At 39.1% G+C, this 288,358-nt stretch overlaps 3 protein-coding genes and 3 long non-coding RNA genes across 10 annotated transcripts; 4 read left to right on the top strand and 2 right to left on the bottom strand.

Moving 5' to 3' along the window:
- The first annotated feature begins 16,831 nt into the window (after window positions 1-16,831).
- Window positions 16,832-91,308, top strand: LOC116485360. Its single transcript, XR_004252867.1, has 5 exons — window positions 16,832-17,095; window positions 86,485-86,603; window positions 88,233-88,378; window positions 88,482-88,604; window positions 89,626-91,308. It is a non-coding gene; the product is annotated as an uncharacterized LOC116485360 (long non-coding RNA).
- A 2,905-nt stretch (window positions 91,309-94,213) lies between these two features.
- On the bottom strand, window positions 94,214-103,538 carry LOC116489791. The gene is made up of 3 exons (XR_004253315.1): window positions 102,755-103,538; window positions 100,659-101,434; window positions 94,214-95,293 (listed from the first exon to the last, which is right to left on the bottom strand). It is a non-coding gene; the product is annotated as an uncharacterized LOC116489791 (long non-coding RNA).
- Window positions 103,539-104,605: 1,067 nt separating this feature from the next.
- ATP2B1 (ATPase plasma membrane Ca2+ transporting 1) lies at window positions 104,606-167,920 on the top strand. Of its 4 annotated transcripts, none has more exons than XM_032188424.1 (22): window positions 104,606-104,694; window positions 131,132-131,542; window positions 136,352-136,549; window positions 137,416-137,670; window positions 137,752-137,877; window positions 138,236-138,379; window positions 141,275-141,313; window positions 141,688-141,849; window positions 144,138-144,352; window positions 145,526-145,768; window positions 147,714-147,955; window positions 150,730-150,967; window positions 151,869-152,048; window positions 152,129-152,216; window positions 152,463-152,569; window positions 155,400-155,591; window positions 155,789-156,002; window positions 156,151-156,362; window positions 158,024-158,131; window positions 160,218-160,400; window positions 160,728-160,881; window positions 164,998-165,089. In XM_032188424.1, exons 2-22 carry the CDS (start codon window positions 131,338-131,340, stop codon window positions 165,021-165,023), a joined length of 3,531 nt encoding a protein of 1,176 aa, XP_032044315.1. In that variant the 5' UTR covers window positions 104,606-104,694; window positions 131,132-131,337; the 3' UTR covers window positions 165,024-165,089. The 4 variants fall into 4 exon arrangements, with proteins under 4 accessions (XP_032044315.1, XP_032044322.1, XP_032044298.1 ...); XM_032188431.1 differs by having other exon boundaries at window positions 104,608-104,694; window positions 160,728-160,841; window positions 164,998-167,920; XM_032188407.1 differs by lacking the exon at window positions 160,728-160,881 and having other exon boundaries at window positions 104,610-104,694; window positions 164,998-167,920.
- Window positions 167,921-189,777: 21,857 nt separating this feature from the next.
- On the top strand, window positions 189,778-239,234 carry POC1B (POC1 centriolar protein B). The gene is made up of 12 exons (XM_032195676.1): window positions 189,778-189,816; window positions 189,912-189,996; window positions 198,114-198,285; window positions 199,043-199,222; window positions 200,520-200,627; window positions 201,409-201,524; window positions 201,885-202,018; window positions 202,772-202,840; window positions 204,460-204,612; window positions 212,687-212,773; window positions 236,756-236,938; window positions 238,223-239,234. The coding sequence occupies exons 1-12, from the start codon at window positions 189,802-189,804 to the stop codon at window positions 238,325-238,327; spliced, it is 1,407 nt and encodes a 468-aa protein (XP_032051567.1). The 5' UTR covers window positions 189,778-189,801; the 3' UTR covers window positions 238,328-239,234.
- A 12,595-nt stretch (window positions 239,235-251,829) lies between these two features.
- On the bottom strand, window positions 251,830-260,330 carry LOC116497602. Its single transcript, XR_004254122.1, has 4 exons — window positions 260,284-260,330; window positions 256,281-256,463; window positions 255,556-255,733; window positions 251,830-253,528 (listed from the first exon to the last, which is right to left on the bottom strand). It is a non-coding gene; the product is annotated as an uncharacterized LOC116497602 (long non-coding RNA).
- Window positions 260,331-275,195: 14,865 nt separating this feature from the next.
- Window positions 275,196-278,877, top strand: DUSP6 (dual specificity phosphatase 6). 2 transcript variants are annotated; one of them, XM_032208189.1, is made up of 3 exons: window positions 275,196-275,707; window positions 276,227-276,664; window positions 278,086-278,877. In XM_032208189.1, exons 1-3 carry the CDS (start codon window positions 275,305-275,307, stop codon window positions 278,391-278,393), a joined length of 1,149 nt encoding a protein of 382 aa, XP_032064080.1. In that variant the 5' UTR covers window positions 275,196-275,304; the 3' UTR covers window positions 278,394-278,877. The 2 variants fall into 2 exon arrangements, with proteins under 2 accessions (XP_032064080.1, XP_032064081.1); XM_032208190.1 differs by lacking the exon at window positions 276,227-276,664.
- The last annotated feature ends 9,481 nt before the right edge of the window (window positions 278,878-288,358 follow it).

Genomic DNA, 288,358 nt, shown 5'->3' on the forward strand with positions numbered 1-288,358 from the left:
TGTGCAAACACAGAGCCCTTTATCAGCCCAAACTCCATCTCACAGTGAGACAGAGAGCAGAGTGGCACCTTCTCCGCATTTCTCAGCACTTTTGGTTCTAAGAAAGTGAACAAAATAGTTCTCATACTATGAGACCGTCTATGAGGCTGTTTCTCTCCTTTTATACATTTGAGTGGTCATCCTGAGCTGAAAGTTGACTGCCTTTCCCACTTTCTGTTGGTGCAAAACAATAAACCAGTATAGCTATACTTTCTGTATTTTGACATCATCAAAGTTCAGTTAATGAAACCACGATGACCACCACAATGGCAAGAAGCTGAGCACGATACAGAGAAGAAGGAACATGTGAGAAGAGAGGAGATAAAACAAGGTGAGGCTTTGTTAAAGGAATCTGATGCCACCTAAAAAGAAATGGGCAGGGGAATTAAGAAGAGAGGATTTAAAAGGTCAGGGATAATGCATAATATTTCTTTCAAATAAACTCTCTAATGCTGGTATCCTTAAAAGAAAGAAGTAAAGGTAATGTTTGAAGCCTTTTCATCACACTTCTAAGAGTGGGTAGACAGGGATGTGGGTTGGCTTTCCTTGGGATCAACAGCGCTGCCTTTTGCTGAGCTTTATCATCATGTCAAGCAAAATAGAGCATGCTACTGCAGAGAAGGCAAAATAGCTTCAGGTTATGCAGGGCTGTGCCAGAAGTAGCTCTCAGTACCATTATTGTGACTTTCGTCCTGATTAAATTTTGAGTGTAGATGACAGGGTTTGTTCCACGGAAAATAATGGCTAGACTGCAGAGGTGGACAAGGGAATTGGTGATCTCACCAGGGCCACACAATGAAGCTAATTCTGTAACATACACTGCAGCTTCTTTGTTCTTGATCTTCACTAGGTGAGGCCTGGCTTAGAGGCAGCCTTTACATTTTAAAACTGTTTAAACAATTAAAACATTAATCAAAGCAGCAACTGTGTTAAACAAAATAGAAAGCAATGAAGTTGTTCCTCAAAAGAAGTTGAAAGGATTACATTTACTCTCAGAGATCATGTTTGAACAGGAAACATAGGGCTATAGTTCTTGGACTACTCATGTAAATGACTCATCTGCAGTGGAAAAAAAAATAAATGTCAGATCACTGGGTGATGATTTTTGCCAGCTTCCATAAGGTAAACTAGTCTTTCCAAAATTTCTCTATGGATCTCCACACCCAAATCCCTTTCTATTCCACTAGGTATGAGGGTTTAACTCTTTTAAACTAATTTAAAATTTGAGTCACATTTGTGATTTAAAATGCTCTTCTAGATACTATGTGGATGGAATTTATGTTTAGATTGAATTCACCTCACCTAACTTCAGCCCTGTAAAAATTAAACTTTTAGCCTGAGGTTTTCATCTAGGTAACTTGAACAGACAGTGCAGAGAAAGTCGTCCCTCTAGAGGGTTCATCCCATTTATTCTACACACTTAATTTTTAATGATATGAATCATCCTTTGGAAATGCCTGTACCTCTCAACTGACTACAGAGGGAACATACAGGGCCCTTTGAGAATAAACACTTGTCTCTTAGACGAATGATGTCCCACCTCCTGTGGACACTATTAAATCAATATGCCCAGATCATAGTTGCCTGCATTTTGGATACAAGAAGAGTGGGGAAAAGAAAGCTGCATGCCCAGCGTCACCTATGCCTGAACTGATGAGGAGGAATGAGAAGGGAGGTGACACTTGCAAGCTGCCTGTAGGAGTCAGAGGTCAGCAACATATGATCTTCTGTACTTGTACCTTATCTTACCTCCTGGAGGTTGGGAAGAAGGAGGGAACAAGCTAGAAATTTCTGAACAAAGCATCAATCTTGTTTTCATTTTGTAGTTGAATTAGTCTTGGTTATAGATAGCTCATCACTGTGAAAAACATTCTTCAATGTTAAGGGAAGAGTACAGTTGGAGAGTGTGTCACAAAATCCATTATCACCCAGTAAGAGCCCATGTGATTAAAAACTGGGCGTTGCCTTTCCACTTGCCAGTATAAACCTTGTGCAGGATTTAGTAAGACACTTCAAGAAGTCAAAGTCAGTTAAGTGGCAATCAGTCAAGTTAATGTAGGCACAGTGAAGCATCTCTTCTCACTAAGCTAGTTGTCTCTAATTCTGGAAGTGGTGGAGTTTTTGTTTGTTTGCATGGTTTGGTTTAGTTTGGTTTTGTGTTTGCTTGTTGTTCTTTTTTTTCAAGGCGAATGTCAGATGTTGTTTTAAGAATTATGTCTTCATCTTCCTTTTCCTATCAGGAGTTCTCTGCAGAAAAGGGAACCTTTCTTGTGTAACTATCTAGTCCCCCAGGATAGGATCACTAGTCTAGCCAGAAATCTACATTACATGTTTTTCCCCATGTTTAATGGGTCAACAGAAGATGTCTTCCACTGGAATAGTGAAGTAACATTATACAGGTGGTGTCTCAGACTCCCAGGAAATTCTTCATACATACTCCACTTTTTTTTTATATCCTCTTCCACCCAACCTTTAATAGCAATGAGGTAGGAAAACACTTTATTTTAATATTGTTTCTAGTCTTTGTTTGCAGCAACATCACTTAGAATGGGGTTAGAAGTTTGTAGGATTTTAGATTGTCTTCACCTTGTAGAAGAAAGCTGAGTAAGAGACCTGCAGTCTGCATTTGACTTTGAGCTGTTAAGTGCCTGACAGGGAGTCTTTCTCATCAAGAACACAGTTTTGGTTTCCTGGTGTGTTACAGCAAAGCCTGCTTCCACTTCAAAATGAAGTATGTTTTCTCCCTTACTCTAGCAAATGGAGATAAGTTTTTAACTGAGAATAGCACAGTTTCTGAGTAACACATAAATATTTTAAATGGCCCAGAGATCTCCATACAATTGTAGTCCTCAGCAGGCAGCCAAAGCATCTGTCACTCTTCTGTTACTGCCAGTTTAGTCTAGAATCACCAATGCACTGCAGGATTTGGCATAAGTAATACCCAAATACATTAGCGACCACCCAATTGAGAAGGCATTTGTAAAAACTATTGATTTTGTTAGTATTTTGCAGAAGATAGCTGGGTGGTTTGTTTATTTGTTTATAATGTAGGTATTTTAGACTCCTAGATTGACCTGTTTTGAAATTTTGTACCACCCTCTGGTCAGAGGTATCATGTCTGTCTCCCTTTCCCCATGCCTGGGTTTCAGGGAAGTGAGTCAGTTGTAGTCTCAAACATGGAGTTTAGTTTCTTAACATATTCTTCAGAGTGAAGGTATGGCTCACTCTTTCCTATTCAACAAAACATCAGAGTTTTCCCAAATCTTTGGCCTCTTTAGCCCCTGCTCCTCACATACCTGCTGTCATCTGACTTCACATGGAGTCAGATATAAGGCTTCACATATAAGGCTTGATTTTAAACTAATTACATTTTTTTGTATTTGCTGTGATTATGCCACAAAGTTGGTTTTGCCTACCAAAATTAGCAGTGGGTGGAGAACTGCTATTGGCAGACTGCTCTTACAGAAACTGTAAATCATTCTTGTTCTATCATGACAAAGATTTATGATTAAGGAAAGGAATACCCCAAATCAATTTAATTTCATGAAGCAAGTTTAATCATTCACTGTGCTGTCCAGTGCTGAAGAAAAAAAAAAAGAAAAAAAAAAAAAAAAACACTCTGTATCTCTCTCTTCTCTGAATCAAATCGATTTTTTTAAAAAATTTTTGTTTGTTTGTTTTAATTTTAACAGACAATATTATTATTATTATTATTATTATTATTATTATTATTATCTTTAACCCCATAACAAAACAAAACAAAACAAAACTTTCCAAGGTCTACCTGATCTGTAGCTCATACATGAAGGAGATTTCTTTCTTCTCATTTAATCTTCATCAATACTCCACAGCATCCTCTACCACAGAAATTTATACCGTTGTTTGTTTCATATTATGTCTCAGAATGCCTTTAGAGTGCTAGAAATGTACTGGCAATTTTTCTAACTCTGCAGATCTTCTTGGAGTGCTTTTAGAAAAAAATGCTAGAGCTCAGGGAATGATTCACAGATTTCTGATATTTTCCTTAATACACAGCCACATGCCTGTGCAAGGCTGAACACTGCCCAGGCTTCCTCCAATCTCAACAGCCACAGGCACCACAGAGCAACACATTAATATCCTGCCTCTCTATAAACAGTACTCTCCACCTTCCTATAGGACACTATGAAATAAAGAAAGGAGAAGAGAAAAAGTTCTTACATTTTGTGCTAACAAGAGGTACAAACATGTAGAGATTGACTTATATACTGGTCTTAACATCTTGCACAACAGTTATAATTAGATCTTCCCAGCAGACTTGATTTTAACACCCTGGGTGATTATTTTTTTTCCAGGTTCCCTGCATAACATTAAGCAGATCTGTAATAAAGTTGAAGTGCTTCAAAAAGTGGCTACACTGCCTCTGTGTACTGTGGTTGCCAGACATCACCTAAATGTGAGTCTTTTGTGTCATTTGTAGCTCACACATTTGGAAGAAACACTGAGTTCAACTTTAAACTGACATTATTGAGACTGACAGGTCTCATTTTTACCATCCGTCCATTGAGGATGCAATTTTTTACACTGCCCTATAAAACCAAGATGCCGCCTCTCCTTCTTCTCCCCCACCCCCCATTGACAATGCTCAGTACTGCTAAAATTCAGCTTTCCACCTGGTAATGTGGCTTAAACCCAGAGGAGCTCAAAACTTCTGTGTAGATATAGATATATGCAGGTCACACCACTCTGGCACCCCACTTCTCTCCTCTGCTCCTGTGTACAGGCAAGGCTGCAAGCACCTCCCTCCCTGGCGCCCTCGGGGCACAACTCCCATAGCCTGTACCTCAGTGTCTGCCTGCCTAGGAGAACTGAGCGGGCAGCCAGAGTGGAGGGGCAGCATGATGAAGACATACACATTCACAAACAAAAGCCACAACTGGTGGGTCTTATCTTAGGCTTGCCAGCAATTTCTCTTTATGATAAGATGAACAAAAAGATATTCAGTTCAGCCATAACAGGAATATTAACTGTACCAGGGACACAAGGTTTTTTAATAGGCATGGCTCAGGAATAGGGTAAAGAAATTGCTATTTAAAGCCTGAACTAATGAACCACATAAAAGAAACTGTGAGACTTACTAAGTATCTAACCCAGATCATAGGCACAGTCATCCTGACCCTCCTACAGCTTATATTCATATTAACAACTGTTGTCCTCAGCAGAAACATTTAAAATCTGGTGAATAAAAAAAAAAAAAAAAAAAAAATACTGTGGAGAATAAGCTTTAATCAACAGAAGTCATAACATCTGAGACTACAGATCTGCACATGAGCTGAGGAAAATGGGCATTTACATCCTTGCCTGTCAAGAGAGAGCCAAAGGCAAATTCATTCATCAAGCCTATTCCAGATATCTGCTCTGGGAAGAGATGAAATGAAGTCTAAAACAGCCTGTGTGTCTCCATTGGCCATAAAGGCAATGTAGTTACCATCTGACATGCAGCCTCCAGCTCTTGGTAAACAGGGAAATTCCATCCTCAGCATCAAGGGGCAGGTATTCAAAATGTAATGAATTTTGTCACAAGGTATATTGGTCGTCAGAGTAAACTACTACACAGTTAGATAATGAAGGGCAGCAGAAAAGTTAAAAATTAAAATAAAATAAAATAAAATAAAATAAAATAAAATAAAATAAAATAAAATAAAATAAAATAAAATAAAATAAAATAATAAAAATTTATGTATACAAGAAGACTGAACAGAAATAAGAATATGAATGAAAATAAACAGCAACATGATTATAATCATGGAAAACCTCTTATCCCACACCACAGCATAATTCTTATTAATTGTGGGCACATAGTATTAGAATGGCATAAAGGGTGCTTGTGAGCTTGTCCTGAAGTCCTTACCAGGTTTTTCTCCTATGAAAGGGGAAAGAAATTGAGGCGTCTACACTCTACATGAATCTAAAATCTAACTGGAAACAGAAATGGGTATCCCATTGATTTTCAATAATATTTAGACAAGTAAGTGGTTGACTACATGTCTACATCATCAGGGGAACTCATTTGTGACCCCTGGAGTAACTTCCATACAGATTACTACATCTTCACAGAACAGCACACAGCTAGTTAGCTACATGAGTACACTGGCTTAGGTCCCGGATCCCAGACCTGGTGCGTCTCTGTGCAAGATGCCACGGCATGGAATAAGCATACTCCAGCGCCCTTTAAAAATAGGTTCGATCATTCCCAAGTATCTGAGGCAAACTTAAAACTGATACCTCTTCTCTTTACACAGCAAATCACTTGAAAACAGAAATGAAATTTTACTCCTTGTTATGGATATCTAAATGGCTTTAAGTTTTTTATTGTTATTATTTTATTTTTAAATATACTATGGGAGTCATATTGAATGAAATAATAAAAGTTCTCCCAACATATATGGTCTCTTGTTGCTGTCCAAGTGGAAACAGACTCACTCATTTCCTGATACTAACAGTGACAAAACAAACTAAGTGGTTAATTGCTGCTGTAGACAGATCTAATTACCAGGAGAGAAGCAAGAGTAAACTGCATATAGTTGTCACCATTTAAACAGTTCACATTTTGTCAGCAGTACAGAAGTATTTGAGACCCTGCCAACAGCCTATTTTTTTGTTTAGGAAAGATAGTGTTACTTTGGATGCTACAGTTGACATGTCTTATTTTTAAAATACTAAATTGTACATATAATACAGATGTAATAATTCTGCAACTTTACAAGCAGAGAGCTTTAACTGGAAAAGTTGGCTTTTTCTGAGAATTTGCCTTAATCCATGTTGCTGAACAATACAAAATATGTGATGTTACAGAAATACAACCTCCAGTCTCTGGAGATCTGGTTGAAATTTTATATGCAGTTTCAATCACATTAATAACAAGAGACAAGCCAGGACAATATTCACTCAGTGCAGACAAAAAAAAAAAAATGTGGAAGAGAAATTCTGCAAAATATAAGACAGGAGAGGTGGTAGCAACATTATCACTTAACCTTCACCCAAAAACTCTATCGCCATAACATAGAAGCAGCTGTGTCACAGTCATTGCTGTGGTACACTAGATCTGCTGCTTTTGTCTTCAACTGTATTCATGATTGCACAACATTGGTTTGTAGCAACATGAGTTTGCTCAGGTGCCTATGCGGTGTCCTGCTAGCTCTGTAACTACACTATATGACAATACGCAGGAAAAAAAAAAAAAAAAAAGAAAATATAAAAAAAAAATGTAAAACATTCATGAGTTTTTATTTATTTATTTATTTATTTTACATCCAACTTGTTGCCTAATCTTACAAATGTGTAAGCTGTTTACAAGCTTTGAATAAGACTTGTCACAAAAGAAAGATGTCATAGATTTGGTCCTGGAGCTGAAAAGCTTTTCTCAATATTTTCTTATTAACATTTCAGTGGTTCATAGTTGTTAACATTTGACTGAACTTCCAATAGCAAAAAAAAAAAAAAAAAAAAAAAGCTGATTAAAGAAATGCCAAAGTCTAAAATACTACACCTCCTCTTTATTTATTTATTGACAGGTTATTAAAGTGATAAACACTGGTGGATATATCATGTGTCTGAAAAAAAAGGAAAACTCCTGTCCAGCTAAAAACTTAGTGTTTGCAGAAAATTTCACCATTCTGTTTAGTCTTAGAAGCCAAAGGAGGAAAATCAGATCCAATGGGAGTGACTGTAATTGTTGTATGTATTTAGTCCCATGGGCAATGCCATGGTGACTGACACTCTTAAAGCACAGCTTTTGAACAGCATTCCATGTTTCCCACAGATTCCATCATTTCCTCCTGTCCTTTCAGGCACTCAGTGATTTTCAGAATCAGATCCTTACCGACTTTCACACTCTGTGTTACAATAAATTCTCTGTTACAATGTTTTGTTAACTCCCAGGTAAATAAATTGAAGTTTGCTCGCTCTCCTTCCTCTGTGAAGTACTTGATGCATTCAATGTGCTGTGTTCATATGAACGTATCCCTCCATGTTTATACAGGTGGATGAATTCATGGACCACAATGCTTACACAAAAGTCATTTGAAGTCTGCTTGTAGACCTCAGTGATCCCTGGAGTCAGTGATCCTTGTGGGTCCCTTCCAACTTGGGATATTCTACTCTATAGCCTGCAGAAAATGGCAAGATTCACAACTATAGACAGAATCTTAAACAGGGACTAGGAAAGACCCAAGGGAGGTTTTGTTAAGTTTTGTGAACTCAGGGATGCATTTTTCATATACTTGGCCCTAGCCATGATATGACATCCTAGTGGCACTACCTTTAACCATTTCCTGTCCTAGGACTGTACACTTCTTGCCTCCTGTCTCAATTAATTTCCTGTTAACCTTAAAAAATACTGTTAAAATAAAATAATAATTCTTTCCAATTGCTCACTTCGAGTTGCCAGTAACCTTTCATGACTAATGTCTTTGCACTAACTTACAAATCTATTAGACCTGGCCCAGTGAAACACAGATGCAATATTAGAAATTATATTGGGGTTGCTCTAAGTGTATAAGATAGGGATCACATTTATTAGGACTGATCTCACCTGTTAAAGAGCAGCAGGTCTTATTTTTTCTTATCTTTTTTTTTTTTTTCTTCTACATTCAGTAAAGAGAGGCACTTCCAGAGCAGTATTCTACCACAATAATGAAGACACATACAAAGACAAATGGCAAACCAGACTTGCTGCCTCCCTTCTTTTGAGAGGGAGCCCACCTGCCCACTTTGTGGTAGTACACTGAACTTTATATAGGGTGAAATTAGTTAAGATCACTCATCTTTGGTGAGAAAATGCCTGAGTACAACAAATTCAAGAGATGCACAGGTCTATCCCAGAAGGCTGGTAAAAAGTATGTATCTATATATTTCACAAGGGTAGGTTTGTTTTCTTGGGGGCACAGGAGGGTGCTGGGGAGCAGTTCACTAGAGCTTCCCTAGGCTCTTCAAAGATCAAAGGTCTTAAACATATTTTTAACTTGTCCCTTCCATTCTAAAAACATAGATGGTTTGACATTCTCAAATACTGTAATATTCTGTTTGGCCGCAGGGATGATCTTGCATAACACATTGTAGCAGACATTCAATGCTTTGTACAAACATGTAACTGGAAGACACACAGTGCATGTCAATTTTCTGACATAAAGGTAAGTTTTCTGACTGCCACGCTTTTGATAGCTCAATTTATCTGTCTTTTGGGAAAACTCTGGGACAGGATTTGAAAACTCTCTGATCTTAGTGGATGTCTGTGCTATATTCTGCAGCACAAAGAGCAGGAGGTTTTATGGAAGATCAAAACTGCATTGCACAACAAAGATTTGGTGATCATTTCTGTGGTAGCAGAAATATGCCACATAAACCCCTAAATATGCTGTCTGTGGAGTTACAATCTATGCAGAAAGAAATAAAGAGAAGAGAGGTCAAGAAGGGTATATTTTAAAATTGTGCACATCAGCATATAATTTCCTATTCACCAATATGGAAACGACTGGGCTAGAGTCTAAAGATGTTTTGGCAGCTCAGGAGAGTTTTCTCTGTGAAGTCTCAGCCAGCTGTAGCTGTTTTAGGAGCATGCTGGCAAGCACGAGGGGGTGACTGAGGCCTCATGAGGGAATGGCAGCAGTGCCCTCCTGGGAGCCCATCTGGACTGGGCAGGTCTTCAGGCTTTGAAATCCAGTTCACCAGGGCCCACAGTGTGACCTTCCCTGGCCTGAAATATTGATGAAGCAAGCCAACAGGAGGAAAAGACCCTCTCTTCTTTCTCTGTGCTTCTTCCCTGCTGAATTTGCAGGTAGGGAAGATGGCTGTAACAAAAGTGACAGACTCTGCTCTGTAGTTCATGTGTCACCAGTGCCAAGTTTAATTCCAGTGCAAAGAAACAAAAATAAAGACACTTGTGCTATTCACGCCACTAGGAAACATATCTCCAATAACCTGCTATTACTACTTGTGTAAGAATGATAACTTGTCTGTAAAAAGAAGCAAAGGAAATAGAAATCTCTGTACCAAAGACAGTGTTCTGATATCACCAATTTGGTAATCAGGAAATAACAGGTCAGCAGAAACTTTGTGGTCAAAATCTTTGCTTCTGAAGGTATGAGCTCAAAACAATGAGCTTTATTTCTAGGAACCAGACAAGGTTTATGTCACTGGAGAGAAAGATTCCTGGATTTTTGCACATTTTGGAATTTACAGGCCATTGGGCAGCAGGAGTTCTGAGACTTTATTGAATGAAATATAGAACAAGCACATGAACTTGAATTTTAAGTGATTTCTGAATAGTTGTGCATTCTTACTGTTCTTGGGCTTATGCAGATATATTTCATTTTTCCTCCTGTTGCCTTTTGTTTTATTCTCTCCAAATACTCCATACCTGATTCTCCATACTTATTTCCAAGACAGAGCAGTCTCTTCTAAACTCCCCTCAGACCTTTCTTTTTTTTTTTTTCTCTGACGCAATTTCCTTAATTTAGACCTAAGGTTTAGACCTAAGGACAAGAACGCCCCACATCTCTGGAAAGGTGATAAAGCTGGCCAGCTCATCACTACAAACCTATGTCATTGTTTCCTATTAGACAATAATCGTCTATGTGGGGAAAAGTGAGAGTCGGTAAAGGGAGTCTGGAATTTATCACTACTGCACAAAGAAGAGTTTCCCTTCCTAATGAGATCAATGAGCAAAGCAGCTGCCGGAATTGTATTGCACACATCAGGTTTGAACTATGGAGGGAACCCCAGAACTCGTGGAATGCAATCCACTGAGCAACCTTTCAAATCCCTGACCAGAGTCAGCTTCTTGAGCTAAACCCTTGAGGGTATGTGCCACGAGGTCATAAGCATCCAACCTACGTCAGCAGAAGTCTATAAATTTTTAAATCTATAAACTCATCTGCCACATCCTTACTGTATAAGTCAATTAGTTCTGCAGGTTTCTAAATAGCTTTCAACTTGCTTGCCCTCACATTAAATGCAAGATAATGTATCTGACTGCTTAAAGGTGTTCTTGTCAAGACATAAAACTTTTTTTCCAAATTATTATCTTTTATTTTCTAAGTAGTAAAGTGTTCAAATAAGCAAATCTGATTTGATTTTACCTTATTCTATTGCTCCATGACTAATTTACTTTTATTGCTTTGTAAATGAACTTCGTGGACATTTTACTCTCGCTTCCGAGTGCATTTTTTATGAAATAGCCTATAAAGTTTTGTTTGTGGAGTGATAATATTGAACATATTGGCATAAACTACAAAGTCCTATATGGTCTTTATCTTGTAAGCCATTGAGTTCACCTGGAGCGTTTCTGTTGTCAGTTCCAGTTTCAGTAATGGACAAAAAAATATTTGCTGTGAAGAACTCTCAGCTCTAGAACTTGTTTCCCAGACATACTGCTAGTTCTTCTAGCCTTTAGGGTACAATGCAATGCTTATCTGCTTACCTGTGCTTCTTCCTAATAAAATCCATGGGGATTGTTATCTTAGCAGATGTAAAAGGGAAATTGGTTAGACCTGAAGTTACTAGAGGGCTTTTGTGCTCACAGATACTAATTAGCTTGGAGATCCTATTTTCTCTAACAGTTGTTTGTAATACACTGTGAATAATTTATTAGGCTTTTTGTGAGTGTGAATCCACCCACTGATTGGGCAGTGGGCACATGTTTTATAGATATGAATGTCAATCAATAAATAAATAGATGTGAGTGCTTCTCTGTAGAGGAGAATCAATAAATGATCAGAAGAACAGCATGAAAAACCAGAAGTATCCTGACACCGAGAGACATTTTTGGATAGTGTCATATCATTTTTTTCCTCAATATCTATTGACTTTCTGTTGTGGTATTTCCTAAAAAGTTATGCCAGTGCTGTAAGGGGTAGGTACCCCAGTGCCACTTGCAGAAGAGCTTCATATGAATTACATTTTGCAAAGTGATATAGACATGCTGGTTACAAGGACACATGCAATAAGTCATCTCTGTTCAAAATGTTTTACCTTCAAATTCAAGGCACAAGGCCTCGAGCTTTATAAATAATATTTTATACTACAGATATAGATTTCTTTTCTCTCTGCAAATGATCCAAGAGCAGACATGGGTAGTTTTAGCGATCATTTACAGCTGTCCAACAAATATTCCCTGTGAAATGTACTTCAGACTACAGGTGGCTTATGAACTATTCAACTATTTCTGACTATAGGCTTCTCTCATGACTCTGACTCACATTCGCTAAGCAAACAGCTGTGGTGTCTAAGACCTTGCTGCTTCTTCTCCCCCCATCCCAGCTGTTTGTTACTGACCCTTTGCCAGAAATTCTTGCTCCTGTTCCAGATACAGCAAAACCTGCTGCACCTCAGCTGCTCCACTTCATAATCTGGCATCTTACTGTGAAACAACTTCTATTGCTAAGTTAAGCTCATGTCCAGGACTGTAAAATGGAACAGCTGAGGTGCAGTAAAAACGCTCTGTTCTGCCAGGTCTGCAACAGGGGCCATACCTTGTTGAAAGAAGTGCTGACTTAACTACTTCAGCAAGACCTACCAGAGCTTCTGTCAGTGTTCCCTGATCACATATTGGCAAACACATTACTTATAGGTGTTTCAAAATGTTATAAACAAGGCTGAGAACTTTTCATGCATGTAGTAGTACCAGCTACAGTAACATCACTATGAAATTGGAATAACTTTTGTCACCTATAAATTGTTATGTATATATTTGCTTTTAAAGCAAGAATTCTCTGTTCTTCAGAGAAACAAACACCTAAAATTTATTGAGAAGCAAAGATGTATGAACTTATGATTGTTCATAAGAAACAGAAAAAAATGAATCAGAACATGCAAAACTTCTCATGTAGTTACAAACCTCTACCTCAGGATTAGCTGAAATATACACCATTTAAAGCAGGCTGGGGGAAAAGCAGGAAATTAAAAGAATACTGTGGAAATAGAAAGGGAAGTAAACCTAGCTATACAGTAATAGTAAAGCCAAACTGCATCTCTTTTTTGATATTGATAAAATAATAAAATAATAAAGTGAACAGAGGGGAAAAAAAAAAAAAAAAAAAAAAAAAAAAAAAAGAGAGAGAGAGAGAATAAAAAAAGAAGAAAGGAAGAAAGAGAAAGGAGGAAGGGAGGAAGGAAGCAACTACTTTTGGGAGACGTTGTTTATACTTTCAGTGTAGATTAAAAATATAAAGGATGCTTGTGCAAAAGTAGCTACTCTGACTTAGGTGACTACTAGGTACATGTATTTCCTGGGAAATTCCCTTTGGGTTTGCCCCGTAACTATGGGTGCACAAGGGAAGGTAATTTGTAACACATATGATGCTGTTCCCTTAAGTGAATGTACAAGGAACACAACAGGAAAGCATTTAGTTGGATATGTATGTTTATTTGAGAAGAAAATATCTTTTAATCCAACTGAAGTCAACCTCTTATTATACTTCAAAATTAGACAATATCCACAGAAATCTCAGAATAAGAATCAGTTGTTATTTATAAAAGAAAGGACATCAAAATGAAGCACTACATTGAATTAAAACTCAGCGGATAAAAAGGATGACCAGTGAAACACAACCCAACTTGCATTGTTTTGCAAACATAACATGCTATGAAGTAGACTAAAGCAGCTGTTGCTTAGAATCAAACTGATGAGAAATTCAAGTGATTTATACTGTTAGACCTTTCTTCATTACAGCTGCTTCAGACCTTTTACCCTTAGGGGAAATACAGATGAATTTTGCAGTACAAAAAGTGCAATATACTGGACTTCATTTATTGGAAATAACAAAGTTTTTAACAGGGAAACATTAATACAGATGATGCAGCTTAATAAGATATTCTTGAAAACATATTACTTTTTCTAACATGCTCATAGCTTGGGATATAGGCATGTTGAATATCTAATTACTCTAATTACAGGGAAAATTGAAGGAATTTGACTATAATTGCCTATTATCTAGTTGTTCTGAACATGACAGTCACCATAACTACTTTTGCAACAGTGGATTTCCAAGGGGCAATACAATACTGGTGACTGTCCATTTCTGTGTATGTTTATTAATTATGCTTACAAATTACAAGAAATAACACTTCCTAGGTGTAGACCTATTCTCCAGCACTCACTTCTTCTTATGTTGTGTCTTTTAGTTTTTACCTTCAACAATTTTGCTATTTACTATTTAAAAAAAAAAAAAAATGCTTTTAGTTGTTCCTGGAGAAAGCACAGAATTTGGGGAAATGGTTTGCTTTATCTTTTGTTAAATTTTTCTTTGAACCCTGAAGATACAGAATTGCTGAATCACAGAACAGCTGAGATCGACAGGGACTGCTGGAGATCATCCAATGCCACTTCTCAGGCAGGTTCATCTACATCAGATTGCTTGGGACTGTGACCAGTCAAGTTCTGAATATCTCCAAGAATGGAGACCCCACAGCTTCTCTGGACAACCTCTTCCAGTTCAACCACCTTCACAGTAAAAAATTTTTTCTCATGCATACCCAGAATAAATACAGATTCATGAAAACATGCACTAATGTTTAATGTAGTACTCTTTCTACTGATCTTTATTTTTGTTTCTACATCACTTATGGACTCAACCATTAGTCTTCTGTTGTTAGTCTCATTTATACCACTCAGTGGAGTAAGTTAAATTGACAGTCTTGTTTTCTATTCAATGGGAGTGAAATTTTGTACCAGGGAAGTAAGTTCCAAAGGAAATATTCTACTTTTACACTATGTACAAATAGAATTTGGCCTCTGCTATCTAATGTAAACCATGCCTCATTACTATCAGATTCTTAATGCCAAAATATGATGTGATTCATAGAAAAAATATGCAACAAATACCAAATGTATCTGGCTAGAGTAAGTTACGGGTCCTTCTGAGATCAGTTTTAAAGCATATATATATTTAATGAATTACTGTAAGGAACCATCTGATTCCCTGGTAAAATTTTCAAGTCATTGGAACAATCTCTTAAGGAAATTCTGTCCAATGCAATCACTTTGTGTATGATGTAGCCTTTGTTAACATCAGGCATTGCATACAGGAAAACAAAATCGGTCAGTAAAAATGCCAAAAATTCCACCTCAGACTTCGCCTTGAATAAGAGAACTTGGACTCTAAAACTCATTTTCCACCATGAAGCATATACATTTCAAAACAGCAGGAGGATCACAGGTGAACTGGCCTGTTAATTCCTTATAGGAGCTCAGAAAATGTGCTATCACGTTTGTTGTTTCTTAGAAGGAGGGGCTGGAGGTATGAATACACTTGTACCTTCTTAGAGTCAATACACACCATTGCCACTTCCACGTTGTCCAGAAAGGATCCAACATTTTTCATGAAAAACCTGGATCACACTGATTGGATCAACTGACTTTTATTTATTTATTAAACATCTGGAATGAGATTCAGCTCCTTCCAAAGCTCTGCAGGCTATCTCTATGGACTTTTATGGGAGAAGTACAAGATCTTTAGTGGAGGACTTATTAGTGTTAGGTCAGAGGTTGGACTTGATGATCTTGAGGTCTCTTCCAACCTAGATAATTCTGTGATTCTGTGATTTCAAATATATATATGTTGATGTTGTGGACAACATTCCTTTGATAGATAAATTGATAAATATTTGTTGAAAAGAGAGAGAGGGAAAAAAAAAGGGGGGGGAATACCCATACTTCTTATTAGATAGCTACAACTTGTAATACAGTGGCATGGTTCTATGATGGGGCTGTTATCATACAGTGGCATGGGTTTGTATTCATCTGTATTACAACTGGTGTTGGCTATGTGTAGAGTCAGCACACTGGGGGAATACAAAGGGCAGAAAAGGGCAGAGGACAAAGTGGCACGCTGTGTGCTAGGTTGCAGTCAGTCAGAGACCCAAGAACTTATATTCTCTGAAAGAAAGGCAACCATATTAAGAGTGTACACATTTATACAGTACATGTAGCTCAGAAAGCCAGCTGGCAGCTCTCTTCATGTCTGCTCTCTGGGTGAGCATAACCAGCAAGGCAGCTGCAAGAGCAGGAGTCTATACCACTCCCCCCAACCCCCCACCCCACCCCCAATCTACACTATTTGCACAGGAAAGGAGAGGAAAAGAAGGAAAACTGGATGAAAACCTCTCCATACTCTCCACAGAGCTTTTCCCTGAGCAAAGAGGGGGCACTTCTCTTCCCTTTCCCAACCTACTTCTTCTTCCTTGAGCATATTTCTGGGACCAGCAATAGGCTATGCCATCTGTGCTGGCTGGGACAAACAAGAAAAAAATCCCAGGGGAGCAGATGTAAGTCCTATAGGAGGCAAAACTGATATGTACAGGCAAAAGTGCTTAGCGTGAGCTCCGTTTTGAGTGATGAGCAGAGGGACAAGGGAGGCCACCACAGGATTAAGGTGGATACACTCCCAGAGAGAAATAGCCAAAATGCCCTTGTTGGTGTCGCTTCACATTAACACAGCTGGCCAGGATCCCCAGGCCCCCTTTACAGACAAGGCCTACTTTACTCTTTACAAAGCCTGTAAAGTGCCTCTTCTGAGCATTTCCCTCCTAGTACTCTGAAAGCATTCCAGGCACTGCTCTCAAATGCTCTGCCTTTTTACATTTACTCTCTTCCTTTCACTTTCCACCTCCCCAACCAATCTTAGACCTGAAGAGGTATACTACAGATATTTGTTTAGTGGCTTGGTTTAGGTGTTCTAAACAGACAAGATGGTATACCCGAGCTTTTAGCAGATTGATTTACTTGAAAGCTGCCCAGCACAATAGCTGAAGCCAAGATGCATTGTGCATGAACAGTAGGAGAGATGGTTCATATACATTGTCTTGTAGGAGGGTGGTAAGGGAGCAGGAAACTACAGCTTGCACATAGAGGCTGAAACCTTTTGCTGGAATTTCTATACTCCCGAAGACATGAATGACCGAGGATTTATAGCAGTCCTCGGTAGAAAAGAGGGCTTGAAAGTATGCAGATATAAGGGAAAATTCTCTTGAACTCGTGGTGGATTGAAGAGCAGAAATTAGCTGTATAAAGTAAAGCCAGGTATTGTGACTCTTTCACATAGGTAAATATTTCTTAATTTTTTTTTTTTTTTTATTTCTTTTTCTGAGTGTTATATTTTGGTATATCCAGCTGTGCCCTGTAGCAGAAAGGAATATCTCATAATGAGCTCTGTTATAAATGGCTCTGAAACACAGAGTGTTGGAATGCCACTAAAAATATTTTGTCTGTGGCTTTTGCTAAGGCTCAGCTCCTCAGGAAATACTTTCATTGTTTAATGCTGTCATTTTGTACATATCCAATATTTTCTTAATCTGTCACTGGGAATAGTTTATTTATAACAACCTTATTTTCCAATTTCATGCTGTAAATATGTCTTAACAGTCCTGCCAAAAATACTAACTATTCACTACAACTACTCAGTTATAGAGATTTAACCAGTTTATTAGCTTTTAAAAATACCAGAAGTGTGTGTCAAATCCTCCCTCGCCCCCCTCTTTTTCCACTAAAGTAGTGGACATACATGTTTGGGTCAGGAGTCACTCTGTTGATTAAACAAAGTTATAAAAATGAAGGATGGATTGCATCTCTAGATTTAGCCCTGAGTGTGTAATTTACATCTCTCCATAAGTAATTTCAAGGGGCAGTGGGACTTCAAGACACCTACTCCTTGTTTCTTCCTTGCTCCTCAAAAATTTGCTACTGGCCTGGATTATAATAAAGACAACTTATGGCAACTGTAATACAAGAAGCTCAAATGCTCTTGCTGAGGAATTTTTGGGGAGACTCCAGTGCTGTCACTAGGGCATCTCTTGTTCTCCCCTGGACGATGTGTAAGAAGAGAAAGAGGTCTCTGTTTCTTATTTCTTACAGTTATTGCACAGATTGCCTGCTGAATTTTATAGCTGGCAACCAGGAAAGGCTTATAAAATGTGTTTCATATGCAGCACATCCCATAGCATTTGTTCTGTAATGGGATCCTGTTTGTTTGGGGGAGCTAACTGATCAAAATTAGCTCTCCTAAGAGTCTTGTACTCTTTAAACAGTTAAGTCTATATATGTGTGTGTGCATGTGTGTATGAACAAGTGTCTATGTAGAGAATAAAAATGAAGCTATGTGGAGTATAGAGAACTTGTTGAAACATTCATACATCTGCCAGCAAGCTTGTTGACAGTTTGGGGTTTTTTAATATATTTACACAGCTGTAATATATATACTTTTATAGGGAACATTTTCCATCATTAGCTTTCCAACAGGTTAAGAGGGTTATTCATAGATAAATCTACACACAATGAACCAAATTCTGGTCTCAGCTGTAATAGTGTAAATCCAGAATCACTCCATTAAAACCAATTGCTTTTTTTTTTTTTTTTTTTTTTATACCCACGGGGGGGTGTGGGGAGGGAGGGTTGTACCTTGTAACAGAAAGGAATTTGTCCTCCACATATTCCGAGATCGCAGCACAACTGCTGACCTTCTGTACCCGAGCAGATAATCTGCTGTTCATTTCTGTGCCACAGCAGTGGAAATGGCCTGCCTGCTCCCAGCACACTCCCTGAGCACACACCTCGGTTGATAAGATGACAGGAATCAATCTTCCTGAAAGCAATGTCCAATGGACTGTCTCTGGGACTGTTTTCAATTCACAAGTGCTGACTTTATCTCACCAGTGTCTAAAAAAAAAAGTTTCAAATGTCCCCAAATATTTATTCTTCCTGACTACTACCCATATAAATCCTTGAGCTATACCTGGGGGAAGATGTCATTTAAATATGTTTTGTCATATAGGCCCCAAACTGATCTTAACTCTGCAAGTGGAAATCTTTTGTAACTGTGCTGCAGCCAATAGAAAGTAATGCCTGATTTCTGCTGCCTTCACAGAGACTGGAATTTGTTCTTTGTTGAGTAGTTCCTTTTGACTAATATGGTTAGACAAGTTTTTAGAGCAAATGTTCTGTTTCAGCAGTGTCAGGAGATTTTTAAAAGCTACCTTGTCACTTGTCTTAATATAGCAGCATTATGGCTATGGGAATGCTCTTTCAGCAGCTCCTGCACTGCCATTTCTCTCCTCTGCAAGAAGGCTGAGGGATAAAAAGGAGCTGGGAAGAACTAAGTCATGTTGGAGACACAGGGTTTTCCAGGGAGAGTTAGCTGCACTGATTTTTAGGTTCACATTAAATTAATTATGAAAGAAGGAAAAAGCAAAGTCATCTAAATAACCTGGGACACACTCCTGCAGCATAAGAGCAAATAAGACTGAGGCCTGGTTAAAACTTGGGTGCTGCCTAAACTGAATGACATCCGCATCAAAGCAATATATTTTTTTTGCAAATGTTAGTTACAAAGCAGTAAGTCTCCACATCACGAAACATTGCCTCTTATTGCAGGACAAGCTGCAAGATAAACACTGAAATCGCTGAAGTGCATTAGACTGGAAATTACCTTTTACATGGGCCAAATCTCACATATTTCTGCTCTACCAGACTGAGCTATGCCCTGACACACACTCTGAGCCTCTCACATGGCTGGAGTAAGCCCTCAATAAGTTGCCAGCTAGGTCTGAGTGGCCTCACTGACCCCATGGGTCTGTGTGCTGGGATGCTGCCTACAGCTGGGGCTACCTCAAATCCCATCTGCTTTTGAGGTCTACTGTATCTTGGCTGAGTGCAAAACCATGTGCAAAGATGTCCCCATGGCCTGGTTACACATTCATTTCTGCTGCATACAAAGGAAAGGGAGGGATTTCTCAAGGCAAGGTTATTAAAGTTCCTCATAAGGTGCTAAGAAACCCAAATATAAACTCCCTCAAAGATAACAGTAACTGTCTGAGAAATTCTTCATTTCAAGTGTTTGTATAGCGTAGCCTTATATAACGTTACAGACTGTAGTCCTGTCATAATCTTAATCATACACCAGCTAGTGTTTTCAAATATAATGCTTTTTGATGTCCTGTTTGCTTTGGACTCACTACTGTAGGTCTCTGCAGGATGTTCTGTTTACAGAAGAGATTACCAAAAATAAAAATTACAAAACAAAGTGCTGTAAGTTACAGAAATGAAAATAGGAATACCTCACTATGGAAGTTTTTGCCACAAGTCCAGATATAAACAAAGCTAAAGGGACTCGGTATAAATCAACCAATTTTTCTATTACGTAAGGCAGGGGCTCAACAGCTATCCTGGCCTTGTTTTATAAGCCATAACCTGGAACTATTTTAAATCTACTTTCATACAGTTTGTAGTTCATGAAGCAGCTGCATTGAGATGGATTTTTTTTGAGTTCTTTACCTTCTAGATGTCAAACAAAAGTCTTATAAAAAGTAGTTCTCACTTATGAAACTTTTGTCTCTGCTTTTTTTCCAAATCTAACAATAAAAGGCAGTTTTTGAAAATTTAGCCCCTTTCCATACCTTCAAAGATGCACTGAGCTCTGAATTTTGCACTGACTTACAATTACATATATATTACAAGTGGGGAAAATATTGAGTTTTTCTCCATCTTTCCTGTCCACTTTCTCTCACTTTTTTTCCCCCTCTCTCTCTTCCCTCTCCCCCAGTTTCCAATTTATTATACTACAGGTTTACAGTTATATATGTGCTGCACTTGCTTTAACTTTTTCTTTAATATCTGTTAATTTACTCCCTCATACTCATACACTATTGGGCCATGAAGGATTCATATTTGGCACCAAGGGTACTGCTGAACACTTACTGCTGTTCACCTTATCCCTGTCATAAATAATTTGGACACCACATGATAATTTCTCTAGTTTATATCGTAGTAGTGTATAGAAGTCCCAATCAACATCAACATCCCTGTAGTCCAAATGTTGTTCAACTAAACAGGCTGTAGCAATGTGGTACAACACAACACAAAGAACCTGGAGACAACCTAGCTTTCTCAATATGCTATTTCCTTAATTAGCCTTGACAACAGTTTTCATGGGCAAACTCTGTGTTGATATGACTATCCTGATTCTGGCTCAGGACATGTATGAGCTGGTGATGACCTAGTGCAACATGTCAGGTGGCATATTGCTGGAAATGGACTCTTCCCCAAAATTGCTTAAAGTCTGAATAGGCAAGACAGACAAATGGTATGTGGAGAAGAAAGACACAAAAAGGAGAACATCTATGGCCACAGCTACCAGCCTGTTCCTGTGACCAAGCCATTGTGTTCAGCTTGACTACACACCGGTGGCAAGTGACAGGGCAAACAGTCTTGAGTACACATCTGAGTTGTGAAACACAACTCAGTCAAGCATGCTCACACCCTTCCTAATTACTTTGTGTTGGTGTGTTATTCACATCAGCACTTGAAGGAAACAAATATAAGCCCTTCTTGTTTCAACAGCTCCTGGCTATAAGTCTAATATGAGATAGTTGTGTGCAATAACAGATCTAGGTTATCTATGTTGTCTCCTGCATTGCCACATTACCTGACTGTGGGAAAGAAATCTGCCAAACCAAAGATATACCCCTGCAGGCAGCTGATACAGTAGGGTTTATAGGTATAAATTCCTACAGACAGGTGAATTATATTGTACATCAGCAGGAATACATGTTGACAATGTGACCTAGCTGGGGTCTACTTCGCTCCTTCCTGATGGTTATAAGGCAGCACGTGGGTCATTCTGGGACCCAAAGAAGTGGGTCCTGTGTTGGCTGAAAATATAGTAGCGGCAGATGAGTACTGTGATAATCACAAACTACTGGATAATCACTACTTTTTTGTGTTGCATTACTGTCCAGGAATTACCTCTCCTCTTCAGAATAAGGAGAAAATTTTACTGACTATAATTCATTTTGTAAAAATTAGTCATCAATTGTAGATACTTAGTTCAGCTTCAAGAAATATGAACCACTGATCAACAGAACCATTATGGTTCTCATTTACTACCCTATAACTATCAGTATTAGCTAACACGAGCAATCACATCTCTGGGAGCTTTCTATCTGACTGGAGAGAAAAAAAGGAAAAAAAAAAAAAAAAAAAAAAAAAGCCTAATCAACAGTTATCCACAAAAATGTATATATTAATTTAAAAAGAAAGAGAACGAGAAATTGAGAAAGTAAAATACTTTTTTCTTTCTTTTTCTGTGAGTAAAAAGTGCTTAGTTCAGAATATATGCAGTAGAAGAAGAGCTATTTACAGCAGCACCCAAGTCACAAAAGCCACTAGTACTCAGCTGAGCATGTGACTTGTGTGTTTGGAGGCATGACCCACTGGGTGCAGTTAAACTGCTAAGGAAAGTATGAAAAATAGCTCAATCCTCTGTGAGTAAGTAGTTTCTCTGAAGATCGAATATGGCACATATTGCAGAGCTCAACAGAAGCAAAAATCAATTCTCAGATAATTCTTCTTTCTAACTTCAGATGAACTTTAAAGGAAAGCTGAAAAAAGCATGTACATACAGGTCCACAACTTTTCCTGGACCCTTTGCATTTCCAGGAACAGGCAAAAAGAACCAACACAGGAAAATATACTGGCAAACAGAGCCAGTGTCACCTCCATTTTCTTATTCCTCTCTCCTACCTCAAGGGATTGACCCCTGGGAGATGTTACTGCTTCATAAAGCTACAGCCTGAGTAATTGTCCCCTGGGGTGTACTAACTAGAGATTCCAACGAGAACAGAGACAACATTGCTCAGCCTCCTCTGCCAGCAGCTCCAGGCCCAGAGAAGCATAGAAATATTTGTTATTCCTCCCCTCTTCAACTCTCCTCCAGTCAAGACACCTTCCCTCTGCAGCTGACATGTGGGAGTTTGCAAAAGCAAAACCACTTAATTGCTCACATGGAGAAACCCCTATTAGAGTATGGCAACTTGTTTACTTCTTAAGTAAAACCCTGGGCTGATATATCAAAGCATTAAAGCACATGGCCAGTTTTGCAGCTGGAGCCTCAGGATTTGCTGACACCCCAAGGAGCATGTTGCTGCATAAAGAGCACCACCAGCAATTGCACAGCATCACCTACCTTTGGCCATATAACACTTAGGATAGGCTCCCCTTCCTGTCCATCCTATGGACCATATCCAGGAATCACACTTACTCTTCAGACCCAAGTCCTTATAGAAAATGTTCACTTGCCTGAAGACTTTGGGTGACCGTGGAGCAGTAGTTTTGAATATGAAATGTTATGCTTTGTGGTAAAAAGAGTTTCAGGGAAAGTTTATTCACCACTATTCATGTTTAACTGAAAAAGAAATGCATAGTGTTGTGTTTTGGTTACCTAAGTGCTGCAGCTGCATTAGGAGAAGAGATTTGCCCACCAACAGGAGGTTTCACAGGCTCTTCCCACCACTCTGAGTAACATCCAAACTGAGTTCAACACTTGTGATCTCCTCTTAGTGTTGTTATGAGGTAATGGTTCTCTTAATCTAAGTCTTATCTTTCCAGCTGCAGTTTTCATATTTTCCTCTGACTATGGTAGTCACATAAGAACGAAGGAAATGAGAATTTAGTAAATCTTTCAGAGTTTAAGATTACAAAGGGTGGAATTTGTTTAACCAATTGACTTAAGTTATAAATGTTCGGTAGTCTGAATTGAAGTGAGCAGCACTCTAACAACAGAAATAAAATGTGCTGTGAGAAATTCTTGGTTTATGAACATCTTTTAGTTTTCACTTGTAAGAGTTGGGGTGGATAAACTGTACAACAAATAATGAAGTAAATGAAAGTCTGCCTGTTTATTTCTCTCCTTCTCTATCTTTGCTCTAATTAGATATATTTAGATATTCATTGTGATAAAATTTTGCTTATGATCTTTATTCAAGCTGCAGAGTTTTTGTCTGTATAAATAAAATGTAATTGATTTATACAGCTCTACCACTTCTGAGGTGGCATTAGCTGTGGAGTTTATTAGTTCTAAGCATGATGTCCATCTCTGCAGCAGAGGGAACAGTGACGCCTTGATTGTGTCTGACGCTTCTTTGTGTATGTGAGTGAATACGTGTATGGATGTTTATGGACATGTTCCTATGTAAAACACATCTTGCCAGAAACTTTTCTAAGGATTAGGCAGCTGTCCAATATCTGCAAACCTGCTATCATTTATCCAACCTCTCTCACTGTTGTCCAAAGGGAAATTTTCTTCCCAGGAAATAGAGCACTAATTGATTACCCAGAAAAGAAATTAATGACTTAACAATTGTGACCATCAGGTGCTAGTTTGGAGACAGCCAATCCTGAGAAATGTCATTGTCAGGCTATAATTTCCATTCTGTGCTTGAGGGGGGTTTTAAGCTTTGAAGGCTTTTTGTTTTTTTGTTTGTTTGTATTTGGTGGAAACATACAAAATGTCATGTGACTGAGAAGCTATATCACAGGGTAGCTCTCTACTCTCCATGGTGGTTTGGATATACTGGTAGTGCTCATGGTGGGAGCGAGGTACATGCCCAGAGGCACCTCTCATAACTGTAGTCCCAGCCCTGCCTCTGCCCCTTATCAAATTCATGTCAACTCTAATTAGAAGTCAGAGCACAATTTTTGCCCCATGGTGTGTCAAAACACTACTTTGCAAAATGTCCCTGCCAAACACAGTTGAGATGCTTTGATAATACATTATTATGCATGGTTTCAAAGCAACATCAAATAAGGAGGCACAATCAGTTTTGCTGTGAGTACAGGATGAGAAGGTATAAAGGAGAAGGGTTTAATTTCTGACAACTCCTCTGAAATTAGAGAAAGCTACAACGGTAGTTGCTCTCCATCCATGAGAGATGAGTCATTAAACATGAAGGTACACTTATTTCACAGTTTTTGTGTTATATTCAACCAAATGAAACAGTCCATTGTTAAGGGCTCAAATACAATCATGAGTCACAATATCCTTCTTCCAATTCTCATAAAAGTGGGGTAAACTCTCCTGTGACAAAATCATTCTGTACAGGCAATTATCTATCAAAGATATTTTGATATTTGATCAGTTCAGATCACATTCTAGTTACTGTGTCAAATGAACCTGCAGTCTGGAGTTGCAATAGAGACAAATGTGTTACCTTTTGCATGACCCTTTCAGTCAAGAGCAGCTCACTCATACATCTCTGTTTTCTGAGATCACTAACTGCCTAGAGCTGAAGGGAGGCAAAGCATAATTTTCTGAAACTATGCAGTCTAGAAGGATGACAACGTAAAATACTGGATGATGGATCACATTAAATCTCTCTGAAGATAAAAGAAGTTGCAAGAGCTGCACTTCCTTCAGGGTAGTGATAAGTAGGTTATAAACAACTTTTTGTATTTTTCAGTGAAGCCAGAGCACTGTCCACACCAAAGGCTTATATGATGATATCCCATGTGTGCATGGCAGAATTTCTCTGATTCTGATGACATATTATAGAAGAATCAGCAAACTAACGCAGTAGAGAGACAAAGAAAGAAGAGTGAAAGGAAGAATCAGAAACAAAGCCAAAACAAGTTCGGGGAGCTATTCTTCAGAAAGGCCTCAAAAGACCTTTGTGGGATGAGTATTCCCACAGAATAGCTTGGAAATGTCACCAGTGAAGACGTTTCTAACAAATTTCTAGTGTGTAAGGGGGAAGAGGACTTTGCATACTCCCTTTAAATAAATAGGATAGCCACAAAGATACTCTGTTCCACAGTGACTTAAAATTTATTTTCCTGTTGGATCCTATCCGAAAACTATTTTATGCCAGGAAAGATTACCAATGATTCCCATTCCAGTGGATGTTGTCCTTAGGTCCCAGCCAGGGGTTCTGCATTGGAACTTTCTTAATGGAACACTTGCAGAGGAAGATACAGGTTTGACTCTCACTTAACAGCAGCAGTCCCCAGAGATATATCAAGGAAACAATGACATTTCCTAACCAATTTTTACCCATAGAGAGGAATCTAGTTCAAGAATTATTTTCCATACAAACTGTAAAGTATTCTATGAGAGAGATTTTGAAATCAACACATCGTTCTCTTTCTGTAGCTATAATTTCGTATTTACAGCTCTATCCAGGGTATCAGAAAGTGAAGTACTTACATACATGTATATCTTTAAGCAGAATAGTAATTCCATTAAATTAAGCACATATATAAGTGCTTTGCTTGCTGGTTCCAAAAGGTAGAATATTTAAAGAAATAATATATCTAATATTTGTCTATACTTCTAATAATATACCTAATACATAAAGAAATCTAATATAAACAACTAATGACAATACTCCAAATATTTAGTCTCCAGCTCAGAACTAAGCAAACTTGGAAATCTATGAGTAAGTAATTCCTGGGCTTGACTCACCTTTCCACTGTGGATTAAAGTTTTAGTAACACAGAGAGTAATGTAGAACAAGCAATTTGGTGTCTAATTTAGGAAAAGATGCCAGATGTCAGAAAAACATTTAAAGGGAATGGTGTTCAATAAACAAGGGTAATATGACAGATGATTTTGAGTCTTTACACTTTTTTTTTTTTTATACCTTATGAAACTAAATCAAATTCATAGCAATGATCTCTGTTAGCTCTCTGCCCAACAATAGAATAATCACTTGCAGGGACTCAGCAGCACAGATTGAGCTCTGCATACATCATGAGAGGAGACCCAGCAGCAGACACGTTAGCAGGAGAAAGGCCCTTGCAGCTCCAAAGGAGCAGTTACATACTTCATGCCTGGGAGCTAAGTTGGATTTACATAGTGGGACCTCATAGCTCTGAAGGATACCACGTGTAAAGACAGATCGTTTCAACTCTACACACTATATGTTTGCCAAAGAGGCTATACGTTATTAAAAGGAAAGAACTGGGAAGTACTTATTGTTTTGGAGGAGAGAGGGTTGTTTCCCAAGCAGCTTTTTTTTCAAAATATGAAGGCAGACATGAAAACCTTAAGTATTGCACTAGTCAAAAACAGCTAGGAAATTCAAAGTCAAGGCTGCCACTGTGTCCTTTCTTTGATGTCCTGGGATTGAAAAAGTTTCATCTCAACATGCGCCCTTGGGTATCATATATATCACAGGACTTACTAAGATGGTGCAAATTCTGCCCGCAACTCTACTGCTTCAGCAGATCTGTATCCAACATGAATTTGGTCCAAGGCACAAGTTAATGCCAGAATCCTGGCCTTTGTATTACCGGTTTGCTCTGTCACTAACCCTTATCATATCAGTAATGCTCAGCCTGAACTGATTCAAATCTTTGTTTATTGTGTGACAAGAGATGCAGAAATGATCTGAGAAACCATAAAGCAAGTGCTTACTACGATGCCTGCTGCATCTGACCTACATTCCACCCATCTGTTACAAACCTGATTTATGGAAAAACTGATATTTAAACACTTCCTGGAAAACTAAGCATTCTTAATTTGGCCATATATTGTCTAGTCACATGGGTTATTTGATACCTATCTGTCTTCTTACTAACCCAAGATACTCTAAGATACTTCCATGGAAGACCTAGAATGAAAATATTCCTAAACTACAACTGATTATCTTCTCTGATGTCCAACACGAGAGACATGTAGCAGCTTAGAATTCAGGGAATGGTGAAGCACAAAGTGAAAGAAATCACAGGCTTTGCTGTGTTGTTGCCAACTAGGAGCCTTAACAGGTCAGTAGTCTGAGTTATTATTTATTCAGACCAGATCTGTGAGGAACTACACATCTTCCTGCTAATTTCAGCGTCAGAGCCATATGATGTCCTGTCACATTAAGGAAAAGGAGGAAAGTAGCAAAAGTACAGAAAAGCGCCTGGGAAATGCATCTCTAATAAATTCTGCTGCAATATGTCATCTGTTCCAATGGGAAATCTATGCTGTCATAAATCTCAGTGTTGTGGCTAGAGAGACTGAGGGTATGCAACCCAAATTTTTAGATACTGTGTTGTGAAAACTACATAATAGAGCTGAGACATTGATTTGATGAAGTCAGATATTTATTTATTTATTTATTGGTTTAGAATACTTATTGAGAATGTTATTCTCTCCCTTAATTAGTTCATACATAAGCTCTGTAGGTGATGATGTTTGTTACAACCAGCTACCACAAATATTGACAAAGAAAAATTTGACCTACATTCACTCATGGTGCCTAGTTACTGGGTATAGTAATGTGTTTTTTACTTCTTCTGGTGGGCAAAACTTTTATAATGGGAGGAGACTAAAGAAAATACCAGACTTCGGACCCTCTCTTGGAGAAAAGCTAAGATGCTTTCTTGTACCTTTCAAGTCCTTCCTGACTGAACAAGATTTAACAACAAGATGCAAAATAATTATTTACTTTTTATTAATAAACTTCCTGTCGACCACAAATCACAATCATGAACAAGAACTCCTTAAAGGTAGCAAAATAGACCAAAAAATGAGTCTTTGTTCCATGGAATGTCTAATGTTATCTCTTTATTTCTATTTTCTACTATTCTCATGTGCACAAAGTACCTGCTAAATGTTATGTAGAATGGGAATAATCACATCACAGGCAAGCAAATTTGAAAGTGGTTTCTGTCTTTTTTTTGTGTCTAGCAATGCCTTGTCCAATGTAACACAGACCAGTTTTAACACAAATACCAATGGTCTGTCAGCTTAACATTTGTTTTTTGTCAGAAACATTGATGTATACTTCAGACACAGAAATGCTGTGGAAAATCTTGATATTCCTGCAGAATTTCAGGGAGAAAAAAAAAAAAAAAAAAGTAAGCTAGTTTTACAGAACACTATTCAGAAAACATTGTAGCCCACCTAGAACTGGAACAGGAACTAAAGACTATAGAGCATGCAGCTACTTTTGGCAGTTCAAATGTGCAAGTTTTCCCAAGTTCTCTTTAAAAAAGGCCTTCCTTTTCACATGGTATCAGTTTTCAGAATTTATAGGCCCAGAGTTTGAAAAATCCCTTATTCAGCCATGAAGAATCTTTTATTATATTTTTTTTATTATTATTATTTTGTGTATATACTCACCTATATTTGTTGGGACAAGAAATATAATAAATAACCCTATAACCCCATTAAAAATAAATGGGGTCCAAGCTAGACTTGAATATATAGACAAGAAGTATGCTCAGAACTTGTGCATACCTAGTGAAATAAAGTAATAATGTATTATGTGCATCTTTTAAAAGTCAGATAACTGTGTGCAAATGTTTGAGCATAAAGATCCACTAGTTCTTTCATGTAGGACAATTTTAAAATAAGGAATGTTGAATGGGCTGGAGATATAAGTCATGTTCTTCAAATACTGATGTTACCAAACTTTTTTCAAACACTACATTGCTTGTAAAGAATATCCTTTCTAGACTATCCTTATGGAATAAGCAAAACAGCAAAGTGTGAGTGTGTGAGTGTTACTGATCAGAAGTGGGTGATTCTCACATACAGTGGTTCTTTTGGATCAAATTTATATATATATATATATATCCAGATATATAATAGGAATATATATATATATTCCTATTCAGTAGCTGCCACTTTTGCATTTATTTAACTCAGGAACTCAGTATCATTAGGTTTTACTTACAATAATGCTCCAGAGACAAAGATGTCCTCTTCCATACATGGGTCGAGAGACAGGTCACTTACAGAAATATGGAGGAGTTTTTCTAGTTGTGCTGAGACTGATATGGACTACTGACCTGTGATCTGCCTGTGTATCTGAAGATCAATGTTGACATCTGTGAGTAGATAAACAATACATTGTTGAAACCAGACATGGGATAAACTTTCTCTGTTTACCTTTCCTACATCTTTGGCCATCAGGTAGAAGAATGGAGAGGACACTGTGAGAGGTAATGGAAGAACAGGAGGCTCCAGCAGTGTTCAGAGGAATGCAGGTTATAGCATCAGGGAAACACTGTGTAAAACATTTGGGGATGTTCTGCTACAGTGATCATACAAATTTACCATCTCCTCTGAAATGTATTTGCAAACTGCACAACCTGCAGTAGCTCCATGGAGTAGTTAAGAAACAAGTTGAAAGTAATCACTGATTATCTGATAGTATCATACTGAGATGGTCTCACACTGGCAGAAGGCTTTGGCAAGCATACAGTGAGTTATGACAGAGGTGTTGCAAACTTTTCCCTCATCCTGTAGAACCCATGACCTCAAAGAAAAGGCATGCCTTCCTGTAGCAAAGGGAAGGGACTTGTACACATATCCATGTTCCCAATATACATAGGTCAGTGTAAAAAATCACAGTAGAGCCACAATAATATAAAATACCTGATAATATTCATCCAGATATTTCACCTAAAGAGATGAAGAAATGTTAAGAGATGCATGCATAGAAGTGTCTTCCAGAAAATTTACAATAAGACTTACAGTTAAAAAATGAACCTTCTCTAAGAGTTAAATAACCACACAGTCGTATGTCCTTCAAAATCTAAAGCTGGAGGGTATGCTATCCACTGGGCACTCACTGAATGAATGGAGGCTTTTATCTGCCACCCTGACTCAGGCATCAAAGGTCCAAAGTGCACTCTGGCAACTAAATGGCACCTAAATCTGTGTGCTTGAAGATATGAATATAAATGAATACTTGAATGTGAATGAATATGAAGGTAATTTGGTTTCCCTTGTCTAGCAAGTCACTACATAGGAAGCCTAACTGCTACCACACTCAAAGCTGTGCGCTGTGTGCACCTCAGCATTGCTTTACAGGACATGGAAGTCTTTTGCTGAATTTAAATGTCCTGAGCCCTAAACTAATACTTTAAAACCTATTTATCATAATGAAACCACAAAAAAAAAAAAAAAGAAAAAAAAAAAGTTTTTTTTTGTAGGTTTAAGTTCATTTTTGGAAGTCATTATCTGGCACTGAACATGGGTACTGTTTGTCAGAAAATTATTTCATTCCACTAGATCATATGATTTGATGAAGTGATGGGACAGTGACTGTTCATGATCTAAGAAATCATTTTAGTCTTTAAGAGAAGAACTCTGAGGACACAAATGATGGCCAAGTTATTTCCACTTTGTGAGAAATGCAGTATTGACTGGAAACACTCTGCTTACTGTCTTATTGCTGTTATACAAAAGAAATTGGGCGGGGGGGGGGGGAGGGAAGAGGGGGAATATCAAGCTTGTTGAGAGTCAACATGACAGGCTGACATCAGAAATGTCATCCACCAACTCTCTCTGTAGTTTATATAGAGTTTCTCAAAGATATGGTACTTCAAAGAGCTAATCTCTGGCTAAGTAATGAGTTAGTAGATGTTGTACTATGTTCCTAAGAGTCTTTATTCCCAAAGAGCTCAAGAAAGGATCTCACTGCTGTGGGTTTTCATGTTCCTATGCTGATGCTGGACTGTTTTTCTCTTACTCCTACTGGATCCATAGTTAAAGTTGAAAGCCTGTGCATTCCCTCTTAATATCTTGTGCCAAATTTAGTCTACAACACCTACAGAGAAGGTCAAAGGGAGATTGTTACATCTGACTCAGGAAGGAAAGACTGAATCAGCAATGCAAACAAAAAAAAAAAAAAAAAATCTGTATTGGGAGTAAAGAGATTGACCTTTAGACATAGCAACTGTAACAGAATGGAATAGTCATAAAGCTGTTCACCAAATGATTTGCTCTGACTCAAAATGAAAGAAACTCAAATCAAAATGAAAGATTTTTTTTCTTTCATTTCTTAAATTCATTGTTACTGAAACAAAATTAGCTTACTTAGACAAGGCTTTGTTAGGGAGCTACACAAAATGAAAAATACTGTATTTGTCACATAATAAATACAGACCTGTTTGGGGGTTGGTCTTCTCCTAAACTTCATTTTTCATATACAAATTTTGACAGTAAATCCTAGAATAAAAGTTTTATATTGTTCTTCATTGTGGTAAATGATCACAGGTTTGAAAATGTGAACTTTAAGCTAAAATGAAAAGTTCTCTATACACATCAACAAAAAATGTCCCAGCAGTTGCAAAGCTCGATCTTAAAAATCGAATTCACAAGTTTCTAGATTTTTTAGTGTCAACAGTATTTGGAGTGGAGTGCCCTTTCCAGGTAGACATACCCAATTTTGTTCCATGGCACTAAAACATTATACAGAGTCTGACTTTAACCTATTCCATATAAGTCTCTTATGATCTGAAAACGGGACCATATGATCTTGAAGGTCTCTTCCAACCTTAATGATTCTATGAATCTACAAAAATTAACATGGAAAGTGAATAATGAAATGAACATGAACAAGAAAAAGGGCTGAAAATTTTCAGCATTGCACACACTCTTATTAGGCAACATCTGCTGAAAGTAGTCCACAATGCAAATAAACAAGATAGGGAATGACAGAAAGAGATATAGCATTGAGGAAGTGATTTGTCTAGAAAAGCAGGAGCTGACTGCAGTATAGCACTTGTCTCCCCTCACTTCACAAGTTCACAAGTTCAAAAGTCAAGTGTTTTGCCCATTTTAAAGACACATTTTTTGTCCAAATACAATTCTGATACTAACTTTAAAAACAATACCAAAAAATGATGGTGTTTACTTTTCAGTGAGTTCAAAACACCTCTAAATTTTTTACATCTCAAATCTTTTCACCTGCCCAGTGAGCAAGCTGTTTACAGATGCTCATGCTCCACCACTGGACCACCGGAGTGTCCTGAGTGTCTCTACTTCCAAGTGGCTGAATTATGTATGTAAAGAGGTATATATCCTGTCACCTGGGAAAGCTGTGTTCTTAAAAGACACATGCCATCCATTCATTTGGATGCTTTTTTATTTGCCAGAATACCAGGGGCCATTCAAACACTGGAACTTCCTAATATAAAAAGTGTGCAGGTAGCACAATGGGCTAAGACAGCTTGTATTCTCTTTCTACCAAGGTACAGTGCAGAATGCTTTCAGGAAAGGTGCCAACCTTCTCATAATAGATAATTATTTTAGACTGTTCTGTTGCCTTCCAGTCCTGAATCTCATCTTAATGGCAGCTTGCAAGATCTGTGGTCTGCTACATAATAAGGCATTATCTGAGATGTTCATTCCTCTTTTTGTACTCTCAGTAGGCTTTGGGGAATAACAGATGAAGTCAACTGACAGGCAAAATTTTTACGTCCTTTCCCCTCCCTTTCCTCCCACAAGAACTGCTGGGAAGATATCCATTATCTCAGTCAGCAAACACACAAGCTCTTCTGTAACCACAGCAGGAATGGCAAGATGGCCATCTGAGCAAGACAGAGAAGAAATGCAAGAGCAGCCCAGGAGTCTGAAATATAAACTGACCTTTTTATGGCTGGCTACTTGGCAGAGATGAGAAGCTGCCTATAAGGGACATTGGTGATATCTCAGCACCGTGATCTTTCTGATCATTGTCACCTCTCTAATGAATTGTGTGTTGGAATGCTGCTGTCAATGATTGAACTAATAGGTCCAGTACAATGGGGCTATTTCTGAATTACTGTCTCAAATCCAGGAGATAAACATTTTGTCCTGAACTTCTCTCTCCTTCTTAGTCTCTTACCTCTGTTCTGCCTTTGATTTTCAAACTCCTTCTGGCAAAGGATATTTCCCACCAAAAAAGTTTGTACAATGCCCAAGACAGATAGGTCTTATTCCTGGTTAAGGTCTCAAGTCTCTAACTTAATAGAATATCCAGCACTGAAAGTACTATCCTAATTTAAAGGGAAGCAATAAATGCTGGTTTGTTTTATTTTTGAGCATTTTACAATCCTTAAGGAAAGACATCAGTAAATATTATTGTTATATGATCATTTTTTCTAATACTCTAAGCTTCCAGGACAGTTAAAGGTGCTAGAGATCACTGTGGGCATGTCTCAAGCAATGCCAGCAGCACCACAGAAAGAAGCACGTGGTGCAAATCAGTAGAGGCTATTAACCAAGCCTCAAGGGCTCTTAACTGTGAGGAATAAAAGGCTGGAGGCATGATGGTGGAGGTGAGAAGGCTACTATTGAAGGCATCCTTGGGGATGATCTTTTGTATTCTCTGAGGAAATGAAAGACTTCCAGTGAGAGGAAACAAAAGACCTGAACAGCAGGAATATTTTGGGATTGGAGCCAAGGAAAAGAGTCAGTAACAAAGACTGGTAATTTTGCGTGAATTGCTGTTTTGTGTTGTTGAGCACCAGGACACAGCTGGTGTACTGGCGAACCTGAGGATTTGTATTAACTATATTGAAATGATAATGAAGTTTTTATTTTATGATTGCAGATGTTGGTGGATTATTGTTATTAAGCCTATTAGTGTAATAGTACAGATATGAGTTTCTCTTTGCTTACAGTCTTATTTGTTGTAGCTTTGTGAAATTAAATTTAGATGGTTTTTAAATAATGTAAAAGAGCATCAAAGGGCAATTGAGGAGGTAGAAGCACAGAGCTGAAGGTAAAGTAGTTCAAATGATTCAAATTCTTGACAACTTGAAAGAAACTCACTGCTTTCCACAGTTACACTCAGGACATATGTTTAGCCATTCAGCGATCCTAAGCACAACAGAAGCGAGAGGGAGATCTGGGGATCCCGGGTTATTTTATGAATCTTTGAAAGTAAAAACAATGTTTTGCTTTGAAAAGCAGGTTGTCACTTTGCCTCCTCTTAAAAAATAAATTAAAAAAATAAATGATAACTTGAGCCATCTAGATTTCTGCTTCTGAACATGGAGCATCTCAAAGCTGTCTAGCTTTCAGAAAAAAGTCTTGAAAGGTTCATGCTTTCAGAGAACTAGACTTTGTCTGACTATCTCAGCTGAACACCCAACATAGTAACGGCATTTGAAAGTATTATCTTACCATACGAGACATTTTTCAGTCTATTCTGTATAGCGACCAAGTTTTGTTGGTTTGTTTGTTTTTGATATAAAACACATGAAATGAATGTACAATGACACTTGATTTGTTATTACAGTTTAAGTGTATATCAAACACATTAAGACAATTCACTGCACTTATGAACTTACAGTCTCTATGACTATTAGACAAAGGACAAGGAAAAGTGATTGCCTTTCTTGCCAAGGTTCAAGAAAGTACAATTTTTACTTTAGTCTTAAAACCTCACCCTGCTGACCAGCATATATTGCTCTCACAGACACTGAACAGGACGAATGGAAGGCTAAAATATGCACATCTGAAAACATGATTATACTGTGATCAGACACTTACCACTGATTTTATTAATTGTTTAATCTCTTTGTTGCTCAACCTCCACTTGCACGGGGCTTGTCCTTATCCCGGTGGTAAGCAAGACAAAAATTACTCGAAGCTGTCCAAACAACTCTGCTGCCTTGGCTGACCTGAGGGCACAGCAGCAAGTGTAGGTCAGAGAAGCATGGAGCCTGATGTACAGTAACTCATGCTGAAGAAACCTAAGAGAGTCCTTTCCCGGTGCTGCTGAAGAAAACTAAGAGTATTGTTTCCTGTGCTACTAAAGGCCACAGATTTTGGGCTTCTGCTGATGGAAAAGGGATCCTGAAGGAGGAGGGAACAGTTGGGGACTTTCCCATCACAGTCCAGTTGTTGTCTCTCCCTAAGCAGTGGAATTTTTTGAGACAACTCTTACTGCCAAGTCATACTTATGACTTTGAAGCCCTAGTTTTTGAGCATACCTCTCTAGGCTTTGGTTAGCAGCCCTTGGCAGACACCCAGCCAGTGACAGGTGGTGGGGTGCCAGAAGGCAGTCGTGCTGCCAGCAGGGTGAGGGCTGCTCTCTCACATGGAAACCTAACACAGGAGTCCTCAAATGCAGCAAGAGTGGAGAAAATCAATCACAAGGGGATAATTCTGACGCCCTGGGTTGGTTGAAGGATCTTGGATATATACCATAGCTGGGCCAGTATCTGCTGAAAGCCCTGAAGCACTGGCTAAGATACAACTTTCAGACATGCGTTGTGATGAGCCCCTGCTTTTGCTCATGTGCAGAACAGTTGGCTCAGCCATCAAATCAAGATAAATGATTTCTCCTTGGGGGTTACGAATATTAACACTCTTTATCTCAGCTGTGAGTTAAGCCTCTGCCTGAAAAGGAGGAATACACTGGATTTGAAGACCTTGGGAAAGGACTTTAAACTCCCATATATCTATGTGCATACTTTGAGATACATAAACAAAACAGACATTGAAAACTCAGTCCTTGTTAACCAGAAAATCAATATTTTCCAATTTCTTTTAAGCATAGTAATTGCAAGATTCTTCAGATGTTCTTCACAAAAAACTCTATCATGCAGAAACTTCATAATGACAAAAAATCTAGAATAACATCTGCTCTGACACAAGGTTTTTATTCGTTACTTTTTATTTATTCTTTCTTATTTTTCTTAATTCTTAATTTTATTTCAGTGAAGAAGTTAATTGAAGTATGATAGCAGTAAGTTGCAGAGAAAGGCCAATGAAATTGTTTGTTTGCTTGTTTGTTTTATATATGAATCTCAGTAGTAAGATGGGATTGAAGTGAGTCATTTACATGTAGCCTTATATGTGTGTTGTGCATATTTATATGTATATGCATACTATATATATTTGTGCATTTATACAGAGAAGCACACACAGACTTGTAGCCATTCTTCAAGAGGCTGTAGCATAGTTTCCTACTTAAATGTAGTCAGAATAAAATAACCATTAATCTCCCAGTACAGCCTAGGCAGTGACAGGGTAAGCTCCCATATTATGCTGCCAACAAGCTTCCTGGGCTGAGAAGTCCGTTCCTTTCTTGTCATCTTGGCTGAGCCTACCTACAGACATGCCAACAAGCAGTAAGTTATAGTGTTTTCTGTTATGACACCTGACTCATCAAGGTACTAAACCACCTGCTTGATTTCAAGCATGGGAAATATTTCGTTATTCAGACGCATTCTCAACTGCCATAGCTGAACAGGCATTGGATTAGTCAGAAAATGTAACTGGCAGCAGTCACTCTCTCATTTCACACAGACTACCAAATTGTGACAGCAAATAATCTCTGCTTTCCTGGCCTCTATCAGAGCCATCAGGCAAAGAAACATTTTCTATAAGTCCTGTGTTTTCAGACTTTTTACACATTATTTTTAAGTCAGGGGAAATTTCTGCTTCCCATATGTACAGGCAAATCCAGTTGCTTTATAAAATATAATATTTGGAAATACGGAAAAGCACTATTTGGTCACTGGTAATTTCCCTGTTTTCAGCATCAGTGATATTGAAGCAATGTTGTTAGGGTTTCTTAAGATGCGACAATATCCATTTTATTTCCCTGAAATAGTACTAAAGCTTCTTGCCATTTATCACAGTTCTAGATCAAAGCCTAGCAGTGAAATATTGCAATGCTAGTGAGAAAGTCATTTTAAAATGCAAGTGAAAATGGGAATGACCCTTTCCTTCAAAATAAAGAAAGCTAAATTCTCTGACCTCTCAAAAAATGTGAACAACCTGCACCTTCTCCTGAAGTATATGTCTGTCAAGAGACAGGTCTGAAAAAGATTGCATCAATTTGTTTCTTTTGCATGACTCAGCACTAAACAGCAGTGAAATGCTTAAAATGGTATCACAATCAACAGAACAGCTTATACTCTCCAGACACTGAAGAAGGCAAAGGTCAAAAAATTTGCAAAATAAACTGTAAGTAAAAAATTAAGTGCTTCTGTTCAGTATTTAAGGTTATCCTGTATTTGTATCAACAGAGTACTGTTGATTTAGTATGATTGTGCTTATGCATAATTTAGTTGATGGTAGCTTGGAGCCAAAAGTACCTCGTGATGTCAGCACATATCAGGGATGTTGAAGTAAGGCCAACAGAAGATTCAGATACTAAGCAGTTCTGAAAGATCAAATTATATTTGTTCATTTTGGATGCCCCAATAGACGTTCAGTGAAAGTTTGATGACTACTTTCAGAAGTTGTCCTTACATGAGTAGAAACTCTATGTCAACTTTAATATCAAGCCCATGTGTAGGTTCACTGGCATAATTTAAAATTATACTGAGAAGTGTAAAAATTGAAATCCTACAAAAAAAGTTAAAATAAGCTATTATTTTAGTTATTGTTCTGTTCGTCTGTTTTGGTTAAAGGTGTTAGAACAACAGCATGAATCTCAGTAGATTGTATGTGTAATTATTCTTATGAAAATACCATATTTGCAGACATAGTTCTACAAGATCAACTTGCCTAGATACAATCTTGTCTTGGGCACATGCCCAGTAGTAACTGAACAAGAAAAGGATCTGTACAAGAAAATAACTGTCATGAAACTACCTCTGAAAGCAGAATTTCCACAACTTTACACTGTGCCACAGAAATCCATAGACCGCCCCTTTGTTACACCTATATAGTTCTGCTCTACCCTCTTTGTTAGCAATTACTTTCATTCTGCAAAGGGCTTTTGTTAGGTTTTTCTGAGTGGTTGCTTCTGACAGAGTTCACTGCATAATTAGCAATACTATCTTCCGTAACGGGAATGGTGTATACCAGAGTATGCATTATTAACTACTCATTGCCCTTATAAGACCTGCTTGAACTTTTCAGATTGATGTTACAGCATTGTCTGATTACTAATAATTACCATGGAATGATTTTCTTTACTAACACTGCAAGAAGTAATTCAGTAAATTATAGCAAATTGTATTTTCTGAAAAAAGTACTTTAGGGGTCATTAGGCATTAACACATTTTTTTTTTTTTAATATGTACTTAAAACAAGTTAAGGCTTTAATCTTAGATAAAAGTCAAGATTAACCTTACTTTTGAAAGAAAAAAAATAATATACTGCACATTCAAACACATGCAAAAGGGTGTTCTGTTTCACATATTACTAACAAATGTACCAAGGCAATACATGTTAATTACTTGTTGAAGTTGCTTGAATCATAATCTTAAGAAATACTTACTGAACATCCACATAAACAACCTATCAAGGGTTGGGGAAAAAAAAAAAAAAAAATGTTTTCTCCAAAGTTTACAAGAAAGATATAAAGTAAAAACTGGTTCTGAAAAATGTGCTGATAAATCTGGGTTAGAAACTGGCTGGATAGCCGGGCCCAAAGAGTCGTGGTGAATGGAGCCAAGTCCAGTTGGAGGCCAATCACTAGTGGCGTCCCCCAGGGCTCGGTGCTGGGGCCGGTCCTCTTTAATATCTTCATTGATGATCTGGACGAGGGCATTGAGTGCACCCTCAGTAAGTTTGCAGATGACACCAAGTTAGGTGCGTGTGTCAATCTGCTTGAGGGTAGGAAAGCTCTGCAGGAGGATCTGGATAGGCTGCACCGATGGGCTGAGGTCAACTGCATGAAGTTCAACAAGGCCAAGTGCTGGGTCCTGCACCTGGGGCGCAATAACCCCAAGCAGAGCTACAGGCTGGGAGAGGAATGGTTGGAAAGCTGCCAGGCAGAGAAGGACCTGGGATTGATGGTGGATAGTCTGCTGAATATGAGCCAACAGTGTGCTCAGGTGGCCAAGAAGGCCAACGGCATCCTGGCTTGTATCAGGAACAGTGTGACCAGCAGGGCTAGGGAGGTGATCGTCCCCCTCTACTCAGCTCTGATGAGGCCGCACCTCGAGTACTGTGTTCAGTTTTGGGCCCCTCGCTACAAGAAGGACATCGAGGTGCTTGAACGAGTCCAGAGAAGGGCGACGGAGCTGGTGAGGGGTCTGGAGAACAAGTCCTACGAGGAGCAGCTGAGGGAGCTGGGCTTGTTCAGCCTGGAGAAGAGGAGGCTCAGGGGCGACCTTATCGCTCTCTATAGGTACCTCAAGGGAGGCTGTAGCGAGGTGGGGGTTGGTCTGTTCTCCCACGTGCCTGGTGACAGGACGAGGGGGAATGGGCTTAAGTTGAGCCAGGGGAGTTTTAGGTTAGATGTTACGAAGAACTTCTTTACTGAAAGGGTTGTGATGCATTGGAACAGGCTGTCCAGGGAAGTGGTGGAGTCACCATCCCTGGAAGTCTTCAAAAGACGTTTAGATGTAGAGCTTAGGGATATGGTTTAGTGGGGACTGCTACCGTTAGGTCAGAGGTTGGACTCGATGATCTTGAGGTCTCTTCGAACCTAGAAATTCTGTGATTCTGTGATTCCGTGAAATCTACATTGTACTGTGTTTTTTCAAGACACAGGGTTTCTCAGAACAGTAGCCAGGCAAACAAGGTGCTATAGTACTCAGTGATCCCAATAAGGTCTATATTGACTCTGTGACTCTGTCTTTTTTTTCTGAATAGAAATTTCACATACTGCATATGAGTTGTGCATTTAACAAACCTCTTTTTCTTAAATGAAATTCATTTTATGGTTTGTTTGTGTTTTTTAATATATTTATAAATTAGTATTTTCCAGCATAAAAGCTTTCCACTCATTTCACAGCAGTTCTTACCAACTATACCACAACAGTGGCACAAAAACAGCCAAACAGATGGCCACTACATCTACGTGGCATCAGATAGATGCTCCTCAGACCAAGCTTCAAACAACAGCTGAGGTGAACTCTCTGTGGCTTTTAATCTTTATTCTGAAAAACTATCTTTAGTTGGGAAAAAAAAATAAGATAATGTTCTATCAATTAATTATCGATTAAATTAACTCATTAATTTGACAATGACATTGCTCCTCAATTTTTAATTCTGAAGCTTTTTTGTATAAATGTCTTATCACCATTGCTTTAGAATATCTAATTTATTTCCAGGTATCCTAAACATTTTTTCATATTATTTTCCTTTCTTCCAGAGACCACATTTACATAGAAAACAGGATATGGGTGAATTTGTCCTGTTTTCTTTCAGCAGTTTCTGAAGGTTGAGTTTATTCAGTTGACTCAGAATGTTCAAATGTTCCTGTCCTACATTAGTAGAGGTACTATGTTGTGCAGCTTTGTAGTATTAAGTCTAAATACATTTGTGTGAAGGATAGATAGAAGACAAAATACAATTTCATTCTTTTAATTCGGTGGAGAAAAATTGTTACTGACATGGAGAAAAACATGAATTCATGGGAAGCCATTTTTACTTAAGCACCATGTGGGCAATTCTTCTTTCACTACTTCAGAGCCCTGTGAGGAAGTCAACATGCACCAACATTTAATATACAATTTGTGAACTATTAACGTTTAATTTAATATTATTCAGTATAAATTCATTTCATATCAACAGTAATGAGTGTTTTTTTTTCAGATTCTGGCAGTATTTGTTCTTCACTGTACACTCACTGTAGACTGATTGACAGTTTCAAACTAAATACCAGTAGCCCAAAATAATGTACTCCTACTCTCAGCTTGTGCTTGAATATTCAAATCTGCAGATGTAGGAGTGAAACAGAAGACATAGAAGTGGGGAAAAAAAAAAAGAATATGCACTGAGATTCCAGATGTTGAATGTTTGACATTGGCTCACTTCAAGGAATATTTGTTTCTTCAAAAATTGGACCCTGTTACCTTCCCACAGAAAAGTTTCAGATCTTGCAAAAACTTGTTTAATAATAATTCCTATAGAGTGAAGCAATGAACTACTGAGGTAAGAAGCTTTTCTTACCCATTTCAGCATTGCTGTATTAAATCCTGTATATGCGTTTTGAAAATATTTATATAAAAAAAATAAATTTTGATTCTTAAAATCAGAAAGCTCTGTGAGGCTGGTGTCTTCAATGTGAGCTTTTAGACCAGAACTAAATCAGCAAGATTCTTTGTGCATATACCTCCATATGTCCAAATAGTTGCAACCACAGAGTTTAGCTTATATTAGTATGTTAATACTAGGCATTGTGTATATGTGCAGAATGAGTTTAAGGGCCTATTATCTCACTTGCATAAGCAAACAATTTGCTTGTGAAACAATTTAGCATCCGGCTTTACAGCCAGAACTGTTTATTCATTTTCATTAAGGCATTACTGCTGTGGAAGCAAAAAGGAAAATCTGCTTCAAAATGAAGACAATTCATAGTTACATCTTAACAGCCTTACACTGTTTTCTTAACACAGAAGAATCTATGATACTTAACACTTCTGTACTGTAGAATGGAGTGTAATCAGAATGAGAAATGTTCCCCCACCTTCTATATGCAGTCAAGGCTGATACCTGAAGAAATGCCTTAACAGGCTTAAATTCAGTCATTCATGCATGTGGGGCATTAGTGTCCCCACTGAAAATTAATTAATAGATATTTTTCACATATTCATGATGTTAGGCTTCACAGAAAAGTGCAAGAAAAGTATCAGATGACTTTAAAGATTCTGCGTACTCTATGGTCATGCAACAAATACGGAAAATTTGGGTCATTACAGTCCTTAGTTAATCTTCTTCCCAGGTGATAAATGCCACTCTGTAAAGACAGGATAAGATTCAGAAAGTATAGTGAGGTTGTTATGGTTTGCTTCTCTGAATTGTTTTAATCATGTTATGGAGAAAAAGGAAAAAAGAAAATATCAGTATATTTTTTTGGTTCCACAAAGTATTGCACATTTATCATTAATCCCTTCACCAGGAAAAAAAAAGATGAAAATGCTGACCTGAAATATACACTTGAGATTTACTGGCTTCTTTGATATGTCAGTATGTGAGTAGAATAAGAACAGTTTTACAGAGAAAAAAAAATATATATTATTTCCTTCCCACTTTCATCCTTCATGTAGGAAAATTGAATATTCCATAGAGAACAAATTGATTACAGGTCAGATTATCAGTATGTGTAGGCTGGCATAGTTTAGCAAAATCAAGGGAGTTACTCCAGTTTACACTAACTAAAAATCTGTCTCACAAGTAGGACTATGCAAATAATCGATATCTCTGGGTCAGTGGTAGAGAAGAAAACAAGTAACACATGTCAAAAGGACTAAGGGTTTTTCTCTGACTTGAGAAGAAACACGTAAAAATGTAATGAATTGAAAAGAAAGCTATTTCAGTATAGGGATTTTTTTAGTTATATTTCAAGACATCTTTCATGTAGAACTAAATGAAATTTGGAAACCAGTCTAGAATTATAAGGGAATGAAACAGAAACTCAGAAGAATAGGGAGGGGGCAAAGCTATTGATGTGATAACCCATCCTCTGCAGCCATGATGAGACTCTAAAAAACAAACAAGCAAGAAGCAGAAGTGGCCTAAATAGCAGAATGCCAAGATTTCTGAGTCACCTCATATAAACAAAGGGACTCTTCTTTTTGTAATAAACAAAACTATAGTTTCCATGCCTCACAGGTATGCCCTGATTTGGATGATAGAAAAATGAGTAGCCTGGGTAGAAAAACTGGAGAACATCCAGGTTGATTTTTCTCCGGAAAAAGCTATGGGAAACAAGGAGATCTAATAAAAATGTAATGGTGTTGCCATAGAAAAATGCCAAGCTGACAGAAAGTTAACCATGAGTCACAACACAGCACAGAGTGTTTTATGTTTATAAAGGGATGTGTTCCAACCCTTGCAGACACACCTAGCATAATTTTAAACTTTATTTCATGTCCTAATCTCAATGGTAGAAGAGACCACCAAAAGCTTAAATGAGGCTGTAAAATCTGCCCAAGAAACAAATAAACTTGAAGGCAACTAGCTTGAACTCCCATGACTATGATGCTAGCAGGTCCCAAATTAGCCATCTTATAGTAAGATCTGTTGCTTGACCACAATGTAAATATATGTATAGTATCTTATAATATCTGTGCAGCTGTGACTCAATAGCAATCAGACCAAAAACCCCTCTGATATAATATACTTGTAAAATTTACTTGGCTGTAGGCTCTTCATAATGAAAGGTAGAAGGAAGCTTCCAAAAGGACAAAAAAGATCAACTAGGAAACTAACCAGTTAGCAAGGATTACAGACTTGATACTACAAATTCTTCTCTATGCACACAAGGGAAAGTTCAAGACATTCACATCATTGGATTTCTAGATTTCTATGAGCACTTACTAAGCAGAAGAGTTAGCATATATCTTCACCTCATGCAGTCATCTGTATGGGTGTCCCCAGGATAAATGGTAGAACCATGGCAAAGCAAATGATCTACAAGTAGTCCATGGTTTGTATCAGCATGAGAATCCAATGAAGGATTTAATTGCAAAATCCTGGAACTTGTGTGTAGTCCAAGTCCCACACGAGGTGTGAGCCATTATGAATTGCAAGGAAAATCAGATGGAGAATGTGTGCTTTCTTAATCTGTGAAGATTATTCTGAAATCTCTTCAACCCTCCTCCACCCCCTTTTTTTCCCAAGATGAATGTATTACACAGAATCACAGAATTGTCTAGGTTGATAGAGACCTCAAGATCACTGAGTCCAACCTCTGACCTAACAATAACAAGTCCTCTACTAAACCATATCACTAAGTTCAACATCTAAATGTCTTTTAAAGACCTCCAGGGATGGTGACTCCACCACTTCCCTGGGCAGCCCATTCCAATGTCTCACAACCCTCGCAGTAAAGAAGTTCTTTCTAATATCCAACCTAAAACACCCCTGGTGCAACTTTAGCCCATTCCCCCTCATCCTGTCACCAGGCACATGGGCGAATAGACCAACCCCCACCTCGCTACAGCCTCCTTTAATGTACTTATAAAGAGCGATAAGGTCACCCCTTAACCTCCTTTTCTCCAGGCTGAACAAATCCAGCTCCTTCAGCCGCTCCTTACAGGACTTGTTCTCCAGACCCTTCACCAGCTTTGTCGCAAGTATCCAAAGTGATGATCTGTAGGAAGATGAGCATGCATGTCTCAGGAAGGATAGTTCCCAAACAAGAAGAATGAAGATCCATGGAGGCCTGCATATATAACTTTAACAAAGAGATGAGTATTCAATCCTTAAAGTCTAGATTTTTCAGTGTACTTTAATTCTTTGGTAGGAGCTTGCATCAACAATTTTAGAATACATGACATGACAATGGGTTTGAAAATTAACACTAAAATGTTATTTTTTTCTCTTCTTAAAAAATAAAAATTTAAAACTAAAAAAAAAAAAAAAAAAATCTGTCATAGTTCTCTAGGAAATGTGACCAGATGTCTTGAAATAAACATAATTCATCCTTATTACACTGATAGGTTGACTTTCTTAATGAGATTGTTAACTCATTTCCATGAGTCTGATGTTCTAAGAGATATCACATCTTTTCTTTATTTCATAGAACAGGGGTCATCATCCAATCACTGATACGTCCCACACATGGTTAAATTAGACTATCACAGATCTTTCTTCTATAATTATAATGCAAGGTAACTATGGTAACGATAGTTGGCAAATCTTGTCTTTTAAATGGCTTCTGTTGCACAGGTTTTTTTATCTTCTTCCCCCTCCCCCTTCCCACACACATTTTCTTCTTATTATAACAGGAAGATGTGGGTAACTATTACAATATGTATGGATTCCTGTCCTCAGCACTACCGAAGATCATCCTTTCATCAAGAATGGCAATTACTTTTACCCAATATCAACTTAAAATTACTTCATTTTTAAGTTCTCAAGACACATACAACCAGGGAGTTATGCTTCCTCATAACTTTTCAACATAAATTCAGATTTCACTTTTTCAACAAATTCTAGCACTTTCTAGAAAAATTAGTGAGCTGAATCAGCTTCAACCAAGGTTAATATCATGAAGCTTAATGCATATTTGACACCTCCACATTAGAATTAAAGCACATAGATATTCTTCTCTAAACTGTGTATATTTATTTTTACTCATAGTCTATATGAACTAGTAAATAGGAAGGCTACTCAGTTGCTGTAAAAAAAAAAAAATATATATATATATATATTGTTGTTTACTATTATTTTGAGCTAAAAGGAAAAACATGGTAGAAAACTGCTTGACTCAGAGGTTTGTGTTGTCTGAAAGCTGACTGTCTGTGTCTCTCCTCTTAATGTCTTTTTTTTCCATTGACTCACCTTTGATTTTTGGCAGATTCTGAACAACTTGTTCATTATAACATTGGCAATGTGATCATGCTATCTCTGGCACTACTTGCTTTATAGAACAAAACAGTGCTTTGTTCCTTTGACTAGTTTAAGATGCATTGTGTTTCTTCCATCTTTCAAATAACTTTATTTTAATTAAGAACAAGATGGCAAGGTATGTTTAAAAACTTGGGCTGCACGTTATTTGCAGACAAAAGTACAAAAATTCAAGGGCAGAGTTAAAGGGTTTTCTGTAAGAAAAGAAATATTGGTCTTCTAATTACAATATGCAATGTTATCTTATCAGTTATCAGTAAAATGTTATCAGTTCCTTAACTATTGGAAAAATAAGGTTATAAAATAGATAAAAAAAATAGAGCTAGAGTTGCAGTATGTGGAGATATGGCAAAAAATAGGAACACAACTTCATCTGTTATCTTTATATGTTGTTTTTTAAAATGGCTTTAATCACAGTAATAAAGTTCCAGCAGGTTAGAAAACTAAAATCTACGGTCTAAATACAGCTCTGATATAAATCTAGAGCAATTCAACTGTGAGCAGTGGTGCTGTTCCAGATTTACACCAGTGTAATTGAGACCAGGATCAGCATCATTTATTAAACTGTAGAGGCTGTGTTCGTCTCTCAGTATGTTTATTTAAGTCTCATTAGCTACTGAGAAGGAACCGTATACCTAATGGACTGCTATGGGTAACAGGATTAAGAGTAAGGAAAGCAAAGGGATTTTTAGACCTCAGGAAATGCAGATTGTTGCCCAGGAGAGAGACTATTCAATTATCTTATATACAGATCCAAAGAAAATAGCAATGGACACATATAGGGAGATTATGAAGTCGCTATGATTACACTGATATATCCAGCTCATGCATTGCATTAAAGTGTAGCTAAAAGTTCTAGCTTGCTTTGAAAGGACGCAATCAGAGACTGGTGCAGCCTGGACTAACTCCATCTCAGCCAGTACAAACCCAGTACAATCTGAAATTCCATGTATCACAAAAGAAAAATAGCAAGTTTATTCTTGATTTGTTTATCAACATAATAGATGTGACATGGGAACACATTTTTCCTTCCTAGGCTTAGATTACTTTCTCTCAGTATTGGTCACTCAAGCTAAGAATCATGGTCTATTTTATTCTAAGTAACAACCTGCATGACCACAATGAGGATATAAGTGTATATTCATTGTGCATGAAAATTATATGTAGTCACATAAGCCAAAATGAAGTTTTACAGTTGCAAATTCTTTAAGAAAGTTTTTTATATTTCAAGTTCTATACAAGCACCACCACACTCCCCCAAAAATAAATAAATAAATAAAAATAATAATAAAAAAATCTGCTTTTTTAAATCACTCATATTGGTAAAATAAATAAATAGATAGATAGATAGATAAATAATAGCAAGGAAATCTGCAATTACATAAAAGTACATAAAAATACATACGTCTCTTCCCTCCCACACCCATTATAAATGACGTTCCTGAGCAGTCAAAGTCTCTTCACAAGAAGTGGTAGAAAAGCTACACTTTCAGTAGTCTACTAGCAAGCTCCAGTGAACAGAGAATTCCTGAAAAGACCATCTTAATTGGTCAGTTCTAAGTCCTGAGTTAGTTGGAAAAAAAATGTATAACTTTTTTCCTCCTATTTCAAATTTTGCAACAAGTACAATTCAGCTAATATGAGAGCCTGTCCAAACAAGAAAAGTAAAGGCAAATGTATTTTTAAATACAATTCTTTTTGACAAACAGAGTTTGTCAGAGAAAATATCTTTTTTGTACAAGACTTTCTTTAATTCAAAATCAGCATCATGCTTAATGCAAGCTTCTTTTTAGACTTTAAAAGCTGAAATGATATATAATAATGAGAAAGACTACGGATCTCTGTGCGACATATAAAAATGTCAAAGCTGATATTTTGGTTTTGAAATAGCAGCATGGTATCTTAGCATAAAGTTGGTGAGTCATCCACATGCTAAACATTTGGAAAGTCCAGATGCTCTTAGGATATTTGTTTTTAATAACAAGAAAGATTTGTTATTCTTTATTTTTTTTAGAAGAGAAGATGAGAGTTATTCCTGCAGGTTCTGAACCTTGTTCACTGAGTTGTTAAGTATTTTTGAAGATATCCTAGGCACCTTTCATCATGACTTAAGCATGAGCTGAAGTCATGCTGAAGTCTGCATCCCAAGTGGATTTTTTTTCACATTTGTTTTGACAGGAATGACATCAGCAGCCAGGTTGAAATAAAACAACATAATTATTTTGCTGTCCTTCCAATAGTATTGCTGCTTAATAACAGGGAGTTGTAACAATACCATTGCCCCTGGGGAGTGAATCTTCTGGTGTTACCTGCTACACTCTCACTTCAGTAGTCTGATTGATGATTTACTGCACACCTTTCACATTGGCAAAAGTATAATTGGAATACTGCAGGACACATAGGTGTTAAGTTATACTTATTCCATTCTTGTTTTCACAGTTTAGTCAATTAATATCAGAGATGCACAGATAATGAATGGTAAGGAATGAGATAAACTTGTTAACCTTGGTACCCACACTGTACTTCTGTTACATTCATCATTAATTATTTCAGCCTTCATTAATTAGTTACTTGAAGCAGAAACATAACGTACAGTATTTCGTGTGCGCAGACTCAATACAAGTAAGTAGGCACAGCCTCATAGGACTGCACTCAAGGCATTACACAACCATTGCGTGGCCTCCTCCAGCAACTCCAGGTCTACAGCTAAGAATGTTATTATATTATGTTACATGGCTGGTATGTGACTAGCAATGCCAGGAAGATAAATAAATTTGTAACTGAAAGGAATTTTTTTTTTTTTTTGGTATTGTATTTACCATGGAAACTGTATTGTCTGTATAGTAAATCATTTCTTAGATTACAAGAAAGTAGAAAATAATCCAAGAGGAGGCATATTTTTGGTCATATGGAAGCAGGACACAAGCTATCTAGCTTAATTATTCAGATGCATTTTTCTCTCACTCATAGCTAAGCCTTGATTAACATTAGCTTTTAAAATGGATGAAGGATGCTTTGTAATCACAGCCTGGAGAAACACTTCAAATTGTATTTCAGGATTTACAGGTATTTTATACTATTTGGAGGACAAACTTACAACACATTATGAGCTTGTTCAAATCCATTTCAAAAAATATAATGTACAAGTCTTTCAAACAACCTTCAGACTTTCTCATATTACAAACAACTATTTTGGTTAACTCTCCAGGAGTTAATTCAGTCACCTATTTATTAGGAAGCCAAGCCAATGTTTTTTAAACTTACAGCAGATAAATTAACCATTTTTAGAAGCTTATCACCACTCACCTTTTGCATTACCAAATTAGTATTTTGGAAATCAATGCAGAAGAGATCACCACTTTTATATAGTATCATTAGACTCAACTCTTTGAATACCAAAGATGAAATTGAAACCTTATTTGCCAGAATACAGTGTAAGTGATATCAGTATATCCTCAGTACCCTTAGGATACAGTTAGAGGAAATTGTTTTCTCTGTTAAGTATGAAACACAGTAAAGGTTAAATTGGTTAGTGACTTGAGGTGACACATTTTTCAGACGTTCTGGATGAGATCGCCCCTGAAATTCTATTCTAGAGGTCAAAGTCCTTCTTTTTTTTTCTGCTATGGTAAATAGGCAGTAACTAACTGAAGCGCAAGGAGAACATACAGGTTTATTAGGTGTTTCACAACTATTTGGAAAATGTTAACAGTTCTACTTTAAGTGAGTTTGACTGTGGCTGAAGCCCGTGAACAAACAGAGCCTCTAGTAATGCAGAGTGTGCTGTGAATGAATGTACTGAGGGGAGAACAGCGCTGGCTAAAACATAAGTGAATGTTTGTGATTCCAGCAGAGGAACTGCAGTCATCGTTTAGTCAATGATGTTTATTATTAACTGTGAAGAATAAGCTTCAGGCAGCAGAGTGGGAAATCACTGTGGGTGCAGCAGAAGTAAATGAAGATTTTTCTCCTCTCAAGAGAGGTTCTTATCCATTCAAAATAGATATTGATTTTTATCCTGAGTAGAATAAATTATATTAAATTCACTTTGGCTTCCTACAAACAACATAGCTGCTGTGTAGTTCTATTCCTTTTCCCTATCAGATTTTTATTACTCACAAACTGATATGAAAAATATCACTGATATAGGAAGTATATCAATTATGAAAAAAGAAAAAAAGTCCTGTTACTGCTAACAAAAGAAGATAAAAAATTCCCTGTCTTATGATGACACTGTCAAGAATTAACCACAATAGAAAGAAGTTGTGGGATGGTATCTTTTAGGGGTTTTTTGCATCTTTCCTATGCCATCTTCAATTTATGTCCAGTCCACTCCACTAAGTCTTGGAGGGCTCCCCAAGCAGTTCTGTGGAGTAAAAGCAAACCTACAACAGCAAAGGTTCACACTTTCCTCTAGTCTCTGTCCTTAGGAAGCATGAAAGTCAACTTGTGCCTGTACCTTATTCAGAATCATTTTTCTTTTATGCTCCATTTTACTCCGAACAATTTCGGTTATAATATGATACATTTGCTCAAAGTCAAGGTGACATAAAACAGTAAGCTTGTTTCATAACAGATAAATCCTGGCCACTGTAATGTCATATTAAAATTTTGGTCATCTACCTGAAGTTCAGGGACCTATTTAAAATGAAATGAACCACCTAATGAGACATTAATCTGTGGAGAATATCTATCAGGATCAAATATCATTTGAATGTTTTTTGTTGTTGTTGTTGTTATAACAGCATTGTTATTATAATGATTTTACTACAATGTGATAGCATTATAGTTCAGATTCACATTGACTAAGAGAGCAGATATCAAAAAGTTGCACAAAAAAAAAAAAAAAAAAAAAAAAAAAGCAGAAATGGTAAAGGTCGGTCTTAATTATCCTAAATATCTCAATTATGCATCAGAAATTTATTTAAATTGACCCAATGCTGTAGGTTTATGTAAACGAATGTTTCACTGACAGAAGCCACAGAGTTTGCCACAAAGTGCATTAAGTGTGTCTTAAAGCAGATGGCTTTTCTAACTTGCACCCAGAATCATATGAGTCCTCACGCTGGCATGTGGTTGTCTCACAAAAGAATAAAGCTGGATATTTATACAAAAGTTGGGAATTTCTTGCAGCCTACAGTTTCAGAACTCATAAGCTTTAGCAAGTCTTAATCTTTATAACAAACACATGATGACAATAAAAATATATCAGATGTTTCTTAAGCACGTGTTTGACAGGCACCATATGGGAAGTGGGCTCACCCATGTTCTCATTAACTTCAATGGGCGTTTTGGCCCTTGATTTCAATTGCAGTAGGACAGCCTGCCCTAACAAACGTGAGGAGCACAGACACAACACGTCCTTGGGACTTTGCTTGTTGGCACAGACTGGTGCTAGGAAACTGTGACCTGCAAGTGATGTCAAAAGCAGAAACAGGAGGTTTCTCAGTCACTGCAGCTGCTAATGAAGAACCATTGAGCAGACACCAAGGGTATGCAGTGTTAACCTTCTGTAGACCCATCACACATCACACAACGTGCCAGACTGGCAGCCAACTCCTGCCTGGTGATGAAATCTTCTGTGTCCCAGTTATGCAGCACAAAGCCAAGGTCTCCATTCCACTCCAACACACTGTGCCACTGCTGATCATCATGGTCTGTGGCTTGCTGAGCAGCTGCTGGTTTCACAGAGCAGAAGTATAAGATATATTAACCAGAAATGTGCTCATGCGCAAGGAATAGTCCTTGGAGTCACATGCAATGGCACATAGACCAAAAAGACTATGTGTACTGCAAATCACACAAGCCACTCCTATGTTATCTTCCTCAGATGACAATTCAAATTCAAACAGTCCTTTTCTCTCCCAAAACAGAAGTACAAAAGCTTGAGAAATTAGTATGCATAAAAAAGCATATCCCAGTTGTCTTTTGCCTAAAGGACATGTGGACAAGGATTTCAGTAAGAGAAAGGACAGAGGGTCAGGGGAGCCCTTTTAACTCTGGGAAACCAAGACAGTCAAAACCTAAAGACACTAGAGATGTGTCCAAAAGTCTTCTGAGAGGTATCCCTTCACCCTTAGAATAACAGATTTGCTTCTCAGGCATAGAAAGGTGTCCTGCAATTAAAAGAGGACACCCTACCCCATCTAGTACACACCTGGACACTTGGACAGAGTTCCTGGCAGGCAGGTGGCTGTGTGGATGCCACCTCATCTGGAGCCACCCATTAAATACAATGAGGTTTTCATGCTATTGAAGCGGAACTTTTTTTCTGTTTTCCTTTTTTTTTTTTTTTCAGGATGCACCAGAGTGCCAAGAACTCTGGATGCAAACATTCAAAATGTGCCTTGAAATGCCAGCTTTCATTCCATCCATCAAAACATTGCGTATAAACAACTTCATGTTTTTTCAAGATGTATAGCTGCAGTAAGCAGAACTTACACACTATGCCAGAAACAGCTCAAAGCAATGAGAACAAAAGTGACAAAATATGTTCGGCATGAAAAACAAAGTCAAAGACTAGAGACCCTAACAGACCTACTCCTCTTACTAAGTGATTGTAGAACATAATTGCCTTATTTTATAAATTCTTCCAGGTATCAAAAACATTCTTCCTTTCCAGGAATGGTGCTGTTGAGCATATAGCTGCTAAGCATGTCTTTGCCTTTAGCTTAGGTTCTGAGAATTATTGCTCTAAATGTTGGCTAAACTAAAAAGACTGTCATTTGTATAGGTACCTAGTGTTTCCTTACAGCTGCTAAAGAACAGTTGATTGAAAATATATTGGGATTCATTTTATCTTGAATTTCATGTGCTTAACCCTTGTGTTTAAACATTGTGTGCATATGATTGTATGGGAAGCTTAGCTTTTACTGAGGTCTGGAACTGGCCATGAAACAGTCATGTTTTGTTGTTGTTTTTTTAAAGAAAAAAAAAATATTTTTTCCACTGCTGCTTATGTATTCCTGGGATTATACAAAACAGACCGAGTCAACTGTATGGTCTCTAGCCAGTTCTGTGCAGGAAATAAATTGGTGCAACAGAGGCAGAAGGGTTAGTAAAAAAGGAACAGAATCTATAGCATTTTGAGAGAACTGAGACAGCCACATTTACTTTCTGATACCTTCACTGGCTAATTTCCAGCTTCACCAGCTCAGGTTCTTAAAAGTCCTGCTTCTGCAACTAACTTCCTGGCCTGTCCTTCTACTGTCCCCTGTTCTCAGTCCCATATGAGAGTGTTATGTGGCAGGGGGGTGGGGGTGGGGTGGGGAGTTCTGGTCCACAGGCCATTTAAGTCCTGCTGTATTGAACTAGGGTGATCCAAGTCACATGGGCCAGACTGGAACCATACTACATTCTAGCCAGTTCTGCATTTTGAATAGTCATGGAGTAGCACACTGAGGACAAGACACAGCAAACACAGCTTTTGCACATGTATGGTTGTCTGTGTCACATGGCTTCAAGTCTGCTGCAGCAGAAAAGAAGAAAATCTTCAGCCGGATGGCAAACTTTGTGGGTAGCAGACAGGCAGTTACAGTGCAAAGGAGGTTTCTGGAAGGCTGCCAGCAAAATAACTCTGAGGCTTCTTCCTGTGCATGTGCTCCGATTTGCTTCCCACAAGGCAGTACAAGCAGGGCTGGATTAAGAATGAGCAACAGTGAGTCACTAATCATTGCCAATTCACTGATAATCATCAGAGCACCACTCCATGAGGACAACCTGGCACTGCCATTGATGCTTTTCTGTTGATGAGGGGATTCTTCAAAGGATTGCAGGCAGCTTCACTGCAAAAATCAGGTAGCTTTCTTTCGATGATGAAAGAGAGAAAGAAATAGAAAGAGCAAAAGAAAGAGCAAGAGTGAAAGAGGGAGAGAGAAAGAAAAAACAAATTAAGAGAGAAAGAGAGAAAGAAAAAGAAGGACTGGAGCTTTTTCTAGCCAAATACAATCCAATTATAATGAGTTCACTTTGTGTACCATCGATAAGGGAAGGAACAGTCTGTAATGCAACACATGCTGTATCTACTACTTAACAGCTCAAGATTTCTGGTTAGAGAGTCTTCTGATTTTGGGGGGGAAGAGGGTTGCTTTTCTTTTACCATAAGTACATGATGAAAATACCTCAATTAAATAGTTTTTAACAGCCCCACAAAGAATTAACCACTCTTTTGAAACTGGTTTCCTAGGATCCTAGCCTTTATCCATGTTGAATTTAACATAAACTCTAGTCTCTCTGATGTCATCTACTAAACAGTGTCAGGCTGGGTCAATGCTTTAGTGAGAAACTTCCAAGAAAAATCTAAGAGCTGCAGTGACTCATTCTCTTCCCTCTGACTCAGTACTAAATTGCTCTCCCAGGATGCTCCTGGATGTGTTGTCTTTCAGATGAGATATGAAACTCAGGTCCTGACCACATACAGAAAGAGGAGGAGATGTATGCATCTTTTTTGCTACATACCCCATAAGTTTTGAAAGAGGCTGGAGCAGATAAGACATTATCACTTCTACCTCAGCTGTTTGTTCCCACCTCTGCTGGAGGGTTTGCAGACAGAGGGATAGTGCACATGGTCCTTAATCTACTTCAGTCAGAGTGAGTTTAAAAAAAAAAAAAAAAAAAAAAACAGGAGTAGATGGATCTTAGCTATCCCAGCTGACTTTGGCTGAGTCAGATAGGGAGAGCACTAGCAGTTCCTACCACCAAAGGAGCTGAGGGCAGGATGACCGCCAATGCTCCTGGGCTTTGATAACAGTGCAGAGCAGTGAAAGATGCTGAGAGGCATGTGTCTCTGGAGTCTCCTGACTGCATCCCAGGAGAAAGATTCTATCATTTGTATTTATTTCAAATCTGCATCATGTCATTTGTGTCATTCCTTTGTGTGACCAATCAGTGAACAAGGAGTAGCCTGATCAACTAAATCAGTCTGTAACTAAGTAGATCTCATTTTTGACTTGTCAGCCCACATGCCTTTCTACCTTACCATTTCTAATTTTTTAACCTTTTTGTCTCTTGAGCCCTCATAACAAGTTTTGCTACAAACCTGACTTCCAGCTCAGACCTAGTGAGCAGGATCACAGAACAACATGGAGCTGGAGTCTAGTGAAGCTTCCATTTCACGTTTCCATATATTTTCTTTAGAAATAAATAAATAAATAAATAAAAGAGTTATGCTTTTTCTCCAACGATCCCAGAGAAACTCAATAAACCTTTGGCCCTCAGAATTATGGAAAACAAAACAAAACAAAACAAAAAAACTCACAGTCATTTTAGAAGTTAACTGATATCTTTAATTGTTGCTAATTGGCTGAAAAACAAATGCATTATGTATTACCCAAGCCATGACAATAAGACAGTGGTGATAACGATGACTTTTCAACCATTGTTAACTAATCATATATTGCTGCATATGGGAAGAAGGAAAAAAAATCTAGTACATTCCAGATTTTTTTTCTGCTTGGACAAGAGTTATAATTCTTTCTGCCTCCTTAAAGTTTTACCAGGAACAGCAGTGCAAGGGGAACACCTTGGTTCCTAGAGGCTGCAGTGCTTTCCAGAGAAAAATGGATGAGATGAAAAGACACTTTTCTCAAAAGTACCTCTGAGAGTACTCTCTGTACTCTCTGCCCCATGAAGAAGCCAGAGTATCTATATACCCTGCCTTGTGTGACTCCTCAAGTAGGAAGAAAATAGACAGCAAGCAAATTTTTGGCAGGGTAACAATGTCTTTTGCACCTCTCCCAGCTCAAGCTTGGTACCTTTGGATGCTGCATTACTTCAGTGAGTAATGAAGACTGTGTACTGCAAATGATGATTCATTTCTTAAAGTCTGCCTGGAGCCTTGAAATCTTTCATTAACTATGCGATATGCATTCAACAGATTAGCTAAATGATCTAAATATTATGTAATTAATCAGCAGAGTGCAGGATACCCCATTTGATGTTTCATTGGAAGCATTTAGTTGCTTGTACTTCATGATCTGTTACAGGCAACCCGAAACAAATATTCACAAAGTGAATAAAATATCTTGCTTAATTAAAGCAGCTCTGATAAAACTCCTCATGTATCACATTGATTTGATGTCAAACAAAAGGCTGACGTGATATAATGGTATGCCACAGAAAACCATAGGTGCAAAATAATTGATTGTATCCAATGTAGAGTGATAGGAATATGTTTAGTTAAATACAGCTATACTACATGGGTAGGTAGAGCCTTACTTCAGCTCAGTATTAAAGTAAGCTAATAGTGTCTTCACTGGTCTCCAAGGAGCTCAGGAAAAAAAGAGTTTCATCTGTCTCTACTTTTTCTAAGTACAATTTTATGAATAATAGCCATTTAGGTTTGTTGAAAAATACTAGTTCAGAAACCAAACTTTTTTTTTTTTTCATTTTATGTTTTGTGAATCTTAAAAAAAATAAACATACACACACACAAAACCTTCAAATTAAAAAATAGATATCTTTACATATTGAAACAAATATCTGGACCCTTTTCATCTAATTTTTGGCTGAGATGAGTCAGTGAATTTGACCAATTTTACCCTCGCAGAAATTACCATAGAGAAATTACACACACACACAGAATAGTAGTACTTCCTCTCCTGCATTGTCTTTGAGTGGTCTACTGCTACTGAAAAAAAAAAAAAAAAAAAGAAAAAAAAAAAAAAAAGGATAAAATACCAAATGTTCATCATTATATTAGATTCAGACACTTTTTTTTTTTAATAAAAAGAAGAAAAAAAAAAAAAAAAACATGAAAGATTTACTTTTCTCAAGGAGCAAGTGGTAGCCAGAATTAGCTGTTCCTATAACCCCCTGAGCCATGACCCACCTCTCTGATATTAGTTATTTAAATGGCAGGAAGACTAGTAAATAGATTTTAGTTTCCAAAGGGAAGCAAATTCCTTCACTGTATTTTGTCCCCTTCATTACTGAAAGAGGCAGACACTTTCCTGCACTATCTTGTACAGGTGAGTACTTAAGACAGCTTTTCAAATAATTGGCAACTAAAATTTGTAGGTGGACTGATGACCAAGGAAAGAGGACTTATCTCTGAGGACACCTGGTTTTGAAGTCTTTGAGCCAAAGACAGCTCACATAAGAGTCATCAGAAGAAGTGATCAGCAATGGAAACAGAAAGGCCACAGGCTCCATGCGTCACTTTGCTGTGCCAGAGTCCTGGAAGTCATACTGCCTGTGGCAGCCAAAGGATGTGTCAGAGCCTGCGGTGTGGCAAGGATAGCCAAGAGGAGTGAGGTGGCAAAAGCACTAAGCCCATTTCTATAGATTTTCCATCCTTGCTTTGCTCCTTCCTCTGCTGAACACCCCAGCCTGAGTATCCTTCTTATTCACAGGAGTTTTCAAATTTGCTTCAAACCCAGAAACCATGACCAGGTTGCGCAGTAGGAGCCATGGATGGGCATGCGTTCAATGAAGCCTTTCTGAAGGTGCATTTTTTTAACACATTTACAGACCTAACTCCAAGAAAAGGACTCAGTTGCTGAAATGTAGATATCTATACAGTAAATATCCTAAACTGAGCTTTCAGTCTAGATAATCTTTAGAATCAGGAGGGAAAAACAGGCACTTGCAGAGTGCAATTTATCTCATCTGAGAGGAAATAAGTAAAATAGGACACTTCCTTCCCTTGACTATAAAATGAGTAACATGATTTGTTCAGAGTTGTCTACAACGTGGTTGTTTACAGTTAGGTGAGATGTCTCATATCTCCAGTTAAGAAAGGAAGATAGCAGAGTCACATTGATTTCGGTTGTTGCATGTTGTAAAAATCATTGATGTTCATATTCTCTTTCCATATAAATGACTACAATAGCATTTCTAAACGTTTTCATGATCCTGTCCAGTCCAAAACTTTCCACAGACAATTCACAATGAAGAGAACAAGACTGCAACTGCTAACATAGACAGGAAACTTGGCCATCAAGCAATCAAAATATTCTCTGACATTCCTCCATCCATTTAAAGAAAAGTTACTTTCTAAATTTTCAGAATTATGTTCTGTTTTAAGTCTCTTAATGTCATATGTCATTTTAAACTTTAACCTGATTATTCAGTATCAGTTTATTACTTGGACCATCAGTCCATTAAGGTCATAACTTGCTGCACTGGAATAATTCTTTTCACTCAATTTCATTATAGAATTTAGGCTTTTGTTAAACAAGTACACTGTATAAGGAAGAGAAGTCGTTGGCAGCTTGCAGGAGGCAATGAAATAGCAGGATTTTGCTGAAGTATTATTTATAGTAAGTATTCTGGTGTTCCTTTGCTTTGTTCTTATCAGTAGGAACTAGCAAAGACTATCTCTCATTAAGAACAGGCACATCTTTATGATAGTGCACTAAATTTAAATGTTTTTCTTATTATGATAATGCCAGAGGACAAAATAAGATTGGGTCCCCATTATTTGTATGGTGTCTAGCTAAATGGAGTGCTCAGAGTTACAGTCCAAGCAGAAAATACAAAAGAGAGGAAAAGTGTATATTATGCAAGCGGAGCCAGCAGCAATAGCAAACATCATGTTTTTCTTTCCTGCCTTCCTTCCTGCCTGTCTTCCTTCCTTCCTTGCTTCCTTCCATCTGTAGTAATAATAAAAGAAAATAAATGGGATAAATAAATGCTGAAGGAAATAAACCAAGGGGATATATAGCATGTCAAGAAGGTAAAAGTGAGATAAGGACTGGGAAGACAATAGAGGGCAAGTATGGATCATGTCACCATTCAGTAGGATGAGGTCTCAGCAAGCATTTGATTTCCTTCTTCAGCTGCTCCTAGCGCATGTTGTCGTATCCATGGTCCCCTGCTTTCATATTTCCACCAGAGGCTTTAGTGGGAGGGGAGGTTGTGAAGGCCCCCCCCAGAACCCCAGTGCCTCAGGTTCTGAAGGGAGTGCAAGTGGGTAACACTGCTCCTTTCCCACCTAATGGAACAGTTGCTGATTTAATTGCTTCTGAGCAATTTCAGCAGGTTAAACGTAGGTATTTAACCAGGTGCCTGTTGGCAGGTTTGAGTACTTCAGCAAGCATAAATTAGCATATCCTTTCTGACATTACTACTGACATTAACAAGATGGGACTGATTTACACTCACTAAGCAGCTGAAGCTTTGTTTCCAAGTAGCCAGTAACACTCCCCAACCTTTCTGTAGAACAAAGAAGCTTCTCTGCAGGAACTCATTCCAACAGCATTTGACAGGAAAGAATTGCTTTGGATGTTAACAGTTCTGGTTTGCATTGAGAGCTGCAGGAAAGCATGATTAAGCAAAGAAATATATAGGATTTTTTTCTATCCTTGATATTTTATTGATTCTGTGTGAAAGATGTAGGTGATGGGGTTACAATGTCCTCATTGTCATGCTAGTTCAAATTAATGAGATTTCAACTTTTTTCAGAACATATGTCTCTCTTTTTCTTTTTTATTTTTCTTTTTTTTTTCCCACATGTTATAGAAACAATAGCAATTCTCTTCTTCCACTTGCCTCTCACCCTTCTTTTAGCACAGAAAAGAGTTGCAGCATCTCCCCACCTGCACACTTATTCCAAAAGGTGAGGTGTAATAACTGGCAGATTTCACAGCAAAAATTGTCATTGTCAGAACAAATGAAATATTTTCAGAAACATTAGATGGTGAACCCCCAAAAGCAGCAAGCCACTTTTAGGCACTCACAGTATGAGTGCAGCTTTTACAAGCATCTCCATGCTAATCTTCAGAGGTTGCTCTACACGAACCATGCAGCAATGCCTGCATGAGGCGAACACTGTTAAGCAAAGATTCTGTTCTTTTTTTTTTTTTGTGCAGGTATAAGGGTGCCTTATGTCTACATTACTGTAAAAACAAGGAAGAATAAAGTTGTCCAGGTGTGGAGATAAGACTTTTAATATATGTATTACACTAACAGTAGCCCAACATGTTCCAGCAAATAATGATCTTTAGTCTTCCACAGTAGGAAAAAAAAAAATGCAGAGTGGTCTCATACAGTTATTATATTGCATAGACAAACACAGTAACTTATTAAAAAAGGCTCCTTGCCCATTAGTGTTGGTACTACACACACAAAAGCAACATGTAGAGACATTAAAGTTTAAAAACTCAAACACTCAAGGAGTCAGAGGGCAAAATAGTGATCCCTGAGAGCCCCATCCCTGGAGGTGTTCAAGACCAGGTTAGATGAGTCCCTGAGCAACCTGATCTAGTTCATAGTGTCCTTGCCTATGGCAGGGGGGTGGGGTTAGATGGTCTTTAAAGTCCCTTTCAACGTGAGGCATTCTATGATTCTATGACAGGGGAGCACACAGCACCTCTTCTTCACACCTTGGAAGTATATATGCCACTCAGTACTTTTTGCAAGTCCCAGAGATAAGCTCAGGCCTGGCAGCATTAAAATCTGCGTCACTGTGTTTATTAAGCCACAATAGTTTCCTCTCTCTCTGTATATTAACAGTTAGCATTTGGAAAACTCTTGACCACTGAGACTGTGTGTATGTGAATCTGAAGAGAAATAAACTGAGGACTGTCACTGATAGCTTCTAATTCCTCTTTATTCATGACAATTATTGAGTTGTCATGCTTACAGAGAAGGGAGGTCTAACTATGAGTAAGTCAGAACCCACCTTACACCTTTATGCTGTAAATTATCAGTCTAGTCCTTGTCAAATGATTATTTGACACTTTTATCACAGCAGACATGAGTTCCTCTCACTTTGGAGTCCATTCGAGTTATCCAAGGGGGCTCAGTGCTACGGATGCACATGTGCTTCTCAGTCTCACATTGCTCCAGCTTTATCTTTGGTACTTGCATACACATTCCATATGTGTGCACAAAGCAGGTCAGAGCAGACCTGTAAATGAAAACATTCAGTGTTTCACACATACCTCAAGCAGATCACTGCTTAGAGGTCTTGGCAGCCAGCCTGCTCCTTCCATGTCAGTCACACATCACACAGCTGCCTACACTGCTGACACCTGCCACTCAGAAGTTGTCTTATCTCACTTCTGTGAGCTTGGCCCGTCACTGCAGAACCTTAGCCAAGAGTGCTGCTTGAGCGAAGGCATTTGTGTTAATAGAAAATTCATGTATGGAGAAGTATTGTTCCCATATCAAGCTTTCATCATTAAATAGACAACATGACATTTCACAGCCTGTAACAAAATAGGTGTGTAAGCAACTTGTTTTGTGGTCATTTCCTACAGCAATGTTGGAAAGCTCTATCAGTTCATTCAATGGCTTTGCAAAATATTCCTCTATTGATTTAATCAAAAAAAGGAAAGAGTTTTCTTTGAACACAAGTACCATTATCATTGCCACTGTTTCAGCTATGATGAACATTTGCTATTTGTATATATGTGTGTGCATGTTTATATATATATATATATATATATATATATATATATATATATATATATAAATTTGCTCCCTACATTTAGAATAAATCAGTCATGTAAGCTTGCATTCCTAAAGGGCATTTTTGCATATTTTAGGACACCTCTGCAATTAAAACTCCTGAATCATATAGAAATTACTGCTGGGATGCTGCAATTCATCAGTCAGTACTCACTCCACTGCATCTAGCATGCAGTGTTTGTGTCTTCTTGCTTAAATCATTGCATCGTTTGGAATTTTTACAGCCCACATTAATCAAATCAAACTGTGCACCCACAGAATTTGAAGCTGCACAGGACACTTCTATTAAGGACTGCCATTACTTTTATCTAACTGGGGGGAAAAAAATGGAAACTTTTTATCACTATATATCAACGTTCTCAAAGTACAATAAATGGATAGCATTTTACAGCCACACCAAATTAGCAAGTACCAGCAGAGAATGAGACTGATGGTTTATAACAGACCACAACATTTTGCTTCATTAGAGGATCCTTGACTACCCAGTCCCGAGTGACAGATGTTGAAGAATTAGTTTGTCCATCTGCACACCATTATTTTTTTAAGTGTTCATTAAGGGGAAAATAGCTTTCAGTGACCTGAAACATTATAAGCAGAGTTCTCAACTACCACTTTGCTAAGAGAAAAGGGAAAATACTTATCTTCCAGGCTATCAAGGTGTGGTGTGGTTACAGTTCAGACAATTCCATGACATCAACAATGATGTCTCCTAATCTAGTAGTCTTAAGTCTCTCCCATGTACCTTATCTACCCCAGTGAAAAGTCAATCTGTGATATTCCCTACCAACCACTTCCGTATAGCCTGACAGAGTGGAAGGGTTCTCTCTACTCAGGATAAACAAGCTGGGAAGTAGCTTCCCATTGGAATGAGACATGGAGGAGTCAGTTCGTAGACCTTCATGGGCAGTCTTTGGAACTTCCTTCATGAAAGCTTACCAACTTTATCTTCAAATATTATAAAAAAAATTCTCCCAAACACTAAGTGCAGGTGAAATCCTTTAAAATCCTTTCCATCCATTACTGGATGTGGTAGGGAACATGACTATTGAGGATAAGGCTCAGATTCTCAATGTGTTTTTTATATTTGTTTTTAATAGTCACACCAGTTATCCTCAGGGCACCTGACCTATCAGCCTGACCTTGGTGCCAGGGAAGTTTATGAAAAAGATCATCTTGAGTGCAACCACACAGCATGTGCAAGACAACAAGGCCCAGCCAGTATGGGTTCAGGAAAGGCAAGTCCTGCCTGACCAACTTCATCTCCTTCTATGACCAGGTGATCCCTGACTGGTGGATGAGGAAAAGGCTGTTGATGTGGTCTACCTAGACTTCAGCAAAATCTTTGACAAAGTTTCCCATAATATTCTCCTGGAGAAACTGGCAGCCCATGGTTTGGACAGGCACACCATTTGCTGGGTTAAAATCTGGATGGACGGCCAGGCCCAGAGAATGATAGAGAATTGAGTGAAATCCATCCAGCTGGTTACTGGTCACCAGTGGTCTCCAGGGGTCAGTGTTGGGGCCCATCCTCTTTAATATCTTTATTGATGATTTGGATGAGGGAATGGAGTGTACCCTCAGTAAGTTTGCAGACAACATCAAGTTGGGGGGAAGTGTCGATCTGCCAGAAGGTAGGAAGGCCTTGCAGAATGACCTGGACAGTTTGGATCCATGGGCAGAGGCCAATGGGATGAGGCTCAACATGGCTAAGTGCCAGGTCCTGCACTTTGACCACAACAACCCCATGCAGTGCTACAGGCTTGAGGCAGAGTGGCTTGAAAGCTGTGCAGAGGAAAATGATTTGGGGGTGCTGATTGATGGCACACAACAGTGTGACCAGCAGGACCAGGGAGGTGATCATTCCCCTGTTCTCTGCTCTGGTGAGGCTGCACCTCAAGTACTGTGTTCAGCTTTGGGCCCCTCACTACAAGAAGGAGACCAAGGCCCTGGAGTGTGTCCAGAGAAGGGCTACGAAACTGGTGAAGGGCCTGGAATACAACTCCTTTGAGGAGCGGCTGAGGGAGCTGGGGTTGTTTAGACTGTAGAAAAGGAGGCTCAGGGGAGACATAATTGCTCTCTACAACTACTTGAAAGGAAGGTGTGGGGAGCTGACAGTCAGCCTCTTCTCACAGATAACTAGTGATAGGACAATGGCCTCAAGTTGCACTGGGGGAGGTTCAGGTTGGAAATTGGGAGAAATTTCTTCACAGAATGAGTGGTTAGGCATTGGAATGGGTTGCCCAGGTGGAGTCACCATCCCTGGGGATGTTAATGAAAGGTTAGAAGTGGTACTCAGAGATGTGGTTTAGTGGGTAATATAGGTGGTAGGGGTATGGTTGGACCAAATGGAGGTCTTTTCCAACCTTAATCATTCTATGACAAATGACTCCTGTTTTTTAGATCTATTTTAGATTCACTTACAGGACAAGACCTAAAGCTAATGAATATCAGTCTGCTCTAGATCAGTACAGATGTTGAAATCCTGGGATGTCATCCTACCTTCCACTAGATCAGGTTGCCCAAAGCCTCATCCAGCCTTCCAGGGATAGGGCATCCGCAGCTTCTCTGGGCAACCTGCTCCAGGGCTTCACCACCCTCTTAGTAAAGACTTTCTTCTTACTTTCTAATCTAAATCAACCTTCTTCTAGTTTCAAATCATTCATGCTTGTCCTATCACTACACTCCCTGACAAAGACTCCCTCCCCAGTTTTTCCATAGGCCCGCTTTAGGTACTGGAACACTGCTGTAAGGTCTCCCCTAGGCCTTCTCTTCACCAGGCTGGACAACACCAGCTCCCTTAATTTCTCTTTACAGGAGATCCCTGATCATGTCCCTGATCATCTTTGTGGCCCTCCTCTGGACTCGTTCTAACAAGTCCATGTACTTCTCGGGATTGGAGCCCCAGAGTTGAACATAATACTCATGAGAGCAGAGTAGATGGGGAGAATCACCTCCCTCAACCTGTTGAACATGTTTCTTTTGATGCAGCCCAGGACACAGTTGTCTTTCTGGTCTGCAAGTGTACATTGCTGGCTCATATTGAGCTTCTTGTCAACCAGCACTCCCAGGTCCTTCTCCTCAGGGCTGCTCTCAATCTATTCTCCACCTAACCCATATTTGTGCTTGGGATTGTGCCAGCCCAGATGCAGGACTTTGCATTTGGCCTTGTTGAACCTCATGACGCCCACCTCTCAAGCCTGTCTAGGGCCCCCTGGATGGCATCTCTTCCCTACAGTATGTCGACCACACCACACCACACAGCTTGGTGTCATCTGCAAACTTGCTGAGGCTGCACTCAATCTCACTGTCCACATAACCAACACAGATGTTAAACAGCACTGATCCCTGAGGACAACCACATGCTATTGATCTCCACCTGGACATTGAGCCATTGACTTCAACACTTTGAGTGTGATCATCAAGCCAATTCCTTACCCACTTGAGCAGTCCATCCATCAAATCCATGCCTCTCCAATTTAGAGACAAGGGTATCATGTGGGACAGCATCATATGCTTTGAGGATAGCTTTATGTAAGTACCAGGTATTATGCTTTTAGTTACTAGACAACTTGTATAATAGGTAACTTTGTTAAGCAAAAGAAACAAAATAAATTATTCTTTTTATTAAGCCACCTTACTGAAAAACTTGACAAACCACATTTTATTAATATGACTATAAGAAATCTAAAATTCAACTGCAAAAATAATTGCTTTAGTGATATCAGCCATCTCAAAAACACAGGGCTGTTTAACTCATCTAATCATCTTGTCATACTTTTCAAACTGGAGCATTAGTAGCTTGATCAAGAGTTTGAATGCAGCTGAGACCTTCAGCCCTGATTTAATCTGACTCCCTGATGACATTGAATGGAAACACATAAATCTTATTAGGCTTACAGTGATTTCCTTCAATCATGAATTTAATAAAGCTGGTTGGTTTCTTTCAGCGTGCCAAAACCTGTAAAGTTCTAAAAGCTAAATAGCTTTCTATTAAGTAAACAGAAAGTCAGTATGAAGGAGTATTAAAGTACATTAAACAACACCAAGACTGGAACTTGAGAGATCATTTGCAAAACCCTGAACCCATTATGAAGTTCACTTTTTTGAAGGGAAATACTTATGTGTTGGCAATAATGTCCTGTTATCATAACTGAAAAGATATTTTTTATTAACTGTGCAAAGTTTGTTTAAGATTAGACTGTAGACCAACCAACACAATTGTGCACACCATTAGGAGGATAGACACACATATTATATAGCCTTCTGTGTTGCAGAAAATAGAAGAAGTAGTGCATTCAGTGATCCTGTTTCATTCCAGTATAATGTGGGATGAGTTTTCCTCAGCTCCAGGTCCCTAGTGTCCATGTCTGCATAAATTGGAAGGCTTTGTAGAGATGCAAGATGTTAGCTCCAGCTGAGCTGAAATTTCATCATCTAACGAAAACCATAGCCACTCTTTATGCAAGCATAGCAGTTAAGAGACAGAGAAGTTACATTTAATATTATTTTCCCCTTAATCTCAGCAGAGAGTTGCTATGCATGTATCTGTGACCACTATATCAAGTAACAAAAGAAACTGATGCCTTTCTACTGCTTTATCTGCTACTGTCAAGGTTTCTGCTCTGGGACTTTCAACTGCAATTTAGGATTACTGTTGAGGTTATTTTCTGGAAAAAAAAAAAAAAAGAAAAGAAAAAAAAAGTTCTGAAACAAACAAACAAACAAACAAAACAAAACAAAACAGCAGCACAGGTTAAAGTTAATCTAAAATTCCTCACAAGAAATTATTGAAGGACTCATTTAATCCTCAGGTACATCTTTGGAAGCTCCACTGAAATCAGTCTAAGTAGTATGTTTGTCCTAGAGTAGAGCTGTATTCTTAGCTAAATACTGATTTTACTTTCCAGAAGGAAAGATTTGTTTAGAGAAAGAGATTTATTTGTTTTATTTACTGTTCTATAACATAAATGGGAAATGAGTAGCTCAGAAACTTCTTCAGACTCTTATCCTTTTTTAAAAAATATATATGTATTAGTTTTCATGATGTGTTAAGCCCACTACAATCATACAGAACTAGTTGAATGCTATTCCAAGATGCTCACAATATAACAGCCAAGAAGATGAGAATGAAAGGGAGGTGGAAAGAAGTGTGGCTTTAAAGGGAAATTTAGTGATCATATAAAAATGAAAATATTTTTGTTACAGTGATATCGCATAGCCTGTTTCACCATGTATATACATGTAGGTGTCTCAACATCTAGAATCAGTAAACAAGCATCACTGACACAGACATCAAAGAACGCAAGATGATATATAGGCAAATGTGTCTTCAAGTTAGTACAAAGAAAATAAGAAAAATCTCATTTACTTATCTACTGTGAGGATTATATGAGTTGTGCTGTTATATTAGAGAGACTATATAGCCAGACTCAGGCCCACAGCTTCTCTGACACAGGTACAGTTTGAAATACTGAGAAAAAAAAAAAATAATAATAATAGCCAGCAACTTAAATGGGAGATGCAATATGGAACATGAATAGATACAGTGTCTCAGTGATTAACAGTTTACACCATATGCACATTACACACACACACACACACCATGTAAGCCTAAGGCCAGATCCTACTGCAGCAGCCGTGTGCATACCATCAATCACCACACCATTTTATTCCCAAGGCATTTCACAAACTGTGCCCATCAGATCTGTGTGGGTAGTCCATGTGGAGGAGGTTCTTTTTCTTCCTAGTTATTGGTATGGCAACAGTTAGTTATATCTTAGTTGCATTCAGAAAAAAAAATGATAGAAATTCTTTGGCTGCATCACAAACAGGCAAAAAATGTAACAAATGTTAAAAAATGTTTTTATCAGACCATTTTTAATTGGATAATAGCCTACTGCATTATGGCAGAGAACTATGTTTTTTCTTCTCAAATGGGTTTAACTACTTGTTAACTATTGTCATCCGTGCGACAGCAAAATAAATGTCAGCTTTGTACTACTGGCTTTAGAGCTCCTGTGATAAGATTTACTTCATGTGGATTGTTTCTTTAAGATTTAAAGAAAAAGAAAATTAGAAAACTTCTTCCCCTTGAACTTTGACTCTTCTTGGAAACCGTGGAAGAGAGCATCCAAGTCAAGTAAAAGCCAAATTTCTGTTTCCTTCCCTCTTCAAACACTGGTGATGGTGTATTAGGGCACATCGAAGAATTCCAATGGTATAAAAGGCAGAACACTTTTTGTTGGCCAGCAATATCATAAAAATCTTCACAGTCATAGCAGATATATGGTTCATTAGTAAGGTCTCAGAAGGAAGCGTGTTGTGTGTCTCATTTCCTGTGCAGAAGTTCAGAGACTCTCAAGCAGTCTTCTGACTGTCCCAGTCTGAGACAACAAATTTAAACACAAGACCACTATTAATTGTGATGGGACTGAAACAAACATCCACAAACTCAGTAGAGCATTATACCTCTGTGGAGGTACAAATGCTATTATTGAGAGACAGCGATACTAATTTTTTTCCAGTTATGCACTGATATCCACATGTTTCGTTTCCTTTTGTCGCCCAACTGGGTTTATCTACTTCCATCGAATAACACTTAGGAAAAACGGACTGTTTTCTTTGATTACATCCTGAGTCTTGAGATATATCTAAGAAGCATAAGCATGTATGTGTGTGTAAGACATTTAATTTAAGTCCCACAATCTGTTCTCAAAGTCCTTCCTTAAGAGCATTTCTATCTGCAAGTAACTGCCTTTCTCTCTGATTCATTCTGTTAAACACATGTTGGCTAATCAAACTGTTGACTTTTATGATATGATTAAGGAAGCAGTTCTTTGTTATTTATGCCTAATAGCAATCTTTTTAGATGATACTGTAAAGTCTCCCCTCAGAATGAATCAGGATAGAGTGAGAAAAACACATATCTTCTGCAATGAAAATTCTTGTTCTGGAACAAGTTGTTTATAGTGCTATACTTCTTTTTAACTGTATAGCCTCCAGAAACAAAGGCAAATTTATTGTCTTCTTCAGTAACATCCAATACTCCACATCACTGTGTATATTCCAGGCTAACTGATACAGTTCCTTGCATGACTTCTGTGTTGGAAAAGATATTTGATAGATGTTATTTCCTTGAAACGGTGCCAATCTGTTGCAGTCAAAATCATAATCAATAATATAACTAGTGTAATTCCCATTTTTTTCTAGCTAATCTTTCCAACCTGTATGAGAAAAATAATAATTTTAGAGATATGTTCTTCAGCAGATCTGGAGTCTCAGAACATCATTGACTCAAGTAAAGAATCAAGCATCAACATCAAGCTCAAGTAAAGAATAATCTCATATTTCTGTAAGGTGGGTATTGAAGCCTAGGAGTAAACAAACTAAATAAAGCTATGTTCAGAGAACATTTTATTTCTTACAGAACTCTTGATAATCTGCAGTTATAATAATAATTCCACTGATCATCTGTAATGTTCTTCAAGCATGGTTTATAGCGTATTTGTTGAATATATCATTGTTAATAGAAGACAGCAAAGAGAGTGGTTGGGTAGTGAACCAAAGAAGGCACTTACTCAGCTGAGTGGAAATCAAAAAGGAGATGACATTTCAGGTACGATTTTTCAGATTGTTAGATCTATACATACATAGTAACATGCATATATTTTCATGGAATAAGAAAAAGCAATTGGGCCAAAAAGCATTGGTCATACAGGATGATGTCCTTTGGGAAAAGTAAAGTGTTGGTAAGGTCTTTACATCCTTTTCACTTGGGAAAAAAATGTCCCCAGTTTACATGAACTTCAGTGACAAAACCTTAGGAAGGTTTTTAAAGTGATTCAGAAAAGATTGTTGCTGAAATTCTTGTTTATGCAACCCAAAGGAAAATCTAAAACACATTCACGTCTTATATTGTTTATAAAGGTGCTCTGAGGAGCTCTACATCTGATAATGGTATCATTTTCCTAAGAGCTGTTTGAAAACAGTTTGAGATATTAGACATGTATCTGTTTTAGATATACATAGATTTATAAAATATTACTCCCTTATTCCTATTGAAACTATTCACTGATTGGTTTCTTGTAGATCTAGTTGGGAAGCAAAATTTTGTTCCACGCAAAATTAATTTCTACTTCAAAGCAGGATGAAAAATAGGAGTATCCAAAAAAAAAAACAAAAAACAAACAAAAAAAAAAGCAGGACAAAAAACTATAAGTGTCAAAATAAAATTGTCACAGTGAAAAATTACCACACCTGTGATTGGAACAAGAGTTCCTGGGTAATTTGAGTTCTTTCTTGCTTGCCTTTTTTTTTTTTTTCCCTTGCTTGCTTTCTTTTTTAATTCAAATAATTATTTGGAACAGAAAAGTATCTTTATTTCAAACTGTCACCTTGAAATGAAGGGGGCTTTGTTTTGATTACCCCAACTGAAAAGTAAAAAGTACACATTAAAATTGACATTTTCCCACAGACGGTTCTTATTTCAGCAAAACCACATTTTCCAAGAGGAAAATTGTTCGTGTAAAAATATTTCAACCTGCTTTACTTACTTGCCAGGAAATATGAAGCTGTCTATAACTAGCATCTTACTAGATTTTTTCCAACATTAAAGTTATTACAGTTTTTCAGTCAAAGCTTTTAAATATTCTGTTGACAATGATACCACAGGCCACAGAGCAGAGCAGTGCTTATTATAAAACCAATGCACAGAAGTCAGTTAGCACACTCCATGACTATCACATGTTCAATTACAGTGGCAAGTTCTAAGCATGGGTCAAACACAAATAAAGCCAAGAGTTTAAATTTCTGTTTCTTTAAACATTCCAGATGTAAAAGCGTAATTTTCCATTTACTTCACCTCAGTCAACTGAGTTGAATGTGGTGGGATAATTAATCCACTCAAGGGTTTTACAAATATTTCAGTTGAGATATGGCTTTACTTCTTTGTGAATGTTGACTTACTTTCTAACAAAGATACAAGAAAAAACAATTATAATCCAGTTGGCAGATGAGAATTAATATTTTTTAACATAAATAAATAAATAAACTAAAAATCAGAATGTAAATAACATACTTTACAAATATTTAGTGTTACTGTAACAAGCAATGATACATGAACAACATGAACAAGATTGTTACATGGTCTTATTTGCAATACTTTTCTGGACACTTATTCTAATTGAGCAGAAATTAGATGCTTTGGAATAGCTTGATATCAACACTGAGAAATTTTAAAGATGTTAGTTTTCCATAAAGTGAAGTGAAGAAGATCTTCTCTCTCTCCTTCTCTCTGTCCCTCCTTCCTTCCCTCCCTCCCTTTCTCTCTCAAAACTCACCAATCTTTTCTAACCTGTACAGGATAGAAATACACATTTCAAAACCAAACTCTGCCATACAAATTCAAGCGTATTCTAGATTAAAAAGCTGCCTTTATGCCGTTTTTATATTTAAATACAACATTAAACAAGGGCATTTCTCATAGTCCTTTTACATGTTTCATGCAGTCCATGTAATTATACAGGGGAGTCAATCATTTATTCCTAGGAACAATATGTGTGATGAAGTGAGGTCCTGCCTCAGGAAACATCTTAAAACATGTATTTTAAGCAGAATAGGATATGAGGAAATGTTTTTCTCTCCAGATAAAGTCACTCTGAACCAATGCTTCCCACACAGCTACCTAAATTCTCTCTCTGCTATGAAGTCATTAGTCTAACCTTTACAATGTGAATAGAGGAAGAGGTGATCTTTGTTGGACACCAATAAAAAGCACAGACCTTTAATTTAAATTAGGCAGAGACAGGCATAGAAATGGAGGCGTGAAGCAACATTACAGGGTTAAGGTCAGTTAGTATCAACAGCATTCGATTTCTGCTTTCATAAAATTATGAACTTCACCAGTAAAAGGCTGCAAAAGCAATAACAAGAAGTAAAGCATACTGAGGGGGGATGTTGGCTGTTTTATAATTGGCCTAGAAATGCTTAGAATACCCCAGTCTGGATCTTCAATGGCACAACAACCAATGTAAATTTTAGATACAGGTAAAAGAATAAGTTGTCCATTATAATAGAGTCAGACACAGTAAAATTGTTATTTAATTTGTAAAAAGTCAGGTCTGTAGCTGTTGCTAACAAGGAAGAATCAGAGCATGATCATCAACTGTGGCTTCAAACATGAAAGAGTAGGAGAACCAGCAATAAGAAGTTGAAGTATTAATGGCATCTTTTTCAGGGAAAGCCAGACACCAGCAGAACAGACACTTTTTAACACTCATTGTGTTATAAAAAGGCACACTGACTTCTCCAAAGCTCTCCCCTGGCACCTTGCCTTCACTGAGAAGAAATGTCAATGTTTTGACATTACCAAGGGCCACAACTCAGATTTTTGACTTACACAGGAATGGCTTCTAAATATCCTTTTTGGTCTCCCCCAGTCTCAGACCATTTGGGGATTAAGATCTCTGAAATAAGTGTTTGCCCAAGGCTCCATAAGGTCTCAGAGGCAACAGATCCAGAAAGACACCTCTGCCTGTCTAGAATCAAAAGAATCCATAAGGCTGTGGCTCAGGTTTCCTCATAACCCAACTCCCCAGTTGAAAGAGTTTCGTTAGGCAGAATCATGGGAACAAGTGCTGTAGAAGCTGTCTATTCCTAATTTAATATTTATTGGCTGTAAGGGAAATGGATTGTAAATCTCTAATAACAGAGATTTGACTGTACTAAGAGCACATTCCTAGTTGCCTTGCACTGCTTGCGGAGTTTGGTGTGATTGGACATGAGGCCAGGGACTTGACCTTGGAGAAAACTGGAATATCATATAATCAGCACTCTGTGTAGGTCCACGGCTTCTCTTCTCCCAGCTGTTTCACAAGCTTGGCTGACTAAGGAGGTACTTTGTGATTTAATATATTTTAAGGATTTAATAGGTACTCTGTCTTTCAAAGAATTTCATTGAATCACTTAGACTAACTCCTATTTATATTACATATTTACAGGTCCCAGGCTATCATCTATCTGACAACCAGTCTTCTTTTTAGAGATCATGCATTTCCTGTTGGAGTATAAACAGGTTTGCAGTTAATAAATAATGATTATTTTATAATAGATTTATTTACATAAATAGTTGTGCAAAATACGTATTTTAATTACTCATAGCTTTGAGCAACTAACTGAATATACCAAAGTAGAGCTTATCCACAACAAAAAGACAATCCTGGGGGAAAAAAAAATAATAATAAAAAAAAAAAATAATTAAAAAAAATAAATAAAATAAAAAAAAAAAAAAAAAAAAACAGAAAAAACAGAAATTAATAGAAAAATAGAATCAAATTTAAATTGCATTCCTTCCTACAATAAATATTTTTAACTTCAAATTTAAATTTTAATATTCAAAAGTAATAAAGAAAAAGAAAAAATAATAATAATATCAACCAAGATTATTATTAAGAATCATGCAGCATGAAAATTCAGTGTACTGCCACCTCAGTGGGTTATGATAAGGAATGTTTTCTCTATCAGCAATAGCAAAGAAACAAAGTACTTGTAGTTTGGATCTCATCATTAATTTCTCTTGATTGATAATTAAGTGTGCATATTCCACTCATCTGAGGAGATGAAAGGAGTTTATTGTTATAAAAAAATATATGTATAGAAAAGCCCATTTTCCTAACAACTGCTTTGTTGCAAAATTACTAAATATTGTTATGAAGCACTTGCTTTAATTTATAAGGCTAATTTGGAGTACAAGAAGCAAAGAAACAATGAACAATTGTGGACCTAGTCAAACTTAATGAAAGTTTTGCATGTCCTAGTTAAAATCATCAGTATTAAGAAGGACAGGATGTAATGGAAGAAAATAAGAAGTGCATGAACTGAAGGAATCTGATTCTTCTATTAGCATTCATCATTTTCCTCCTGCTATTATCAGCTACTTGTAGCCTTTAAATGATTTATTATTATTATTGGCAATTTAATGTTCTTCCCCAGGTACTAAAAAGAAATCAGAAATCTTAAGTGATTTCAGGACTAAACACTATGTGTTGAGCCACAGAGATGTCCTCCTCATGTGATCTGAGCTGTGTCACCTCTGTTGTTTTCCATATTCTCCAAAAGTGAAGCATAGAGAGTAATGCCTGGAGTACCTGTGTCAGTGTATTACTTCAGGATGTTGTTGACAGCTTCACATATGACATTTATGAATCAGTTCTCTCTCCAAAAATCATCCTGTATTATTTTTAATTATATATTTGCATTCTTCTTTCCCTTTCTTTCTGAGTCTTCAGGGTGAAACCATGGCTTGTTTTCAAATTTATTTTTTGAAAGAATGCTAGGAAGATTTGTTGTTCTTGTTGTTCTAAGAAAAACCAAATATCCCAGTCATTTTCAAGAATGACACTTCTAAGAAAACACATCCAATGTCACTCAGACCCATGATGAAATATTTACAATTGCCTTTGCTTTTATAGTAACACTAATTAGCTTCTGATGTCTCTTCTCACTTAGTCTTCCATTTCATTACCCCTGTGAGCTGAGATAGAGCTAAGAATAGGATTAAAATCCCTCTCTGTCCCCACATATCTCCTTTGTATAATTAGAAGGTATGCAGAGTAGAAATGACACATCAGTCAACTAACTTTAATGACTGATATCTCTGATCTCCAGTAGGCTACTGGACTTTCCCCAAATGATTCTTACTTGCATTACAGCATGCAGTTTCAAAAATAAAAAATATTTTTAAAATCTATAGAATATTTAAACATTTCTGATGAAGAATCCACCTTGAGAAATGATTCTGATATTTAATTACCTTTACTGAAAAATAAAATAAAATAAAAATATAAAATAAAATAAAATAAAATAAAATAATTCAAGATTGAATTTGTTCTACTTTAAATGTAGACAATGCATCTGCTAGACTGAAGACTGTTTTATTATCATATTTCTCTTTCTTCTAATCCTTTCACCCATTCTCAGTTTTCAATACTCTTATTGAACTCTTGAAACATGAAATAGACACACTGTTCCAGTAGAGGTTGCATTCACAAACACAGAGATGATAGAGCCTTCATACTCATAAGCTTTGTTTCTACAGTTAAGACCTGTATCAGTGCCTTTATCTACTCTGTCACATTGGGAGTTCATCTTCAATGTATAGTTTTCCACTCAAGCAAAGGCTCCCCAAGGAGATCAGTCATCTCCAGTCATTCTAATCATTTCTGCTACTTTCAGTGCTCTTAAACACAATATGTTTCTACTAGAAATTATCTTTACTTTGAACAAAAGCATCAAAAGCAACAAAATCAAAACAACAAAAGGTTTCCGGTTGTGGAAAAAGTGCATGTACATAAAAAAAAAGCTTCTAAATTGTAAGTGTTATTTTGTCCAAACACTCATTTGCATGAGTGGTTAATCTAATCAATCAGTTTGTACATGCAATTGTAACCATGAACTTAGGTAACAAATGCAATTGTGTTACATTTCTCTTTGGTTTGGGTAGCAGCCATTCTTCAAACTGGGAAAGAAAAAATCACATTTGGTGTTTTGAATATTGAATGACATGACATATATTAGAAGAGAAACTCTACTGCACTGTAAAAACATATTAAGTAAACATTTACCTACTACCTTGCTTAGATGCCAGTAGTCACATCAGTAGAGTAAGTAGCACAAAGCTCAATATGTGACTCTTGATAGATAATTAGATTATTCTGAGCTGTGCTTTAATGATCGGTTTTAAAAGAATAGGAGCAAATACTTCCTGAGGCAAATAGAAGAAAACCTATTCCATGACAATGTGGCAATTCACAAGACAACAAAATAGAAGGTGTTATAGATCAGCTGTAATGAGAAGTAGAAACTCAACTGCAAACTAGGGTTTACTTAATCTCAACAGGACAGCCCTTTGGGAGGAAGAGGACTTCAGTATTAAAGGTGGAAAAGAAATGGTCAGTATGCATACTATCTTCTGTTTCCTTGATGAAAGTACAATGGACAGGAATGCAGAAAAGTTGTCAGGTTATCAACCCCTAACACATGGACAGCTGAAAGAGGAATTAAACAACTCCATGCTGCAATGGGTAAATTCTTTTAGATATAGCTTTAAGAGGGTGGGAGGTGAAAAGGTTTTTTTCAATGAGTTTTGAAACCAGAAGGTAGCATGTATGAACCCAAAGTCCTCTAATGGATTAAAACCCCTAAATTCTACTCTAGTTATCATGTGTGTCTATAAGTAGACATCTAGTTAATCACGAAAACTCTTTATAGGCAAAACCATCATTTCTATGTGTTTCTTTCTACACAGAATGAGGCACCATTTCTCCTTCAAGTGCACATAATATTGTAATACTAAGCACACATAGATATGATTCTCATCCAGAACTAGAGTAATTTAAAAGCAATGTTTTGATGATAGAGCTACAGCAAATGAAATCTATGAATGATTAGCACAAGTTCTAAAAATGAATATGGTTTGATCAGCAAGGAAATTTCTATTGCAGGTTTAATCTATGTATTTTGATTTTATAAAATAATGGAATTGAAGCCTTTTCTATTAAAACAACAGATTTAGTTAAAGAATTTATTTATTTATTTATTCATTTATTTTCTGCAGGCTGTTGTGTACACCAGTGTTTATATTATAGAAACAGGGAATTCACAGCCTCTGAGTCCAGAGTCTTCACAGCTAAACTGAAAACAGACTGGGGGCCAAGAGGTCTGAACTATCTCACTCTGCCACAAGTTCATTGTGCAACCTTGAGCACTTAACGTTACTCTTACTTTTCTCAACTACCACATAAATACAGATGTTTGATCATAGAGAAATTTCCTCCAAGAAAAATAAAATAAAATAAAAAGGTACCAATGGATAAAGTTAATTTTTGATTTGGTTTTTTCTTTTTTTTCCTACGAAAATGAGGGCATTCCACATGCTTATATACCTTACATTTCTCAGTTGCCAGAGAAGTCTGTGATTGAAGTGGTAACACAAGTAAATCAGAAGGGCTCCAAGATAGTTTTGGAGTCTGGGAGCCATGAAGAAGGTCATGAGCAAATGAAATTTGAGCAAAGTTGAATATCACTCTTCAAGATATTTTATTCCAAAATTACATGTCCAGATTGGTATAATTCTTCTGCTATGAACAGGAAATTCCAGACCAACTCCAGTGAAATATAAATAAATCAACAAAGAAATAAACAAATAAAAAGTTTGTGTTTGGTAAAGAGTACAATAACTTTGCTGTTTTCCCTCTGTTAAGTCATTCTTATTTGTATTATGATATTCATTATTGACACAGTTCTATTTTAAAATATAAGAAACATGAGTTGCTTATGAAATAATAAAGATACAAATCTTGAACATCATTTTGCATGGAGTGGGGCAAAACACAGCATGTGACCATATTTTCATTCCTCAAGGAGAAAAATAGACAAGGCAAAGCTGACCTACACATTACCAGTTGTACTGGGTCTGGCTGGAATGGAGTTAACTTTCCTTGCTGCAACCCATATAGTGCTGTGCTCTGCACTTGTAGCTAGAACAGCACTAGTATCACACCAGTGTTGTGTCTACTGCTGAGCAATACTGGCACAGCATCAGGACTGCCTTCAATTCCCCCAAGAGCCAGCAGGCTGAGGGGTTAGGGAACTTCACCAGGGCAGCTGACCGAAACCAAACAAAGGGATATCCCATACCATGTGATGTCACATTCTGCAATAAAAGGTGGAAAAAGGGAAGGAGAGGGAGGGGTAGGCTCTCATTATGAAAATATCTATCTTCCCAAACAATGGTTACGCATATCGAGGCCCTGCTTCAATGACATGGTCAAGCATCGCTTGCTGGTGGAAAGCAGAGAGTAATTTCTTTCCTTTCTCTCTGTGCTTCCACATGGCCTTTGCTTGGTCCCCCACCCCACCCCCTTTTCTTTGCACTTTAGTTAAATAATTTAATTTTCCCTTAATAATAATTTTCCCTTAATAATTATTTATCCTTTAATTAAATTATCCTTATCTCAACCCATGAATTTTTTTTCCTTTCTTCCACTCCTCTTCTGAGGATGGGGACTGAGACAGTGGATGTGGTGGAGTTCAGCTGTCTAGCCAAGTAAAACCACCACAACAGTCTTTGTCTCTCTAATTTTACATGGTTCCCAACTACTAGTAAATATCGGGAAATTTAACACATCACATATAATATTCATGAAATTTCTCTGTGCATACTTATGCAATTAGTCTGTTCTGATATAAAGTCTGTTCTGATATAAAGTCTGTGCATACATTGCAATTAGTCTGTTCTGATATTAGTCTGTTCTGATATATGTTTATGCACATGCAGTAAATGTGCATCTGCTCCATATCACATCTGCTGAACTCTCAAGAAATTCTTAAGAAAATGGGATCTGGTTTGTAAGGATGAGATATTCCAAAATTAACTTTAATTGAAATGCACTTTTTTTTAGCTTCATAATCACAGCTATAGCACAAATAATAGCAGAAGAGTCTCCCATTTTTCTTTAGCTTAAATAGGGCTGAATTTAAAGCTCAAGACAGTAAGTGTGTTCATCCTCAGAGAGTCAAAGAATCACAAAATTACAGAACAATTCAAGTTGGAAAGGACCTCAGGAAGTCTTTAGTCCAATTTCTCTCTTAAACCAGAGACAGCTTTTAGATTAGACCAGGTTACTCAGAGCCTTATTCCCCTGGATCTTGGAAACCTCTAAGCATGGAGACTACAACTTCTCTGGCCAGCCAGCCACTGCTTGTCTGTCCTTATGATGAGAAAGTATTTATCAGGTAGGAGCCCCTCTTGTTTCAGTTTATCCCCACGGTTTCTTGTCTACTCTTCTTCATACCTTATAGGCACTGGGCAGCATGAGGGTGGAGGGCAGCTATTAAGTCCCCCTGAAACCTTCTTTTCTCCAGGTTGAACCAGACTCAGTCTCTCAATCTCCTCTCACAAGACAAGTGTTCCAGCCCCAAATAACTTGGCAGTGCTCTGCTGTTCTTGATTAATTCACTGATTAATTGTACTGGGAGGCCCCAAACTGGATGCAATATCTAGATGTGGTCTCATGAGTCTCAAGTGAAGGGGGATAATGAGTCCATTGATCTACTGCCCATGCTCCTGTTAGCACAACCCAGGATGTTGCTGGTCTTCCTTGCAGCCAGGGCACACTGTTAGCTCATGTTCAGCCCTCAACGGATTGAAGTTGCTGCATACATCTTAATCTGTCAGCCTGATATTTCTTCTTATATATGCCAAAATATATACGTAACTATGAAAACAAGTCTAAAGCACAGTTTTCCACCTTTCTGGTACTTGCAATATTCCTACTCTTCCCAGCACGAGTGGAGACAGTTCTGGTTCATGTAAAGCTAGGGACACACATGTAATAGGAAGTAGTTTCTGGTTGCATATCTTAACTAGCTGATATGAAACAGGATGGAGTTAGTAAATATAATCAACTGTTCTTAGGCATGGGTAAGGAAGAAGGTAATTTCATCGGTAATAGAATTTTATTATTCCATTGGCTAGCAACAGATATCATCAACCAAGCTAGAAGCGATGAAAGCAAACATGGTTTGGTGAAACCAGTGTCCATCTACCCCTGTAGTTACAGTGTCAATCAGAGAATGGTTTTGTTGACATTTCCTGTTGACCACTTAACATCCAATCACTCACTGTTAACCCAGCCCAGTGATAACCTATCATAACATTTCTTTGTTCCTCTGGACTTGTACTTTAGGCAGGAGTGGTCAGATTCCCTTTTGGCACAGTTCCAATGAAATCAGCTATTAAGTGGGCTAAGGAATTTTTGTTTGCATGTTTAAGAGTAGTTGACACTTAATAGCTCAAAATGCAGACCACTGGAAAAAGACAGAAGAAAATCAGTAATGGGAATTATAGCTTTATATGAAACTCTAGTGCTCACACCTGTCTAGCATCGACAACATTAATGATGCTAACAGAAAAAAATAAACAAGGAAATCAGCATGAGAATTAGAGAAGAGAGTGCTGGGTAAGAACAAGACAAGTATTGAACTACTGTTTATACATAGGCCATATGGTGTGGACATAAACAGTGCAAGCTTACTTTACTAGCTTTATGCAGTCTGCAACCCCTCTTTCAGATAACTCCTGTCTGCCAAATGTGTTTCTTGTCTTTAATACTGTACATTCTATAAACATGAAGCCTGCATGCTTATATATACCAGAGATTCAGTAGACAGACTTTTCCTAACCATGCCCATTTTATGTGAGGAGTATCAGGAATATCTGGCTCGTCTTAAAACAAAAACCTCTTGCCACTTTTTTTTTTTTTAATAAAAAATATACTTTTACTGAACTGTAATGTGTATTAAAGGTGTAGATTTTATTCAGGAAAAAAAAAAAAAAAAAAAAAAAGAGAGAGAGGAAAAAAAAAAAAAAAAAAACTGCAATTACAATGTAATCATTGCCAGACTTGATGCTTGCCATGGAATACAACTACAGGGACACATTAAGATTTTTATCTGGTATTACTATACCTATGGATTTGAAAGTCTATGCCCAGCTATTTGGCAGCCTATCTTTGATCTCTAGACTTTTGTTGCTAATTGGTTTTAATGGCTTCAGAAGACTCAAGGACTGCAGAATACTTTCAGGAGCAAATTACATGCCATCTCAGTCAAAATGTTGATAAATGTATAGATGATGATGAAATATCAATTGTTCTTAATGTAGCAAGCACCTGGCTTTAATTCTGCTATCTAATATTTATTTATTTATTTATTTATTTATTGCCATTAGCCCATCCTTTACAGCTCATTTTAGCAGCATATTGATACTTTGTAAAATTAACATAATTTAAAGATGTTATTTTTTTTCATTGGGCTGCTTGTACTTTTTTCCAAGAACCCTAGAAGCAGTGCAGATTTCTGCAAAAAGACTTTCATTTTCAAATGACAACTCCTCTATAAATCAACCAATTTCTATTTCAGTCAATGAGTGTTATGCAAAGTTGCACGGTTAAGGCCCTGCCGCAAAACTGCTTTTTAGGCTGTCAGAGAGAGGTCCTATGCTCTATTTACTGTGCTGGTCCCCAGTAAGAATGACAGGATAGTTCTAGCAGAGTGCCATATCATTAGTCTCCCCACAGACAGGTTGACAATGCCTTCATCCCAGTTCTGGTAGCTGTACAGTTGAAGATGTCATGACAATCAGGCTTTCTCTGCTAGCAAGCAAATATTGAGGATCTAGTGAGGCTTTGTCCAGGCCAAACCCCCATAAATCAAAGCTAGTGTAGAAATACAGTTCTGTACAGAGCTCAGTACATACACACCCAAACCACTTCTATTCAGCTTTCTGGGAACAACCAACAAAGTTGTTAGTGACTTCAATGAGCATAAGAACAATCTGTGAATACTATTAGGATTTCCACAACGGCCTGTGACATTTTGTCCTGTTGCCTCATTTCCATTCCAGCTTCTGCCCCATTTGTTTCTAAATCACCAGCACATTGTTTGAAGAATTGTTATATCATCTGTTTCCAGGAAATTTTCTGAATTTTACATTACTTTTTAGTCCTGTAATACACCATGGAGGGAGCTGAAATTCCTCCTTACAAGATACAGCCTTAACCACTAAACAGATGGTGAGGCACTTTTGCCAGAAAACTTAGGTTCCTCATAGTTTGAGGACCTCATCCATGTTATCCAGGTATACTCTTATAACACTTATTTTATTTCATTCTGCTTTAAAGAGTGCATGCCTTATTATAAAGCTCTAAGACTACACTACATTTTAAGAGAGAAATTTCAAAATAAATTTCTATTTCTTATATTGCTCTTTGTCCCCATTATTGTAAAGGTTCTGTCTTTATTTTCAGATAGTGAAATGCTTGTAAGCAGCTGTATTATACTTACTGCCTAAAAGTTCAAGTATGCTCTAAAGTTGTAGTGACTCTTCCTGGTAAATAAGCTCCAAGATACTAACAGTATTCAGGGACTATTCTACACAGTTTACATTTTGTGATTACAATTGTAAAGTATCTGTAGTCCCCCTCTCTGCTTAAAAATTCAGGGCCAAATCCCATTAATTCTCCAATAAAAGTACAGTAAGATGCAAAAGTTTTTTCTCATTTTCAGCATATAGAACTCTACTTGTTATTATTCCAGTAGTTTTAATGTCCTTTTTGACCAAAATCAGTAGTTATTCATTAAAACGTTGGTTGTTTATGTCTCTGTTGATCTATACAACAGTTTCTGGTGCTGTACATAGAAAAAAACTCACAAAATTTTGAGTTGATAATAACGTAAATCCATATGCCCTAACAGATATTATGTACTTGCAGCCTGTAACCAACGCAACAAAATAAGTTCAGTCAGTTTCTAACCACAAGTCTTCATTTATATTTTTAGCTTTTTTTAGAAGACAGGAAAGGTGTGGCCAAAACTGATCAAACAGCAGTTTATAGAAAAGAGTTCACACATCTGCAAAATTAATTCTCCATCAGTGTGTGTTTTCTCTGTTTTCTCCAGCACCAGAGCTGAAGAGTAAAGAAGCTATTAAAACTCCTACGTTCTTTGTATCTCTCTCTCTCTTTTATTATTATTATTATTATTATTATTATTATTATTATTATTATTATTATTATTATTACTATTACTATTATTACTATTATTACTATTATTACTATTATTACTATTATTATTATTATTATCAGCATGCAGTGCAGCCGTGTTTTCATGGTGTTCCTCCCACATAGAAACTTGGTTTCCTCTCCCCTCCTCCATTCTGCCCTGGTGAAGGCCATAACTCGTGAAATTTATGGCTGATGTTAGACATCACAGATCTCATTAAAATCAAGAAACTGTCCTAGGTTAAATATGACTTATTGTATACTTTTGTAGACAAAGGCATATTCAACTTTAAGAGGCCACTCAAACTCACTAATCTATATTAGATCAAGTCTCATTTGTTTCTTCATAGCTTCTACTATGACAAGTAAATCATGCCAGAGAAGAGAGTAATGCTCCCCCTAGTACAGATCAATTAGAAAGAGTTTATGCCAGTGAAATGTAACTGCTATAAATATAGTTTTCACATTCTTTTGACTCCAGCACTTCTTTCCGACCACTCTTTCCTCTGAAGTCTAAACAAAATGGTATGATCTCCTCAGAAATGCACACAGTAATCAGAATTCCCCTTGCCATCACAATACATGGCTTATGATGTAATTCTGAGAGCAGAGAAATAAACAAGCAATTAATAAGATATTAGATCCCCAGGACTAACATGGAAGAATACGTGCTGAATATGTACAACATTTGAAAGATTCTCTGATTTATTTGTTTTTACTAAACCTATCATTATTTAATTTGGCAATATGAGACAGTGTAAATCCAGTTTTATCAGCAAGTTTTCTATTGTTGAAAAGCAGTAGTCAGGTTGTTACATTAATTTCCACACCTTACTGCAGCCAGGGTGGTACAATTCACCTGCACACACAGAAAAATGTTTTAATTCACTATTAATACTTACTGGGGGGGGGGGGGGGCGGGAGAGGAGGAGGAGTCTCTTTTTTTTTTTTTTTTTTTTCCAGTCAGCTGAAGAGAAACTAGAGCTTCTTCAATACTCAAACACTGTTTTCAGGAGTATTCTTACCCTGTCATTGCAGAGGTATGAGTGCTGCTGTCAGACATTTCAGGAAAGCATGAGAGGAAGAAACGCTGAGCTGCTGAGTCTGCATGTTACAGGCAGTCAGAGGGTTAGCTCACCACGAAACTGCTCATTTTAAGAAACAGGCACAAGATATCTCCCAGAAGTGTTAAACAAATAAACAGAAAGACATAATTAATGAACCAAGTGCTGAAAGACTAACAAACAAGCAAAGTAGGCACAAAAGGATGTTGGACAAAATAGATAGCTGGCTCAGTATATGATACCTCAGGTCTCATCCTGCCTTTCCATTTCCCCCCTCAAACACACACACTGAGTGGAAATAATGGCAGTGCTCTGCAGGGCATTAACTGCATCAGTTATTTAGTCCAGTGGAAAGACTGACCCAACAATCAATTCCCTCTTTGTCTGGATGCCCGGTTTTCTGTGTCTCTTGTGAAGGTTAATTCATTTATTGCCCATTTTTCCTGGCACAGAAAACCAAGGCTTCACTCAGCCTGACCTCTCCCTTTCCCTTCATTTTCTCAGGTCTGTTTACTGACACTATCGGCATTCAAACACCGGGCTTCTCCTAGCACTGATTAACTGACTGGGGCCCTGGCGATGAATCCCAAAGCACGGGCTTTTATTCAGAGGCTGGAGGAACCCACTGGCAGCTCGGCGTCGCCACATGCCTCCAGGAGTGAGGGCAGTGCAGGAGAGGCTCAGCCTCATGCAGTGGGAGGCTCACCCATCCACCCTGTAGCTGAACCTGTAGCCTTGAGCCACTGCAGTCTGTTTTACAGCTCCTCGTTACACCCTTGATTTTTATGTATGGGCATAAAAGGCACAATGGAAAAACTCGCTCATGGAAAATTATGAAATAATTGCCTCACTCTATAGCCAGTCATTACCATGATAAACAAAATGAGCTGGAGATAGTAACTCACCTTTACTCTTTGTCTGAGATACTAATATTCCATATGCCTTCTTTTCTTTGGAAACAGTATTTATGATTTGCTTCTGATTCACTGCTAACCAATGCCAACTTACATCAGAATAGCTCCACTGACTTCAGGGCTGTTTTTCCAGTTTGCATCTGTACTTAGGTTTATTTTCTTTAAATTATTCTGATGTCTATCTATTATTTGCAGATAGTTATAAGAAGATTATTGCATGGATTCTGCCTGCAAAACAAATATATTTCCAGTGATAATCTAGGCCATTGTTTTTAATCCAGCTAGTTTCTGCATGAAGCCTATAACTTCTAGCTGAACTTTAGTATCTCTATGAAAGAGAAAATCAATCTCCTTTGGTAAAATATTCTAATAGTTCATCAGGTTTGCTTAATGCCTATTTCTAGCTCAGATCTCTCTATCCTGGACACACTTATGTTTCTAACTCCCTTTTCTTAGTTTATTTTACATCTGTTTTGAGGGTCACCAATAACAGCACAAGGGTGCTGCTGCAAATCCAGCCCAGAAGCATGCAGATGCCAGAACAGCGCCTCAGCAATCTGAGTGCCATCCGAAAAGGAGGATGGCAGAGAGGCTATGGTTATATAATTCTCAGTAATGTGAGACTGAATCAGATTCAAACAGCTGCCTTTTAGCAAGTAGATGATATCTACCAGGACTATTCATAGATAAGAGGTGGTTATATGCGATATGGCCATAATGTAGAATAGGTGTCTCTCTCCAGTGCTACAGGTGGTGCTTGGTGAGCCAAAATCACCCTACGCAAAGAGTGGAAGCAAGAAGAGCTCTGAGCAGGTGGCTACTGGAAGGTGCAAGGCAGAGACACCCTATGGTGTCTATCATACTTTTTTGGTATCGTCTGGCATTGCCTTCATAGTAGATGTGTCCAGTGCCACCCCACACTCTCACTCCTCTGCATGGCAGCTGGGACCACTTCAACCTTGGCTGATGAGCAAAGTGTAGGCTTTATGTCTGTGCTGCCTCCACCGCCCGCTGAATTGCTGACTTGGCTGGTATCATGAAGTTTCCATTCCCATGAACTCGCTGGGTAGCGATATCACTGAGAAGTGAAAAACTGCTGATTTAATTCTGTCTCTTGTGATTTCATTAGAAGAGAGATGGGGAAGTAAGAGGGAGGCAGCCCCTCCCCTTTCCGCTGTCCCCTAGCAAGACCTGCTTGCCAGCATGCTCCAAGCCACCCGACCAACCGGCAGTTGTGCTGTTGTGCAAGCCCTGAGCTTCCACCGAAATGGCAGCAACAGCCAGCAGCAGCCTTGTGTCGCTCATTCTGTTGTAATGACCACAAGGAAGGATCTGGCCCTGATTTGGGAACATGAATGTGCAAGCAGGTCTTGCTCGTGCTCACTATATTTCAAAATTTCAGCTCTAGGCAGCTTTAAGTTGTTCCTTCTCAGCATTCCTTCTACCTCTCCCTAAACCCTGAGACAAATTAAAAGGTACTGATTTACTGAAAACAGGAAAATCAACCTAGGGAACTACATGTACAAGCATTTTTCTCATTTAAATCACCAGAGTATGTTTCACCAGAGAATAAGTTCAGTGCAAACAATCAGAATGAGACGGCAGATTAAATCAGCTTCAAATGTTGATATCCTTAATGTTTACTATTAGCACCTTAGTCCATTGACCAGACCTAACATGATACTTGCACAGATTATTTATCCGACTATAACTGATTTAATTGAAAGCATTCACTGAGATCACTGGAGTCAGAAATCTGATATCACAAAACCCACAGCTTTTAAGCATCATTCACAATATCTGAATATATGCGTATTGTTCACATACACGCAGATATACTCATATCACACATCAATAAGTATTAAAGCTGTTATGAACTCCTGACTTCAACACTATTTGCAAAAAACCCACCTAGTTTAAAACGTAGAGGAAGCAGTATGCAGTGTAAACAAAGATGATGTTTAAGTATCAATATTTAATGAAAATGTAAAACCCACCAAGCCAAGTCTCAGATCAATGTATTTTTTCCAGCTAAAAGGGAGTTGTTATTCAGGTGCTTCGTAGCAAGTCTCAGATCTCAATCATGTTCATTTTGGCTTCATGAACACATGGAAAAAAAGTGTTTTTAAGTTCTCTTCCACTATCATAATAGGGGAAAAAATAAAAAAATAAATAAAATTGGCAGTGACTAGTGAATTTAAACACATATATGAAAAAAAAAAAAAAACGTTTACTACATAGTTTCAAAAGAGAAAAGAAATCCTCTACTAAGTTAGATAACTGAAGAGATGGAGACAGAAAAAAAAAGGTCAAATAGAACTAGAAAACTTGAAGTGACCATTTGTGTCTCTACACAGATTTTTCTTTTCTTTCTTTCTTTCTCTCTCTCTCTCTCTTTCTGCCTCTTTCTGCCTCTTTCAACTTTTACATTCTTTAATGTCTTTTCCTATGTTTTGAGTCTTCCCACTCATTGTCAGCCAAGCATCTTTCTTTGTTTTCAAGCTCTTATTTAAAACCCACTACCTCACTGCACCTTTACTAAGCTACTCATTTTTTGTTCATGCTTTCCTTTTCATCAATTCTTTTCATGTTTTACATTGTCCATAGATGAACAAGGTTTCATTTTATGTATCTATTTATTTATTTTACAAAGTGCAGAAGAACAAACAAGTTATTCTAGCTTCAGCCGTCTGTGGTGCTTTGAGGGTTTCTTGTGGAAGAAGTCTGCACTCCTCACAGTAACTTCCTGTGTTACACCATCATGGCAATAAGGTAAGAAGGGAAGTGAACGCATGCAAATTTTGACAGGTGCACCATTCATTCATCCAGACCTACTAGCAACCTTTTTTTTCCCCACTTCTTTTCCATTGTTTTCCAACAAGTATGTTCCAAGATGGGCAAACTGACAGCTACCCTGTGGTCTTACCAAAGCCTTCACACAAGCTGTAAAAGGGATGGTTTTTGTTCTCTCCACACCCTTGTCTGTCTTCTACAACCATGTAAGGGAGAACAAGATTTGTTTCTTTCTCTTCTTCCTTCCTCCTATCCATATTAAGTATTTTTACAACACAGCTGAGAAAATACCTACAATGTGTTGCCAGAAATTAAATACTACTTTAGGACCCCACAAAGCATGCTTAGAACTTTTCTGTTTTCAATCACTCCACTAAATCTAGTCAGAAGACAAAAATACATAGAATAAGTGAAACAATGACACCATATATGGTGGTGGGGACTTAGCAACAAATAAAACTTGAAGAAAATTATTATAAAAAAAAAAAGGAAGAAAAAATACAAGTCTACAGTACTTTGAACTTGGCAGAGTAGCAATAGAAAAGGTCAGTGACAAATAATTTCTCTGTAGACTAAACCTCCATTTTTAGGAATGTTATACTAAAACTTGAAGAAAAATGCCAGCTGAAATGAACTGAGAGTTTCCCCAAGAATATTACTCAACAAACAATAGCGAAGTCTAGTCATGTCTACACTCTGATAGTTCTATAGCAAAATATAGTTAGAAATGCACAGAAATAATTTACAGGAAACAAAAACTTAAAATGACATCAACAGATACATAAGTATTAAAAAATATGAAATATTCAGTAAAGGCAAGACAAAAACAAAGCAAACAGCAAAATAGACAGTCAATGTGTCACCAAAATAACGAGAGGCCTTCATCAAGCTTTCTGTCCTTATCATTCTATGTTCAAATACATTTTTATGTCATATAAGGTACAATAAAAAACACTGTGAAGTTTTTTTGTTTTGTTTTGTTTTTGTTTGTTTGTTTGTTTGTTTCCTCTGGTCTAGGAGAAGCAGAGTGGACACACTCCACTCTGGCAGCGATCTTGAATATACATATGGCTGTATACCACTGGCAATACCTAAAATCTTGACTGACACATCTCCCCTACTATCAGTAAAGTTGGGAGCCATAGCATAAACAGAGCACAGAAGGCCTCTAATGTTTTAAGCAGCATTGATTAGGTCTGCATAGACAAAAATGTTTAAGATGCTGCTTGCTTTGTTTACCTCAAGATTCTAAATGATGTCAGCACCTGACCAACAAAACAACTGTTAGCAGCAGCGGGACAGGTTTGCAGCATTATCCTGTGCAGATGAGACTTAGATCTCTAGAAATGTTTGACCAGTCTCACCCAAGAAACATCTGCTACCAAACTGGAGAAGAGTCAACAGATCTTTCCTTTATATCAGAGTGCATCTTCTCTCAGTTTCATTTTGCTTTTGAATTAATCAACTGACAACCTATTTGTATAAACAGCACTGAAACAACCAACCCATCCCAAACAATAGTTATATAGTAGAATACTTTAAAATAAATAAATAATAATAATGAAAAAAAAAAAAAAAAAAAAGTAAAAGATCCTCTCCTCTTTACAGGAACAGAAGAAAGCCAGTTCTGCTTCTGGGAAATAAGGAACAAATGAAATCTCGTGTTCTTTGTGAGAAGAACTGATGAGTTAAAGAATTGACATAGACCAAGAAGAAGATGACCTCCTGAGAGAAGAGTCATAATGAATGTTCAGGTATTCACTGAAGCTGATGTGATCTTGGATGTTGTCTCACCTATGTGAACACTATGATTCCACAAAATGATCTTTTTTTCTTTTCTTTTCTTTTTTTCTTCAGAAGAGACTGCAAAAGTTCATTCAACCCTGAATATCCTATTGATTATCCTCAGACTTTCACCAGAAAGTTGCAGGTTGAAAACCCTTACGGAAGGAAAACAGATTCATGTGTTCCATCTACCAGGTGAGAGATTTCACCATCAGGGTGATAGTTAAAGAGGGTTATTCCAGCAACATAGAGTTTGGGGTGGGTTTTCTCCAGCTGGCCACAGCTGGAGAAAGCAAAATATCACAAAACTCTTAAGCAAAAAAAAATAAAAAAAAAAATAAAGAGTGATGCAGACACATAATCAAGACATGGATGCCTAATTAGAACATGTTCATACAACAAGACCTGAATATTAAGACTAGTTTTAAGTCCAATATGCTCTGCAAGAACAGGCCTGTAACAGAGGCGTTTTCCACAGTTGAGGTAGATGGGTCCTGGCCCCATATATTTTGTCAGCCACCAAACCCTGTGAAGAACAGCAAACAAAGCTTCACGCTGTCCTTACCTAACCTAGAAAATCCATTTAAGTCAAGTTTCATTTTCTTTGCACTTCTATACTTGTCCTATTCAGTGATCTCAGCTATTGTGTTCATTCTGCCTCAAAGTTGTAAATAAGGAGTATGTCCTCCCCCTCCAATATGTTCAATCAGGCAAACCTTCATTTGGGAGTTCTTCCTCAACTTTCTTCTTCTGGACGCAGGCTTTAGACTTTTTCTTTCCCACCATTAAATACATACGTTACAGATATTTTACTTGAACTGGCATTGATCTGAAAGTAAGTTGTATTACATAGATGGATATAACATAACATTGAAGATGCATACAGTTATCATTAGATTTTTTTTTCTTTTTTTTTCTTTTTACAATGCGACAAAACTGTTGTTATTTTTTATTGTATGCATCATTTTACTTATCAATTGATTTTTTTACTGAATTTCATGTTCAAAGTATCATTAGATTTGCTTTACCCTCCTGTGACTGGAGGAGGCTATGCAGTATCGGTGTGTGGTCCCAAACCTCTATGGGTATTTTTCATGTTTAAATGTTTGCATGTTTGAATTCTGATAATTTTCTTTGTAAGACATTGTTTTGTAAGACATTTCTTAAGGCACTTAACGTGCTGATATATTTCTTCTTGGGAATGATTCACAAGCAGACTTACAGGAAGAGATCCTTGCCAGAGAAGACAGACCAAGAACATAACCAGCATTGTTCACCATCATAACGTCTAACAAAGCACCCAGCCCTGCACACTGTCAAGTAACTATGAGGAGATGCCACTGCTGACTTCCACATTGAGACCTCCACCTATGGACAGAACCCAAGTGCTACTTTTCAGTTCGAGTGTTACTCCAATTACTGGTAGAATATAGACCAACTATCTAACATTTCTCCTAAGAGTCAAACCTACAGTCCAGCTGTGTGTATGTAGGAACCAGTTCCATCCGCCACCGTAATTTAGACATACCCGTTCTCAGAAAGAAATACACAATAAGTATGAGCAACTGCACTTCTGCATGACCTTTTCAAGCATACAGTTTCATTTACTCATAGGAGGAAACAGAGATAGCTAGAGGTTGCTTTACAAGCAGCAGATCTAAATACAGGACTCCTAAGCCTATTCATCTTGAAAGCCCCGAGGGTCTAGCAGTCAGCAAGAAGACAGGAATATTTCCTCTTCCTTCAAGCAGCTCATGTAGACAATTTCCCCTTAACTAAGCTGTCAAAAATGAAAAATTGTACATATTTTCTTTAGCTCCTTCTGTTCCAAACCTTTCAGTCTGTCTGTCAGACAATCTCCATCAGATGACCACAAAACCCTGCTGGACAAATCTGTTGACCAAGTAATCTGTACAGTTCTACCTCATTTCATATCAGCTAACTCCTACTTCTATGACTATGATATTGCAGTCAGCTAAACAAACAAACCTATCCAGATAATTCCACTGAAATTTTAGTTCACAAAAAGAGTGAAACACCATGGGAAAAAGATTTATGACTACACAACCATTACAGACAAAAATGGAGTTGTAGTCTGCAGCTGACTTATATTTATTATATACTGTATATATATATACAGCTATTATATATTATATAGCAGCCACAATATCAATCAACTACATATACCTAAATAGCAAAATCATCACAAATATGAGCTCATATATTTGCACTTGAAAAACAAGGCAGAGGGAAAAAAATGCACACAGATATGCACACAAAAACAAGCAAACAAAAACCCAAGGACATATATGACTATTGGAGACACTAACATAAAATGGGGATCCCAAAGGGAATTTCATAAGCCTGCAGATAGAGGAAGCAGCAGTGACAGTTCTCACAAAGGAGCACTGCTTATCCAATTTAGCAGTTCTATTGTATCTTGTAGGAAAACTGACAATCAACCTTTCTTGCAAAATTGTAGGAAAGGTAAAAGAATAATTCTTAATTCTTATTTTCATGCAAAAGCAACAAATGTGCACATCCAGAGCTGTTTGCTCTTTTCCCAGAGAATTGATCCTAGTATGGCTGTGACATAGCAACAACGTAGACATACTTGGGAACTGGCTAAAAACCAAGCACACAAGGTATCTTACTTTGCTTTGTAATCCCTGTATCTGTATCAATAAGAATATATAATTTCAGAATAGGTTTTAAAAAGCATGTTTACAAATACAGAGGTATCCTATTCAAGAATTAGGGATGCAAAACTCAGAATGAACCATATAATCCTCCAGATGAAAAATACAATGGTTTTGCCTCCCATGCTATCAATAAAAAAAAATGTTCAATTTTGTAAAATTATGTGTGAAGATATTTTTAGCACATTGTGGTGAGAAATATTTTTCATTGTCACTGAACTATTGTTTCCATGGAAATTTTCTCACTAAACTCCTGTTTTATTTGCCCTTACACTGAAGGACATCTCTTATAATGTCTAGTTATGTAGTTACAATGAATTTGGGAATCTCACTGAGTTCCCCAGTGGTTCCATGGACATAGAAGGACAGAAGAAGCAAAAGAAAGGAGGAAGTGTAGGAGGATGGGCAGAAGTGAGAAAAGCAGGTAGAGAAGGAGAAGAAAGGGAGGGAAAAAGGCCTTCTACTTCTGTACACACCTGATTAAGCTCCAACTTTTCTCCTCAAGAAAGAAAAAAAAAAAAAAAAGTTAGCAGAGCACATGGGCAGTGGCTGAAAGAAAGCTCTGAACAAAGTAAGCAATGAGATCCTGAGACTCAATAAAATGCAGAAATTAAAAGTGAAGCCTAATGGGCACAGAGAGATAGGCTATATCAAGCGGTCTTTTACACTTCACCCTTTCCTCCTTTATCCGTTTTTGTTTACTAAGCTAGTAAAATCACACCACTGGTTAACAACATCCTAAGTCTATGGGTTTTGAGTACCTGCTATGCCTTGAAGTGCTGTAGAGCAGAGAATGGCACTAGCGTGATTCAACAGCCTCAGTACAGACTCAGAGCATACAGAAGTTAAGGATTCTTTTGTCATACTCCTTCCAAAAGTCAGGAGAAAATAATAATAATAATAATAATAATAATAATAATAATAATAATAATAATAATAATAATAATAATAATAATAATAATAATAATAATAATAATAATCCTTATCACAGCCTGAACTGTGTGGTAAGCATCCAAAAAACTGGCATGGACCAGGCTAAAAGAGGGGACTGCTGCAGGGGATTGTAGTTCTTGGACATCTAGGTCTGTCATCAGCCTGCACCTTCTGCAATTGAGATGCTGGGGCAAGGACTGAAGCTGGTGGCTGGGAACATTTATAATGCCTTAAAGCACTGGAATGTTAAACAGAAAACAACTGTATCAGGCCAGAGATACATCAGCTACAAAGGATATATTTCCACATTTCTCTGTCTGCAAGGTGTTATTTTTTCAAGTGTTAAAAGCACCTCAATCATTTCAACAGTGGTTTTCTTTTTTTTTTTCTTCCTTTTTTTTTTTTTTTCAACCTGGTACCACTCATCAGACAAGACATTTAACTTAAGAAAAGTAATCTAAAAGGGTTCCCAATAAGACATACAGGAACACAGGCAGGTCAGAAAAATGACTGAGAAGGTATGGTTTGTTTGTGTGTTTATTTGTTTGTTTGTTTTTAATTAGCAAGGAAATGAAATTAATCCAAGACAGTGTATCATAAAACAAATAACTTGAGAAGGGCTATTTAAACTGCTAGTATTTCACCAGTAAATACTGTGAAAGTAAAATGCCCTAAACTGCATTCAATATAAATTCAACATAAAAGTGCCCTAAACTTCATTCAATATAAATATTGAAGTAGTCTCTTGAACAAGACTTTTTTTTTTTCTTTTCTTTTCTCTATTTTAAGTATATGATGAAAAGCAACAAGGACATTATTTGTGTGGAAATTATAATGTGTGCTGATTAGTTAAGCATGTAATAATGAGGCTATGAATTCCCAATATGCTGACAGAAATTTAGGTGTATGAAAAAATATTGAAAAGATGCGGTTATGAGCTTTTCCTTCAGCTTCTTCTTTAATTTATTTTTTCCTATGATAACTGAACATATGGAGATTAATTTAAGTGTGGGAGTGACAGTGTGGTTGTCTAATTAATTGCCCTAGAAAATAAAAAATGTTTCTGCCTTACTCATAGGGGCCATTTGGCTGAGGTACTGCCTTGCATTACCAAAATCTGGATGTAATATGCAGTATTTGATGTAAAAAAAAAAAAAAAAAAAATGAACAAAAGGCAGAAAAACTTAGTTTAGAACCTGGCTTAGTCATTAGCCAGGATTCCAAATTGGAGCAGGTAAGCTGTGCTGTCACATGTGTTGGTTACTGCTTGTCAGCTGCTAAAAACAATGAATGTGAACAGGGACAAGTGAAAGAATGACAAATTTATAAAAAAGCCAGTTGGTATGATGAAATAGACATACAGGCAGCTTTCCTTCTGACCTTCAGCAGAGGAAGTTTTCAGTGTAGATAAGGCTGTGGTTTGTTCCTCTTACATGCCTCAAATAGATACTGGATTCACATTTCAAAGATTTCGGGCTTTATGCTTTCTTAATTCTTATTTTTCCCTACCACCAATTTACTAATAACACAAATAATCTGGCAGATCTCTTTTATAGTTATCCTGCAGAGGCATAATTCTCATAGGTTTCTAATGGCTATGAAAAACAATTTCCCATTCAAGTCTTCAGAGGCAACACCATTTTTTCTTCTGTGTTCACCTTTTCCAACAGAATCACCCAAGAAATCAAATGTTTTGAAAGCTACAAGCCTGACATTAAACATCCAGAGTTCAAGAGAACACATATATGTGCATTGAATAAGAGGACAAAAGATTGTGATGAAAAAGCAAATAGTTTCACCTAAGAACTGGCAGCAATTCAGTGGACAAAAATAAGAGGATATAATATATCACAGAAACATTTTGTATGGGTAAAACATATTGTTTAATTGCAAGGTATTGCTATCATTAAATAGGAAGTAGCAATTATATTAAACTATATTCATAAAATATATATCCCTATTATTATCTTGTAAAATAAGATTTAATGAATGAACAATGTATGAAACTTGGAGTGTACTAAAGTATAATAAATATTTCTTTGTAGACTAGATTTATCTTCAAAAACAATGATTGTAAACTTTATTAAGGAAATTGGAATTTTAAATTTTAGACAACGAATTGATCTTATACATTGTTGATATACGTTTTCTTTCACTATATCATCTATTTCTCAAAGCAATATTAAACACATTGTTGGGATAAATATTAACTATGAAGGAAAGCAAATATCAGATAAGACAATAATAAAATGTGGTTACATTTACCTCAGCTGTTTTCTTTAGATTGTTAGAAGCTCCACTCTTCATCTTTATTCTGGATGAATAGTGCTTTATTATACACCTACTAAGCCAGTACTACCCAGCACTTAGCGAATTACATTTTCTAAAAGTTGTTGCATTGATAGCCCATTAGAAGACCATCCCCCCTTTAGCCACAATAAAAAGTTAACATATTGTCTTATCAATGCCCATGAATGCTATTTTAACTCATATGTATTCTCATGAACCTTCAATATGTCTTTCACAGTTACACAAATACCAACTTTAACTCCTTGCACTTAATTTTAAAAACATGAAATTTAATCAGGCAAACCTGATTATATTCCAAACTTATTTTGTCTTTTCAATCAGATAAATAACAATGTATGCATTGCATGTATCATACCATAGGAGAAGAATACATGTATAATGGAAACACCAACTGCTATAAATTACTTATTCTGTATTAAAACTAACTAACTAAATAATAATAGTATATAGGAAAATATCTTAACTGTTCTAAAATGGCTGTATTAATTAAACAGATCCTGCAGCCATGAGCTGCAGGATTATGAACATTCGTTCATAATCTAGAAATAACAATGGAAAAGCAATCCAAAAATAGAGAACAAATAGACATTATCAGGAAGGAAGAAGTATTGTATAAGAAACAGAGAGAAACCTCCTGAGTCATGCTTCAGACAAAACAAAACAAAAAATAACTCCTTGACTAAAGCCAAGCAGAAACAGATCATGTCACTGATGTTTATAGATTATGGTATAAAAATGCAAAATCTGTCCTAAACACTTCAAAAATAATAAAAAATAAAATAACACCATAATTTAGATAAAATTAGGTTTGTTACATCTCTTATTTCATTGATGGTTCAAAACAGTGGGAATACAGGTGAGAGCATCTTATATGGTTAATTATTTGTGGTTTTGTGCTCAAATAGTTCTTGATTCCTGTAGACCAGTACAGTAATGACATCCCTGAAAAACAGGAGAAGGATAATAAGCCCATGAAAGAATACCTACAGAGGCTCATATCTGAGATCCATTTCTTCTCTGATTTCTCCTTACTCTGAGCAATTAATAAATGTCTACTACAATAAGCCAACATATATTCTGTGGGAGGGATGTGGGGAACCAGGACCTTTTTGACTTTTTTTTTTTTCTTTCTTTCTTCCTCCCTCCTACCACCTCTTGAAAGAGGTAAACAACAAGCACAGTACTTTGTCCTTTCCTCATGGTTACCACAGGTAAAATCTGGGAAGGCTGAACAACAAAATAATTTGGACCTGCCCAGTGATTTCTATTGTAAAAATACTTGCTGATTCTTGTAACCCTGCTGAAAACGACACACATTATGGAGCTTCAGATCAGACATTTCTTTGATGTATTTCAGGAGTGCAATAAAGTTGAAATATATTAAGGAAAAAAAAAAAAAAAAAAAACATTCTTTAGTCTTGTAACAATGGAAAATAAGTGCACATGTTTAAATTTTCAAGGGAACAGGCTGGAGTTCTGGCAAATGTTTTTTAATATTGCAAATGGAAAACAATGACTATACTGAGATACAGAAACTCCCTCATACAATGTAAGCACTATATTTCCTTTTCATGAGTTCCTTTAGGCAATTTGTGTCCTAAACCTGCAAAGGCATGCACAAGTTTAACGTAATCTACATACACGTTTCTATTTGGAACTTGCAAAATAAATTAGAAATCCTCATCTATCATAGGTAGGATATTTATATTATATTCACTGTTCCCTCTCACATTATTTTACTTACTTTTGTATAGTCTCAACCATAAAAACAAATATAAGAATTGGTGGAACACACTGAAGGAGGAAATAGGACTGCTGTAGCACGCTATTAAAAACACCTACCCCTCAACCACAAAGCAAAAAAATTTTGAGAAAAAGCTAAAAATGATTTGTTTTCTTTCCTATCTCAGTATTACGTCAACAAAGAAAACCCCCACACACCAAAAGTGCTGCAGTATGGGGTAAGAGTAATGTTGTAGCTCGCTTTCTGAATTTTCTGGCATTATGGGTTTAAGAGAGGTACTTTATCTTAGCTTTACTTGTCTGCCAACTTAATGTTTCGTGTAGCTCTTTTATCTAATTTAGAGAAGAGAAAAAGACCGGGGTCAAAAAATAAAACAAAACACCTTCTCTGTATAACAATACCTGTTTTTAGTTGTTGTTGTTGTTTGTTTGTTTGTTTGTTTTCTTTTTAGAGGCCTTAATTAACTCTTTATGTTTTTATTTCTCATGTTTTTATGTTTTATGTCCATTATTTTCCACTTGAGTTCTGTTTTTTTTTTTTTTTTTGTTTGTTTTGTTTTGTTTTAAAAAACAAAGTTTTACATGGTTCTCATTTAATGTCATCATATAGACCCCTGCTAAATTTTTTCTAAAATGCATTTTTACTTGTCTTCTTAGCAATAATTAAATTGGGTGGTGACATGTATGAGGCCAGGAGAATTAATGAGGAAAGTAACATGTAAGTGTTAGGTAAAAAGATGGAATTTCTAATGCCAACAAAACTTACAGACACTTCACTGTTGGTTTATCACTTTTAAAGTTTTATTATTTTTCTAAATGTAATACTGGTTTGGAGCATTAGCTGGATATATTTTTAGATCATAATTTCCTTTTAAAGCAAGTTATCTTTATGTGTTTATTTTTGCATTTATTTATTAAAAAAAAAAAAAATCTATTTTTGAAGGGGATTCTTGACACTTTTCTGACTGATAATATTTCACTGCACTTTGGCAGAGCACCAAAGACTTCAATAAAACCACATAGAGTTTGGAGGCAGACAAACATACAGTGATTAGAAGGATCAGAGATGATGTCTCACTGTCACTGAAGTCCCAGAGCCATTTTCAAAACAGACTGTGGTTGTGCTGGCATTACCACATCACATCACAAATCTTATCCTTAACAAACTCTGTACGCTATGTCCATTATGGGACCCACATTCATTTTCTTCCCATGTCTGGCTGGTCCAAATACAAAGTACCCAATCTCATGGGAGCTCATTCTAAACCGAGTCAGAACCACCACCTCCCAGCTCTGGAGGAACTGAAGCTGGCAGCTGTGTCCTGCAAGCCTTCCACATGTGAACATCCTTTTCCTCACAGATAGCTCCACAAGAATCAGACATACTTCTTTCATGTCAAGACATACTTCATTCTTGTCATTACTCAATATCATATAATTTACCTCATAAGGACTCAATTCAAGCTTCAGTGCTTTCCTAGAAGTTGCTAGCAAGTTGCATTAATTAAAAATTACTGCCAATCAATTATTTTATAAAGATGGCCCTAATGGTGTTTTTTGTTTGTTTGTTTGTTTTTCTTTTGTCTTCTCTGCATATGTTGTCCAGTTTATTGACCACTTGAAAGTAATGGCTAGTAGATTAGGAGGATCCATAAAACCATGCAGACTGAAAAAGAGGTTCAGCTCACTTAACCATTGTTAACCTTCTGTGAGTTGGATACTAAAATTTCAACTTTTCACTTTTGCTTTAATTAAATATAAATAAATAAAGTAATTAAAATAAATTAAAAGTAAATTAAAAGAATTAAAAGAAAAATAAACATTAAACTTAGACTGGCACACAGTGCTTTCTGGAGGTTGCAGCTTCTCACTGTTGACTATAAAGGAACCAGAAGTTACTAGTACAAATCTAGATGTATCCCTTTTAGATGTCTCTGTGAAGACGTGATTCCCACCCAACTGACAAGGGAAGAAATACCACATAACATTGGCCTAAATGTCGCAAATTAATCATCTGATGCGTAAGGTCTATGTGATGTTTTTGGGTTTTGTTCTGTTTTGTTTTGGCTTGTTTTTTTTTTTGGTTTTGCTTTGTTTGGCCAGAATTGTGAGAGAGGTGTAACTTTGAAAAAAAAAATACTTTAAGCTGAAAAAAATTGAAGGATGGAGTACATGACAGGAAAAGAGGTAAAGGAAGAGGAAGAGGAAAAAAAAAAAAAGAAGAGGAAGTTATGTAAGGGATCAAAGGGGATGGAAGAGTGTGATTCATGGAACAGGGCCTAGGAATGTCCTACAAAAAAGATCTCTAGAAAATCCCAAATTACTACCTCATCTGTTTCTGAAACTGCCCTATGTGATTGAGCCCTTGATTGGTTCACCTTTGCATTTTGCCCCACATTCAGCAGACAAGTATAAACACATAGATCACCTCCATTATAAAATAAAAGTTTCCCCTCTACTACTCTGTGTCCAGAGCAGATGATGGAGAGAGGTGACTCTAGTTGAGCTTGATTTAAATCTCCCATGCCCCAGTTCCATTATAAGTGTTTCTGCAGCTACCTGTAGAGCACGCATTCCTGCAGAGGCTGATTCATAAGAGTAAGTAAATAACACCAGATTCAATGTATAGAGCCAAAACATGCACAAATGCGCTACAACAGGAAAGACCATTAGATATGCTGTCAAGGACATGTCATACATTTACTACTAAATGTAGTCCCACAGATCAGCCACGGGTACCCCAGTGAAATGCTCTCAGTTGGCTTGCAATTCAAAAGCCCTTGCAAGGATTTGAGGCTTTGAATGTGAAAAGCACTGAGCTGACCACATAGTGAAAGGGACTTGGTTGTGTTTAACATCAAGCTGAAATAAACACAAAAGATAAATAAGACTTTTATGGGATTAATTTTTAAATCCCTTTCAGTCCAAGGTATTTTTAGTAACCTAGGTGCGTCAGTTTTAGCAATTAGTAAGCATGTGCAACTTTTACTGAATCCAGTCAGAAATGAAGATAATAAATCTGTCAGTGTTTGGACTGCTACCATGTACAAAACGTTTTTATATCTTTTAATCCATTTCTGTCCTAAATCAAGCTGCCTTTTCTGCTGCATAACATGTCACAGCCTGAAAATAACCTACAGCGGTCCTCTTACTATATGTGTCCGTAACATGATGTATTTAAACTCTGGTGGTTCAATACAAGGCTTCCATGTTATCTAATTGACAAAAGGGAAGTTAGAGGAAAATGCTATTGATTTTTGTTCTACTAATAGATAACAGAAATATAGCTGATGTCACATTAACTCATTCAATTTTCCTCTGTTTCATGAACTAATAAGGAACACTAAATTATTTGCAAACTTTGTTCCTTCTCACCTTTGCCTTCATAGCTGTAGTACTACCTGATAACAGAGATAATACCCCAGTCAAGACTTTCCTTTTGTTATTAACCATCATCTAATTCACTAAGCGTACTGGTTTTATGCACTAATATAAGCATCTTATGTAATGATTTTACTGTAATTTGCACTACTATGTAGCACGATTAATATTAAGGGTTTAATACTATATATCTCATCCACACTTTTGCACAGATATCTAAATTTAGATCTTGACACAGATAATCTTTAGATCTGCAATTCATAGTCTAGAAACAATTATTTCTGAATAAGGCTCATAAGGCTTGTGTCCAAAGTTTTAAACTATGTATGTAAGATAGGTCATTATTATTATTATTATTTTTAATGCAATTTTAAGCAAGTCGTACATTTTTGTTAGCATCTTAAAAACATCCAAGATGATTTAGAGCTGTATTTGGTCAACAAAGAAAACAAATAATTTATTCAAACATGTTCAGGTCACTGTTTCTCACTTGAATGATTAATTCTTGATTAAGGTAGTGGGAATAAGGTGGTGCATTTTTTTCTGATACAATCCTTGAAGGAAATTCAGAATGGGAGCTATTAGCTCTAATGACTCTTAAATGTTTCAAAACCATCTTGAACAATCGCCAAGGGGCAGAAATGCTAATGTTTGCTGAAGGAACCCAAGGCTTAACTGAATTATCTATTTTCTTATCCAAAGGACTTTGAAGAGGCATTACTAAGAGACAATTTTTTGTTCTACTCAAGACAATTACCCAGCACTGATGAGAGAGAGGAGGGGCTATATTTACTCTTTCTAAAACTAATTTCTGTGAGTCAGGAGTGTGAGTCAGACTGGTCAGTGATGTTGATGTTAGCCTCAGAGAGACAGAGCTTGGTTACCCCTGTTGCTTCTTATCTTTGGGGGGAGGGGGAAGGGAAAAATAAACAAAATAGTTATCATTTGATCACAGAGCAGCATATCACAACATTGCAATTTATCAAACAGATACTCAGTCAGCGTGAATTGGAACAGGCCCACAACATCAGTGAACTCAATGGAGCCTCACAAACTAACATCAGCTGACCATATGCTCTTAAAGATAAGACCCTGACTTATAAAGCAACACATCTTAAAGCATCCACAATAGGAAAAATCAAAGGAACTAACACTTTTTGTTTCAGTGTGGCATTGTACATACCATGAACGCCCCAAAAGCACTTTTGCACCTTGTTAATAGCAACGGATATTCCCACATTTTGCATCATGGGATGATAGGATTGCTGCCTGACAAATCTGTATCCATATCAAGGACAGGCGTGGAGGTAGGTGATGGCTAATAGCTCCAGGGAAATGGGTTACAGCAGTGTGATTTTTAACCAATCTTCCTAGTCAATTGGACCAAAATGCTTCCAGGATATACCTTACTCAGGACTTTTGCCATTCTTTAGGAATTCAAGCACGAAGTGAGAAGTGTTTTGCCACTGGGGAGAAAGTAAGGAGGAACACTCCAAATTGGGAAAGCGCCATATAGGAAATGTCCTGGGGGGTAGAGGTGGCTGGGTGGTCACTGTATGTATTTTTGCGCTCTGCTAGCAGATAATTTGCAGAACACATTCACTCACCAGATATTTATCACTTTCTAAGAGGCATCCATGGTCACACTGTCTCATCATATCCATGCTTTTTTTTTTTTTTTTTTTTTTTTTTTTTTTTTTTTTTTTTATGTTTTATCATGAAAAGCGTCCCAAACTTGTTCTTTTCTGCTCTTTATAGCAGTGTTAAGCATGGTTACCCTGCTCTCCTCTCTTTTTTCTTCTCTCTAATGCTTGGTCCAAGTCCTTTAATGGGCCAGATTGCAGGATTTTATACTTTGTTATTTTGATTCTTTGCATGTAGATGTTGTGCCTTTGTTCTCAAGATGTCTTTCTGCACTCTCTGGTCTGTGGCCATAATGCTGCTGTGTTGTGGCAGCACCTGGAAAGAACATGTAAAGAAGAAACAGTTAATGTATAAAGTTCAGTTTATACTTTCTGATATATTTCAGATATCAGATACACGAAGAAGGGATTTGCGCAATAGCTCTTCCTTCTCACATTCCTTTGTTTACTTGCTTTATCTTTCACCCTCCTGATCACGCACCTAAAACTAAAAGAAAAATATCTGAAGTGTTGTGAGGGAAATGGAATAGAGCACAAAGCTTCAACTATTTTGAGTTATATGTTTTTGCAGCAGGAAACCCATGATGCACAGTTCCTGAATAGTCAAGAGAAAGAACTGGGAACTGATAAGCACACAAATGTCAGCAGATAGGCCTCTTTCCTAAGTGAGAAGCAATGGTGATATCAGGATGAATTGAGTGCTTTGCTTTTGTTTTGCAAGGTCATTGCTAGACTGTAAGGGCTGATGGTAGAGCAATTTGGCAATGGTGACACCAAAAAGCTTAAAGAAAGAGCAATTGTTTGCTAGCATGATCGTTGCCTCATCTTTCCTGCAAGAGGTTGCTGGGGCTGCTCTGAGGCAGGATGCTGAGAGGATGCAGCGCAGCCTCAGGGGTGGTCTGCAAGGAGCGGTGAGGCAAGACAGAGCTCAGACAGACAGACAGACGTGTGCCAGCCACCAGCTGGCACAGAGAGCAGCCAGACCCAAGTGAATAACTTCCACTCATTTCTGCATTGACGCAGCTTGAACATGATCAGCTTTAGCAAGGTGGTCAGGAAAGCAGTTTCAAAACCAATTTGAGTTTAGATCCGTGCACAAAGTCCGTGTGTTCTCTACCTTCTTGTTCTGGGTCAAGCCCCTTATGCAATTTTGCCCAAAGGCTCCTAGTTCATAAACAAACAAACAAACAAACAAACAGCAAGATGGTCACTCAAACCTTGGCTGCCATACTCATATTTGACCAAGTATTGCAACGATCCAAATACACCAATTCATGTTGTGTTAAAACTCTAATAATAAGTAGATCAGATTCAGGCAACCCACTTAAATTCTCCATGACACATTTTCTGCCTCTGTAAAAATGTATGATATCGTTGGAGGGTTGGTCACAGAATGAGTTGAGCTATTGTCATTGATTTGTCAAGTCTGGCCTTTCCAAATTCCCTGCAAACCACGCTGAATTTTCCTGAAATGGTAATGTTTCCTCAAAAGATAAATGAAATATTTCCATAAATATTCCTTTGTGCATCTTGGTTTTGCTTGCTTGATATGACTGGTGACTTAAATTACACGGAATGTTTTCTGTTTCTCAATTACATGCCTTAACCTTTAGAAATAAGACGAGTGCCTACTTACAAAAATCATGAAGAATATTGTAGCTTGAGGATTAAGTTGAAAAACATTTTGAAATTCCAAGGGAGAAGATTCTGTAGAGCCAGAAGAAATTTCTTCTTACTTTCAAGCAATGTGTTTATGTTTTTATACTGTCCTCGTACAAAAGATCAAGAGGAACATTAAATAATTATTTTGTGCCATGAAAAATATGTCCACTTGGAGCATTCTACTATAACAGCGTTGCAAAAAATGAATGTTGATGTATGTCCCTCTGACCATGGCTTCCTTCCTTCAAAGACAACCAAGGGGAGTTATTCCCATCTGGTAGGTGAAGAACTGAAGCACTGGCTACTTAGCTTCCCTGGAGAGAAGAGGAAGCAGGTACAGGCGTACCCAAACTGCAATGCGTTAAGCACATCATCTCCTTCTTAGCTGCACCAAAGCTAATTTTGTCTGCCCGAGAGCTGGCAGATATGACAGATCTGTGCACAACAACACCTCTTGTCAAGCTGTATGGAGAATTGCAGCTCCAAGCAGCCAGGGAAGCCTCGCCGAGCGCCAGCGATCCGTGCCGAGGAGGGTGCTGAACTGCGGGCAGAATGCACGAGAACCTGGCTCGCGTGTGCTCGCGCAGCCCCGTAGTCTCCTCCTGGGGAGAGGCGCAAGAACGAGTCTCAGCAGAGCAGCCTGCGGCGCTGCTCACCTCGGTATTTTGATTTTTTCAGTCGACCTCTAGATATGTGGAGGTAAGGCGGTATTTTTAGCACCATCCCAAACGGGCAGGAGCCAATTACTGCTCACGGTGTCTCTGACTGCCTCGCTTGAACGAGGAGGGAGATGGGGCAGGGACTCAGGTAGGGGAGGGGGGAGAAGGAGGCACGGCAGCCACGCCGCTAGGGCGACCGCTTTATCTGCCGGTGCTGCGGGCTGCTCAGCGCTGCCTTCGCCCTGCCGCCCGAACTCCCCCGGCTCTGCGGCACCCGGGGGGGCTGCAGCGGCAGCGCTGGGCGAGGCGGGCGTGTGGGGAGCAGCACGACGTGTGGGGAGCCGGGGGTGCTCACGGCCCGGCGAGGCGCCCAGCGGCGGTGCTGTGTCAGAGGGGACGGCACTACAGCTGCCTGACGCGTGGCGGTGGCCGTGCGGTGCGGGTGCCGCGCTGAAGCAGCCAGGCTGTGGTTTCATTCCCCGTTTCCCCCCGTCCTGCCCCGGCCCCCCCGGCTGCGGGCCGTTAGGGCGCCTCACGCGGTCACCCCCCCCCCCCACCTCCGCTCCACAACGGCTCTCGCAGGCCGGGGCCGCCCCCGGGCCCGCCACGCGCGGCCGGCAGGCGAGGCGCGCACACGCGGCCGGGCGCGCACACGCAGAGGCGCGCGGCCGCCCGGCCCCGCCGCGCCGCGCCCCGCCCCTCGGGAGCCGCCGGTGGCAAAGTCACCGTCCCGCCGAGCCCGCCGGCCTCCATCAAACGCCGCGGCCCCGCCCCGCGACGTCATGGAAACAAGCGCGTCACCCCACCGCCAGCCAGTAGCGGCGCCGCGGGGGCGTGGCCTCCGCGCCTCGTCCCGCCCCCTCTCCTCCCCCCCCCCCCGTTGAGGGGCCGCCGCGCCGCGGAGCCCCCCCCTCCCCTCCCCGTGCGTCACGTGACCGGCGGCGGGCACCGGCGGGCGCGGGGCGGGGCGGGGGCGGTGGCAGCGGCGGGTGAGCGCGGGAGGTGGGGGGGGAGGGAGGGAGGGGGGAGGGAGGCGGCCGGGGGGCGGTCGCACCGCGCCGCACCGCATCGCCCCGCCCCTCCCCGCCCCGCCCCGCCCCGCCCCGACCGGCGGCGCCCGGCTCCCGTAACGGTCGCCGCGCGGGGCTGGGGCTCTCCGCGGCGCTGCCCGGGGCGTGCGGCAGGAGGCGGGCGGCCGGGGACAGAGAGAGCGAGGAGAGAGAGGAGAGCGGGAGGCGACCCGCGGCTCCTGCCGGTGAGCAGGCGACGGGGGCGGGGCGGGCGGTGCGCGCCCCCCCCCTCCCCTTCCTTCCCCTTCCCCTTCCTCCGCCCCCGCCTCCCCCGGCGCCCCCTCCCCGCCGCGGCTCGGTTCCCCGCTCCGCGCTCCCCCCGCCCCCTTCCCCTCCCCCCGCGGCCGCAGGGCGGGGGCGGCCGCGGGCAGGGCGGGGAGCGCGGGGACCTTGTGCGCTCGGCGGGCGGCGGCGGCGGCACCGGCAGCAGCGGCGGCGGCGGCACCACCACCGCCGGCAGCAGCAGCAGCAGCAGCAGCAGCAGCAGCAGGTTCACGGGCGCCTCGCCTCGTCCCGGCCGGCGGGGGCGGCCCCGCGGCGCCGAGGTAAGCGCGGTGGCGGCGGGGGGCGCCGCGCCTCCGCCCCGCTCCTTCCCTCCCGCCCCGCTCCGCTCCGCTCCGCACAGGCGCGGCGGCGGCGGCGGCGGCGGCGTTGGCGGCAGGTGCAGGCGCTCGGCGGGGCCGCTCCGCCGCGGGGGGCTGCGGGCCGCCTCCGAGCCTCCTTCCCCGCGAGCCTCCCGCCGCAGCCGGTAACCGGAGCGCGCACCTCCAGCCGGGGCGCGCCGTGACCTTGAGGGCAGCGGATGCGGGGCTGCGGCGCGGCGGCAGCGCTGCCCCCCGGGGCCGCCCCCCGGTCGCCGTGTGCTGCGCGGCCCCGATGCAGCCGCACCGGCATCACCCTCCCCCCTTCACCCCCACCCCCCCCACCCACCGCCGGGCACCGCGGGCCCGGCATCCGCCGCCCGGGGCCGGGATGCGGCTGGCGGAGCCGCCGGGGCGCTGTGGATCTGGAGTCTGAACGCGCGTCTGAACGCGCCGGCTCCGCTTCGCTTCCTGAAATGTGCCGCAGGGGCGTAGATGCACAGCGCCGAGGGCATTTCGGTGTCGTTTCGGCTCCCCCGGCACGGGGACCCCACCGGTGATGGTCTGTGCGTGCCGGCCGCCAGCTCCGCTCCTCGGGGTGCAGCCGGCGGCGACCCCCCCGCGCCGCGGCCGTGGGGACGCGTTGGCAGCGGCAGCGCCCGGTCGGGGGCGAGGGGCCGGGTGGGCATCCAGGGCACGGCCCCCAGCCCGTCCCCGCTCCGGGTCCCGAGCCGGGAGACGTGCCGGGCATCGCCAGCAATCTGCGGTCCGCACTTACCTGCTGCGGGAGCAGTGCGGCGCAGCGCGCCCAAAAGCTGCTGCATCCCCTAAATGCTCCTGGATCCCAATGGGCTGGCGTCGGAATGGGATTTTTAGGTGGTTAAAAAGGGCTCGCCTAGGTAACTCGCCAACCTCTGGTTCGTCATATAATGTATGAGAAGGTGGTAGCGCTGGCCATAGCTGATGGGTTTTTATTTTTCCCTGTTTGTTTGAGCTTTCTGAGGATTTGTTCCAAACACCACAAATAGTGAATTCCAGCAGAAGTAAACTTGTGTATCTTTAAACTATTGACTTTGTTGGCAGGAATGGCTTCCAACGTACTAGAGCTTTAATACTTATGGCATAATGAATGGAAACTCTCTTCGTGTCAGTGGAAAAAGTGGTCACTGAATTCAGTCAGGGGAAAAAAAAAAAAAAAGCTTGTACACTTAAATGTAAAATTTCTGGTCTGGAAGAGCATTGTTAGGTTGTTTGGTGTATTGCAGTTCTCTCTGTTCATCATGGTAACCCACCCAGGTTGGGTTATTTGGAGAAAACAAGGGTCCTGTGTTACACACAGGTGTTTGTAGGTTTTTTTGGTCAGTATTGCTATCTTGGTGCTGAATTGCAACGTTACTTGTTCAGGTCGTTCAGAAGAGAATGCTGCTTGTGATAGTGGAAATTAAAATGATACAAGGCAAAAGTAATTTTTCTGTCAGCGTGGCCATGCTCCGCATACACGCAGTGACTCAGTATTGCATATTAAGCAGGCGTTGTGTTTGGGAATTTCAGGCGTAGACCAGATGAGTGTCACTTCAGCATGGGTTCAACTACAGGTCTTGGTTCCTTACAGACTCGAGTTGCATACAGATAATGGCATAAGCAAAGGATCCCCACTTGCACTGTATGAACTCAAACTAATAATCTAGGACTGATTCTACCAATTAAAATGCTCTGCTGCCTAATGCTGGAATCTCATTTAGAAAGTGACTCTTTCATGGACCGCAATACAGAACCTGTGTCAGCTGTTGGACTTGTGACCCTTTAAATCGTGTTGTGGAAGCTTAACAGGAAGCACAGACAGGCTTGTAAATATCTTGCAGCTCGTAGTCATAAAGGTCTAGTAATTAGTTTTTTCTTTTTTTTAACTGCTTGAGATTGTTCAGAGAAGAATATGATAAAATGGAAACAGTCATAAAATGAAGATAGTAAGGAGGAAAAGAAATGTATCCACTGAAGCAATATCAAAAAAATGATGCTTTGGAAGACTTGACTTTGCCACCATTTAAGATTTTAGAGCTGGGAACTCAATATTAACTGATGAGTTCAAAATGGACTTGGCAGAGCAATCAATAACATGCTGTAGCAAGCAAGTCTCCCTTGACATAAGGGTGGACAAGATAACCTAAAGTATCTTCTAACTCAAATTTCTTCCGTTAAGGTAGACTAAATATTAATGGCACTGAGCATTCTTTACCACTGAAATGTGACCTCAGTGATGTCTTTCAGTGTTTGAACTGTTTATTTTAATATACATTCTCTTCTGTTTTTAAAGGGAAAATAATGCCAGTGCAGCAAGTATGCGTATTTTGCTCAAAGTCAGCTCTCAGTTAGCAAAATTTTATCTAATGCAGATTAATGAGCAGCCGTGATTAGCCCAGGGCATGCCAATGTAAATTTTATTTTTGAGAAATAAGGAAAACTACTTCAATCTATAGCAGATTATTTTGGTACAGAAACACATGCTTACTTTCCTCCAAAAGGATCAATAAAATTGTAGTCATGTTCTTAAATTTATGCTCTTAAGTATTCCTAATTTTTTCTAAAATGAATAATAAGGAAGAAACCCAAGCTTGTTAAAAGCTTCTGTTCAAGAGATAGTGATTTTTTTTTTTTTTTTTTTTTCGAGTATTTTAATTAAAAATTAGATAAAATCTAGGTATTGTAGTATTGTCTAAAAAGCTAAGATAAGCTCTTCTTCCTAGCTTGCTGTAGTCCAGGCAACAGTATCAAGTAGGTTTATTTTTTGTATTCATCCTGTTGATGTTTTTCTTGAAGGTACCATTTTTGTTTCTCATTAAGAAGTTAACAGATTGTCTGCTGTACTCCTTGTTCTTCAAAAGTAATACTGTCGCCTGTTTAAAAAAAAAAAAGTGAACCCATGATGATTTATGTAGAGGAAGAGTATTTCTCACGTGTGCTAATGATTAGTTGCTAATCTAACTGAAAATGGCTGGTCTTCAGGTTTGGATTTCTGTACGATTAAATAACTAATTTTGTTACTAATGTTGCTTTTTCCCTAACTTTGGGTTCAAGTAGTGGATAAGATCATGTTCACTGATCGCATGGCAGAGAAATAAAAAGTAAGAATCTGAGTTGATGAAACCCCCACCAAACATTCATATCCACCTGTAAAGAGCAGGAATGTGCCCGGCATATCTGAAAGGGGGCACGCGCATCCAGAAGATGGAAGCAATAGCGATAATTAGAGTAGAAGGATACTAGATAAGAGGAATTTCTGGGAGTTACCATGTACAATGAAATCAACCGGCAGAAAATTAGACGGACCCACTGTTGCACCTTTCCAGACTGAACACAAATACATGGAATTGTCCAGTTCCTATTTTACTTCTAAACTATCAAGCTTTCAAATGCAGTTTATAAAAATGAGTTTCTAGTTTTCATGACAGGTTTCGTTTCATGTGAACAGTAAATTTGAGGGATCTGCCTGTTCAAGCTATTCATATTCCAGTAAACATTATGAAAGTGATTTCTGCTGCCACTTATAAATCTTATTCTAAATGACAGATGACAGCGGGAGGTGTTATTAGTTTAATTTTGGTGAATTGCAAAGTAGGCATGAGGCTTTCTCAGTTGGTATTTCGAAGGTCTGGTGGGAGAAGAAATGTAAAGAAAATGTAGGAGGTGTTTTTAGGAAAAAAAAAAAAAAAGCCAGAAATGGCTCTAAAAATAAATCCAAATTCTTTTTCTCCAATAATAGATAAGATGTAAGCACATGTTACAAGACAAATAACATCTGCCCTGTCTTGGGGATGCATGGGGGAGAATGGATTGAGGGAAGAAGATACATCCTTCTGTTAGAGCTGTTGCCAACTGCAGTGTGCAGTTAAGGAGCGTGTAGATAAATTTTGAGGATGACAGGGTTGATGAGTTTTGCTGCTGGTCACAAAGTCTGGGTCGTTTTGTCATTAAAAGAATGATTGGTGTCTTCTCAGCACAAGGGGGTAATGTTGGTTTATTGATGGCTTTTTCTTTTTTTCTTTTTTGGTTCTGCTGTGGAAAAGAAACCCAAGTAAGTTCTTGCATGACCTTTCACTTACTGTTAACTTCAGTGGTCTACGTGTCTCAGTCTTTCAATATTGCTTACAAGCTGGATGCTGCCTTCATTCCCAGTAAGCACAGGAAACATCATGTTCTCAAAACGCACTTCTGCGGAGCCTATCGCTTGTAATCTGCTACCCTTACTTGTGCCCTTATATTCACAGAAAGATAAGGTGGCAGTAGGGAATACAACACTATTAGGTTCTGACCACTTGGTGTACAGTGTCTGGACTGTGAAGAAGAGGCCTGAGATGCACCATGTTCTGAATTAGTTGGTAGTGTCAACCCCCTTCTCAAGGCAGACAGGGTGATTCAACCACTCTTATTGGTTGTAACAGAGGTACTAACGTGCCAACTCCTGTTCTTAGCCCTGCCATCACAGTGTTTATCAATATGGTGATAGGCACTGTACATAAAAATAAATACACGCACGCTACAGTTAATTTAAGTAGCCATGCAACTTCCTGGGATTTAACCTAGGATTCATAGTTGCGTGTTCTCTTTCTGACTCTTGTGTCTTTATTTAAACTGAAATTTTGGTATTTATTTTAAGGTTCTGAGTCTGAGGTGATCTTGATCATCTTTAAAGTACATGTACCAGTGAAAAAAGATTGAATGCCCTTTACCCTGGAGTAAAAGATGTGCCTTATAAAAAGGTCACACAGCCTTTTTGACATATTATTTGACAACTGACTATCTTGTCTGCATGGCTTTTTCAAGATTGCTGCTGTGTGTGTGCAAACATGAGAATGTGTTGCTTGTGGTTTCTACTATGGCTTCCTGAGCAACTGCATTTTTAATGAAGTCAAGACTTCTTGCGTATTGCACGATAAGATTTCTCAAGTAATAATAGCAATAATAATAAAAACAACACATGAAACCAAAAAACACCCACAAAAATACCCACAACCAAAACTCACCACCAACAAAACGAAAAGCAACAGTACATGATAAAATAAGTTTCATCTGCAAAGCCAATCACAATATGTATCTGGCTTTGAAACAAATTAAAAATAACTGATACCTCCTTCTGGAGAAAGGTGGAAGAACAGAGACATCAGCTGTGCACGATGGAATTTTTCTACCATCAAAAGGAATAGCCAGAGTGTTCTGCTCTTAATTGGTGTAAGGAGCTTAGCAACTAGCAGTTAAGAAGTTTTGTGGCTACTGCTAACTTTTTTTTAGGAAACCCTGTAGAATATAATAAAACATTAGGAGGATGGCCACTGTGACTCTTCAGAAGTTTAGAGAACACTTACATGGTAAGTGTTCTGAGAAATGTCTGTCAAGTTCTAAACAAAATACTTGCTAATCATTTCCATTAAGATGATTGATTACTTATATTTTTTGTTATTATTCTGGAGCTACAGCATCCTTGTATCATGGCCTTCTCCAGCTGCTGTGTTGATCATCATAATCAGAGACTGTGAGGACAGTGAGACAACCATTTCTGTTCTCTCCTCTTTAGCCTGTCACCACGAGTAGAAAGTTTGGTGGGGTGGCAGAGGTGATCAGGTGGCTGCATTGGTTTCTACAGCATTCTGAGTTGCTCTATACTTTTCTTCTCGTTTGTGCTACGCTGACCCTTTGGCTCACTGCACCAGTACTTGTGCTGGACAATCCTAGTGCACAAAATAGGCTTCCCATGGCATGAGGTGAGAGGCACAGCTCACAGGATGGAAGCAGTGTTAGTATCTGAATAGCTGCTGTGTGAATGTTCTTACTTGTGTAGCTCTCAGGTGAAACTGCTTGCTAGAAAGTAGTAACCTTTTCACATAAAAGAGCTTGAAGTTACTGTTCTGATAGCAGATTGGAAAGTAGTTGGAGTGCCGGCCATGAACTAATGGCTTTCCAGAAAAGATTCTTTGGATCTATCCATAAAGATCGTTGCCCTAGGTAAAATATTAAAGAATATTGCAACCATTTGCTGTATGCCTCAGTGGTTTCTTATGCTGTAGAGGAGGAAATGAGGAACTGTTTGTCATACTGTGCACCTGGGCTTGCTTTCTGAGGCTTTGCTTGGATAAGATGGAGGGGATAGAAGCAAGAAATGAGTAGAAACCATGACAGGTATGGTTAGCCCTTTATGTTATCTGAGAAAGGGTGGTATTTTCGAATCTCTCCTGGCTGTTCAGATGCAGTAGAGACTAAAGCAGAAGCTTAATATGCACCGTTGAGCAGGATTTTTTTCACTTCCCTATATGTGCTACTGCTATTGCTGTTGAGTCACTTTGTGCTTAAATTGTTTCACACTGGTTGGGTCTGCCAGTTTTGTCCTTCGCATGGGAACAAAGCTGGTACACAACTTTGAAACCTATGGATAATAATGCAAATCAATACTTAAATCAGTGCAGTATCTAGCAACCACACCCTGGTGAGTTTGTGTGAAACATAAAATAATTTAATCTGACTAGCAGTGTCTGTGCCAAACAGCTTTAAAATATATACATATATATGTATTTGGGAAGCTGGAGACTGACAGCTGGAGAGGGTAGGGAAGGCATTCCACCACTGGTAACGCACTGATTCCAGCTGTCTTTCTTCTGCTTTATTAACAGCTCAGATCACTTCAGCTTGTGTTCACCTACTTCAGCTCTGAAATCCATGTAGTTGTGACAGCTTCTTCACATCCCGCAATGAGCTTGCTTTGCAGAGTGAAATGCCTCAACGTCTTCATGAAGTCCTGTTTCAGCAGTGTATTTTGATAGCAGGTGCATCTGGCTGTGGTGACTGCAGATGTAGGGGCTCATTTCTGAACTGAATCTATACATCTAAAGTGAAGTTCTCAATTATCTCAGTAAAGCACTCAGTTATCTAAAATTTGAGAGAAGCATGGTCTATTGTTTTTTTTTTGTTGTTTTGTTTTGTTTTTTTTTCTTTATATTTGGTTTCTGTTAGTGGAAGCATTTGTAATGGATCTACCCATAAAATGGAGATGGCTTCTCAAAGCACACACTGTTGTACAGGAGCCTTTTGAAATAGTGCATAGCCATTGAATAGTGCATAAAGCTGTCTGAGTATGAAATAGTGTATAAAGCGGTGGCATGGATGTCATCTACTTATGAGTGAGCAGTTTGTGTGGATTTCTTTCCGCTGTCCAATAATGGCATTTCTGACTTTGGACAGCAGCTTTGAGAACCACCTTCCAACAATTCCTCAGAAAAGGTTGTCTGCATTGTCCTGACTATGTGAAGTTTGACATCCTAAAGCTACAGTGTGAATTCTGGCTGCTTCAAAGCTTAGAAAATAAGTTCACCAGATAGAAAAATACAATAGGTGGAGGATATTAATTTTTGTTTTCTGTTGAGGTAGTGCAGTAGCATTTTAATTGGTGGACTCATCAATCCAAAAACTGAATTGCTGTATTTGTATGGACCTGAAGTTTTATATTCTCATTCCATTGCTGAATGTAAGGCTAAACAAATGAATATGGGGAATAAAGCTATATTATTAATCTTAGTCAAAATGGTTTGAACTGCCCAAAGTAAATACAGTGTAATTTGGTCATAAAATAGGCCTGTTGTGAGCTTCTGATAGGTGTTGCCAAAGGTGCCTCCTGAACACGATTGAGCTGACAAAATAATAACACTACTGAAAGACCTTCTTCCCTGCAGTGGTTCAGAATAGCTGGAAATGGTGACATGTGTCCAGTACTGGGCTGAACTAGCAGGGCTCCTAGGCAATCCAGATCCCTCTGGGTGAAGGCAGACAAAGTTGGGGCTGTCCTGGGCGTTGCCCATGTCAAGTGGCTGCCTTGCTGCAGTGGAACAATGCAGATCCAAAGGAGTAGACTGTGTCCTGGTGGTATAAAACGTCTCTGCCTTGAGAAGCTCAGCTAAGATGCACATGATGCCCTGCACCTTGAGTGCAGCTGCTCTGTGTGGCAGTTCAGGTCAAGGGCTGTTTGGTTAGGGAGGAGGTCTGTGGGAAAGGTCTCGGGCATCTTGGGCATGGTCCTATCTTGTACCTAAAGGAGACCTACAGGAAGTCTGGGGAGGGACTGTTTACAGTGAGCATTGTGATAGGACAAGGGTAATGGTTTTAAACTATAAGAGGGTAGATTGAGATTAGATATAAGGAGGAAATTCTTCACTCAGAGGGTAGTGAGGCCCTGGCACAGGTTGCCCAGAGAAGCTGTGGATGCCCTGTCCCTGGAGGTGTTCAAGGCCAGGCTGGATGGGGCCTTGGGCAACCTGGTCTGGTGGGAGGTGTCCCTGCCCATGGCATGGAGTTGGGATTAGATGGCCCTTCCAGTCATTCTTTGATCTTTCCAGACAAGTGGGTTTGGAGTTGGCAGAGCGCTTGTGTGCTGGTGAGGACTAACCTGTTGAGGTTTGTGCTGCACTGGGAGGGGACAGCCTCCACCAGCATGTTGACCTTCAGAAGGAGCCACATGCATTGCTTCTGTCTTCTTGTCACTAATTCTCATCTAGGTCTGTTCCCTGACCTTGTGGTCAGGTGAGCATTAGAGCCAGCACACGCCAGGGCACAGGGCTATACCTTCTGGCAGCAGCCTGCGTTCAGATATTCCTAAACTAACTGTGAAACCACATCCTTACTCTCACATGTGCCTGCTTTTACATGGTAATGTATCTGCTCAATATGCTAATTCAGCGAGCTGGCTGCCGTTAACATTGGTAGCGCAATCCTTGCCCCTTACATAACCACCTCAACAACTGAAACCAGTCACTCCAGGCCTCTTTTGCTGCTGAGCAGACATAAGTACTTCCAAGATGAGATTCATGTGACTATTTTAGATTGTGTCCTAGATAGCTTCTGCTGAAAGATTAAATTCAGCTCTAATTTATCCATTTCCTATTTAAAAGGAGAAAAAAAAAAGCAGCCTGGGGTTCATACTTCAGATAGAATTGTTACCGTTTGTTCAGGTGGATCTCACACATGGTGGTAAGAAAGAACAAACTTTTAGCAAGTGTAATTCAAATAACAGACTTCAATGCATCTGTCCCCTTGGTGAAAGGAAAGTGGGATGGCGAAGGGCAAAACTTAGGAGTTGTTTTCTAAAAACTAAAATTTTCATCTGCTACATGCTGTCTTTTACTAATTAAGTACTAAATTTAAGAGAGTGATTAATACTGGAATCAGTAAGTGTTCAGCAGAATACTAAATATAAGGTGTTAAGCATTTCAAGTTAAAAACAGGTAACTAAACTTCTGCAGATACTTAAATATAGCTACTGTGATTTTAAAATGTACATTTTGGAGTTTGCTGTAGATACTTATCCAAGAAGAAAAGTACTACATACATACAAGTGTTTTATTATTTCAGAGCTTTTTTTGCACCCCATCTATTTCACCAATGGATAACATTGTATGTTACTGATTAGAATGCCAGTCTGAGTCGTGCAAAAGGGTATTATAAACACAAAGATGTGCTACTACTAGGATTTTAGGAGTAATACAGAAGCTTAGGTGAAGTACATTCAGCTGTCAGTGAGACAGTCTTTAGTCCCTTCAAGTCTTCCTTTTTCTTATTTGTGTCTCTTTTTTAAGATACTAAATATTACTAAAGATATTATTACTTTGGAGCTTAATGAGACGCCAGTTGCAAGTTGAAATACAGTTGTGGTATTATGTTAAACAATTAAATTGCTCTGTGAATTTGTGGCATTAACCTTGCTTATACCAGCTGTCTGACTTCATAGACATATAAATTCAGTAATGTCTTTTTTAAAACAGCTTTTCTGAGAGTATAGTTTCACATTTGCTTGACTTAAACAGGTTCTGCATAGCTCTGTCTCCTGTTTTGAACTGGCACTCATACGAGCTTATCAGTGTAGTGAGCCTGGTTATAGATCCAGTCTGCCCGAAACCTACATTTTTCCTGTATTGATCAGCTTCCTAATCAAACTTGTTCTGCATCTGCCAAAACTCTCCACTTTCATGAGACAAGAGTAATTTCGGGAATGAAAGGATAATCAGGGTGGTTGGGACACATCTTGATCCTTGGACATCACCTTTCTTGTGACAGAAGAGGCAGCAATTTTTGTGCTGCTACAGTGTGCTGTGCATCCTGACCACAATCCTAGGAATAGGATAGTGAGAGCAAAAAGGAAGTGGTGCTTGAGCCCTGAATTTTGAAAGCAAAACTATGGCATGGTCCTCAGCCATACAGGAGAGGAACTGCAGTCAGCTGTACGATATTTAACCTTAAGCTTGTTCTGTAAGAGAGGAACCCATTTGGCCCACAATGACTTACTCATTTAACAAATCTGTAAAGGAAAAATGAAGCTGAGAAGTGGATGCTTCTTTTCTGTAGGACGTGGGCAACAGAAGCAGCCATCTAATTTACTAAAGGATGGTTTTTCTATTTTTAAAACCTGAAACAAGTGAACGGTAAATTCCATTGCTCTAGGGGCATTCTTCTTCTTGGGCAAGGTAGTGATTAAAGTCTAATGATTGAAGCTGTCAAAGCTTCTTAAGCTTGATGCGAAGTTTAAAAAGACTGAAATTTACTTTCTTCGGGGGTGGAGAGTGTTTTGCTGCTTTTTGTGTTTTTTGTTTGCTTGTTTATTTGTTTTTAAATAAACTTTTGAGATTAAACAATTTATCACATTCATGTGAGCTCTTCATATACTAACTTTTAAATAGTGAAGGTTAGAAATAACCACCCAATGAAATGTGATAAATGCTTAAGATTGGCCTAGAGCTCCTGAGATGGCAAAAAGCTATCAATCTGTCTTCTTAAAGCCTGTTCCTCTTTCAAGCCATTTCCACAGCAGCTGCTGTGTCAACACCATTCAGTCATAATTGCCAACTCCACAGCAGGCTGATCAATGGAAATGCTAAATAGAGCAGCAGAGCTCTTGCTTCAGAGGATGTGGAAAACCAGATTTGCAGCTAGGTGCATGCCTTTGGGAGCTCCAGCAGGAAGGCTGAGCCTCTTGTTGCATTCCAGCCCTAGTGATGCCCTGCCTTTCTGGCTGCTCTGCCAGTGAGTCTGAGTTTTTCTGCTCTCTGAGATCCATGTGTGCTGCTCTTTAAGATTTGAAACTAGCAGGGTTTAGCCCTTCAATAAATAAGAAATGGCAGAATCTATACTGTTGACCAGCTGAAACTGTAGGTACATATTTTTGACATGTTAAGGTATCAGACTTAAGGTGCTGGTCATTATTGTTAGAATTGCTCCTGACACTGTCAGATGCAAGTCCTTGAGACATCAGTGTTAGTTGCAGATTGAAAACAAAACACTAACTCTGCTGGCCATTGACATATGGGTTGTGAAAGCCAGAGGAAGTTCTTGTCTTGCTTTAAACTAACTGCATTATGTTGTATGCAGTTCTTTTAGTGCTTTCTCACAAGGTATCTCTTCTACAGCTGATTAGTAAAATGATGTCTGTACTCCCTCTGCTGGCTCTGCAAAAATAACTTAACTCAGACCAAATAGCTGAGTAGTACCTCTCAAATAACCGTATGCAAAATGCTGACTTATGAACAGCTTAATGAATGGAAGAGGGGTTTTCCTGAAAAATGGGTCAACAAATAGTTACTGAAAGCTAATCAGGTGTCTCAGATGCTATCTCCTGCTATAATGGTAAACACTGGTGTTGTATATACCTTTGTAATTGTAGCATGGTCTGTTTTTGTGTGTCATTGATTGGATGGGGCTATCCAAGCCAAGATACTAAATATTTCTATGCCTAGACATATATTTGATCCCTATTTTTATAGTTATTTTTTCACAATTGTTGTACACTATGTGTACATAAATAATATCTGGAAGCCTCACATGGGGGAGCAACTTATATCCTTCCATGAAGTACAGCGGTCTGTATGTTTGTTTGTTTATCCTCAGACTATTTATTTGTTCCCATGAAATACCAGATACTCAGCCAGGGTGAAAGAAGGGAGTTCAAGGAGTTCAAGACCTTGAACAAGGTCTTAGCGTATATATCATGAACACAGTGAAAGCAGTTGCTCTTGAAAGTCATGGACATCTTCACATGCCAGTCCAATCTATTCTGCTTTCTTGTTTTTCTGATGTTATGACTATCACATGACCTTTCTGGTTGTCTTTACTTTCTGGAATTTGGGGCTGGTGTGACAGTTCTGGAGGACTGAGAGAATAAGCTTCCCTACTATACTAGTCACTAAAAGCTCTGAAGCTGGACAAATGGCATAAGAAGCAAGATTGCCTTTTAGCATTTATTAGTTCAGGATATCTCTGAACAAGAACCCCTTAGCCTTATAATGTGGAGAGTCTGGCTTCTTGTTGCTGAGTCTGAGGATATAATCTGGCTTTTCATGCCTGCAAGGTACATTTCCTGGAAAGTACAGAGTCTTTTGTCCAGGCGTTTGGTAGTGTAATTCATGACTGTCAAATGCTTCAGAGCTGTGAGACTACTGTGCAAACCTGATTTAAGAATTCATTGCAGTCAAACGTTCTAGCTCTTCCAGTTAGACATCTCTTTTGGTATACCTGGGGCTGTCTGCAGGTACCTTTAGGCACTGTTATACTTGAAAGGTACTGCTTGGCTCTGTGACAGCAGGCGATTTCTTCGGCTTTCACACAGTTAGAGCAAATCTTCTAGTAGTGACTGTTCACCCTACCATATAATATCCTGCTCTTCCAGTTTTTCCCTTTGGGCATGCAGTTGTGGGCATAGGTCCTGGAATTTAGCCCTATGACTTGGATATCCTCCACTTATGATCAGAATTTAGTTTCATGCTCATGCTGAGTCACCGTTGGTTTATTATACAAAGATGTGTTTTAATAATGTTCATGTTAACAAGTAAACCACAACTTGCTGACCTGCATAATACAGGCCATAAAGTTTAACTGAATGCTTTGCCTTGAACCCAAGTCTTGTCAAGCAAGAGCAGCTGAGAAGTCTAAGTGCACAAGGAAATGCTTTGTTTTTCTACGAAAGCCTAGCATGGTTTTGACTCCTTAACTTGGATGAATCTGAGACTTCTCAAAATGACTTAAAATAATAAATTATCTTAAAATAGCTTGGTTTAGGATTTTTTTCAGCAATTTTACTGTGAGGAAATGAAATAATTGAAAATAGTTGCTCTGTGGAAAATGTGTTTTTTTTTTGTTGTTGTTGTTGTTGACAGCTAATGTCTTATTTTAATTATAGTTGCTCAACAAAATGGTAATGTTTTAGTAAGCACCTGCTTTATTGAGTTCTAAGGAAGAAAGCTGTCTCAAAAGCTAGGCTGTGTTAATCGCATGCATGAGGCACCATGCATCAAACTAGGTTCTGGTCTTGACAGACAGCTGTGTATCTGTCTAAAATTGTTCCTTTGCATTTAGTTTGAGTCTGTTCTCTAGCTGTATAGTGTTTGAGAACATTGCACAGTTCCTTTACTTGGATAACTGCTCCGAACTGTGTACAAATAGCGGTAAAATAAGATATTTTTCCACCCTTGCTCCCCCCACTCTCCAAAAAAAAACAAAACAAAAACAAAATCAAAACCAACAACGACAACAACAACAAAACACCATCAAAAGCCCCAAACCACCAAATAATTTCATGCTGCTTTGCTGAGAGGGAAGGATTCCAGTAGGAATGGATACACATGCAAAACTGCCTCCTGTAGCAGGAATAGCTCTGTAGCACACTGAGAATGGCTTGCTATTGAATAGGCTAGAGAAAGACCTGCATGTTTGCTGTTGGCATGAGTCTACTGGTGCAATGTACAGAAGTGCACTTAAGCGTTCAGTGTAAACAGGCTTGTTCTGAAGGTGAGCTGGAAGAATTTTTTATAGGTTGTGCTGCTATAGCTGTGAATGCTAAACATGAAGGATATTCATGATCTTGTTGGTATAAACAGAGGCCTGTTTTAAAGTACCCCTTTGCTTCAGAAAAGGAGGAAACAGCAGTATTTTAAAATATTGGAAGTAGACTGAAGCTAGGAATTAAACTAAACATAGATGCCAGTGTAGAAACTAGGTTTCAAACCTGCTTGATACAATGTACAGACCTGAATGTGCATGTAATTTAAGTGAGCTACGTCATAGCATAACTTCAAAATGAGGAAACACTTCTAGAATGATTCTTAATTAGATTTCAGACATGGCCGCTTCTTGTGCTTTCATTAACTCTATTTCCAAAAAAAAAAAAAAATCGCTGTTAATGGACTGAAGTAATTTATTTTTTTGGAAAACGGTCTTAGCATGACTGCTTCCTAGCAACCTATTTTCTCTTCTCCATTGCACATGGAGACACTGCCCTATGTCCTTCAAGTTAGAGGCTTTTGAATGTGCTGAGAAGCCAGTGGTGTCCTGGGAGGAAGGCAGGAACACAGGAGGCTGCTTGGGAAATGTAGTGGAGCACCAGGCAGCAGTGGGGAGACTTACATGCATCTTCCAAAATTACCTCTAGAAGTACCAACTCCTTAAGGGCAGGAGCTTATGGCAACTCATGTTACAACTCCTGTGTTGTGGTGCTGTATCATTCTTGTTTTGTGATACTTTGGTGCCCTCCTCAATCATTTCCCTCCTGTGGGGAAGCAGTCATTTCCCTGTGTCTCACTGCAGGCTGGAGGCAGTGCTCAGCTTCTCCACACCTGTGTGCTGCAGAAAGGGAAGCTTAGGAGCTGCGAGGGTTAGATAAAAATATAATTTAGCTTTTGGATTTTCAGAGCTGGTCTGTGAGCCACAGCTGGTTGTATGGGGAGAGAAACTTGGTGAGCTGAGGTGTGCTGAGGTGGCTTGCCAAGGAAGTTCACTGGAATCCATGAGCTGGACATACAGATGTGGTTCTTGGAAGCATTTGTGCCTTCAGCAGTGGCCAGCTGGAGTTAGTCTAACATGTAAACTTTTGCAGGTTGCTAGAAGTAAATCACTTGGAGGACTGATACTGTCCGTCCCGATTCCCTTTCTTCAGATATACTCTTATGCTGTTGCTGGAAATAATCTGACTGCAAAAGTTGCAGAATATTACTGTGCACCACTGCAAACTAAACCCTTGTGGGAAATAGCTGTATGTAGAAGGAACAAAACAGGTCTGACGCAGCTGAGTCAGTGATGATCTGTAGCCTTTATAGATGAGTAGGCTCTTGGCCCTTAGGGTAAGCTGCAGCTGAGCTAATCATGCTAGGCTTCTGATTCAGATGTCCTCTTTTGGTGAGAGCTATATTACCCATATACCTACACCTAGGAGTTACTGCTGCAGGTTCAGAGCAGCCTTAGTGTGAGACTGGTGCTTCAGTGTGGACATCGATGGGCAGCTACACTCTAAGCACTGAGAGTGCTGCCACTCTCTGCCCTGTTTCTGAAGGCCTTGTGCTGCAGTTGGGGTGGGAGTGAGGGAAGTGAATGTCCAATCCTCAGCACTGAAGAGGCCCTGCTGATTGTTCAGAAGCATTTCAAGGTATGACCTTTCCCTGCTTGAAGCATTGTATGCATTGTACTGGAGCTAAGCAGGTACCAGTTCACTTCCTCATCTGAATGCCTGCTCTTATTTACTAATCTATATGAGCTGCTGTTTGACAGTAGCTATGTACTTCAAGCAGTGTCTGGCCTTGGTAGCAAAGTGATGTATTACATGATTTGTTTAGTGGCATGTCACTTTGTCTCAAATAACAGAGGGAAAACCAACCTTTCTTTAATGGAGATAAATGTTATCTTAAAGGTGGCAGCAACATAATAGTTCTATGAAGGAGCTGCTCCCAATAGTAGCTGATTTGTATGTCCATCCCTTAAGGTTAGTGTATCTATGCAGCCTTTATGACTTCCAGAAATAAATCATCTGCTGGAAACACTTCTGAGGAATCTGTTGTGGTAACTTGTTTGGCTAGTAGTAGAAACTTTAAATATTTTTGGCTTTGTTTTGTTGCTGTGGAAAAAATGCTTTTTGGACAGCTGCTTTCTGCAGGCTGCAAATATCCCAAATTTAGACTGAAAAGGACTGTAATGTATGCCTACAGTAAGTTCGTGTGAGGATGGAGGCTTGGGAACATGCATGGTGCTTTTTTGGGATTTTTTTTTTTTTTTTTCTCTTTGCATCCAGAGGAAATGATCCTGTTGCTGGCAAAAATGAAAAATAAAAATAAATCTTAAAGTTCATGGAAACGGTGGCACTAGAGTGGAGAGAAGTCAAGAGTGGTAAAGGAAGAGGTGCCAAAACTGCTTGAAGTGCTGGGTGCCCCATGGCAGATGGATTTAGTACAGGACCAAAACAAGGCTGAGACACAGTGGAAGGAGTGAAAAGGTGCACAAGAAGTTGCCGTGCGAAGCCCTGCATTGATGTGGTGGCAGGATTTTGCATAGTCTATTACTCATTAATGGTGTTGCCAGCAAATGTAGGTTGCCTTTCCTTGTGTGAAAGGATAAAGATAGCAGAAATAATATGTCAGAAGGTGAAAGTTGGTAGAGCTTTTAGTGCCAAAGGAGAGCTGTCTCTGTGGGTGTAAGCCTTACCCTCGGTGTTGTAGCACAGCTGTACCGTTGGTCATCTGAGGATGGTGAGAGGCTTGCTACTTGGCTTGTTAGACCTCATAAATTGCTCTGATGGGAATTGCAGCTTTGAGCATCTTGTTTACCAACAGTTCTTACACACCCCCTGCCCACGTTGAAGAAATAAACTCTTCCAAAAAAACTTCTTTCCTTATATTTAATGATGGACCATTAATTGTCATATAGCTCTTAGAGATCACAAAACATTTAATTCATCATTGTTCTGTGGACACATACCAATAGCTATACTGTAGTAACGCTTCATTGCATGGAGGGGATGGGGTAGTGGTGGTGAAGCCAATCTGGAAAAATGAGAGAGCTGTTTAAAAGTAGCTGAGAGAGCAGGGTAGTGCAGGCAGCATGAGAATTTAGCCTTTAAATAGCTGTCAGGCTCCAGAAAGACCAAAAAGTATAGTCGTGAGAAAAGAGCAGTTCTGAAACTGGAGAAGTGCCCTAAGGATAAAGCAGTATGCAATGTCACTGAATGGTAAAACATACCAGGTAATGCAATGAGACTTAACTTACTAAAGCTACTTCTTAAACTGTACCAGAAGGGGAAAGCCTGCTAGAATGGCTTAGTGAACTAAGCTCTCAAAATTTATCCAAATAGCTAAAGGGATGCTCAGTATAACCATAATGAAGTTTGCAAAAGATTCCACAACATGGTTTCTGCAAAGCCATGAAGTGGATTCTCACATTCAAATGTTGGAGGGGGAAAAAAAGGGGGAGGGGGTGGATGCACCTCCATCAGGAGAAGCAAACTTGTGCAGTAATTCAGGAAGAGCTACATAAAAATCATAACTGGTCTACCCTTGAATTAACGAACTTTGTCTCCTTGGCAATAGGAGATGGCAAATGTAATGGCTTTTGAAAGGGGTTTTCTCACAACTCTTCAGCCAGTTTGTCTGGTGTATTTCTGGCAGGCAGGGATTAATATGGCATACAGGGAAAGCTAGCATTTTTCAAGAAGCAAGCTTTAAGAGTAAGGGTAAGGATGTTCTTGTATTTCCAAAAGGCTTTTGAAAAATTTCAAGATGAAAGCTCTTGAACTGGCATATTACAGGACAACAGGAAAGCTTCTTAAATGTGGGCTGTAAGAGAACAAAACAAATATTCCACTTGGCATTAGTGTCTGCTCATTGAGATAGGTCACCAGAGCTGGGCTTTGTGTTTTGTTTGTGCTTTTATATTTTTAGTTCCAAACCATCACTTAAGAGGGGTGTGGGAGAATGATGGTTTTGAGGGTTATGAATGGCCATTTGCTACATAAATCTGTCCAGTTCTATATTGTTCTTAGAGTTCAATTATTATAGAAGAATATTTATTTCTACTGTTTTTACAGAGCAGTAAGCTAGTCCAAGGTAGCAAAAAACTCTTCAGACTTTTCCAAATTAATTTTACTGCCCTAATTGAAAGGAGTCAGTCATATACAGAGTGACTTTATGGGAGTAATTAGGTTTAATCTCATTAGGCATAAATATTTCCCAGTACTCCTAGGACTAATCTGAAATTTCTCTCTAGGTTTCCTGAACATAGAAGCAATCAGGTGGGTAGCTCAGGGCTTTTGGCCCCTCTTTGTTACCAGGAAGCATGGTTACAATCAAAAAGCCACAGCTCTGCTTAAGTGGATTTAATATTCTTCTAGAAGAAGAAAAGGGGTGTGCATATCAAGGTGAAAGGAGAAACGTCTTGTTCTGGCTGAAATGCTATATACAATTTAAATTGCCCATGTTTTAATATAAACGGGGGCATCGTGCTCTGAAATGAGGAATTATAATTTCTGGTGTTAGGAACTCCTCCAAGATGATTTCAGCTTCAGAGCAGAGCAGTTTTCACCTTTGCTGCTTACTGTCTTATGAGAAGGGAAGAAAATCATTGCTCAAATGGAGTAAAGCAATCATAGTGGTATGCATGTTTAGTATTGTGGGAGATAAAAGATGGAAGTAAAAACAGAGGTAACGTCAGAATTGTGTGTTTAGCTGAGAATGTATTAGAAGTAGGTTTAGGCAGCAAAAAATAGAGACTCGGAGTAGGGGGTTAAAATAAATAAAAATTACTCAAGAAAAGTAATATACCTGCGGGAATAACTAGTATGAGGAATTCACAGCCTGTTTTGCTCTGAGTCATGATTATTGTCAAAATGGACCAGCTGGATGCGTTTCCTACAGACATGTGCTAACCTTTAAATACAACAAGTAACTAAAATCCAGGACTCCAGTTCCAGCTCTGTTGGATGAAGTTTGGCACAGTTTCCGTCTCACTTTCCTTTTACTTGAAACTTGGCTGTGTATAGCAGTGTCATGGGCTCAGGATATGCCTCATTTAACACATGCCTGACAGGTTTTGTGACTGGAATGCATCTTGTAATTTGGGAAAGCAAGCAGGCTCTGTTGTAATCAAATGATGCCTAATTTTAATTAGCACGATGTCATATGTTACCTTCTCTTTTATAGAAAAAGTTCAGCTTCTTGTGCTGTAATTTTTGCCAATGATATTCGGGTAAACCCAGAAAAGTGTTGTAAGTTGTTCTTGAGCCTATTAATGTGTATATATGTCAGTGAATGACTTCACTGGGCCCTCACTATCCCTCCCCCCTGACTTTTAGGGCTATATATTAAATTATTAACATGACAGACCTGTTAATAGAACTTAGATGACAGCACAATTATCCTGAATAAACATTTTCAGCCTGGACTGTGCAGGATTAAGAGACTTTAAATCCTCAGTCATCTATTCAGGGCCTGATGGATCTGAACTAAAGTAAGCGATTGGGCATTAGGCAAGCAAACTTTTTTTTTTTCAATTTCATTTTTAAACTCCAGGAATTTAGATGGGAATCCTGTGATATCCCATGTCTGCTTTCAGCCATCAGTTGCCTAAGTCCAGATTTTGGGAGCTCTGCTCATCTCAAGTTATCTGAGGAAGCTAACGCACACAGTAAATGCATCTTAGGTACTTGAACATACTAGAAATAATGCCTAATAGGACAAAGTCATATCTAGAGGTTAAAACTTATTTCATGTGGGATTATAGTCTTAACTTGGAATTATGTGGCATTATAACCAGTCCTGTCAAATGTAGCCTTTTTGTTTTCGTTTGATGTCACTGCAGAGCAAAAAGGAGCTGAGATCAGTAGAAGACAGTACTGACAATTGTGTTTCAGGCCCTGTGGGTGGAACAGGGAAAAAGCCCTTTGAGTGTTGGTCAGGGTGGTGGACTGCAGGAGGCCCCTTGACGTATTTGGAACAATTTGTGTTTTTAGAAAAAGCAATTGAGTAGTTAAAAACTCAACTCTTCTGAATGTGTTCGGGGCATGAAGTGTTACCAGTGTGGAAAGAAGTATTTGGCATCTTGTGGATGACTCAGCATCGTAACATGAAGTAGGAAAATAGGAACACCTAGTGTTTTAAATACCTGGAACACTGGATGCTTTCTGTAATTTGACAGGCTGATGACGGCATTGACTTTATTCTCTAGGGCTTCCCAGTATGTCCGTCTGTTGTTCCTTGGAAATGTCTGTATGTTTTTCTAAAGCCCTGCTTGTTTGACCAGTCTCTTCTTTCTTCTATTTAGTTTTCTTGTTAAAGTCAAAATACCTTCAGAAAGCTAGTGATTAGTTTAGGCTTTTGATAAAACAGCTCATCTGCTAAGATTACTCTATGCAGTACTTTCCAGACTCGTTTCTTAATCCAGCTGTCATTGTAGCTGGAGATGACTTGCTTCATGACTGCGGAAGTGCCAGGACTTGGAAGAGGCATGGCAGTGCAGATTGGCCTGGTGGTATAAAACCATGTCTGCTCGCTTGCTGGGCTCCTTGCAGAGGCTGCAGAGCAAGCTGCTTTGTAGGAAAAGGTCATGTTCTTTGTGCTGTGCATGACCATTAATACAAAGGAAAACTTCTCAGCAGCTCATGTTCATGGTAAAGAGATCGAAAGCCACTATTACTAGTTGCCTAATTGCTCACCTTTATGACTGCTACAAGTTTCTCTTACTGCCCTGTAAAATAGGGAGGGAATGATGTGAGAGTCCTTCGCATGAACATTGCTAATTTGTCCTGCTGAATTTACATCAGGCTACTGAAGACCTAATTTGCTAGGTGTCATTTCAATAAGAACTAGTTTGGGGTCTTAAAGCAAATCAAACTGTATTAGATGAAATGGCTGCTACAGAGAGTCACCAGCAATCCTTTAGGTAAATGGTAAATTCCAGTGTTTACATCCACTGCAGAGTATGGAATGGCAGTCAGTTTTATTTCAGCTAAGTACATCTGCCTCCCAGGAGATTAAGCTTCAGAACAAAATAAAATTTCTCTTAGAAAACTCAACAAAATTCAGAACCCTTGATTAATTTACTGCTTAGAAGACAGGAGCTGTAATAAACAAAACTTGTCAGAACAATGCTGCTAGGCACACATAGGGCTGGAAGATGATGTGTTTAAAAACTGTGTTGCTGAGCATCTCCTGTGGCTGTGCATTCGTGCTTAGCTCTTCCATCTTCCTTCAGCTGCCCCTTCAGAAGCCAGGCTCTAAGACACCTACACCAGAATGGCAGCAGCATGCCACGAACCAACTTGACTCCTCTACAGGTTCACTTACGCATGTTTTAACCTGCGGGATCGTGACCTGTAACTGCCTGCTGTTCTTTATGAGGCTCTCATTTAATTTGCAGTTGCTCTCATTTACCGTGAAGTAGGTGATGAATTTCTGTAGTATTCCAAGCTGGTGGGAAGGTCTGTCTCTTTAAAACAGAAAACTGACCCTCCAGAGCAGAAGACCTCAGACTTTTTCAGCATGCTCTCTAGGTCAATTTATTACAATTAATTTCCAGTATAATAATATTATGGACAACTTTTTCCTCCCCTCTCTAATCATGCAATAGCTTGAGGCTATGGAATATACCGGGTACTGTGGATTTCAACCTAACATATGCAAAGGCATATTATATTTTTCAGTGTTTAGAAAGTGCTTTTATAAAATGTTAAAAACAGATTAAAATGACATGACAACTGAAACATATGGGGACAGTTCTTATCACTGCAGCCTCTTGGTATGTAGATCTGTCCGGTCTTCGTTGAACTAATTAGATTAAACAAAGGCTTTCCTGAGATAATCACTTTGCAAGCCTTTTCCTATATTACAGCAACCAGCTTTACAGTGTTGTTGAAGGTCAAATGCTAGTACCAGCTAATGCTTAAAGTCTGAATGCATAGTGTTCAAGCAGATGAATAAATAGAGTAGCACAGGATATGTAATTGTCAAAGCTTTGACTCTTGAGATTTTGCTGGAGTTTTTAAGATTTAATTTTCTTAATGCATATTAAAATATTTCCTGGAGATTGGTTACTCCTTGGTGAAGCCAGTATTAAATGTGAATTAAATAACTGGAAAGGTTTGGGTAGGTCTTTATTGGTATCTTAGGTCCTGTGTGTCCTGGCAATAGTGATTATGCTACATCAGACTTCTGCTATTCACATTTTAATTGTGTGTTTCCACTTCAAACTATTACTGCAAGATGGTTTTAATTTTAACAAATGTAGAAGAAAGATTATTGCTTGCTTTCAAATACAGGTATTTAGTATTGCTTCTGCCTGTCAAGGACTACTTGTAGAGACCCTTTCTGAAACATGCTCAACTTTCAGGGCTGTCTTGATAGCAGTTTTGTTTTGTTTTTCCTATTTCTATTTAGGGTGTTAGAACACTGCACATAACATTCCAGCTTTTTCTGGCTTGGTCAACGCACTGTGTTCTGGTGACACCAGATAGAGTTATAGGCTACAGGCTCATCATGCTTTGGTAAACATCTCCCCATGCAGGCTTTTGAGTTTGCCTTTTCAGTTCCGACTGCAGAAGCCTGTGAGGTGATACAACCTCCAGCACTGGTGGAAATATCACACCTTTGTTTCAATGATTTTTGAATTATTGTCTTCATCTCATAACAAAGCACACTGATGTTTTTCAACATCAGTTTGATTTGGGTATGGAGTTCAGGATGCAGTACTTGTGGTAGGCAACCAAAAATAACATTACGTATCAGCGAAGCCGTTAAAGTCAGAGAACCGTGGAGTCCTTTCAGACTTGCACAAGTATCTGAATCCTGCCTACAACAGTATTGACTTTTTCCATCAGGTGCCTCTTCAGTGTAGGAGTTTTAGTCACTTGAGTGTGACAGACAATACCTCTACAGTTACTGGTAGTCCAAGTGATAAGGAAACAAGGTTGATGTGCTGAATGGAAGATTGACTTCTTCCTGGTGATCACCAGGTGCACAGCTTTCAGTTGAACAGTGACATACCTTCAGCTGAATTAAACTTAAAATAAGCTACAACTTCAGTAATGGCTTGCAAGTGACTGGTAGTTCTGATAACTGTTACCTGATTTTAAAAATTGGGATATTAGCAGATTGGAAGTTTAAGGTGAATTGCTTCAGAGCTATAACTCTATAATGCTTTGGAGCTCTTGCTGCTCAAATAATGTCTCAAATGGCTGCTGCAAGAATTGAGTTTGGAACTGAAACACTGATCAAAACAAAATAATCTGATACTGGGAAAGATAAATATTATTAGATGACCTGTGTGGCTTAAGAAATACACTTTCTTTTGGTACTGGAGTTTCAGTGTTTACAGTTTCATTATGCATTGCCACTTTCTTGTTACAGTGGACTGTTGGAACTTGCTGTAACAGGAAATGATTGAATGTTGCAAGGCTTGGCATTGAGCCTCATAAAGGGTATTTCTTAAAAGACATTTGTACTGATTTTTTTTTTTTTCAGTACAAATCAGCAAAGAAACTAGGTTAAGATACACATCCAATATGTACTCATATGCTTTTATACTGTCTGAAATATCTGGTAAAAATGGGCTACTGCAGCAGATTCTTTCTGATCTGATTTGGTGTAACAGTTGCTGATGTTTAAACAAGGTTTCATGTTTTGGAGCAGAACAGGTCTTGCTCAGTATTCAGGATTTGAAGATTCTCTTCCTCTGAATTTTCCAGAGCTATTTCTGAGCAGGGACACACAGAATAGCCTGTAACATTACTAGAATTGATATGCAGAACTGTGCCGTTTTTGTACTGTTAATGTAAATTCTTGAAGCTGTCTGGGAACCCTAAGTATTGGATCTGTTGGTATGTTAGAATATCAGTGAGGTACTTCAGAATACTGAAAGGGCTTCTCAGGTGTAACCTGTTAGCAATATGTAATCACTACATTATTACGTCTTAGTGAAAATGGATCTAGATGGCATAAAAATGATAGAGAGGAGTATTAAGCGTATGAGCTACTGATTAAGAGATATTATTGCTCTTCTGATGACTATGCATGAAAACAAGTCTTGGCATGGCTCATCAGTACTCCATTGCAAAGCTTTTCAGTAGGAAGTTAGCAATGACTGCAGCTGTAGCTTTTCCTAACCTCATATCCGTACTTGGATTTGGGAGTATTTGGGCTTAAAGTGCAAAGCTACTGTGAGAGGCTTGAGCTGAGCTTTTATTAAGGCTGGCCAGCCTAAATTAAATTTGAATTAATTTTGATTATAATTAGTTGTGGGGCATTCTGTTTGTTCTATTCTTGCACAATTAGCAGCTGCTGCATCCACTCCGTAGCTATACAAACTCATTTGCCTGATCTGCTTCTTGTTACCCTGTCACAGCTTGTGATCAGATGCCAACTGATAAATCCTAGGCTCCCAGTTGACCAACAGCATCTAGCTTTTGGCCTTTAGTTAAAGATGCAGTGTGGCTTTAAAGAGCACTCTTTCATATATGAGCTTACATGAGTTTCTTCTCTTACAGGGTACTGTAGCAGAACTTGATAGAGTCAGCTGAAGAATAGTTAATCAAATGAGTGCATCCTAGAATGCAGCTTAACACCACTGAAATGGGCTCTTAAACTACTTTAATCTTTTTTTTTTTTTTGGTTTTGTAGGATGTGGAAGTTTTATGCATATGAATATTGATTGCTTTATGCTCTTTATCTCTTCCCAGAAAACAGCCATATCTTTTCTCAGAATTTTCCAGTGATAGGACTAGAAGAACAGCTGTAGTAGTGACGCAATCACTCCTGCATCTTTTAGTATCAATGGTTGTCTTCGGTGCAAATGCAGTATTGTGTCCGCGTGCTCAAAGTGGTAGATCAGCTACAGATGTAGTCAATTGTTTCCAGAGCAGACAACTGAGACTTTCCTGCAACACTGACCTTAAATTTTTGGTTATCAGGTGCTTACACCTAGACATGGACACAGTTGTTGAACCAAACAGTACCCTGACCTGGCAGGGTAATAGCCAGAATTATTCTTTCCTATGTGATTCTGCCTTTGCAAATCAACATAGTCTGGTAACTGCTTGCCTTTGCTAGGCAATGACTATTTGATGCCATGAGTATTCAATACAACAATAGCAGTTTCTAGATGAGTTTGACTAAATTTGAATGTTTCTTATGGCCTGATGGGGGTGGCAAAGGGGCATATGGCACCTTGGGGTCTTGTTGACCTGGAAGTGCCCAGGTTATTTTTTTTCATTTGAGGCTGGCAGCCTTAATGTTTCGCAGATGAATATATGGTTACTTGTGCTCACCCTGCCATGTTGATAAAGCTGACCTATGTGATCAGACTCCTGTCTTTTCTGCACACAGCAGATCTTTATATAGACATGAAGAGTTTGTGCATTCACTGTGAAGTGGATACATGTGTATGTTAAAGAAGCATCAGCTGAGTGGGGGAAAAAAACATAGAGTGCCTGTGCAGGTTGAGAATCCTGTGGGTTGGGGTTAATTTCTCAGCTACAGTGCTCTCATAATCAGATGGAAGAGCTGGCCTTAGTCTCCTATATCCCTTCTGTAGGAGGATGGTATTATGCAATTTTTTGCTCTATGCAAATAATAAAATGCAGATGCTGTGGGAGGCTTCAGCTGATGAAATGGGCTGGAGTGGGGTGCTAAAACTGGATGTGAAAACGTGTTAAGACCTCGGTCTGTCTGACGATATAATATGCTTAGTTACACTGCAAATGTAGTTCCTGTGCCGGTTAGCTTTGCATTGAAAATGTTTTCCTTGAGGACTGCAGAAATGAGTTTAAGCTAATGCACAAAAAGCTTGCTCATCTTGAACGCCAAAAGCTTCCTGGTATGTTGGAAATAATTTTTAATTTGAGCATATTCTTACCACATGTGGTGCCCATGGTGGATTTTCCAAACTCAATTTTCCTGGTAACTGGCTTACTTCCAGGTGTTTGTAAAGGTTTCCTGTTGATGATGAACCACAGGGATGTACCAAGTAGAATTTAAGACTTAAAGGCTGCAACTCTTCTTAGAAGTTCTGAAGTATAATAATGCAAGGTTATTTTGGGACTGGAAACATCCATTTTATGCCTTGTCACTTTGCCAGTTGAATACGGACTAAAAATATGATAGGAAATATGAAGAACTTGTTGTTGGGCAGAAAAATATTCTGTAATCTCAATACAAAAAGAAGGATTGTCTTACAATGTACTATGTAACTGAATGTGTGTTTATTCTTTCCCCAGATCGTACCTGTCGCTTGGCTTGGAGAGCACAGCTCGCCATGGGACGGCCTCAACAATATCTCTCCAGAAGGGGTCTCTTACTTGGGTGATGTGTCTGCTGTCCTGACTGTCTTCATACCCAAAGGATTTATTTTCCTTTTGGAAATATTTTAAATTGAAATCTTGTTCCTTACTGGAAACTGTGTATACTAAAGACTGCAAGCATCATGGGTGATATGGCAAACAACTCGGTTGCATATACTGGTGTAAAAAATGCTGTCAAAGAAGCTAATCATGGAGATTTTGGAGTCACTCTTGCAGAGCTCCGTTCTCTTATGGAACTTCGAGCTACAGATGCACTGCATAAAATACAGGAATGCTACGGAGATGTACAGGGCATCTGTACAAAATTGAAAACTTCACCAAATGAAGGTAAGTCAATTTTCATGTTGCTATTGAGGAAATTCCACTTATGAAAAACTTGAGTCAAGTAATCTTTATTTTTTAGAAATAGCTTATAAAGATTTATTAATATTATAGTATCTGAAATACTGTCTCTTACTCCTGTAAGACGGGATGATAATTCAGTGATAATAAATAAGCAAGGGTTTTCAGCTTGCCTAACTGCATGCACCATTTTGAACTAGTGGCAAAATTGCACATAGGAAGGAACTTCGATGTAGGAATCCAGATATGAAATGAAATAGCAAAACAACATAGCAATGTTTTTTTTAACTTGGTGTGAATGTTTTGTGAATTGTTCACGTGACCTGTAGATCAGAATTTAGATTATGCTGTTGTAGAACACAAGGTTTTTATAATCTAATGGAGAGCTTGTTATTATATTATATGTTGTTAATTGTGTGTTGCTACCCACTTCTTGCGTTCCTTAATGCAGCAATTCTCAAACTCGTGTCATCTGTTTTGTTACTGTACTGCAATGAACTCATAATAGCCATATCTAACTTAAAAGTCTACCTTAGATCAAGTAGAAATTGCAGAAATACACAACTGTCAATGCAGCTCTAGGCACTAAGATGTACTGTGACCACTGGGAGAAGGTATGCGAAGTGATCATGCAATCTCCAGAAATAAGCATCTTCAGAGAAGTTTTTGCCATTTCAGGCTCAGTGGTGGCCTCTGAATGTGACTATAAATGTAACAGGTCTCCTTCCTGAGAGCCTTCCAGAAGTTTTCCTTAAGGTCTAGTCATCTCTTCCAGGTGAAATAAAAGCTGTGAGCTTTGATTTGTGAAATAATAGGTTCAAGTTATATTTGCTTGAGTTAATGTGAAGTCCTGCTGTTGCTTGTGGTTGATACCGAGTACCAAAGTCAAGATACTGGCAAATTCTGGTGTCTCAGCATTTAAGTGCTTCCCCAGCTCTTAACCAGCTTCATGTTGGTGGCAGTGAAGTACCTTGAGAACTGTTCTTTCTGTTCTTCAGAAATGCTATGGAAATGTTTGCCTCCTTGGCTCAAGCACAGCCTACTAATGCTATAAGATACCTCTTGGTACATCAGCATGTAGCATGTTTTGGCTTGATCTGCTTTTGAAGCCAGACGTCTTACATTCAGACTCCTGAAATGATTTCAGAAGGTCAGCTGGCTTTCTCTTGCCAAAGAGCAGGTAGCCAGCTCGTATGCCTGACCTGCCAGTAGACCAGTTCTAGGCTGAAGAAGAAACCTGTAAAACAAAACCTGAGGAGTTTGAACTTCGTTTCTTGGCTTCATCTGTTTTAAAGCTAGAGCACATGCACGAAGCGCTGCTGTGTGCAAGCAGCATAACATGGCTTGGGTAAGAGCAGCAGTCTTCTATTCAGCACCCCATTGACCTGCTGAATAGCATTGAAAGGCAATTTCTCTTCTCCGTGGAAAAAATCCATAGTACTCTACAAAGAGGGCCTGAACTGAGGGTGAAATCCAGTTCTGCAGTGGTCTGTGAGGTTTAAGGCCCATTATTACTGCGAGCTAGAGGAGCTTGTGATTATAGACAACCAGGATGAACTAAGCACCACATGCCTAGCATACTGCAGGGTTCACTTTGTTCGTGTCCCATAAAGTAACTGTCAGATTAATGCATGGGAATCATGAGTGAGAATATATTAAAAACAGAATAGTTAGATGCCCTTTCCCACAGATTGAGTCTGCTTTACCTGAGGACTGTGTGATCAAGGCCTTTCCTTTTTAAGATCTTGACATTTAGATGTTTTTAACTGATTACAGTACAGTACAATTGCTAACTTGATAAAAGATAAAAGCCTTTTTTGATGTGTGAGAGCAGCTCATAAATGCAGCAAGGCTTCAATAGTCAAACTTGATAATTAGCTCAGAAAAGATTAAGATGAGTTATAGAATAGTGTCTTCTGCAAAGATGCTGTTTTTGTTCTAAATTACTACATGAATTTTTAGAGAACAATGTTTTTAAGGCAAATTAATCTCTCACAGAGGTGTTGGTGTAGAATTAATGTAGGAGAACTATGTCTCTTCTTTTGTCAAATTTAAGTTGTAAATATAGAAACAAATTTCTAACGGAGAAAATCTATGCAGGACTATGAAGGCTGCTTAGGAGATGGACTCAGTGATCTTTGTTGGTCCTTCCAACTCAGGATATTCTGATTCTGTTCTGTGCTATTAATTGTACTCGTTCTAATTCTTGGAGGAAGTCTTGAGTGTACATCTGCAAGGCCCTATGGCATTTCTTCCCATTCAGAAGGTCCCTGTATGATAGGAAATGCTGACTTGCATAACCGCTAGTAGCTTCACAGCTAAAGTACATGTAGTTTTGCAATATTACACAGTGAACAAGTTCAGTTTGTGTAATTTCTTGCTTTGGAGTTCTTGACAATGTAAGACAGTATCTCCTTTCAGAAATGCCTGGCATAAAATGAGAAATGGGAACTGTCCTTTGCCAGTATTATTAGGAAAGACACTTTTTTACTGCTTAGTATTTAACACTTATGTCTCTTGTATGTGTGCAAGTTCATATAAACGTGAATAAATGAATGTTTGACATATCTGTAATAGCAAAATCCTGTGTGTTCTGGGGAGGTGGACTACCACTGGTTTTTCCATAGGTCTACATCATTTTGATTTTCTAGTAGTTCCTGCTTCTAGATTTCTAATATCTTTTTTCATAAAGCTTCAGCTAGGCCCTTCCCCAATATTTTTCAAACTTAAACCCAAATAAAAGAAATTATCCTAGTTAAAATACATAATGAATAATGTAGTGCAGTAGTGGGCCTGTAGATTGTGAGCTATGAAATTACTAACATGTGGTAAATATAGCAGGTTCAGTAGCTGTTCACAGTTCCTAATGGTGAATACTAAAAATCCAAATGCTATTTACCTTTGTTAGGTGTGTTTACTAGTCTTTGTTTAGTGATGCTGATAGTAGCTTAACTTTATATACCTTTGTTAGAAAATGCTGGTCCTTCTTAGGAGACTTCTACTGTATACTTCTGATATTCTGCCTCCTGTGAAGGGAGGAGGGAAATGGTATCACTGACATCATGTAAATCATCTTCCAAACACTGCCATAGTAAACAAAGAAGAGACAAATTGTATCTCTGGTAAAACAGAAATATGGTGCAACCTTTTTGGAATGGCCAAACTGTCCAGGGTTTCTCCAGATACACTCATACAGATTAATTTTGAAAACGGTCTTGCTGTGTCCTCTTAGTTTGAGAGAGAAGGTAAGCAGCTCAAAGCTTGAACTTAAAGAAGCATAGTGTTACAGCTGACCAGTAAAATTGTTCCTGTGTTAAACCTCCAAAGCTGTGAGTTCAAGGTGAACGTTATGATAGAATAAACCTAACTTACTGTATAAACCAAGGACATGTTTAATTCGGTTTGATTTTGAAATGATCCACAAATGATATTTCTGCTTTTCAGTTAGGTGATAACGTAGTAGTTTTTGCATTTAAAACTGAGCTTTGAAGTTCAGTAGTCTTTGCAAAGTATCTTGAAATACCATGTAATGGTTCGGTTGGAAACGTTAAATACTTCACTTAATATGAAAACCAGTTTCATACTTAGCATGTTTTAATCCCTTGTTATTCCTAAGCAACTGGGTAGACAGTTTTCTGAATAGCAGTTCTTCAGGAGTTGTCTTTAAGTAGGTACTGATAATAAGAAAGCTTGGGATGATAGGGTTGAAGTGACTGGAGTTCTGCTCTGAACACATTCAGAAATTTGGCCAAATTGCCTTTAAAAGGAAGCTAGTGGTGGATATTTAAACTTGCTGTGGAGGGTTAGGCAGCTGGAAATTGTTGAAGTAAAGGTGTACTTATTAAAGACCTTGAGTTCATGACCTTGCACTGAATATACTTGGACTTGGTATTCCTTTATTTTTAAGGACTTAGCTAACTGTTGAAACACGTGAAGTGTTTTCTAGTGAATGCCCCTCACTCTTAACCACTGGTGTCCCTTAAGGGTGGTGCAAGAGTTGAGGTAGTGAAGAGAATTCAGAAAGAAATACGCCAACTTAGAAAGAAGGCAGTTGAAAGAAAGGCAGAAGGAAAGCTGAGGTGACAAACCATAAGCACCACTTGCGCGGTGCCCAAGACAGACTCTGTCTGTGTGAGAAGGGATGTCAAGAGACTGAAGCTTCAGAACAGCCATCTGCTGCTGCCCGGGCCGAAGCAGCATTGTTAGGTGGCTCCTCTTTCCTCATTATGCCCAGAGAGCTTTGCCAGACTTTCACAGTGTTTTATATCATAATTAAATAGTACATAATATAAATACTATGGGTGCTGTATTTATCACACAATATTTTATTAATTAGATGCATTGGATTAGAATTAGAATTGTGGGAACATAGGGTGCTGTCTCTGAATATCCAACCCCTACCAGGAGAACCAGAGCTGGCATCACAGCCAGCGGCCATCCCAAATCTGCGTGGTGCTGCTTAGCCTCTACAGCAGTGACTGTGAACAATCTCATCTTGTAAACCTGTTTGCTTTGTACAAGAATGTCTGTTACTGTTACTCTGCTGCCATGCAATGTTGTGTTCAAGTCGGTAGGCCTTAATTTTAATTTATATTGGCAAACTGTGAATTATGAAATATAGCAAGTCTTGTTTAAGGATGATTCTTATGTAATTATACTTGATAGATGTCTCTTCTGTATTGTTTCCAAAAATATGGAGTGGCACTTGACCCTGTGAATGGGGAATATCAACCACTTCTTGCACGAAGGTGAAATGCAAATGAGTGTTGCTAACTTTGTCTTCTTATTAAATAGGTTTAAGTGGAAATCCAGCAGATATAGAAAGGAGAGAAGCAGTTTTTGGGAAGAACTTTATACCTCCTAAAAAGCCAAAAACTTTTCTTCAGTTAGTATGGGAAGCACTACAGGATGTTACACTAATTATATTAGAAATTGCAGCCGTAGTATCCTTGGGCCTTTCTTTTTACCAGCCTCCAGGAGGAAATGAAGCATGTAAGTAAATATTTGAAAAAGTAGTTATCTATCTGTGTTACACTTACGATTTCCATGGTCCAGCATGCTTACACTGTAAATTTGATGTGAGATAAGTCTGGAAATGCAGCTGATTGTTTCTTATTAAGACAACAATGCTAGAATTCTACCTTGACTTAAAAAGGCAAGACTTCCCTGCTCATGATCTGGGCTGATTCTATCCAAAGCAATGATAAGGGTGAAGTGCGAGCAGCAGGTCCTAAGTCCTGTTTTAGATTAGTCAAGCTTCTGTGCAAGCAACTATCTTGGTATCTTTGTCTCAAATACTTAAGCAATTTAGGAATTGTCAGTGCTTTCTCTGGGGAGTCAGCATGTCTTACCTTCTCCTTGATTTGCATTATGACACTGGTAACTTTTCCAGTTTAAGAAACAAAGCTATGTTTATAGTCTGAAACTGAAGGTTAAGGGATCTGGCGTTTGTTAAACTAAACTTACAGTTGTATGTGGTTTGTTAAAAGAAAGATAAAGTAGGAAATGTTGACAAAGCAGAAGGTAGATAACCAGTTGTTCAATCTGGCCATTTTATCAGCCATCATTTAACAAGATAATATGGACCAGGTAACTTCGTATCAATTTCTCTTATGCTCAAGGGAGCAGGGCTGTAAATTCTAGGTGCTTTAACATCATTGAGCTGTTATATCTTTCAGGTTCTATAGCCTCTTTGTGTATTACCATTACTGAAAATGAATATAAAATTGTGACAGAGGCTAGCAAAGAGAATGTTTAGCAATCTCTAGTAGTTTCTTCTGTTTGGGAAAATATTTTTTAGTGAAATAACTATGTAAACTTAAATCTCTAAAAAAATCTCTAAAACTTGTTTTCTACAGTATGTGGGTCAGTAAATGTTGGTGAAGAGGAGGAAGAATCTGAAGCAGGCTGGATTGAAGGAGCAGCAATCCTCCTGTCTGTAGTTTGTGTGGTATTAGTAACAGCTTTCAATGATTGGAGTAAAGAAAAACAGTTTCGGGGATTGCAGAGCCGTATTGAACAAGAACAGAAATTCACGGTCATCAGAGGTGGCCAAGTCATCCAGATACCAGTAGCTGACATAATTGTTGGAGATATTGCACAAGTGAAATACGGTAAACATACTTTTAAAGTTGAAGTTTTATTTTATTTGTAAAGAAGGATTCGAAGTCAACATGCCTAATCATCTTTTGTAGGTGATCTTTTGCCAGCTGATGGTATACTCATTCAAGGAAATGACCTCAAAATTGATGAAAGCTCGCTGACTGGAGAATCCGATCATGTTAAGAAGTCTCTGGACAGGGATCCTATGCTGCTTTCAGGTGTGTAGCATTTGGCAATTCTTGAAGAAAGTGGTTAGTTTTCTATGAGGACTGGTTGTTTTAAATTACAAGATTAAAATCTAGTGAACTGGACCATATCTAGGCTGGTTCCTAGAAGTATTCTGAAACCGCAACTTCATCAAAACTTGTTTGAAGTGAAGTAACAGTTGAACAACATTTTGTGTGTTTGCCTATGGCTTTGTTTTCCAGATAGCTTTGGCACGTATATTACTATGTTTTAAGAGCTCTATATGCATAATCTTATGATTCTGTAAATGTGATGTTTGAGAATGGATTTCCTTTGTGGTCTGCATACAACTGTTTAAGTTTCAGTGGAAAACCTGATGCCTTCTTCCAGGTACACATGTGATGGAAGGCTCTGGGAGGATGGTTGTTACTGCTGTAGGTGTGAACTCTCAGACTGGAATCATCTTTACCTTACTCGGGGCTGGAGGAGATGAAGAAGAGAAGGAGAAAGAAAAAGAGAAGAAGGACAAGAAAAGTAGGCATAATAATCTTAATTTGCTGGAAAACGAGGGGTGAAATCCTAAATATTATTAGATGCAAAAGTGTTTTAGTCATCTGGAGCCAGAAATCTTTAAACGCATTATCTTTCAGTAGGTTTCACAGAAGAAAGGTTCAGTAACCTGAAATGTATACCACTACTAAAAAAAAGTCTTGCCATATGGATTTTTAATTAAATTTCAGATCTTATTGATAAATTAGAGGTTGGAAAGTTTATAACTCTTAGCCACCCTTACTTGAGAAGGCAGTTTAATAATTTATATATGGTAACTTCAAAGTACACTTGTGTCTCATAACAAATACTTGTTTATGGCAAAGAGGTTATCAACAATAAACCAACTTAATGAGCATCTAGTTCTGATTTTGACAGTGTTAGGTCCGGTGAGTTCTTGAATGGAAAAAGTCTTACTTGAAGTGGAAAAGCTTGTATCATTGATAGCACTGAGCTTGTAGGTATCTGAAACGTATATGACCTATAAAGGTGAGCAGGCAGTTGTTTGTGCGAGCCCTTTTCTTCCAGAGCTGAAGATCTGAAAGCTGTACTCAAGACAAAAACCTAATAGTGCTTTCCTGTAAACTTTCTACTTGGAAGAATGAGGACATCGTAACCCAGAGCATTTTAGAGTCTTTCATTGAAGTGTGAAACATGGTATCTTTTGTATTTTGAAGCATTTGAGCAGCTAGAATTATAGTCACTTATCTAAGCCATAACCTTTATCCTGCTTAAGAATCAAAGCTCAGAAATGTTAACTGGTAATGTTTTGATGCTAGCATGGCGTGTTCAGGACTGAACTTGATCAGCACTGAATTTTTGTTGAAATTGTTGTGATATTAACTGGATGGGACAGGGTCTGTGAAGGTTCCTCGTGGGAAAATGTACCATTTCACCAAAGGAACAGGAAAAGAGTAATGGGAAGCCATGCAGAAATGTGTTTTGGAATCTGTGGCCTTCAAGTGTCAGTTGTTGGAATGTGTGTGCTCTGTGCAGGGGTTGAGATTGAATTGTGCTTTTTGGCTTGTTGGCCTAACCTACAGACATTTCTAGCCCTTCTAGAAACTTGCTTTGAGTTCAGCATTAGATTCAAGATCAAGTGGGATAGCTTAAAAGTAGAAGCTGACTTGGAAGGAAAAAGAAACAAGCTACTAGATGTACTAGCTACTACAGGAGATATGGTGACAATCAGCTTTTTAAATATTCTCCTAGTATGTAAGCAGAAGTCTTTTTGACAAGTAGTATTTTGGTGTATCCTTGGGCCTGAAAACCTGTTTTACTTTTTCCCTTTGCCTCTTGAGATAAGCAACTTCCTGTTTCCCTTAAGTTATGTGCCTGATAAGATTCTCCTTGGTAAAATTCAGGTTAAACTAAATTAGCTTCTCTGAACGTTAAGGAGATTAAAGTGGCTATTTTTAGTTGTCTGTATATGCCGTGGTTCAGAGTGAAAGCATATGTATATGTATATTCAGAGAGTTAGAAGTAACTCAAGTGTAGAACTTAGTTATCATCTCCTACAAGAACAAGGAAAGAACAAATACTAAATTAGCAGATAATGATGACTTCTTAAGAAGTCTGAAGTGACATCTTCTGGAGAAGATTAACGTACTTTTTATTTTCTCCTCAGCTGTTCTGAGGATGCTTGGGGGAAAAATTTTATATGTATTAAATCAGACTGTGTCTACAGTAATAGTGCATTGGAGGTATTAAATGTCATGCAAGACAGACTGCTTAACAACTTGATTTTCTTCTAGCTAAGTTCTGTTCTGAATTTTTCTAGCTGTCATATACTTCGGTCTACATACTCTTAAGGCAGAAGATAAAATGAAATAGCAATGAGACTGAAAAAAACTGTTTTGTTCTATGTTCTTCCATTTTGTTCTTTAATTTCAAGATATTGCTAGTAGTAATTATAGCTTAGCTTTAGCTTTCTTTAGGTAGGAGAAAAGCTGTCAGTTTGTCTTTTGCCTAGATAATATCTAAACCTCCTTACCTGAAAACCCAATCAAAAAAGAAAAGGTAGTGACCTTATAATAAGCTACATGTGATGCATAGTTTTAGTTGCATTTACTGTTCAATTCATAAATTTCATTCATGAATTTATTTCATTATTCTATTGTCCTTCTTCCTGATCTTTTTCTGATCTCCATTTCTGAACAGAGGTAGGAATGAAATTTTGTCAGGAACGTAAAATATTCTCCTTGTGCTTTAATGTTGGTATGTTGCCAACAGATTATGTTCATGCTTGCGTAAATAGGGTTAGCATAGATCCAGTAATCCAGCGCTGTGCCTCCATTAAGCTTTGGTGTGGATTTATAAATATTTTATATTACAGTAACTTCTGCAATGTTGTGCAAAAGCACTGACTCCGGAAGTGGAATCTGATCTTACTGTTCATTACAGTAGTCAGGTACAGTTGACAGTGCTGAAAGAACAGAGCAAGGCTGAGGCCACCAGAATCTCTTTAGTGTTACAAATCTCTTTCTCAGAAAAGGTTTAAAAATCGTTCCTCACTACCTGCTTCAACTAAATACACTCCCATAGGACAGCTGTCTGGCCAGGCAAGGCCTTCTGCTGTGTTTCTATTTACTTGTTTATAAATGTCTATATCAGTAATTTGTGCAAATTTGACTATGGTAGGATAATACTACAGCAGTCTTGTATGGGAAAAGTGAAGTCCAAAAGAGTGATTAAGTTGCTTTTGTGAGTTAATTAAGACTTTAAGGGTAAGTTATGTCAGCCTTCTGTCTCCCAGGTTGTTTTACACTTTCTGAAATGCAATCACTTGTCTCAACAGATATTATTGTATCTGTTATATAAACCTTAACACTGAGTTGGACTCTGCACAGCCAATTTAAAACAACTTTCCCTCTTTGACAGGTAAAAAACAAGATGGAGCTGTTGAGAACCGTAACAAAGGTAAATGCAGTTTCTATGGTGCTTTCTCTTAAGTCCTTATTTTCTGAGTGTATACAATGAATACATACTTTACTATGAAAATGCTTATTGTGTCCTGATATTCAAAGTAATTAATGCTAAACATAGCGTAAGTGAATCTTCCAAAAACAAATGCTTAAATGAACTTGGCAGTCTTAAGTAAACATAACTGAAGTCTCCTTCTCTAGTATCTAGATATCTTTGTTTAAATATTCAAGGATAGTATGGCGTCTCTGGGTAAGAGGTACTACACAATACTTATGTTCAGCTGGGCCTGATATGTAATCAAGCTTTGTAAGTACTATTGATTTCAGGGACTCCAGAATGGCTAAATTTTATTTGCTTCTAACTTCAAGCTAAAGCCCAGGATGGTGCAGCCATGGAAATGCAACCACTGAAGAGCGAGGATGGTGTGGATGGAGATGAGAAAGACAAGAAGAGAGCAAATTTGCCAAAGAAAGAAAAATCTGTTCTCCAAGGCAAACTTACAAAGCTAGCTGTTCAGATTGGCAAAGCAGGTATGCCTTACCACTGTCCTCTTTTTGCTGATGTCACACTTCTGAATAAAGTAGCAACATGCATAGTTCATGAGGAGATAAGCTAGTCAAGGTTAGCTGCTGAAGTATAAAACTCCAATGCATGTAAGTGTACTGATGGCTTCTGAGACCGCATAATGTTGGTGACCTTTTTAATTTTGTCTTTATCTAAATATATTCAAGCTTTAAAGTATAAGCTCATAGGACAGACAATTCCAACTTCATAACATTGGACAACTGTTATAAGAGATGTTTTTAGGTAAACATAGCTTTTAGTGATGCACATAGAGAAAAACAAGTTGACATAAGTCTGTGGAAAATGTGGTAGAGATGACTAGACTATCGCTGGTATTTCAAAAGGCTTAGGAATTTCCACTTAGCACATACTTCACTGCTAAGTAATAAAAATTTTATTGACTTGCTGCTATCCTTTAGTTTCTGTTACTTTTCTTTCAGCTGGTTCATCAAATATTTGATAAACTGTTGCTTATAAAAGATAAGCTAAAATAGCTCAGGGTGAATTTTAGGCTTTGTTGTCTAGTATGTAGAAGTTTAATTTCAGGATTTATTCTGGTGCATGTGAACCTAATGAGGTTCAACATGTCTAAGAGCAAGGTGCTGCACATGGGTTGGGGCAATCCCAGGCATGAGTACAGACTGGGAGAACACACTGAGAGCAGCCCTGCAGAGAAGGACTTGGGGGCTCTGGTGGATGGAAAGCTTGACATGAGCCAGCAGTGCGTGCTTGCAGCCCAGAAGGCCAACTGCATCCTGGGCTGTATCACCAGAGGAGTGGCCAGAAGGTCAAGGGAGGTGATTGTCCCCCTCTACTCTGCCCTCATGAGGCCCCCATGGGAGTGCTGAGTCCAGGTCTGGGGCCCCCTACACCAGAAAGATGTTGATGTGTTAGAATGGGTCTGCAGAAGGGTCACAAAGATGATCAGGGGCATAGAGCACTCTCCTATGAAGAAAGGCTTAGATAGCTGGGGCTGTTCAGCTTGGAGAAGAAAGAGCTCCAAAGAGACTTTATTGCAGCTTTTCAGTACTTAAAGGAGGCTTATAGAAAAAGTTGACAGCAACTCTTTGCTCAGTCAGATAATGACAGGACAAGGGGGAAGGGTTTTAAAATAAAAGAGGGAGATTTAGATCTGAGGTTAGGAGGAAATTTTTCACTCAGAAGGTGGTGAGGCACAGGCTGCCCAGAGAAGCTGTGGATGCCCCATCCCTGGAGGTGTTCAAGGCCAGGCTGGACGGGGCCCTTGCCAACCTGGTCTGGTGGGGGTGGTCTTTAAGGTCTCTTCCAACCTAACCCATTCTATGAGTTGCTGAGTTGTTGAAAGAGTTAAGTTAAAAGCAACTTCTGGAAGTCCTGTAGTCCAGCCCACAGCTCAAAAGAGCAATTTAAAGCATCTATGTCATAAGATAGCTATGGAGCAAAGAACAATTAAAAATTTTTAGCTTTAGCACTTCATAGTTTGTATAGCAATGATAATTTTTCATTGAAAGCCGAATAAAACTTCCATAATGTTTAGTGTAATACATTATTCTTCTCAAATAACTTCTTGACGTTACTTTGTTTTTGAAAGAGCTCTCTTCCTTTTTTTGTAGCCGTTAACCTATTCTAATTCCCCACATACCCTTAATGCTCATCAACTTCATGCATGCATTTTCTGTCCTGTTTCTCAGGGGTGGTGCACACACTGACATATTTGTATATAAAAAGCTGACACTTCTGTGATTTCTGTTGCTTTATTTCATCCAGGTCCATTTTTTCCTCCATTTTGCTGGGGTGTCTTAAATGTGCCACAGAGCTTGTTAGCATTAGTTTGAAGTTGTCTTCCCAATTATTCCTATTTCACTGAACACTGCTTGCCTGCTATATTTAATTCCAGCTTTAGCAGGAAGTAAGGTATGAACAGTTACCCAGTTACCATCTCTCTCTGCTGAGTAAGTTATCAGTATAGCCATGGAAGGCCTATTGAGCTCCTTCAATTATTTTGCTGCTTAGTCAATTTACTTTTCATACGGGTCTCTACTGTTCATAATTAGATCTACGCTTTTCAATCAAGTGAAAAGAAAAACAAGATTTTAGAGGCTTTTAAGTGAAATTCATGAGGAAATACTTGCGCTGAAAGTTGGTATCTCTCTGAGAACTACCTCTGAACTGTAACTTCTGCAAAGGCAGGAGTATTTGCACTTAGCCTGAATCTGTATGGTCAAATATTTTAAAAAAATAAATTCTAAAAACTGTTTGTTCTCTTTTTAAAAAGGTTTGTTGATGTCTGCAATCACGGTCATTATCCTTGTGTTGTATTTCGTAATTGATACCTTCTGGGTTCAGAAGCGTCCTTGGCTTGCTGAATGTACACCAATTTATATTCAGTACTTTGTGAAGTTCTTCATTATTGGAGTTACAGTCCTGGTGGTGGCAGTACCAGAAGGTCTTCCACTTGCAGTCACTATATCGCTGGCTTATTCTGTTAAGGTAAGTGGATAGATAGGGAGCAGATTTGAGAGATAGGTGGGTGTAGTCATCAGCTGTGAAATCTCACTTAAGATATGCTGCATCAGGTACACCCAACAGACTGAGGAGAAACTTGCTTTTCTTGCTTCACTGAACTGCGTAAGAAGTCTTTCGCAGTATTTTTCTTAACCTCCAAATGTACTAACATGAATGCTGAGCAGTGATGGCCTGTTGTTGCCAACTAATGATAAGTGCTTTTAGCTGTTAACATTCTAGCATTAGCATGTTAGAGTTGGATAAGTTAGTTTGTTATTTACAAATTCTTATGTCAACTTGTACTTATACCTCACCAGCATGTTAAGCAACAACTGCAAAAGCTTCCCGATTGAGTCTCCTTGAGGGGTGAATATTGTAGAAAATAAGCTGTATAATAAATGGCTACCTGTTTTTTTTTTTTTTTTTTTTTTTTTTTTTTTTTTTTTTTTTTAACATTTATTACTGCTTCAGCAAGCTGGGCCTGGTTATTGATCAGAAAATCTCATTGTGGAGACAATAACTATGTAGGATGTGTTCTAAAATTGAGTAACATAAAGTACTAATTACTCGTGTCTTTGTAATTGTGTTACTTGAAATTACTCTGCACCTTAAAGGTTAAAACACTCCCCAAACCTGTTAAGTAAAGATATTTAAGCAATGCTATACCTGTGAAACTTGTGTAGTCCTCACTCTCTTAGCTGAAAAATTAGGCTCTTAGTTTGTATGTAATGTGAAGTTTGACACTAACATCCTTGAAAATGTCATATGACATTAAAAGTCTGTGGCATAATTTAAATGTTCCTTCTAATAAGCAAAAAACAACAGATTTGAGCCAGTGAACAGAGCCTCCCTTGGAAAATATATTTTAATATTCTATTGGTAATGCTCAGTCTGTACCTCTAATATATTTCTAAATATAAACATAAAATACTTCCTTGTAAGTCTGTGACTAGTATCAGTCAGTCTGCCATGCAGATGTGGAAGAATGGTTCCTGTGTTTAGGAACCTTGTTCAAAATGGAGGGGAATCCTTACAGCAGCCATCCGGATAAAGCTGAGTGTGTTCTGCAACTGCTCTCTGAGTCTGGACACCGTAAGTGAAAATTTCTGAAACATGAACTGATAGTTAAGGATAACTGAACTGCTTTTATTTCTGTAGAAAATGATGAAGGATAATAACTTGGTGAGACATCTGGATGCATGTGAAACAATGGGTAATGCAACAGCTATTTGCTCAGATAAAACAGGAACATTGACCATGAACAGGATGACAGTGGTCCAAGCCTACATCAATGAAAAACATTACAAAAAAATTCCAGAACCAGAAGCTATTCCAGAGAAGATTATGGGTTACCTTGTCACAGGGATTTCTGTTAATTGTGCTTATACTTCCAAAATACTGGTAAGTAGATTTTTTTTCTGACTAAATAACTAAACATCTTCCTCAAAACATGAAAAGTGATGCCCACATGATAGTCAGTAATTAAATGTTTGTGGCAGAAAGCTGTGTAAAGTGTATTGTACGCAGGGTGAATAGCTCAACAGTTCATTTGAGGCTGAACTTCAAAAATGGTTTTCTGCTGATGATTCAAAGATACAATCTCAGGAAACTAATTTCCTTGTAAGTTCATAAGTGTGTCTAAATTTGTTTTTATAAGGAGGGCAGTTTACCATATTTGGAGAACAAATAGTTTGATTTGGGAGCTACTTCAAAGCAGACATGTAAGGGTAGCATAAGCTTATGTAGAAAGTAACGCAAAAATGCAAGTACGGATGATGCAGTTAATGGATTTTTTTCAGATACTATTAATGCAAATTTGTAGGCTTTGGAATTGTAACACCTTTCCTCATAGCTTGAGATGTCCAAAATATTTTGGAATAAACAGAATAATGGACTGTTATGCATTACAGGGACTCAAATAATACTGTTACTGTCTCTTCACAAATTCCTCTGATACATAGACAATACTCAAATCTCCCTTGTGTGCATCATATTTTCTGCAACACCAGAAAACACTTCAGCTTCCATGCTGAAGTCATTCCAACATGTTACATAATTTAGTTTGTTTCAAGGCAATAAAAATACTAAGTAGGTTTTATTTTTTTTTTTTTTAAATAATTACACTTCAAGACTTAGTGGAGAATTCTCCACTAGGAATGCTTTATACTTGAACAGAAGTAAAACCATGTGACAAAAGTCACTTTTCAGCCTATAAAGATGGTAACTCCACAAGAATTTTTCTTGCTAGCAGTACGCAAGGGGATACATCAATATAACAAGCACCTACTTCTCTGAAATGAGGCTGAAATACTAATCAGTTGTAGCATGTGGAAAGTTTCACAGTCTCATTCTTAAAGAACCTTTTATAGGAAGAAAAGTAGCTGTTTGTAAGCTCACCCAGTCCCTTAGTCGGGTATTGCAGTCCATTCGTATTTGTGGCCTATTGCTGGACTTGCCCCAAGTATGCTCATCGTTCTTGTTCTGGGGAGCATGTTAAACTGAACAATTTAGGAGCATGAGTTTTTAGTACTGTCAAAATACAAGATCTTGCAGATCTGAACAATGAAAATGGATCACTGCCTTATGATTAATGTAGTCGTGATATAGTTATTTGAGGCCTGTCAGGCTAAGTACTTCAGCCTTTTTCGCTACAAACTACAATGCAATGTTATAGCTCTATAAGCTCAGAAATATCTTCAGAAAAATACTCCTTGTAGCACTAGTCTGTGCGTATCCCACATTACTGAGATAAAAACTTGTTCTGGTATAAAAGGGCTGGATGCTGAAAAGAGTTCAGAAACAAGTTAAATAGGCCATGGCCTGGAAAATGGAACTTGTAGTGAGATTTAAGAAGCTTAAAGACTTAGTTTCTCCAATAGAAGGCTAACAGGTGATTTGATTTTATTCTAAGACATTGAGTAAGAGCTGTTACAAGAGAGGACACTTTAATTTAGCAGAAATAGTGGCATTTAGTATGTTTTAATCAGTTTCCTTAAACTTATCTATGTGTTTATTTTGCAAAACAATTATTCAGGGATCTACTACACACAAGTGATCCAGGCAGATATTTCAAGCAATGGGAAACTCTAAAAAGAAAGGTCATCTCTGGATTTGATACAAACTTCATGGTGATTTTTGAGCCTAAGAAATAGATTGCAGAAGTCACTTATAAAGGTCAGCAGTATGATCTTGTGACTTACGAATTTATAGATTAATTGTTGCAAGAATGAAACCTCTGCATCCCAGAGCTAATCTTGGACTTAACCTTCCTTGTTTTCTAAATGCTGTACTCCAGTGGTTCATAAGTTAACCTCCTCATCAGTGAAGGTTCTTGTTCTTCTTGCAGCCTCCTGAGAAAGAAGGCGGCCTACCACGTCATGTTGGAAATAAAACTGAATGTGCCTTGCTGGGATTGCTCTTGGATTTAAAACGTGATTATCAGGATGTAAGAAATGAGATACCAGAAGAGAAGTTGCACAAAGTGTACACCTTCAACTCTGTTAGAAAATCTATGAGTACTGTGTTAAAAAACTCTGATGGCAGTTTCCGGATATTCAGTAAAGGTGCCTCTGAGATAGTTCTTAAAAAGTAAGAACAACTACTATTGTACTTTGGCACTTCTAATTTGGCTAAATGTTGTGATAGGCTAAGAGTCTGTAAACTGCTAAACAACATTATGCCATAGACTGCAAATCATTTCTGTAGCTCTGTTCGTGAACAAATGCAACAGTCCTGTACCCCTGGGATAGCTCCCTGGCTTCTCTCTCTCAGTTATTTGACTTTATACAGTGAGGTGGGCTGGTAGCATTTGGGTTACTTTAATTCTAGCCCACTAAAAAATGTAAAGCAGAAGTACAGCTGGTCATTTTTAATTTTAACATGTAAAATCTGCACAGATAAAGGAAAGTGTTTGATTAGCACTATTCTCTAGTTACTAAACCATTTTAGTTTTAAGTTGGTAAAAATACTCACCCATGTTCCAGGAAAGTCCTGACAGCTGATCCACTTAAAATCTGGGTAGGATTTGTGACTTTGCAAAAGTGATCACTTTAAGGTCACTTTGAGATTGAGAAGAGTGTGTAAATTTGTGCCAAAGTTGATTACTTTAACAGAAGATTGAACTTTACCAAGAGTTTTTTTTTTTTTTTCCTAATCTGACAAAGCAAGTTGTTTCCTTATGCATCTGTAGAGGCTTTTTGTTCTAGCGATTAGACTATTAGTGAGCAATGTATCACCATTGGGACAAACCTTAAAGTGTGAAAAGGCTGTGGTAACTCCTAACTCCTAACCAGGTGAGGAGAGAAGGCATGCATGCATCCTGTAGTCTAGAAACAGCAGTTGTAGCCGGTCTGTTTTCAGTCTTAACTTCATACTATTTGTGTGAGCATAGCACGTAAGATTGCGTTCTTTAGTTCAGCTTAATTTTTTGCTTGCTGCCAGCCCCCAAAATCACTGCTTAGGGATGTACTAATACACTAAAGAGAAAAGATGAATTTTTTCCTTCTTCATCAATTTAGTACTGACAACAAAAAGTCAGTCTTTCAGGGACTTCAGTTCCTTTTGATACAGAATATAGATTTAGATGTGAATTACTATATAGCTAAATTTTAAACCAGTCTTCATCAGTGAGTAACTGCCTGTTTTTGCCTTACTTCTACCTTGTTGAGTAACCAAACTGTAGATGCTAGAACTCATTCAGTCCGATTCCTGTGGTCCATTTAGGTTCACAATTGAGATATAAATAATAATGGTACCTAGGAAAGAACAAGAAAACGTAGACTGATTTAGATACTATTGGTATACTGTAATCCCAAAGCTATTTGAGCAGCACTGTCTAAGAAAGTCTTAGCACTCTAAGCCATTTTCTTTACCTTCTGCCTATGCTGTGCAAGAAGTTAATCACAGAGCTGGTAACATGGTTTGTCAGCTGTGCTGTTCATTCTTTACTATCACATGTATGACTATTTACAGAAAGTTTAAATAGGGATATATATATAATATGTATTAAAAGATACAAAGAAATCGCTAGTAAGGGTAGAAGAAATGCTGCAAAAAATTTAAAGCAGAACAGTTTTTTCCTCTTGCCTTACAATCATGTCTCGAGTAAATACTTTGAAGTGAGTTTCAATTAAACCTTTACATAAAACTTACTGGTTTCCATGCATTTCCATCTTGGAATGCTTTGAAATCATTACAAGCCCTATGATTAGAGTTAATGCAAGGTATACTTAGTGGTTGCTGACATTAGAACAGATAACCAAAATGAAGGACAGACTTCAAATTTCAGTTTTGATAAATAGCAAGAAGTGTAAAGGAACTGCTTCATCTTTGTTTCCTGGCTGCAGTGGAAACTTTGTATGTATTGCACCTGAGAATTTCCTAAACCACTGGACTAAAATATTTGTATGTAACACTAGTTGTCTGTCAGATCTACCAGATGTTTTTAAAGTGTCAAATTCTTACTTTTTTCAGTGCCACATCAGTACTGATTGGTGAAACAAGTGCTTATGGCATTGAATTATGGCAAAACTTTAGTAAGGATACAGATGAACAAAATTACATTTATTGTTAAATGCACTTGTTACTGTTATATTCGTGGCATCAATATATGCTCTCTATGAAAGCAGTGGCATCTATGGCATGAAGAAATAAACTAAAAGCGTGAGTTAAAATGCTTGAATATGTTATTTCGAATCTAGCCTCTTAAACTTTTCAGTCAGTTTTAAGCATTTGTTTTTAATTTAATGCTCCACATTAAAAACTCTTTGCCAAATAGCCTGAATTTTAAATGTACATTTTGATTTATTTATTTTTTTAGACTAGTAAAGTTTACACCCAATGATAGGATTGGTTCATCATACCATCAGAGTTGGGTTTTAGTGCTGTAAGCTTAGTGCTTAAAGCTGTTGAAGCACCATGTGCATCTTCTGGAAGTTTATTGTACTTCTGCGATGATTGCAGCTGCTAGCAAGGTGGGACAATTTGTTGGGACAATGTGAAACTAGATGAACTGACTCCAACAATGTAAGCACTGCATTGATGTACAGTAGAGAAACGGTTACTTCTAGGAAGCAACTAGTGTCTGTTTCCTCAATTCAGGGGGCATTATTTTCATCCGAGGACAGACAGCCATCTCAGTTAACATTCTGCAGATGGTATGTTTTACAATTAGGAAGAGATTAAGTGCATATGGAGACAATTACCTTAGAGTTGCTGCTATTGTGTATTTTTTTTCTTGTGTGTGAGAGAGTCTAGTGAAAACAAAACTTGTGGAAACTTACTGGAGCTGGCTAACAAGCCATTTTCCACAACAGGCTGAACTTTGGTAAACATCTGATAACTACTTAAACTTTCCTTTTCAGGTGCTTCAAAATACTGAGTGCTAATGGAGAACCAAAGGTATTCAGACCTAGGGACCGAGATGATATCGTAAAAACTGTAATTGAGCCAATGGCTTCTGAAGGTCTCAGAACCATTTGTCTGGCATTCAGAGACTTCCCAGCTGGGGAACCAGAGCCGGAATGGGACAATGAAAACGACATTGTTACTGGTCTGACGTGCATTGCTGTTGTTGGGATTGAAGATCCGGTGAGACCTGAGGTAGGATCACTGAGTGAACTGCAGTGACTATTAAAGCATATCCTGATTCATGCAAAGAGTACAAGAAACTGAATTACTATTGTTTGTCTTAAGAATAGTTAATAGATGAAAATCTAATTTCTTGGGGGGAAAAGTTAATGGAGCTACAAAAGCAGATTAAAACTTCTTAACGTCACTTATGCTGTGTTACTGAAGCTCTGTACAAACTAATGACTTAAGGCGCTTACTAAGCAGTGTGTGTCGGTAGATGGAAGAGCTAGTGGTTTTTTAACCACTAGGAATATTAGGAATATGGGTTAGGATCATATTTAGCCATTGCGTTTGCTGCCAGCTTCTCATGGGAAGGAGGGTTTGTGATCTACGAAGTGAGCGAAGGAGTTCTGCTTGTTGTTGAGGTCCATGGATGGCAGTAATTCTCAACAGTGAATCCTATAATGCTGCATGTAAATGGGACTCCTTTTTGATCCACATTACTGTCACTTAACGTGAGAAGTTACGGGCTGATGAGTATTGTGTGAATTGTATTTTATATTACATAATCATAAATGTAAAGCCAGTATTTGGTACCTTTTAGCTACTACTACACCCTGTAGTGTATTATGGGGTTTGTGTGTGATATTTTTTGAAGACTGCAATAGTTGAAAAATGAAGAGGGTAAATAAACGGGGAGGCAGGGTGGGGGAAAGGCAACAAAACAAAAAAGAACCACCCTTTGCCAGAATAGCCATTTATATGTTTTTCAGGAAAAGAATTAAGGTGACTAAACTTTTTCAAATGTTCCATAACAACAGTATTGATTTTAAAATAAGAATTATCCTTGTTTGAGCTAAAGACAATTCATTCACGTATCTATATTTTTTTTAGCAACTGTATAGTCTAACTGTCATTTTTTTGCATATAGGTACCAGATGCAATAAAAAAATGTCAGCGTGCAGGCATAACTGTGCGTATGGTCACTGGTGATAACATTAACACTGCTCGTGCTATTGCATTAAAATGTGGTATTCTGAATCCTGGTGAAGACTTCCTGTGTTTGGAGGGCAAAGACTTTAACAGGAGAATACGCAATGAAAAAGGAGAGGTAAGTACACTGACTACTTAAGTTAAATCAGCAGCTCTTTTGTTAAGGCACATAACTGCAAAATATCTATCTTTTTGTAGATAGAGCAAGAGCGAATAGATAAAATCTGGCCAAAGCTTCGTGTTCTTGCAAGATCATCTCCTACTGACAAACACACTCTAGTAAAAGGTAAATAAAAACCATTTGAGCTTCTAAGGAAAGTTCTGTTTATAGAAAGAATAATATAGGAATAGTGGGAAATGCCAATGACTGCCAGCTGATCTATTTACTAAGCGAGGGGGAGTGGGGTAACCAACACAATCACAGACAGTCCTAGTGTTTTTGACTCTGAGGAAGGTAATGGTTTTCTCTTTCAGCTTCAATTTTTTGTTGTCTGTTTTGAACTATTAACACTGAAATGTCATTTTATTTTAGGTATAATTGACAGCACTGTCTTTGATCAGAGGCAAGTTGTAGCAGTAACTGGTGATGGTACCAATGATGGTCCAGCTCTGAAAAAGGCGGATGTTGGATTTGCCATGGTATGACTTCTTTTCCTTCAGTATTTTGAGTACTATTTTGATAAAGCAGTTTATCTAATCACTTGGAAGAAGATTGAATAACCTGGCTTATTTCCTGAGCTAATATGCAACTAAGTTAAGGGTGACTTCTCATGTTTAATACTGATTAGTTTTTCTTGTTTCTCACTCTTCCAACTTAACCATCTTTTTATTTGATTAAAAATGTCTTTGTGGCATTTGCCATTGAATAAAGCATACGCTGCAAAACCCCAGTCATTTGTAAATAAAAACCTTTTTTAAAGCAAAGACTTGTTGCAAAATGTAGCACTAAAATTACTGATACTGAAGATTCCTGCAATCAGTTCTGTTCAGCATATGGCGGAATGACTTTAGCTGGTAAGTAGCATACTGTGTTGATGTTCAGTAAAGCTTATACATGATATGAAATGAGCTTATTCGTATGTTTTCCATAAAGTGATGCAGAAGAACAGGGAAATTAGGATGAAAGAGAGTCCTAGCTGATGTTTAAAATTACTTTGGAGGCTGTACTATGATATCTCTAGTACAACTGAAATACCAGCATTTTGTGGTAGCCTAGATTCAGACAAATCTGCATTTGTCTGAATGGCTCCTCAGTCTACCCTGCTTTCTCAATTTAAATTCTCAAACACTCTTTGATATGGGAGCCAAACCAAGTCTTAAACAGAGCTCATGAAAATTAAGCAGAATGTCTTAGCCTATATTTACCTTGTGTTAAACACTTGTTACAGAGTCCTAAGCAGTCTATGGTGGCTAAGGAAATTGCATTGTCATTTTGCTCTTCCTGGGATGACCTGAAGGAGTTAGGAGACAACACATCAGTTCTCTATCAGATAATAAATGATCTTTAAGAAGACACAAAAATGTTAATACTTGAATGTGTCTCCCAGAGGCAGGGGTTGTAGTGTTTTAGTTTGATTAGTTGTTTGTTTGTTTTTTGACTTGTTGTGGCTTATGTATTTGTTCTTGCTGATGCAATTGTCTACATGGTATTAAATATTTGATAAACTACAGCTATAAAGGTAGTCCCTGAAAAACCTTATCACTGTCAACCATAGAATGGAATCAGAAAGTCACAGAACAGCTTGGGTTGGAAGGGACCTTAAAGACCATCTAATTCCACTCCCCAGCCTCCCGACAGCGGCAAGGACACCTCACACCAGACCAGGCTGCCCAAAGCCCCATCCAGCCCAACCTTGAGCACTTCCAGGGGTGGGGCATCCACAACTTCTCTAGTCATCCTGTGCCAGTGCCTCACCACCCTCAGTGGTAAAAAATAAAAAAAAATAATAGCCTCTTCACATCTAAACCAAATCTCCCCTTTTAGTTTAAAACCATTCTCCCTTGTCCTGTCATTATCTACCTGAGTAAAAAGTCAAGTTCCAAGTGACTTTCAGCATTGAATTTGACTTAAAATTCCTTATTCTGCTTTATAAATCTGGATTAACATTTATGAAAATTGATCTGCCATTATATAGAGAGCCTTAGAATACTTGCTTGCCTATCAATTAGAGTAGATTTAGCCTATCAATTAAAAACCCTTTAAGTGCTGATACTAGACAGGCTCATACCTTAAATATTGTAGGCTTCAGCTCTCTTCTAACTACTTCAAAGCACTTTAAGACGAATACTTCAAGCTTCTTCTTGCCTCAAGATTCCTCTTCAGCCTTAAGCTGACAAAGTACAATCTGGTGCTAGTCGGTCATGCTAGTCTTTAAAGGCTCATCATTAACCTTTTGAACTGGGGGGGTGGTTGGTGGTGTGGTGGTGGGATGGGACGGATACCTGAAGACCACACTTTTACTACAACATACAGATGAACTGAATTAGATTTTTTCCCAATAGATTACTATCAAGAGAAGGAAAGGCTTCCATGCCGTTTTCAGAGTATTTTCAAAAGCATACATTACAAATTTATGCATGAAATGTTCTCTATACTGTAACAGTCTTGTTAGGATAAATGTGTTTTCTGCTATTTCTGCTGTTGTAGACCGCTGCTGTAGTTGGTGTTGTTGGGGATGCTATCTATGTTCATCTCTTTTCTTTTTATAAGAAAAACAAAATGCCACCAGAAAAAAACCCATATGCCAACACATCATCTCTAACTGATTATCTAAAGATCACTTAAAATACCTACTACATACTATTTGAAGGTATCTTTTAAATTGTACACATAGTTTTACAGGTAACTTAGCAAAATAATGATCATTCAATTTCTTGTTGAGTTACTGTCTATGGTGTTTCAAAAAGCCACCCTTGAAGTAAGTGTTACGTATAATACACAACCTAAACTTTTTAAATAGTCTCAGCAAATTCCAGTTGCTCAAAACCTAACAATGTCCTTGCACTGCAATGTTACATGTGATGATAACACGTCTTGCTGTTCAACATCAATATGTTTCTGCAAAAGGATTTTGGCAATGTGTATTGCTCCACCACGTACACATGTATTGCCCTATTGGTTGGAATCCATATAGCAAACTTGGGAGATGGACTAACCTGTAGTGCTGCACCATCTGGTGGTCTTTAACTTGAACATGGGGAACTTGCACAGTGTCTTTTTATTGTCAGCTTGAGATTTGTTTATTACTAAGGTGTGTATACTTTAAATGACTTTATAATTTTTCATTCTGCAGTAGAACTTAGAAGCAAATCTTGCTTCAGTAGAGCTTTGGGTTGCTTACATTAAAGTAATCCAAAAGACATGGTGCATCAAAGTGAATGCTAAAATGCTGACCAAAGATATAATTGCTTCTACTGTATACAACAGTGCATCCTGTTATATTTCATAATGTTTCTCTTTTTCTACCAGGGAATTGCTGGAACAGATGTAGCTAAAGAAGCTTCTGATATTATCCTTACGGATGACAACTTCACAAGTATTGTTAAAGCAGTTATGTGGGGACGAAACGTGTATGACAGCATTTCCAAATTTCTTCAGTTCCAGCTTACAGTCAATGTAGTAGCAGTAATTGTTGCTTTTACAGGAGCATGCATAACACAGGTATGTACTGGTGATGGGTAGTTTCAACTAAAAATGTTGCAAATGTCACAACTGCCATGTTTTAAAGAGCATTACATTCTTTGGACTATTATACAACTGAGTTTGAATTCATTTGAGTCAATGTCTTACAATAAATACCTTTTAATAGCTGCAGTTTGTTCACTTAAACTGGAGGGTTTACATATCTATCTTTATAGGATTCTCCACTTAAAGCTGTGCAGATGCTGTGGGTAAATCTCATAATGGACACACTAGCTTCTCTTGCCCTGGCAACAGAGCCACCAACTGAAGCTCTTCTGCTGCGAAAGCCTTATGGTAGAAACAAACCTCTGATTTCCCGCACAATGATGAAGAATATCTTGGGTCACGCATTCTATCAACTCGTAGTGGTCTTTACACTCCTGTTTGCTGGTAAGGATACTTAGAACTTTATCATAACTCTGTAAGTCTATGTTGACGAAGTCTTTAAACCTAGTTTTTTTATTCTATTGAATGTTCTGTCTGTGTGTGTGTGTAAAGTCACCAACTTAAGCTGCTGATAAATGTCTTTTATACACAGGTGAGAGAATTTTTGATATCGATAGTGGAAGAAATGCACCTCTGCATGCCCCTCCTTCAGAACATTATACTATTGTATTTAATACATTTGTGATGATGCAGCTGTTTAATGAAATTAATGCCCGAAAAATTCATGGCGAAAGAAATGTTTTTGAAGGGATCTTTAACAATGCTATCTTCTGTGCTATTGTTTTGGGGACATTTGTTGTGCAGGTAAGTAACTTCTTGCTTACCTTGGAAATGCTAGCCACCTAGGCATTTCATTTCTACAATGTGAAAAATCACCAGTCAAACACGCTGTAAAACACTTGGAAATCCTGCTTGACAGGGTCTTCAGGTAAGACCTATTTGAAATTGTCAAAATTGAAGTCAAAATTACTTGTATTTAGTATTTGCATTTTCTAGTCATTCAATTTGATCTTGGTGTTTTAGTCTCTTAAAATGTGAAGAAGCTGTGTCTTTCTCAATAGAAATCTATTGTCTGTACAGGTAATATTGCATTAGGTCTTATTTACAGTGATGACTAGTGACCTTTAGTTGGCGCATCTAGGCAGATTTGTTAGAGCTGGTTAGTTAAATCTCTCTTTACTAACAAGATGAATTATTATCTGAAATTGATCAGGTCAACACACTGAGAAACACAAAGTTTATTTTAAAGAAATAGTTTACACAAGATAGTTTCACCTCATTAGCATTAACCTTTAATTCATTCGTACCAGTGAATGTAGTGAAATAACCAACAAAACAATATTACATTTTAATGATTAACAAAATATCATTTTGACTTACATTATTTTAGACTTAAGATACATCACACAACTTAAACTACTTCTTAGCCTTTGAATTTCAAAAGATTGACCAAATACATAGCAGTTCAAGCAGTGCAAGTGTATGCACCTCTACTTCATGTAAAATTGATTCACGTACTTTCCCAGTTTTAGACTTCTTCAGGTGGCAGTTTCCCAGAAGTTACATTTTTTTTTTAGGCTGGCAAATGCAGCAGACTATTATTTTCCAACAAATCCAAATATGTAGAAATTACTCCTGCCTACAACTGTGTTCCTTTCATAAACCTAATGGACAGATGCCTTCCCAAATAAGCAACTCTTGAGTTGTCTTAGTGTTTTATTCCATGTTAATAAAATAAATTACTCTTGGACCTTCCAGTTGTCAGGAGTCTTACTTAGTGGTCAGTACTGTTTCCTTTTGATGTTTGCCCTGCTACTTGAATGTTTATTCTCCAGGGCAGAGTTCCATGCATATTATTCCTATGCAGTGGGGATACCTTGCTTATTAGGGCCTGCACAGATTGTTGTAATAAGTTAGTCAGAAGGAGCTCATTTAACTCTTCTTTTTTTGAGGTCTTGACCACTCTTCCCCCAGGGTTTTACTACATAAGTCATCATAATGCAACATCTAAACTGACATTTAACACTGAGATACATAGTAATAGTCTGAATGACTTCTGAAATGTTCACGTCTTGCAGATCTAAGATTTGTGTTAATCATTTAGATCAGTTCATTCAACTTTCAGATGGTTGTTAGTATGATAAATAAACACTGTAAATTTGTAGCATCAAATATATGCTGTAAATGTCATATGAAGAGGGAAGACTAAGCACGAAGAAGTAACCAACAGGGTTTTCTTGAGTGTACCATTTGAAGAATAACTAAATAGTTATTGGAAAAACTGAAAAGCAAGAGAAGATTGCTCATGTTTGGAAACAGTTCCAACAGCTGAGACAGAAGAAATACTTTCTTAATGGGATGGTAAATCCTATGTGCTAAAGTAACGTTTTCTATAACAATCTTTTACTATGGAATTTTCTAATAACAGATCACTGATGTATGTTCAATAATACTGCTTTTCACAGATAATTATTGTGCAGTTTGGTGGAAAGCCTTTTAGTTGCTCAGAACTCTCAATTGAACAGTGGCTGTGGTCTGTTTTCCTGGGCATGGGAACACTACTTTGGGGCCAGGTAAACTAGCTTTTTTTCAAAATGTCATCTATTTCCTTGTGTGTGTTTGTGTTTTTCATGTAAAGTATTTTATCTTAAGTACTCATATCTTTCAATGGGCCTACATGAATTTGTGGAGATTAACAGTAAATACTGCATAAAATAGTCTAGGTCAATAGCTAGCAAGTCCATAGTTGGTTATTCCTTACTCTGACTAGGCTGAGTAGTTATAATTCCTAACTAGATGCTATGTCCAGTTTATGCTCAGCAACTTTTAACTAGGAGTACCTGTAGTAACTACTTAAACAAGAAATTGTCTTCAGCCAGATAAGTACTAGAAGAACTTCTGTAACGATTCAGATGCAATGCTAATGTTTCTATATATTTAACTTGGTGTTGAATAGTTTTCTTGACGAATCAGGACTGTAGCAATACTTGCTAGTATTTTGGTATTTTAGGACTTTCTGGAATAGCAAAACACAGCAAAACTCAAAACAGTTTTCTCTTTAATCTTCTCCAGTTGCACAGTTATGAAGCATAACTAAGCTACTGCATCTTTTTTTTTTTTTGTATTTCAATACTATTGTATGCACAATAATTGTAAGCAGCAAGCTTATTTACACGAAACTTCAGAGCTACATAGTTTGTCATTATTTAATGACATAGTTGTCTAAGTTTTTTTTATACCGCTTGAAGAGTTCTTCAGTACAGTTTCTTCCATTCCATTTTGTAAAGAACACTTCAATTTTTATATGAAAGTGGCAGGATTAATTTTACTTGTGAATACATGCAGAAATGCATATTTTAAAAGTGGCTATAAGACTATAAAGAAGGCTCTTGGAAAATGTACTTTTTTTAAAAAAAAAAAAAAAAAAAGTTAAAATCAAATAGTCACTCTGATGTTTACATGTAGCCTAGAAGAGAGAATTGAGATGGCTTGAAATACCTTTGATCCAAATTATCTTGCAGGGCCTACAGTTCATGCTGCTGTAGCACTTCATTAAAGCAAAAGACTTTCGCCTTTCTGAGAACAGTAGAAACTGAAGTGTAAGCTGGGAGCATTCATAGTAGCCACATCAGTATGAAGGGCAGTTTATTTTGCTTTTGGAGCAGTCTTTCTTCTGCAGCTGCTGAAATAGTCTTCTAGGTTTATAATGCTCAAGGAAAACAGGCTTGGAACTGATGTGGATTTACTAGATTGGATGTATCAAAATACATAGTCCATAGTTCAACAGAATAACTCTGAAGAAAGTGGGGATGAAAAGGAAAGCTGGAATGTACATAGCTTTTATTTATCTTAAGCTAGATGAATTAGTTTAAATTAAGTAGCAATTTAATAAAAACAGATAGCAATTTAATCATTTGGTATAAGGATTTTGAGATATCACTCAATATGACTTGCAAGTGGTGTTTTCCTGGTGTCAGAGGAATGCATGCCTCTTCTGTATTTCTGAAAAAGATGTAGCTACTCCTAAGTAAATGTAGTTCTTCTCATATGAGGCAACACGTCATGCTTATCACAGAATCACAGAATTTTCTAGGTTGGAAGAGACCTCAAGATCATCGAGTCCAACCTCTGACCTAACGCTAACAGTCCCCACTAAACCATTTCCCTAAGCTCTACATCTAAACGTCTTTTGAAGACTTCCAGGGATGGTGACTCCACCACTTCCCTGGGCAGCCTGTTCCAGTGCCTCACAACCCTTTCAGTGAAGAAGTTCTTCCTAACATCTAACCTGCTCTAGATACTAGTACAGTCTACAGAATTAAGGGCTTTTCTTAGGTTTGATACTGTTCCTTCATGGCATGGTCAAGTAATTATAAAGTGGAATCTTTGTCCCTACTAAGGATGAAGTCTTCGAGGTTTGTAGTCCAAGTTTAATTTCACATCTCAGTTGAGGTGCTATGGAAACACACAGCTTTGCAACTATTCAGATGGAGTGATGGCTCTACGTTGATGCACTTAACCCGTGTATATCTTTATCTTTTTTCCAACTTTGATAATTGTATGCAGGATTTTATGTTAAGGCTTGCATCTGTTAGTATGTTTATTCTTTTTTTCCCCTTAAAATAATAATCCTGTTTCATGATTTTCATTCACTGTTAGTTGATTTCAACAATTCCAACCAGCCGCCTGAAATTCCTTAAGGAAGCTGGTCATGGAACACAAAAGGAAGAGATTCCTGAGGAAGAGCTAGCAGAAGATGTGGAGGAGATTGATCATGCTGAGAGAGAATTACGTCGTGGTCAGATCTTGTGGTTTAGGGGCCTAAACAGGATACAAACTCAGGTATGGTCTTGGAGAAGGTAGGACACAGTGGGTGTTATGAGGGAAATCACTCCTCTCCATCCTCAGTCTTTTGAGTGGCAATTCTAAATGGTGTGGCTGAGACTCTCAGAGGGGATATGGATGAATGTATAATCCCTCAGGGTTCTCTGTTTCCTTCAGCTCTAAATGCAACTCTTACCTGTGTTTCTGCTGTATTAAAAAGAAAAGTGCCTTTTTTCTTTACTTCTTGTGTATTATAGATGGGATAGTCCTCTCTCTCTCTCTCTCTCTCTCTCTCTCTCTCTCTCTTTCTCTGAGCAAGCTGTCACAATCTCTGATTCCTTGCAGATGGATGTAGTGAATGCTTTCCAGAGTGGAAGTACCATTCAGGGGGCTCTAAGGCGGCAACCCTCCATCGCCAGCCAGCACCATGATGTAACAAATATTTCTACCCCTACACATGTAGTGTTTTCCTCTACTACTGCTTCTACTACTGTGGGGTGTGAGTGTGTGTTCCTAAAGTGCATGAAATTAACATTTCCTGATTCACATACCTAACGTTTCTCATTTTCTCCTTAGTATTTAAAATCATCGTTCAGGCTTTTCATAGAGCTTTTCCACAAAGTGGAGTCCTCAAGACTTTTTTTTTCTTAGAGGGCTGAGAACAGGTGGAACAATTGCAACAAAAGAGTTTCACGTTAAAGCTGTGAGCCTGCACATCCTGTGCCTTCATCCATTTGTGTACAGAGGGTTATTTAAGATAAAAACAGGAAAACTGTTGTAAATTTTCGAGTATATGCCTCTTAGGGTGACTTATGCTGAATAAATGAATTAAGTGTATAATTGTAGAACTAGGTCTACTAAGTAGTTGTCTTCATTCTATATAGCACAAATAATATACTAAAAGGTAAACAAACTGATGGAAAAGCAATGGTATTTTGAAAATATGAATGTAGTTAGAACATAGAGCACTAAATGCATTTTCTTTGTAGCCTGTGAGGAACTTATGAATCTCTGCTTTCGTTGGACTTTTTTACTGAATAACACAACTTTCTCAACATCAGGATTCAGGTGGCGAAACAAGGCTTCTTAAGTGCATACAAGTCAGAAGAAACATTTATTTAGCTAATCTAAAAAGGAAAGAATATTTAAGCACTCAGTGGTAAAACTTTCATGTTTGAAGGATTTCTTTTCCTTTCTAGGTTCTTCTGGCAGCAGTTCATAAGCCATCAGTGACAGTACAGTTCTTGTCTCTAACTGCCCTCTTGATATTGTGATCTAAGTGGCATTTTAGTTTCAGCCTTTGTCTGTAGAGGCTAAAAATTTAACTGCTCATGTATGTAGGCTTAAATTATGGATTCTGAAGATGTGTAACAGTTAGATATTAGCTATCAGTATTCAACTACTGTTGAAAGTTTTCTCTTAGTAATATATTATGCATTTAACTTCCTTCTCTAATTTCCTATAGAATGGTTAAATAATTGTTTTTTAAAATAACTTTGAGAAGGCCTCTTTTTTCCCCTTCCTGCTTTTTAAGATTTCAGATTACCAGGTGGACGAAGACCCTTAATTTAAGGAGCTGCCTTAATTGTTCTCTTCTGATTTTTTTCCGGCTTGGCCAGAATTTGTGCTAGTTTGCACAAGCTAACCTGTTCTCCGTTGGTGACACAGATATTTTCCTACCTTGCAGCATTATTGAGAAGCTCAGCTCACAGATTTGCATGCCTGAAGAACACAAAATGAAAAGTAGATTTACCAGTAAGGATGTGCAGAATTGCATCTCCTACTTAAAATGCTAATGAGTAACCTGTATCCCTAACTACACTCAAGAAAATTAATTAGACATTCAGAATTCTCTAGAGAGCAACTTCATGCCATGCTGTCATTTGAGCAGAATCTAATGGGCACTGCAGCATCTCATTACATCAAATGACCAATGCTACAGTAGTGCAGAAGTAGTTTTTGAGTCTCACTGAGAAGTACAGCCTTCTGCTACACCCTCCAGGAGAACATCTTTTGATAAGTAATGTATATTAATGGGAAGCAGATGTGTTACTTCATTTTTCTCTTTTTTTTGGAGCTGTTTGCTGGAAGACAGTTCAGATGTTCCTGTGAAGCGAGGTTGCTGCTCTAAGCAGCCATCTGGCCAGGAGGATTTGGAGTGCTTACTGCATTCCTTACTATTCTAGTACTAATATGAGAAAGGCCTGATGACAGTATAAATTATACATAATAAATTGTCTTGTTTGCTCCTCACTTATGATATTTATTTATAGTTAGCTCTCTTGTCTAATTATCTTTAGTAGCTAAAAATAAAGCTTTAAAAATTCTACTTTTTACCTTTTATTACTTAAAATGCTGTTTATCTGATTTCTGCCTTCATGGCTGACTTTCTAAGGGTCCTGGGTTCACAGGAGTGTCCAGATTAGTCTTGATTCACATGCACGGAAATAACTTTATTGTGGATATGTTTATATTCATATGATAATTACAGCTGTCCTGTTAAGCTTAAAAACTGTTTTCCATTACTGCTTATGTTCTAACTTACCATCTGTAAGCAATGAAAAACTATTCCCATGAGGCAATCATATTTCATTTTGCCACAAATTGGTGGTGGGATGCAACATGCCAAATAAAGGAATTGCAAACTTTCAGTTTGGCATTGTCACTGCTGACTCTCTTGGAAAGTGCCAAGACAGCTTATTCAGCATGCTGGACTTGTTTAAAGCTCATGTAACATGCAAACTCCTTAGGAGCATGCTCAATTTTTTTTTTTTATTTGACGAATAGTAAAGTATTAGATGCTGCTGTAACATTTTACTTCTCAAGCACATCAACACTATTTCTTGTCATCCCTTTATTGAAAGTTGCATGTCCTCCCTGTCACCTCCCAGTGATTTCCACTGTCATTGGGTCTCAGCTGTATACCTACAGTATAAAAATGGGGACTTTATAGGTTTTTAGTAAAATTCTTAATGGAAATGGGTGTTGGGGGATGGGAACAATGTTATTTCTAGAGATCAAAGAAAGTGGTCAGAACCTGTCACATGTCTGGTAACAAACTTGACACATTGCTTTTGGGGAGTCCTTTTCTGCTTACTACAAGGGTGTTTGACTTCAAAGGAGTTAAGATACACCAATGTTCCTGACCTGCTCAACCTTCCAGCTTCATTCCTTCACCTGGAATTGCTTTATGTTTACTATTAAGGAACTCTGTGCATCCTGTATGGAAGCAGTAGTCCTGATAAACTTCAGTGCTTGCAACAAGTCATCTTGGATGTGCAAAAAAGAGTTGTCTTAATTTAAAAGTCCTCTTAAATTATGACTTACTGTTTTGTAACAGTAAGCTATTCTTGTTTACTAGAAAGTTTTGCTCTGTTTCTTATTGTACAACACAGGAGCTTTTGGATTGAAACTACTTCCCTGAAGACTTACTTGGATTGCTTAGAGATGTTGAGCATTGAATAGACTACTAACAGAAGGGGATGCTGAACTGTATTTTGATTAAAGTGTTAGACAAAAGGCTCATTGACTTCTGATTAACTATATTTATATCAATTCAAGAATAAATACAGAAATTCTGTAGTTGGTCAGGGAAACATGGAACATAGGAGAAAGAGGTGTGTGGCAGGTGATTTCATCCTTCAAATCAAAATTTGAAAAGCGTAAGTTGAAGTCAACTTGGACATGCACAATTTGCAAAATGAAATTGTACTTCACTGTATCCAATTTCATATCCAATTCTATTCTGAAATGTTTATTCATGAATTCTGTAAACTCAGTATTCTAATTTGAAAAATGTTAGTTAAGCTGTGAAAAGACTTCAGCCTGGGAATTTTGTCCATGAATTCAATGGAAATTGAAAACTCAAGTAAGCTAAGGCTGATCACCTGCTTTTCTCATACTTTGTGCTACTTCAGTAGTGTCTTCAAAGTTAGAACCTGTCATGACTACATTTTAAGTGTATAATACAGTATTCAGGTTCCTAGTTCTGGTATTAAGCTTCCAAATCATTACTAAGTAAGAAACTTTCTCTAGTGTGATAGATGGGTATATACTCGAATATTTACAGCTGTTACAGTGGTATCCTTTTTTGCATGACTTCATAAACGTCTGGTCATTGTGACATTGGCTTACACATGCTTGGCTTTTTCATAGTCAGTTGACATCCTAATTCCTAGCATGAGAATTAGTAACCCTTTTACCCTCTAACTTATTTTCAGCCCCATTCTCCCTTTCTGCCCGCCATCTCTCCCCCCTGCCCCCCCAGTATTCAATAAAACTCACTGAAATTTATTTAATTTGTGAATAAATAAATAATTGTTGGCCTCACTTGAAAAATGCTTAGCCCATGTTAAGTAATTGAACAATTCTAGTGCCATGTCTGAATTTTTAGGCCCTTCAGCTTCTTGCAGTACTTTCACAATTTTTATTCCTCTTGTGTAGACTGGCAGTGCTCTACTGAAATGCTCTTCATTTTACAGTTTATTGCAAGTTCCACTGCATCACATATAAATTCGATTCACTCATGTCTAGCTGTTTGTGGATTCAAACTCATAAGAACCATACCATTACCAGTAGATCGCAGCGTTTTAACAACCTTTTTCTTTGTTTACAGATCCGAGTGGTGAATGCATTTCGTAGTTCCTTGTACGAGGGACTAGAGAAACCTGAGACACGAAGCTCAATTCACAATTTTATGACGCATCCTGAGTTTAGAATAGAAGACTCCGAGCCTCATATTCCCCTTATTGATGATACTGATGCTGAAGATGATGCTCCAACAAAACGCAACTCTACTCCCCCACCCTCTCCCAATAAAAATAACAATGCGGTTGACAGTGGAATTCACCTTACAACAGACATGAACAAGTCTGCTACCTCTTCATCCCCAGGGAGCCCGCTACATAGTTTGGAAACATCACTCTGATTGTAAGCTGAATGTTAATACACTAGCTGCATTGTAAAGAAATTGAAACTGGGTCTCTTCACACATTATGATGGACAAGATGATATTCTTGTCTTGGACTTCAACAGAAGACACACTTGTACGAATGTAGATTTATTTTTTTAAAAAAAAAAAGCTTTCTGCCAGACTGGAGGGTGCTTTTCTGGGGGTGGGAGTAATAATGAACTCTGACAGATGAAGAGTAACTCAGCATAAGTGACCTGTGGATCATCTGTTGTACTTAAGAATGGTCCTGAACAGTGTGTTAGCAGAGCTTTAGTTTATCTTGATCCTTTTTTGAGGGGAAGGCTGGGAAGGGCAAGGAGGCCCTGGATTGTTGAATTGATACTTTAATTTCTGCTGTTGGCTGTTAATAATTTGGATTATTTATGTTTATAAATGATACAGATCTGTTTACAAGGTTTGTAGATACTTTTTTGTTCCTGTTCATAGATGGGAAGCTTCCTTATAAATGATGCAGAGAAGAGAAAAAAGAAAAAAAAAAGAAAAAAAAAAGAAAAAAAAAAAAACTAGTCCTTCAAATACTGCTGTATTTTCAGGAAAAGGGTGTTTCTATTGAAACTGTACTAAATTTTGCCTGCAATTTACCTTGTTAAATATTGTAGATAAATTGCTAATACTAATAGCCAAATAGATAACACTAATGCTTTGTAAAAACATGAGCAGTGGTGTTCTAATGAAGTTATGGCCTCTGTCCTAATTAGTTTCTTAAATACATTTACTACTTAATGGTTTTGAAACAACTGTTTAATTTTTAAAAATTTTGAGAAACTTACTGAATAACTTTTGTTCAGAACTTAGTAGGATTGTTTAATGCAGGACATCAATATGTGATGGAACTTGCTTGAAATATTTCTGTTATCTCGGGCAAAATGGATTAAATCGAAATACATCAGAATCTTAGTCCTTTGTTTTTGTCTAAACATGTTAGTTTAGTGCTGTCTTGGTGAACTGTGAGTGGAACTGTGATTTTTTTCTAATCTATAGAATCCTTCATGCGGCATGAGGGCTGTTGGCATTTTGAAAGGTTGTTAGTGGGTAGCATACATGTTCTCCTTTTTGTTTTTGAAACTTGTTTGTAAACATGAATAAATCTGCCCTTTTGTTAAAATAAAATTGCAGCAATGGTTTATTACAGATTTTTTTTTCTCCTCAGCTCCTTCACAGGAAACATTGAAAAGTACTCTTTTGTATTACTGGTTAACTTTAAATTACAATTTCAAGATGGTAACAGCCCCACTAAAGCAGTACTTTGGGTAAATGGAATTATGGTGGCTGCTTCATAATGAATGTAAGCTTAAGGTACTCAAAAGTCTTCAATGAGCCCCAAAAGTACTTGGAAATGAACAGGTCTGGCTGGAATTCTAAGATGCACTCTGAGTACTGCATAAGGACTATATTCCTGACCACCTAAATGAAGAACTGACTGATAGCACCAGTGAAAGTATATTTCTCACGTTCATGTACCAAAACGGACCTATTAGTGATAGACTGAAAAAGCCATGGTCTGCCTCATCTGGATTCTTGAAACAGTTAATGATGGTGGAGCAGTACTTGAGCTGGTACTTCCCATGTCTTCTAGGTCCATTACTGTTCAGAAGAGCATGAATTTCATACTATTTTTCTTTTGACAGCTCTGTCTTCTTAAACATAACACTTCTATAGGTGTTTTTTTTTTTCCAGAATAATTCAGAAATTTGGAAAATTTTTAAATGGGTCCCTTGAAAGGAATTAAGTTGGTAATGAGGGAAGAGATAACACTAGAGCAAACTGCAGAAATGAGCAGGTTAGGAAGATGAGCTCCAGCATCTTTCCCCTTGTGGTGGGATACCTTCATGCTTGGGTTTGTTCCTCAATGGCTAATGTTGGACATAGAGCACTGTATCCCACTGTCAACCACTCTGAATTCAGTCTTTTCTATTGTACCTAGGTAAATACACTGAATTCTAGGCAGAAGGGGTAGGGGGGGGATTGCACTTGACACTTTGTATAATAACTTCTCACACATTTCTAGAGCACTTCCCTCACTTCAGATTTCTTCAGCATGCTTGGTGGAGTAATTCTTTTTTATGTAAGCTGTTTTTTTTTTTCTTCCCCTATTACAAAAGTCAGACAAGCATTGGCTTAAAATGCGGGAAGTTTATCCATAAAGTACACTACCATGTGAGACGATTCAATGCATCATAACTTCATTTGAAAACATAATTTATTTTTTATATCTTCTAGTTGTGTTCATAACTGCATTGTATCATTTTTTTGGAATAAATTCTACACTTAAGCCTTTTGGAGGGACAGGGGCGTTGAATGTAGGCTTTGTACATCAGTGGTCCCTCTTGATTCTGTTAATATCAGTGTGCTGTTCTTATAGGAAGTGTAAGTGAAAACTAAATAAGGAAAAGTTGTTGGGGGGGGGGAGTATGCTTTCTTTGTGATCTCAAGAAATTATAACATGTTGCCTAGATTATGAAATGGTTATCACTAAGCTAATGAGGCCTTCATTGCCTTTCTGGTTGTAAGGTTTACTTACTTGTCTTTCTTGTAACTGAAATAAATAAATGTGCTGTTCATCTCAGTCTGTATGGGGACTGAAATTCTTGAATGTCAGTACAATGCTAATTTAAACCTGAAATGCGTGCTAATTCTATAAAAACTGCTCTTACAGCAATGACTTTAAGCTTGTTCGTTTTCAAGAAGTTACAGTATACGTGGTATTATGATCAAGCAATACCAGCATTAACCTAAATACCAGCATTAATCTAAGTACAGTTCTAGGTTTACTTCTGTTTGAATTCTGTGCCTTGGGTAGGATATCTAATACACTTCTGTATAAGACAAAAAGTAGGACACCTAATCTTGGTTTTGGGGGAAGGGGAATGAAAAGTTAACTGTTATAAAGAGGATTCATTTTTTCTGTATTGGTCTTAACAGGAAGAGGAAAGCGCTGCATCATGGAATATTCTGAAGAGAATAATGGATACAAATGCCATAATGCCAAACCAATGATTGGGGTCTGTAGCAAATGTGAGCATCCAAAAATGAACTGACACTCCCAGGCATTTTTTTTTTTTTTTGAACAATAGGATGCTTTCCAGTATGTTTCAAGGTGAACAAGCACATGTAATATAAAGGGTTAACTAATGTATGTCTGACTATTGGGAAGTTGTTGCAGAGGCCTTATATGTTCAGCTTTTGCAGGGTCCAGATCACATTAAGCCCTGTAGAAATTAAAGTAGAATGTTTTAACGTCAGTTCTGCTTTTATGATGCAAAATGCTTGGTTCTAAAGAGCTTTTTCCACCCCTTCCCCAAGCAGTGCATATCTTCTGATCCTACAGATTCCAAGCCCTCACTGAAATACCTTAACTTTGTTGGATGAGCCTGACCAGCATGGAGAGTCCAGCTCCGACTTAAAGTTATCTTCGGATGGATCTGGTCTGCTTATTCAGGGCCATGTCACGAAAATATCTGGGTCAGAGTCAAGAGCCTGAGCGCTGCTCCTGCTTACCTTCTCCCCTGGACTGTATACAGAACTAACCAACTTCTTCAGGAGACTGCAGCATCTATCCAGGAGTTGGCTTATACGGTGTCTAATCCAAAAGCCTCCTACAGGTACTACTTGCCCTTTTTGATCAAAGTAAGACCTAAGACGAGGATTTGCTTATGGGATGGGTTTAAATACCTGAAAGAATGCAGCATGAAATAGGTAACTCACTAAGAGTGACAACACTATTCTAGTTGCAATGCATAAGAATACAGTAAGAGATACTTATGCTGCAAATTTGGCAAAGCAGGGACTATTCCTCAGTAGGGTAAGCAAATTAGATATGCCTCCTATGCTTTTAGTACCTTTGTAGCATTAATATATATTATCATATAATAACAAGAAGAGTGACATGGTTTGTCCAAAATACTAAGAACTGCAAGGAAGCAAGCAGACTTCTGTTGCCCTCTGTGGAGGAAACAGTGTACTATGTTCTGTGTCTCTACAATTTTATGGCCACTTCATAGCTTGTTAATCTTATGGATATATTTGTAGAAAATGTGCATAAGGATGCCCAGTATTGTAGAAGATAAATGATAATTTGTTTTCAGCCATTCAAGATTTACTGAATTCCTCTAATCCCCTACTCCACTGTTAAACTCATCCAACAAGACTCCTTTTATATTAAAAAAATATATATTTTTTAAAACGTCAAACTGAAAAAGGTTCTTTGGCATGCCCCTGCTGGAAGATGGTAGGAATTCAAGCTTGGTAGGATACTAGCAAAGGGATTTCTGGAAAATGAACTTTTGATTTTAGTGTGTGCTTAAGAATACTGAAACATCACCTGACGCCCCAAATTCTGGTGTTCTGACAAGGGACAGTCCAACCAGAAAACAGCAGTTGTTCACTGAAATGCAAGTATGTATTCTGTAACCCTTTGATTCATCACAAAGCTAGCAATATCTTAACAGTATTCTGATATCTTCATCTGCTTCCCTAAGATGCCTCTCTTCCAGGGTATGAAGCTGAAGTATGCTGAAAGGCTGCAAGTACAATCATAATCATACAGAAAAGCCTTCTATGGCTTCCTCCTCCTCATCAAAGGCACGATCTTAACTTTGCTTTGATAGTTGATAAGGCACAAAGTGAGTACTAGTGTTTCCTATTTAAATCTTTGAGTGACCATGAGTGATACTTGGCATTAGCATGGTTTTGGAATACACACTGAGAGGATGTTTTTTCCATCCTTGTCTAAAAAGGAGGACATGGGAATGAGCAGGTATTTTTTTCACTATATGAAAGTGAACAGAATGATCTAACTTCCTGGGTAAAAACCCTTTGCAGAATCTGTGAGATCATTATAGATGTACTGTATCTGAATATGCACGTTGTTCAAAAGCACTGAAGTTATTTGCTTAAAGGAGCTTGTGTCACTTTAAAAGGATGTAATGACTTCAAAAGAATCAAATTCCACTGAGTTTACTGCCTTTCTGTATGCAAGCAGAATTAAGTAAGTATTAAATAGTTAGCCTACCCAAGTATTCAAAATAATTGCATCCTTTTTTACTTGGATATAGCACATTATAAACAAACTGAAAACTGTGATAAGTCCTAAGCTTAGGAAAAGAGACATGCCTTTAACCTAGTCAGCAAACTTGAGTTCAAAATTAAAGTGAAGTTTCCTTCATGCAGCATTCATTCCCTCTAGTTCAGTTATTCTAGTCTACTGTATTTCTAGACTTACTGGAAATGTAGACAAATTTTGTTGCAGAACAACTAAAAATAGAAAATGGGAGTGTTTTTTTATTTTTATTTTTTGGTTGTTAATAGTATTAAGGATTTCTACAGAAACAGAGCACATAGCTCAAATGCTTCTAAATTCTGTGTGAATAGCCTCCTAAAACTTCTGATTACATTAAAAAAAAAAAAAAAAAAAAAAAAAAAAAAAAAAAAAAAACCTACAAATAAACACCAGAAGATGCATCAGTTATTTTTAACAATTTCAGTTTTACAAATACAGCTTTAAATTGACATTTCCCTTCTTCTCCAAATTGGTTTCTGTTTGTAGGTATAAAGCATCTTTAGTTTTAACCTAAGTTTGTCTCAACATCTCCTGAAGGTAAGCAGCTATGTGGCTGATATTTGTGGGGAAATGAAGAGCTCACTATCTGTGCTAAGCAGATATTGCATATAGTTTTGTGCAACATATTTTAGGGGGAACCTGCAAAATTATCAAATGAAAACATTCAGATTCTTGTCATAAGACTTGTCAAAGGATACATGAATACATAGATTGCTTAAAATAAGGAGCTTGGAACTGCTATTTTAGTGTGAAGGTCTAGGACTTAGTTTCTGAAAAACACTTTTTTAGATGAGATGGTATATCTTTACTCCCTGGCCATGTGCATGGGCCTCGGTATTCTTTCTGACACATTACAGTCTAATTAGTTGAGGACTAGAATAACAATCACTGCTATTAAACTAGCATTTTAAAATCATAGTTAAAAATAAAAAAATAAATAAATACCCCAGAACATTTTCTGTAGTATCTTAATTTCGAAAAAGATTAGTAATTCCTAGCTTTTTTTCCTTTTACCAAATCATCTGGACCGTTTTAATTCATCTAGTAGTAATGTGGACATGACCTAAAACCTGGTATCTTATCCCTTTCTCCTGCTCCCCCTTCATGGCCCTCCTCTGGATTCACACTAACAGGTCCACATCTTTCTTTTGCTGGGGGCCCCAAACCTCAACAGAGAACTCCAGGTAGGGCCTCATGAGGGCAGAATAGAGGAGAACAATCACATCCCTCGGCCCGCTGGCCACTCCTTTGTTGATTTAGCCCAGGATGCAGTTGACCTTCTGGGCTGCAAGCGTGCGCTGCTGGCTCATGCCAAGTTTTTCATCCACCAGAATCCACAAGTCTCTTTCCGCAGGGCTGCTCTCAACGAGTTCTTCTCTCAGTCTGTACTCATGTCTGGGATTGCCCTGACCCTGGTACAGCACCTTGCACTTGGACTTGTTGAATCTCATGTAGTTCACATGGGCCCACTTCTCCAGCCTGTCCAAGTCCCTTTGGATGACGTTCCTTCCTTCTTCGGTATCAAATGCACCACTCAACTTGGTGTCATCTGCAAACTGGCTGAGGGTGCACTCAGTCCCCATCGTGTATGTCATTGATGAAGGTATTGAAAAGCACTGGTCCCACAACAGACCCCTGAGGGACACCGCTTGTCACTGGCCTCCACCTGGACACGGAGCCATTGGCCACCACTCTCTGGGTGCGACCATTGAGCCAATTCCCTATCTACTGGATGGTCCACCCTTCAAATCCATCTTTCCCATTTAGAGATTGGGATGTCATGTGGGACCATGGCAAAAGCCTTACAGAAGTCCAAGTAGATGACATCAGTCTGTCTTCCCTTGTCAACTGATGCAATCACCAAGAAGTGTAATTCTACAAAGCTTCCCCATTAGCCTCATGGATGTTATTTGTAAACAGATGGAATTCAACAAAGAAAACAGTCACTGGAACCATCAGAGAACAGTCACTGGAACTATCCGAGCTGAGCCACAACAGGAAAGGAACTGCTGCTTGTACCCTAAACTGACATGACAAATGGGCTTCCTAGTGTTTTCCTGCTGTAATGCTTACTGTGGTAGCAAGAGCTCTGGACACCTCTGCTATCCCCTACTATTGTAAATGTTCTGAAGGATGACTAACTGGGAGGGTCAAAAATTAATATCTTAAAATGTGAAGACACGAGGGGAATCTTGGAATCCTGACCCATTAAGTAACCAGTTAAACCATTCTGGTGGTTGGTCTTCTGGGCTTTGAAACATTTAAATGAAATTTATGTTGTTGTTTTTCTAATGGGGAAAAAAGCTATCCCTCTACCTTAAAAAAAAAAAATATTCATTCCAGATTACAGTGCTGGAAGACAATGCCATTTTAAAAGTATTTCTAAAATGATATCATTAAGTATAAGGAACTCCACCTTGCTTCTGCTTTTCATCTAAAATGCTACAACTTTCAGACTTTTAAGTTACTCCATGTGAAGCGATATGTTATATTTGCCAGGCTGCTGGGTATCCTAGAGGATTTTTTGCAAGCGAGGCAACCAGATTGTCTAGAATATAAGTGGTTTTGGTATTTTTTGGAAAGATAGGAAGATAGGAGCATTATGTGCACAATAAATGGGATTGCATATGTGCATTAGGGAAAAAAAAAAAAAAGCCTTGTAGTTTTGTAGTTCCTATTCCTCTGCAGAAACACCTTTTAGTAAATAGAAGCATGCACTTTTTTTCCTTTCTTCTAGCAGCTCTTTCTCATAATCTTTTTATTATTTCCAAATGAAATAAAAATAATTTTGATCTATGACTAGTGCAGGTATACACAAAGCTTGCTGCAAATAGTATTACTGACATGTTTTTAGAGTTGTTCTCTAGCAAGCTGAATTTAGTCTAACATCTGATCTTGAGGATTTCAGCAGTGATGTTTTTAAATGTCATAGATAGGATTTAAGTTACTGGTTTTGAGTGAAGATTCCTTGTAAGAAACTTCAAATACAGTGTGTTTTTTTTCTTTCTAATGAATTTTAGCAAAGACCAGTGAAACTTAAAGAGGACTTGAAGATGTTTTCCGCTCCTGTTAAGAGAGAAATCTGTATGAGAAATAACACAGCTTAGTTGTTAGTTCAGTGCTGAACAACGTAGACTTTGTGTGGTGTTTAATCCCTGCTTCTTCCCCCCCCCACTTCCTTAGTTTGCAATGCAGCTCTGCAGACAGTTGTCTGGGAAAATATTCTGAGCTGTGAAAAGGGGTAGTTGTTAAATAAGTATTTAAATATCCAAAACAAAATATTATTCCTTTTTTTAATATATATATACAGTTAGAAGACTATTCAGCAGAAAATAGCTCTTAAGTAGGGAAAATTCACAGCCTTTTCTTCTTGTCATTTATTAAAGGAAAGATGCTTCATGAAATAATCAGAGTGAAACTTCAAGAAGTTCTACTGTTCTAAGTAGGGGGTTGGATTAGATGACTTCCTGAGGTTTCTTCCACTCTGAATTGTCCTATGATCCAACTTTTAAATAGTCTTCAGTGGGTATCTGTTAAACTTCTCTTATGCCTTTTTTTTTTTTTTTTTTTTTTTTTTTTTCAAAATACAAACAAGACATGCTTTGGTATACTTTGAGGTACGAGTCTGTGATATGTAGGAAAGCCCACAGATTTGAAAGTGATATCCAGAAAGCTCTACTGTGCAGTTGTGTGGAAAGTAGCTGTTCCTCAAGGAAGAAGATAATTTGTCGCTCAGTTATTTGGCTCTTTCAAATCTTCCAAGTGTATAAAGAATAAAAACTGTAGCTACTTCTAAGGAAAACAAAGAGCTGCTTTGCTGATTTGTGTAGTTTCACTGCTGTCTACTCAGGATACTTGCAAGAAGTTGCACCTTTTTCTCAAAGATGCTGTGCTACTTTTTTGATTTCAAATGTTGGTTTCTGAAAAAGAAGGTTCTTCTGCAGTTGCACAAAGTTAATGAAATCTATATTATTGTTTAACAACAAGAAAGAATTGAGAGCACTGAAAAATACATTTTCAGTAATAGAAGTTTGTAATTTAAATGGAATTGAGAAGCTGACTCTCATCCTTTCCTTAGTTCATACGGTGGTTCTCTTACAGGTTTTTATGAAACAAAGTGAAACAGAATGCAGTATCAGTTTCATGACTGAATATAAATACTCCCTCTTTTGCCTCAAATTACAAAAATGCATTGTCACCATTGCAGAATTCAATGTTTTATCAACTTGGTGCATCTCTTTACATGCAAAATTTTAAATGAATGAAGTCTGAAGATAATCTTATGCTAACGTAGGATGTGTAGGATGCCTGATGTTACAAAGCTGCTGTTCTGGTCTTAAAGAATGAACAGGTAAAAATGCTGTCAAATCTTCCAAGTATAAGACATACAGTAAAACTAGCTGACTGACCAAATGTTGTGAGATGATTCAAATAGAAATTTGACATTCTAGCTATTGAAAAAATAGATGAGTTTCTGCAAAACAGTTGCTATAGCAATGTGTTATTTATAACAAAAGAAAAGGCTTCTGCAACCAAAAAAGATTTAAAATGAATGTGTTTAGCGGATGTGGGAGGACTGCCTATAACACCAAATCTGAATATACTGTGTTCTGGCTCTCCAATGGTGCAGAAATCACTTGCATTTGCTTCTGTAAGGCCAGTATATTGCTATGCATTTCATTTCAAAGGTATTAGTGTTTCAATAAAGATGAACTAAATGCTATAATGAGAGGTTAAAAGTATTCTGAATTACTATTTTGAGCTTAGGAGCGGTTGCCAAGCATTCTGCAGGCATGTCAGTACCTGAGTACATTTACTACAGCTTTAAACTTCATTGATTCAACTCTATGAAATGACTAAAGACAGTACAAGTCTGAATATCAACTGGATTGTTAGCTTGCTACTAATTGCTAAGATCAACATTTTCTCTGTTGGAATGAAGAAGTGCTGCAAACTTCTAACCATTGGATGAGGATCATGAGCTGATAAAATACTACCTGAGAATACTACTTCATACCAACTTGCTTTATTACTGTCCCCAAAGACAATCAGCACAGCCATTAGATCTCTCAGTGTGGGTTTTCCAAAGCCATGCTTGATCCTGGTTAACTGTTGTCAGAAGACCAAGCCACTGAAACAGTTGTGTATGCTTTCATAAACCAGTTTGAAACATTAGAGTCAGTTCTGTTCAACATTTTTATAAATGATCTAGATGCAGGAGTGGAATGTACCCTTAGCATGTTTGCTGACAGTGCTAAACTGGGAGGGGCTGCTGACTCTGGAGACATAAAAGGCCTTGCATAGGGATCTAGATAGACTGGCACACTGGACAATCATCAGTGGCATAAAGTTCAACAAATGTAAGTGCTGGGTGCTGCACCTGGGACAGAGTAATGTTAGACACAGTAATACAAAGCCTGATACTTGTACTTTAACTTAAATTTCCTCAATGATCTGTTTTTTCATTGCGAAATGTGTTCAATTATTGACTGCCCTAATAAAATTACACAGCTCAAGATGTTTACTTCTGAGGCAGAAGAGTAATGATGTGAAATAAAATGGTTTGGCCAAATAAAATGGTTTAGCGACTTACAAGAATGAAGGTGGAGGCAGATGTGTTATTTTTCATGTTACTGCTTGTTGCTATTCTAATATCTCCAAGTTTTTAAACTAGCTTAGAAACTCATTGAGGATGTCTGGGTGTTGAGGATTTCTTGCTGTTCCATTGGAAAGCGTGGACGAGTTGCAACCTGCTAAATACCTGTACAACCAGCCTTACTCATTGCCCAGCACCATTCTCTGGAAATTCTACTTGTTCTGAGCAAACTGCTCTCTACCTTTTCTGAGGGATGCTGATCAAGTTGCAATCGATCCTTTCACACTGCGGTGATAATGATCATAATCCACGATGCTGGCTTGGGTTACCTTCTCTGCTCTGTTCCTCTCTTCTTGCAGTATCCTGTCAGTTGAGCTATTTCAACTTTCTGTGACAGCATGGTGAACCACACCAGAATGTCTTTTGGTTAAATTTCTGCTGCTGAAGCTAGTACTGCTGCAAAAAAAAATGCTTTTCGTGTTACCAGCTGTGTGGGGGCTGCCCCTTCTATGGTTAATAAATACCCCAGTAACATAAAGGTGGAGGAAATGGGAGGGGTGAGGGGAAAGAAAAGTATGAGCAGTGAGAAGGCTGCAGAAACTTCCAAGGGAGGCAAAGCAGCGAGCTGATAGCATATGCTTCTACATAACAGGGTAGGCTTGCGAGGAACAAGAATGAATATTCAGGTTGGAAAAGGCATAGCAAGTAACATAAGTTCCTCCAGCTCTGGCCACCACCAGGAGGGTTATTAACTGTGTCCCTCTTTCGGTTCATAATTTTGCTTAAGCATTTAGGTACCTTTATATCTTATTTTGGTTTACAGGGGAACCTATTTGGATATATGCTGTGAATCTGAATGCTGAAATTTGACAACCAACGTGGATCACAGTATGATTTCACATAAGTGATGATTGGTTGGAGGGACTGTAACAGGACTGGAATACCAGACAGTTTAAGTAAATACCATGTGTGTGCAATTCCTGCTACTTAATCTGCAAAAGCTGCTATGCCGAGATAACCTTTCTAACTTCAAAAGGGAAGGCCATTTGACTTCTGTTTTCTCTTTAGTGCTTGGTGGTTGTGATGATACTGATGTGCTACATATCTGGTCTGCTACTGACAGGCCCTATTTACCCTCCCCACAGCTGTGACCAGCCTCCATAACATCTGCAAACTAATTTCCAGGGAAAAACACCTTACAGAAGCCTAACTAACTGTATTATGGTGGGGAGTTGGGGGTATGCTGTGTCCATATGCCTTGTGATTAGAAGTGTTCAAAGTGATTAATAAAAACACAAGTAATGGCTTTTTTTTTTTTTTTTTTTATATGACAATGCTATAGGGAACGTGACCGCTTCTCCCAAACATGTTTTAACAAAGGACATTTTTATCTGATTTCATTCTCTGTGTGATATTATGCAAATACTACCTTCTTTTCTTCTCCCCTGCAGAGTACAGGGGTTGTTCAGTTATTCAAGTCTTTCTAAAACAAAAGCATTCATTATGCTGAGATCAGCAAAAAAGTCTTACTTTATTAGTACCCCTGCAAGAAGTCTTAGAGCAATCTGACACATCAAACTAGGTATTTATACAGCCTTCCTGCAGGAAAGGAAAGGGAGTTTTTTTTTTAAAAATGAGTAGAAGGGTATATTTATAGCTTGGACTTTCTACCCCCAGAATAACTCATGAGACTTATATGCCTCATCAGTGGAATAGGGCCTGTGGGTTAGACTTATAATTTCATAAGCAGCATTTGTCAAGCTATCATTATACCACTCTCTCTTTGAATCAGACTAGTGTCTAGATGTTTCATTTAAGGTGGAAGCTTTTATGCTTGATGCAGGAATGCAAATAGAACAGTATTTAATCATAAGCTACTAGTATTCCCCTGCATCTTTCTGTATGCATCAGCCATGCAAGTAATATTCTAGAGAAAATCTAAATGGTTGTAGTAGGAAGCATCTATGGTACTGTCACTACTTGTGGTTTTGCCAACTGACGTGCTGGAAAGTTCTGCCTGCCAAAGCAGCCAGTGCTGCAACAGAAGGGGGGGGAGAGGGGAAGTAAAGATGCAGCATTTCCTTCTCCCTACAAAGAAGTCCCTTGCCTGTTCTGAGACAGCAACAAAGAGTGGCAGATCAGTTAGCATTGAGGGTTGTCTCTGAAGTGGCAAAAATACAATATGTAAGGTTTCTTCTTTCTCATGTGACCCAATCTTCTCTGAAACAGTTCCAAAACAAGCAGTTGCCACTGCTAGTCAGAAACACTTTGCTTTACTCCCATCCCTCTAATGAGAGGAGACTAACCCAAGGGAAGGGTGGAACCAAGTTCTCCTAATTCAGAAACCAATGCCACTGATAAAATATGGTATGTGAACCAAGCTGTGCAGCAGAACACCACCCCTCCTCCAACTGAGTGTTCTCTTGTTTCCATTTCCATGTCTCTGGATACCACTTTCCTTGATCTCTGCCCTTATAAACAGACCTGTTGAACTTTAAGCTGTAGTAAAGGACCCAGAAAATCAATTGGCCCAGTGATCTCTCCTTGTTATTTTTTATCTTCCCTTTCTCCACTTGTAGCTGCAGGTGTTTAGTCACTATTCGGTTCCTCAGTTTCCAACAAGAGGGGCATATTGGATCTACTCATTTGTTTCTGTAGTAACATTAATTACAATTTCTCATACTTTGTACCTGGCAGTTCTGGTCACTGGATTCAAGCACTCACATTCATTTTTCTGTTGTACTTTTACTGCTTACTCATATTTGATATGTTCATGTGTGTTTTTCCCTAGTCCTGCTTGGTAAGTGCACATAAGCAAGCTTATAAAAGGCAGGAGGTAAAGTAATTACCATTTCCCGCCCCCCCCCCCCATCAACAGCAGAAAAAAATAAATGACCATGGGCTATTAAAACAGATGAGTACATCATAGTAAGTTATGTATTTAATAATTCAATCAGACTTCCTTTATAACATGAGCCTTCCTGATAGCCACAACTGGTTAAACCAAATGAAGCAAGAAGGGGTACCACATGCTCTTCTAGATTCATACAGTTCTCGTAAACGGACAGGACCAGTTAGTCTGACCAGAAGCCTGGGCTGTTTGGGTGGATGAAAGGAAGACAGGTCCAAATATGTGATGCGCAGCAGCTACTGAAGCAATAACTAAAGATCCCAAGGTGATAGGTCAGATTGCTAGCGAAATAGTCATCACTTTCACAGGGGCAGGAACAGAGAAGACATCTGGCAAGCAGAAAAGGTGTTATGGTTCCCACACAAAGTACACCATATCTTTTGACCAAGATGAAATGCAGAACACAGGCACGATGTACCTAACTAAACCAGCCAGTGTGCACACCTGCAGTACTGTTAGAAAGCTGGCAAAGGCCATTTTGTGTGTCTATCAGACAGAGATGGCATGGACCAAACACGACCCATACTGCTGCTGTAACCTAGCTAACACCTCGACTGATATGTCTCCCTCAGCTTGTCTTTGTAGGAGAGGTGCTCCAGCCCCTCGATCATCTTTGTTGTGGCCCTCCTCTGGACTTGTTCTGATACTCCATGTCCTACCATCCCAGATGCAGGTCTTAGCAACCTCACAAAGTTCAGTGAAGTCAAGTGCAATCTGCCCATCTTTCCCAGTCTGTTGAAGTTTCTGCAGTCTTTCAACATACCAACTGCTCAACTCAATTTGATATTGTCTACAAACATGCTGTCAGATGGACTTACTGTTGGTGATCAACATACTTTCAGCCTCATGGTCCAACCAGTTTTCCATGTGCCTTATTATCTACTTAATCAAACCATGCCTTACTGAGTGTAAGGATACTACAGGAGATCATGTCAAAAGAACATGATCTTGCTGAAGCCAAGGTATGCCACATCGGCTGTTCTCCCTTCATCTGCATAGCCGCTCATTTAACCACAGAAGGCTATCAGGTTAGTCAGGTGTTATCTGCCCTTGCTAAATCCATGATGGCTGTTTTCACTTTGTCCTTCAGACACTTGGGAACAACCTTGAGGATGACTAGCTCCACAACCTCACCAACTCCAGTCTCACTCACCAGCCCGTAATTCCCCAGACCTTCTTTTTGCTCTTGTGAAGTTGGGTGGGACATTTGCTTTTCTCTGATCAAAAGCAACATCCCCTGACCACCACGGCCTTTCAAAGGTGAGAGTGAGCAGCCTGGCAACAGTATCAGTCAGCTCCCTTAGCCCCCTCTGATGCATCTTGTCTGGTCCCATGGACATAATTTTTGATTAGTTTAAGTGCCCTCAAACTGTACCATCCTCTTCTGTGCATAATGTTTTGCCCCAGAAACTACTAGTAGGCTAAGAATTTGGGAAACTGGAGGAAAAACATGACTGAAAACTGCCATAAAAAGCATCAAGTCCCTCAAACCTTTTCATGTCCTTTGTCAGTAAGTGAGTCCCTTGTCCCACGGAGCTGTGGACACATACTTTCCTTATTTTTCCTTTTGCTGCCACATATTTAAAGAAGACCTTCCTGTTGCTTTTCACATCCATCCTTTGTTCCAAGCTAAGCTTTGGCTTTCTTCACTCCATCTTTGTCTATGCATATAGCTATGTTAAAACTGCCTTCCTTCTTCCTCTACAGACAGTCATGTGTTTCCTTGTCTCCCTGTTGTGCCACCCACTTCTACTGGTACTCACTGTTTCTTATACACTCAGGCTGTATGCAGGATGGATAGCACAGTCAAAGGTGAGTCCATCAGTAAAACTCACATGAGTAACAATCCAGGCATGTAGCACCACCTGGTAGATATGACACAAGAAGGAGAACTTTGAAGCTACTGGTATTACTTGCAAATTTACACAGCAGAACAAGAGGAGTGAAGCCAGGTCTGTCACACTCTGGCTGCCTGTGCCAGACCCAGAAGCGTCAGGTTCCAATGCAGGTTCTGACAAAACAATAGAAGCAGAACTATCATGTATCTAAAGACATTCCAGTGCAACAGGCCCGTGTCCTGCAAACCACATGGAAGGTAAGTTGGAGGAAAAAAGATGCAAAGCAATCACAGTATAGCACTTCACCTGCTTCTTCTACTACTTCATGATGTCTGACTCATCACAAAATCAGCAAGATTGTAATTCTTCAAGTCAAAGCTGGTTTTAGAAGCAGCAGAGCACTGCCAGTATTACACTATCAAAAATGATCCTGCTGGGATTTGCACATGAACTAATGGTGACGTGTGTAGAATTAGCTCAACTATCTCTACTCCTGTGATATAATTATCTACAACCTAAATAATCTACCCATGGGAAACAAGGAATTGATTTTATTTGAAATGCTAGTACTTACCAGCACAGACACCTGCAATTGCCTTTGTAAGCATGCTACAGAGAGTCACCTTCATAGACGAGCACTCTAATATGAATGCGGGAGTCACTTCTGTAAAATTCAATAAGTAAAAAGGGAGAAAGTGTGCTTTATTAATTGCAAACTATTAAATGCAACTGTGAAAATAACCGTATAAATAAAAAAGCAATTTCATCTCAGAAAAGAAAGCAGAGCCTGTCCTCAATCTCAGATAGAATAAGAACATCAGATGAAGAAAAAATTTGTGGAGATGGTGGAACCTGGTATTTCAGAGGTATTCTTACCCAGTCAAAATGCAGGGAGGGTAGGGAGAACCTTTACGAAAAGATCATATTTCGGCACAATGTGACAGGAAGTAAATGAAATGAAAAAGGCTAATTCAAGGTTATGGGGCAAATTCCACACTGTCTATTGCACATATTGAATAGAAGGCACTTTCATCAGATGAAGAAATTTTCACAAACCTTGACATACCTTGATGATACTGGACTGTGCATTAAGCTTCAGCCTGAGCTAAGAGACACTTAAACCAAATTTAGAACTTATCAACGTAAGCAAGAAGTATTTAAAACAAATTGTGAGTTCTGACTCAGTCCTAAAACACACTGTGAATCCAAGTACTGTCTACATACCTCATGTCTCTTGCTATAAACTGACTATAATATAGGGTTCAATTATTTTGACCTTGTATATTTCAGGCAAATATCCAAGCCAATGCAAGAAACACAGAAACAGCCGTTCCCTTGTTCTTCCATATAACTCTGATACCACAAAACAAAAAACAAGTGGCTAGTGGAAAACAAAAGCTACAGACGTTCTCAAATATAATCCTACTGATGCAAAATTTAACCACCTAACATGCCAGAAGTGATTATTTTTGTCTTAAACTTAACAAAATGTAAAGAATAAGCAGTAAGAAATAACATCTGAAGAAGATATGACACAAAACAGAGGTCAAATTGGAAATAACATCAGGGTTATTGAACAGAAAATGCCATTAGCTAAGTAAGATCGTGTTATGCTCTGATACAGGTAATTTTAACCAGTAGCCTTAATTAAAAATGGCTCTTACAACTCTGAATTTTATTTCTACACTTTTCTTTCTTTCTTTTTTTTTTTTTTTTATTAAAAAAATAAAGATTATTAAAAAAAAAAAGTATTCCCTAGGGGCACAATTTCTTGGAGCACTGAAATAAGAATTCGGAGTCAGACATGAATTCTGTGTCTGATTCTATGACAATTTCACATAAAATTAGCTTCCTTTGAGTGTGGCTTTCTAACAGCAGTTTTTAAAGTGTTCACCACTGTGTGCAACTCTGCAAAAATTCAAAAACACGTAGATTTCTACTTATAGAATAAATGACTAGTAGAACTAGAAAAATATTTGGCAATCTCTGAATAAAAAGCACCGAATTAATATGAAGTATCTGATTACCTTAGCTATAACATACACATCTACTATTTTTTCATACAGTCCCACATAAGTTCCCCAAAGCCTAAAGTACCACCTATGTACCAGCACCAGAGTACCACCCTTCTGTTTTGTTCCTTCAAGTTTAGGAAAAAAAAAACCACCATCACATTCTTGTCTTTGGTCTTCATTGACATATCATCAGCTAGCCACCCTCACTGGCTCTCTGGATTTTTACACAGCCTTCAGATCTGAACATCTTCCATTCAATTCCTTATGTTTGTCTCATAACTTAGTTGTTCATCTATGTACAAGGGAAAGATTGTATGTTTAAAAAAATGTTTCTAACAACTTTCTGGGTTCATGAAATACTCGGATCATTTGCAATTGTAGGTGGCAAGAACAGGTGCTTTTCTACATTTTCTGGTTAAATCTAATGCATACAGAATTCTTTCCTTTTGAAATAATTAGTCAAGCATGATGCATTAAGGTTTTATCACTCCTTATATTCTTTATGTCTTCATTTTAAATGTTGAAAACTTCACCCATGTTGTTTTAGCAAAGTCTGGTTTAAAATAAACCCCATGAACAACCTGCTAATATGAATTCTGTTACAAGTTTATCCTTAGCACCCAGAAAATAAATTTATTGCCGTCTGTTATTCAAAAATTAGGCAGCTAGATCAGAATTTGGTTTCAGAGAGTTTGGACTTCAAAAAAAGCTACTACAATTGAGTAAGCGACAGATCAAAAAGCTTATCTTCAGTTAAATTTATTGTAGTTTCTCTTTGTCCTGTGTATTCCATTTCCTAGTTTATTCTCCTTATTAGTTTCTTTAGGTATATTGTTGCCTTGTGATGCATAAATAAGCAGACACTTCACCAAGCTAGGTATCTCCACACAACAGTTCATCAGTTTTCATCAACTCACTCTTGCAGTTAATTACCATGTTACACTAGATGATGCTATTGTCAAGCTGTACTAAATGGAGATACTCTGCAAACACCGCTCTATGCAGCATCTGCCAAAGCATCAATAGATTTGTTCTAACCTTTGCTGCATTATACTAACTTCTTCAAAATATCAATACCCACAAGAACCTAATAACACACATTAATAGCTGCTGATTTGAAACACCCCATACCAGACAGTTTGCTAAGCTAATTTGGTTCCAACACATTGAATTTTGGAATAAGCCAGTTTCTCAGGCATTGTATGCAATGGCAAACGACCATCATACCACGCATCTATCTAAAAAATAGCTGCTTTACTTATTTTTAGGAAAGCTAAATGAAAGCAAAAATCTATTTACCAACACACCAATGTTAATGGCAGCACAGCAGATATTACTGGTATTGATCATCCTAAAATATTACAAAAAAAAAAAGACAGAGGGAGATTTTCTTTAAATTTAGAATTGCGTGCGGGTATACAGGTAATGATGTCATTGCAATAAAGCACCATAATAGGATTAGCCCAGAAAATTCCTCTAGTCAGAACAATCTCATTATCAGAAAATAATCAGTTGCTGCAAACATTCTCACAAATCCAAACAATATACATACACTATAGAGCCTATGACTTGTAATCTAACATTGAAGATAATACTAAGGCAGGTTTACATGCAGCTCACTGCATGCTTCAACTGCATGTTATTTCGTGAGTTATCTTTACTGTGCTTTTGGGTATTTAGGATTCTCCCTATTAAGGAATTCTCCAAGGGTTCTCTCCAATTAAGGAATTTAATCCCTGAAGTCATTACAAAAATACATATCCTTTATACAAAAGTGTCTAATTAAAATGGACAAACCAAAGAACTCACTGAATAACATGCCCATTTTTATGCAAATTCTAAAGACTTTAAGACAAATTCTTTGGCCCAGTAACTGTCACTCAGCTTTTGATCTACATAGCTATTTTATTTACAGTACTGTTTTAAAATTATACTATTTTCCTTTACACATCTCCCCTCAGGCACCTTAAGTTCTGTTAATTATCCTTCAGTAGAAATACTATGTTTTCCGGAAAAGGAAAAATCTTAAAAATCTATCAGCTGCAAGCTAGTGCCCAATATTTAAAATTGCTTCTATATTACTGTATATCTATACTGTGCCTAAGCAAGTCCCTATTACATATTCTTGCTCTCTTGCCATGCTTGAAGAGTCAATGACATTCTACAAAGCCATTTGACTAAATATAAATTTGTTGCCAATTTTCATCAATCTACACAGACATAAAACTCATTATTTAAGGAAGCAAGCCTTTTAACATTTTAATCCATCCCACTATATCGTTCCAGAAATATAAATCTCTTTAAATTTCTAATTAGAAATACACGTGATTTGCATGTAATATCCATCTTGTCTATTTGCTAAAATAAAAGAATCCAACCAGTGTTTTGGTGAAGACAATGGCTATAATCAGTGCAATTCAGAAAGTTGAAAATCCTTTGCATTAAAAAAGACTAATGTTGGAGATTATGTAAGGCATTTGGAAATAGAGCAGTGAAATATATTATAGACGTAACAAATATAAAATACTCCATAACTGTCTATGTGAGGCTGCCACCGATTATAGTGAATACAGACTATCCAATATTCAATGACTTAATAGGATTCTTGAGGTACTTCATTAGCAGAATTGGATGTAAAATATTTCTTCAAAATTTTCTTAAGCTAGTAATATTTAAGTGCTGGGTAATTTGCCATGTGTGCTCTGCTTTGATAAGGGCCTCATCAGGCTTTTTACTGTGTATTGAACTATGTTATGTGGACTTCACTAATACAAAACTCATTTCTCCTCTCCTTCAGTACCTTCTTTTTGCAAATAGGAGAAAGCTGTGACATAAAATTGATGTATCTGACTATAAGTCCTTTTGCATTTACTAGCAAAAAAGAAAAAAAAAAAAGTAATCCGTTTTCATGAAAAGAAAACTTACAGTTTCTGTAGCTGGAGTGTTTGTTCCTCAGCTTTTTAGTCCAGCTGACTAACGGTCTGCCAGGAATACTGTATTTTGAAAGAGCTGAAGCTACCTCCTAGCTGAAAGCATGCTGGCTGGAAACAGATCTTGTGCTACCCAGGCACCTCTTAATTTCCACTGATATGCAGTCCTATGAAGAGTTAACAGACAGAAGAACAATGAATGCATAAGAGTGTAGCTATTTTTTATGTCTCCTTTCCAGTGGTTGTGAAAACATGCAGTCTTCCTGAACTTTCCTTCAATTTCTCATACATGTACACGTTTTGATACTTAAAACACACTGCACAACTTACTTTTAGCCCACTTGTGGGTCACTTATAAAACCTTAATTTCTTTTAGATTCAACTGATTTGATACATAAGGCTATGGAAATAATACAATATAGCTATTTTTGTACAGGGCCTAAGAATACAAACCGAATATACCTAAACCCAAGTTTTCTCACTAAAAGAAAAAATAAAAAGGAAAAAAAGGAAAACAAAAACAAAACAAAAAACAAACAAACAAAAACAAACAACAACAAAAAACATTTTTGAGACTTTCATGTGACTTTCTTCAAATAAGTTGTTCCATTATCCTGAACATGTATCTTCCTGTTGTCCCTCAAGTCTGCATTTCTTAGATTAAATCATATTTTCTGAATCATACTTGCATTTCAAATGTGTACATACAGGCTTGCTGTCCTTCCCTCTCCCCCCCATTCTAGCTGTTGTTGGTAAACAAACTTTGGTAAGAATATTCCTCCAAACCAACAGTACTCCACAAGTCACTTACAGTCTCAATGTTTATTTCACATTTTTTTTTTTTAAGCGTAGCAGAAAGCAAGGCAGTATTAGAGGTTGGAAACATGTAGGGGGCAGAACGTGTAACAGTTCTGCAACTGCAAGACAGCACATAATTAAATCTACACGTCCTGAGACCACATTCTCCTCCTTCAAGCTGCTGAACAACGAACGACCCCGCTGGCAAAATGGATCTCACACTCCCCTCTAGTGTCCAGGGCGCACCACAGCCTCGTGTCCCCCCTCTTCCAAAGACCCAAGGCCAAGGTCTTTTCCTAGCATCCCAAAGGTTCTGCTGCTAATGAAGCTGCCGCCAATGCAATTCCACAGAATAAAAGTTGGGGGTTTCAGATCTATTTTAAAATAGGATATAACATTCAAATTCTGTATTAACATTAAAGTTATAAAGTCCTCCTATGAGATATGACTGAATTTTAGGTGGGCTGCTATGTTAAATCTGTCCCCTGTGCACATGCGCTATCTTACCTCAATTATTTCATTAAGAAATAATATATCGGTGTAATTTATTTACATTGCAACACACACACACACGAGTTATTCAGTTTGTCTACATGCCCTAGAATTCAATGAGCACTTTAATGAGTTCTTTTCCTACTGTGACCATACAACCTGCACAAACCTTGAGTTGCAATCTTAAAATATTCCTCCATATATATAATTTCTGCTTAGATCCATGTTACCTTAACTCAGTATCTGAGAAAAACATTGCAGATGCTGAAACAACAGCCTGCTGAGGCATTCATTATGTTTGGAAGATATTTTCTGATGCACCATTTATCATTGCCATCACAGCGCACAACAACCCACTATCGCAGATTGCATTTGTGTATCACAGAACAGTTACTTTCAACCTTAAAAAGACAATGCCAACTCATATTAAGTTATGAGGAGTTACAAGAATCTAAATCATTCTAGAAATAAAATCTATGCATATTAATGAGAAAAAAAAAAGAAAAACAGAAAAAAAGAAATCAGCATAAAAACTATTACCTGCCGGCCTTATGACTACAATTATTATAGATAATTATATAACAGCAGCAAGGGACTGCTTTGCTTTGTACAATCATCTGTGAGTCCTCAAAATGCCATCACATGAGGGAAAGCAGCAAGGAAGAGATTAACTTTGTAAACCCTACAGTTTGAGAAACATTCTTCCAGAGCTTTGTAGAAATAGTGTTACCCACCCACCTTTCAGTAATCATAGCCACAAAGCAAATGGACTAGCACTTGGCACTGTTTCAGAAATTTTATGGGCAGGTACAGATTTCAGTTTACTGACAACACCCCAAAATGAGTAAAGGATATTAAGTTGCTGGAAACATACCAGCTGTGAAGGCAGCAAAAGGAGAACGATTCAGTATGACTGAGAAATCTCATTTATCTCAGGTTGTAAATAAATGAACAAGTGCTCCTGTCCATTGGGTTTTAAGGCGCTTTAGGAACACAAGATACCAGAAATACTGAGATCCTGTAATACACAATAACAGAAGCAGAAGGTCATTTCTCTCAGAAAACAGAACACAGCAATTTGAACTGATACAAAAACTGTTTCCCAAAGGTAGCTCAGCTATTTGATACCTTCTGAGAGGCATTATTCATAGTCAATAAACCGTAGGAAACAGGATAGTTGGAAAAACAGTTGAAAAATGGCAGGAAGAGTTCAACAGTGGTAAGGAGATCAAGTGAACTGAAGTTTAGTCGCTGTTCCTACAACATGGTAGGACATGGGATGTTTAGGTCTTATCATTACAAACTTTTTTAATGCTACATTTTTACTTTGCAATAACCAGTCATAGAAGCTAACACAAAAAGACAGATGAGTGAGCTGTGTGGAAAAAACAATGCCAAACCAGGAACAAGTAATGACATAAAACTGGAGGTCTGAGTTAAAGTTAATGTGTCTTGTCCACCACTTATTCTTTGAAAAAAAAAAATAAATAAAATAATTTTTAATTCTGAAGCTGTACAGGCAAATCATTAGTCTGCATATCAATGTAAGGACTGGTTAGAAGATCTTCATGGAAACTTTTTATAAACTTGTGATAATATTGCTTTCTTCAGTATTTTTAAATTACTATTTTAAATCTGCATTTTACGATTAAACCCAATTGATTTAGAAGTGTTCTGTAACTGACCAATCTTACATGTTGGCCTAATTAGTAACCTGATTCTATAGATGTTTGAGTTCAATGTCAAATGAAACTCTGTAAAATGCAGCCTAGATAGAAAAAAAAAAAAAAGTAATTGCAGCATAAATTCTCTCTTTGTGAACACTTGCATATTGAATGACAGTTTTATTAGTAGAGCCCTCCCTTTTGCTAATTATTGTCACCTTAGTTTCTCTTAACATAGCTCTTGGAGCATTATCTTTTGAGTGAGGTTGGTTCCCTTACCCAGCTTTCTGTGAAGCTGAATGAACATTCACAGCACTACAGTAACACTAAATTTTAAGTTTAAAAAACAACATAAAATCTAGCTGTACTCTTTTTAAAGCATTAAATGACTGCTTAAGGATAAAATGGGTATGATACAACCATGAGTACTGACTTGGAAATCTGGAAAGCACTAACAGGTTAGGAAAGAACAGGAAACTGACAAGGAGGCCCACAGTACTTAAGACTGCTTAATTCAAAGTCACTGTTGTCGTGTATCAATTTAAGTCAGGAGATCCAGGCAAGATGGGGCACCACCTTCCACTTTGAAGATTTTGCCTCCTCCCCAGCTCATCTGAAGGGCCCTCAAGAAAAGGCAAACAAAAGCACTGGCAGATTTAGACAGAAATCTACAAAAAGCGGCGTGGTTACTCAAGAAAACCTGCCTCTTGACACCTCCCCTTGTGCTCCTGGCTGGTGCCCAGGGACGGCACTCTTAGAGCGAGGATAAACCGGGATTTTGTTGAAAAACAACTGTGCGTGCTCCCTGGCAGTAAGCCCCCAAACGTGACACCCTGCCCCTCGCACTTCGGGGCTGCAGCACCCTGCTCCCCGAGCCAGACGGAGCATGGGGCTCCCTCGGGCCGGCCAAACCCCCGGCCTTGGGCCCCATCCCCCGGTCGCCAGCCGCCCCCCTGCCCCTCCGACACCGCCGTGGGCTGGCGGCGCCTCCCCGCAGCCGTTGGTGCAGGCGGGCCCGAGCCCGGCCGCGCTGCCGGGGGGCGGCCCCGCCCCGGCCGGCAATGGGCGGACCGAGGGACGCGGGGCTCGAACCGGCGGCGCTCGGGAGGCCGAGGGGGGGGGGGGCGGAGGGCCCGCTGCGCCCATGGCCTCCGCGCTGGTAAGGAAGGGGCCGGCAGCCGGGGGAGGAGGGCGAGGGGCTGCCGGGGGGGGAGGTGGATAACGGCGGCTGACGGTGCGCCCCTTGTCCCCCAGGAGGACCCGGTGCTGCTCCGTCCCCTGCGAGGCCACCGGGCGGCGGTGACGGGCGTCAGCTTCAGCGCGGACACGGCGGGGCTGGGTGAGTGCCCGGGGCCGGGCCGGGCAGGGCCGTTCCGGGTGCGGGTCCGGGTCCGGGAGCGGAGGCGGGGCGGGCTCCCCCGGGCGGGCCGCGGAGTCTCTGCCCCTTCCTTAAGCGACAACTTTTTGAGCAAACCACGAGGCGGGGAGAGGGAGGGGTTTGTCCCGCGGCGAGCGGGGAGGAGGAGGAGGAGGAGGAGGAGGAGGAGGAGGTGGAGGAGGAAGTAAGCGAGGGGAGCGCCGAGGCTGCAGGGGCGGGGGGTCGCTCCGTGCCGCGTTTCCCCCCCCCGGTGCCCGCAGCCAGCCCCGCCGGCGGCCCGATCCCGGAGCCGGCGTCCCCCGCCGTGCTGGCGGCGCGGGGGGAGCCCGGCAGCAGCCCCCGGAGCCGCCCTGAGCGAGGGGCTCTGCCCGGCGCCTGCCATGAGGATCCGCCTGGCGAGGAGGGGGCCCTGGGTGCGCAGGGGCTGCGCGCTGCTCGGGCTGCTGACGGCCGCCTACTTGGCGGTGGAGCTGTCGGTGTCGTCCTTCGGCGCCTCTCTCGGCGGGGGCAGCACCGCCGGGGCGCGGTGGGAGAGGCGCTTCTCCGGCGGAGCTGAAGAGGCGGTGGACTTGGCGCGGCCGGTGTATGACAAATCCCCGCCCGATTCCTACGCCCCGGGAGAATGGGGCAAAGCCACCCGCCTGCAGCTGAACCCCGAGGAGAAGAAGCAGGAAGAGGAGCTGATTGAGAAGTATGCGATTAACATCTACGTGAGCGATAAGATCTCTCTCCATCGGCACATCGAAGACAACCGGCTGAGCGGCTGTAAAGCGAAGTCTTACAACTACAGAAAACTGCCCACAACATCTGTTGTCATCGCTTTTTACAACGAAGCCTGGTCGACGTTGCTGCGGACGATACACAGTGTTCTTGAAACCTCTCCCTCGGTGCTCCTGAAAGAAATTATCTTGGTGGATGACTTGAGTGACAAAGTGTATTTGAAGACTGACCTTGAAAAATACATCAGCAGGCTGAAAAGAGTTCGTCTGATACGGACCAACAAGCGAGAAGGATTGGTTCGTGCACGCCTGATTGGAGCTACCTTTGCGACCGGCGATGTCCTTACATTTCTCGACTGTCACTGCGAGTGTGTCTCTGGTTGGTTAGAACCGCTGCTTGAGAGGATTGCTGAGAACGAGACTGTTGTCATCTGTCCCGTCATTGACACCATTGACTGGAACACATTCGAATACTACATGCAGTCAGCAGAGCCCATGATTGGGGGCTTTGACTGGCGGCTGACCTTTCAGTGGCACTCGGTGCCTAAACATGAACGTCTGAGGCGCAAATCTGACACTGACCCAATCAGATCCCCGACGATGGCCGGTGGCTTGTTTGCAGTCAGCAAGAAGTATTTTGAGTACCTGGGTACCTATGATACAGGAATGGATGTTTGGGGAGGGGAGAACTTAGAACTGTCATTTAGAGTTTGGCAGTGTGGAGGCACGCTGGAAATTCATCCGTGCTCTCACGTAGGCCATGTGTTTCCAAAGCGCGCACCATATGCTAGACCAAATTTCCTTCAGAACACAGCACGTGCTGCTGAGGTGTGGATGGATGAGTATAAAGAACACTTCTATAACAGAAATCCTCCAGCAAGAAAAGAGAACTATGGAGATATTTCTGAAAGAAAGCTGCTAAGAAAGCGTTTGAAATGCAGGAGTTTTAACTGGTATTTAAAAAACGTATTTTCAGAGTTGCACGTCCCAGAAGATCGTCCTGGCTGGCATGGTGCCATCCGCAGTGCAGGAATATCATCAGAGTGCCTAGACTACGTTTTACCAGAACATAATCCTACCGGGGCTCACCTTTCTCTCTTTGGATGTCATGGTCAGGGAGGTAACCAATTTTTTGAATACACATCAAATAAGGAGATTAGATTTAACTCTGTAACTGAGCTATGTGCTGAAGTCCCCGAGCAAGAGGATTACATAAGTATGAGGAGCTGCCCAAAAGATGGATCTCCTATCCCAGAAATTATTATATGGCATTTCAAGGAAGACGGGACCATTTATCATCCTCATTCTGGAAAGTGCCTTACTGCTTATCGTACTGCTGAGGGGCGTCCTGATGTGGAAATGAGAACTTGTAATACTGCAGATAAAAATCAGATCTGGAAATTTGAGAAATAGTCACCACCAGCCATAAGAATCAAATTGAATAGAGTCTCCAAGGTTTTTACATGCGTGAGCAGATGATAACATTCAATTGTATACCTTGGAATCTTTTCAGATGCATCTGCCCTGTAGTAGTATAGAAAACACGTCTGCTGTGGTGAACTGTATGTAAAGCAAAAGTGAATACTGGGATTTAGTTTCTAAAACAGTGATTTCAGATCTAATTCCTTCTATTTTTGTAAAATTTTGATCCATTATTTTCTTATTTCAGTCTGTCTTGATTATGTGGGAAAACAAATCCTTTTCAGTGGACTAAAGAGGGATTTTTTTTTTCTCTTAAAACTAAACATGTTAAACCTATAAAATAATGTGACATGAAAGCAAAGATTTTTTTACTTACTTCAGTAGAAGTTAAGGTTCTTACAGCAGTGTTAACTGACCTATTTTGTGGATGCATCGTAATATACATATCTAGCAACCTATGTTAGACTACAGTGATGTGATCAAACTGACATTGATGTGGAAAGTTGAATCTTAAGCCTTGGAATATTTCTAGGTTTCTAGGGAATTTACATGCTATTGAGAGTTTTAAAGTGACCTCTAGCTCTACTGCATTGAAGAAAAAAGGAGTTTTTAGTGGATGCCTTTTGGCACTGCTTTGCAGTCTTGCTCCTATTGTAGAAACCTTAACCTGGAAAGCGTGAGCTGGGACCTCATGCACTTGGAAAGGAGAGTAGCAGCACTGGAACCAGGGACGTGCGAGGTAGAGGTACTACAAATGGGAAGAAAGAGGGGAGTTCTCTTTAAAGGTAATGGAGAATGAGAGAAAGCACAGAACAGCATTAGCTACTGCTGTGTCTTTGCTATATATTTAACCTTTACATCATCTTTGTGTAAACTTTTCCTTGTTAAGCCTGGCTTCCTGGGAACACAAAGTCTGTGTGACTATGTCATGTATCCATTTTTTGGATTTTGATAATACAGGTTTTGGACTGGTGTCAGGGTATGGGTAGGGGAGAGGAACATAAAGGAAAAGTTGGGCTGTTTTATTTTGTGTCACGTGTTTTGGCACCAGCTGGCACGCTCTGCAACCGCACTAGCGGTCTGAAATAATGCAGCATACACAGCTTCTTTCTGCTCATTGTTGTGTTGTGGGAAACCTCGGGAAAGGTTGAAAAGCAGGAGTTACTGAGGTGAGGGGAGTTGGAAAAGCAAAGGACGGCTTGGAAGAAAAGAAGATTTGATAGTTAGGTGATTCACAGGACATCTTATCATTTTCTGTATCCTGTTATGCTAAGTTTTCAATAATATTGATTCTTGAATCGGGTCACTAATTTGCTTTGAATGTGATTATAGGCAGTAGGTATGACTGATGTGTGTTGGAGAAAAATATCTTGTCTTAGTATCTGTGTTTTTAGCTATATATGAATAAGTTAAACACTTACTTTAATGTTTCAGGCATTCCAGCTCTTTTGGTTACTTTCACTGAAGTGGTAAATGCTTTTTGGTAGCCATGGTACAGTAATCCTTGTCACTGGGCTGGTAGGTAGGAACTTCAACTTGCGGTCAGTAAGAATCTGGATAAAGGCACCTGAGGAATGTGGTAGGTGTGGGTTTGCTGCAGACGTTGGTAGGTAGAAGGGTTAAAGTGAGACCTGAAGTAAGCGAAGATATTCCAAAACTAAAGTAAGAGTAAATTAAGATTGTGTGCTTGAATCTAAGTGACTTTAAAGAGTCAAAGGGTTTGTATGCAAACAGGCTAAGATAGAAGGGGAACAAAGGAAAAAAATTTGGAGTTGGGGATGTAGAGCTGAATCGTGCTTAAAATGCTTGCCACTGTGTGGCATGGGTTGTTTTATGCCTTTAACTTATTGTTAGGAGATTACTTTGACTTTTTTTTTCCTCCCTAAAACAATTTTTGGGAAAAAGGGAACTTCTTTACTATTTAAGGGAGGCATTCCTGAAAAACTCCATTCCACTGCAGCAAGGAAGTATTCTGTGGACCTACAAGTTATGAATCACTGACCAAATTTTAAAAAGGCAGCCAATCATTATGTACTGGGGCAATAACTTAAAAGTATGTGCTTTTGTGTAAAGCTTGCTGTAAACTGTTACATTCAATAGAAACAACAGGAAAAAGACCTGGGTTCTCCTACATGGCAGAAGCATCAGTTGTATATGCAATGCATGTTTCCTCAGATGAAAGTAATTAAATAGTGTGAATATAGACTATGCAACTTTTATACAATTAACTTTTTTTAGGACTTGACAAAAACTATATTTCGTATAAAGAATACCTACTTGTTGAATTTGACATTCAAAGTGTTCCTTATCTATTTAAGCAATAAATCTAAGTGCAACTGCCTCTTAAAGTTCGAAAACTTATTTTTCCTGTATGTACTTGAACCCTTCTTCTTTCTCCCCACTACCTCCCATTCTGGTTTTGTGGTTATTAAAAAAAACTACAGGTTAAAAAAAAAAAAAAAAAAGGCAAAAATAAACAATCTGGATTTCAAACATTAAAAAAAAATGTGTGTGTGTGTGTGTGTATATATATATATTTTTTTTTTTTTCCCAAAGGAAATAAAAAAGAATGAAGTAGAGGAGGTAGGGAAGGAGAGAAAGAGAGAAGGGGAAAAAAAAAGTTGCCATTTCTGAGTTCAAGTAGGCTTGAACTGAGTTGTGGCAACTCTACAGAAATACTCTAATCTGGTTGTTTTCCAGTGCCTACAGATTTCTGGAAAATCTGAAACTATGGAAGATTTTTTATTCTGTTAGACTTTGAAAATTTGGGGAACACTTCTGTATATTTTAAACTACTGATTTTTAAGTGACTTAAGAAACTGAATGTAAACTTAACACTGAATAAATGTGGGAGGGCTTTGAGGTTTCTCTTGAAAAATAAAATTCAGAATGATAATTAAATATGGTGTGCTTTTTGTTTTTCAGTCTTCCTCCATTTGTGTGAATACATACAGTATGTAATGAAAATTATGAACTTTGAACTTCGTGGGAGATATTAAAAGTTGTAAAATGTTGTTAAAATGTTGTATCTGCTGTGCTTAAAATCCTGATTGGTTGCCTTGACAGAGGTTTAATTAATTAATAAGTTTTCCTTTAAGTAGGAAATCTTCAGAATCAATGTTAACAGTGTTTGTATTGCGACGTTTCACCTTATCACAATGAGATTTGCAAGGTTACTATAACGTGTGGGGATTTCTTTGTTTGCTTTGTTGTTCAAATATTCATTTACACACAAGTCCCTGCACTCTATTTGACCTGTAATTCGTGCACTGGGTGATGCAATTATACTGGAGATGTTTCAGTATTTGGGGGGGGGAAAGGGTGACTAGGTGGTGCATTTTTCTGGTAAAGCCTGGCACATATATCCTTCAGATCTTTTGCACAACTTCATCTCATAGTCACTACTGTGGTATCCCAGGAAATGGGAGTGTAATGGTAATTCCATATTGTGGCACCTTGTTTGTGTCTCTGCTTATTTGTGTACATACACACATTTGCATGAAAATGGGTATCATCAATACATAGAACTTCTGTAAGCCAAAATTGAACTTGGTTTCATTGCAAGCGCCCATAAACATTTTTCTTGGCATATGTAAAGCCCAAGTATTTGTTTAGAGACCTGCAGCAAAGTGATGTGTAAACCTGACCTTTCCATGAGGCCAGGTGTTTATTCTTTGCTGTTCCGTTCTGTTCTGACTCATAACCAGAAAATATTTTCTAGAGATACCTCAGTGATGCTTGGGTGTGTACAGAAAGCACTGAGGTTGTAAGCTGGACTAAGTTTTATATTGAATCCAACTCTGAATTTTCAGCTTTCTGCTTATATGTTGCAATTGGTCTGTTACTACCATTACTACAGCAGGGCCAAATTGTTTAATCTTTCAAGTCTGAACATGTTTCAGGTTATGTTGTGGTTTCTCTGAGGAGCACCTGTTTATTAGCGCATCCTAAAATACTGTTCTGATACTTCTGTGTTTCTTTTTGTTTCATTTCTAATACTAAAAATTGGCCATGAGATATGTTATGGACCACATTCTCATTAGCCTGGGTGCCTTGGGAAAATACTTCTGCAACTGGCCTGCCAGTTACTGTCCCTTTCCTGCCCAGGTCCTGAGCCTCTCCCCTCTTTCACACCTTGGGGTAGTGTAAACTGGGCTGGGGCTGCAGCAACAAGGGTAATAGCCCTCAAGTGTCATGGTAATGAAGAGGTAGCTTGAAGAGAGGAGCTTACCTAAGGATGGAGAGAGGGTTCTCTTCCAGCATGGGCAGCAGAGAATACAAAAGGAGAGCAAGGACGATGCTTGTGGGTGTCCCAGGGAAAGAAAAGCTTCAAATCACTGCTCGTGTCTCATTAGCCATGGGGTAATCCTTCTGTGAGAGAACAAGTTGCAGGAAACCAGGCTTCGAATTTATTACTGTAATCTCTTTAAAATATTTCCTTCAGTTTTAGAACTGGAGGCAAAGAGGGCTGGCATTACAAGGCCTGTCAGCAGTTTGTGAGGTACATCTTCATGTTCACGGGTAATTGGCACTTCATGCATTATTAATTTTAGAAACCATCAATCTTGTCCGACATGATGCCTTCAAATTGTATTTTGGCTTATATTTCACTTCTTTTACTTACGTTTATGCTACTTTAGATCACATTTTTTTTCTGAACCAAAACCAAAAAAAAAAAAATCATTCTAGTACAATTAGAAAGAGCCTGCTATAAAATAAAGAAGTCTGAAAACTGGAAGTGGGTGGGGGAATGTCCTATACTTTTGTCAAATTTACACCTACTGATACATGTGCAGGGATAGTTTGATCCCATGTCTTTTACCAGAAGCCATTTTTGGAGGAGAATGCTATCTCTGAGCCAAGTCCCAAAGGAGAGTTTAAAATCTAATATTTTATTCAGGGCTTGCCTTGATGTGTGTTAATAATCAGACTCCTTTCCTTCCACTGCTGTCAGTGCCATGAAACAGGCCGGAAAGCGAAGATCATCCCTGTTTTCTTGTCCCCCCTCCTCCTCTGTTCCTTTCAGCTTCCAGCTATTCTATTCACTCCCTTTCTGTACTAAGGATAGGAATTATTTGTCTATTTTTAATGGGGAATGTGCAATTCCCTTTTCAGTTATGCCCTGTGTGCTAGCACTTAGGAGAGATGAGGAAAATAGGGGTGTAGAAGTATCACACTTACAATTTCAGTTCAGCTTCTTGTTGCTTTTGCTGTATATCGTTTCCTGAAAAGCTCTGGTTAAAGCTGTATCTCCCTTATCAAATGTAGATAGTGTGGCCAACTTGTAAGGTGACTGCAAAAAATAAAGATTCTCATGCTTTTTCTCTTACCAGACCAAAAACTTCACATTGCGTTCTGAACTATACAAATGATAGCGTTAAGAACTTGATACTTAATTAGGATTACAGAATTATATTTAGATATTCCGTTTCATTTAGATAAATGAAGTGTTAGAAATGATATCTTGAGTTTAAGTTGGCCTCTCTTCTGAGATAAATAATAGATGCTTAGGGAAAAAAAATCCATCTGAGAGATCAAAGTGAGATTCCAAACTTCTCATTGAAAACCTTGTCAGTTGTTTTTAGTGACACTCTTAGTATTTGGTAATGATGAGTCTGGATTCATACTTAGGACATGTGCAAGATGTTGGGCTAGTTTGCTCAGTATGTGGGAGAGCTATCTGTTAAGAGTTAGCCTTCACTTCCCCAGTCTTCTGATGTCCTTGCCAAAAGTCTGCTGGCAGTATTTCTGGCTGCCAGGCTTCCAGTCAGGCTAAGCAGACCAAACTACCCATTAAAACTCAGTAGCTCCTCCTTCCCTAACACTCTCACGACCCAGTAAGTTCACAGTAAATCCAAAATTCTAGACATTAATTAGCTCTGTTTTTTCTAATAACGACAAGCAGACTCATATTATCTTTTAATTATTTCTTGCCAGCTACCTCTTCTTTGGATAGGTCTCTTATGATATGGAAACTGAAGAAGCAGTGCAGAGCTTACAAATTTGTGGGTCATGAGGAAGCTGTGACCAGCGTGCAGTTCTCACCGGAGGGGCGGCTACTTGCTTCAAGTTCCCAGGATCGTACTGTCAGACTATGGATCCCTTGCATGTGAGTGTAATTGGGCGATGCTGGCTGTATGTTTCTTCAATGTGTAATATGAATATTGGGGGTCTTACCTGGTAAATGTTTCTGTTGCCTTCCCACATTCTTGACTGGGCTTCAACCCAGTCATGGGAGAGCACGAGTAACATGGTTCTTTACCATGTTACTTTATTCTTTGCTGATTACTTTGTCCTTTCCAAGGCTTAGCAGTTTAGATGTTTTAATTTCATGAGTATGCAGAATTAAACTTGGTACTTCTCTGGCTTAAAGTGCATATTTCTTTTAAGAGGATTGCGTAACTGCAATTCATTTTGGAGAGACAAGTGATGAATGAAACAAAAATAATGTTCTTGGAAAAAAATAAATTGATTTGTCTTCTTAGACTGTTACTCTCAAGTAGTAGTGATTGCAAGCTATTCAGAATAATCTTAGCGTGACTGGTGTTTTAACTCTTAGGCATTTTGTAGATTACTGTATCAAAAGATTTAATAGTCTTCTAAATACTGCATGAAGGCTTGTACTGCTACTTAATTGCAATGATTTCTAAAATTCATAATTTTAAATATGATTACTGCTTGTATTCTAACATTTAATCTATAAATGAGGCAAAAAAGGCAACAATGATTGGCAACAAATTGGCAAAAAATTGGCAACACTGTACATTGCTTTTTTGTTTGAATGAGTTTTTTTGTTGTTGTTGTTTTTCTTTAAACCCTATTTCTGTTAAATATTACTGTGAGTTTGATTTTCTTTTTTTTTTCAGTCACGGAGAATCATCGGTACTGAAAGGTCATACAGCATCTGTTCGTAGTGTGAGCTTCTCGCATGATGGCCAATTCCTAGTTTCAGCTTCCAATGATAAATCGATAAAAATATGGAGTGTTCACCGTCAGCGACTTTTGTTTTCCTTATTCCAACACACTCATTGGGTTCGCTGTGCCAAGTAAGCTTTGTTTTTATTTTCTGTGAAGAGGGTGTTATGGTGGATTCCGTGTCCAGAACTCCTTGCAAAGAATTTTTATTTCGTAGAGCAGAACTAAAAGAAGAAAAATCTGTGAATAATAAAAGCTTCTCTGTCACTACTAATAAAATTTTAATAAACCAATCTCATATATACATGCACACAACATTTTGTATGTATATCCTAATCGAAGTCTGGATGCTTGTTTTGTGTTAATATGTGCACATATGAAATCTGTTACTGATTGTTATATATATATATATATATATTTTTTTTTATTCTAAAGGACAGGTATATCTTTCCATATTTATTTTCTCTCGGTATCCTGTTCACTACCCTGATCCTGTATATTTTTGTGCTGTATTAACAACTTATTTTGCAGCATTCACTTATGTCTAATTTTATTATTCATAGTAGTGGTTTTCTCAGCTATTCTATGACCATTCTTGGTCATGAGTCAAAATGAGTTAAATGTACAGAATCGGAGAAGGTAAAAGAAAGTCTTTGTACTGAAAGTTCAGATTAGCACCCTGTTTAAAGGCAGAACTCTTCAAGGACGAGAAAAGATTTGAACTTTGCTGATTTGTTTCCATATTAATGGAAAATCTGCAGCTAAGAGAGGCCTGCTTTAAACACCTTGGTGAAGAAATTTAGTAGTAGTGAAGTGCTGAGCCCTACAAAGTTCCAAAGTATCTAAAAAGTATCTTCCAAAGTATCTAATCTTGAGAAGAAACATAGAAGATCTAAAAATAGTGTTCAATATCAGTGTTCTTGAATGTTGCTGTGCAGTTGTGCAATATGAGAAATAATAAGTATTGGTGAAATTATAGGCAAATCATTTTTCTTGTTTAATAAGCTTAGTCTGCTAAATCTAGGAATAATCTTGAATATTTTCCTGACAGTTTGGAAGTCTAAAGAGAACTCACAGGAGAATGTTTATGTAGGCTAAAATTGAATACAAGGGTATTCTGTGTCCTCTTTTTCTTGCCCATATTTTTCTGTAATGTTCTCCTGGGCATCTGAAATGCCAACCTATGGCTGCTTTTACTGTTCACTTAGGGCCCTAGTTTTAATTGTTGTTGATTGTGGAGGCGGGGGGCGGAAACACTGTAGAGAGAAACTTTTCAGTTTTATGACTTCATGAGAAATTTAAATATCCTTTGAAAGTTATACATTTTAATTCTGGACTTTCTTGGTTCTGGTGCTTTGATACTAATGTCTATAATACTAAATGACTGATACAACTCAGAATAGCAATGTGTACATTTGCACATTCCAGATTTTCACCTGATGGAAGACTAATAGCATCTTGCAGTGAGGATAAATCTGTGAAGATCTGGGATACAACAAATAAAACATGTATTGATAGTTTCATAGATTATGGAGGGTAAGTGTTACTGTAAAAAAAGGAGAAATGTAAATGTGTAATTCTAATGAGATTAAATTGATGTTTCATTTTGTTAACATCTGTACGCTATATTTGAAAATAGATCAAAAATTCTTTTTCATTAAATGAAAAATTTCTATAAACTAAAATAATTAATTTTGCATTCTTCTAAGGAAGTTAACTAACTGCATTTACTCGTGTTTTCCTGTAGTCAGGAAATAACCCAGCAAGAAGTCAGATTGTTCCTAGGTTTTTAAATGTTTTCATATATATCTTCTACATGGATAATGCTATTTAATATTGGATGTTTCAACAAGAATAACACTTCAAGAATTCTCTCCTTGTTGATGAAGACAGTATTCTGTTAGCTTCAGTGATTTGCCATATCTAAATAAAGAAAACACTTGCTTTTACTTATCAGCAGTTTTCTTAAACATCCTGGAACCATAATTTTATTTAACAAATGACTGAATATTAATCTTGTATATATGCTTTGCTAATTTTATGGCTACCATCTCTCTTTTTTTTTTTTCTGAGCTAAGAGACTGTCATAGCTAGATTTTCTGGTTTTAGACAAACTTAATTTATTTGCTACTTGATTATACAGTCTCATTTATAATGAGACTTGTTTACTCATGCTTATTTCTGTTGTTAGAAATAACTTACTTGAGTTTTCATATACGTGGACAAGCTGGCTGCAACTCAATGTTAATATTACTATTAAAATACAAATATTTTTACCCAAACAAGTAATCGATCTGTTCTCGTGAATTATGTTTAGGTTTGCAAATTTTGCGGATTTCAACCCAAGTGGTACATGTATAGCTTCTGCAGGTTCTAACCATACGGTGAAACTCTGGGATATTCGAATGAACAAGCTGCTACAGCACTACAGAGGTAAAAGCAACATTGTTTTTTTTTTTTTTTTTTTTAGAATGGGTCTCTTTACTACAAAATTCAATTTATTTTGGTTGTACTCGGGGAAGTAGAGAAACAGGTCATACTGAGTTTTTTTTGTAGGCCAGCAATGCTAAAAAATGCGTCATAAAATTAATCCTTATTATTTCTTTGCAATACTTTACTCAATTTTTAGAATAACATTAAACAAATAGATTGGAGCATCTCTTATATCCCCAGTGTTTTGTTTTGTCACTTAAACGGAATAGGTTGTTTTTTTGGCAAGTAGAAAAGAGCAAAATAATGAAGTGTGCATTTCCTATTGTATGTAGTTTTTGAATACTGTCTTCTGTAAATTAGTTCACAGAGCAGGGGTTAATTGTGTATCGTTCCATCCTTCTGGTAACTATCTCATCACCGCTTCTTCTGATGGTACTCTAAAGATTTTGGACCTCTTAGAAGGAAGACTTATTTACACGCTTCATGGACACAAGGTATTCACAATAAGCCTGTTAAAGTGGAGATCTTAATAGGTTATTCATTATCTTTTTAAAGGGAAAGTAACATTTATGAGGTCTTGTGTCTTGCAACTAGCAGATAAACTTCAGTGGACAGCAAAGTGTTGTGTTAATTTTCCTTGTAACAAGTGTGTAAAGCAACACATCAATTTCAGCAGCCACTGTGCAATCTGCCGCTATTGCATGCATGCTTAATGTTGAGTAATAGTTTGTGTTCTATATTAATAATTTATTTTGAAAATAGAGTTAATTATTTGGAATATAAGTCTTTTGTCTACTGAAAAACAGTGCTTCTAAGGGGGGAAGCTTATGGAAGAAATATTTTTGTGAAGAATGGCAGATGTTTTATTTCTTTCCTCCTTATGCAGAAGAAATCCTACTTGTTTTCAAGCACATTCTCCTGAGTTTTGTAATATATATCTGATATTTTTGTTACTTTATTTCTGCTTAAAATCTATGGAAAGTGCCCATATTTTCCTAGTATTGATTGTAGTAATCATAATGAAGTATCTTACAAAGATATGCAATGTTAATCCTTCAGTCAAGTTGCCTTGCAAAAATTTCACTAGCCAATTTGTTCCTTGTTCCTTTTGAAATTAAAAAAAAATATTTCTATTAGAAAGTTTTTTTTTTTTCTGTGCATTGAAATCATTGAAATGCCATGATTACAGTCATAGTATTTTATTCTACTATATATATATATATTTTTTTTTCTTCTTCTTCTTTCAGGGTCCTGTTCTTTTTGTGGCTTTTTCAAAAGGTGGTGAAAAATTTGCCTCAGGTGGAGCAGATGGCCAGGTTTGTGGTATTGTCTGTTGAAATGAAATGTCTTCTCAATGTTTGTTATGGTGGATAGGAGTTAATTACAGTATACTGATATTCTTTGCATTTTGTCTAATAGTGTGTTATCCTAAAGTTAAATTCAAGGTGGAAAATAGTTAAGATCAAGTTTTTAAATAATGTATTTACCACTTTTGATTGGATGTTATGAGGAGAGATACTAGGTACTTCTCTGTTATACTAATTATAGTAAGGAAATGGTTTGTAATAGAAATATTCCTAAGTGTTGCAATTCAGTGTCAAAAATAATTTTGTTGCAACTAGTATACACTAAGGTGTGCTGCTGAGAAAACTATGGGTAGAATTGGAGAAGAAAAAGAATCTTTTATTACTTTTGCTGATTTGTATTGGCAATAAAACAAAGTATTGGATTTTGTACAAAGAAAAGTTGTTTGAATCTTTAAAGCAAAAATGTTCTCTTTAATTAAACAGAAAACCATACAATTAATCTTCATCTGCTGTAATCTATCTCATAATTACAGTAATGCTATCAAGCCTGGAATCATCTTCATGAGGTCTTTACATTCTCCAAAAGGAAAGAATTTGTGTTGCCTAGCAACTAGTGTTTCACAGTTTGAAATTTTCTTTAATATTTGTTGTCATTTTTGTTTTTTCCTATTTATAAAAACTTAAGAGCTGAATGTAAACACAGGAAGCCATACTTTAGAAATGAGGATCTTTTGAAGTGACCATAAACCATGTTTATATTCCAGTAAAATGATTTCTCTTGAATTTAAAATGTTTCAGGTAGTAACAGAGATGGTCTTGGTAAATAGTAAATGAATCTCAACTAACAATTTCAGTGTAATTAAAAAGAAAAGCACCTGTTCCTGGTTTTCAGTTGATGCTTCAGGTAGCAGTCTTTCTTGAAGTGAGTTTAAAGCACTCAGAGGAAATAATTTAAAGATGCTTTGTATCATAAAGAGCTAGTAAGAAGCAGTGCCAAGACTTGCAACTATTGGAAAAGTGAAATTGCCAGCATACCTCTGATATTAATTTTGCAAGTCAAAGGGGAAAGAAAAAAAGTATATTCCTTGAGCCATTAGTGCAATCTTTTGTTTTCCATATTCAAGGTTTCATGTGAGATTTTTTTATGTTCCAAAAGAAAACTTGGTTCTTAGGAAATTCTGAATTGATGACCTTATTTTCATGAGTTCTGTCTTTGAGCTTTGTGAGGATTAGTATATTATACTGAACCTGAGAGGAAGTGAAAAGCATATAAAATTACATGAGAGCAGATTAATCTGTTAAGATTAATAGATTTGGACTCGATGATCTTGAGGTCTCTTCCAACCTAGAAATTCTGTGAAATTCTGTGATACAATGCTAGAGGAGTCTTACTATTAAGCCTAACACAACCTCCAAAATGCTGGCATACTCTGGGAATGCCTGTTTTACTGCAAGGTTCTCTGAATCCAGAGCCCACCAGGTGGTATGTGTATTCAGTGCAGTAGTGCCATTGCCTTTCTCCTGCTCTGACTCCATGCTGTAGAGCCAGTAGCATGTGTAAGATGACTTCTGTTTCTCAGCAGTTTGGTATGGCTTTAAGTAGTTAATGATGTGGTGGCTTTTTACAGGTATTACTATGGAAAACCAACTTTGATTCATTTGATTATAAAGAAGTTCTTAAACACCACATTAGAAGAATACATACTGATGACCCTCCTCATCTTCTTGATATTTACCCAAGGTCACCTCATCTCCATGATGAAAAGCTTCAGTCAGTTGAGGTGAGTGAAATAAGTACTCTAATATAGGAAAGCAGAACCTTTTGTAAATACTGTCTGTCTATCATTTCTAGTAAAATGTAGTCTGTGTATGCCTGAAAACTTCTTGTTATTGTGTATGGTATATTGGAAGCAAACATAGCTTATGAATTCATGTTAAGGTTAGTTGAAAATACAAAAAAACAAACAAACAAAAAAAAAAAACACATGTAGGTGATAATCTGGTTTCTGCTGAAGTACAATGTCAAACTATCACTAAAAATATCTGTATATTCAGTGAACTTTAGGATATTGCCAAAAACATCATCATATATACATTACATCATAGGTACAGCTAGCTTTTGCTTCATGACTGCCTACACTTTTATCTCTCTTTTGATGGAGGTGCCTCTATTGTCCAAGAGTTGTATCTAGTGTATAAATCCAGGAACTTTTAGTTTTCTGTCATTACTAATTGAGGTCTATAGAAATTCACCATTATCTGTTCTTTTTTTTTTTTTTTTTCGTCCTTTTTTCTTTTCTCCGTATAAAATGGTGCTTTGGAATTTATTTCCTTCTTATAATTTTAACACACTTAGACTTGAGGAAGCTGAGAGGTGCATCTGTGCATGTGCATGCATTTGGCTTTCTCTATGGAATGAGCCTGAGTATGAAGACAGTAGTACTACACACTTGCAGAAAGTGTATGTATGCAATTTGCATAGTACAAAGATTGAAAATACTTTGATAGAGGAGGTGAACCCCACTAGAATCAATCACTAGTATTCTCATGTATCTGGTTTGGTTATCAAGTTAGATGTAAAGCTTTCTGATTATGGTCAAAATAAGAGTAGGACAGTTGCATGTAATGACAGCTTGCTAAATAAACTTCTCTGCCGTACAATGCCATATTCATTGTAAGGTCAATGAATGAAGTTAAGTGTAATTCCCATTGGTAGCAGCCTTCAGTATAGATAGTCAATGCTAGAACAAACTAAGACACAGCATTTACCATCAGGTTTAAACCACCCTTCCTGCATCAGAGGTTTACTTCAAGATATGTTCAAATTGCACACACAACATATGTTAAACAATCAGCTTATAGTTCCAGGATTTAGTGGAGTTCTTTTCAAGTCAAATTTTCCAGACTTCTGCTCAGATGCTTAGCACAGGTATAAGTATTTGCTAAAGCTGTCTTCCATGTTTTTACTCTGGAGATCTAGTCCAATCTCCCTGCTCAAGTAGGGCTCCCTAGAGCATGTTACCCAGGATTGCACCCAAACAGCTTTTGAGTATCTCCAGGGAAGGAGACTCCACAATCTCTCTGGGCAACTTGTGCCAGTGCTCCGTCACCCTTCCAGTAAAGAAGTTTTTTTTCTCATGTTCAGGCAGAATTTCCTGTATTTCTGTTTGTGCCTGTTGCCTGTCATCCTATTAGTGGGCACCACTGAGAACGAAGTCTGTCCTCATCCTTTTGACACCCTCCCTTCAGAAACTTATACACATAGATCAGATCCTCACTGAGCTTTTTCTTCTCCAGGCTGAACATGTTCAGCTCTCTCAGCCCTTTGCCATATGAGACATACTCCAGTCCCATCACCATTTTAGCAGCCCTTTGCTGGACTCTCTCCAGGAGATCCATGTCTCTCTTGTACTTTGAAGCCTGGAACTGGACAGAATACACTACAGGTGAGGCCTCACAAGGGCTGAGGAGAGTGGGGAGCAATATCTTGACCTGCTGGCAATGCTCTTCCTAAGACAGCCCTGGATACCATTGGCCTTCTTGGCCACAAGGGCACATTGCTGCTGCTGATGAATGTCAAGAAATTTATAAGCTAGCTTTGACAGATTTTGTTTAATCTAATGTCTTCTTGGCTGTAACATTTGTAGCAGTTTGCAGACTTTTGGGTTAGCTGTACCTCGGTAGTGAAAGGGCTTGATGGCCTTGTCATTTGTCTTAGCAAAGGTTTATACTCTCCTGATCTTGTCACAGTTCTCTTCTGGACCAGTTTAAGGTTTTTAAGAATAAGGTTGCTGTTTTCAGTGTTCTATATACATCACGTTATCAGTGACGTAAATCACTGTAAGATACCATTATCTTACTTTCACATAAATGAAGTATATTATGTTCTTTTAGACAGAACAGTTACCGTTTCAACAAAACTAATGCTACTGTAATGTACTATACTGTTACTATTGTAAATTGAGCAATTTAATAAAAGTAATAAACATTAAAATCTCTTTTACAGCTTATTTTCAAAGTTAATATAATAATCCAATAGTTTAGAAAGCATTAAAGTGAAGTTATCGGGTTTTGTTCTCCATCTCTCTCTCTTTCTTTTTCTGCTCCTCCTGCCTGTACCGACAAAAACAAATTAAATTCTTTTGTTGTGGTGAAAAAGAATGGACCTTACCACCTGGGCAGAAACATAATTTATCAGGACAAAGCTAATATCAGATTACTACCAACACTAACATGCCTTAGTTGCTGTAGCTATGTTTGACATTTTTCAGTGTTCTGTCTTACTAAATATTGCCTCCTGTAACTGAAAAATGAAGCATTTCTAGAGCTGCTGTACTCTGGGGGAAGCAGGTGCCAGAATTGTCCATTTTTGCAGCTAGGACAAACACTTTTTTTTTCATTGTACCACCACCCTCATTGTTCTAGTTGCTCACCATGTTTCTAGGGTACAGGGGAGGGAGTAACAGAATCACAGACATGTCAACTTGGGGTAGATTCTGTAGGTTGTCTGTCTCGTTGCCAGTACAATAAGTCAGCCTCATCTTTGTGTAGTTAGGGAGCCCTGGGAAGGGATGGAGACCTCAGTCTCTGGGAGACCTGTTCCAGTACTGTGCAGCAACTGTAACAAAGCAGTTTTTCCTATTATCTGATCTGTGCCTCAGACAAAATGCAGAATTGCTTGTGTTATATTTGTTTTCTTGTTTTTCATGAGGAACAGGGGAAGATGATTGATCTTTACTAAACTGAAGTAACGGTATTTTTAAAGTCTTAGCAATATATCTTAAGTGTTACCGGCACACAGAGGAGACTTCAAATATGAGATACTTAGAAGAACAGATGACCTCTTAAGGTTTGCTACAAGCCACTACAAGTCATCTAGATGTTACGGTGTGTTAAAATGTATTGCCCTGAGTTATGCTGACCTGGTTAGGTTTAGTCACCTCTATAGCAAGAATGAAGATGGATAGCCTTATCCGAGGTAGCACAATACTAAAAATTCAACAGATGCAGAGAGAGAGAGAACTGAAGAGGAAAGTAATTTTGTAATTCTGTCCGCGCTTTTTGAATATATATATATATTTTTTAAACTGCTGGTGTTTCATGCCTCTCCAGGTTTCTTGCTACTTTCTGGTAGATGTTTCTTCTGCCTCTGCTTGCCTCAGTGTGGCAAGGGCCGTGCTATGTCAAAACCTGGTTTTGGGAAAGTGGTTAGTATGAAATGGAGCAGGCTTTGCTCAGATTTTTTTCAAATGGCTTCAGAAACTTTGACTGTTTTCACAAATCACCAATTGGGAAACGCTGCTCTGACCAAAACAGCTTGCACAAGAGCATGGAGAATTGTAGCAGCTGACTGGAATCACCTAGTATTTTGCCACTCAGAATAGTGACTAACATGTGGAGCTTGAGGGTATGTTCACCTTTTATCAGAACTCTTCCTTACTTACTCTTCAAAGTGATACACAGAGGCAATAATATTTATAAGTACCTTTTTTTTTCTTTCTTCTCTCGCTTTCTGCCAACTTTTTGAAGCACAGTTAACATTTACAAGAAATTCATTACTTGTATCTTCTCTTTAGACAGACAGTAGCCTGAATTTTAACACACAGTTTTTCATGTTCTTAGCTTATAAATCTTTACCGCTGTTCTCTACCTGCACTGCATCTGTGCAATTATTGATTATTCAAGGAAGTAGAAATTGATTCAACTGATGTTCTAGAATGTTTCATTTTTGTAAAGCTTGTAACCATTACAATTACTCAGATAATTTGGAAATGTAACTAAGTGACTTGTTCTCTGAAGGTGCCTACTATGGTCAATGGAGATGACTAGCTCAAATACAGCAGTGTGTCTAAATTTAAACTGAGATGAATCCCAGTCGTTGTCTACTTTTGAGATTAGGAGCTGTTGAGGGTATTTGAAAATATATGTTAAATCAGGAGGGCAGTTATAGTGCAACATACTAAAAGAAATGCATTCCACTTGCTGACAGTTATATTTATCAATCTCCTGTGTTTGTAGATAATGTTGTTTGTGTACTAGACACCTCTTCAAATTGGGTGAACAGCCTGAAAATCTACTGTTAACTTAGTTTCATATTAAATTTTTCAATGTAATTTCAGTTGTAAATATTTTCCTAGATGTATGAAATCCAAATTTACACTAGGTGGCAGTAGAAATAAAAATATATGGCAGTTGCTTGTTTGGCTTGAGGATTCCAGTCTAGGAAAACAATCAAACAAACGCCATTGAATCAAATTCAAAGCTAAATTTTTACAGTTAGCTACATCACTTTTCTAGGAAATGTTTTACATGAGATATTTAAAACTTCCTCTTTTAATTTTATTAATTATCTTTTTTTTTTTTTTTTTAATACAGCATCAGTGTCTTATGAAATTCATTCTAAAAATTTGAAGGGCTTTTTTATTGGCAATTATATTAAAATCAGCAGAGGAATATCTATAGAAGCATATTCATTTAATTGAAACACATGGCTAAGAATTAATGTACTTAGTTGAGCCTGCTTCTTTTGCTCCTCCCGTAGGTCTTTGCTGTCCTAAGCACTGATCCTAATTCCTGTCTCTCTCTCTCTCTCTCTCTTTTTTTTTTTTTTTTTTTTTTTTTTTTTTTTAAGAAGTGTGTTTTGGTTTTGCTCTGCTTCAGTCTTCAGAAATCTCTTATTTTTTTACATGAAAGGTTCTGCATATGAATCTTACCTTCAAAAATGTTTTCCTGTACTGTGGATCAAAAAGTGGTAAATGCATCATCATATTGGAAGAAGATAATGAAAGTAATTATCTGTTAAACTAATACATAAGTGAAGTTTTGGAATTGTGGCTCTGAAGATATTTAATAGAAACCGGTTCTCTCTACCTTGTTCTTTAGTGTTCTGGATTTCCCCTCGTGTTTTTAAAGTTAAATGTTTCCAAATATGCTGTGATTATTGGACAGCTAATCACATCACTTTCTCAAGAACTGTGTCCAGTCATTTGAAACTTTTAATGTTAAGCTTTGCTCCATTACCTCGTTAATTTTAAATTTGATATTAAACATGTTTTACAGGAAGAAAGGTTTTGCTGCAGCCTTCATAGGTTTTGTGCCTTTTTTCATACATGTACACTTTGCTATTCCTGACGTGTTGCTTAACAGGCTGATATATATTTAGCTCTCTTAATATAACTTCTGATAGTTCCTGCTCTCCTAGTCAGTGTCTGCAATTCATATCTCTGTCCCCTTATCTCAGATAAAGTCATAAGCAGAACTGTATGCAGAAGAGACTTTCATTCCAGCTCTAGGATGTGATACTTCCACTTAAAGAGTGTGTTTCCTTAACTTAATCATACAATGTATTTTTGTAGCAAACACATATCAGGAAAAGCATTTAATTGGTTCTGCAATAGCCTTGATGTATGGAACAAGGAAATAGCTCAAAGTAGATGTTTAAATAGCTGTTAATAATAATCATACAGTAGCTCCTCTGCATTAGAATATTGATATGGGGTAGGCACTACTGTGCTTGTTCTGCAGAGTCCTGCAGGTACATTGCCCTCTCTTCAGTGACCAAATAATACATCAGAAAAAAAAGGTTGGGCTCAGCTACCAATAGTATGATTGACACTCAGATCATGAATATTTACTATAGCACTGGCTGAAAATCAGACACAAATGACCCTAGTTATGCTGGACACTGAACTGAAGATTTAAGCTCTTAAGGACAGTATTTTTGTTGTCCATTTGATCTAAATAGACAGAGTGCAGCAATGAGCTTGCGGGGAGTGAAACTGGACAGTCATGTTTTTGTAGAGGGGAAACTAAAGCAGTCCAGATAAAATGGTACAGCTTTCAGATAAATGGAAAACAATTACTAGACCATGTTACCTGACTGATTTTTCTTTTTCCCTTTCTTTCTTCCAAGAACATTTGGGAAAAAAAAAAAAAAAAAAAAGTATGAACTAGCACTTGATGCTATTGTCTAGAAATTAAGGAAGAATTTTAAGTTACCAGCTGTGATGGTCCTGGAGCAGGATTGACTGTCCTTACTGCCTCTGGTTAGCTCATTCTCAATTGATCCAATTGTAACTGAATTAAAAGACAGAATACCTACCAAAAAAAAAAAAAAAAAAAAGCTCTTGATTGTAGAATGGCTTGTCAAGACTGAATCCAAGAAAGAGCTAAGCAGTGCTAGTCAGCTAAGTGAGCTACATTAAAAGCAAAGTTAAGATGTCCCATTAATTAAGTCTTGGCATCCATCTCTGATTTACTAGTGCTGCAGAGGGTCATTTTCCACTTGATTGGCCAGGTAACATCTGTATTTAACCATCTCTGCTTTCTAGGTTGCTAGTAAATTTTGTGATCACCCTTTCCCTACTTCCCCTTTGCTGAGGAAGATCTTACTGTTGTGAACTTTCCTTCTATTGTTTGCTTCTTGTAACCTGAATTTATATATAAAAGTTGTGACAATCCAAACCAAACGTAATGAGAAGGCTTCAGGTAGTAGTAGGAAGATGCCGTTGCCTGCTTTCATTGGCTACTAATTCAACTTTTAACATCTCATTTTAGCTATTTACTTAACTAATGGATCTCTGACCTAAATGTCTATACATCAGTGTACCTAGATGACAGAACTCTAGCATCAAGTACTTTTGCTTCAGGAAATTCAACTGAAGCTGTTACTGAGTGAGCACCTCTGGTTTAACCAGAATTCTGACTGTCTTCAGGTGAGATGGTGGGCCCTTCTTGAAAAGTCAAAGCACAGCAATCCTTTTATCTAATGAACCTCCTGTTTTGGTGTAGGGTTTGTTTGTTTGTTTAAATCCATTTTAAAGTAAAATGGCTAGAATTAATGCCATCCTTGATAAAGCTGCTGAGTTGGAAAAGAGTGTGTTCATTTCTCTTTATTACACCAGACTCCTTGGTGATTTAAATATTGTCTAATCTTTCTTTGAAATTAGTCAGTGCCCTTTATTTCAGCCTTTACAAGCTAGACAAGCTTCCTCCTTTTACATAATCAGCTCAAATAGCCAAACATTTTGGGCTGTAAATCTCCATAACTGGCTGTGCTTGGCACAAAGCAAGATTTCTGGCAAATGAAATATTTGGCTTTTGTGCTTCCCTAAAATTCCTGTGTGGGTTCTCATTTTTCCAAGTTAAAAAAAAAAAAAACAAAAAAAAAACCTTATCCAGGGCAGGTGGGAGTATCCCATATTGGTATGATGCAGGTTTTTAGCCACATACCATTGAACTAGGAGGTTCTTTGAATCATGATATCATGAAGCTAGGTGGTCAGATCATGAATGTTGTACATATGCTATCAATGTGCATGGTGGAAGTCTCTGTTTTGGTGAAGTTGCAAAGATCTGAAATAGATCTTGAGCCTCTGTATGGTTTACCTGAAGTGAAATAGGAGGAAATTGGTGTGAACCGAAGACAAACTAGAGCAGACAGTATGAGTGCTGCAAACATGTCACAGCTAGAGCTTGCTATAGTTTCTTTATTTGTAGTTACAGAATACATAAACTAGCTCCATTTTAAACTAACATTTTTATTTCATTTTTACTGATTTATGATAAACTAAATTTCTTAATATTTAGGGTAAGAATCTTTGAGTTAGGTTTGGGTGACAGATATTTGTAAAGTATAAATGACACCTCTTATAAACATGTATCTGTATTCTCTTTCTGAGAATACATATGATTGCATTTTAGATTATTGTGAGGGTAGCATCCTTCCTTTATTTTTAAAGCCTGTTTTTAGCTTTTAGTGATGTCGCAGTGAAGCAAGTAAGCCTTTTAATTTCAGTCTTATTTCCCTTCTTGTACTGGTGCTGAAATAATGAGGATTGTAATTAATTTTCAACAGGTCAACCCTACCTTTGATGTGACTGACACACAAACTCCTGACCCACCTGTTGTAGAGATTACTTCTTCTCTAGCCTTCGGTACTCTGGTAAGGTGCCTTTTGAGAAAGAAGGAGTGTGAAGAAAGCTTAGCTAGTTTGGCTTACACTAAACTTGTTAATGACAATTTTTTTCTTTTTTTTGGTCTGCATGAATAAGATAGTTTTTAAAAAGTTGTCAATTGTTCATAGCTTAGTATTCTGCCTTCTCAGTTTAAACTTTCTTCCACAGTTCCCAAGGCTAACCAGAAGATGGTGTAATAGCGAAACTTTCACATTATACTATTAATTTTACTTACGTATTTAAGTAGAAATCCTAATTATATACTCATATTAACTATACCTAGGTATTACAATTAAAGTCTGTTGCTTTTTCCTCATACACTTTCAGTAACTGTCCTTAGCTGCAAATAATGGAAAATCCAAAGCGTAGCTGCCTCACTGATAAAATTCCAGAATTGATTTTTTATTTATTTTTTTTTTTTTTGCCTTTTAAGGCATCTAGTAGCTCTCCAGGGAGGGGAAAAAAAAAAAAAAAAAAAAAAAAAAAGTAACACATTTTAGGAAAGAATCATAGGATTAGTTCCTTCGAGTGTTAGCTTTTTTATATGGCATTGGTATGGCATGTGGGAGGAAAGGAAGGCAATGTTTTAACTGTAGTTTTGTAGGAGGAAAAATATGCTCTCCTAGTATGAAGTCCTAAAAGATGTACTGTTCTAGAATTAGGTTAAACTGGGAATTTCTCTTTTAGCTCGAAATCCCTTCATGTGAAGACATGATTTGTATCTTGAACAATTTTAATTACCATAACAAGAATTTGTGTGGCTGAAGGGTTAATACATATGAATGGACAGCAGGTGTGGTTTCTGCTGTTCTGTTTTGTCATGAATGCTTTACAAAAGGGCATGTCATGAGGGTAGCTTATAAAAATGCTTTGACATCATTTAATGAAAATCATAAAAAAGGTTGACATCTAAAAGAAATCTTTTCTTCAAAAACAAATAAGCATAAAGTAATTTTATTTGAGAGATGATAGTTTCATATATTTTAAAGTTCAGCAGTTGTTGTGTTATGCTTTCATAATATGGATATTTAAGATAATTTCTGTCAAAAGTAATTTGCAGACTTAAAGATGTCTCTTTAGAAGGCTCAACGGTGAACATTCTAGTGGAAATAATTTATTGACTATCGCTTTAGAATATGTTATGTTCATTACTTCGTGGTCTTAATGCTGATCATAGAATCCAAATGAATGGTTACATTAATTCTTTGTTACATATCTATACATCTTCCATTCATCTAATCTTTTTCCTTAGTTCTTTTAATAGGGCAGCATTTTTTTAATTTTATGCCCAGAACTAATTCTAGGAATAAGTTGACCTTTTACTGACAGCATTCTCTTGATTTCAGTCTAGATGGCTTTACAGTCGTCTTTACTACAAAAATATTGCTGTCTTTTGATTCCTTTTGACTGTGTCAGTAATCACTACATTTTTTTTCATTATCTTGATCTCCTATTCAGCATTGGCTCTCACTTTTCTGCATCTCAACACTCAATCTGCATCTTTTTTCCATCTGTTGCCATTTCTGTGTCCTTGCAACTCAGACTACAGCTGTAAGGACAACAGCTCTGTCCAATACACCATCATTGACACAACTCCAGAAACTATTTCCATATTTTCTCTTCATTTAGCTTCCTTCCCCAACACAGTAAGAAACACTACCCAACTTTGGCAACCTTATCTGTGCCTCTCTGCTTTATTCATTCTCTCATTTCTAGTGTTGTTATCCTGTCCAGTGTCTGCCTTACTGGCTTCTATTCTGGAATGATGGCCTGTTTAATTGGGTCAGCCATCCAGTCTCATCATATCTTGTTTCCAAAGGATTCTACATCTCTGTGATTTGGACCTTTTCATCTGAAGCTGGCTCAATTGCCCTAATATGTAGAGGTCCTTCCTAGGAGGCTTCACATTTTATTCCTGCAAATCAAAGGGGGAAGGGCAGATGCTGGGTTTCTTATTGTCCCAGCTTCACTGCCAGCTGTCCGCTTAATACTGTTTGTCCTCACTTGAATGGTACTGTGCTTGTATATTATTTGTGTATTAGCAGATATCGTCAGCCTCTAGTGTAGCTCATCGTCTTCCCTCATGTCTTACACCTGTAACATCATTCCAAACCCCCAGGTTGCTCTTCTCCTACCAGTTATCAAAGATAATACAACTGTATATTTTTCCTGTAAGCTTTACAAGACTCATCTTGAATCTACTTGTGGTTTTTCAGTCCTATCTTTACTTTCCAGAGCCTTGCTCTTCAGATAGCTAAAAAATGTTTGATTAGGTTGCCAGATTCTTTTTTAAAAAAGAGCCATGTATACCTACATTATTCTTTTTCAAGTGTTTTTATTTAGCTTAAGTAATTCTTCTGCCCTTCTGATATGTTTAGAGAGAAAAATACACTTTGCACTTACGTATCCTTAAGGATTCTCGTTCAGTGTCATTAGCATCAAGCATGTAATATGGCAGGGACCTAAGGAGAACTTACGAGACTCTTTGACAAGTCACTGGATGGCAGTAGCTAATCAACAGATATACTTAACTTCTTTTTTACAGAAGACAAGATATACAGACTCTGTTGGATTGCTGTCTCAAGACAGGCTTCTCTGGGACAAATAAAAAGTTTATGTAGGATCTGTGATGAATTTCCTAAAACTCCCTGAAAGATCTTCAGGGAGAGTGGAAGTCTGTACCAAACCTTGTAAGGTTTTGTTGAATGATTATCAGAAGAACTAACAGTAAGTGGGCAAACTCCCATAGATGTCAAGCTACTTCAGGAAATAGGAGAAAGACCACTTTATCTGTTTTTTCTCTTGTGCTCTCCCTTTTGACAATCTCTTCTTCACTCTGTTGGAACTTTGTCCCTTCATACTGGTCACAGGAAACATGCTATTACTGCCCATTAAGATGACTTGCAACAAAGCAAAGGATTATTCATTTTTTCTCCCTTCTGTATAGATTTATAAATAAAATTAATGGAGCAGTATAGATTACTCCAGACATTGCTTCCAATTTAATCTCCCCTCCCTCTTAAAGCAGGGCCAAGCTGGATCCTAAGGGCCTCATCCAGTTCATTTGTGAACATGTATAAAGATGGAGATTATGCCACCCATCTAGGCAGCTTACTCTGGTGTTTGAATGGTGTTTCATAATGTCTAGTTAGAATTTCCCATGTCCCAATTTGTTGCCTCTAATTCTATCACAGTAGTTCTCTAATAAGTGTCTGACTCAGACTTCTCCATTATCTGCCTGCTAGATATTTGAGATGGCAGTAAGATCTCCTGTCCTACCTTCCATGAGGCTGAACAAACCTTGTTTTCAGCCTCTCCTTGCATATCATGTGTTTCAGCACCCACACCATCTTGCTCGCTCTCATCTAGACTTGTTTCAGGATGTCAGTGTCTGTCTTGTATTGAGAAGCCCCAAACTGCATACAACTCCAGATAGTTAAGGCAAAGCTAAGTACTATTGTCATTTATTCTTTACAGCAATCTGCACAGACAAAACTTTAAAAACAAATATTTTAAAATTTGATACTCCTTATTGTTGTGAATTTAAAATATATTTTCTTAATTTATTTAGACTTTGAGATTTATCTGTATGAGGAAATACTGGTATTATGTTTTCCTGTCACTCTTTCTCTTCTCCTCAAGGAATATTTAATGTCCTCAGACATAATTTATTGTTTTATCAAAGCCAACAATTCCAAATAACTTCCATACTTGAAAATGCCTACTCACATGTTTTTGTTTTCCAAATTTACTTTAATTTTCTTGCACTGAAAACTAAGCCAAGATATACAGAAATAATTTTATTGTAGGGGTTTTGCTGGAAAACAATCAAATAATTAAACTTTAAATACTGTATCTTTTCAGCATTTGTTTTAACTTATAAGTTGTAAAGGCAGTTCTTCTTGAACACTGTTTTTGTCTAAGATCCAAACTAATGCAACTTCTTTTGTGAACTTAGTGAAGGGAACATGATCATTGTATCAGTGGAAAAACTTAAGTGTAATCATCGGTACAGAGCTGTTTTCTTTTGAACCAGAATTTCTTAATATCTTTGTAATTATGTCAGTATATTGATATTTTCAGGAAAATAGTTTTGAATTTGATGATTCATTTATTCAGGTCTCCCGTGTGTTACTGAAATGAGTATAAAAACACAGAATATGCTTAACTAACTGGTATTTTCGTAATGCCTTGACTTTTCCATTGGTAGGAGTCTTCATCTGTTGCAGTTGTTAGAAATGAGGTCTGTGCTAGCCTTTTAAACTGTGAAAATGTTCACTGAATGGGGGGGGTCAAGATTTTGGGGCAGCTGTGTGGGTCTTTTTTTTATTCCTATCTCACCGAAAACCCTGAAAACATTACTTTGGAACTATTTTCCTCTGATCTGTTTTGTCCTCTGATCTTGTAGTTTTGAGGGAGGGAGGTTGGCAAAAAAAAAGTCTGTAAGTCAATACATCGATAACCTCCAGTCCCTGATAAGCTGTTGGGAACAAGGGAAAGTTGATGATGTCTCAGTAGTTTTTACTGACAGCAGCAGGAAATCACTGTAGAGGCTCTCTAATGTTCCATCCCTTGACCTTGCTCATGTAAACAGGATTTGGAGGAAGCAAAGCAATGTGCTGTAATCTGGAAGTCAGAAAGTCTGCACTGGCTGTGAGATGTTTGCTGTTCTTTCTCTTCCAGTGCTAGTTAACACAAAGTAAGACATACTTATTATTCTTTTTCAGTATGGTTTCTACAAAGTTAAGAGTATGGGTTCATTGTTGGAAGAGGAAAGATAACGACTGTTTACGGTAACAGGACATACTATGTTTTAAAATAGATAGTGACCTAATGAATTCCTTCTCCCCCAAAACCTGTTAAATATTTTAAAGAAAATAAGATCATGTGAATTTTTTATTCCTCGAGGTAAGACATTGTTAATAAATCTGTATTGCATTTGTGTTAAATCTCTTAATGCAAATGTTAGAAGCATCTGTATTCTCATTTACCGTATGCACATAAATTCCTCAGTATGTATTTCAGGGTGTATATATTTTTGACACAATTTTTACTGCCTTTATTTGTAGTACAACCAAGAAATAAACAACCCCATGTAAGTAGTAAAGTGTGGCAGCGATTACAAATTCAAAACTTGCATCTAGTTCTTCCATCTCTGTGTACATTAAAACTTACACAACTCTTCTTCTCATGGGAACTTATTTTGAAAAGATCATCTGGGAATATTGTCTCTTCCTTAACCCAACTCTAGAATTCTATAGAAGAGCATGACACAAGAATTTTATCTTAAAAGTTAAAAACTGCATATTTTACTTACCAAGCAACTTCAAATATATTATGATCTGCATTCTCTTCCTGGCTTCAGATGTACTTGGAAATAAACATCAACCCTCTTCGCTGCGGTTAAGGGAAGGGGAAAAGGAAGAAAGGGAAAAAAAATAGAACTTTACAGCTATATCACCTCCTCTGGGCCCCGAATCCAATGTGGAAGGGAACATCCAGTGGAGCAGAATTTTTGTGGCACTTCCCTGTGCCCAGCAGTTGTTAAAGTTTGTCTGAAATCACAACAGTTTTCCACAGTTCATGCATCTCGTGTTTTCTTGGGACCTTCAACATTCATCTTTTCACTTAAACTTAGATTATTGCATGACATTTGTATGCTTGTCTCTACCAAAGGAAAGTTGTGTCACTGCCCTTTTAATAAGAAGACTGGAATCCTTGTCCTGTAAGAAGAGACAAAAGAAAAGCCCTGCTTGTGTTCCTTGCCCAAAACTCTAGACTACATCAGAGTTTAGCACTGAGGAGTGATGCCAGCAGTAGAAGGGCTTTGATCAAAATCCACACTGACCTCTCCCATCAGTCTTTCTCCCATCTGCTTTACCTTCCTCTGTTCTAGACAGAGCCTTAGCACCACTGCAAAGTGCAAAATTAACATTCACACCACATAATAGAAAACTAATTTAAAAATAACAAAGGCTACTCCCCGAATAAGTATAGGTTTATCTTTTTACGTTTTTACTTTATATTTTTATATTTCTATTCTTGTGTTTTCCAGCAAATGTGGTTTGAACAAACTGGAAACTCCATGATCCAGACTCCAAATCATAAACACAGAATAAAATTATGGGTTAATGTGAAAAGATCCTGCTTCTGCAAAGTTGTGAACTAAAATTGCAGCTTTTTTGTGAGCATACTAAAAACTTTCAAAATCTTTGACTCTCTGATGTCTTATGAAAGCATAAACCAGAAGAATAAATGTCATAAATAGAGGGACTCAGAAGTGTTCATTGTGACAGAATAAAAAGTAAGAGTTTGTAAACTCTGCTCTTGTGTCTCTGAAAATGTTTCTCTCTGTTCAGCATTGCTCTTGCAGAAGCAATAGTTAGTGTCCTCAGGGCTTAGAGCACAGACCTTTCTTTTCTTTGTGTGCTCTACAGGTACAGTGCTTGGGGCTGGGGGCAGAAGATACATGTAAGTTGCCTTCTGCTCCACCCCGGCTCTTCAGCTAAGCATGTTCAGCTGCTCCAGGAAAGGAAAGTCTCACATCTCTCCAAAAGGAATGTTGTTCCCCTAATCCATGGGGAAGCCATGAGGCAGTAGTAACAGCCTGGTCTGTTGCCCAGCACGGGGTCTTTCAAAGAAAGCAGGGTATATACAAACAAAACAGCTAATCTTCTGTCCTAAGTGCCAAAAGGATGAAACATTTGACATATTGAACAGTGAAACTCTAAACTTTTAAATATCTTTATACAGGTGCAGGCATGTTTAAAAAGATTGGTGTACTTAATCTTAAAAGAGTTATGCTTTGATAATACAAGCATCAAATAACAAAGATCGGGATACATAAAGGTGAACTCAATATTTGTAATAAAAAAAGAATATGATCCAAATGACCCTTGCACTTTGCAGTGATGATATTCTACCACAGCATGTAACTGCAGGTTTACAAGGAAAGAACAGGAAATGTGTTGTGCTGCTACTTAATTAGGTAATAATACATGTCATGATGTTCACTAATAGGCTTCATTATATTCTTTGAGGGAACTGGAGCTTGAGAGAGAGTCAAGTTTTCACTGGAGACGGAGTTCTGAATTTGGGCACTAGAGAGTGCAAGAATATAATATTCCTTATACTATTTTTAACCTGCTTTCCTGAGGAAATGAAGCTTATGAGTTTATATTGTTTATGTCTGTCTCTTTCCCATCTCCCTTTTATATATATATATATATATTTTTTTTTTTTTTGATCTAATAATTTTTTACTGAGTTTGGAAGCTAGCAGCTGGCAGGATAAAGAAACTAAGAACTAGTGCTTCCACTAAAGAAAAAATAGGTAGGATGTGACACTGAACTCACTGATTCTGGACTAGGCATGGACTAGGTATGGATGACCTGTCATGTAAGTGTCCCAGTAGATGTGGAGGGAGCTAGTTACAGCAGGACAGCAAGTTCCAGAGAGGGACTGAACAGGAACCCCTCCTAACCACTCCAATATAAAAGACTTCAATATTTAGTTTCCTCACAAAGCAGTCTGTGTACTTATGTTGCCATTGCCCAATAGCGACATTCTTAATGGATGCTGCTGTTGAACTTTTGGTACCATTTCATAAGGTAATTGGCTTACTATAAATTACTTGAGAATGATTTAAGAACTTTTACTTTGTATAAGGTCTTAGTCATGGCAACAGTGCAATGCCACAGGAATGCTTTCAGGTTGACCCATGTCTTTATATTGTTCCTCTAGCAAATCAGCACTTTTCTGGGAACTAGGGGCTCAGAAGTTCCAGGTATTATTACTATTTCAACTTCCTGAGATACTGTACTCGTGCGTTCTGACCTTGTCTGCCAAAGTCATGTTTTTTCCCACTCCAGCTGGGAATCCAAGCTGCATTCACAGTTCTCACAGCTGATTCAGAGGCATGTAGAAAATGCCCGACAGCTATCAACCCACACATCCAATAACAACTGGTTCCTTCCTCTTCCTGGGGAAGAGTAACATCCTCTGAGAAGAACTATCCCCCGAGGAATGCACGAACAGCAGCAAGCCTTTCACACAGGAAATTACTACTATAGCACTTGCAGAAAAGTGTCTCTGTCACTTGGCTTGTCAGTCCATAATGAGCTTCCTGCTGACCTAGATGATGATTTACTACTGATCTAAATGCCATTTGTGAATCATTTAGCTTAATGGAAGTTAATGAAGTTAGCGTTCAGTAGCTCTGTTACTCTAAACACCTGTTTTTTGTTTGTTTGTTTGTTTGTTTGTTTTCAGTAGTACAAGTTAAGTTTTGAACTTCTTAATATTCACAGCACTTCAATAATTCTGAAATCCCACACTGTGGGGCAGAGAAACATGGGAATGTTTGGATCAGTTCATAGTGTGTGACTTTTTGGAAAGGTTACAAGGTTTTACTTTTGTTTATCTTAAGCTGGATAATAAAGCTGTGCCGCAGATCAAGCATGCTAGAAAACAAGATGCTAAGCTGTTGGCTTGCCCTTTGTTTTTAAATATTATTGGAGTCTAAGTTTAGTGCAGCATGCTTGCAAATGTGTGGTGCAACCTTGAGTATAAAATGAAACATATTCAGCCAATGTGTTGTTCAAAAATGATTAATGCAAGTATGTTACAAAAGAAAACACTAATACTATTTAAATCTCTTCTTATATTTCTAAATGACAGTGCTTGAACAAATGCTTGCAAATTCTGTTTATCACTGAGATTACAGTGATATCTAAACCCAGAGGGTGCTTTCTGCCTAAAGTCTTGTTTGAGCATTTTCCAAATATACCAGTTGTTCTAATACAACATATCTGTCCTTGAAGACCTTGCTGCATTGCTAGCTAGTTTGCTATAAGAGATGTAGTTACTTGCTGCATGTGAGATAATGGAGCGACTGACTTGAATTAAAAAATGACATAGGTTACTTAAAATAGGACGTAAAAATTGAGACTTCTCAAATAAAATTCAGCAACAAGAGCAAAAATATTTATCCATACTAGCCTCATCATTTAGATATTCGATGCAGAAAAACTCTGAAAGCCTTTTAGGTCCTATCTTCCACTAAAATAGTTTTGAGGTCAGAAAGTAGGCAGAACAATGCCAAAGGATGATTTCGCAGTCACTTTAACTTAGAAACTGTTTATCTGGTTAATTGCATCCAAGTCAATTCCCTGATCTGCTCAGCTATCTAAGCACTAATACCAGCACAAAGGAAATAGTGGGAAAAAATATTTGGAGGTTAAGTAGGAGGTTAGTGCTGGCAGTATCCCAGTTTAAGTTAACCAATGTCCATTGAGCCCACATATCTAATATCTAGAAGGGTCATCTGCAGTGATTGTGCTATAACAGAGGTGTGCTAAATGCATGATACATCCCAAAATGATCTTTCTTACGAGACAATCCGTGAAAAAACTTGAGCAAAGAAGGTGATAGTAGTGGCTTCCTGTTGTTCAGACAGTAGGTGACTTGGATCAAGTCCTCTTTTTCAGGGCGAGAGGATTCATCTTGCTTTCTTCTATCTGCAGGGCTGTAACCTGAACAGCAGATAATGGAGACAGAGGCTGAATGAAGCCTGCTCCATTCTTCATGCTTGAATTTGAAGCACTGTAAGTTGAAAGTGTATGGCATCAGAGGAAAGAAGTCTGTTGTCAATGAATAAAGTTTTCTGAAAAAAAAAAAACCACACACACACAAGAAGAACAACCTCTGGATTCCATTGCTCTTTATGCATTTTGCAATAAATAGTATTTAACAACAACAACAAAAAAAAGTATGTAGGAGTTGTGTGACCGACAGCAATGCCATGTATCTCCTCACCGTATGGGACTCTGGTCCAGCTCAGTTTGGTGCTTGGGAGGAGAAGAGGGGTGCTGTTGTCTCCCTTTGTGCTTCCCAAACTCCAGGATGCCACTTCCTCATTGCAATTCAGGTATCTGAAGCACAGGCATTGCCATGAAACTCTGATGCAATATTACAGCACTTTTATCACAACATAGGAAGACCCCTTTCTTGACATAAAGGTTTAAGTGAATTAATTACTTTATCCTTAACCTGTTCTTAGATAAACAGTGTTAATACTTATAAATTTATAATATTCTTACAACTTTTAAATTGTAAACAGTTTTTCTCACTGAAAATATTACTCTTCCAAGCCATGATTTGTTCTAATATGTGTTTTCTCATATATATCATCATATATATTCATAAAAATATATATACCTTTATATAATGTATAAATATATATAAATATAATATATATATATATATTAATTACAAAAATATATAAATAGCAGTATAATACTACCTCTTGCTCAGTAGATTCATCTAGTTAAAACTGCATAGAAGTTACCATAATTTTTCACTCAATAATCTTTCCACTTTAAATTTTATTATTTCAGTTAGTTATATATTATGACACTGCAGTTATTTTCCAAAACTCTGCTTTCTAGAGCATATTGTTCAGTAACACCTCCATCTCTGAGATCTTACCTTTGAACATGATGTTGAGTTTGGACAGTTGAGTGAAGTCAGACTGCCAAGCAGCTTTGACTATTTTAGTTTTCAGGATGTCTTTCTTGCAACTTATGTAAACTTTATCTTTCGGATCACTGGCACCTTTTGCATAGGACAGAGGCAAGAACAAATTTCAGTGGAATCATTAAAAAAAACATAGTTCCATAGTAACTTCCTAATTTTACTGGTTTTGAAGAAACAGAGATAAATTAGAGATAATTTAGTTCATACTGCATTTTGACCTAAATTAAAATTGTAGCATGCATATTATGGAAAAGTATATACATTTACTTGTATCAGGAACAGTTTGACTAAACATTTCATTAGCAAGAGATCTTAAGTTCTGGTTTTTTTTTTTCTTCCTTTTTTTTTTCTTCCAGATCTTTTTTTTTTTTCTTCCTGTTCTTTCTCAAAGCATATTGATTCACTTTATGTTGTGCCATATATACTTGCCAGTTATGTCATAAATCAACTTTTCAGTGTTTCCCTGACATTATTCTCAAGCCAACTGTGACCTGTGACCACATCATTTTTCTGTTTGTCCTTTCTAAGTATTGATAGAATGTTAGCTTCCATATTCCTCTGGTATTGTTCCATTATTATGGGATATTAGGTAAAAAAAAAAAAAAAAAAAAAAAAAGAGCAACAACACCATAATTTACTTGTTAAGTTAGTTTAGACCCATTGAGTATACCATACATAACCCAAGATTTAAAAATTTTTGCATACCATGTAAGTTATTTAATAGTCTTTTTTTTTTTTTTTTGCTTATGTTTGGGTTAGAAAGTGTTTTGCCAGAAATGCAACTACTTCATTCATTGTCTTCCTAAACAGAAGATAAAGGTACTTTATTAACCACTTTATTTTTTTTTTTCTATACCACTCATTAATATTTCTGGCTACTAAGAATACTAGGATTTCTAGTATTGCTAGGATTTCTTTTGTTCCTGATATTTGTAAAGTACAAATAATCCTTGAATGACAGAAATAATGTATGCTAGCTTCCTACAAATCTATTTTTCACGTTTTGTTTTAACCCTTTCCCTTGTTTTGAGGTAATTGTAAGTTCTATTTCTCTTGTACGCATTCTGTAGTCTCTAATAACATGTAAACTTGTGCCAGAGCCTCTGTCCCAGTGGGAGTACTTAACGATTTCTGTCCTTTAGCTGGCAATCTATTCTCAGGAAGCTTATCAGAAATCAGCTCTCTAAGATATCTCTGTCAGATTCCTCTGTCAGACCCTCTTAAATCTGCAACAAGTTCAAAACTTACAAATGAGGTGTGGAGACAGGCAGACAGAAATGATAGTGTAAGCATTGTTTCCTTAGGAAAGTGGGCAAAAATGACCTTGTTATTGCTCCTAATTCTAATGGCAATAGAATTTTACTGATGCGTTCAATTATCCCAATCTGCTACATTTCATCATTTATAGTTTATAGTCATTTATATTATTCTACCACTATAAGATGTAAAAAGCAACAATACATTTTATCTGTGAAGGGTCTAACTCCCAAAGAGGAATTTGGCATTTAGGATTGGAATGCCAGCTGCTGATCTGGGATTATAGTGCTAACTGCTTTCATTTTTATTTTCACTTTAGCATCTTCTCAAGTATAGAGTGTGGTACAAAACAGGGTTATGTCTTCTTCCATATCCCACTGAGTGTGGCATCTCCACGTGCTGACTAGACCACTACCTGTCGTAACTGATAGTATATAATTGATTCCACATTGTTTAGCAATCCCATGCAGCTGAAAGCTGAGAGTATCCTCTGTAGAGATTTGTGTTAATATCATCCGCTATTATTAGAAATTATTTCCTTAAGATGCAGGGAGATATATGACAGGGAGCACCAGTGACACCATGTGTTTTCATTGAAGTATAGGAAATGGTGTATCTCCTCTATCTTGCATGAACATAACGTTCCGTAAATTCTTGCATCTTTTAGACTGCTACTGGTGATAATAAAATATCAAAGTGGTCTTCCTTTCATAACCGTTAAACTTTTATAGTATTACTACATTTTTTCCCTAAAAATAAAGAATAGTGGCTGCAACTTAGTCATCATTCCAAAACAAGAGGGCTTTAATTTAAATTCATGGTGATTCTTGACAAAATTTTTGTTCTATTGCTCAGTAAAGCACCAGACTTCAATTCTAAAGAAATGGCAAGCAGGAACAGAATAAAAGTTTCCAGTTTCAATTTGTCCTGGTCAAGCATGAGGACCAGATTTCCAGAACAGAAATTGAATAGTTTATTGAAGTATGTGTTATAAAGTGAGTCCTGTACCTGTACTTCAATTCCAAGTTTTACGTATAGTTTGGCTTTCAGTCCTGCTTGGGGAGCATAGTGGAGCTCCTGTTTTATCTGCCAGTGTGTTACTCACATTAAAAGGATGCTTCTTTACACCATTAAATGTTTCTTTTTGGTGTAGATTAACTTTTGTGTCAGGACTTTGGTAGAGAAGTAATGCAAGAATAAACTTAACTGTGTAGGCCTATAAAAAGACAATTGATATTAAGTGCTGTTTAGACTGGGACAGCTCGTATCTGAATGGCACTAATACAAATATCACTCCAATAAACTTTTTTTTTTTTTTTTTTTAACTCTGGATCAATAGGAAGGTGAGCAAGTTAAACAGTGATTTTGTATGTATAATTGTGTTCTCACATTTTTTCCCATTTTGAACATGGAATGCTAATTTTAATATTTTAAATGTGGCCATTCAAAGCAAACAAAAAAATAAAACATACTGCAAGTGCTAGTAATGTAGAAGCAAACATAATTAAATACAGAATGTGTGCAGAAGAATCACATGGGTGTTTAACAACTTTAAATCTGGGTGGAAATATGAATAAAATAATACATTGTGACCAGTGGAAATTAATATTTATCTTGGAGTGGTAAACCCCTTTACTTGATGTTTTCCATTTACTTTCCTAATACACACACATTCACAATTTTAAAGTTTTGCTTGTTACAGAAGGCACACCTGTGGTTTATTTTTCTTCTAAGGTAATATAAGAGTTTCTAAGGTGTTCTTATATATATATGTGTATACATATATGTCTGTGTGTATGTGCATATACATATATGTATACACACATACAAAAATGTTATAAATGCATAAAACGCATATATTTAAGTGTATGTATATGTATAGAGGAGAGACTTTATATATATACACATAAATATAAACATATATATATATATCCTTATATTCTAAAGTGGTATTTCTTTGTGCATGTATTTTACTGCCCTGTAAGATGCTATGCTTTAAAAAAATAAAAATTGCAAATTATATTAATGTTTTCTACTTATATACTTTAAATGAAGAGCAATGTGCCAGTTCACAGTGGCCCTGTTCATCAGAACCTATTCTGTGGAAAAGATGCTATGCATTGCTGGTAACATGGTAACAGGAAGGAGTAATAAGATGTGAGAATTGGATTTGGAACACAAAGTTGTGAGTTTTCATGGACACGAGACCAGGTTGCTTCTCTTGGGCTGTAATCACCAACTGCCCTTCTACAGCTCTGTGGCAAAGGGATCCTTTAAGAATCATGAGGCAGAGCTTCCTCAAGGTGTTTACCTCATAAGATTTTGCTGCTGAAAGAGGCAGGAGTTTGTACTTTTTTCTTTTTTTTTTTTTTTTTTTCAGTTGTCAGGAAGGATAAGCTGATTACAAAGAAGCCATCTATTTGACATCACTAATAATATGAATCAGCATCTTAATCCTTAAGACATTCCCACTCAAAGAACTGAAAAAAAGGGGATAGCATTTTGTAAAGTCATTACTTTTCTTCTTCACCCTTCTTATTGGCTCAGAGTTCTGCACTTTGCTTTTCTTCCAATATGATTTGTGTAAGTGGAGAACAACCCCCTAAATTTTAGCTGACTACTTTTGTTTTTCTCAGTATAGTTTATCCATATTTATTTTAACAGAAGTCATTAACTATGTATGTGATGTTTGTGATATTAAGAACATTTGCTGAGGCAGAAATGGGAAAGTTTTATGTTGTTACTTGATTGGAATATAATCTGTATAAACTACATTTTGTCTACTCTCAATGTATTTGCATTCTGGCTTTTTAGAACTTGAATAAAAATAAAAATCATGGGACATGCTGGTTCCAGAATAAGAGATTGTTCCATGAGAAAGTTCTAAGTGCAGACTCTATTTTGTAGGTGAGGACTGGAGTCAGTGATAAAGACCTCTTTTAATAGTATATTCCTGTGAAATTTAAGAATAACAAACGTACTTGGAGTTCAATTTTACTGAATCTGTTATCATCTCCACCTTTCCACCTGCCTTGACTGCAAATTTGGTCAGTGTGGTGTTACCATTTATCATATGCATACAGTTTAGTCACCTCCCAATGTTAATTTTTGTCACATTAAGTAGGAAGAAATGGGCTAAAATACAAATACCAAGTGACAAATGGGAGGAAGATGAATATTTAAAGTCTGGCGGCTAATGAATTCCTTGAGCAATAAAACCCACTTTCTCAGCTTATTACAGAAAGATTTTTTTTTTTAACTGAATTTTGATATTAATGAACTGACAGAACTAGAGATCATACTCTTATTTCATGTAAGATGTTTATTTTTGTTTTCTTAAAGTTCCAACTGTCAGAGCCCAAAAATGGTAGAAAATTATGAAACATTTCAAGATAGCACTATTATTGGCAACCTTAATGCTTTAACTGTAATTTTTATCGTAGTTGAATTGCTTTTTAATACATCCAAGTAGAACCTATCTACCTACCAATCTTATGTGCCAACACATTTAGCATTTTAATTGGTGTTGAACAATGTGTGTATTTTGACAGAAGTTTGTAATAGGATACTGATTAAAATAAATGATATTTCAAGAGTAAAACAGACATGTCAGACAACTCCAAAGTTAACATTTCTTGCATGTTTGTGTGGAATCCTCAAAAGCTTTCTGCAGTTTCTAATTTTATTCCCTATACAGTAAACTGTAAAATTCAATTGATTTAAGTAAGAACAAAATTATGCTTGTGCTATTAAAGCAAATTTTGAAAATCCCACCTCTGAACTAAACTCAGCAGTGCTGAGCATTGTTTCTACCTGGACAAACTGGACAACTTGTCCAAAACTTCAGCCTATTAATAATTGTGAGCAATGAAATAGGTCAGTGTAGACTTTTATTTCTGTAGGTATTAATTGAAACCTAACAAAAGCACATGAATTTAACTTTTCACAAATTTTTCAAGCCGTGTTTTATCCTTATGGGAGTTTTCTGTTACATAATTGTTAAAGTATTTGCTGTCCAAATCATCTCTTATACGTCTGTAACACTTAATTAGCAAAAGCTAATAATTAATAAATTAATAAAACAGTGTTCCTTCATTACATAGTAAAATGGCTATATCCAGGAGACTTAAATTTCAAGTTGCAAAATACTGTGCATCTTTTTATCTAATAGTAGCATCTGACTCTTTGGCAAAGTCTTCAAGCAATTGTGCTGGCAGCATTGGACTTAACTTTGGACTCTAATGTGCTGGATTGCTAACTGAGTTCCTAATGCTTTTTACTCCTTGACATTTTCTTGTAAATAATATGAACTGGAGGAAATTGTTTGCTCCATAGAAGCAGGAGTAAAAACACAGTGATATCGTCAACAGCCACAGGTCAAATGCTATATTCTCCTGTTGCTACCCCTACTCTGAGCGGAAGTCAAAGCTGACAGATCTCAGTTAACAACAGAAGATTTGTCTGTGAAATCCTTCCATACGGACACTCTGCATTTCCTATCATCACTTACTGGGATGGAAGCTGGGTTTCTCTATGCAGGGAAGTTTTTTTGACATACATTCATGTCAGCATTATGCTGACATGAAGTACCCCCCAAAAAAAATCACACTGTATCACTGATACTGTTATACTGACCAAAACCATAGACAGAGGTACTGCTGTGCCAACAGAAAAGAACTTTGTTGGCTTTACATATAGCTTGAAATAAGGTTGTATGGATATACATGTGTGTATTATGCTTTTATATATTTATACGTGTATATATACACTTATATACGAGTTGGCAGAAAGATATGTGGTATCATTATATGCTTCTATACTATGGGCTCTGATAATATAATATGTACATGTGTGTGTGTGTATAGATGAAGAGAGGCCATGCAACACAGACTGCTCTATTCTGGTTCCGCAACAACCTCCCACTCTTGTGAAGCACCAGCCCCTTGTCTGTTGAGACTGGAGCACAAGGACTGCAGTTTTTCTCAGCTTTCTGCAGGGTTTAGGAGAAGGTTATACATATCCTTCAATTCTTTTTGTCCTGGTACAATCTGTCTTTAAGGATTTTCTCTTCAGTAATCTTTTGCTTGTTCTTACTGAGAGGTGGCGTTGAAGATAAATGTGTGCTCTTTTAGCTCGTCTCATTTAAATACAGTGTAACTTGGTAAAGATTTGCCCCAACAGGTTAAGTGGAACAGACAGTTATCTAAGAGAAATCAATTACATATTGTAAAGTATTTTACATAGCTTGAGAAATTAAAGTTAAGAAAAATTACTGTGGTTTGGGTTTCTTAGGATTAAGTGTGTCTTCAAGTGGCGAAATTCCTTCACTTGGATTTGTTGAACAGTCTCTTTTTATTGTAAATTCTTTTTGAACAATTCCAATTAATATAATAGACGACTTTGCCAGCCATTTGAATGAGATGGATGAAGTGCTAGCACACATTCTTTAAGACTCTGCTCAATAAATCATACTGTTACCACCTATTGTTTCCTTATAAAGTTCAGTTAAATTCATTTAGCTAGCTGTTGGTCTAAAGCAGAGACTTTCAGTTAGTTTCTTAAGTAGAAGGAAGATACGGGAAAAAGTCATGAGCAGACAATCCAGAAGCACAGCTATGATTTCTCTGAGTAAATGTGATGAAGATGCTGTGCTCTCACTCACACTAAGGCAGGTAACCCTGCCTCCTTCCCTCCATGGATTTGTTGCCTTCTGTGACACCCCCAGTCTACTAAACCAAGTATAGGAAGTTTAATCACATGGTACATAGAAAGTCCTAGTTTTGTTTGTTTTGATCTGGTTTTATTCATTAGTATTTGTAGTATCAAATATAGCAGAATATTCTATTTATAGTGTTAGAAAGGAGGTCTTGTCCATATAGGGTTATTCATCTGACTTCATTATTTCATTTCTAATATCTATTTCATGTTCCCAGTTTCTGATACAAGTATTCCTCCTGCCCTCCAATTTTTCCCTGCCCTAGTATGGATAAGAAGTTCATGCAGAGTATTTAATGTTTTTATTAGCACTCTATATGGGTAAAAACAAGTCTTGAAACTTTAGCACTGATTGTAGCTATAAGATGTTCCCTTAGATGTGCACATACATAGTCCAAAGTAATTTGCTTAATTAAAAAAGGCTATTTTATTTTGCAGTTGTGATTAGGGGGAATGTTTCTGTGGTTTCACATTATTTGTCCTCAGTTTTACAAAGCTTCCTGCTGAAGGTGAAGATACACTGAAGATCATTTATTACCCTCCTTTACCTTTATGCCATAGGGTACATATTATTTTCAGTCCCTGTGGTGTAAGTATTTTTATCATCTATAAAAGTGTTTGAATATGGTCTTCCTGAACTGTTATGTTTAGAATTGACTTCCTGGTAGGGAGTTTCTCGCCTTTGGAAATTGAACTTTTAATGATTTCTGTCTCTAGTTTGTGTAGGATGTTCATTACTTCTTTTTGTTTTTCAGCAGTACTCCTTGCTTTGCTGGGGGAAAACCTCAGTTTAGAAGAAAGGCCGTGGTTTACTTAGACCATGCTTAATGGGTCATGGTTCTCTTATTTCTTTGCAAACTGCATAGCTACAGTACTGAGGTACTCTGAGTATTTCATTTTAAGGGTTTAGTTTATCCAAATCCAGAGGAAGCAGGGCATAACTATTCAGTTTTCAGTTTGTTGGATCAGACTCTGACTGTGCAGGGAACTGTTGACATTAGAAATTAACATCAGTAGCAGAAAACGAGCAAACTCAGAAAATTACTTTTTGTGTCCTTATGTAAAGCTTAGGTATTACTGCTAATCTAAGAGTTTAGAAAAATCTTGGAGAAATATGACTTGTTTCTAGCTGTATGTACCCAAATATTTATGGACTCTGTGATTTTTCTGTTAGGCAATTTTATTTAATTTTTATATTTCTTAAAGAAAACAACCCTTGGTTTTGGTTCTTTTTCCATGTTCTCTTGACAAGAAAGGAATATGGAACAAATTGTTGTGTTCTAGGTTCTATACACGTGGAGTTGCAAAATATTCAGTACACTGGATGTGCATAGTTGTTCAGTGTTTTCTCAGACAAGCAGTAATGGCAAATAAAACTTATGGGAAAAAGCTGGCGCAGCAAAACAACATAGCCAGTTTCTCTATAAGTATTTGAAAGAATACTTGTAAAGTACAATATCATTTCTTATCATAAAACTCTCTATTCAGATGTGCTTGTGAACAGAAATGTTTAGTATTGTATGCTATCACAGCAATGCTAAATTTAACATACCTGTAAGAAAATATAAAATAAATCTTATTAATCAGATCATAGCTAAAAGGGCATCAGGATTTCAGCATCAGGATTTCACTTAATTTTGCACTTGTATTTTTATAAACAACTTAGCAGTTAGCTTTTATTGTACTGTATTGACCTCTTGACCTCTATAAATTCAGCTGGCTTCAAAATGACTACATTATTTGCACAACTAAGAAACTGCTGTCAGTGAAAATGTGTGTTTTGCTAAGGACTAGTGTTGCTTGGTATGTTGGCTGTGTGTTTGTATCCTAATACCACTGACAATCATGACTGGGTTTTACATTAAAGTATATAATATCATCCGTGATAACACTTGTGGGAGAGAGGAGACTGAATATTTCCTTCTCAGACTGGATGAGAGGCATTTACAATAAGTATTTTCAATTCAAATGTTTAGGTTCTTTTAGCTTGGACATTCTTTTAAGAACTAGAGAAGACTAAGATGTATAAGAAACTCTGAAAGACTGAACGAAATGTGAAATTCTGCATTTTAAGTTGTTATGAAAGTGTTCTGCTCAAACTAAAGTGTTTGCTTGAACTATTTAAAGACATACTGCATAGTTTGTATATTATCGCTTGAATGCAAAACTTCAATGAAAGTTTGCAAATAAAATATATCAGAAACAACTTTATCAGATAACAAGAGGCAGAAAACTGCACTTTGGCACATGGCAATTTTTTGCCATGCATAATGCAGATTCATGTGCATGCGAGAGAAGAGAGGAAATGAAGAGTACTGTCATCAGCTGAAAGTACAGGGAAGTTTCCTGCAACAGAAACTGATAAAACAGATTGTGATTTAGCATAAGCAGTGTTAGCCTAACAGATCAGAGAACTCTATTTTATGTGAATCATTTATTCATTGGAAAAAATAATTTCAAAAGAGTAGAAACTATCTGTGTATAATTATGACCAACAGAGAGAGAGAGAGAGATCCCCCAAATGGTTGAATTTAGCATATCTACAGTGAAACATTTTACTTTGAGGGTGGGTTCACAAGATGGAGGAAAAAGCAGTGATAACAATAGTATCTAGTACAATAGTGTAGTACTTCTCTTAAGAAACTTTCCATGATTTAAAAAATAAAAAACACAGGAAGTCAAGGTCTGGTAAGATGGGAGAGTACACTGTTTTGTCTTTGCTTGTTGGTCTGTTTGAGCTTAATGCCCTACTTATGACTAATTGTTTGTAGTTGTTTTAATCGCAGTATCAGAAATGTTTTAGTATTAGCAGGCAAATGTACCATGTGTTCAAAATTTAAAGGATTATTTTGAAAAAGCATACCATGCCAAATTGTTGTGAGTCATTAGGAAGCTTACCAATGTCACTTTTTCATATAAGCCCATCTTAATTATAAGATCATTAGGATATTCATTTGGAAGCAGTTGTGTATATTTTCTGAATTCAAAGCTCTTAGAAGATTGAAGACTAATGATTTTCAGTTGAGTGACATAGACTTGAATTTTTTCATATTTTTTCCTTTAGGGAACTTGGTTCTCTATAAATAGAACAGTTCAGGCATCTTGATAAATGGATGCATTTTACTCAAATTCTATTCTTACACATCACGAAGTGAAGGGAGATCGGGACACAGTGTTTGTTTCTGTCTAATCTGTGAACGTCTCATGGGAAAACATTTGGGATTATGCAGAGGTGATAGGGTTATGTGTAAGGATTTTTCACAAATTGATTAAGTACCACCCACAGAGTTTTGGGCAATTTTGCTTGACAGAAAACAAAGATGAGCAATTATGGTTTGTTGTTTATGACATCATTTATAAGCTAAATTTAATTTTCTATTGAACATCCGCTTGGTAATGTCATGGTAATAACTTCCTGTTGATTAATTAAATCCGCTCCTTCTCCTCCTTGTTTGTAACTCACATGAAGTTGCCCAAATGTGACTATTTTATTACTAACGGGCTGTGGATGAAAATGCTGTACACATTTAAATTTTCTTTTTAGTTTGCTCAGAAGTAACAATTTGAAATTGTTGCCTTATTCAAATTTATTCCCTCAAAATAAGCTACATCTCTGATGTCTTCCAGAATGGCTATTTTTTTTTAGTTATGAGGCATTTTTACAATATTGCTGGCAATATACGAAATTATTGTTTATGAATTGGTAATATTTAAAGTACTTTAGAAAGGGGCTAATTTGAAGGAAAGGGAACACCTAATTCTTGAAACAATTTTAGTAAATTAGAATGTTGAATAGTTCTTTATGTTCTTTATGATCTTTAAAAATGTTCTTTAAAAACTTTTATATAAAAAGGTTATACCAAATGAACTGATAGGTATCAAAAAGTAAAGGAAGTTATTGAGACTAGCGTCACCAGTCTACAACCAGGTTTTGACATGAGTGTTGCATTAGATTTCAGCAGCTCTGTCCCCTTCACTGAGCTGGGGATAAATTTGATTAACAGAAAAGGTTTAAGTGTCAACCAGAAACCTCCTGAATATAACAACTTAGTTGATGCCTGCCAGCATTTAAAAATCTCTACAAATTCCCAGAATATGATAAAAGTATCAACCATTTTGTCACAACTTAAGTAAGATGAACATTTGAAGCCATTTTATTTCTTTTCTCTCCTACTGATTTTGGAAGTTCAATTATTTGTTTATCTGTATTTGATCCTTTTAGGTCTGACAGACACTGAGGCCTTTGCTTTATTCATATAAGCACTTCCATATCACTTTGTCCATGTATGCCTCTGAGTTCATATAATAGAAGAATCACAATTTCTTGTCTAATTCACTAAATTACAAGAAGGTTTTTCTGGTACTGTGACTTGGCAATGTTGGTGGCAATTACTGAGCTATAAAGCATTATTCACAACCTATTTGTCTGGTACATTGAATTTTGGATTGGTTTTACTGTAGGAAAGAATGTTTGGTGAGATTTTCAGTAGCTTAGTGTTTGCTCTGTTTATCTGAATTGACAACTTTCCTTCTTGGCTTGGAAGAATCCATTTAGGTTGGCTTTAATAGCAAAATTTGTCATCAGTTTGTGGGAGCTTAAATGAAATCTCTATTTTCTGCCTGAAGTATATCTGGCTTTTTTGAAAAGAACCTGAGAAACACATTTCAGAGTAGAGCTGTTTTTAGAAGAACATGTCAATGTCTAATAACCTCAGATTGTTTTGCTCTCCTTCTGCATTAATTTAAACTAATTGTAAATCTTAATACTTTAAATCACAGCATTTTTTAAAATTTGACTTGCTAGTAAAAAGAAAAGCCCTGCTAGACAGACGGTGGATGTAACTTGTCTCAGTTCTCACTCTCATTGATGTAAGTGGCACAACCCCAGCACTCAGGGAAAAAAGATTTTGGAGAATCAGCATGTTGAGTCCAGAGAACAGAGCGTGTAGCTAGTCAGGACTGCAGGATGGCACTGAAGATACAGAAATAGTATTGTGGATAGCGCAGTGGTATAAGTTCCTGATAATATTGGTGTCATTTAGAATTACTTATATTAAAACCATAATATTATCATATTTCATACATCAGTCTGTGATCCTACCTGATTCATAGGCAGGATCTACTACAGAGAAAATTTTCTTGACAGAGAATTGTCTAACTTGTTTCTAAATCCCTCCTGTCCCTGCCTCGGTGACTCATCAACATGCGTTGGTAATCTTATAAAGGTTTGCCACTAATTCTGCCTAGCAGTTTATCTTCTACAAGATTATTATAAAGAATTAGAAGAACGTTTTTTTAATGGCTCACACTGGTTTTAAGACTTGCATTTGAAAAATCTATTCAGCTCTACAACATAAATATTTTGGGTACGTTGTAAAGAGTGTGTATTTTAAATACATCAGAAAAGACTAAAACATCCTCTTTTCACTGCTAATGGATACTTTCATCAGCTGTAAAGACATTTCAGAGAAACTGTAAAACTGTAACCACTTATTTTGTAATGGTTGCAGGTATTGCAATTATAATTACAGATAATAAAATTGGATTGCCTCAAGTTTATTTCAGTTTTGGTTTATTTTTATACTGTCTAAAGCTAGAAGAAGTTTTCAGAGAAATCACAAAAAAAAAACCAATAATAAATCAGGTAAAGTTGTTGTGAAGAACCGTATAGTGAATTAGTGATGATTTAACCTGTCCTGACTCAAAAGTGCTTTTAAGAACTTCAAGGCACAAATAAGAACTGAAGTGATTGGGAAGATCATGCTCTTTCACTTACCTTGAAGCAATGTTTATACATCAAAGTTATTTCTCTCTTAACTTGGCATTGTGTGTGTCTTCTCTATGTTGTTTTCTCCTCCTATTTCCTGAAGGAATCAGTTTCTCAAAAAGTAATGCAACTGAGTGAACAACTAAAAATTACTTATTAAAAGCTACTTATTTTTTATTACTATAAAAGTGCAAGATAACTCATATTAAAAAAAAAAAAAAAAAGTTTTATACTATGAATTTGGTCATATAAGGGTTTTTCATCCATATGACTGCTGTGAATGAATTTGTTTGTAAACTAGAGCCATCTTTGTAAAGAAAACTCCAGTCACCAATAGTATTTATTTGAAGTTTAATTCAATTTCTTGTATTAAAGCGTCTAGTTCCTCAGTCATGTACCTGAAACTTGCTCAAGTTGAAATTGTTCATAAAGACTGCTGAGATTTTTCAGTACACTTTGTATGCTTATTGCCTCATTCATCACGGCTGAAATTCCCTCTTAGGTCAGAAGGAATTGAAGTGTTATGAATTGGACCTGGTACAAGAAGCAAATCTGAAGACCCTTGTGTGTGTATACATGTGTAAAGATTTTTTTTAAAAATTAAAAACAGATCTTTCTGCCTGTTTTCTTGTCTGGTTTTAATTAAATGAAAGCAAGGGCAACTGAATCTTCAAATGGTGTATCTGTATTATAGGATGATGTCAGCCACGAAGATTTGCAGTATCCCCCTGCTTCAGTCTTGGCAACAAGTTCAAAGAGGAAGTCAGAGGATGAGAGTGAATCAGCTATGCATAATGTGGACAAGCAAATAGACATCTCCCCATCTCTGGGTAATGCTTTGGAGAACATTGTGGAACAGCTGGATGTTTTGACTCTAGTAAGTATGCAATAACAGAAAACACTTCCAGTGGAAAATGATAATGTCAGTGGTAAAAAAAAATAAAATCCAGGAACCATGCTCATAAGTCAGAATATTAAAGTCTATTGAGTTATTTTGGATAGTTATATAGTCAAATGACTCTTGTTTTTTTTTGCCCTTCAGCAGATACTGATTGCATGTATTGTGTTCCCTAAAGTGAAAGCTTCCTGCTGCATAATCATAAACATTATTGTTGTGTTTTTAACTCTGGAGGAAACGAGTCACTATTTTTCAATAGCAAGATCTAGTGTGGATTTACCAGAAGCCAGTTGTTGAGTTGACATTGTCAGATTCTGGCTTGAACAGTCATGCATTAGCAGGGGATGAACAAAGTAAATTGTCAATGCACCGTTAAATCCTTTTTCAAACCCAGTGCTCAAGGTATTGGCTTAGGTAGGAATCTATGCAGTGGAATAATTCCAAGTGTCAGTGAAACAGCACAAATATTAGTCTCAGTCAGTGACTGAGTCACTTGCTTGCAAATGCTTAATACTTCTTTTTAAATAATCCAAATTAAGCCAATTTATATATTAAAACACTATTTTATAGTCTAGAATATATTAACATTAATCATTAAAGGGGAGTGGCTAAGATTTTTCTGCATTCTTCTGCAATATATATGTTAACCTAAGTAATAAGTTTTGGAAAGTAGAGAGTCAAGTCATCATTGAAAATTCTTTGTGAAGTAAGTTGGATTGAAAAGAAACTCTTAGAATATGTCCAGGAACCTACCTTTCTTGAGGAAGATAGTCTCTTGGAGAAAGCCTTTTGTAATTTTTGTATTTATATGCTTTTATGTTTTTATTTACTTTTATATGCTTTTTATAATTTTTCATGCTTTTTTTGATATCTTAGAAGGGTTTTCTTAGGTTTTTGGAAGACATCATTTGGGGCCACCATTTATGTCTGTTTTTATATTGAAATATGGATGCAACTTCCATGTAGTATTTCTGAGTAATTTATACATACATACATACATATACAGAGTCACAGGGAAAATATTTTGTAAAAACAATTTAAAACTTTTAGATAGTCTTCGTAGATACAAATCCATCATTTATAAATATGATTGTAAATAGTGGAATAGCTAAGGCACAGCCACATTAGACTATTTTTCTTGTTGAGTTAAAATTATTTTTCTTATGTTACTGCGTTGCACACTTCTATAATACTGCTTGAGTAATATTAAAAATACTGCGTGAGTAATATTAAAAAAAAACTGCTACTGTTCTCTTCATGCAGACAATTTCAATCCTGGAACAACGGCTGACTTTGACTGAAGATAAACTGAAAGAATGCTTAGAAAATCAGCAAAAAATTTTACTTCAGGGAAGACAGGAAGAATAAAAGATGAAAATGAACTGTATTGATGAGTATGTTTTTTATATTCACAAGGAAACAATAAATGTTGCTTCATTGGATTTCACTATAATTGGGAAAAAAAATCCTTTTCTAACTATTGATCTAAAAAAAATGAAAAAATATGTATGACATTTTAAACATTAGTATCAAGCAGATAGTCTGGTTATACATTTAATAAAGCGTAGCCCAGATGAAATTAATATTTTGTAAAATCATTCCCAATGAAAGTTACATGATTCTTATTTCAACCCAGTAAAATCTTTAACTAAAACTAAACAACAAGCTATATCTTTTTAGATAAACAGCAATCACTGTGGAAGTGCACTATGCAGGTTTTTCAGCTCAGGTAAGGGCTATGAAAATAAAACTCTGTACCAAGGCAATATTACTCTAGCACCTAAATTAAATTCAGCCTAATTAGCCCTGACTGCTTAAATGCCAGAGGTTTTCTTCTTCCCTTACGTACTGTCAAATATTTTACCAAAAACTCGTAACATTTACTGCTCATATTCTAAATATTTTAGTGATGATTGTGAGAAGATTTAGTGTAATAACTTTTAGTTAAAAATATGAAAATGAAGTCACTTAAGCTTTGAAACAATAAGGGGATCTGTGTGAATTCAGCTGCAAGACATGCAGTTGAGCACTTCCACCAGAATTCAGTTTTTATATTTAGAAGGTACATTTCTGAGGAATTTCTGAACCAAACACATAATGATGCAAAGTTTATATCAGAAATATAAAAGATCCTCATCCTCCAGGGACTTCCACAGGTGCTCAAATTTCACATGCTATGAATTCCCCCCATAGCTTAATGCATTACAAATTAAGTTACAAATCTGTAAAGATGTCGTGTGATTCAGTTTGCAAAGTATAATGAATTTTGGTTTTATTTGTAATAAAAATGTGTTTTTTAGAATGATATATTTGTCTTTCTAAATTTTCAATTTAAAATTTTCTAAATATTGTCATATTGTCCTTTAAAAGAGAACATCTCTGCTTCTTTATGTCTCCCTATTTATTTTTAATGGCAATTGCAGAATATCTCTTGTATATCCACAATCACAAGTAGATAGTCATCTCTTTCTGCAACTTCCCATTTTGTATGTTGAAAAATAGGACACTTGAAATGGGGGGAGCATTTTAATCCAATTCTCCAACTGACTGTATATAGATAAAGCCCATTTCTCAGGCTGAGCCTCATTAACATCAACAGAGTTCAGCTTAAGTACAGGAGTGCTGTGCAAATGCCATTGCAGGTGGAGCTAAAGTAACTAGCAGTCAAATGTTCTTTTATAACTTTTCGTTTTCTCTTATAGTAATTGCCTTTGGGTAGCCAGAAATCACCTCAGTTGATTAGTAAGCCCTGAATTTGAAAACACCAAGTGCTGTTTATTTTCAGCTCAATCTTAAGTAGTGCTGTTTATTGAGAAGAAACAGCCTCTTAGAAGTTTTTCAGATATAACTATTTCTATGTAACATCCTAGGCACAGATTAATTTTTTGTTTTTTATTTTTTGTGTGAAAAGATGGCCTTACATATTCAATTGTGTACAGCCTGACCTTTGATTATGCAATTTTTTATAATGCTATATAATGCATACTTATGTAAATACTGCCTTTTAGATCAGATGTACTTTGTGTTTTGCATTTGGAAATACTCTTGTGGTCTTGGCCTTTTCTTAGTTTCATTAGAGGACACAAAACCATGTAGCTATTAAAAACTCAGGCTTATTTCTTGTTTTCTTTGTACTACTTATATATGGACTATACTTTTTTGTTGTTGTTCAGCTTTTCAGAATTATTTATCAGCAATATTCAGAAATATATTTTTTAAAAATCTTTATTTTTTAATAAAATCTCTGCTGATGTCTTTCTCTTTGCCTTAGCTACAGTTACTAATTCTTCTTCCTTTTCAGTACCTACTTATCAAGAGCATTTAATACTTAATGCAATTTTTTCCTCTGTTGTTTGTGAACCTGGTCAACTAGCATAACACTTCCAAATTAAGGTATGTTCTTGTCATTTGATCAGGTAGTCTGTTGACAGTGAAACTCTCAGCATGCATGACACCTGGCATGTCTGTATAATTAGAGGTGGTGGTTTGACAAAGTGTTTTGGAAAACTAGTTCCTGGAGGCAAATGTAACTGAATAACTCCCAATCTTTGGGGGTTTGCTGTTTATTGCTTTTATGCTTGTAAGATAATAATTCAGTGTTTCATTGTCATAATCATGAGAAACAAGCTGTAGGCTTAAATTCTGATTAAACTTATCGTCTGTCTAGAAAAACTGGGGTAGATTAAGTTTGTCTAGCCATTTTGGGATTGCCTGAGTAAATCCCTGTAGCGTGAGGGATTCCAGAAATACAAATTGCCATCTTTATTTATAAATAAATATGCTGTACTATTTTTAAGGTAATTTTTTTTTCTTCTTCTTTTTTTTTTTTTTTTTTCCTTCCTAGAAGTCTTATTACAGGGTTGCTGAGTTATTTTAATTGCCATATCACAGCAAAAAAACACTGAACAAGGGTAGCTGGGATCAGAATGTGTTTCCAAGGACATAGCTTTATGTAAACTGTTTACGCTGTAAGACTTGTAAAAATCTGAAATTCTGTACTCTCTGCCCCAAACAATTAATGAATATGTATGTTCACATTGGATCCAGGAACAGTATGTTTTTGTCAGAGTGCCCCCTCAGGGACTTTTGCACGCTTCAGATGCATAATACAATTGAAGCCGTTTCTTTGTGAGAAAATAGGTTAATGACTTGCCAAAAGGCAGATGTTAATTGGAAAAAGTGCAGACAAGTCCTTTTCTTTACAATGTATATGGATTGCATTTGTTATGACTTGCATCCAAGAACAGGTGCAATTTCAATTGACTCAGCTAACAGGATATGCTGAGTGCACTCCTCACCAATTTTACCATAAATTTTAAATCCAGCAGAAAAATATACTTTCTAAACTAGTCAGTGAATGATAAGCTGCATCTATTACCTCTGTTATAGAACATATTTACAACTTATTATTGTGCTTAAGCGTCCTAATAATACAAAAAACAGGCCCTTGTTTATTCAACAGTGCTGAAGGATTTTATTGGTGAGCATTGAGGGATCTTATACAAGATAAAATGTGTCTTCCCTTCCAAAATATTTCTTACCTAAGAGAGTCAGCAGTTCTAGATGAAGTACCATGGGTGTTACTGTAACTGGAAATTGAAGCAGAAAAATTGCTTATTTTTCATTAATGCATTTCCTGCCACAAAGTCACACAATCAGATTGAGCTCTTTACCCAGCCTCCTTTCATGTTCCCTGTCTTAAGAAGCAAAAAATAATAAAACAAAAAAAAAGCAATAAAAAAAAAAAAAAAAGCAAAAAACAAAACCACTTGGGTGTGGCAGGTTGAAAGACCTACTGTTTGATAGTTTAATCATTTAATTCTGGGGTTTATGGGAATTGCTAGGCTACTCATACAAGACCAACAAAGTGAGGACTTCGTTTAGATCCATGTTCCTAACCTAACCTAACCTAACCTAACCTAACCTAACCTAACCTAACCTAACCTAACCTAACCTAACCTAACCTAACCTTCATGTGCCTAACCTAACCTCCTTGAAAAGTTACTCTTGCCTAAGGAGTGCTGGCTGTGAAATGGGATGGCTGCCCAGGAAGCAGCTGAATCAGCTTCACCTTGGGGAGCCCAGCAGCCTCAGAATTAAAGCTCTGTTCTGTGGTGAAACAGCTGGTTTTGGGCCTCTGCTCTAAAGCCAGCAGAAATACAGCCTTTTACATGAGGTGGGTGAGCTTAGATTTCCAACCAGTGAAGAAAGCTGCTGGTAAAAGGGAATATGTACATTTTTAAGAAGTCTTGATCCAGGTTACGTTTTGTTCAAGGCCAAATTCAATAGACATGCTGACTAGATCAAGACCTACAGTCTAGACCAGTGCAGGAACATCCAGATAAGAATCCCTCAGAAGCTCCAGCATTACTGGTGATACCGTCTGCTGGTGGCTGGGGGTCACACCTTTTTCACATGGATGTAGCACAGCCGTGGGCATCAGTGAACACCTGCAGAGACAGGGGTGGGCTGGGAAGAAAAGCTGAGGCTACCAATGCCACCTAAATGAAGGATTCTGTGACTGAGAGTAGTAGTTAGATCTGTAAGTACTTTTATGGCTTGAGCCCTTACAGACGAGGATAAAAGGGAGAAACTCTGCTTCTCTTCAAAGCTGCTAAAGAGGAAGCAATTGCCAGGAGATGAAGAAAAGACATCTATTAGCTATCTTTTTCATGCTTTTGTGCTTTGTATTGTAATGAAACAGTACCTCTGTCTCAAGCTTTTTCCTCCTCCTAATCCCTGGAGGAAATCCCTGCTCCTTTTAAAGAGAAAAAAAACTAGAACAGAAGGAAAGTAGCAAGAACTACTAGTCTCCATGGCACAGGATTTCACTTGAAGCTCTTTCTGGCCGCTGTGATGGAAGCCAAAGGCTTGTGGTGCTCATGCCAGTGTCTGTATTGAACGTCAGTTCTGTCGTAAGATTAATCATTCAGAAGCACAGCATGTTTGCAGTGGTCTGCTGTTTACTGGGGCTTCCTGAACAACTGTCACAGCAACAGAAGTCTGGGAGGTTCAAAGCAGTAAAATCCTGTCTCTGGTTTCTTTTGAGAAAGATTCAGGTGAGCCATATGCAAAGGGCTCTGCTGCTTCACGCTGCCTTTCTTGTTCACATCTCTCAAAATGAAACATTTAAGATGCAATACACTTGGGTGGTGAAAAGGACAGAATGCTCCTAGCAGCAATTCTTCCTCATGAGAGCACTTGTCTAACATTTTTTAATCATTCTTTTTATAATTATTTTCATCCTGTGATACATGCTGGGAGCGCAAGACCTGGTACATTTACTAAAGCCTAAAAAGAGCAACTTGAAAGCAAAAGAAGAGACAATGGTTGTTTCAGACTATGACCGGTTTCTGCACTGATTGCAGGGGGTGTTCTGTTAAAGCTAAACGATGCTACACCTATAATTTGATGCTGGTACAAAAGCAGGACTTAGCTCTTAGTCTGCAAGACTTGAAATTTCGTGTACTTCACAAGACCAGCTTTCAATTCTAAGAAAATTTCATAAGTGCAATAAGATACCATTAACTTTTCAGTTAAGCAGTGAGTGCAATCAGGCATAGTAGATTATAATATTTAATTGTACGTAACCATACCGAGTGGTTTCAGACTACACTGATGTCTCTGCACAGCTTTATTGCTAAAACACTATGAGCTTTTGTGCAGCTTCTGCAATCTATTCAGCATAGACCCAGCCTATAAATAGCCACATTATTGAGAGGCTGTAAGAGGTTCATTAGAGAAGTTGTGGCAGCCATGCTGTGCTGATCTGGTAGCTACCGAAGAGCTGAAGCACACGGGTAGCACCCAGCACGAAGCTGCCCCCCCAGCTGCCCATCCAAGCTATCCTCCCAGTCACCCTGGGTGCAGTGCTCACAACGTGCACTGCACATCTCACCAGGTCCGGGCACATGTGTTGCTCTCCAGATGAAAGCAGGGCACGCAGCAGCTTGTGGTCACGCCGGCCAGGTCCCAGCACAGAGCCAGGATGCCGCCAGGGCGGGTGCCTGGGGCCGGGGCCGCAGGACATCCTGCAGGCCATACCTACCCAGCAGCGCGATTAGTCACCGTCTCGAAATCACACACAGGCATCAGGACGCTGCTGACTCAATAGGAAGTCGCTGGCTGAAATCAATGGGACTTCTCACACACTTGAAGTTACATGCTGAAAGTGTCTTAATCTTGTATGCTATATTCACATAACGGAGGGACAGAGAAAGAAAATGTCAGTAGGAACCGAGGGCTATTTTTTTCTGAAGCTACATGGCAAACAAATATAGCCATGAGAACCTGACTTTCGGTTAGTCTCAAGGGGTACTTTGCTATTTGTTGCACAGCTGTCTGAAGTAGAGCCTCCCGGGTCTGGCCCTGGAAGTCAGGTAAATTAAAAGTGTGTAGGACAAAGTCCTGACTGCACGCAGACCTTATCCTTAGGCCTTCTGGATATTCCTTAGGAAGAGATGCTGAAATGCAAGGCTTCCAGTGTCATTCAAAACTATGAAAGAAGAAATATATATCACTCATTTTGTCTTTTTTATTCCTTTTAGAAAGAAAAATGCCCTTAGCTACTCAGCTGCTACAACTCGTGTATGTGTTTTCCACATTTCTCCCCCATTTCTCTGAACGATCAAGTTAATCATTTCAAAGTGAGAGAGTTATGCCCTTGTTACAGAACCTGAGTACTGGGGATGGAATAATCCATGTTTATTTCTGTGTAATGGATTTGGGAGGAACAGGGAGATATATAAAACTACGTGTAATATTTGAAAAATGCTGTTTAGGATGGAAAAATTATGGATGCAATATCACCCTATTCGCACCCAGCATCTCACAAATCCATATACATTTGTATACATTACAGAGTAACAGCTGAGCCTTTAGCCCTCCTTGGGAAAACAAATCCAGACTGAAACACCCAAGGTCTCATTTTTAAGATTTTCCCAATATAAAGAATCACATACAAAAATATATGTAACGTAGCTCGTTAGCAGTAGCTCTGACACACCCACTTTCCTTGTGTTTATTTATTAGAGGAACAATGATGCCATAATAAACACTGGCTGGGAGCTTTCCAACAGAACAGGTTTTTGTCAGCGAATGCTGATTTGTCGTAAGCAAAATGTTTCGCAGAAACGTATCTGTTTGGATGAACTTCCGCTGAAACACAGGCAGGTTTCCATCGCAAGCCTGCCTGATTTCCTGCCAGCTTGCCTGGCAGCTCTCCAGGCTCCACGGATCCGGGACAGCTCTGCATTAAACCTGGGATTCTTCCTGGTTTCTTTTTCTTTTCTCTTTTGTAATTAGAGGGAAAAGGTCTTGGAAGAAATACACATTGGCCCTGCCTGGCTTTTTCTGATTGTTCAGAAGTAGGTGTGGGGTTTTTGTTGTTTTTTTACAGTGATGACATCGCACAGCCCATCTTGGCTCGTTGCATGGGAGAGCCAGAATAGCTTTCCTCCCTGCTAGAGGTTAAACTGCCCTGGAAGTGAAATAAATTTCATGCCATACTGAGCTTCATTTCTGAGCACTTTCAGGAGACCTCCCGGTGCCAATATTGTCTCCTCCTCCCTATTTTCTAAAATACTTAATTGCACTGCGGTCTCTCTGAAGCAGCAGTACCCTTCAGCGCTGTCTCCTTCGCTTGCTTCTCTTCAAGCAGTTTCTAGTGCAGAGGCTGCATCAACCTCTCAGGTGTCTTCTGGACACTTGTGGCTGCTGGGCATTGCTGTGGACATTGGGTGGTTTCATGGTACCTTAGGCACTGAGATCTATTTTAGAAACCTGCTTTGGCAGCCAGCTGCTTGTGCTTTGGCTCTGCTGCTGCTTCCTGCTTTATCTGCCCCATCTTCACTTGGAGACAGAATATTTCCCTGCACTTAACTCTGAATCACCTGGGGGGTGGTGGTTGTTTCATTTTTCTCTTTATAGTGGGGTTATCTGAGGGCAGGACGTTGTGCAGGCGTGTGCCCAGCATCCTGGGTGCTCAGGTGAAGCACGGTGGGGATGTCAGGCGACTTCTCTCTCACCTCGGGGCTTGGGCTGTAGGCAGTCAGCTTTATCTGCCTCTGTAATCCAGACTCACAGCTTCTAGCAAGCTCCTAATGATTTTTTTTTCCTCCTGCCTGTTTCATCAGTTGCTAATTTGTCTGTGCACTTGGGTTAAATTGGTCAAAACTGAGAAGACCCCAGCCTCTGGTAATTAGGTTGAACAGTCTTCCCAAATGTACCCACAACCTCTGCCTCCTTCTGCACGAATACCTTGTCCCTTCCTATACTGCCTGTCCTGACGTAGCCCATCAGTTCTTTGCTTATCTCTTCCTCTCTCTGTTCTTACCCTCTCTTCTCTCCCATCCTTTTCCTTTAAAAAAATATTTTGCAGCCTACAATTAATGCACTTGGCTGAAGTCTCATTGGGCATATCAGGAAATTTTCCGGATCGCTCATGGGTGGAGTTTCCCAAAAGCATCAATCTGGTATTAGTGTTGTATAAACAACGGGCCTGCCAAACTCCAGACAGTGTGAGGCAGCCTCAAAACGTTGTGCCCCATTGCAGACTTCCACTTTGTTTGTGGATTACCTCCCACAGCAGAGACACCATGGTCTCTGCAGTCACACAGCAAGGAATGACCACAAGCAGAGGCAGGGATGGAGCTGGCTCTTGTTCTCTCTTTTCTTTCAGTACCATCAGCACTGCTTGGTTGCTGCCCGTCCAAGTGCCTGTGAAGAAGTCACGGCTGCTAACGTGGTTAAAAGTGCAGGCACATTTTCAAAGTTGGGTGTAAATTGCCCGGCTCATTTTTGCCACCTGTCGTGGGATAATACGATGTGCAATAACAACATTGTGTGCAGCACCTATGGGATAGAGTTTAAATTGGTACATTGTCTGCAGGAGAACTGTAAATAAATATTACAGCTTATACAGTACTAGTATGGCTTGACATACAGAATTACTTAGCTCATTTGGAAGACCTTGGTTGTGGTTGTGAAAGCAGTGGGCAAGAGCTCCTACAATTATGTAAACCACAGACTAGGAGTGCCACAGATAACCATCATTTCCTACATTACTTTTTGAAAGAGGCTGTTCTCACAAATTTCTTGAACTTTAACTGCCTTAACTGAAATTTTCTATTTTTGGTACCCATTTCAGGATGAAATTTTCAGGACATTTTCAGGTTTTTCAGAGAACAAGATAATATGTGATCCCCTTTGGATCTTCCCTGGAGATGTTCTGGCATCATCAATCGTATGGAAAACTGGTGGGGGTGATCTGCTGTAGGAAACACTTTTCCTGAGGACGCAGGCAGGCAGATCACTGAAAGCCACTGAAGAGAATGGCCCAGGTCAGACAGAAAACAGGCACAGTGGGACTGAGGCTAGCTCAGCGTGGAGTCTGAGGCTAGGATGAGGAGACAGAAGGGATCTGAGCACTGAAGAGCAAATGGGGATGCTATGAGATACCGTGGAGATAGAAGCAGGATCAAGGAGATTTGTAGTGCTGGGAGAAATCAAGCTTGTGGCAACAGGACGAAAGGATCCTGGTCCATTACGGCCAGTTTCCGACCAGTTTGCAGTGTGACCTCTTGCTTGACTCAACACCTGTAAAACCTGGCTGGTTCCCCTCCATCTGCTCATTTCCCTGCAGTGTGAGCGAGCATGGAGGATAGCACCCTGCCACAGCTGTTGGGGACTCCACCTGCTCAACAGGCATTGGTCAGCCTGCTGAACCTAAAAGCACAGGGGAAATACATACAGAGAAAACTATCTGAAGCTGTACCTTAAAGCAGTGTTACTAAGGCGACTCTGGAGAATTGGATTTCATCTCCGCATCTGTATCATCAACCTGGCAGCTGTACTCTGTGTAGGAAGCTGTGGGATGGAGATGTTAAAAGGATGGCAAGGAGGCGGATGTAAAACCCAAAACCTGGAGACTGCAAAGTTATAAGCAACTGTTTTGAATTCTTGGTTGAGATCTCAGAGATGCTACAAGGGACAAAACAACAGAATTTGAAGCAAGAGACAAATAATGAAAAGCAATTCTGTGATTACAGGTCCAGTCAATAGCTTTTATGTCAATAGAAAGATGAAGAGGAGTGGGAAGGGCCTTTGGAGGAAAATAATTAGTTCTGCATTAGAAATGTGAAAAACAGAAATGTGAAAAGCTGCAGGTGAAGCACTGGGACATGTTGACTGCTATTCTGCCTTAGAAAAAGGTTCTGCTGTCTGTCTAACTGTGGTTTTATGAACTGTAGACCATGTTTATCTGCGGCCCTTCCTATTTGATTTTATAATGGTGTATGCATCCTTTTGCATTTTTTAAAATCAATTTGATGCCTGCAAATTGATTTGCCATACAAACATCCTCTCCCTCTCCTGATCCGTTCAGCCTCTAATGATCAGCCCATGCTGCTTTCCTTTCACACGCTCCTGACCCTGCTGACTCCAAGGCATTCTCCAGCCTCCTAAGCATCCTGCAGCACTTTTCCCTTGCCCCCTTCCTGTCAGTGGTACTGAGTTCCAGGAGGCACCACCCCGAGTGCTGTGCCGGCTGCTGCACACCCGTTGAAGGCAGGAGGTCCTGCTGGCCTGGGGGATGCTCCCTGCTGCCTTCCCCTCGGCATCGATGGCGAGGTTGGGGCAGCATCCTCAGGTAGATGCCTGGGCAAGGGGAAGGAAACCTGCTCAGTCAGCTAGAACCTTCCACACTGGGTTGTCAAACACGCTTGTTCACTGGGGTGTGAAAGGGAAGCTGAGGAGAAGAGAAATGAGTTTGAATGCATCTTAATTGGGATTATGGGCATATGGCGTGGTGTTGTTTGTTTTCCTCTTCCTGCTCTGCAGTGGGGCTTTAATACCTTCTTCACACATTTGCCTTTATCTGTCATGTCAAAAGGGGAAACAGCAAGAGGGTTTTGTTTTTTTTTTTTCTCCCCCTTCTCCTGGGCCATGCTCAGAGCCCCTCACTTCCCCTGCAACTTTCCTGAAGGAACAATCCTGATTTTCAGAAAAAGCACATCCAGATTGCAAAAGCGGATTAAACAGCTTCAAGTTATTTTTATTAAACTTTTCAGCTGCTCCTGGGAGGACTTTTGCTCATTTCCAGCAGCAGAAGGGGATGGATTCAAAGGGAGAGGGGGGACGTGATGTCCACAGTACCACAGGCACACGATTCCCCGGCAGCTGGATAGTTAGGTTTTATTGTTATGACAGTATATTTAGTGTTTTGTAAAATGCTACTTAGGGAGCCATTTCCCTTGATGTACAGCAGTTTGTTAGCTGTAAGATTCAGACATGAGCCTTTAATTATGCCTAGCATCTCTGCAAAAGCAATTTCAATTCTCTCCTTTGCCTCATGCAGCATCTTGGGATGCTCTGCTTTTGAATGTGGACAAGTTATTGTTTAACACAGCTTTAAATCACTACAAAAATGTTCTGTAGCATCCACTGGGAAAGCCTGCTCCCATCTGCCCTGTTTTCACACAGTCGCTCTGGGAATAAAGGCCAATAATCACAGAATTTTTGTTTAAAGGTTAAGCACAGAGAAGCGTACCTTCATATACTGTGCAAGGTAATAGCAGGTGAAGCTGTGGCTCCAAAACATTTAAAGAGGAAACTATAGCTTAATATTAAGCATCTTTCTCAGCCTTCACGTAAGCCTCTTTCTAGTTATTTTCCAAAGATGTGTATGATGCAGTATAGGACTTATTTTTCTGAGGACTTACAGGGGACCTAGATGTGTCCTTAATGTCCACTTTAGAAAAAATATCTCTAGCACTGCTGAAGTCAGTCTGAATCTGCTCCTGCCTTCCCTGACACAAACCCTCTGTGGTAGACTTTGGGCAACTCACTGTGCCATGGCATCCCAGCTTGACCCTTATGCTAAACCTGTAGCTCCTAAATAAAAGTCAAGATGTTTATTTGTCTTCTGAAAAGATATATATATATATATATAATGTCTTAGACATGCAGAAAAGGAAGAAACCTTTGGCTAAATGCAATTCGGTACTTCCTATATTTGATGCTCCTTATGTCTCCCAGTTTCTGTTTCAAATAATGATGAAAAAGTTGTGTTAAACTTACATCAAAGGAAAGCTGTGGAAGCAGAAACATGAATAACAAACACATGCATAATGTGATTCTGAACAAAGCAGCCTGTGTGGGGATAGGCTGCACAGGAACACATGTATGTCATTGCAGCATATTGCTAACACATGTAGGGGTCATCAAGATACGGTCTGGAGCAGTTGAGAGCCTTGTTTGAAGGCAAATTTTACAGAATCTTTGTTGGTACTGTGGCAACAACTGCACTTTACATCTTTATAGAGTACTTACCACAATTGTTTACGTGTTGTCCTGTGCAGGTTTCCATATGCAAGGATGCTCCAAAGGGAGAAGGTAAAGAAAATGAAGAAAATGTAAGGAAGAGTAAGTGTAAAGAATCACCAAAAAAAAAAAAAAAAAAAAAAAAAAAAAAAAAAAAGATAAACTTCTGAAAGTACTTTATCCACATTTTAAAAATGTATTTAAAATAATAATAATAATAAAAAAATTGTAATGAATTTTACACAGCCAGATTCCAGTGCTTCAGAGCAGTTCAGCAGTTTTTCTTGTTCAGGAGTTCGCAGTATTTCCAGCTTTCCCAGTGAAACACGGAGCATGGCCAAGGGGCCATGACACTGCATGGGAATGAGAATGCATTTGTCCAGAGCAAGGGGAAGGCTCTGGATTTGGGGCCTTAGTTTGGAGTGCTTCTGCAGGAGCTGAGGACATGCTAGACTTTTGTAACGGTAACTCAGACTTTTTACTCTGGAAGTAATTTAACATTTTATACTTGCTTTGCAGAAACAGGTATGCCTGATGTTTGTTAGTAACACCCATGTTTTGGTTTGGTTTGCCAGCTGTCTGGAGTCCTGCACAGACACTATGTATGACATTGAATGCACTCCTGCTTTCCTTTACTGCAGCTCTGTTCCACCCTCCTTTATACCACTCTCAGATAGAGAGAACACCTGACTGACTGCTGGTCTTCACCACCACATTTACCAAATGTTCAGCACCCATAATACTGCAGCAGATTTTCAGCAGTGGGCAGCCATCAGCTATGATATTTACAGCTAGGCCCAAGCTCTCAAAAGAACTTGGCATGCTGCCCCAAATCTGGTCCCAGACATGGATGTGCAGTGCTTTCCGGCAGGAGTGACAGCCCTGATGTCAGGACTGGCCTAATTCTGTGCCACACGGAGGAATCACATGGACAGCACGAAGGGGGCAGATGAGTGCCTTTCAGCCGTGTTGTTTTGGGATTGCAGTGCTTGCCATACCACGGAAGGACAGCAAAACTGAGGATGCAGCTGTTACAAAATGCTGGTTATGAACAGGATGAATCCATAAACACAATATAGGCTTTACATCAGGGAAATCGTGTGGCTGGCTCACTGCATGCAGTGATTGATACAAAATTAACCGCTCGAGTTTGGCATTTTATAGCTAAACATACTAAAGCAGGACTTTAAACCATGAGTCCCTAAATTACGTTTAGTGGATCTACAAAAGACACACAAGAAAACAAGACTTATGTTCACAATGTTGGGATCTTATATTTCCATCCATATCACCACTGAACAATGCTTTGAACTGCACAAATTCAGAGCAGTTTAAAAAATAAAAATAAAAATAAAAAATAATCAATGGAATAGAACCCTAATAAGCATTAAAACAGGAAGTTTGAAGATAATAACTAAAGTTATGGCCCAGGTCAGTGCCTGGGGATGGTCCCAAATCTCCCAGGCAGACCAAGGTGCAGCAGCTCAGATGTGGTGCAAACAGACAGGACAACACAGCCATGTACTACTGCTGGCACTCAGGGCCTGGCTTGGGGATGAGCTCTTGCTCCCCATCTGTATTTCGGTTCATTGGTAGCATGCTCGGGATGCCATCACATAGCCCTACAGCAAGTAAATGAACCCGCATCTTGCCTGAACGCTTGCACAGGATCCCACCACATGCACAGACTGGCTGAAACCCTGCCTTGCCAAGGTCAGTGGGAATATTGTCACTGACTTTGGTGCAGGCAGGATTTCCCCCCATGGACACACAGTTCCTCCCGGATGTATGTGCACGTGAGCATATGTATGTGTACACAAGCTTTACAGTACACAGTACTTACAGAAAGACATCTTCTCTCTTAAATGCTTTTCTTTGAAGTCATATTGCATTAAATTGGACCCTCACTATCACAGACAGTTTCTCGTGGCTTAGTGGTGTTAAAGAGCCCTTCTTGCTCTTGCGCTCTGCAATAACAATCAGGCTGGGAGGAAGAGGAAACGAGCAGCATAGCACACTCTGTACCTTCCAGCCACCAGCTATTGTTAAGAGCACATTGCTCCAGACAGAGTGGCAGCAAGGCACAGGGTGGGAAGCAGGTGTAACCTGCCAGGAACACCAGCCGAGCAGAAGCTGTTCTTTAATTCAAAGTACCCCTCCTTCTCAGCTGCCTGTTGCCACCAAATTGAAAGAGATTTTGCATTCCTATCACTCAACCCTTGAAAGCTTAACTAATACCTTTATGGAAAACCAAGAGCTTATTTTCTCATGTCAGTGCTTTGGTCATTCATCTCCAAAGTCAGTGCCCCAATGGAGGACTCCATTCCAGGTGCATAGACACGGCTGGCTGGGTTTGGGCTGCTTCTGGGTGACTCAAACCCCTAAACTCAACTACCGTGTGTCACTGGAAAACTAGTCTGCCTTTGCCAGTCACCCACACATTATAAATATCAGCATGGTGGGCCTTGCCAGAGTGCGTGAAGCCAGCAGCCCAATCATTCAAACCCCTTCTTGGTTTAGTGGAAGAGTTACTGTCCTGCGGTGAAATACTAAGGCCTATTTGTGACCACATTTAGTTCACCATGCTCTTGATTTGCAGCCTGCATTAACACCTTGTTTTTGGATACCTGCCTCTTTGTTTGCTGAGCACTCACACACCATGCAAGGCAATATAAATGAGCACGTTCAGCTCCGCTGCCACATTGTAAACAAACGTGATGAAAGAGCATCCCGTCTATGCTTGCTCCTTCCCGTCATGACCTTATCTCTGCTCCCTGTTCTCCACCAAGCCCGGAGATGAAGTACTGCCTCATATGTACCCCACTCATGAAATTAATTCCCTGGCTGCCTCTTTGCTGTCCAGGGCTATCCATCAGCTGTGGGACACAGCCTGGCCAGGGGGTCAGTGGACCATGAGGAGGCCCAGCATTTTCTCTTCCTTACTAGGCATTTTCTCCACCAGGCCCTTATATTATGTCTTTTCTCCGTATACTTATTGGTTCCTCCTTTACCATGGCATCATTGTGGGGAAGAGAATCCACCCCCATCTCCTCCTATCCCTCATGCCACAGCTTCGGCTCTGGTCAGACTCTTCCTCATTTTCTTCAGAAGCTGGCTCAACACACTGCCAGTGCCGACAGATATCTCCCCCAGCAACTCATTCTTGGCTTTCTTTTCCTCTTCCCCAGCTGTTCTTGCATTACTCATGGGTAATACTGCCTAATTCCTGGTAGCCTGGCTGGAATGATGCTGAAAAACAATGGGAAAAAAAAAAAATCAACCCTCAGAAATCATCTTTATACCAAGGAAAACCCTCCTCTTTAAATAGACCCTTTGCATTTGGAAGGAAAAATACAATTTTTATCTCATTAACATAATATTCCCTAGTCATCTGTACTATTGAGCTCTGTAGCTATTTTATGTTCACTGCTAATACATACATGTATGATTTAACCTGAAGCTGTAATGTATAGATTCACATTATAGGAAAAGGCCTGCAGACTCTGTACTAGTAATCACCTCAGCTTTATTTCACTCAGTGGTGACACTGGACAACAATAATTTGCAAGCAATTTTGGACTAAACAAGATACATCTTTCCCTGCACTGTGGTGGAAACCCATCCATCTGCGCCCCCGAGCACTGTCGTTGTCTCCTCATCTATCACTTCCCGCTTGTGGCATCACTTCATCTAGTCAACAGCAATTTGCCATCCACAGTGCCAAGAAACTTTGAAAACATTATGAATTTTATACCAGGAAAGGCCATAGGGTGCATTCTGTATGTTGAATGCCTCAGAAGCTGGTTCCATGCAACTCTAGCATTTACCCAAAATGGATGTGAATACAGTTCTGTGCTAGCTGCCTGTTGTTTTGGGGTTTGCTGCATTGTTTTTGAGCACTGCTATAACATACCCTGATAAATCTTCCTGTGTTTTGCTTTGCACCTTTCCATTTTGCATCACTTATGTCAGATTAAGAAATGAAGAAGGGAGGAGGGAAGAAGACAACCCCATGAAGGACTGGGCTGGCATGGCATATAAATGCCATGATGTAAAGTCCACCTCCACTAACAATAAGTGCCCTTCTGAGAGCAACTGACTTGTCTGCCTCTGACAGAGGTGTAATGCTGCTAGCTGCCCTCCCTGAGTCTATTTCTCCTCCCAATACCTGGGCTGCCGAGCTATTCAGGGGACAGACAGTGCCCTTGGGATGACAATACCCCCCTTTGGCTCAGCCCAGCTCAGCAGGTACAGCCGGCTAGGAGAAACACCAGGTGAACATGACTGTGCCGTCCCCTGAGTCAGATAAGTCAGGAAGCAGCATGGCTGTGTCCCCACGAGGCTAAGCCTAACACTATCAGCTCTACATAGAGTTGGCTGTGAGGTGAGTGCACCCACTTCTGACACCATAAAGTGGCTGGGACATGGCTCAGAGAGACCGAGGCTGCCTCCAGCATGGGTGTGTTGGTGCAGAATCACAGAATCACAGAATTGTCTAGGTTGGAAGAGACCTCAAGATCATTGAGTCCAACCTCTGGTGTGCCTCAACCCTACACCCAGGCTGGCCCTTTTCCAAACCCCTGCAGTGCCAGTGCCACCACAGCGTGTGTGTCCCTTCTGAAGCCAGTGTTGGGGGGTTAACACACCCTTACCTAAGCCCACTCTGAGACTTAAAAGCTGTTGTACCTGTGCTGTCTCTATTATTTCCATCACCAGGAGTAGCCAGCCTCCTGTAAAGGAAATCCATATGCCATCTTGTAATGCTAGGAAAACTGACACTTAACCGCAGTAACGCCTGGGCTGACTGCTCCATCATGTCTTGCTGCTTGGGTACAGCAGATCATAGGTGATACATATCACTGGAGAGATGCTAACCCATCCTCTGCAGCTACCACCTTCACGGTATTTCTTTTTTTAACTCAATGCTCTAAATAGTGTACTTTAATGTTGGGTTTGATGAAAGCACTCATGTTTTTTATGTTCTGTCCACAAAAGTCAATGATCAAGAGGGAGTAGCAAGACCAGTGCTGATGGTCTCTGAGAATCCTCCCTCCCTAAACAGTTTGAGAATCTAGAATGTTAACTATGAGCTATGAGTCCCAGAATAGCCACTGAATAATTAAAAAATCAAGTTATATAAAATAATAAAAGAAAGTTACAAATGAACATCTTGCTTTGAAGCACTGTTTATAGAGATTAATAAAACATGTATGTATTTTACAAATCTGATTGGGGAGGGAATTTTTAATTTGTAAGAAAACTTGACACTACTGTACCTTGTCCAGATTGAAAGGGAAACGAATTTCAACATGTTGAAAATCTCACTAAAGTGGAAATTCCCAGTTCTAATCTGCTCTGAAGATCACACAAACAACATCTCATATTTTTTATGGCAGCAGATCAGAACAGCTTCATTCCTTTCTTCCATATGGCAAGGATGATGCAAAATAATATCTGAAGTGAGAAAAAAAATAAATCTGTGACTACATGAAATACAAAGAAAAAGAGCTTCATTGAAACAATCTCTTTGGAGCATCATCCTTCCTAACTCAGAGTTCCTCATCACAAGTCTGCCACAAGCTGTGCTAGGGTTTGCTTCTGCACCGCTGACAGCTAGAGATGCAGAATCTCAGCCATGTTTTTTCTCCACCAAAAGCGATTGGCATGGAATTGAAACAGTCCTGTGCTGTTTGGTTTGAGGTTCCTCTGCAGAATATAAAATCTGTCCTTCTAATATTTCAGCATTTTCTTTCAACTGAGTGGCTGGGCACTCAGTTTTCCTTTTAATTAAAGGAAAAAGAGCAAATTTGTGAAGACAAGGCAAGGATTATCCCCCCACCCAGGAGCACCTTGATGAGTAAGGAAGTGTGATGGTATTCCATTAAAACAGGAGCCACCTCCCTGTGTGGGACTGGTGGTGGCCATGGCCATGTCCTGCTGGGGACACCAGCACAGGGCTGTGCCTCCATGTGCCCCATGCCACCCGCACTGCCCAGCCAACCTTCACAGATGGCAACATCTCTCTGGCCACACTTCCGCTGCCCCAAACAGTGAGCTTTCTGCAGCAAAACAGCTGATGTGAATAGTCGTCTTTCATCCGTGAAGGCAGGCTGCGTTTCCAGGCATTCGCAGGGCACAGGGATGGCAGCCACTGAGGGAGAAGTACTTGAGCAAGCTGGAGATCCTGCTGGGCAGAACCAAAATAGCAAATGACTTCATAGCCCATTAAAGAGTAAATGTGCTAAAAGTTGTCCTGCACTAATGGCATCAGTCCTCCATGACTTCTTTACAAGAGTCTGGGGTGAACAATTAATTTGAAAGAATTAAATGTCCACAAACACACACAAAAAAAGGCTTATAAGGTACACCAAAATGTGACAAACAAAAGCTACTACCTCTTACTCATTACAGAGTTATGTGGGGAGAAAAAAATGCAGAAATCTAAGCAACTGCCCTGAACTTGACATTTTTGAACATAAATGAAACATTTTTTTTCATGCTAGATCTCCAGTCGTGCTGTTTTTGTTCTGCTTTTTTGACAATTTGTGAGATGAATTTGAGACCTGAGATATCTCACCCAATTTGCATGCATTTTGAGGATGAGTTTAAAGTATCTCTTTCTTATGGAGAAGGAATTCACTTTTTTTTTCTCTCTCTCTCTCTTTTTTTTTTTTTCCCCAGTAATGTATTTCAGTACATGGTGCGCTTATGTTACTTACCATCTTTTTTGAATCAAACCATCACTGCCTTGACATGTCTACTTAGAATTCATTTTTCTTAGACCAATGTAAATGAAATTATGTCTTTCCTTGTCCAAGGAAGACAAGAACATCTTGTAAGAATAAAGTTCTCAAGATCTTTCCATAGACATTCTTACATACACAATAGCAAAGAGGTTTTGTGCTCTGCGTGCATGGTTAGTTTGGAAGATAGAGGCAAACCGCAGTGTGCCACTATAGATACTTGAGTCATGTGCTATGAGCATGTGTATGAGAATGTGATAATTATGAAACCAGTGGACACAGCAGCTGGCACTTCTATCCATCTTGAGGAGATAAAAAATTCATTCAGTTTTAATTTCACTTCTTGGAAATGGGAAATTTCCCTGATCAAAGCTTCTCCTATGCAATTCTTCATCTTAAGCAGTACAGAGCTGAAGGGTGCTGCAGGCCACGGAAAACGAGCAGTCACACGTTCTGTGCACAGTCACAGACATTAACAGTGACAAATCACCTTTCATCGATACTGAAGGAAAGAAGAAAATGCAAGTCCATTTTGTAATGAAACAGTATGCGAACTGAGCTGTGCCCAGCACATGTGGCTGCTGGAAAAAGCTTGAGCTTAGCTCTTCCCCTGAGGCCAGGCCAGGCCAGGTGGTGTCCCTGGGGACAAACAGAGCCCACACAGCATGAGTGAGCAAGGCATATGTCTGTCAGGCCCTGGGAGGTTCCATGAGCATAAAGCGTTGATCCTACAAGGGACAGAGCTGGAGCTCTGTGGGGTAGAGTCCTGGCAGCCATTTCAGGAAAGGAAGGTGCAGTTTGCAGTCTCTTCCTTGTCTGTATTTTCTATGTTCCTGTGGTGGTTCTACTCAGGTGGGCAGCCGAGCTCCACCACAACCACTCTCTCACTCCCCCTCTCCTCAAAGAGGAAGAGGGAGAAAATACAACACAGAGAACTCAAGGTTTGAGATGAGAAAGGTTTAATTAAAGGGAAAGGAAATGGGGAGAAAAAGAAACAATAGAAACAGTAAGTCCACGTGGAAGCACAGAGAGAGAGAAAAAAAAAAAATTATTCTCTACTTCCCATCAACGAGTGCTGTTCAGCCACGTCCTGGGAAGCAGGGCCTCAAAACACGTAGTGGTTGTTCAGGAGGAACAGCCCCCTCCCCCACGAGAGCCCCCCTTTTTATTGCTGAGTGTGACATCAGGTATTATGGAATATCCCTTTGATTGGTTTAGGTCAGCTGCCCTGGCAATGTCCCCTCCTCATCACTTGCCCACCCTCAGCCTGCTGGCTCTTGGGGGCTTGGAAGGAGTCCTGATGCTGTGCCAGCACTATGCAGCAATAGACACAACACTGGAGTGATATCGGTGCTGTTCCAGCTACGAGTGCAGAGCACAGCACTGTATGGGCTGCTGCAGGGAAAAGGTGACTCCAGCTCAGACAGACCCAACACAGTTCCTTGACCCACACAGTCATGTCCTGCCTCCCAAGAGGCTGCTCAGCAGGCTGAGAGTGCTGGGGGGCAGCCGGCCACCTCGCTGCTGCACGCTTGGAGCCTGGCCACCGCCTGGCCATGCACCTCTGTGAGCATGGGTCCGTACATGGAGATCAGTGAATTGCCCCAGCAGAAGCCATTTGGGAGCTTTGCAGATGGTGCAGTTTACAGGTGCAAAATCAAATGGCACAAGTAAGCTGCTCATGAACCAAGACCAGCAAGCTCCTCAGCAGGGAGCACTTTGCATCAGGTGTGGGGGCCAAGAAGGTGTGGGGCAGCATCTAAGGCCAGACGCAGAGCCCAGACCCACTGCAGGACGTGCCCTTCTACTGGAGGTTACGCACATGGCGGTTCCTCCACACGGGCAAGGACAAGAGGTTCCTTGTCAGCCTAAAAGCAATACCCAGAAAAGGGTGGAGACTAATGTCTTTTCCATTATCTGCAGAGCTCGCACACAAGCTGTCCTCCCCTGCTGCTCCCTCCCAAAAGGACCGGCGCCTCTCCAGGCAGCCACCTGGCACCAGTGGCGGCCATGCTCCTGAGGGACGTAACCACCCCACAGGAGACAACTGGGGCAGCTGACGTGCATCACCAGGAATTTAGGCAAAGCTCAGGGAAAGCAATCCAGAAACCTCTGTGAATCTCGGATCAGTGCCTGCAAGACCACAGAGGCTTCACTGTTTTCCTCAGCACCCCCCCCCCAAAAAAAAAAAAAAAGGCTGCACCCTGCAGCTGAGCACAGAGATGTCTGTGAGCGAGAGACCTCTGGGTCTAAAGCCCCGAGCACCACAAGCAGCAACAAGGAACCAAGCCACTCGTCTGTCTCTCTTGGAGGGGCTGGGCCCTGTGCCTGAGAGGATGAATTTTCTCATGTTGGTGGGTTGTATGGCTTGCAGAGTCTGGTTCTGCCCACCTGTGAGTGCAAAGTGCAACAAGACGTTATGTCAGGCCTGAGGAGTACTTGGCTTTGGAGCACAACAAGGGGAGACCTGGTGCATTGGAGCTTGCAGTCCCCAGGCCTGGTGCTATGTACATGTCCCAAAATGGCCACTGTCACAGGTCTGGCTGATGGCAAGCAGGCTGAGATGGGAAACCTGCTTAGGAGCTGAGTCTGCAGATTCTTCTAACAAGGAGGGGTTGTCAACATGATGAAGTCTAAATATCAATATCCTAATTCCTCAAGATAGTATTTGATTTTAAAATTCACCATTGGAAACAGCAATACAAGGGGTTTTGTACTACACACTATGCTTTCAAGATTTTCTTTCTTAGGCATGAAGGCTAGAAAGACTCACTTTGTATATATAAAGAATGAGATTGTCATGCAATTACAAGACTTTGGGAGCTGAGGCTTAGCGGAAAACAACATACGCCATGAGATTCACACTAAAATTAGGAAACTGCTGTATAAATGCAGTATAGGTGTGCAGAACCACAGTAACTTTATCTTCAGTTTTGCAGTAGAAATTGCTCTTAAGCTTGCACCATGGAATCAGAGAATATCCCGAGCTGGAAGGGACCCACAAGAATCACTGAGTCCAACTCCTGGGTCCCCAGGGGACCACCCAAAAATCAGACAATATATCTGAGACTGTTGTATTCATGCAAGAAACTGTATTTCCAGCAAGTCATAAATGACAATTCTTTAAGCCACCAAAGCAAGCCACCACCTGCAGAGCCCCCACTGTTGTCCCAAAGCCTGCATGCTACTGGAAGGAAGGCACACTGAAACCAGCCAGCAAGCGCCTCTCACAGCTGCCCCAATGCTACAAGCAGTTTGAACCTGGGGATATGAAGAACTCGTTCCCTTGTCTCCATATCAGGTTTTCAGATCAGCGCTCTTCCCAGCCTCTCCTCCTCCAGGCTGCTTGCAGTGTGGAGTGCTCTTTTCCTGTTTACCCTTACATGCCTTTTTATTACTAGGCGGGATTTTTTTTTTTTTAAAGCACACTCAGGCGCCTGCTTGTTTTTTCTAAAGCTCTACGGGGATTTGTTGGCGTCTTTTGTAGCAGGTCATCCTGTTTTCAGACAAAGTTCCTGTCTTGTTAAAAACAATCATTTCTGGATGTCTCTGTATGGCTCCTGCTTTTAATCATCCTGAGTCCTTGAGCCATGCAATCCGCGCTCCAAATATTTAGGCTGTGTTTGTTTGTTTATAGCTAAAAAAAAAAAAAAGGAAAAAAGAAAGGAAAAGCTGCTGTGCACAGGCTATGGCACACTCAGGATGAAGGTTATGAGTAGCAGACAAAGTGGCGGCAGCAACAAGCCCCTTTCCCACCACTCACAGTGCCCTTGCTGCAGTCTGGCTACAGATGCCCCCACCTCGGACGAGCTGCGGGAGAGGACCAGCCCAGCAGGGCCAGCCCGTCTTCTGGGCTGGGTCCGTGCTCTGAGCACCTAGTCAAAAGTGGAGCGACAATAGTTGTCAAAGTTCTGCACAGCTTTAAAACCCATGGATTAATAATAGGGCTGGTCTAATCCATAGCTTGTTGGATTTTCATTTAATGTTGAGAGAAGAGCTCAGACAACTCTCTACCATATTCCATCTGATTTAACTTTGTACATGACCCCTACTACTGGCGGATGTAGCAAGGACAACTATCGAAAGTGTACACATCCATGTTGCTAACACCTCCTGTGATGAGGAGAGTGCTGTTGTTTTCATTCCACTGAGGCTGGGACAGGTGATAAAAGATGCCAAAGTGTTTAACAAGCATATTTAGTACCTTTCACACATTAATAGATGGTGGAAGTCCTTCCACAGAAGGTGGCATGTCTTGCCAACTGGGACTAGGAGACAAATCTCTTTTACCTTTTTTGGGAGGATGGGCTTGCTCTGGGCTGGTTTGCTGCCTGCAGAGCTGCATTAGAGCAGAGAACTGAATCTGTGAGCTCCAGAGCTAGCATTTACCAGTCTCCTACCTATCGGGAAGTGCTGTTATTACAATGGCTAGTAATGGTAATGGTAATGGTAATGGTAATGGTAATGGTGATAGTGATAGTGATAGTGATAGTGATAGTAATGCATCCTCCTCACTGGCTCCCAGCTGGTACCACAGCAAGTCACATCTTAAAGGGTCTTGGGCCACCTCTTTGGAGCCATTTACTCATGCAGGGAAAGCTCTTGTTCCAGAGTACCTTCCAGAGTTTTATGTAGTGTTACGTTCCAGCAGGTGATGAAATGTGTTTCAAAATATGTATGTTTAAGAGTGCCACGGCCTGCAGGTCCATTAAGAGAAAGGGTCTATTGTGCGCTTCCTTACGCTGAACACTCATGCAAAATGATCATCAATCAAAGCTTCAGGCTTTGGTAAATTTACCCCTGACAGTTCTTATATGAAGATGTTACACAATCTCTAACCCAAATGCTTTGATCTCCTAAGTCAAAGTCAATATGTCCAGCTGGATAAATAGCATTAAGCCCAGCACTCTTCCTGTGTAAGTGATAAAAAATTGATAAAGTCCTGACTTGCAGAAGCACAGGTGCTTTAAATCAATGGACTACAGTTCACCAGAGCTATTAATACCAACCCTGGAAGTCCTCACTAGAAGCAAAGAGCTTTGCAATTTTCATTCTTCTTAGTTCAGAACCAGAGTTCAAATGAGGTCATTTTCAGATGGCCACAAGACCTGGGCCAGTGTAGGTCAGAACAGTGCCATTTGCTTAACTGGACCAGAGACACAGAGCTGAGATTCAGCCTCCTCCACTGCCAGTCTCCCTGCAACGCATCAGGGTGAGCTTTCCCAGATGTGTCTGCAGAACCAGATTTATGGCCCTATCCCTGGTCTCTGTCCTCTCTTCACATGCAATAGAGATGTTCCCCCCTCCTCCCCCCCTCCCGCCCCACTCCTTCTTAAGACCCTACCATTTTTCAAAACCCACTTATTCTCCTTGACCTCCTAACTGACCATGGTAAGACTGCCTCCTTCTCCCTTTTTTCCTCCTCTACAACCCCTCTTCCTGAGCAACAGCAGGGCTGGTGGGGTGCAGGCAGGTTTCCTGCCCTATGGCTTACTTGCTTGCCAGCATCAGTAATCTATTACAGATCCTGTTTGCTGCCCGTTCCCCTCCTCCCCAATAATAATGACATTCTTGAAAGCTTAAATATCCTGTTACAAAACAGATGATCAGGATGAATATTTCTTTCATCCTCTAAGTCACTACTTGTGGGGGAGTAGACATAGTCTGTTTAGCCATATGGATGATTTTCCATCATTCACAAATGACACTGACAGACGGGCAAAAACATCCTTTGACACGATCTTTGGGTTGCTTCTGTTAAAACCCCCAATTCTTGAAAAGCAAATTCACCCTGGTCCAAGGGCCACTTGATAGAAAATATAGCCCACATGTTCTTAAGAGAACATATTCCTGAGAACATATGGGAAATTTCAGAAGAACATGGATCTTATGTTAAGAAAACCCTCGGAGGAAATCTCTGACATACAGATCCCAGGAATTCATTTTGATTCCTCTGAAATGATAGGCTCATCTTCTCTCTTCCAAGTATATACTGACTATAGGTTCCTAGAAGTGCTATATCTTCTAACAAAAACAATGCAAATTGCTTCCTAGAAGACCTTTGAACATGAGGGAAGTAAAGGACTCAGAAAACAAAACCCTCCTAGCCACTTCTCGAGAAGCATTTAGCACTTCCTCCAAAAGTGGATTAGATCAAACCACATGCAAGTGTGAGGTACCCTCTCACCCAGCAGTAGAAACAAAAACAGACACCTTGGGTTTCAACAAATGTCCTTGCTGGGCCGATTACAAAGAGCTAAAAAAAAAAAAAACAGATGAATACTTCATCTAAGGCCTTTCTCCCAGAAAGAGAGGCTCATGAGAGCCCAGATGCAGAAGGGGCCAGGTGGGCAGCCTGTTCTCAGATAGAGACCACGTGTCCTCTGGGGCTCTATCTCAGGTCCAGCAGCTCCATTTTGCACAGCCCTTGCTCTTTTCTCCCTGACCTCAGCCAAGTTCAGCACCCCCTGTGCAAACAGAAAGTCTCCTGGCTGCCCCCAAGCGAGCTCCTGCTCTGAGGGGTGGCCTTAGGCAAAAACAGCCTCAGCAAATGCTTGGTACTTGTAACCCTTTTGTCACAGTGTGCCTGTAGGACATACCTCTGGTGCTCAGGAATTGCTCCTAGGCAAACTGTAAGCCATAGTGAGTGGAGGCAGTTTGCATAGTTTTTGGAGGCTAAGTATGAAGGTCGGTTGGGGGAAGGCAGACAAGGGGCACCAGGCAGGAGCTGCACAGATCTACAGTGCAGCTGCTGGTGTAGGGGAGTTGTTGGGGTCACCATGGCCTTACCTGTAACCCCTGCTTGGACCTCGCCTTACCACAGCTGGACCTGGTCCTTCTGGCATGTCTTTCCCATCTCATTTCTGCTGTCTCTGCAGTCAGAGAAGGTCTTCCTTCTAAAGGTGATGTGCTGAATTCAGCTTAATGGATTATCAGAGCCCCCAATCAATTCTAAGCCCAGAGAATAAAAAACCCTTGGTTAATTTCTCTGTAATTTTGGTCTCATTTGCCTTCTAAAGTAATATGCAATATATTTTTTGCAGTGACTCAGTTGCAAAATCAATGTGGGCTATACTTACAAGAGAAAATAGACAATCAACATCATGGGTCCTATTCCAGTCAATGCTGTTGCCTTACTATGTCAGCTAATCTTGAAAAACTGCTATAACACCACTCACAGGGAAGTGAGGCACTGCAATTTATTTTTATTTTTATTTATTTTTATTTTTATTTATTTTTATTTTTTTCCTGCACAAACTGCTGTTACTCTAATGGTTGTGAACTTCGCTATTGCTTCTTGCTACTATTTTAATGTTACAGTTGTTAATTGTTAAGGAACATATCAGTGAAGAGAATTGGGTCAACTTACCTACAGTTGCCTTGACACTAAAACCAGAATATCTACTGCTCTATTTGTTTCCAGTCCAGTTGTTAGTTTGAGAATACTGATTGTCTTACTCAGATGAGACAAAATCAGCCAAGTGATTGAATAAAGCGATACTTCCTCAGCGGAGAGCAGCAGATTTGCATCTGACAATTAGTAGATTGTAATCAGTATTTTCCCACAGCAATATATCTCCTAGCTTTAGTAGTTAATAACACGGCATTCATGCATTTATTTTTGTAGATTTTCAGGAAGAAAAAAAAAAAGACCAGCTAATAAAACCCTTTAAAGAATATATTCTGTTGTACATTCAGGAGGTTGCCCTGGCTGTCATTGCTCACATGCTGAGCACTGGGGTAGGTGACCTCTCCCTATGAGGATGTAACACTTCATGCCTACATGACATAGCAGAGGCATCGCATGCGCTGTCAGTGGGTCTCAAAGGAGTGAGAGCAATTATTTTTAAATAATTAGTCTGTGTCTGAACCTAGGAGAGACAAATTTTATCAGTGAGCATAGAGAGCTCTTGGTATGCAAGAACTCCTTCTTATTTGCCTCCAATTTTCCCTGTGTAACTACGTGAATTGACACGGGTGGCAGTTGAAAGCACTGAGCTGGAGTGAAGAGTGCTCTCAAACCGAGCACTCACTGCAGAAGGCTTAGTTCCTTTATTTACTTCGCACAAATCCTGGGGAGGAAGTATGAGGCACTGAGAGTCCCTTTGTTTTTGCTCATTGGATTTAAGCAATTTCTCCTGCACACACCAGAACAATGAATCCCTTCAGTCCACCAGGATACAAGTGGTATAAATCCACACTGCGGATCTCCAGAATTTTCTAATTTTTTTGAGAATCAATTAGATTATTGCAGTGACTGCAGATTCAGACTTTGAATCTGCGAATTTCAGAGGCAAGTGATAAAATGAACCCCCTTATGCTAAGAGTCTGAGCTGGCATAATGTGCATATCAGTAAGCCGGAACACCCAGGCTGAAGTTGTCCTCACTAATTGGGAAAATTCTTGGCCAAAACTAAATTGGTTGGAGCCCAAAGAACACAGGTTATCTCAGTGATTCCTCATCATGAACTGTCACTGGTCACTGTCACTGCTCTCATCTCATGTACTTCCAGTCTCATTGAGGACTTCCTAACATAGCCAATGTGGACAAGCACCCCCATACAGGTCCAGTTCTCCCTCAGTCCCCAGAGAACAGGTAACAGAGCCCTTCTCTGTGTCTGATGACAGAAAATACACTTTTTTTTTTTTTTTTTTAAGGTGGAAAACATCCTACATCCTTTTGTTGACTCTCCAGTAGCCATGGACTAATGCTGTTTTGCCAGATGATCACTCAGGCATGTCAGCTGGATGCCCAGCACCATTCAGAGTTGTGACCTGCCTCACTGTGGCACCATGTAGAAGAATAGACAGGGTTTCAAGGTCATGATCACTTGAAAGATGTAATATTTATCCAGAGAAAAAAAAAAAGAATTGGTTAGTTTGATGGAAGCTTTTTGGTATCACAGGTGCAACTTGGATCAAACAAGAAAGAAAATGGTTATCATATTTTGTTTCTTTCCTAACTGATCTTTAGAGAGAAATCTTCCCTGAAAATGTCATTTGGACACTTATTTAGTTTGACTAATTTAGGTATCTTGCTCTTGGGAGACAAACCAGTTTTCCTTGTTTCCCAGTGTAATGCATGTAGAAGAGCAGTCGCCTTGGAATTTAATCCACCCCACGTCAGTGGGGTACCTAACCTATTCACCTTGAATACAGGATGTAAGGTGTTCAGAGAGTTAGCTTGGAGGTTGCATTATCATTCTGCAGCCCAAAAACTATACAGGCAAAAAAGACAGGCAAATTTAAAGTCAAAAAAGGGAAGAAAAAAAGGTGTTGAGGGTGGGTGTGATGATGAAAAAGCTGACGGGCCCTTACATTCAGTGGCAGCAATTAACTCTACCATAGTAAATTCCAGGCATATGGCATGGCAACTTTCGCACCCTCTTATATGATTTAAAACGGTTCTCACAAATGTTCGTCTCACTGTAACTGTGAAAAATCTCCTGTTTTCTCAGGAATAAAACTGCTCCAATATCTTGCCCTGACAAGTGATGCTTCAAAAAATGTCCCCCCCCCCCAATCCAGTTAAGGGAATGATGTGTGTTTAATGCAAGAGAACAACAATTAGAGTATTTTTGACTGAAAAGAACTCAGTTAAGCTGCCAGAAATGTCAAAAGTTCCTCGCTACCCTGACACTTACGTAATTGTTCTGTGAACACCCACACACCGGAATAGACCTACTCCACCAAAAATTGCAGGGCTGACTCACTAAGCGTTCCTCTACGTATCTGAGGACCTAACCATCCAGGATACATCATCCATAGCGTAATTCTAATGTGATTTCCCTGATTGAAGAAGTTACAGTTCACTCAGAAAAAAAAAAAAAAAAAAAAAAAAAAGGATCATCCATTTCTTGAGGATCCTGCCCATCCATAATGGGAAGAAGCATCCAAGAATGGCAGTGTTGTGGGGCAGAGTGGAGAGGGAGCACTCCACTGCTGCATCCTGGTCATTTTTCTCTGCATGCTTGGGTCTTATTTGATATCTCTCTCATTCAAATTCCATTGTGGTTCAGAAATGTTTGATTCCTCTGATCTGCCATATGACATGAAGTAGACTGATGCAAAATGGGACTGAAAGAAAACCAAACCAAACCAAAAACGATTTATAAGAGATACTGAAGAAAACCACTAAGAGAGAGCAGGGAGGCTCCAGTGCATCACTGGAAAGCACAGGGGTGTAGACATCTGTACACCACCCTCTTGTCAACACTCGAAGAGAAATTTAGCTGCACAGTTTAGCCAGAATGGGAAGCTTTGTGAAAATAGTTTATATTTCACAGCTACACTATAAACCTGTTCAGAGAAAGTAGTAATTTAATACAATTTACCTTTGTGGTATGCTGGTGGCACTGTGCACCAAATGAGTAAGATGAGCTGTGACCACAAGCAGCACTGTGATCATCACACCGTACTGCTCTGACACGCTAAGCAACAACCTGGTACTTAGATGGGCCAGTTCTACCACAATGTCCTCATCAATATCTAGGCACGGTAAAGCGAAGGTAAAAACCATCAGGAATTCTCTTGTCAACGTTTGCAGAAATTACACTTGTACACTCCCAGTCTTCAAGGTATGTTGTATACTGCAAAGCTCTTAAATGCTGGATCAGGGATGCAGAAATAACTACCATACCATTTCTGTCCATACTTTGAGATGTATGCCTTTTAGAGGGACTATAAACATGTACTTTCATAGTAACATGCACAACCCAGTACTGACCCTGACATTTCAAGTGCTGCTCCATGTTTAGCGCATTATCCTTTCCACACTTTTTCTATCTACAAATTCTTTCTACTGTTTTCCCTCTTCCACCAACCAAGGTCTCTCAGACTTCCAGATAAAAAGAAATTAGTAGGTGGGTCTGTGGGAATTAGGAGGTGTGGTGACCCCTTGAGACCACTGTTTGGCAGTTTTTCTTTTATCACCCACTACTTACTTGGCAGTGGGGGGAAATATATCAAACTACACCAGAAAGTCAGACTCTTGCATCTCAGGACACAAACACGTGTGGACCAGTCACATGCTGTCCCCTTCATGCCAGCAACTCCACTGGTGCTGCAAATTCAGCATGTGATTTGAGCTCTTTTTTTTTTTTTTTAACCAAGTAGGACGTTTTAGCATCTCCGTCAGATCACCAATTCGGTACTTCCCCTCAATAAATTTTACCAAAGTGCATTTGGCAGCAGCAGGAAACATCTAGGAAAGCATTAGGGAGCATCTAGGCATCTAGGGAACCCCCAGGCCCAGCAGTAAGGAAATTCTTGCCTCAGTCAGTGCTTTCCATTTGGTGCAGGTCCTGCCTGGCCTGGGAAAGGTCCCCACGGGGGTTACATCTGTGAAAAGTAAAGCAGACGTGCTAAATGGGGGCTGCAGGTGCCAGGACATATATCTATCCACTTGCCTATCCCTGTGACATCCTGGAGCCAAACTGTGTGCTCAGCTTCACCAGGTCCCCAGGACACATTCCAGTGGCCATATAAAAAACAGGCAGCGGAAATTGAATTGTTCATGCCTCGGTTAGGCTCCTAATTGCCTCTCTTTGGAACCAGAACATGAGATAGCTGTGCTGTGTTTCTTTTCCTGAATATGCCCGTCCCAGGATGAAAATCTTTTTCTTATGTAATTTGCTGTCCCTGCTCTGCTCTCTGCACAGTTGATTTAACCTACACTGTACAAAGTGTCTGTTTACTCCTTTCAGAGTCTAGAAAAAGCCTTCAGTCATCCCAGGCTTTATTCCCATGGTCAGAGCAAGTGACTGGAGAGAGAGGTGGGACTGGGGACTTTGCAAGTGGGGAGGAAAATAAATTTTTAGAGTTGGGAACAGAGAGTTGCTTTCTACACTTGCTTGATGCTGTCAGGTTTACTTCCTTGTGGGATAAGTGATGGGATGAGTGAACTGGATGAAAATGGGACTGTGCTAGTGCAGTCACACGCTGTAGCGATAGCACTAATGCTTCCCCAGGTAAGCCCACGTGCTAGTGCCTAATAAAGCCTTCCAAGCACATCAAAATGGGCTGCACTAAAGAGATTATAGCATTTTCTCAGCAGCCTCATCTGTTGTGATGTGTGTGCCCGGTATAGCATGACATAGGCTGCCCCTGAATAGCAGGCAATGTCAGAGAAAACAATGTCAGAGAAAACGACACACAGAACAAGGGAACGTTTTGGACACTACTGAAGTCTTTGGCATTGGCAGAGGAATAATATAACCACACTGTTGGCCCTGTACGAACCACAGGATATTCCTGCAATGCAGATCAAGATTTTCGAATAGGAATTGCTGTTTTCCTCTGCACAGGTAACAGAATCATACAAATCTGGATTCCAACTTGTAAGCTAATTTATTAATTTATTACTGCTACCAAATGTAAGGGCATATCAGTATTTTCTCACAATCACTGCCCTAGTATCCCCTTTGGATCTTAGTCTGCTTCTTTTTTTTGCTTCCTTTATACAGTTTTTTTTTTTGTTTTTCTTTTTTTAATTGAAAGCTTTCAAAATAACATGTAATTATTTATAAAAATATGGACACCTAGCCTTCTGTTCTCTTCACGTCTGTTGTTTTCAAGGCAGAGCTACCCACCTGTGTCATGTTTCTGTTGCCAGCAGAACATAAACCATTATGAAGTGGTACACAGGTGAATGCCACCAAACCTGCCACTAAAGGCAGTACCTAAAAAAAAAACAAATGCATGCCTTGTACTGCCCTTTTGCAAGCTTAGTTTTATCCTCTAAAAAAGGAGAGCCCTACAGCCGTTAGAGATCTGCTGTCAAATAAAACTGCTTACCTTTACACACCCTAGGGAACAATCTGAGGAACTCAGGTACGAGCTACATTCAGATGGAAACTTTTACTTTGTCCTAGAATTCAAAAGAAAACAAAATCTCTTGAATAAATGCATTTCTGTAGTAGCTGTTAAGTATTTAAAAGCATCATTCCTAAGTAATTGCTAATTACGTTACTTTATTACAAGGCACAATTAAATATGTGCTTGAGGTCATCCAGCTATTTGCTGTTTCAAGGAAAGCACTTGAGTCAAAAGGATTTCCTAAATGGAGTCATTCAGTGTTTTATTTCTCCAACTTCAGGAATTATTTTAGTTGTGAATAATTGGACATTGAATAATCAGTGAAATACCATTTCCATAAATTGTTTGTGCTTTGCATAAAACAAGTAAAATGCTTTATAGGGCGCTTTGGTTCTCCCTTTGCAGCACCTTGCACTAACCGCCTTTGCACCAAAGGCACTCTATTTTATGGCCGGTTTAGTCTATGGTGATTTGTGTATTTCTATGCTCAAATAGATCATTCACACAAGCCAACACAGACAGGCTGCTAATTCTCACGTCACTGAAATTAAAAGAAACTGAGAGAGAGATTTGCAGGCAAACCTAGAGGCAAAACTCATGGCTTCAAAGTTAGGTGCTTAAGTGCCTTACTTAAGTAAGGGCTGGTTATGCTAGGTGCCAGTTAGAGGTAGTGGAGGGGACTGAGCAGCTCCATAGCACAATTTGTCCTCTTTGAAGACCCTCTGAAAGTGATTATTAAGGGAGAGATCTTGTTAAAAGGGGAACAGCTAACTTTTGACATCTGAAGCTGAATGGCTGCCATCATGGGCTAGTTCAGCCAAGGCTGACAGACAAGAGCTTCAAAATTCATGGCTATGACCTCTCAGTGGTGAAATACTTCCATTACACTTCCCAAGCACCTGCATACCCAGCATTGAGTTGAGTCACATCTCAACCAAAATCCTGACGCCAGCATGTTTCGTGCTCTCTGGCCTCCTGCAGCAGGCAATCTTAGAGCGTACTTCATGTGCCTGACATAAAGCAGTGCCAAGACCAAGGGTTGCTCTGCCATTTTGATTCAAGTCATCAGTGGCATGTGGAAAACCAAGGCTGGACTCCCTGCTATCATAAATATTTATTTATGCAACATGGGAAAGGTCTGACCAAAGTAACAAAAAAGCCTTTACTATTTCTTTTTCCTGCATTTTCCCATAGAAAGACAGACTCTTGTCAAATTCTGCTCCAAAACATATGGCAGAGAGGTGTGAACCTGCATCTTTAGAGATCAAAAGCACTTAAAAAAAACCTTTCCCATTCTTGGTGTTTAACTCAAGAAGAAATTTCACCAGTACTTAGCCTCCTGAGGATGCCCCTGTACTGCTGCCTCAGCATCCCAGGCCGTGAAGTGTCTCACAGTGGCCCAGCCGGCCTGGTTTCAAGATGTCATAGATACCTACCTTCTTTGGTACTTCTCTCTCCCATTACACTGTGTAGAAATCCTGTCTGCCTAATTCAGGGCAAGGTTTTCTGTTACAAGGAAAAAACATGAAGGAATTGGGCTAGGCAACACTGAACTCTAATCTCCATCCTCCACTCTTGTCTCCATCTCTGGCCGAGATATTATGGCTAGCTCAGGCTATGGAGAGAAATGCAAAGAATGAGCAGGTCTCTGGTCAAAAAGGCAGCAAAACAGGCTTTTTGCAATAAATATGCTTTGAGCTAGGCTGAAGAGTTTTCATTCACAGCCAGGGAGATATAAAAAGACAAGACAAAACAAGACAAAACAAAACAAAACAAGCAAACAAAAACCATTCAGAGACAAAAATTGCAAGGTTCAAAAGCTCTCTCTTCCTGTGGCTGTATGAATGATGGGGTCATGGTGAACAGGAATAGGCTCTTCTCACTGCCTGGGTACAACAAAAACTTCTGGAAGTTGAAGGATAGGTGACCTGGTGATGCTTGGGCTGTAGATCTGGTCTTTGATAAAGCACCAAATGGCAGCACGGTCCACTCCTGCACGCCTTCACAGACCGATGGGACAACGTGGTTCGGCCAGAGAGAGGGACAGCGAGGGCACACATGCATGCGAACACAAAGACAGCAAAGCACAATGGAGCTTTCACTCTCCTCCAGTGATCTTCAGCTGGTGGTGCAGAGGGAAGTCCTGGCACAGAGGGTGTCCTTTCTGTTTCACTTGTTTCACTCTGCTGCAGAGCAGGATCTCCTGCCTGTCTCTCAGCTCAGCAAACGCCAACCCCGAACTGTTGCCACGCAGTGAGCTGGCAATAGCCATCCTCACAGCAAGTCTCTGCCCCCAGATCCTCCTGGGAAATATAACTCTTCTGAGCGTGCTTCATCTAAATTTTTATTGCCTTCATATACTTAACCTTAACATTCATAACATTTCAATCAGATCTGACAGTACTAACGATGAAAATCTCTTTAAATGCTATCATTATTTATTGTTGGATTAATATTAGGCAGGTATCTCAATGGGTTTGATAAACTGCTTGCATAATATGTTGCTTTCAGTTAAAATGTTGAATGACTAAGATTTTTATTTTAAACCACTGCCATAAAACGTCATTGAAAATGCCCTGAAGATGATAATCAGAACGTATTTTCTTCCTAAAATATTTTAGTCATCAGAGAGGCAAGTTTACCTTATATGAATATGGAAGTATTTGATGGAAATAATTTGGGGTTTGTTGTCTTCTTCAAATCCAGACTCTGAAAATATGCTGAAGTTTTTCTATGCATTAAAAAAAAAAAAAAATCATCAATGTACAATGTAAGCCTGAAAAAACATGTAAATTAATATCAATGTGGATTACAAGGAACAAATTGTATTTGTCATTGTGTCGAGCTTGCTGGGACTTGTCACAATGTTCTGCTGAATGTGTCCCAGTCTCTAACTCTCAGGTCACACTCACCATTGTTTGATGTGACTCCTTCTGCTTTTTCAAGTTGACTTTTTTTTTTTTTGTCATTTGAAGATTCTTCTGACTGTGGCTCTTATTGTTGGGATGCAGATTATCAGAGAAAATACACCTTAATGGCATAAACGAGTAACGAGAAATGTTTAACATGGCTGTAAGACAAGCACTGCAATATACTGCACCTTAAGAAAGAAATACCTCTCTTGGAGGCCCTATTAAGCAGGTTTGGGAATTTCCATTTCAGGTGCTCATGCTTTGCAGAATTTCCATTTCCAGACTTTCCATTTCTTGAGCCTGACACCCACGGATAGCAAGGCTGAGGTTTGGGTTTTATTAATTTGTAAAATTTTAAGTTGATATGTTACACTTGCGAATAAAGATAAAGAATAATCATGGTATCAATTTCAAGGGAAAAAAAGTAGGACTTAAATTATGATCCGGTTATTTATTTAGCAGGGGACTGTGCTATTTGCCATACTGATAAAAAGAAACCGATGGTGCCAGCTCCGAAGTTTGCTGACCTGCCTGAGCCCTGGCCTGGGTGAGAACAAAAGGCTTAAATATAGCAGAGGGGGGAAAAAATCAAAATCATAATAAAATACACGAAGGCTCCTGCTTTGATCTGTCACGATTCTGAACGTTTAGATAGTGTGCCTTGAAATACAGAGCCGAGCAGGGGAAGCACCTGGCAGCACCGGCCTGGAAACCCTTTAAGGAGAGCGGTCAGGGCCGTGGTGGGCACGGTGGCCCTGACAATTTGTGGGACAAAGCGGGTGGGGTGTGCGTGTCCTGTGTCGCATTCTGGCCAAATCCTCCCGTGTAGGGGCAGCGCAGAATTTATGTAACGCTGAAGCCCCGCTCCCAAGCTTTCGAAACAAGCAGCAATCGAGGATCCTGTCCAAGTCCCTGCTGGGGCGGCTGTCGCTGGTGCCACCTGGGTGTCAGCCTGTCCGGACCCTGCGGCGGGTGCCGTGCCAGCTCCCTCAGCATCACTGGGGGCTTCTGCGGGGGGGGGGGCGCGGGGCTGCTCGGCAGCCGCTCGCTACCTGAGGAGCCTCCTCCAGCCGAGGTTAAAAATAACCGCCCGGCAGCGCAGCAGCGGCGGGACCGGCCTCACCGGAACGATTTTCCTCCGGGGCAGACGCCGCCAGCAGCGGGATTAGCCTTGAGGCTTCTCCCGGTTTATTTTCGCTCCTGGCTTTTCGCTCAGCCGTGCGCTAAAGCCGCACCTCGCAGCCACCCCGCCCGGCCTCCGGCCGCCCCCGCTCCCCGCTCCGCCGCCCCCGGCGCCGCTCCTCCCGCCCCCCCTCCAGTCCCGGCTCCCCCGGCGCCGCTCCGCCGAGCCCCGTTCCCGCAGCCCCCCCGCTGCGGGGCCGCAGCCTCCTTCCGCCCGCCGCGGGGACAGCGGGGGGGGACGGGCGGCGGCGGGGGGGCTCCACCCGGGGACGTGTGTGTGTGTGTGTGTGTGTGTGTGTGTGTCTGGGGGGGGGTGCGGGGTTAACGGGGGCGGGGATCCCGTGGGGATCAGCTGAGGACAGGGCTGCCCCCCCCCCACTTCCTAGGGGAGAGCCAGGCTGGGGGGGGTGGTGGGGGCGATGGGGGATAATGGGGGGACACGCGGCCGGCTCCCCGCAGACTGGGGGCTCGGAGAAAAGGCGCTGAGGGGGAGCAAGAGGGGCAGGAGGGTGCCCCCCCGGGGCCGCCTTGCTGGGAGCAGGGGCAGGGCCTCGCCCCCTCACCTGCCCCCGCGGCCTCCGCCCGCCGCGCCGCGGCCGCCGCTTGTTTGCACTCGGCTTATCCGGAGCGGAAATTCCTTTCCGTTTTTGTGAATGACAAACTCATTACCGATTCATCACCGCGACCTGTTCCAGCCGGCCCGTCGCCGCGGCAACAGGCCCCTTCCGCGCGCCCCCATTGGCTGCGCCGCCCGACGTCCCCATTGAGCGCGCCGCCGCCGGGCCCATTGAGGCGCGCTGCGCGGGGAGCGCTGCGGGAGGCGCCGGCCGGCACGGCACGGGGCTGGGCACGGCACGGGCACGAGGCTGCGGGCCGGAGGGACAGAGGGAAGGGAGAGCGGCCCCCGCGCCGAGCGGGGCAGCCCGGCTCGGCGGCACGTTAATTGGATTTCATTCACGAGGGGAGGAGGAAAAGCCCGAAGGCTCTCGGGCTGCAGCGGCGATTAGGCAGGTTCATTCAGGGATTCATTGAGAAAAAAAAAAAAAAAAAAAAAAAAAAAAAAAAACAAAAAAGGAAAGGGACGAGTAGTGTAGAATATAAAAAAGGCTAGGAGCGGGGGGACAGGCTGGCAGCGCGCACCCAGCAGCACACGCTCGCACCCGCCGGGGCTGCTGCGCCCTCCCCGGGGCTCCGCCGGCGCCCGGCGCGGGGGAGGCGGTGCGGGGGGGCTGCGTGATTCATTTCCCTGGGGCGGGGGGAGATAAGTTGTGGCGAGGCGGAGGGCTGCCGCCTCCCGCCGCCAGCCAGCCGCATGCCCCTGTGAGAGAGAGGGGCGCTTCCAGAGCCCGCTCCGCGCCCCCCGTCCTTCCTCATGCTAGATACGCTCAGACCCGTCCCTTTCGCGTCGGAAATGGCGATTAGTAAATCTGTGGCGTGGCTGAACGAGCAGCTGGAGATGGGCAACGAGCGGCTGCTGCTGATGGACTGCCGGCCGCAGGAGTTGTACGAGTCGTCCCACATCGAGTCGGCCATCAACGTGGCCATCCCCGGCATCATGCTGCGGCGGCTGCAGAAGGGCAACCTGCCCCTGCGCTCCCTCGTCGCCAGCAGCGAGGAGGACCGGGAGCGCTTCGCCCGCCGGTGCGGCACCGACACGGTGGTGCTGTACGACGAGCACAGCCGCGACTGGAACGAGAACACGGGCGGCGAGTCCGTGCTGGGGCTGCTCCTCAAGCGCCTCAAAGACGAAGGCTGCAAGGCGTTTTATCTGGAAGGTGAGCGAGGGGGGCCGGGGAGGCGAGCTCCCCGAACCCGGAGCAGCGGAGCAGGGGTGGGGGGCAGCGACCCCTGGGCCCCGCAGGCTGTCGGGGGCTGTCCCCGTGCTTCCCCCCTTCCCCCCCGCAGAGCCCCTCTCCTCGCTTTGCTTAAGGACACCCAGGGGGCTGGGGTCGCTGCAGCAGCCAGGGGAGGACGGGGTAAGCGGGGACGCCGGCAGGAGCCGGGCAGGACGGCAGGAGGTGCCGCCCGGCCGTCCCTGAGAGGTCCCCGCGGGGCGAAGCGGCTCTGGGCTTTAATCGCGGCCGCCCGGAGCCCCCCCCCGCTGCCGCAGCGGGCGATTTTGCTAAAACCTTTTTTAGGTTAGTCCGTCTGCATGGCCGTGTGGCGTTTTCCTCTTTTTTACCCGGGGCTGGAGGAGGTGGGAAACAGATGTCCCCTTGCAGGCAGAGCTGTACTGGGCATACAGTCTCATATCAGGTTGCGTTTTTTTTTTTTCGCTTTGCTTTTCTCCTTAGGTGGTTTCAGCAAGTTCCAGGCCGAGTTTGCCCTGCACTGCGAAACTAACCTAGACAGCTCATGTAGCAGCAGCTCTCCTCCGCTGCCAGTCCTGGGCTTAGGAGGGCTCCGAATCAGCTCTGATTCCTCATCAGATATTGAATCTGACATTGACAGAGACCCCAATAGTGCCACCGACTCCGATGGCAGCCCTCTCTCCAACAACCAGCCTTCCTTCCCAGTGGAGATTTTACCCTACCTCTACTTAGGCTGTGCCAAGGACTCCACGAATCTGGACGTTTTAGAAGAGTTTGGCATAAAATACATCTTGAATGTTACCCCCAACCTGCCTAATCTCTTTGAAAACGCCGGCGAATTCAAGTACAAGCAGATCCCGATCTCTGACCACTGGAGCCAAAATCTGTCTCAGTTCTTCCCTGAGGCCATCTCCTTCATAGGTGAGACACAGTTATTTGCTAACAGCTGCATAGCAAGCAGTAGAAGTCAGTTTATTTTGCAGAATTCGAAAGAGATTTGGGGTGAGGAGATGTAGTAGCATTTCTGACAGTCTCTGGGGTATGCCCTGCTGATTTATTTTTTTTAATTAATTATTATTTATTTATTTAAAGCTGGCTTAAGTTGAGAGGTGGGTGCTGTTTGCAGATTTATTGAGAGGTGTGAGTGACATTTGCAGGTACCAAATGTCTACCTGGTTTGGCTGGCTGTGGAAATCCTCCCTGAGGCATTTGTGTGGAAGCTGGGGACTGAGCGATGTGCAGGATGGGGCATATCTTGAAATATCTTTGTAGGGCAGAGGGAGAAGGCATATGAGTCTGGGGTTGGTGGCTTTATGTCCCCCCCCCCCCTTCTTTTTTTTTCTTTTTTCTTTCTCCTCTTGAGGCTACTGGAGAGCAGTGTGATGAAAAGAAACGTTCTGGGAAGCTAATTTTAGCTTTTAAAATGCAACTTACTCATAACCGGCATCCCTGGCAAATGTATAGTCAGGGCTTTAATTAAATCTCGTGGTAATAATGATACACCTCTCGGGCTCAGTGCCTCGACGAGGCAGCCCTTCGCCGTTATCCGGCAGCTTTGGAAACGCGTCCCCCAGGGCTCAAGGAGTCCTTGTTCACGTTTGTAGTTGGACGGGGGGACACACAGTCTAAAACCGCCTCTCTTGGGGTGCGGTGGGGTGGGCATCGCATTATCTGTTGGGAAGCTGTGCTGTAATCCGGTTGAATGATACCGGTAATAGTGGAGAATGTAGGTAATCTGAGCCCAGCAGGAAGAAATGTGGGCTGGAAGCCACAAAGAAACTAATCTCCAGGCATTGTAATGCATTTCCTATTACAAAGGAACCCATTTTCAACCAATGTTGACATCCTGTTCCTCCTAATGGGCTGTCCCCTGTGACTTCCCTCATTCTTTTAAAATGCCTGAATACCTCCATTGTTAGCTGCACAACAGTTGGAGAATAATTTAATAGACCTTTGCAGTCTGCTGGTCTGTATAAAAGGCATTCAGTGACATATTGCAGGATTTCCATGCTGGGGCGAGGGGACTAAGAATTTAAAGCAAATCTCCAAGCGAAAGAGTGTCTTTTAAAACTGACTTCTAAAACAGTGTCATGCGGCGTATCCTGCTCCCTTTGTCTCCTTAGTTTTCTCAGTTCTTGGACTTCTGTGCATATGCTTAGGGGGGTGGATTCACCTCCTGTCTTGGTTTTAAGCCGGTGAAGTTAACTCTTGCCTTGTCCTGCCAGTCACTGAGATCAGAATTGCCCTTTCTTCCTGCCCGATACTAATCTTGTTTGTGCTGTGAGATCAGTTACCAACCCTCTATCTTATGTGTCTTTCTCTGCCTCTTTGTCTCTGTGCAGATGAAGCACGAGGGAAGAACTGTGGCGTCCTGGTGCATTGCTTAGCAGGGATCAGTCGCTCGGTCACGGTGACGGTGGCCTACCTCATGCAGAAGCTCAACTTGTCCATGAATGATGCCTATGACATCGTCAAGATGAAGAAGTCCAACATTTCTCCCAACTTCAACTTCATGGGTCAGCTGCTGGACTTTGAGCGGACCCTGGGGCTGAGCAGCCCCTGTGACAATCGTGTGCCCAACCAGCAGCTGTACTTCACCACCCCTTCCAACCAGAACGTCTTCCAGGTGGACTCCCTGCAGTCCACGTGAGTGCCTGCGGCCTCCCTTCTCCTGTCCGTCTCATGGGATCATTCCTCACTGGTTTCTCTTCGGCAGCGATCAAGAAGACGCAGCTTTCTCTTTTTCTGGCCTGCGGTACCAGGCAGTGGCTGCTGGCGCAGGCCAGGAAAGGTTATGCGGTATGGAGCAGGCGGCTGCGATGGGAGGGACGGCGCTGAGCTCTCTGGGATGCCCGCGGCGGGCTCGTGGGCGCTCACTGCCTCCCGGCGGGGCAGGATGAGGCTGGCCGGGGCCAAGCACATGCTCCCCGGGACCGGAGCTGCCCCACTCCCCTCTGCGCTTTTGGATCTGCGGCGTACACTTCTGTCTTCAGTGAAGACTGGTTATTTTGTTTGTTGATTGGTTTTGATTTAGAGGAGCCAAAGAAAGAGATTTCAGCTTAGTGTATTTGGAGTACTTGTTTGCCAGGAGCTCAGTAGTATTCTACTTGATCAATGTAAATATTTAATCTTGAGTCGATTTGTGATTTTTTTTTTTTTTTTTTTGAATTCACATGTATTCAAGAGATCAATCCAAGGGACATATATGTTTTTGTTCTCTTCATAAACTCTGCTTTATTTGTTTGTTCTTTTTTTTTTTAATGATTATTATTGCAAAGAATATATTTGCAGCATGCTTAATTTTATGGTTCAACTGAAGCAAGCTTTCCATGGGGGAGATACGGCAATGGTGAGAAGTTTGTGAGCAAGTACAGTCTCTTCTTTCATATATTTTTCTTTCCCTTGTGGTGTGTTTTTTTTTTTTTTTTTTTTTTTTTCTCACACTCTTGTAGTTTCCACATGATATATATATTTTTAAAATTAAATTAATTTTTTTGCCTTACCTTTTGTAAATAGATCATCTGGGAGGAGATCTGCGAAAGATTTTTGATCACTTTTTAAAACTTTCAGATGTGCTAAAACAGTGCATTACCTCTGTACAAATTCTTCAGGGAGCTTCACTTCAAATGCAATATTTTGCGTCTTTTTCTTTCTTTCGTTTTTTTTTGTATAAAACTGGAAGTATGTGCGAACATTTGTACCTGTGTGTACGCACAGTGAACCTGCACACGGTTGCCAATAAGGGAGAGTAATTCATGGTGTAAAAGTTTTAAGATGGAATTTATTATAAGAATGTAAAACCTTAAGTTATTAATAAATAAATAACTATTTTTGGCTATTGAGAACCCGCCTCATTTATTCCTCCTCTCCCCTCTGTGTGGGTGTGGTTAATGGCACATACACATATGGTTCTGTTTAAAGGTAATGATTGTTTTCAACAGCTTTTGTACAGCCCCAGAGACAATAAAGCCTTGCTTTCCCCTTTGGTCCACTGCTGCTTAAATGAATAAACTGTACACATACAGGGCTCTTGCCTTTGGTGAAGGGAAGACTTTGAAGGCCTTTAGGTTAATCACAAAATATTCCAACATCCCTTTGCAACCCTAGGGATGCACCTGACCCTGGGGCATAAGGATCTCTATTTTTTATTTATTTTTTTTTTAGATCAAGGAGCTGCTGCTTTCTGGGTTTATTTACAAGTGTTGGCCACTCTATTACAGATGACAGGAGATGGGATTGTGCTTTCCTTATCTGTCCGGCAGGAACTCATTTCCCAGAAACCCGTAAACACTTTGCAGCCAGTGAAAGATTTTCTGTCGTTGTTCAGCCACATTGTAATTTAGCACGTGCAGCCACAGAGGAAAAGTCTCTACGTACCCGTAGTCACCTCATGTCCTCTTTGGACCCTTCAAGCAGCCCTGTCTCTGCGGGAGGGAAAAGGGTGATTCTTGCGATTGCAAAACTTCCTGCTGCAATGTACTAACATCCTTCCTAAGGAGAAGTGGCCCACAGAAGGGTGGTGCCAAAACCCATGTGCAGAGCAAGGGAGGTGGACGGCTCCTCCAGCTTGGGCTGTCAGCTGGGGTTCTGCACAGATCCTGGCAGCCGGAGCACATTTCATGTAATTTTAGCAACTGCAAGTGTGTGAAATGAAAAGCAAACAAAACATGGGAAAAAAGTGAGTCACTGTCTCATGCAGTAGTGGCCTAGATTGAGTGCATAAACTGTGAAAGTAGAAGTGGGTTGCAGTTAAACTTGGCTTGTGCTAATCCAGTTTTGAACGGTTTCCGCTCTTGGCATTCCCTGTGCTGCTCCGTTCAAAGTGGAGATTTGCAAGCAGCTCTAGCAATTTCCTGTCCAGCTGCAGCTCAAGTGACTCTTTTTTTTTTTTTTTTTTTTTTTTTTTTTTTTTTTTTTTTAATATGGTCTGTGGATAATTTTAGCCAGTTTCCTCTTTGTGGATTATTAATCTGCTTTCCTTGTAGAAACCTACATAGCTGCGTCCCTACTGTTCTGCTGAAGTCAACAGATGGCCTCCCCGCCACTTCCTCTCGTTTCGCTGTGGGTTTGTTGTCAGGCCACTTCTGAAATTAATAGTGTTTTCTGGCCGGCTGCCACAGGCCATTACCACAAAGGGGAAGTAACACATCTGAATAGCAGGAAGCTGGGCAGGGTCACAGTGTGAACTGAACCTGTTGAGCGCGGTCGGGCCTCTCCCATTCAGCAAGTGTAGGGCTCCCCTTCCCTCCCCCTTTTGATCTGTGTTGCGTACAGAAACAGCTCGCTGGCAGTGCCTCAGCTGTTTGCACCGGGCAAATATTTCCAGCTAAATGAATTGCGAATGTTAATCATGCCTAGGTAGCCATTAAGGTGAGGAGGTAAGCAGCGGTGTGTGATGATGTAGCCTAGGGGAGGGCCTTTGCTTTCTTTGCAAACTGCTTTGAAAAGTTAGTGCTCACAAGGGCTTCCTGCTTCCTTCCTGCTTCACTGAATGACTAACACCAAGGGGTAGTTCTGCAATTCATCATTTTTCAGGACAAGCAAGCAAAGAAGGCCAGATTTGCTCTCACACACCCTACAGCAGAGTCAAGCAGAAAACTCGTTCCAGCCATGGTTTGTCCTCAAACAAGCCCTGGAGCAGGGTCGTTGGTCAGAAACTGTGGCTGAACTTGCACTGGGACTGCACACGAATAACTGGGTGCAGGCAAACCCAAACGACAACTGGAACTGATCCCCAAACTGGTTCAACCTCTGATTTATTGTTGTTGTTGTTGTTGTTGTTATTATTATTATTATTATTATTATTATTATTATTATTATTATTATTATTATTATTATTATTATTATTATTATTATTATTATTTCACTTGCTTATGTGCCAGCTCTTAATTACAAATGGTTTGGAAGGAAAAGAGGCAAGGGGCTCTCCCCAGCAACATTCACCTCTCCTTCATGTGCTCATGCCCTAGTAGCTGTGCCCCAGCAGCGTGAAGGCAATGGCACATGCTACACGAGCCCTTGCTGGCTTTTCTGAGGCTGGGATATGCTTGCCTCTGCAGCCCTCCTAGCACTTGTTTCCAAATTACTTGCATCCTCTCTCCCCTCTCTTGTTCCAGTCCTCGTTGGGATGGGGCAGAGGTCTTGGGCTTCTGGGGCGTTTGGCAGCTATTGCAGTTCCTCAGCTGGTAAAGTAATTTGTAAAGAGAAGAATAAATCCTTTGTGCCTGTAGGGACAGGCCCAATGTGTGTAAGGAAGAGGGGGGGAATGCTTTGTAGCTAAAAAATCACAACCTGCTTCATATTATAATGTAGGAGTGTGAGATACTGAATTACTTCAGAAGCTATGTGGATATCAGGAAGGAAACCTATACCAGGAGTGAATCCCACAAGACCAGAACTTTCTCACATAACCCATCTGTGTCTTTAAAACAAAGGGTGAAATTGTGTTCTGTGGCATCAACATCCCCTTTGCTCCTGCAAGGTCAAGGTTCCCCTCAGTGCTTGGGTGCACATTCGCACTTAGCTTTCCACTTTCTGTGCAATAACACAGCGTGGCTCATAGTGCAGGTTCCTCTTCTCACATTTACTCTTTCCCACTCACAGCCTTTGAGACCACTTGACAGCCACCTTCAAAATGTCTTCCACCTCCTTCTGGTTTTGTTGTTATTGTATTCACCATCTTCTCTTTCCCTGTTCTCTTAACTGTCCTTTCTCAGTCCTGCTCTTCCCCTGTATCTTCTGTTTTTCCACAGGCCTTGTGCTAAACTCTGTGGTCCTTTCTTACTTCTCTTTCATTTTCGTACCCTTCGTCTGTCACACTTTTCTTGTTTTCCTCATATTTCTTAAATCAACTCAGCTTTGTCCCAGCTTTAAGCCTCCATTATCCTCTTTGTTTTGTCAGTGAAACGGAGAATGACAGGACGAGTCTCATAGACCAGATCAATTTTAGTGAGCTACAGAAAAGGTGTATATAAGCAGAAGAGGTAAGAAAAGGCCACCGTTGTCCTCTTAGTAGCTCCTAGAAGATGAGTTTTTCCCCATCACCACTCCCTGTCTCAGTGTAGATTTGGCTCCATATGGTCAGGAAGGATGGAAAGCGGGGAGAGACCAAGCATGTGGCCACCAAAGGTGGCTGTGCTGGCAAAACTGAAGCTGGATGCAATGGGTGTGTATATGGAGAGTGTTGCTTCAGCTTCTTTTGCATTCTGAAAAGCTTATCCAAAAAATGTTCCCTGTTGGGGAGTGTGATGACACTTCATTCAGAACTCTGGGAAAAACAGCTGTACTTGAACACTTCAGTGAGACTGCAGCTTAGATGTTCACACTACACCGCTGTAAACCAGTAAAAGCTTTGCCTGAGTGAAGGTGGCAGGACAAATTCCTAAGCCCAGTTTGATATCCCATTAGGCATTGGGTGTACGGCATGGATGTGTTGGATGTGGTGTGCGTGTACTCAGCCTCGTTCAGTCACTGCAGGAGCACAAGGATGGGGCCAGACCCAGTAACTCCACAGCAGTAACTCCTGGACTGCAGCGAGCTGCTGAGTACAGACAAGGTGGCTGAGTCTACTCCAAGCACCTCGTAGCCCCAGGGAAATGCCCACTGGTGTTTTATCACGGTGCATGGGGTCACTGGGGTACAGGGACCCTGCCCTTTCTTACCCCAAGAGCCGGAAAGGGGTGGTGCTGCGTCATGTTTCTCCTTCCTTCAGTGCTGTGTCTGAGAGATAAGCATTGGCTGTACTTAGAAGATAGCACAGACAGAAAGCTGGTATAGGAGCTGCTGTCTTTTAAGTAAAGTGCTTGTCTCAGTAAGGAAGGAAAAAAAAAAAAAAAAAAGAAAAAAGAAAACCAAACTTAGCTGCTTTCTGTTGTTTGTTATGATAGGAATCTGCAAGTGCTGAGGGAATTTTGGTGCACTCACAGCCATAGCTTTCCCTCATAAGGCAAAGATGAAGGATGTTGACTTAGCGCAAACACAAGGAGATCATTATCAGCTGGAAAGTGGGGGCATGGAGTCTGTTTAGGAAATATCTCTTAATGACAGAAGTTGCATTCAGGACTATATTTGAGAAATGCAACAGAAAGTGCGCCCTGCTCTACTTCACAGCTGTGATCCCCAGGACGCAGGAAGCGCACAGCAATGCTGGCACTCTCCCATCCCCGGGCTGTTCCAGCACTGCAGATACCAGCGACAGAAAATGGTACTATGTGGGAGGTCTGTTTACCATAATGTAGAGGCCATGGTGAAGCACTCTGCTCATTTTGCCAGAGGCACAAGTGTTCTGGAAAGTCCTGCTGCTGAGGTCTTCCGTCTTTCCAAATGGGCATTGTCCTCGCATAACTCTGAGACTTCCATTTTAATTAATTTATCTGTTTTTCTGTTAAAGCCATGTTTTGGGGCGTCATGGAAGTCTCTTTTTTCATTCTATTTCCTGCCAACCTCAACTCTGCAGGAAATAAATTCCCATCTGCAAGTGAAACCATCTGAAAAACAGATTGATGGCTGACACTTGCCTTACTCAGGGCAAAAGTTCGCTGTAGTTTAAAGGTGGCGTTTTTTTCCCTTCGCTGGGAAACGGTGTCCTTACAAAAACAGACTGAAAGCAGACTGGAATATTTAGTATTTGTGAAAACAAATTAGCTGTTCAGTTGATGGGTTGAACAGTCCAGTGGAGTAAATCAGCATAGGAGCAGAGACACTGACACCAACAGGTGGTCGTAACAACCTCAGCCCCCTTGATGATGCTATCTGTGTCTATATAGAGACCATCATGGACACTGGTGATCTCTGTAGGTCCTTTTTTTCCCTTGCATACAGTAATATTCTAAGTTTCTGAACAAGACAGAACTAGAAAGTTAAAATACCTCAGAGTAGCGAAAGACAACTTTTCTGCTTATTTTTTAAAATGATACTTCAGTGTCCTGGGGACCTATTGACACATTAAAAAAGTTCAACATCAGTGACAGTTCAGCTGTTGCTTGACTGATGAGGATTTCCTGTGCTATCAGTGATCTAAATTGCATTTGCCGTGTCAGTATTTCTATCACATTCATTTGTTTGAGGGGTTTCCAGGCCAACACTGCCCGCTGTGAAGAAATGTAGCTCGACACCCCTCATCCATGCTGAAATTCAGCCCATGCTAGGAGTTGATACTCCATTTAACTGTTAGGTAATTGGGTAACACCAAACTCTGTCTAGGATGTTTTTGTTATAAATACAGACAAAATGTGTCTTATTTCTGGGAATGCAAAACAGGAACAACAGATTAGTCGTCCCACATACCTTTACAATCCCTTGCCCAGGTTTTGGTTTTAATTGACATTTTGCAGGCTACTGTACATGAACAAAAGCTTTTTTTTATTTGCAAATTATTGTCAGAGCAGGCAGTGATGTCTATTATTAAGGTGGACCAATGCCTCCTTTTGTAAGAGGACTTTCTTTTCAGATGTTTACAACTTTGCTAGACTTTCTTTGGACTCGAATATAAATGCCTCAGGCTGATCTATAAAGATAAAAAGAAATGAATATCCCTCTGAAAATGTCATCTGAAAAGACTTGGACTATTTTTCTAAAGAAGATGCCTTTTTATTTATTTTTTATTTTATTTTTTTATTTTTATTTGTATTATTTATTATTTATTTTTGATATGTCTGCAACAAAATCTGTTTCTGTTTCCTTGAACAGCTTCAGCACTGGGTGCCTGGAGGAAGGGACGAGAGATCTGGCAGATTGTGTGGGGAATGTGCCTGCCGCTGCCCCCCGGGAAAACTCCCCTTGCCCAAAGTTTGAGGACTTGGAAGATGGCAATTTGCATGTGCCAAGTAATTTTATCTTGAACATTCTTTACAAGTTAGCAGCAATAAAAAGCAGATGCGTAGGCTCCTGGTGTTGAGCAGCCTGAAGAAATGCCAGCCCCAGAAGTGAGGGCAGAGGCTTCCCTCTGGCTGGGGGCAATGCCTGGGGGCTCCTCTGGCCACACAGTGCTTCGGGAGGAGCTGTGTGGTTTCTGTACCTCAGCAGTACTGATCATAGCTAGCTGGAGTGTCCTGCACTGTGCAGTATAAATGTTCCTTACATCCCCCTTTCCCAGGGCAAAGCATGGCTGAGATCAGTGATCTGTGAACGCGTTTTGGCTTAGAGAGAGGAGAAAATGCACATCAGGTGACAGAAGTGGGATATCTTGGAGACTGCTGCTGGAAAAGCAAGAGGTGAGAAAATGGTAGTTTCAAGGGTCCATTGCCAGCTAAACTGTACACTTGGAGGTGTCTCTGGTGGCAGCTAGTTGTGCAAGTTCTCCTGTAGCCTTCAAAGTGCTTGACATCACAACCTTAATAGTATCCTTCTAATAGAGTTTTTGCTTCATGCAGCAATACGTATTTCAACTTCTCCAATGAGGTCTAAACAAATGGCATTCCTATGGCTTTACACAAGAGTAGCTGAGATCACACTTGAGCCCTCAGTTTGTTATTACAGCATTAAGGTCTTAAAAGACCCTGTCAATTGTGGTGGAATAAAATTAACAGGATTCTCACTTTTTATGCTTCAAAGTGTATTCAAGCTTCCTTTGGAAGGGATTTTAATCATCAGATATGTTTATACAGTACCTTGGTTAATGAGACCTGGTTAGAGCTGTGGGTCATTACTGTGATGTTAGTAATAAAGATGATAATTAACTGAGGTCAAAAGAAAATTTCTCTTTTACCGAGTCCCACACAGCCAGGTACAGTGTGTAGCTCAACTTAAATAACATGCATATTGCTGTATTCCAGAATGTCTGTTCTTACCTACATCCTTGGATTGCTGAGTCTTATGAGCTTATTGCTGTCAATAAAGTTATTAACATACTTAGCTATTGGCAAAATCAGGCACTGGGGCATTCTTTTGGCTGTGAAAATGCAGAGTGCAGGCTGCATAATAATCAATAATATCAGCTAATTATTGAAGAAGCCAGGAATCTTTGGACAGGGCAATATCACACACCACTGGAATTTTCTGAGTTAACTTATGATCTGAATACCCTTGTGTTTTGTATGCTCAGCATAAGGGAGGAGGAAGCAGCTTGCTTGGGAGGTGCAGAGCCCTCACACCCTGGGGATCTGGTCCTGCAAAGGATCATCAAACAGGGAACTTGGACAAGTCAGTCTCAAATCCTGAGCCATTTTGGAGAAGCCCGTTGTACCCTTTCGTTTCTAAAAGTATCACAGACAGAGCTCATAGTTCATGTTGGTGCAGCACTATAAATGGAGTCCCTGAAATAATGAAGTAATGAAGTAATAAGGTGATGAATCAGGCCCAGGAACTGTGTGTGTGAGTGTCATTACTTGGGGAAAAAAATAAAAATGGAAGAACAGACTTTCTAATGTATTATTGTAAATGTGAGCTACTGTTATTTCAGAAATATAGAAAGAACCTGCATTGTTCCAAGGTGAAAGCCAAATGATTCTGTTCCATGTGCCTCCTACCTACAGTTATGATGAGGATTGATTCATTCCCTGTAAAAGTTTCTAACTGGTTTTGTATTTTGGGTGTCTGCCTAGAAGTCACAACTGTTGTCAAGCAGGTCTTTGATCTGCTGGTAATCACAGACCTGGCTAAATACAGTGGGTTTGGTTCTTTCATACTCAGTACCAGAGCATTTAATAAATGTTCTTTTATACAGTGATGGTAGGAAGCAGACACGGGTTATGGCCCAAGGCAAGGAATGCATGACAAAGCTTGAGCAGTACTAAACTGCTTGGTCTGTGCACGCAAGAGCAAGAATATGATGGGCAAACTGTTGTTTGCACAGAAAAAAAAAAAGAAGTCACCAGACTAAAAGGGAAGCAGTCATAGTTGTTGCATTGAGATAGAAGGGAGGGCAAGGGTGTAGGGGTGCAGGGTGCTGACTAATGCAAGGCCAGGCAGTCAGATGATCAGATGCCTCTGAAAAGGCAGCCTGTCCCCTTCTCTTCTTCTGTTGTGGCCCCTTGTTTCTTCCTCTACTATCAAAAGCAATTGCCAGTCTGCAAAGCTCAGCAAAACTTATCCCTTTTTTTTTTCCTCTTTTTTCATTTTTCTGGTGACCTGTCCTTGATGTAGCACACAGTGAGGTCAGAAAAGCATCAGATACAATGTAATGCTGGGAATAGGAAAATGCAATTAGTGGCAATAGGGGGATTGACAGAACTGAATCTTTTGGCATTAGCTTGATCTCAGATTGGCTTAGCTATAAAATCCAACTACGTCCTCAGTGTCTGGGTGTAGAATTAATTGGAAAGACAGGCTAGGGGGTTTCTGAACAAGCAAACTGCTTCATGATATCTGTTTCTGTTGGGTTGGAGGAAAAAAAATCTTCAAGAATTAAAATTGGATGGTACCTGAGGGCACACCAGGCTTATACATTTGATTTATGTCTTAAAGGACAGGCACATATACAGGCAAATGGATGGAGAGCAGCCCTGAGGAGAAGGACTTGGGGGTGTTGGTTGACAAGAAGTTCAGCATGAGCCAGCAATGTGCGTTTGCAGCCCAGAAAGTCAACTGTACCCTGGTTGCATCAAAAACAGCATGGCCAGCAGGGCGAGGGAGGGGATTGTGCCCCTCTGCTCTGCTTCTGAGACCCCACCTGGAGTG

The sequence above is a fragment of the Aythya fuligula genome, chromosome 1, assembly GCF_009819795.1.
Source record: "Aythya fuligula isolate bAytFul2 chromosome 1, bAytFul2.pri, whole genome shotgun sequence".
NCBI lineage: Eukaryota > Metazoa > Chordata > Aves > Anseriformes > Anatidae > Aythya > Aythya fuligula.

Excerpts from the sequence above, each read along its gene's own strand:
- DUSP6 (XM_032208189.1), top strand. The coding sequence starts at position 275,305 with ATGCTAGATACGCTCAGACCCGTCCCTTTCGCGTCGGAAATGGCGATT. Across the intron at positions 275,708-276,226 it reads CAAGGCGTTTTATCTGGAAG|GTGGTTTCAGCAAGTTCCAG; the intron begins GTGAGCGAGGGG and ends TTTTCTCCTTAG. Across the intron at positions 276,665-278,085 it reads TGAGGCCATCTCCTTCATAG|ATGAAGCACGAGGGAAGAAC; the intron begins GTGAGACACAGT and ends GTCTCTGTGCAG.
- POC1B (XM_032195676.1), top strand. Across the intron at positions 189,997-198,113 it reads CGCGGACACGGCGGGGCTGG|CTACCTCTTCTTTGGATAGG; the intron begins GTGAGTGCCCGG and ends ATTTCTTGCCAG. Across the intron at positions 212,774-236,755 it reads CTCTAGCCTTCGGTACTCTG|GATGATGTCAGCCACGAAGA; the intron begins GTAAGGTGCCTT and ends TCTGTATTATAG.
- ATP2B1 (XM_032188431.1), top strand. The coding sequence starts at position 131,338 with ATGGGTGATATGGCAAACAACTCGGTTGCATATACTGGTGTAAAAAAT. Across the intron at positions 147,956-150,729 it reads TCTGAGATAGTTCTTAAAAA|GTGCTTCAAAATACTGAGTG; the intron begins GTAAGAACAACT and ends TTTCCTTTTCAG. Across the intron at positions 152,217-152,462 it reads CAAACACACTCTAGTAAAAG|GTATAATTGACAGCACTGTC; the intron begins GTAAATAAAAAC and ends ATTTTATTTTAG.